This window comes from Vigna umbellata, chromosome 4 (assembly GCF_029865625.1).
Source record: "Vigna umbellata cultivar VRB3 chromosome 4, Vumbellata_1.0, whole genome shotgun sequence".
Classification (NCBI taxonomy): domain Eukaryota; kingdom Viridiplantae; phylum Streptophyta; class Magnoliopsida; order Fabales; family Fabaceae; genus Vigna; species Vigna umbellata.
This window is the reverse complement of record NC_142168.1, coordinates 32,488,764-32,775,577: the sequence shown is the minus strand read 5'-3', so window position 1 is coordinate 32,775,577 and position 286,814 is coordinate 32,488,764. Positions and strand designations below refer to the sequence as shown.

Genomic DNA, 286,814 nt, shown 5'->3' with positions numbered 1-286,814 from the left:
GAACCGTCATACGAATCCCCCGAGCTGCGAGGACTCTGCATCGGAACGAGACGCAGCTGTTCCGGAGTGTGCGCAAAGAAGCACACGCGCCGGCGGCAACTGGTTCCGTCCTTGCACGGCTGCGTGCGGTAGCGCGCAGGGTGTAGCCAGCACTCGAAGACGCCGTGCGCGAACTCGCACGTATCACCTTTCTTGCAACTCCCCTTGCGGAACTCAGGGCATGCCGCGCCGGAATAATGGTACTTGCGAGGGTCTCGGCGGCGAGCCTTCTCGCCGGGATGCGCGTACGGACACTCGGTCCAGTCGTGCGACCTGCCACGAGCGCATCTACGGACCTTGAACTCGTACATGCGAAAATGGTCGCAGGAGTACGCGTCCACCGGCGCGTCGGGTTGAGCCTCGGTGTCCGAGTCAGCGTCAGTCTCGTTGGCAGGAAGATAACGCTGCAGCGCCGTTAACGCTTCTTGAATATAGTAGGGAGAGTACTCGGCAGCATTGACGTCGTTTGATAAAAAAGAAGAGTACATCTCAGCCATTGGATCATCGTTGGTTGGCCACGGTGGGACGTGGACGGTTGGATTCGCTCGATGGTGCTCTCCGAGCATCATTTTTTGGGTGATGGCTTTTGCTTACAGGAACTCCGGCAGGGTTAGCTTGGTTATAAACTGGCTCTTAACTCGCATTTGACCGGGGTTGGGTTGAGGTGACCGTGGTTGGGTTAAAAAATCAATGAACTGCAATTTTCCACTGCGGTTAAAGTAGAGGGGGAATTCTAAATGACCAGAGTGGTTGGGTGATCTACGTGACAGGCTGCTTCTTCGTTTGCCATGTACGCATAGTGAAGTGGAATTATATGACCACGTGGCATGCGGTTATTGAAGGTGATTTAGATTAATGAGAAGCGCGTTGTCGTGTTTCGTGGGTTTGTGGGTCTCACGCCCCGGGTCTCCGGAAAGCGGTGGAGCGTGTAATACGCTACATTAATCAAATAATCCGTCAGTAAACTCTCGGCGGAAATTTTGATAAAGAGGAAAAGGTAGAATATTACAACAGGGTAATAAAAATAATAAAAAGAAATAATAATTACAATAAACGAACACGGTTTTATCCACTTTAAAAAAGAAAATGAAAGTGGAAAATTGCTAAAGCCCACAGTGTGATTTTATGGTGAAGTTGAACCAATGGGCAGAGTGTTGTTTTATTCTCTTCCTTTATTCTCTTTTTTCTATTTTATTTAATTGCGTTCTTATTTTTCTGAATTTTTCTAAATTTTGTTTATACTTTTGGAATACGAATACAGATACGGTGGTGGTATGGTAGTTTTAACGAAGCTGAAAAACGACAAGAACACTGTTGTGGTGGATTTTACGAAACGACATGTTTGGTTTGGTCAGACAGAGGGGTGTGATCGAATGAGGACACTCTCACGTTTCTTCTGGTGAGACCTAAGGACTCAAACATGTATATAGGATAAGTGGGAGTAGATGAACAATTATTATCAATTAATCACCTAAATCTGATAATGGAAAACAGATTCATGAAGCTGAAATCAGAACCCATGATGACACCCTTTCCCAACTTTTTTAATTATTATTAATAAATCGTGATCAAAATCATAATAACTATATAAGATATTTTTAATGCTGTGATAAGACCTAAAAGTTCACATCTTTATTTATAAATTTCACTGATATACCCAGAAAGAAACCCTTTTAAATAGTAATAGTTTTGGGCATTGATTTTACAAAATCAATATAAATGGTTTAATTAATAATATGAATTTAGTTACCTAAGGGTAAATAAATAAATAAATAATGTTATGGTGGTTGATGTAATTAAATAAAAAGTTTTGATCTTATGTCAAAATCATGTGGGAGTTGATGGCTATCTAATCCATTACATTACATTACTTGACTTTCATGTCACTATGTCACTGTTCATTGCAGCTTCTCGCCACAACCTTCTTCTTATCCACCGTCCCTTTTCTTTTCTTTTTATTTATTTATTTATTTTCATGACAAAGACAACATATGATCAAACCCTACAATTTTATATCTTGCACAAACCAATCTTCAGCAATTTCATTTTCATACTTAATCTCACATCATCTCTATTGGATCTACAAAAATTTATTTTCCCAATTCAATTTTCTCTACTTTTTTCAAACATTACAAAGCAATCTTGTTTCAAAATCCTCAATTACAAAATAACGCCTTATCGATGAAAGAAAAGTCACAGATAATTGAGCTTAATCAATACATTTTAATAAGACATATGTTGTTTTTATCTACTTAACTTAAATATCAGAGTGTTTTATTTTATACGACACTCATGTCAGACACGTAATTTACATATATTAACAATAAAAAATATTATACTGGTAACAGATGTAAATTAAAGTATAAAATTGGAAGAAAAAAAAAATTGAAGCAGCATGATTTGGCATGATGGAAAAGGACATGATGAAAGCATTTCAGAAACATTGGAAAGTAATGAAAACATATTATTAGACTTTGGTAGAGAATGTGCAGTCCTATGATGTTCTACCTTTGTGCAGGACACGGTTCATATCCCTTCTCCAAAAACACATTCTTTATCTTTTTTAGATATTCTAAAGATCAGAAACAGAGACACCATCATCAACACGGTGTTCATATATACTTTGTACTTGTCAGTTTAAAAGAAAATTATTATAATTAAGCACAAGTAATTAATATTTTTTAGTGTTAATATCTGTTATATTTCTGAAAAGGCGAGTGAAGTTTGTAACAAGTCAAAAGGATAAGAAAAGATGAAGCGAATTATAGAGAAGCAGTGAACAACATGAGCAAAAACAAGTGCTAATCTCACTCAAAACCCTATTCACCATCACAAAAAACGTCCATTTCAATTAACGTCAACATATTCCATCATGCTTGCAATATATGCTTTTGCTCGGAACCGCAAATTGTTCTGTCACACTTCTTTCTACCTGACAATTAATGTTCCATCTTCAAATTTTAACACTTTCGGGTTAGAATACTAAAATACCAGCGACTTGAAACTTTCAACGCATTCTCTCGTATCGAGATATAAATATTATTTCAAAAGTAAAACTAGATATTAATGGGTAGTCAGATGGAACATGTCCAACAAATAATAAATATCCTTAGGATAGATTTTAATCTAATTCTGACACCTTGTTAAGAACTGAATTTTAAGCTTAATTTCACCCCACAAAATCGACTTTTTAAGATGAGGTTTACACTCACTTATATATTATAAAATTGGTCTTATCTCTAATTAACATGGAACTTCCAACGTATTGGAATAATATATCTACATAAATCTTACTAGACGATAAGTTGACTTTAATATTATGTTATGAAGTGAACTTTTAATTTAATTATAAACATTAAACCAAACGCATGCATGATTTGTTTGAACGTTGCCATGCATCACACTATCAAAAAGTTATTTAAGTGTATTTTTTGTTTACTGGTAAAGCCAAAATACTGTAGCATTAAATTAGTTTTTTTAATGAGAGTGAGTTAATTATATAGTTACGTAGTGATGTGGATGTGGCGTTGGAGTTTTGTGGGTGGACCACATAAGATATATCTCTATGGATTGCAGGACCTTATAGACAAGGCACTTGAAAGTGAATAAAGAGAAGCATTTTTGGTAGAGTATCAAAATATCATTGATAACAGTCACTTCCTTCTTCGTAGTTTTCTCATCAACCTTCCTCTCTGGTGGGGTTCTTCATTATATTTAACAACCACACCCAAACTCATTCAAATCAAAACACTCATTTCTATAGTTATAACTTTGCCCTTGCCTCCTTCTTAGGAACCTCTTCCCACCAAACCTTCCACCCATTAATAAAACACCCAATTTATCTTTTTCTCATACCATCTTATTATATAACTATATATAAGACTGCTTTAATATAATTGAATTCATTAACCTATGTAAGTTTCTTCCAAAATTACCTTCTTTATCTACTGTATTTTGGTTATTGTCTGTAATATCACTGACGTTGATGTTATGTTAGATTTATGGCAGTAGTTTTCAGTTATTAACGCAGAACTAGATAAACATTTATATATGGTAGTGTTAGTAGATGAAGCGAAATTTGAAGACATTAATTATATATGTTGAATAGGGCGGCAAAAGATTATACGGGTTATGATTTAGGAGTAATTAATAAAGCATACGTAAGAAGTCTCACATCGACTAAAGATAAAATCAATTTATAATTTATAAGTAGGTGTAAACCTTATCTTAGAACCGATTTTGTAGGGTTGAGTTAGGTTTAAAGTTTATTTCTAACATGGTATCAGAGTCATGGTTAGAGCCTATCCTAATCATATTTCAATATAAGTGGATGCAAACCTCACTCTACAAGCCGGTTTTGATAGGAAATGATTAAGAATAATGAGTTAAGTTGATAAATAGTAGTAGTTCCCTTGTGGTGAGCAGAATCTAGAGAAGAATCGTTATGGTTGAAGAATGATTGAATGGTGTAAGAGAGAAGGGAAGGGTAGGTGCAAACGTGGAGGATAAGGGTGGAAGAGGAATGAATGTGAGCATGTGAAAAGGGAATGGTGTAGGGTAGTAGCAGTGGTAGCAGTGGTGGTGAGGGGAGACAGACAGAGAATGAAACAAACAATGTAGGAGTGTTTTCCAAGGATTATTGTTTTATTCAACAAACATCTGAAACACTTGGCTTTCTAACGTTGCCCTAGATGGTCCTTTCCTTTAATGGCTCTTCTACGATTATGCCACATGCATGTCCTTTCTTTGTCCTCTTACTACCCCATTCCTTTATTGCTCTACACGTTCCACTTTCCAGACAACTCTATCCACACCCCCAAATATACTTTACCATTTTTTTCTTTTTCCTCCTTTTTTTATCCTAAAATATCTCTTCTCCCATACATCCATGTCTTCCACCTTCTTTTTCACTCTCTTTCCAAAATATCTCTTCATTCGTTTATATATCTTCAAATCTTTCACCCATGCCTTCTTCTTCCTTTCCAAACTCCAGCTTTTAGGAATACATCTATTTATAGACACACTTTCACACTTAAAGTACAGCATTCGTGTTTAATATTTTACAACTAATTCTTTTTTTATTATTATTTTCAATTAATTTTTACCTATTCTTCTTAAAAAGGATTAAAAGTTCCGTCAATAATTTTACTAATATTAGTATTTTCTGTTTATTTCATCATAATTTTGTTTTTAAAGACAATAAATAAATAGAAAAATGGTTATTTAAAACAAGGTCTTGACTCCGAATTATTAAATGTATAAATTATATATATCTTACTCTCACAAATTTGTATATTAAATAAAGTTAAATATATTTTTAGTTTTTAACCTTTTTAGTAAAAGTTAAAAATATTTTTTTTTCAAAATGGTGAACTAATTAGTTATGTTTACGATTATATGGATTTAATTATTTTAATCAATTCTTTATTAAATTTATTTAATGTTTTAAATGTATTTTATACGGAGTATTTGAATTGTTTATATAATTTAGATATTTTTACTCTAATATTAATATATAAGAATGTTTGAAATATTAAATAAATTTAATAAAATTTAATTAAAATATTAAATTCATGTAATTCTAAAAATAAAATAATTCAAATTTCTAAGAAAAAATAATTTTAATTTTTATTAAAATTAAAAACATTTTATTCTATTAAATTTGAGAAATATAATTAAAAAAGTGAAATAACAAAATTAGTCGGAAATTTCTAGAACCTAACATGAACCCGTACAGTCTATATTGTTATATGCAGTCCTATTTATAAGTTTCCACCTTTTTTTAATGCAGTTTATTTAAGCATTGGTCAGCGTAATCGCAGATTAAGCCCGTGGAAACGGGGAACTAATTATACTATTAAAAACTAATCAATACTAATTTTACTATTATTAATAAGATTATAAAAATGTTTATTTTATTTTTCATAAATATAGAAAACTGTTCTTTTAGTTAATGGAAAGAAACATCTGGTCAATAAAATAGAAGAGAAGGACATCAATTGACCGCAATCAGGGGATAAATTTCTGGCCACAAGAATCTAGTGGTCAAGATTTAATATCATTATCAATCAATTCTACACATAATTTTACAAAGTTATTTTGAGAAATAATTTAGTAATTATGTTTTAAAGATTTGAAAAAAGAAGATTGTTTTTTTCTTGAAAATAAAACTCATAAATTATTTAAAATAATTATAATTTTAATCAACTTTTGGGACTTTAAAAAATATATATATAATTTTGGAAAACTATAATAAAAGTACAATAAAAAGATAAAAAAGCATTCAAAAGTGAAGAAGGTCACAGGTAAGGTAATGATGAGTCAAAAACTGTGTTTTGCCATGTGCAATGTCAAACAAGGAAAAGGTTTCAAAATTTTCTTTATTAAGGAAATATCAACATTGGAAAAATATAAAGGAAGGAAACACGATCATTAATCATTTATATTTTGATACACTATACTTTTTTAATTATCAATAATTTATAGAAAATATTAAATTGAAAGATGAAACTAAATATTGAAAACATAAGAAGCTAATAAAATTTTAAAAAAATCATTACCAAATACAGACCGTACATTCTTTACTTGAAGATATTTAAGGGTTTTTATATTTTAATTTACATCACATACTGTATAAACCATATCCTCTTCATATAATATTTACAACACCGTGTGCAAGCTTTCTAACCTAATTGGATTAATTTGTTTATCACGATTTGACTAAATTCATATTATAATTGGGCTTAGGTAGAAGTGGCCCATTAGAATCGAGTCTTGTTCTCTTTTTCATTTTTAGGTTTTCAAGAGAACAACAGTAATTAGTAATTATATAACCTAAAAAATCTTAACTTATACACAAAAGTTAGACCAAAAGTATTGAGATATCATATCGATTAATAATAAAATTGTTTCTTATCATAAAAGTTTACATACAAGACAATTTAAATATTTTTTCATCTTCTAAAACATCTTTTAAATATAAAATCATAATAAATTTCAGATTTAAAAGTAAATACATTGTTGGTCCTCGGTTGAAATAAGATTAATTTATAATATATAAATCGGTGTAAACTTTACTTTATAAACCACTTTTATGAGATCGAATTATATTATATATCTTACAAGTCGGTTTTGTGAGTTAAATTAAGTTTAAAGACTATTTTTTAACATACATCGATAATTTTTAATAATTTTTTTCGACAAAACTTAAAATTTTATAAAATTAAGTCAGATTTAATTTTTTTTTATCTGATAAATACTTGATAGTCCATTAACAGGATTTGAAAGCAACATGTGAGTTGGGGCGGTGTCAACGTTAGTGGGATTTAGAGTATCTCTTCACCTGCCCACCTGAAAGTGATTGTCATTCAATTTCAACCAAACAGAAAATAAAGTAAATTATCAAACAACACTCTCAAACATCGTTTATACTAAATGCATGATATTGCTGTTCCTGCTGCTGTTCCATGTGCAATCTCTTTTCCTTTCCTCACACCATACAATTTTCATACTTATTATCCTTTATTTCTAAAAAAACCTTAAACAAATTAGGGTTGTGGCCTAAGATTATGCGGTACGAGGATGCGCTTTCTGCCCACCCACACACTATCAAACATCCTCGTATATTTTCAACTTCTTTTTCTCTTCGGGTTTCAACTGCTGCACGACTTAATTATCTTATTAATCTCACGTTTAGTTTCAATTTGAATGAAATGAGAAATTTGGCATTTTCTCCATTTCATGCCAAATAATTAATTAAAATTTCTATGAAGTAAAATTACCTTATCGTTCGTGAATGACCACTTTCACTGATATAACAACTGATTTCTTTTAACCTTTATGCGTGTGTAGTGAACAATGATAAATGAAAAAAAAAAAAGTTACTATATAAGTGATTTTATGTCCCTATCATAGAAACATGGTCTATGCTTAATTACTTACTTTGATCGTGCTACTCATAAAACGAACATAGGAAAAAAAAGGTAAGGAAGGTGGATGTGATATGTTCCCTTGTCCATATTGTTGGTAACAAACCGCCTTAACCTTAGTAAACCTCCATGCTTCCAAACACGACCAATTCAACAACATAGTGATCTACTATACTTTCAAAAGTCAGAATTAACCAAGTATTTTACTTGTCCAAAATTCTGGTTCATTTTTCATTGTGCAAGTTGTTAAAAAATTGATATAGACTAAAAGATAAAAGAAAGTTTATTTTGTACAGTATCACCGTCTTGTCAGTCATAAACCGAACAGTTAACAAGCTTACATGTCCCGTATGGGCTGGTCGATCGAATTACAAAAAATAATTAACGTTACATTAACCTGAACTTTAATTATTACCATTTGGTCCATAATTAAGCTAACACTAATTAGAAGTTCATCCCAAAATTTATAAATATAAGTTTGAGTAATTGGTTACTTTTATTACATTGTTAATATTTTTGGATAAACATTTACTTTAGCGAAATGTTTCTTTTAAACAATACCTTAATTCAACCAAACGACAAACAAAGAGTTGAGAGAAAGAACTATAATTTAAACTTAAATGTTAGGTAGTTTTCTAAAAAGACAGACTTGACTTCGATATATTTTATTGTTGAAAAACGAAATTACAAATGATTTGATTTTGTAGATAATGTTATGGAACAGGTGTTAGAGATAAGAGTAGAAAAAGTGTATATATGGGGCATGGTTTTGGGTTAGGAATGAAGTAAAGGTAGGGAAATGAAGGTGAAAAGGCATGGAAGAGAAGGAGCATGTAGATCATTAGGGTGGTTATGGATGGAGTTGGTCGTGCAAGTAATGTTATAATTGTTCAACATTATTGCTTCCACACTAACCAAGAAGAACATCATGTGATGGGTATGCGATCTTTCTTAGATTTGCCTTGTATTTTAAGATTAAAGCTGTAATTCTAAAAGAGGGTTAGATCCTTATCCGTTTGCCGAGGAAGGTACAATCAAACATTTTTTGCTCGGCCAAAGCACAAAACTTTTGCTCTTTCCAATAGACCATAGACCAAATATTTGGTGAGTGGGGTTGGCCTAGTGGGCCACACTTAAAAAAAAAGCAAAATAATAATATCATTCGGTAACAATCATAATGGGGAGGTTTCTATGGTTGGGCAATAGATAGTGGGCTGGACCACACTAATAGGTTAGCCCATAATTTCAAAGCCCATGATAAACCTCAATCTTGATTGTACCATATATGCTTTGAGGCAGTATTTTATGAGGTACAGTTGGTTAGATTCTAAAAATGGATACCTTTTTCAATAAGTATTAAAATCTCGATTCACTGTATTGTGAGAGGCTAGTTCATTTTCGAGTTAAAAAATTGAAGGGTAGAGTTTTAAAGCAATAATTTATCAAAAAATAGTTACTTGTTGATATGAATAGTGCTAATATGTTTTTTTTAAATAAGTTTAGAATTTTTTTTATATTTTTTATGAATTAAGTTAAACTACATTGATAATATAAACACTCTTTACATTATAGTTTATTATTTTTCTGTCCATTGTTTTAAAAGCTATCACGGTTATGATTTGTGTTTAAAAGTTTAGACAACTAAAAGCCCATGAGCCGTGGCTCTTCTCCTTTCAAGGGTAGAGAATCAACCCAAGCCTTTTGCTTCTGCACCCCCTAATTACGATATACACCTCCGTAATTTTGAAAACATCCTTCCTGGTTTATTTCAACGGTGTTTCCTCCTCGTATCACTTTTCTTGCTTTCGGGTTTCTTTTTCTTATTTCTTATTCCTCTCATTTTCCGGATTAAGAAATATACAAAAGTTATAAATTGTACAGTCCAAAACTTTTCCAAACTAGGTTAAAAAAAAGAAAAAAAATACTATAATAATTACAAAGTGGCCTTGATTTTTGAAAAAAGAAAAAGAATACTTTTTGGAAAATAAAAGAAAAATATGACTCATTTTTGCCTTGAAATGATGATTTCGATATTTAATCAATGTGGTTTTTGATAAAAACCGATTTAACTTGATTTTTTTTATTCAAATTAACTCAATTCAATTTAATCCTTTTGTCTAAACTAATTCAACAAAATATTTTACTCGAACAAATTCAATTTTATCTAAATTGATTTATCTTAATCTTAATCTTCAGCTTATGTTAACTCATTCAACTTTTTCATCCGAATCAATGTTTATTAATTTTGAATTGAAACCGACTTCATAAAAAAACTTAATCTAAACTCAATATATTAAACTTTTTAATATATATATATATATATATATATATATATATATATATATATATATATATTTAAACTTTTTAAAAATCTATTTAAATAAATCTAAATTATTATAGATTAAATTTTACAATTTGAATAATTTGTTAAAATTAGCAACTAAAGTGTGTACGAGGAGTGGTCCATATGAAGCAAGAATGGATAAGATGGTGTGAGGATAAAATAAACCTTTGATTGCAACTTTTCGGGATTCATCACTGCCGCCGATATTGTTTAGTCAAACATACTCCTTTTTTCCACCAACCAATCATTTTGCTCAATTAGATTACTGTTATAAAAACGATTCAGATAATTAAAATTTTCAAAACATAAATATACGCATATAAAATAAAGGATAGGACAGGAATTACAAAATTTAAAATCTATAGTATGAAATAAAAAATAATAAAATAATAAAAAATAAAAATCACGATTAAAAATTAAAGGGAGATGGAAAAAGTTTCAGACATTTTAAAAATAAAAATATTTTATTTTTAATCTTTCAAAATAAATTATCATTTTTATTCCTCTTATTTTAAGATGTATAATTTTTTTATCCATTTAATCTATTTTAATTGAACTTTCCTCTTTTTATATATTTTGTGTTTTAATTATGGTCAAAACTTGACAACGTATGTTACCGCAATATAATTTTTTTTTACATTTATAAGACCAAAACAACTAAATAAAACCTTAATCTAAGACTAATTTTATATTTTGAAGAAGATTAGACTGCGACTTCTACCCTCTTATAAAAATCAAACCCAAACCTTATTTTAATACCATCATAATCACGCATATATATAATTGAGTAAAATAAGTTTACCTACCCCCAATTTTTTATAGTGTTCTTATTCTCGATATTTAATAAATATATTAACTTTAATAATTTCAAGTTAATGATATTAATACTATTAATTCAAAATAACATAACAATACTCTATTAGATCAAAATATTATTTTTATTAAAAATGATAAATTAAAAAATATATATTTTAAAATTTATTTAAAAATATTAACTTTTCTTCATTTTTACATCACATGTAAGTAAACTAATTAGATATTAGATAAAAACTAGAATAAAAGGTAATAGAACATTTATTGAATTTTAAATATATTATTATTAAATAAAACTATTTTTTCTTAATAAAAGTATAATTAAAAATAAATAGAAAAATAATAAAATGCAGTATTTTTCTTAATTACTTTCATTTAATGCATGTTGAATTAGACATTAATTATGAACATTTATAGAAAAAAAAAAACAGTTTCCTCTAATTCCAATTCTATGTAAAACCTATGAATTAAGAGTTATTAAAGTTGATGAAGATAAATGTAGATATGACATTTCTGACTTCCACCAAAAGTGCATTAGATAGGTTTTTTATTTATGAATTCTGAGCAAAATGAGGGGTAAATACATTATGGTATTTGAATAAAATAAGTTGGACACGGCAATTTCTTTTTGATTTCTTATTATTAATGTTCATAAAAGGGTTTCTATGTGTAGGGACAGAGAATATTATACATATATATATATATATATATATATATAGATATAGAAATTGAAACAATAGTAATCTACTAATATATGATGTCAGGTGGCAATTTATATAATATCTTGAGTTTTGTATTTTATTGCTACAGTGTGGGACACTTTTTGTTTTTAACTATATAGATATTTTTTAATAAAGAAACAATTTTATTCAAATAAAAAAATGGGAGATATATATATATTTTCTATTGATATCAATTTCACATCAAACTGGTTGTTTATTATTCATGTGAATAAAAATATTTAAAAGGTAGAATTTTAATTTTCACTATTTTACTTAGGCCCTGTTCTCTTGAGTGGATTTGAGGGAATGGATTTGAGAGGATTTGAGAGGATTTGAAGATAATTTTTTTTATCGTTTTTTTAAATAAATTTGGAGGTAAATGAGAGTGAATTTAAAAATAATTTTTTTTAATACGTCATGTCAATACAATTCTATACTAATTCTCACAAATTTTATTTTCAAATTCATTCTCATTTACCTCCAAATTCGCTCAAAAAAACGATAAAAAAAATTATTTTCAAATCCTCTCAAATCCCCTCAAATCCACTCAAGATAACAGGGCCTTAGAGATGGTAAACAATGATATAATATTTCTTTTTTGTCATTTTGTGATTAACTTTTTGATAATGTTATATTTTTTTCTTTTATTTTTAATAAAATAGTATTTAATATATAGATACGTGAAAAAAATAAAAAAGATAAGAATTTCATATCCATTATAAATTTTTTAATTTCATAAATTAAAAAGATGAACATAATTAAAATCTACCTAGCATAATGTTAGAAAACTGTCACATCTTCTCAAGGTTTAATGTTAATGCTACTTTTTTTAAAAAATAATAATTAAAAGTGTGGTTTAAAATGCAACATTTTTAAAAGTTAAAACTTGATTTTTTAACATGAACTTTAACTTTAAAAATAGGAAAAATAAAAAAATAAAAAAACAAAAAAACCTACCAATATCACAAACTTACAAGAAGATCCAACACAACAACTAGTCATCATGATAATGGAATTTGTTGCTTTCACGCAATTGTTAATTGACAAATAATTCATCAAAAGAACTTTAACTTGAAATAAAATCTAATAATTAAATACTGAAATATTAATTTATATAGCCCTGCCTGTTTCAAGAAAATCCATTCTTCTTTCTTTTCTACTCTTTCACACCTGAATCCAGCAATTACTATTTCCAAGCCAACGTGATTCTCAGTATGTCTGTCGTATTTAATGTTGTTTCCTAAATATCTCTATAGAACACGAACAAACGTTGTTTAATAACTAATTATTCAGTTAATGAAAGGCACGAGCTTTTAATTAATTAGTTAATTAGTTACTTGTATTATATATTGTATGGCTTATAGATTAATGGGTATGTTTCTAATTGTCAGCATCACCATCGGTATCATCATTATCATCAAGTTTTCTTTACAAATATCTTCGTTCTGAACGAACCTTTTGTCGAGCACTCACCACACACCATCATGGATTCTCCTTTGTTATTGAAATCCCAAGTTTTGCCTTACAAACACAAATGGATCAAAATCATCTTCTGCGCATTCGTGGCTGCCACAAGTCAGTAACTTTCTCATTCATTTCACTTTTTTACAGTTTTATTATTCGTGGGGTTTTGAAGAATTGTTTTTGTCATATGATCTCGACTGTGAATTACGTGAAGATGTTGTTTTACATGAATTTTAACGTTTGTTAAAGAAGTTCTGCTAAGCCAGAGACTACCCTCTTGCATCCCTTCACAGTGTTCATGACAGGGAAAGTTAAAAGACGACATTTTGTTTGGGATGAACGATTAGATAAATGAATTTTCAAATGATTGATTTTGGGTAAAAAGTAAAGAGTTAATGCACAAGTTCTGCAACAAGATTCTTAATGTTGTGATCATCACGTTTTGAAGTTCGACATCTATAAGAAAAATGTAGGATTCTTTTTATTGATATTGAATGATTGGGTGATCTTTTTTACGTTATTTTTATCATTTGTTCTGAAAAATGCATTGAAGCTTTTACCTACATCATAAATATCAGAATTTAATTACTCTTTCTCCATGATATTTTAAATTGATCATCACCCTAAAAAGTAATTCCTAATTCTGCTCTTGGTTCTGTAATCGAGACTTCTGCTCTGACTGACGGTAACAGAAATTATTTGCTCTCTGTGACTGCCCATGCTGCATTTGTCAGTAATTTATTGCAGTGTCCTAGTTTGGGACGAAACTCATGAATTATTATATATATATATATATATATATATATATATATATATAACTGTAATAATTATTTTGAAAGTTGAATCTAATATAGTTGTAATTAGTTGAGATTCCAAGAAGTTTGGAACCACCAAAACTGAGTTTGCAGAAGCAAATATTATGAAAAAATAGCCCAGTCTTCTAATTTTCTGGATGAAGATGGTGTAAATTAAACATTTAGTTGGAAAAAACTAACTTTTTTGTACATCAAAATTAGAAATATAGAATGTAGTGTGGAATCTGGAAAAAGGTGTACATCAGAGGGTGACTAGGAGGACAGTGAACTTCTGTGACAAACATCAGCTTCACAGTAACACAACTAGATTATCATATTGATGTTGGTAAACCAAATCTAGTAATGCTTAGTACAATTTTTTTTCAGTTGTTGGAGTAGTAGTCAAAGACAGCACCAGTTATGGAATACTATCAGGAGCAGAAAAATATAATGAAGGGTTGACAACCAGTGATGAAGATATTGTAGAATCAGATGTGGGAGTTGTTGCAACTGATGATGCTCGATGTTCTGCAATTGGTGTTTCATTGATTAAGCAGGGTGGACATGCTGTGGATGCTGCAGTGGCGGCTGCATTGTGCATTGGCGTTGTTCTCTCAGCATCAAGTGGCATAGGGGGTGGCGGTTTCATGGTTGTTCGATCTTCTTCAACCTCCCAAACACAAGCTTTCGACATGAGAGAAACTGCTCCTGCAGCTGCTTCACAGGTTTGAAGTTAACTCTTTCTGCTAAACCATTAAAGCTGTTGAACCTCATGCTTGACATATCAAAGGACAAAATTAACATTTTCCTTTTAGTATGTTCAACCTGTTTAGATAAACTTCTTCAAAATATTTTATAAAGAAAAAAATTCTATAAATTAGTTTGTAGAGAACTTTTGTTTATTTATAAAGATTGAAAATTTTACTTGTCAGAGCTTCTGGGTATGTTTATTTATTCGGATCCACAGAACAATCTTGGCTTTTACTGCTTACTTGGACGTGTTGAATGATAACAGTTCATTTTCATCCATGGAAATCCAGAATAGTGTAACTTATGCTTGTGTGTATATTTTACTGCCGACAAACAGAATATGTATGAGAAAAATCTCAAGGATAAGAGCTTAGGTGTATTGTCAATGGGAGTTCCTGGTGAATTGGCAGGCTTTCATGCAGCTTGGTTAAAGCATGGACGATTTCCATGGAAGACCTTATTCCAACCAGCTATAGAACTTGCTAAAAAAGGTTTTGAAGTGTCTCCTACTCTTGGAGATTTCATAGCTAAAGATGCCAAAAAGATATTGGATGATCCTGGGTTAAGAAAGCTATATGCACCCGAAGGAACTTTGCTGAAAGAAGGGGATGTGTGTAAAAATGAGGAACTCGGTCGCACCTTGGAGGTAGTGGCAGAGCAAGGACCACAAGCTTTCTACAATGGTACCATTGCTGAAAAGTTAGTGAAGGATGTCAAAGAGGCTGGTGGAATTTTAACAATGGAAGATCTACGCAATTACAAGGTGGAAATAGCAGATGCAATGACTCTGAATGTGATGGGATACACCATATATGGAATGCCACCTCCTTCGTCTGGAACACTTGCTCTTTCACTGGTTTGTACATTCCTCTCCCCTCTTTTCTGCCATGTTGCTCTGTAGATATTAAGACATCCTTTTTTTTCATGATTCTATTACTGCATATACGGAATAGAATCAACTGTTTTGGTTCAAAGATTGGAGCATGTCATTCTAAAAGCTTAAGCAGTTTCATTAGTCTATCGATAGATGAATTTTATATCTCCAATAAAGCAAAACCTGGGGAACACCATTTGATATCAATGGGAATTCTGCAACAATTGTTTCTCATGTCCTTTTGTTTTTGGTTGTTTGTGAACAGGTTCTAAACATCTTGTACAGTTATGGAGATCCTAATGCTGCAAGGGGAAATCTTGGTCTACATCGTCTAATAGAAGCTCTGAGATTCATGTTTTCTGTTAGAATGAACTTGGGTGACCCTAACTTCGTTGAAAACATTGATGATACTATATCCAAAATGCTTTCCCCATCTTTTGCCAAAGAAATTCAGCAAATGATTTTTGATAACACTACTTTCCCTCCAGAGTACTATATGGGCAGGTGCGATCTACTACTGGAAATTGGAATAAAAACATTCCCTTTTGCAAGATGTGTTGAAAAATCACTAAGTTGTTAACAAAAAGTAATTGATAACCATGTTGTTGGGCAGGTGGAGTCAACTGAGAGATCATGGAACAAGTCATTTGTGTATTGTTGATGCTGATAGAAATGCTGTATCACTAACATCAACAGTAAACTATCATTTTGGAGCTGGGTTTCGTTCTACTTCTACTGGTATTGTGGTCAACAATGAGATGGATGACTTCTCTGCACCCACTGAAATATCCCCTGATAAGCTGCCTCCAGCTCCAGCAAATTTTATTGAACCAAACAAAAGACCACTGTCTTCCATGACTCCTCTTATCGTCACAAAGGTATTCCTTTGGATTTTCAGTGTGAATTGCTCAAACCTCCATATCATCAATTCTAACCAAGAAAAAAGCAATTACCTTATTAAATTTGGAGAGTAAGGATTCTTACACATGAACATTCCTCTTGCAGAATGACGAGTTGGTTGGGGTGCTTGGAGGGAGCGGTGGAATGAACATTGCTCCAGCAGTGATTCAAGTCTTTGTTAATCATTTCATCTTGGGAATGAAACCCTTGGATGCAGTTCTGAGCCCAAGGATCTATCACAAGGTACTGACTGATCTTTATTTAGATAATTCCGTGATGTGTGATGCTCCAAACTTGGATCTGATTTGGATCTTTATCTCATGCAGCTAATACCAAATGTAGTTAGTTATGAGAATTTGACTGCACTGAACGGTGATCACATTGAGCTTTCTAAAGAAAGAAGGATTTTCCTGGAAGAAAGAGGTCATGTACTGAGTGAGTGTGGAGCTTTAGCTATCACTCAATTTGTTGTTCAAAATCCGAAAACTGCAACTGACATGAATAGGAAAATTGGTAAAAACATCAACTTACAATCAAAGCATGGTACTCTTATTGCCGTAAGTGATCCTCGAAAAGGTGGATGTCCGGCTGCTGTTTGATTGTATCGATCAATTCAGATTCAAAATTGTACAATACAGACATTTCAGAACAAAATACAAATTTTTTAGGCATTAATTTATACCATGCCTGACAGAAAAAAAATGATTAGTTCATCGTTCTCCCAACCGTTGAAAACTTGATGGTACTCTGTTCATCATTCTCACATAAAATACAACTGATGTGGTTTAATAGTAGTGCTCCCATATCTTATGAACCCAAACAGAAATGCTTTTGACTATATGAATTGAGATGAAACAACAGTTATATTTTCAAATATAAATCTAAATAGTGAAGGACCTGTTTGGTAGGTAAGTTGAAAACATTTGAGTGAATGAAATAAGTTGATGGGTATTTGGTATAATATAAAAGAATGAACCTTTTAATTAATAAAACTTACCATTTCTAATTAATTTGTATTCATCTTTTTCTTTTTTCTCTTCGTTTTTTTCATTTTTGTTTAACTAAATACCTTCATTTCCTTCTTTCTACTTTATTTTTGACTTATTTTCACTCATTAATTTTATTTACATCTTCCTATTTCTGTCCTATATACCAATCAAAACATAAATGATTACTACAAACTTATCATTTGATTTAGATGCAAAAACACGTTAGGTTTAATTCTCCACTTATCTCATCACTCTTCAGAATTCGTGAAATTATAAGAACACTTTCTATACATTTATCCCGAAACCTTTTTTAATTATTTAAAAATACAATTATAAAACATTGCAGCTTGTCCTCTTTAGAATGTTACTCTGAACGATTGTCATGGCTTTAGCATTTAGTAGCTCGAGCCTTTCATATTCAACTATAGGAAAGTCCATTTGAAAGCCATGTTCATGCAATTAACCCTAAAATAAAATAGATAATCTTTAGACTCCTACATCCGGCTGGAAAATTTATTGCGTATGTTACATAACTACACCTCAACTGGTCGGAACGGTCAACGTGCAATCTTAATTTGAAATTTATAATTTCCATTATCAGGGTATTTTTCTAATGCCAAATGCCATTTGAAAAAAAAAAAAAAAAACTAGTTCATAATCATTCATACAAGGGGTGTGAGAAAAACAAGACAGAAAGTTACACGCGAATTTTCCTTCATACTGAAAATTATAGATTATCTTGTCTATTGTACACAGAACGATATTCATACATCAAAAGCCGGGCATATTTCTTTTTTTCTCCTTCAAGATGTTTTATCCATCAGCTGAATTGGAGTCAGAATATTTGATTTGTTTGTCTCCACAATACAACCATTCATAACCATTTCCTCCAACATAAAATGCGCCTTTTCTAAATGGAACATAATATCTAGCTCGCACTGCAAGTAAAAGTGAAGGAGAAATAAGTAAATTACCGGAATATACCTTCAAAACAGGGAAGATCAGTTTCTAAATCGAGACATACCACATTGCCAAAATGACGATCCATTGTTTCAACCAAGAGGTGTATAAATTCCAAAATAGCGAGCTCATTCTGCATCATTATCAGCAGAAGGTCGAATAAGAAGTCATGAAGATTCTAAATATTTCCCATGGTTTTTACACAAGAGTGACATGGATCCCACTCATCTAAACATAAACAACTCACTTTAGAAGATAAAGTAAGTAAGTAATTCCAGTCATGAATAAAAACGTCAACAGCCTATATTACATATACATGCATAAGAAACCAAGAAGAGCATGTTGCAACGTCAACCATTAATTTTCTCATCGACAACTTTGATTACTTATTTTATCCTTACTCACCTTAGAGGAGTTAAAGCCAAGTGATATATATATATATATATATATATATATATATATATATATATATATATATATATATGCAAGAAAATCACTTCAGATAAACTAAATCAAAGTCATTGATGAGAAAACTGATGGTCAACTTTACAGTACATGCATAATCAACCAGCAAAAGAAAAACATTTACATGCACAACAAATCATAAATGTATTGGTCAAATTTCTCATAAACGGCAATGATTACTACTTGTTTCACCCTTAACTCGCTTTAGAGGAACTAAATCCAAGTGATATTCACATAATTCCGGTAAAGATGCATACCAGATCAATATAATCAGGTTGATCACTGTTATGGAATACGAGCAAGTAAAATACTGAGGAAATATCATTCAACATGTGATGAACAAATCATAAGTGAAATTGACGCCACATCACATCAACACCTTAAAGCATAACATCTTTCATTTATGTTCAATTAATTCCAGATTTCTTCACTAACACTCGCCACTCTAACATTACATTTTACAGCAAACTGAAATATCCTCTCAATTTCAAAGAATTCATTTATGTTAAGAAGACACTTAACTGCTTAGTTTTCACACGAACTTCAAATTCCACTGTCTTTCGATGAAAATAAGGCGTAGAGAAAGGAATTTTATAATTTACCTCGTCATCATCGACTCCAACGAGGAAAAACAAGGAGGCGTAGCGCCTGTACACTATTTTGTAGTTGCGATGCTCAACAAAGGAACACTGTCCATCATCAAAAACGACGAAAAACAATTTACGAGTGAGAATTCGAAATCAGAAAGTTGAATCGCGCATAAAGCGAATGCTGAATACAGAAGATGGATCTGAATAGTTAAATTGTGGATCTAAATAAGATTGAAATGGAACCTGTTGTTCGTTGCGGGCGAGACATTTACGAACGATTTCACCTTCGAGCGCTCGACGCTCTTCGAGAGTGAGGTATTCGTAGTACTGAGCAAGGCGCGTTTGGCCTTGCTTGTTCACCATCAACACGAATCGGATCCCCATTCTGATTCTGCCCTAATTCAATCTTTCTCTACAAATCTCAACAAACAACACCTTATTGTTTCTTTCAACACATACTACTGACGTGTTTTTTTTTTTTATATATAACAAATAATAATTTCGACTTATTTGATTTAGTTGTTGATTTTTGGAAGTTTTAATTTCTAAATCACGGTTTTCTTCTCTTTCACTTTTTTCTTTTTTGAATTTTACTAAAAATTAAAATATTAGTCAATTTTTTTTTAAATTAATTTATTTACTATCGTTACCTCTTTAAACAATTAACTAATAACGAATAGACGTTACGTGTCAGTTAATGTTTTTTTATTTTATTTTTAAAAAAGTTATGTGTTAATTGAGTATTGTGTCAGTATTATCATGTATCAAAGTTAACTACACGTGAGAGTGTTAGTATCGTATCTTATATTTAATTTAGTTTCTATATTATTTTTTTATAATTTTTTTTAAATAAAATAATTTTTTTATTTTATTTCAAAATATTCTAAATTTAACTTTTATATAAATATTATACTGATATTATTATTAAAATTTACATATTTATTAAATATTTATAGTTTAGGATTAAAGTTATTTTAAAATTAGTATAAAATTTTTTAAAAATACAACTAATTTTATTGGTTTAAAATTTTAAAAGATAAAAATCAATTAAAATATTTAATACTTTATGTAATTTTTAAATTAAAAATCAATTAAATAATTTATCTAAAAATTAATATAATATTTATATAAAAGTTCAATTTGAATTTAATTTAAAAACATAAAAAATGTTTCGATTAAAAGACATTAAGACTAAATTGAATAAAAATAAAAAATAAAAAGATCAAATGAATCTAAAACATCAATGTATAATAATAATTAACACGTAACAGTTTACACTTACTAACATGTAACACTACAACTATTATGTAACATGACGTTTTCTTGATACTAAAACACATTTTTAAATTAAATAAATAAAAAAAATCCACTATTCATTACGAATTATCTATTAATTATTTAAACGAGAAAAAACAAATTAATGAAAATTAAAATATTGTTTTAAGAAAAAATAACATTATTTTAAGGAAAAAATATTAGGATTGAATTGATAAAACTGAACTATATTTTAACCTTAAATAAAATATGATAGGTTTAGAGGTTAATTTGAAAAAAAATGGAATATTTCACTGTTGTTTTAAATCATTATTAGCGACAATTTAATTAAGATTGAAATATTTTCCAAATTTAAATATTTTTAAGAGAGGTTTTTATTAAAAATTCTCATTAAAATCCTTTTATTTTTTAAGTGAATCTATATCATCAATTAGATAACAACGTTCGTTTGATTTTATAATTTCAAACAAATCACCATCATATAAATAATAAAAATGAAAGTCTAATATCTTAATTATCTCGGTAAAGAATAATATCATTCCATTTTATAAATTAAATACTAGAACAAAAATAAAATCAAATACCTTCTAATTAACGATGAAATCAATTGAAAAAATAATAAAATCCCATATAACAATTTTTTTAATAGAATTTGAATTAAAAATAATCAAATTTTATTTAAAATAAATAAATATTAATCACAAGATACTTAAATTTTAATTAAATCATTATACACGTGAACAAACAATTAACAGCAATAATCACACCACTTTAATTAATTACAAAAATTTAATTATAAATATTTATTAAAAAGTATAAAAATTCTAAATATAAAGTAAAAACCTTTAACAAAAAGGTCAAATCTTTCATTTAAAGTAAGTACAAATCAGCTATTAATGATAATAAAATAAAGCCACCACCTTTAATTTTGGAATCGAAGTCTAAATCCAAATATAATATTTTTCCATAGTCGGATAACATATAATAGTAGAATTTAAGTCAAGCACGAAATTTCATTTCATAATAATTTATAAATAATACTGCCACATTCATCACACTCGTTTTCCAATTTCTACAAGTCAAAAACTTCCAAGCCTAAGCTTCTTGGCTGCTCTGAGTTGATCAAACTTCCAACTTTGACAAGGTTCTGGAAATTCACATAGTACCACTCACACAAATCCATTACACTTAAATCTTTCAGATCCCACGAATCAAATGACATAAATGGTTTCATTTAATCAAAAAATTTTGTTGGATTTATCGAGAAGCTCTGATAATAATGAAATATGAGCCCAACCATATAACATGTTACCTTAATATTAGCCCAACCATATAACATGTTACCTTAATATTACCTTAAACCAATGATTAATGTGTCTTTCATACCTAAAACCTTAAAGCAATTATTAATGCGTCTTTACATAGTGCACTGCTTTCTCTCAATGGGACTTACTATCACACTTGAATCTCCGATTTACATTAAATATTCTAAAAATTTATCTTTCATCTGTCACTCCATTACTGTCCATTTGGTGTGTTTGATTTGCCTAGTGCCTACAGTGAGCAAAGCTAGTTGTGGATATTCAATTCAAACCAATGAAAGTTCATTTCCAGATAAAGCAATCTCATTGGAAAGCAACAACATTCTGACAAGCATTTTCATGGTGCAAGGCTGAGTTTTCCACAGCCATCTTATTGACAAACAAGGGCAAAATGATAGCTCTTATATACTATTAAGTGTATCGCATGACAAAGGGTCACAAATCACAACAATAACTAGCAAGCTGCAGGATAGACATGGCTGATTTCGTTGTTATCCAAAGTGACTTTGGAAATTCGATCATTCGGTACCTGATGCAATGTTTCTTCTTCCTTCGTCTCTTCATGGTCACCCTTCACATCCAAAAAACTGGGTTGATTTGTCGAAGATAAAAGCCTAGCCCACATTCTATCAGTTATCACTACGTGGTTCTGTCTCTCAGTGATTCTCTGCATAACAAAGCAAGAAAGTATGAAACTTTATTACAAAGGGGTTTGTTAAATGTTAATAAATAAATCTTATTTATTCTCTGGAACCAGAAAGTATCATGGCTGATGAACTTACATAGAAGGGTATATAAGTTTGTCTTCCATTGACAAGTCCACTGGTATAGCCAGTGTAACCTGCCATTGCTCCATGAACAGCACTTTGAGCAAGAAGTGTGCAATACACGTTATCAGAAGCATTGCTTGGAATAGCTCGGATCATGTAAGTTGGATCTGTAAAACAGAAAAGCGAAGCCTTTAGTACTTCAGCCATTGCCCCTTTCAGTGTGTGCACGCATGAAAATGCACCAAGTTTAATCATTTTTACAAACCTATGTATTTGAGAGTTATTGGTAGTGTCTTCTGTTCAGCAAAATGATCCTGCAAGGTCAAAATGCTTAAAGTAAGCGACAGAAAAGATTCGCAAATAGTAATAATATAGAATGCAAATAGAATGAACAACTATCCAACCCTAATCTTTTGGGATATCCATAGGCCAACATCTTGAAGAAGCTTGTTTCCAGAAGCATCCTGCGTGCCCATGGACTCCACACTCTCAGAAACAAGTTCTTGTCCTGCTCCTTCAGCAATCACAATAACCATGTGCCCATTTTCCTTGAGTCTTTTCTCTATATATTCATAAAGTCCACCAGGACCTTCAAGGTAAAAGGGTGACTCTGGAATTAAGCAACAATCCACATCTCGACTTGCAAGAGTAGCATACATTGCAATAAATCCTGCACCATACACCATGTATGAAGTGAAGTCAGGTTCACTAACAAGTCAATAGAAGAACTTTTGAGCATCGTATTAGCTTCTTTTTTCTTTGAGAAGTCTAATAAGAAACAAGGTATAAGCTTCTCATAATTCTTAGGCAATTGATAGTAAAATTGAACCCTTAAGCAGCTCTGTGGAGGCATTATAAGCATTTAGGAAAATTACCGCTGTTTCTACCCATCAACTTGACCACACCTATGCCATTTTCAACACTTTCAGCCTCAACATGTGCAGCATTTATAGCTCGTTGAGCCTCCTCAACAGCAGTGTCAAAGCCAAAGGACTTGTCAATAACCTATTAAGCAACAAAATGACAGCAGAAGAAATTTACCAACTAATGATGCTAATGGGGTTTAAACTATAAGTTTAAAGCCAAATAAAGGCAGAATGTAGAAGAAATAAAGATTTACCGGGATGTCATTGTCTATTGTTTTGGGGATTCCTACAACTGAAACTTTTAGACCACGCCTTCTGACTTCCTGCATGGATAATCAGGTTGAATTATTAAGTAACTGCTCCTCTGATGCAATTAGTTTCACAGATCTTATATATCCAAACGATTTTGTTAAAATGTTCGCTCATATTCCTAAACACATAATTCTGATAGTCATTTTAGATACCTCAAAAATTGCAGATGCACCCTTTTGAGTTCCATCTCCTCCAATGATATAAACCTGAATTCAGAAAGATATTAATCTGATGTACATACACACTAAAAATACTACACAATGGAAAGAAATGCAGACCTGATTGATTCCCCGATCTTGAATACTGTCAACTATCTTTTTGGTGTCATGTCCTCCCCGTGATGTTCCGAGGACAGTCCCCCCACGCTTATGTATATCATTCACACTCTTAGGAGTTAAAGTGATTGTGTTGCGAGCATAGAAACCCCTGTATCCTCCCTTCACATCATAACAGTATCATTAGTTAAAGAAACCAGTAAGAAACTATGATAGCGTGAGAGAACCAAAGATGGTGATAACTAACTCCAGAATAAATGACTTTTAAGTAACACCAAATAAGTAAAAGCCTGTACAATTATTACAGAGCAAGAACAATGCATTGGTCTCTTTAGACAAGCGCAAATTAGTACATTAACAACCAGTCACAGGCATTTAATGCTTGTCTGAAACGATAGAAAATAAAGCACAGAACTTGATCGCCCTAATCCCAAAACAACACTATAAAGTAATTAAAAAGAGAAAAAAGCATGAAGAATGAGAGTAAATGCCATATTGCCATATACATTCACGTACATTGATTCCCAGAACTCTCTTCACGCCATACATATGGTTCAAGCCACATACTAATTCCCTGATGACAGTGTTGAGCCCGGGACACAGACCCCCACAAGTAACAATGGCAGCCTGAACTTCATCTGCTTCAAAATACACCTGAATATCCATTTTTAGAAGCCATGATTAAAAAATAAGACACCAGATATACCAAATTTACCAAACAATGCACAGATAGAAACAAAGACAAGACCCACAAATAGAAACATACCTTTTGACGAGGCCCAGCGCGCCTAAAATGTACCCCTCGTGCACCATCTTTGTGAACAACGACCTGTCATAAAGTCGAAACAAAATGGAAATAAATGACAGGTAAATTAAGGTGGGTAGGTAACAGTGTCTGAGCTGCATATGAAAACATAAAACCCCACCAACATTCACCCCATGCAGTTACCATTCCATTAAAATTTGGATTTGAAGGTGTCCATACAAGCAAGGGAGATGATGCAGCACCACCTTAACGTAGAAATCAGTTAATAGCTAAATCTTTAGGCATCTGCAAACCCATCCCTAATTACATAAAGCATCAAAATTGTAACAAAAAACCAACCTTTTGAGGAACGCTGTCATCCACATGCACAAAGTACTGCCTGCCAAACGACAAGTGAATAAAATTCAATTTCACCCATCAAGCAACAAAGAAAAGGAAATTACAACACAAGAGAAGAATTATTAACCAATTAACACTTACTTGACAACTGAATAAGCAGGGTTGTCTTGCAAAGGATTTGTATATGTCTGCCACAACACAAAACACACAATAATCATACACCAAAAATTAAGTGAAAATAAAGTTTTTTTTTTCTTCACCAAAAGAAAAAATTTGTTGATCTAATTACTGATTTCTGATCCGAACCAGAAAATAAAAAGTTTTTCCATTATTAATTTTGGGTGTCGGCAGAAGGAAAAGAAAAAACAGGGGAAAAGGGAGGAAAAAAGTGGTTGGATTATACAATACGACAAAGCGTTCGAGTGTTTCGAGGAAAAAAGGTAAGACAGAGGAAAAATGGTCCACGTGATCGCTGATCAGGTGAGGAAGAGCTTTGGACGGTGGCGTGAGAGAAAATCAGAGCGATGAAAACGACGACGTACTTGGAGATTAGGAATGTAATCGGTGAAATGCGGAACATCCTCGAGGATGTAACCAGCTGTGCCGGTGACGACCTTAGGGTCGGAGTTGGCAGGTGAAGCCATGGCAGCGCGTGATCGCGATCTGGCAGGTTCGGAACCCAGCTTGGGATGAAGGAAACCGTTTTGCTTGGGGGTGGGATTTTGGTTTTGATTTGGAAACTCGGAAATAGAATTAGAACTATAATCCATTCAGAGGGGGTAATAGGAGTTGAAGAAGTTGAAGAACAGAGTGATCATATTTATAGTAAACGGAGTTGACCGAAGGAATCAGACACCAAGGTGGAATTTTGATTTTGTGTAAGAAATCAACGATGAAGGGTGATAGCTTAAAAAAAAGAGAAAGGTGAAAAAGGAACTTTCTTGTGAAGTAGAAACAGGTGGCTGAAGATGGAAATGGAATAGGGTGTGGATTTCAAGTTGTAGACTTTGATCCACAGCTTTTTTGAGGGTCGGCGTGGAACACAGTGATGCTGTGCCGTGGTGGACTACTTGGTTCTTCTAGAATAAACCTCGGAGATTCCGGATTCCTTCTGTCTTTTTTTATCCTTTTTTTCTTGCATGGTTAAATTCCAAGTCCTGTTTTGTTCTAGCAAAAAAACAGAGCATGTCTATGCCTTCCGTGACTCCAGTCTTCTACCATATAAAAACTACTTTTTTTTTTCTATTCTCCAAATTTCAAATTAAAATTGAAAGTTCACTTGAAACTGGTAAATATAAGAAAATGTTGCAAACTGAAATTATCAAGCATGTCATTACTCTATTCAACAAGCTAAGAGAAAATGAAAAATGGTATTTGTGCATATAATAATCAACAAGAACGTCAATCGTCCAATAATATCAATAATATTGAAAGTCCGTGTGATGTGGTTGGAAGTTGAAATACTGTTAGAAAGTAAGTTTCTCTTAATTCAAATTGTTCGAAAAGTATTTACACAATATATTTTGATGTTAAAGTTAATTAGTAATAAAATTTTATTTTAAAATTTCTCTTAATTCAATGAAAAATATTTATAAAAAATATTTTGATGTTAAAGTTAATTAAAAATAAATTTTTATCTTAAATTTTTATTTATAAATTTTAAAGTAAATTTTTAATTAAAATTAACTTAATTAAGAATAATTATACTTTCTTTTTAAGATGATTAATAACAAAAATAATACCCTTAATCTAATTTAAGATGATTGGTTTATTTAATAACTATTAAATTGATTAATAACTTACTAAACGATTTTAGTTATAGACCATCATTAAATGCAAATGAATTATGAATTTTACTACTACTAATTAGTTGCTGAATGAATTGATCTCTCTCAAATTCTTTAAATTATATATAAAAGATATGATTGATTAATACAAAAAAGAATGATACTTTGACAACATTTTTTTTATAATATTTTAACATCATTTACTTGTCATTCTGTTATTGGTCCATGTTAGTGTTTATGATTATTATTATTGAGTGTAGAGTAATTTTGGACCAATCACAGAATGACACATAAATGATATTAAAATATTGTCAAAATATTATTATTCTAGCATAAAATGGAGTTGAGGGGGTTGAGTGATATATTTGGATTTTAACTAAAATATTGGCCTTTGAACTTTGTTTGGGGAATTAAATCTCAAAAGCCCTTTGAAGAACTTAAGGAGGCCATGACTAGTTTATTTATAACAATGATGCCTAATTTTGACAAGAAGCTTATGATTGAGACAAATGCATGGAGAAAAGAACTTGGGACTACCTTGACGTGATGTGAAAAGCTATTAACATATATGAGTTTCTCCATACTAGGCAACACTCAAGGAAAACATTTGTTTTATGAAAAAATAGTTGATGGTTATGGCTCCAAGTATGCAAAACTTAAAACACTAACTTCTTGGAAATATTTCGTGAAGTATAACTAACAAAAAGGTTTTTATTTTTTACTCATGAAAGTGAGAGAGAAATATGGGTGTCTAAATAAGTGGAGTATGATTTTGAGATCAAATATAAATTGGAAAGAAAGAAACTCTTCCAGAAATTGAAATTGTGTACCATGTCCATGTTTACTCTTATTGATATAGGAAGATTTAGAGAAGGATGTACAAAATAAATAAAAGTTATGAAGATTGATGAAAGGAAATGTGGAATTTAATTTCAATGAGTAGATTCTAAAAACAATTGTTGGAATGTGGGTTTGTTTCTCATAATGGAATGAATGTCCCAATGTTAAAGAAAATAATCAGATACAAGTTTTTGTGAAAATCATCAACTATGCAATTGTATGTAGAAATTAAATGTCAAAACTATCAACAATGAGAATCAAAATATCATTGCTAAGATATGAAAGTTAAATATATCATATGAAAATTTAAAAAACATTTCGAATGTTTCATGTTTTCAACTCTAAAGATATTCATTCTCTGGTACTCGTTCTATTTAAATTGGATAAGAGTTACGTATATAGAAAACAACATTCAAGTCAGCCAAATACATCAACAGATAATAAATACAATAATTAATGAAAGTCATTAACATATCTCAAATGTGATATTTATACTATTATTTATAGGCTCTTACCTAAAAAGGTTTGAACCAGGTTGTCTAATTACCTATTAATATCGAATTATTGTAAATAATTATGAATAATACAATTAATGCAATGTTATCATGGTAAGATAGAGACCGAATACATTTCAGTTTAGTAAAATGACATATTTGATTAAAAATAATTTTTACTAAATTTAAAAATATATGTAAAAGATGCCTAGACTTATAAACATTCATTTATTTCGTACACGTCAAAAGAATAATATATTTAATATAATGTTATATTTAAATAATTTACATTAAACTATCTTATATATTTCTCTTGTTAAGTAACGTAAGTATACTTTTTTAACTTTTTACTATTTTTTAAAATCTCAAATTCAACACGTAGGTTAACAAATAATTTACCATAAAGTTTTCTAATATTTGTATAACTATGTCCGTTTTCCTTTTCTACAAAATTCCCCAGAAGAAGTGCTAACTTTAAGAAGTTGTGTTTTGAGTTAAAAACTACATCTCAACGTAATAAAAACATTATTTATCTATTAATTTTTTTACTATATCTACAAACACGTGTTTGTTTATTTTATTTCATTCTAAAAAATTCCATTATTGTCTAATAATGAAGTATGATTAATCACAACCTTTTTTAGAAAATGCATTCTAAACAATGATACAAAACATCCAGTGTGACAAAATATATATTTAATTTCAAAAATGAAATAAAGTTTTAAGAATATTGTTTTCATTTCATAAATGAATTACTCTCTATTTTTTATTTTTTAAATTTAATGTCTACTCATTCTTATTTAAAATACAACTAAAAATATTTTTATAATTTATTCATTTATTTTTCTTTTACATTAATCTCATTCGTCACAACACAAATCTTTTACTAACTTTTACTATTTTTTCTCCGTCCAAACAATCTTACCAGACCTTCTTTCTCTCTTTTTTTCCCACTTCTTCTTTTAATCCAATCAAAAAGATAAAGTCCCTCTTCACATGTTAAATAAATAATTGTTGTATAAGAAAATATTAATATTAAATCAAAAGGAAAACGCATTAATTACTTGTTTAATATTAACGTATATGCCTCACAATTACTTTATTATTTGTGAAATGAACAACCAACCTTAAAAAAAAGAAACATTTATTTATTAATGATACCACTAATCATACTTAGATTTCCTTGCTAAAATAATGAAAAGCATATTCGATTATGAGTAGTCTTTGTGTAACCTCGCACCAAAATGTTTAGTATGTTCGGGCAAAAAAAATATCTATATGTTACACCACATAAAGATTATTGACAACAAATAAATATTTTTTTTATTAGAGTGGAAAATTCAGCTAATTATATTAGTAAAAGCACAAAACATTGACATTAATGACTAATTTTTAATTTTATTAGTGTCTTCTGATTTATGTGGCAAATATCAAAGCTCAAGTATTATAGATAATGAAAATAACAAATAGAAAGAAATAAAAAGTGAAATTACTATAATTAGTCGATATTAGGAACATGAAAAAAAATATATTAAATATGTATATTGGGAATATTGAAATATACTTCTTTACAATTTTTTAAATCGTTTCATTGATATTAAAAATATATTTTGCATGTAGTATTTGAATTTTGCAAGTAAAATATGTTTTGAAAGTAACCACATATAGAAAAAAATTTAAACTAAAATTAAAAATAATTTGAAAACCGAGAGCTGATGTCATTGTTGACCTCAGAGACTATTATTATGATATTTTAGCAATGTTTTAATCAGCATTGGCATTACAAACATCATGGAAAGCCAAAATTTATTTAACAAATATACATTATTAGATCGATGATGTTTTCATCAATCTTACCAAAACAAATTCTAACGATACTGCAAATAATAAAGCTTCTGTCACGCATGTTACATGACACCTATAAATAATATTTTTAATTGACTTAATTTTAATTGTACAAAAGAACTGTAATAATCAAATTCAAATATAAGATAATTTTAGTTTATAAAAGAAAAATCAAATTTTCTTTTTCTAAAAGAAAAGTTCAAGCATATCCAAAATATTTTTTTCTTATATCTCATTTAGTTTGGGGATCTCGATATTAAATAGTTATCCGTATTTTATCTTCACTTTTAAGTTTGAATCTGTGTAGTTTCTCTTCATTTTCTATAAATATTCATATTTTTTATTTGGTATTGTTTTTATCATTTTATCTCTATATGACATTTTAACTATTCGTTTGTTTTTTAAATTATTTTTATTTATGCGTCAATTGTATTAATATTTTTCATTCATATGATATGTGATTAATTCTCAAATAGAAGGTAAAAATTATACCTGTCAAAACGGGTCACTCGGTTCGATTCAGTCCGGCCCACCACGGGTTAGTCTCTTAGAGAACCAACCCAATCCGAATCATTTATTAACGAGTCAGAAAAATTCAAACCTGGACCGATCTACCAGGGGTTGGTGGATAAACGAGTTGGTTCAGTGGCTCACTTAATTACTACTTTTTTAAAATAAAAGAATTACAAACTTTCTATAATTCAAATCTAAACAAATTCAAATCTAAACAAATTCCACATCCAAATTTCACTTCTATCATGGATGTTTAATTAATTTTGAAAATAAGAAACTTAAATAATTTTTTCAAACAAAAACAAAATAATAAATATTTTTTTATAAAATTAAAATTAAATTTTAATAAAATAAAATTAGGTAGGTGGGTTGGTGGGCCAACCCAGCCCACCACGAATTCAACCTGCATGAGCCGAGTTTAAATGAGCCGAGTTGAAATCTGACTTGTATAAAAAAAACAACTTTTTGAAATTCAACCCAATTCAAACTCATAGTGAACCGGATTGTCCGCTTGTGATTCATTTTACAGCTCTACCCAATTTTGTTTTTCATTTTCAATAAAAACAATTTTAAGAGTAAAGTTCGGCTTTTACGAAGTTACACAGAAAAAGGACGTGAATTACAATATTAATAAAAAAAAGTGTAATAAATAGTGTATGTATTCAAGATCTTATATAACTTAAATAATTGCGAAATTAAAATTCATATACATTATATAGTTTGGTTATAAAAGTTTAAAAATGAATATAATTCTTTGAATTTAATTCTGTTAAATTTTGCTTACGTACTGTTATTTTTAGTTTGTTTTTGAATTATTTATACTATTTAACATATTTTAACTTAAATATTAATTTTAAAAATCATTTAACACATTAAAAATATTAATACATTATTTAATTTAAAAAATTATATTAATTTATTTTTAAAATTTAAAACTAAAATATATCTAAAAAAAATACTTAAACCTTCTTATAATTTTAATAACATATATTTTATTCTACACGTATGTTATTACATATATTATACTAAATACACATGAGCTAATTTAGCTGAGTTGAAATAAGAACTAACCACAAACTAATCATTCTATTTAAATGTGTTTCAAAAAATTATTTAATGGAAAATTAATAAGTTATGAACTAGTTTAATCAAATTAAAAATGTTTAGTGATGTTTACTAATAAACTAAATTACCACTGTTAGAGGTAAAATAACATTAAAAAAATTAGTTATTATAATATTTCATTTAATTTATACACACAAATATATATATATATATATATATATATATATATATATATATATATATATATATATATGTTGGTAAATAAAATGTGTTTAGTCTAACTAAATTCTCTATTGATAATATTAAATATAATCGTAATAGTTTATACATATGAACTAATGTAAATATAAACTATATATATCATATAAACTATATATACGTCATAGCATACAACATCGTATACATATAAAGTATATATATCCATTACACAGCACTCTTGTATTAGAATAAATATAACAAATTAAGTTGAATCATTCTCAATGAAACTATAACACTCTCACTTCAACAATATTATTGTTATATTTAAATTTTGGCATAAAGTGAGGTAAAATACTATTAACTTTTTTCAAAGTCCAACATTATTATTAAGGTTAAATATATTTTCTTTTGTTTATTAACTTTAAATGAAAAATTGAATTAATTTTTTTTGAAATTTTGATCCAAGTCTTCTAATTTCAAAAATACAAAAATTTAATTTTTTTAACAAAAATTTGTAAAATTTATTTAACATTTCAAACATGTTTCATTGTAGCATTTGAATTGTTTATACTATTTAACATATTTTCATTTTAATGTTAACCGATTCAACATAACATTTGAATTGTTTCCATCATTTAACACAGTTTCATTTTAATGTTAACTGAAAAACAAGTTTGAAATCATATAAAATTTGGTTAAAAAAATTAAATATATATATTTTTAAAATTAAAAACACTAAATAAAATCAATTTTTTTAAACAAAACTAATTTTATTTTTTACTAAAAATTAAAAAGTATAAAAATATATTTAATTTTTAATTTTATATGAAAGTGAAACCATATAAAATGTTGGTCATGTAGTCTTTAACGCCGATAACTCTTAATTAATATAAGCAACAAAATAAATATTTTAAGCTGTAGTTTAATAATTTCATATTAGTGATATTTTTAAAAGGATAATGATATTTTAACAATATTTTTTGACAATATTTTAACATCATTTACATGTATTATGTAATTACTTCATGTTAGTGTTTATAATTATTATTCACTGATTTGACTTTGGTTGGACAAACTTATACTCACTAGAAATCATCATTATTATATGCACAGATATTATAAATAAGTTCAGGTTGTGACGCAATTAAATTGTTAGAAGAAATAGTACTTATGCTAAGTTTTACATTGATTTTTCACTTATAAAAAGTATATTTTATTAAACTTATATTTATATTATTTGGAAGAGTCTTCCTGAGTAATAAAGGCATGAATGGTGCAAAGTTATATAGAAAACAATATATTGGCGTATGCAAAGTCACATTCTAGTTGGAAACAAAAACTACAACGTCAATGTCTGGTCTCTGTCATTCCCCAGAACCTGGTTCGCCCTCACCATCTATACAAAAATGATAATATTTTTTTAATAATTTTGTTTTACAATTTTTTACAACACTTATGTAATAATTTTTTTATTCGTTTTAAATATTTTTTTAAAATAAATTCAAACGATTGGACAAAATAATAACCCATAATTTATTATTAAAAAATTATTATTAAAATTTATTAACATAATATTATAGTCGAGTTGCGTATATAAAAAATATAATAACATCTTTAACGTAAAATTTTAAAATCGTTTTATTTTTAACTTTAGTCGCTCACTCTTCTCATAATCTTTATGTAATACGTGACTTTCAATGTTACTAATATAATTTACATTCACTTATATTAAAAATTTAATTTATATCTTACACATAAATAAATAAATATGTATAAACAGTAAAACAATAACATGTTAATAAATAATTCAATAAATTTAATAAACAATAAATTTTATTATAATTAAAGTTTTAAATAAATTTAATAAATTTCAATAAATAAAATTAATTTGACTCAATTTTATAAAATTAACTTTAATTATATACTCAGATTCTTTCTGATTACAAGTTCAATTATTAATATAATACTAAAATTATATATAAAACTCAAACTATATAATATAAATATGATGTTTCTAAAATTGAATTAAATTTGAAATTTACTTCTAATCATAAATACATATTTTAATTTTGTTATTAAATATATGAAGATATTTAATAATGTTTATATTAAGCTAAAAGTAAAGTTGAGTTGATTCTCCATCTAAATAAAGAAAAAGTATATTTATTTTGTAAGGAGAAATGGTAGCAAAGAAACAAAAAGAAATCCGTACACATCTTATACCACCGTCAAGGTGTTGTTGGCCATCCATCAGCCAATTTTCATCGTATACTTTTTGGTAAATCAATCACATTAGCCTATTAATATGTCATGTTACAAACTTTACAACCACACATACATATAATAATTTCACCATTGAAATTGCAATTATGGAGAATCTCTTCTCTATAAAATGGCCACAAATTCATGCAGAGGCATCGTTGAATAGATTGAAGAAAAATAATCTAATCAATACTATTCAAAAACATCCTTTCTATCCAAAGTGGCTTTCAACAATTTCATTTCGATATTAAATCGTCTATTTTTTTGTAAATCTATCACGAAAAGAAATAATCGAATTTAAGTATATAAAAAATAGAAAGTTAATTATCATATAAAAAAACTCACAAAAATCATTATATTAATATATTAGATCGGAGATGATATATTTATGTGAATTAGATTTATATCTTATTATTATTAAATTTATTTCATAAGTTTTATCACAATTGATATACATAAAATGTTTTATAGAATAAGAAATAAATTTTAAATTTAATTTAATTTTATAAAATTGTAAGATATGATTTTCATTTGTTTATATAATGTAAATTAATTTATATTTAATTAACGTCATTTTTAGTATTTTTTATGTACTTTATGTTAAAGTTGATATTATATATATATATATATATATATATATATATATATATATATATATATATATATATATATATTTTTTTTTTTTTTTTTTTTTTTTCTTCAATCAATGATTAGATTATTTTTCTTCAATCAAAACCTAAGGGACAAGAAGAGGTGTCATGGTTTCCCACTTTTTTTTTTTAGTTTTAAATTATACGTCATATATATTGGAAATTCATGAAAAGTAAATAAGGTATTTTTTATTTCTTTTATAATTACAACTGTACTAAACTATGTATTAATTTTTATTGTATTAGTGATAATAATTAAATTAATTACATATATAAATTTAAATATATTATTTTATTTCTTCAATTTTATTGACAAAGATCGGTCACTAATGTATCTTATACGTATAATTTTTCAACCGTTTAACACATTTAATTTAACGAGCTTGTAAACCTCGATTAAAACTTACAGAAATAACATTATAGATTTAAATCAGCATTTTGAATGTATTAAATATTCAGGTTTAATTTTTTTTTACTGAATATTAAAAAATTAATGATATATTTTGCAGGTGAAAGTTGTATAAACCTAATAGAATTATTATAAGATAATATTGTTGGGTTGGTGGACTTTTGCTCCGTGAAGTTCTGGATACCTTTCACCCACCGCGGAATTCCACCTCTCAAGCAATCTTACACATAATTGGGTCAAATAGGCCCAACCCACATAAATGGGTCAAATATTTTAACAAATGAAAATATCAAATTTATTAATGGGTTCCATTTTTTTTTAAATATAATTTATAATATTCTTTCCTTTTCCTTCAATGCGTTCCATCCTTTATTCGAACACCAAGCTAAATAATTAAAAATAAGCTTATAAGTATATCTCATAATTTGGAATTATTTATTGCAAATATTAAATATAAGTATCTGCATATTTTGTTATATTATGATTCACATATCAGAAAATATTTTTTTATCTGTTGAATATTTTTTTTATTTTTAATCATATTAAAAACACTAGTTAAAATTGAAACAACAATCTTGGATTCTACCGAGTACAAAAATATGGATGAATATTATTGAAAAAAAGAAGATATATATAATACAATATACTCTAAATGATTAGATCATATGCACATTTATAAAAATATATATATTAACGAATGAGTTAATTGATAGCATTAAAGCAGTTATGGATAATTTTTTTCAAAATTATTGTAAGGAAAATAATAAATTAACTAATATTTTGTATTTTTCTATTATAATTCAAATCAAGTTTACCCCACCCATCTACATACATACTATATAATAATTTAGTATATACTAAATTAGTGAGATATACGACCTTACTTTTCATACGACGCATTCTTAATTAGAAAAAGGATTTTAAATATGACTGAATCTCTTTCTAAAGATTAACATCTTAATTAATCAAAATACAATAAATACGTTGGATCCCATGACAGAATCAAAAACTATAACTAAGTAACGAAAAAAATTAAAAAATGGTTGAAAAAAATAATTAGAAATTGTCCAATGGAAAACAAAAGTTCACCCTGAAAAAAACACTAAACAAAAGTTAGAGAAGTACTTGTCCTCTGCCACTTGAAAGCAAATAGATATATCCTACCTTTTTTCTTTCTTTAATAATAATAATAATAATAATAATAATAATAATAATAATAATAATAATAATAATAATAATAATAATGAAAAACTACCAGTCAAATAAATCAGAAAATTGAGAGTTCATTCAAACCCTACCTTGACGTCATGAAGAAGGTCCTAGGCTAGCTCTGTTTATACATTAATGTTTTCCTAATTATTAATTAATTCATAATAAACTGCTTTGTACTTATTTAATGAGAACCCTAATGATACCAAATTTGTCTCTCCTATTAATTATATTAATTATTGATGTTAATAACCAATGGTCAGGGGAATGATATAATTGCAATTATTTAGGTAAACAAGAGATCCCTAAAATTTTGGAATATGTTTAGGGCTAAACCTTAATTTGCACTCGAGAATATACATAAACTCGTATCAAGAATTATACTAATGTACTATATTCTTATTGCAGAGAAAAGAGAGTATTTGGAATATTTTTTTGTGTATATAAAATTAAACACTTATTTTTCTATTACATATATTATAATAATAATAATTATTATTATGATTAGTATAAGAGTTGATGTTCCTGGGAACTGTGTCACCAACCATTTTATAGGTGAAGAAATATTATTAAACAGTGGAATATTTATGTATGACTGATGCAGAGCAAACAAAGGTTGTGTGGGAAGATGGAACTGTGTTACAATGTGGGCTCCTTCGATTGCTTCCTCCAAGGTCAACTTAAATGGATATCAAAACAATTTCATTTTCTTCTTCTTCTTTTTTTTAAAAAGAAAATAAATTAAATAGCAACAAAGGTAAATTTAATATATTTTTAATCTTCAAATTTAAAAACTTAAAACAAAACAAATAGATATAACTTTTTAACTAAATGATTAATTTCTTTTTACTTATTAAATTATGTTTCAAAACTCATATTCGTCAAAATGATATAAATAAATGAAACATCGTCCTAAAATATATTTCACATGTAAAAAATAATTTAATATAATTGAGTTAAGAAAATTATACTCAGTTATTTTTTAATTTTAAAAATTAAAATATATTAAAATTTAATAGTTTACATTCAAAATTTATGAATTAGAAATATATTAACTCATTGATATAGTTTTAATAACTAAAATTTAAGTTTACCTAACCTAATAAAATTAATTTTTTAGATAAAGATTTTACTCATTTATATATTATAAGTTTATCTTCTTTCAATGTAATTTCCAATAATAAGAATAAGTAAGTATTTAATGGAAGATTTTTTACGGAAGTACCAAAGTTGTATTATTTTTTAAAAAATACAAACATGTTTGAGTTTTTCTGGGTCCTGTGCTATGCTTGGTCCAAATTTGTCTATACAGACTGAAGATAGGATATATTCCTTAGGTGTGTGTGTCTGTCTAAGAAATTTAGGCAAGAAAATGTGATTGTGAGCTCCATGAAAGAAAAGCAAAGCTAAAAGAAAGAAAAACAGAAAAACAAAAGTAAAAACAGGAGACAAAGGAGCAATCATGGCCATCTATCTACACTGCAAACATCGTTTGGGACCCTCCATCATTTTCCTCTTGACTGCTCCAAACAATGCTGTTATAAACGTGAAACCTAGCCATCATCTGATTAAGATACTTTATGAGAGCATAAGATTTCCATGGTGGACCCCTCTCTCCTACTTCTTCTCACATCTTCTATATCTCAAATACATAATTTCATCAACCTCAAATAGATAATTTCATCAACCTCAAATTACATTCCAAAAATCAATGGAGTTTAAGTCTATCTCATGCCGAGATATATATATATCTCGAGCGTGAGATTAGACATGAATAGGTGATCCGATAACGATTTGATGGTGGGTGGATTGCTATGATAGACTCTAACTAGACTCTAATACCATGTTAAGACTCTGATACCATGTAAAAAAGTACACTTTAAGTTTAATTCAACCCTATAAAATTGACTTGTAAGATAAGATTTACACACACTTATATATTCTAAATAGATCTTATCTCTAGTCGACGTGAGACTTCCAACTATAATAATACCATTAAAGAGTTTACTACCATAATAAAGAGAAAATAACAGTATGATACTCATTTCAGACATGATTTTCATATTTACTGATACGGTCAAAGTTCTTTATATCTTCAATGCATGTAAATTAAGCTTTACTTTTATTTTACCTATAGGTGTAAACTATTTGGTGCTTCTGGTCCAAGTTATATATATATATATATACATATATATGTGTTTGTGAAAGAATATGATTTAACATAGTAATTAGAAGAGGTGGTGGTCCATCAAGTACACACAGCTTTGTCTTGCTTATCAAGCAACCACATCCTAATACTCCCCACCCATCTCTTTCTCTCTCTCTCTCTCTCTTGTGTGTGCAAAACATTCATGGCAAAAGCATCATGATCAGCACTCCAGCTCAAAACCCATGTGAGTTTCTATCATCCCTTTTTCCCTTATTTCCATCTGGGTGTCTCACCATGTCTTTCTTTATTTCTCTCTCTCCCTAAAAATCTTAGCTTTAATCTGTTATTCTTAAATAATGAGACCGTAATTCTGCCCCATGTCGTCGTTATTACTCAAACTCCAAACTTTCTGACACGTATTAAGAATCACTGTTTACATTTAAAAATCTATTAATCACCATACATATTACCTGTTCTGCCTGCTAACTTTTGATCAAAGATTAACACTGATTGATTAACCACATGACACAGAAAAATGCAAATGTTTTGAATCAAAATTAAAATTTCACCCCATAATTTTCTTACATTATATAAACAATCTGTATGTACTGATTCTGATTCGTTAACTAAATGTTTTCGTGGTTCTTTGGGATGTGTATTTTCTTAATGATTTTATATATACAAATATAAAATAAGACACAAATTGTAAGGTTGGTAGGAGATCCTTGATTAGTAACAGCTATGTGGCCGTTTTGTGGCTTTTGCTTTTGTAGTCAAGGCTGAAAGAAAGGTGTAATACTAGTAGGATTGAGGGAAGAGAGAGGGTGGATTTTGAGCTTTAGTCAGAAAAAAAACCAACCGGGTTTTCTTTCTCTTTTTCTCTTTCTCTCTCATAAACCGCCTACATACATGCACTTCTTAAATTAGCAAAGTCTTAAAGGTACTATATGTGTGTTTGAAGCAGCAGCTAGCCACCTTTTCCTTTCTTATTTTTCTCACTGCCTTCAGTTAAAGTATCTAGCTAGATAGGGAATTCTGGTGTTTTCCATGGTTAAACCAGGTTTATAGCTCAATCTTATTGTAACTCCTTCCTCTTTTTCCTCCTCTACGCTCTTCTTTATCTTATCCTCACCGAATACTTTCCTTCTTTCCTGCATATTCTCATCTGGGTTCTGCAGATTTTTTTTTCAACGATCGGTTACAGTCGCGTACACGCTAGGGAGTCAGTGTTTTCCATCATCATTTTTTGTCCATATTCAAGAGTTTTCCCTTTGTTTGCAGATTTTTAGCCTACTTTTTCTCAACCGGATCATCATCTACATGTTTAATTTCTTAATACACATATTTATTTTCCTGATACATGTATAAACAATTAGCAGCTCTTCAAAAGTTAAGAAAATGATTAGCCATGTTATGTATCGTTGTTTCTGCTTTCTTTGTTGATCATTTTGGAGAATTTGAAGTTTTGATGGATCTGAATTGGGTCTTGGATTTTCCTGTAATATAGAGCAGAAACTTGGACATGCTAAGTGGTGGACTGTTCTATAAAAAGGGAGTTGCAGTGATATATTTGAAGGCATCTGGTTTGATCAAGAGAGATAGCACACGCACGCACACGTCACGAGATGAGTAAGATCAGCAACTTGAGTTCTGTAAGCAGTTCTGATCTCATAGATGCCAAGCTTGAAGAGCATCAATTGTGCGGATCCAAGCAGTGTCCCGGTTGCGGACACAAGTTTGAAGGGAAGCCGGTACGGAAAAATATCTCAATAATATTCTTTCCTTCACTGAAAAGCCTTTGACAGTGTATGAAGAAGAATCATATCATGCACAGCCAAAAAAGTATAGCCATATCTGTATGCTTATAGAGCTTGTGCAATTCATTTCATGGGGTTTCCCTTTTTCATTTTATGTCACTGGTAAAGTTTCAGTATTATTATTTTTTGTTAACTAAAGCCTTCGACCCTCTTTATTTTCTCTTTCCCTTGTATTATTCTTCTTGTTCCTCTTTTCTCTTTAGCTTTTGATTCTGGTTTTTCACTTGAATTTCAATGGCGACTGCAGGACTGGCTAGGCTTGCCAGCAGGAGTGAAGTTTGATCCCACAGACCAAGAACTGATAGAACATCTTGAAGCCAAAGTGGAGGCAAAGAACATGAAATCACACCCTTTGATAGATGAGTTCATTCCAACCATTGAAGGAGAAGACGGAATCTGTTATACCCATCCAGAGAAACTTCCAGGTGTGAGAGATATACTGATAAAAAAAATTCAAATCTCACCACTTTCCAAGAGTGTTAGAATGATCTTCTAACCATCTTATCCATTATTCCATGTCATTTTTTAATTCCCAGTTAGGTTTTACTATATAGAGAGAGAGACCACCAAAGTCTCTTTTGGGATTTTTAAGAAACTTGTACTATAATTGATATAAAGAAAAAGGGTTTTATCTGTCAGTTCACCTAACTTTGATTTTTGGGTGTGTGGTTGATATGTGTCTGACAGGAGTAACAAGAGATGGATTGAGCAGGCACTTCTTCCATAGACCCTCAAAGGCTTACACAACTGGGACAAGAAAGAGGAGAAAGATTCAAAACGAATGTGACTTGCAAGGTGGAGAAACCCGGTGGCACAAGACTGGTAAGACCAGGCCAGTGATGGTGAATGGAAAACAAAAGGGTTGCAAGAAAATTCTTGTCCTCTACACCAACTTTGGAAAGAACAGAAAGCCAGAGAAAACCAACTGGGTGATGCACCAATACCATTTGGGGCAGCATGAAGAAGAGAAAGAGGGAGAGCTTGTGGTGTCCAAGATATTCTATCAGACACAGCCAAGACAGTGCAACTGGTCAGACAGAAGTGCAACAACTGGTGAAGGAAGTGGAGAACCTAACAACAGTAGCAGAAGGGACAGTGGAAGTGGAAGTTGTTCTTCCAAAGAAATTGCTACTCACAGAGATGAAATGTCTGCTGTTGTTGGTGTCCCTCCAATCACAACTTTCACTCATCACCCTTTGGACATTCACCATCTAAAACCTGATCACTTTAGCTTCATCCCTTTCAGGAAAAGCTTTGATGAGGTACACTGCACATACATATACACAATCATATATATATATATATATATATATATATATATATATATATATACACACATATATCATTCAAACGTGCCAACATGTGTATATATATGTGGCATCACACTTGATTGGACACTTGCATAGTTTTGATTTTAATTGGACACCTTTTTTTCAAATCAATTAATTGAACGTGATGTCTCACTTGCATAGCTGCCAAAGCTAACATAATTCACTGAATTTCAACATTCTTTTGGTAAAACTATAGAGTTTGCTTTTGCACCAAAAAGTGAAATAAGACATGAAAGGATTAAGGTAGCTGATGATATAACACCGTTGCTTGCACAGACAGCATGAATCTGTACGACCATGCTTAATTATAAATCAGTTTCAACCAACCACTGCCTGTTTACCTACCGCTGAAGGTAACAAAAATGCAACAAAGTTACAGCTAACATACCAAGAAAAAGAAACATGAGGTTGACATGTTCTTCTTTTTCTTTTACTTTGATTAACCTTCAAAAAGTATATATAAATGATAGTATGCGTTGTATTCTTGTGCATAGGATAACATGTATATAGTTAACAGTTGAATATGATGGTGGAAAATGCAGGTTGGAATGGGAGAGGTTTCAACAGCAAGGGAAGTGGTGCAAGCATCAGGTTCGTGTGAAGAAGTGCATGAACGACAGAGAGCACAGCATGTAGTTCATCATCATCAACAACAACAACATCAGCAACAACATGCTCATCATCAGATTTCAAACTCAGCTTTTCATATCAGTAGGCCATCACATCCCATCTCCACCATTATTTCTCCACCTCCCCTCCACCATACTTCCATCATTCTCGATGACAACTCTTACCATGTCTCTAGAATAATGCTCCAAAATGAAAATTTTCAGGTAATCACCACTCAATTTTCTCTTCTTAAACATTATAATATATATACATGATCATAGTTTTCTTCCCTTTTGATTTTCATAATTGAGAACTACTGTAGCTGTTACCAAATAGCATTGGACCATTGGAAAAGAGAAAGACTGCACTGAGTAAACATAACAGTTTATATCATGAACTTGACCTGTTAAAATAAGTTTAAACAGCTTAAATGGTCATAAATTACTTTCATATGCCCCCTAAAAGTTTAATATAAAAATGTTTATAACCATTTTTGATTTATAATGATAACAATAAATTGTAAAAAAAGGGAAAAAATATAAGCTAGTCAGTGAAAGAAAGAAAAAACAGATGAGTGAGTCTGCATGGTATTGTGCATGAGTCGGAGTGAATGAGTAGGAAAAGCTTTTGTGAGTGCTTGAAAAATGAGAAGCATGAAACTGTCTTTTCACTTTTTAAATAATGTTGAACACGATGATTAAGATGTGTGCTTTGAATTTGATTGTTGACCTTGGAAAATGCATCTATGGTATTTGTACACTTTGCAGCAACAACAGCAACAACATCATCATAAGCTTGGAGGAAGGTCTGCGTCTGGTTTGGAGGAACTCATCATGGGTTGCACTTCAACTGAAATCAAAGAGGTAAGAAAGAACTTTTTGACTCAGAATTATATGAACTTTGTGTGTCATAATGCCAATAGAAAAGGAAAAGGAGGGCACATAATTCATAGAGAAAAATTATAAAATAAAAAAACATTTTTTACTTAATTTTACTTTGAGGTTACGTTTTTCTTCCTATTATACACTGAATGAAAGAACAACAGTAAAACAAAAAGTGGGACATCAATCGAAGCCTTTAAAGGAAAAAGACATTCTTTATTTTGTTTTTGAATTGTACAAGAGATCGAAACCACCAACATAATTCGTTCCTCTCATTAGACTACTTCTAATGTTTAAAAGTTTGATCTTTGTTCTTTTTTTTTTCTTTATTGTCATAAACAAGCTATTAATAAAGACTGGGTAAAGTGAAAGCAACTTAATTTTATTTTCTTTTTTCAATGGGCCGTGTTTGGCAAGACGCCCATTGACGTTTGACACTTTGACCATGATGTGGAAAAAGACTATTCCTGATGAACTATTGAATTTCCATTTTCCATAATTATCTTTTCTTAGTTTATGACATGTAAATTCAATTAAATGTGGAGGTTAAATAGAGTCATAATATTCTTGAAGTATATAATGATTTTTCCTTGTTATTACTTAAGATTTTGATTACAAACCCTAACCCTACTTGCAGGAGTCATCCATGACAAACCCACAAGAAGCTGAATGGTTGAAGTACTCTTCTTATTGGCCAGACCCTGACAACCCGGATCATCATGGGTAGAAGAGGGTGAACCCAACAAAGAAAAAAGTGAAGAGAGAGAGAGAGAGAGAGAGAGAGAGAGAGAAATGTAGAGAAAAAACAAAAACCATATAGACAGCATTATAGTCATCATCATCATGAAAGCTTGAAGCCTCTCTCAAGTTTCCTTTCAACAAAAAAAAGGCCAAAGAAATAATATCCATAGTTTGCTCTCTTTTTTGTTTCTTTTTCCTATGGAGGCCTATTTATGAAACTTTGGTGACTCTCACAAAGGAACCATAACAGTATAACAGTGTGTGTGCAATGGACAAGCTGGAAAGAAAGAACAAAGGGTGGAAGATTGTAAATCAAAGAGAAAGAAAAGAAAAGAAAAACCCAAGAAAAGGCTGCTGTCACTTCTGACACATGGAGAGGGAGAAACCAAAGTAAATGTATCCTACTGCATCAAAATCATCACTATTTTCATTACTATACCATTCCCTCCTATAATTCTTATTATTTTATTGTTTTCAAATGCTTGTACAATTTCACCTTTCTTGTTTTTTATACCACAAATATACCAATGAGTTTCTGCAAACTGCAAACCACCTTGTTCCTCGTGCTGTAGCTAGTCATTACTTCCTTCTTATCCTTAAATTCTTCTTTATGTTTATATATATATATATATATCATCACATTCATATATAAAAATGAAAAATGTCCAAAAGAGTGTGTCATTACGCTTCACTTTCTACTTCTTTTCACATTTTTGAAAGGTTTCAGAAGGGAATCACATATAGCTTTCGCTTTCTCTTTTAGAAATATATATATACATATACATATATATCTATATATTTATATATGCATACGTATCTATCTATGTATGTTACCGATAACTTTAAGTCGGAGCCTCATGACGGTGGAAGAATTCATAGCTAGTAAGTTACTCTCGTGTCCTCGGTTAAGTTTAGAATTTATATCAGATTTGACAGACAAAAAATATATACATAATGAAAAATAAATAACAGAAGGTTGAAATCCACTTCTATCATAATATATATATATATATATATCTTGTTAAGTTGATGGTTGTATATAAAAAAATTGGTATCTAACATGTATGTGATTTAAGCGTTATAAGAATGCAGGATATATAAGAGTATACGCTGCTTAACTGAGCGAGTATATCGCAAAAGATTATTTTAATATTTAAGTTTTAGATATACAATGATATTAAATATTTAAAGATAAGAAGATTGATGACAGTAACTTGATTTAATTTGAAATTCTGCATTTTATCTGATCTGATGCACATCCATTACCATATATCAGAGTCACACCATAAGGTGCACCACGAATCTTTTACTGGTGCTGATGTCTTCCCAGTAGAAAAGAAAACTTACTTTAGGATATGAAGTTCAAGAAGATCTTTTGGTTTTCTTATGGGACCCCTTAAACTGACCAAAGATCTCGTCTTTGAACCGTAACACTATGTAATGTGTACACGAAAACACGACTATGACAGCATGTATATGTGTGTGTGTGTAATGAAACTATTCACTTTTAATTTAAAACCATTTTGGAAGTTTCATTACTTGGGAAGGAATCTATGGAAAAAATTGTGTCTGCTATGGAGAACGAGGGAGCAGAAGTTCAAATCTGTTGATTGAAATATTTTGAGTTTGATTTTGAATAGAACAACACAAGCTATACGTTTATTGGTGAGAGATTCTTTTGTTTCTATTTTTTAGAAAAGAGAGTGATACTACGAGACAGACACCTCTTTATTACTTTATTCTGCGTTAGATTCGATCTTTTTCCTGCAGTGTTACAGAGAAAAGATGAACTAATCCCATCTGAAAGAGATAGAGAGAGAGAGTAACGTGCATGTTAATGCTATCTTTTCTTTCATGGGACATGCATGATAAAGCTAAAATCAAGATGAAGAGGGGCAACTTCATTGTAGTTTCTGAAGGGAATAAAGAGAGAATATATAAGAAGACAAGAATAAACTTTTTAGATGCTTTTTATTTCTGTGTTCTTTTTAAATTACTACGTATCTTCTCAAAACTCCAACCTTCTCTGAGCTTTGGGGTTTGTGTGTGTTATAAAAAAGAAAGATCTTTCTAATCATACATACATGCATCTCATTGTGAGAGTACTCGTATCGATCAGAGATAAGATAATGTTTATTAATGTAAATTTTATCTTACAAACCAATTTTATAAGGTTAAATTAGGTTTAAAATTCACTTATTAATCTGGTATTAGAGTCAGATTAGAGTCTATTTTAACAAGATGGTGGGTTGGTGAGATGAAACTAGCAAGAGGAAGTGTCTCTTTCCACATGCCATTTAAAATTTAAAGGAGACCTAAAAAGGTGATATTCAGTTCTTTCACTTTAGGGAAGATTTTGGATGCTTTTGAAGTGAGAATATAGTGAGAGAGATGAGGGAAGATTAATGGCAGTGAGTGTTAATTAGGGTTAGCTTCTTGGTGTGGCAGAGATTTGGTCCCATAAAGAACTCACACATGGAATGGTCGTTGGTTGTGCAAAGAGGAATATAACAACATAACATGCCTGTTATCCAACTTTTCTCGATTCTTCCTTCAATTTTTCAGACCCTACCACTTTGGTTTTCATTTCCTCCAACCATCTTTTTCTTTTCATCATTTATAAACAAATTTCAAAGTTATTTTACTTCAATTATTGGTGTAGTATTGTTAGTTCATCTATTATATATGTTAATTTTTCATATTTCAGTCTGAGTTCTTAAAATAAAATGTATATAAAATGATAAAAGTATGATGATTAAGTAGCATATTTAAGACGAATATATATAAATGACATAACTGTGACAGTGTTACCATGCACAATATGTCATTAAAATATCAATAATTTTTTTATTTATATCGCTATATTAGGGGATAATTTTTATGTTACTATAACCTAAATTATGTTATGAAGACTACTACGAAATAGTTAATGGGTCCAAAACCAGTTTTTTAAGATTTACAATGTGTGCTTGTCTTTTTTTTTTTTTCTATAACCGAGACTGAGCTTAATTCGATGCAAGCCCAATCTTTTGAAGCCTTTCAATGTTTCTTCCTGCACCCTATCAAATTTCTTCCTATACCTTATCAAACTGGAATTTTCCTTCTGGAAAATTTTTCAAGAAGGACACTCATCCCACTGCTATTCCGGATCAAAATTTCCGGAAGTCTGTGATGGAGTGCATGAAAAAAATTGATGGGTACAGAAAGAAACAGATCATAGACTTGCTCCAAAAAATACAATAAGTCCAGGTTAAGTAATTTCTTTCTGCACCACCATAATTCCTTTCCGCACCCCCATTGAAAATCTCTGCTTTGTAATTTTTGTTTAAAGTCTTTTTCAAATTTTACAAGAAATTTTTCCTATTTTTCAATCTGAAAGTCAAAACTAAAAAGTATTTTCGCATAAAAAATGTTTATGGATTATGTAATTCAAAAATACTTTTCACTTTGGGATTACACAATAATATGGAAAATAATGGCTTTATAATACACATTTACATTCATATACCACATATTATAAAAATAAAGTGGTCATATAAAAAAGGTAAACTTTGGTAATTTTAGAAGAAAAAAAGAAAATAAATAATAAGGAAAAATAGTGCAAATTAATGCAAAAAATTTGTGTATCAAAATATTATTTCTCAAATATGTTAGCTCTCTTATATGTGAAAAAAGTGTGAGAGGTAAAAAAATGTAGCACTGCGACAGTGACATAGACGGAGATGGTAAAAGCTAAGGATGTTTTTGTCTTTTACACAATCTTATGATACAAGATGTAGGAAGAAACCATAGAAATACTCTTATGTCTAACTTCTTAAAGCCATGTTTTGGATTTAGGATACAAGATGAACCAGAAAAGCCCAAAATGCAGAGACAAGAAAAAGTATATCAGTGTATCAAAGAAAAGGCTATAAAAACAAAAAGTTAGATCTACGTTACGCCTACTTTAAATCTAGACAACTCATTCAATATTGATTGAGATGAACATTATGTTCTTAATAATTTAAACGTAGTCAGAAAAAAAATTAAATTAAACCATTTTTACAAGAGAATTGACTACTTTGAACATCTCAACAAAAAGAGTATCATTTTGAACAAAACTAACTAATACAGAGATCAAAATAAGTATTAAGCCTTAATCTTATTACTTTATGCTCAGTCATCATCCCAATTGACTAATTCTATCAAGTTTTTTCTTCCAGTGTTTCTGAACTTAGAAATTTGCAAACTTGATAATGAGAAGAAATTTTTTGATGCAGCATTTTCTCTGGGCAAGTCCTAATCCAACAAAGGTACATGCAGACAGCAATATGTTGATGATGAGAATAGATGAAGAAGTAAAGGCAAAGGAACATAACATTTATGCAGCAACAACCCAAAAGAATTGAAGATGGGACCTAAATCAAACCCATGTTGCAATAATTACACGTGACCACACCACACCTAACTGCTAACTATTCACTTGATATTGATGATAGCACATGCAACTAGCCATTAATATAAAGTGTTTGACTAAATTAAAGCCAGAAGCCAAGAATGTGAAGAATGTAACAGATACACATTGATTTCCCTAATATCATTATGCCTTACCCTTTTGCATTTGGCAATAAATAACATCTTCCATTTCACTAAGTTTTAGATTCATATAGCTTTACAATTTTGGAATTATATAATGCTTAGTTTGAGTATGACCTGTCATATTACTCAACCACAGACTGTGTTGTGTCACTTTCTCAGTTTCTTTGATTAATTGTGTACTGATAGAACAAAGAGTTTCATGAATAAATTATGTTATAGGCTTCAAGAATTGATTTTCTTTTTATATTTTTAAAACAAGCACTTTAGTTCTTATATTTCTAAAATATGGTAATTCTTTCTTAGATCTTGTACTATATTTGATCAAGGGACTGACTGTAACACACTTTAAAAGATACAAAAATGAAAAGTCATTATTAAGACCAAATCTTAGGTTTTTGTGGAATAATCTAAGTGTAAATCTAAATGTCACTTAGGAATAATCTGAGTATACTTAAGTTCTGGTGGCTATGATTTGAAAATTCAATCAGTTCCACTTGTGTTGCAGAAGATCTGAACAAGAGGAATCTTACCCTTTATTTGTTTTATAATTGGAACGAATATGTTGATGACCAGCCATAGAACTTGGAAGCTAGCTGCTTTTGACTAGTAATCAGAATGGCGTGCGCTACCTTTTTCTCCTCTCAGTTTTCAAACCAGACTTCCTCTGCCTAATGATTGGTTGCTGGAGCATGTTCTCATCATTTAGAAAAGAGAACTGAACACTGAATGTCACTAACTTTTGCTGAACTTTAGAAATTGCCATTGTATAGTATAAATCTGGGAGCATACTTCACTCACAGAATCATTTAAAAACAAGAAATTCCTCCACACTGCTGGGAAAGTTTCTGTACCCTGATGCCTCATGATATTCAATGTCCCCTTTTGCTGATACCCTTTTGATTATTTTAATTTTTCTCCAAGATTTACACTTTCTCAGTTAGGAAATGTTCAATTTTGCTGTTTATTTCAGCAGACTAATTTGTCATTATTGCAAGTTGAGAACTAGAAAGTAAAGGGGTTGTTCCTGCAATAAAGAGCTATTTATTGGGAATAGTTTGATTAGGGCTATTCTAAGAGTAAATGAAAGTTAATTAGTGTTTTCAAAAAATTCTTATGCAGCAATGGAGTAGGCACGGATATTTGGTAGCTAGTAGCTACCAACTGGCAACCATTCATCAGAAATTAAATTCCCTCTACCAGCTCCTTAGTTTAAAAGTACCTTGTGTTTTTTCATCCTTTTGTTTTTCTCCTTATTGCTTGGTACAAAATGAGTTAGCACAGTATCAAATCTCTTAAATGTTTTAGAGTTTCCAAAAGGACGAAAGAGTGTGAACTAAGTTACATGCTCTAATGCTCATACACAGTCATGCCAAGTACACATCAACTTGGCCCTTCTTCTGCTTTCTGGAGATGATTACAAGTGGCAAACACCTTTTCATTTTCACTAATGACATCAACTTTCTTAAATTACAATAGCCAAAATCTTGTTTAGATGCTATGTGTATCATGTGAATGCTTATTAATGCGATCATTTTATTTCAACTAATGATCTTAAATTCAAGTGACCCTTAGAAAAATTTATCCATCGCCCTATGGTTAACTAATTATGTGTTACTGTTATTTTCTATTATTTGCTAGCATGCAGCCACTGATAATAAGATCTATAAAAGTTGTGGCAATTAGTGATTAGTGAGACCATCTCACCTTACCACACTGTTCTGACACTGAAATTTTCACTCAAAGAAGTCAACATCTGTACAGAAAAAGGTGTACAAAGGTATGCCTCAAACAAACGCATTACATAAACTAAAAAGAAAATGGGAAAAAAGAAAGGGAGCATAATCAGCCCCACCACCACCAGTCCACCACTCTCTCTTCAATGTAGCAGCCTTATTTGGGTTTTGGGCAAGCTTAGTTAAGAATCATATCCTCTTGAATTAAGCATTTTGGCATCTTCAGCTAAAAATGGAGAATAGCTGCATTCTAGCCTTTCTCATCTTCATTCTACATTCAAGTACAACGAAAGCTGTCTTCAGTGTTGGTGGTGGTGTTGGTGTTGGTGTAGGTGTAGGTGTAGGCGTTGGTGTTGGTGTTGGCAATGGAAATGGGGGTGGCAATGGTGGAATGGTTTGGGTTGGAGGAGGGATTAACAGCCCAGAGCCTCCTGGATATTCAGTGCCAAAGCCTGAAGGAGCTTACACAGCTCTCCAAGCTTGGAAATCTGCAATCACTGAGGACCCTCTTAATGTTTTAGAAAGTTGGGTTGGTCCAAATGTGTGTTCTTACAAAGGAGTCTTCTGTGCAAATCCTCAAGATGAAATGGTTGCATCAGCTTTCCCAGTTGTTGCAGGCATAGATCTCAACCATGCAAATCTGAAAGGAACTCTCGTCAAAGAGCTGTCTCTACTCAGTGATTTGTCTCTTCTCCACCTCAACACGAACAGATTCACGGGTTCTGTTCCCGATACATTCAGAGAGCTGGTGTTTCTGGAAGAGTTAGACCTCAGCAACAACCAACTTTCAGGTCCTTTCCCTTATGCTACTTTGTACATGCCAGGCCTCATCTACTTAGACCTAAGATTCAACTACTTCTCTGGGGCCCTTCCTGAGGAACTTTTCAGCAAGAATCTGGATGCAATATTTCTCAATAACAACCAGTTTGAAGGTGAAATTCCCCAAAACTTGGGTAGCTCCCCAGCCTCGGTGATAAACCTGGCCAACAACAAGTTGAGTGGAAACATCCCAGCAAGTTTGGGCTTCATGGGGTCTAAAATAAAGGAGATTCTGTTCCTCAATAACCAGTTAACTGGTTGCATCCCTGAAGGAGTGGGGCTATTCACAGAGATGCAAGTTTTGGATGTGAGCTTCAACTCACTTATGGGTCATTTGCCAGACACGCTGTCATGCCTTCAAGACATTGAAGTTCTGAACTTGGCCCATAACAAGCTCTCTGGGGAGTTATCAGACATAGTGTGCTCTTTGAGAAGTCTTGCAAATCTAACTGTTGCTTACAATTTCTTTTCGGGGTTCAGCCAGCAATGCTCAAGGCTTTTCTTTAGGAATGTGGGTTTTGATTTCTCCCTAAACTGCATTCCTGGGAGGGACATGCAGAGACCTCAACCTGAATGCTCTGTCATCCCAGGTGGTAGCCTTAGTTGTCTCAGAATCCCCACACCAAGGCCTCTTGTTTGTGGTTCAATGGCTGTAAGTAACTCTAAGCACATTGATCCTTGATGGTAATCGCATTATTAGTTACATAACAGGTTGGTCATAGCTGTTCCATTAATTACTGCTACCAATCTTCATTCACATTCTGCTAATTTACTTCTTAAAAGATTCCTTGTGCATATTCGTAATTATACTTGTCGTGCACGGGTATATATATATATATATATATATATATATATATATATATATATATATATATATATATATATATATATATATATATATCTATATATATATATATATTCATGCCTATATCTTAATGGAAATTTATTTGGGATGCTTCTAATATCTACTCTATCTATCTACCTTGACCCGCATCATCAAAGATGGATAGCTTAGTTTATGTTTCCCGTGACATGCTTGCTTGATATTAGCTACTTTATTTTGTACTGGTTTATCACGGGTTCTTCAATTATTCCATCAACAACTTCACTAACCACATTCGACAAGACCCTACTTGATAGCTTCTAAACAGGTAAATTTCACACCACTGTAATGCACTAGGTTACATCACAAGGTTATATCTAAATTAGTTGGAAAGGTGCTCCTGTCTTCAATAATACAAGTGAGGATATTGCATGAGATTGCCATTGTGGCTTGCTAATACTTCAAGATACACCAATTATTAGACAGGTATTAATGCAGCAATAGATATGCATACTGCATAGATTGCACATTAGAGATGCCCTTGTTTAAACACCCTCACAAGTTTAAAATATTTAGTGCTATTTGGTGAAACCTGCTAACTAAAACACAAAATAAAGTAAAATTAAGTTTTGATGTGTTTTTTTATCAATTTTTTTTTAATATTTAACAAAAGATATCAAATAAAAATGTAATACATTTGATATCTTACAATTTAATATCAACACTTTTTTTTTGGTTTAGAGAGACAATTATTATGAAACTGTTGTTTGAAAAAGATTTACAATCATTCCTCAAAAAACACCCTGATGTCGATCTAGTTAGAGGTTTAAATAATCTGTTAGAGATTCTGGACTCAAACTTCAGCACCATTGTTGTACAATGAAATGAAAAATAATCATTCCCCAGTTTTTAAATTACCATGTTGCAACAGACAACAAGCATTACATTACCATGAAAAATCACGGCAGGGAACTACAACTGGGAATCGTAAAAAATAATACAGATTTCTGAGAAGACATTGCTATGGAATATAATACATTGGGTTTGGGAGTTTGAAAGACCGTGCGGCTACTGCATAACCCCACAAATCACTCCACTGATCCCCAGAGCTCCCATGAATCATGTAGCCTTCGTTCTCCACCTCTTCTCTCTTCTCAGACTTGTAACTAATGGCAGGTTTGCCTTTATCAGAAGACCCTCTGTTTCGTTAACAAAGAATTTCAGTTAAAACTTGTTCAATAAAATAAGATACATATTTCCAAGAACCAGTAATTTATGTACCTTAAGATAAGTCTCTCCCAATTTCTGTAACCTGAAAGCAGAAGGTTTGTCTCCGTGGCATTCCTTTGATACTCACTCCTCCCAGTTAAGAGAAATATCTTGAACCCCAATTCCTTAAGCTCGTTATATAAAATTAAATTGGCTGCCAAAGCTGGGGCAGCAGCCGAGTGCACCCAAGTATCAAAGGAAGTCTCATTGAAGATCTCAAATCTGCAGTTTAAAACAAAAGCCCATAATCAACTTCAACAAAGAAATTCTCACAAGCAACTGCCATGGGTTAAGAAAATCACTTATAGATTTCAGTTTTCACGCATTTTAAATTGAAAGAAAGAACACGAGTCTTTTGGCTAAAATTAACTTCCGATTACTAATAGTAACCACATTGCATCTATTCATTAATCCCCCCAATTCCAAGACATGAGACCGAGAGCCATTGATATTTGATAAAGTACCCTTCCTAGTTATACTACGTTTGTTACAACTTTCAGTTATTCTTTAACTTTAGGCAACTTTTCAATTCGTCAAAATAACAGAATCCTTAACAATTACAGTTACAGAAACTCATTTTCGAAACAGTTCAGATCTCCTTTTCCTAAAGGCTAGTTACATCGAGTGTTATACATCCAGCACTTTTAACGCCCATCAAAACTTTCATCCAAAAGCAACTTCTCAACTTAAGATTCTCTCTGCAACATCAATGATAAGAAAAGATGCATTTGAAAAAGTTAATTTACAGCTATTTAGACTTAACAAATAAAATAAACACTTGTTTAATTTAATTTTTTTTAAATATGATATGAAAACAATTTAGCCTATGTGGTTTTAAGTTTGGATTGTTCCAAATTCAGTTTAGAAAGGAAAAACAACTTTGAAAAATATCTGGTTACTCTTAAAAGTATGTTTGTACACTAAAATTTTGCCTTAAATCTCAGTTTAATAGAAGTAAGACTTAGGGTAATCTTGTAAACTTGGTTTACAAACTTAATTTTAACCCAAACATAAGATCAAATTTTAATCCAAATAGGTATTATACAAATTGTAATGCAAGCATACGCTTGACCATAATTATATACATCAATTTAATCTTGTTTCTACTCCAAGTATAAAAGTGACTTGCACATAAATAACTAGATAATAAAAACTTATTTAATACAATGATCATCCATCTATACTATTTGGTCAAATAATTAAGCCTCAAACAATTTTTTTATCTAGTAAACCATTTTCTTGCGGCTAAATGGAACAATTTAAATATAATAAATAAATTTATATATTTTTTGGGTAAGCTAATGCAATTTATATTATAATTACATTGGACAGGGCATAAGAATTGCACTACCAAAGAATAAAACAATTACAGCTGGCATATAAGCGTATAACAATGGCATTGCATCATACTTTGAGCTACCCCTGCCTCTTCTTCGTGTCATTGACCTACCCATTCAAGATAAACATCACACTACCCATCCCCTTTGTCTTTTTCTTGCTTCTGGTAAAAAAAACTTCAAAAAAAATTCATGCAGAACTTTCAACCCAAGACAGAAATTTGGATTTATATGACAGTTCAGTCCGAATTTATAATTCTCATTTTTTACAATAACGAGCTCTTATTTTAATAAACATGTTTTTTGTAAGTCTAAGATTTCATAAAAATGGACATTCTATAGGCCTTCAACAACTAATGTTCACATGCATGCCCAGAGATCCAATTGGACAGATCCAACATTGATTCTTTCATACGTGTCAATTGGACAGATCATCCATAGTGACTACAGTAGATGCAATTGGAGTATATCAACAAACTTCGATAGCCTATTGTACCATTATTTCATGAAAAAGTTATTTAAAAGAGTAGGCTAGAAAATGTACTGTTTTCTCTAGAAAAGTATCCTATAAAGCAGCATTGTATTTGTATTCAATAATTACTATACGATAAATTGTTTCAACAATGGTTAGCAAGCATTTGGAGCCTAATGAGGTTCAGGACAAACACATTCCAATCAAAATCCTAGGGCCACAAAACGCAAAACTCTAAAACCAATCAGCATAATCATCACTTACCCGAATCCAATTTCTTGATAGTAAGGCACGTTGGAGAGGAGCGTCTCGTCGATGTCGAACACCCACGCGTCTCTTCCGTCTCCGACCATTCTCACGCTCCTCGCGAACGCCAACGACAAATTCCCAACAACTTCGCAGTCCCTCCGGTACCGCTCTCCGGTCATGTACTCGGCCACGAAATCCACGCAATTCACCGGCACGCGCTCCCACGCCCCCGCGTTGTTCGTCTCCACCGCCAGCCTCCAGCTGTCGCAGTAATCGCTCGAGATTGCCTTCTCCGACGGCAACCTCAGGATCGGCTCCGACCGAATGTGGCTGACCGTTGAGAGGGCCACCAGCAGGGACAGCAGCCACACGCCGGAATCCATCACCGGAAAACAGATAGGCCGCTGAAGGGATCCGGTAGCCGGCGACTACTTTCTTTTTCCTTTTTCTATATATAAAATAAAAGGGAGAAAGAAAAAATTGGTTTCTAAAATGCAACTGAATGGAACTATAATTCCCCTTCGTTCGTATCGGGCTGAGTTTTATGGGCTTACAAAAACTTGATCCTAATTTGTTTTTTTTTTTAACTTTCTAAAATTATATTATATTTAAAAATAAACTTTTGCAGAAAACAAACACATGAACTAGGCTGACTTTTTGAGTTTTTGCGACTTAATCCCTCATCAAAATTAAATCTAATTGGATTAAAAAACTTTTGTTAATTTATATTTTAAAGAGTGTTTGATATATACATTCTTTTTAAATTTTCACTAAAATATTAGATGGAAAATGTTGAATTTCTTATTTAATATGATTTAATTAGAGGTAGTAATAAGTTTCAAAGAACTGATTTAAAAATTAAATATTAATAATACTATTTGGATAAATAAATAAAAATTTGAATATATATATAAGCAGACATTTGCCTGCTGTCTGTTTGTCTGTACAGCTCAGTGCAAAAAATGCTGCTAAAATCACCTTCTAATCAGAAAACCCAACCACGACAAAACAAGAATCGGTCCAAGCTGCAAGCTCAAACCAAAGTTTTCACATTGACTATCACTGCAGCAGATGGTACCACATAATTTAAGGAACACAAACACAGTTTAATGTTTGACTAGGGAAAAGAAACATGTTCTTCATGACAAAGCTCTTTCCTGAGTTTATGCGAAAAGAGCTGGCATGCATCCATGCTAAGATCAATGGCAGCAGAGAGTGCAATGAACAAAGCAGCATCAGCCATGCACGTCACGTGCTGTGCTCCAACTTGCACCAGAGGTTTGCTCACTTTGCCTTCACCTTCAACAGTAGAACCCATCACAAACCCTTTTCCCGGTAACCTTGAACTCAACCCTGAATCCTTCATCACTTTGTAGTCAATGCAGAATTGGCCACCCTTTTTCACATTCATCGTGGCCTCAGCGATAGGTACGGCTCCATTCTCAGCAACAAGCTCGAACTTGTAGCCCAACCCATCTACGGGACCTCTCTCTCGCCATGCTTCTAGCCGACCCCACGGTTTCCAGCTACTCACCGAGGCACCGTTGGGCCGCAGAATGAGCCATGCACCTGGGTTTGATCTAGACACTCTATCTGAACCGGGGGAAGGAACAAACGGGGTGATCATGGAAGCAGCAGCAACCGGTGAGCCAGAGAGATCATGGATCGTCACCATCCAACCCTTTCTCTCCCTCCCATGACGCTCTCTAACACCCTTCAAGGTTCTCCTCCATCTGCTGAGATTGTTGCCGAAATCTGAAGGTAGAGACCTGAATTTCCAACAGTAACAAACAAAACATTTAATGTATCTTGTTTTTATATTTTTATAGCACATGTTTATACATATCGTATCATGTGTAATCTAATTAAATTGTCATTACTTTTCTAAAGATTTGAATAGTCAATAGGCACAATATCTTGTGGCATCAATATCAGATACGAATGCCTGAAGAAAATAAAAGGATATACTGTTCATGACTGGTTAGGAAGTATAATTAAACTGAAAAACATAATAAATTTAGTAAGACAAGAAACAACCTAATAAAACTGTCAAACGTGGTAGGATACTAAATTATGAGATATTGAGACTGCAGGCAGATCAGTGGCACATGGGAGGGAATCCATGGCTGTTTAGTTTCACAGTTTGGAAAATCTATGCTGTCTGTTTGACCAAACAGGCACATGCAGGGAAAACTTAATTTAAACTTGTCAAACAGTTAGTTAATTCTAGCTTGAGGAGAAAGTGAAAGAAAGAAAAGGTAAGAAAGAGAAAAGAAGCATGAACATGAATGAGGTGAATAAGGTGAGAGAGAGAGAGAGAGAGAAGAGAGAAAGAATGTGGTAATGGTTAGGTAGAAACTCCATAGATATGGACAAACCAGCCAGCCCAGATGCCTAACCTCACCTTAATTCATTACTATAATTAACCAAACATATTAGACCCACCTCTCATAACTTTGCCAACCCACACCGATAATCCTTGCATCACAAAACTTTCCTATTACCACACAAATTCACATGTCACCCATTATTAGCTTTCTATTTCTCAAACCCATGCATGCTTCCTTTTTACTTCAGATTCTGTGCTGGATTTTTTTGGTGATGCATTAAAATTAACATTAAAAAAGTTAATATTTTAAAAATATTTTTAATATATTTTAAAACATTAAAATTATTGTTCATCAATATATTTTAAAACAAAACAGAAAAACTTAATTGAAAATTTAAATTATTTATTTTTGGAACTAAATGTTGATTTTTTTTTAAAATATATTGACTATAGTGTTCATCAATATATTTTAAAACTCGGGAAAAACCAATGAAAAATCTAAATTCTTTATTTTTTGGACTAAAGCGTAAGCAGTTAGTTTAGTTGACTTTTTAAAAATTATATTAACAATCTACTGAATTAATCTTCATTGTTAATGTTTTTATATTTTTTTTAATATTTACTAATAGAAAAACACAAGCCCTCGTGATATTTAATATGGATATAAGAAAAAATCCTAAACAATAGAATTCCAAATAATTGGATTGAACAAAATATATACACTTTTTACATCCCAAAACAATTACAATTTCAGTTATTAAATCTAAATTTTAAAGTACTATTAAAAATCGATAAAGTTACAACATGGTAATGAAGCTTAAACGATAATCTAAACCGGCCACAACTTAATTAGGTCCGGTCTCTCAAGTACTTTGTTTCACTTTTCAATTAAAAATTGAACTTTATGATAAAAGTTTGTAATAAAGTTCGGTATGATTGAACTTTAATTGAAGAACAACCTCAAAAATACAAATTATGTAAATAAGTTTGGTTAAAATAAAAATAAATGTGGACTAAGTTCGAAGTTTAACGACCTGACCTCTAATCAAAACATGAAGAAGAAAGAAAAAATTGAAACAATTTTTTTTTATTTCACATGTTTAACCTGTAACCTCTATTTCTCTTTGCAAAACTCCGCGGAAATTATAAAAATATTTAATTTTTAAAATATGTAAATGGAAAAAGGTGAAAAAGATGAAGTGTGTGTGTTAGAGTCGTTGGTTGATTAAACAACTATAGCACAGAGTACCAGAAGAGCGATTGAAAACTAAAATGCACCATATTATTATTATTAATTTTATTATTATTATTATTATTATTATTATTATTATTATTATTATCATTTATTATTATTATTGTAAAAAATAGAAGAAGAAAAATCGCTGACACACTCACCTCGATCTTGAGTTACGATCAGCGCTGAACTTACAACTGAAGACAGGCTGTCTGATATTATTCTCTTGAATCTGGAAAACCACCGGACTACACTCCGGTTCGCCCCCGAACTGGAACACGAACCGCGGATCCGGTTCAGACCGGACCGCCATGTGGAGCCGAGTCGAGGGCTTTCGGTTGGGTTCGGAGCCGGTTTTGTTCCTGCGGAGGCTGAGCCAGCCGCTGTGGAAGGTGATGGGGCGGTCCCGAGCGGAAGTGAGGTCGAGGGTGAGGGTGAGGCGGCCGAGGAGCTTGGCGGCGGAGACGCCGCAGGCACGGGCTGTGCTGCCGGAGTAGACGGCGAGACGGAGGGAGATGGGACGGCGGAGGGTTGCGGAGTCTAGGTGGAAGCCGGGGGCGGCTGTGACGGCGTCGGGAGCGGAGGAGGAAGAGGGAGAGAGAGGGAGAAGCGCGGTTTGGGAGGGGAAGTTGGTGGTGCGGATTTTGCAGAAGCATGGGGTGGTGGAAGGGTGGACGCCGGAGATTGGTGGGGCCTTGGTGGCGGAGGGAAGGTTTAGAGCGAGAGAGTCTACCATAAGACGCACGAAGGGGCAAGGATCCATTGTTACTGATGAAACCAAAAGTGAAACCGAACGACCTCTTCAAACGTCAATGGTTTTTCTAAGACATGTATGCAGTAGTTGTTGCAGTGTACGAAGAGAAGACAATGATGTTTGTGTTATGTTACAATTTCACTGCTGCCTCTCTCTCTCTCTCTCTCTCTGGTTCTGTTTCATTAGAGTGTTGTCTGTGAGCTTTTTGTTTTCTTGGAGGTTTAAGCGAACACACGATAACGCATGGAGAGATATGTGATGGTGCCAATTTATAGCTGGAAAATACATTTTTTTCTTTTTCACTTCTAAAACTTGCCTCCCAATATTTATTACAAATTAAAAAAATTCATTTCATTTTTATTTACTAAATAATTTTTACTGATAACAGATAATGCATATTATATAAAGAAATAGTATTTAGAAATGTATATTGATTTTTTTTAATGAATTCACATTCTATTAAAATTTAAAGGTTAATTAATCAACTTTAAAAGGCAGTAATGAACATCAAATGAGAAAAGGTACATAGACAAATACTTAATTATGTTCTTAATTTGCATGTTGATACCTCAAACAGCTAGGTGGAGTATGTACGACATTGTCTTCATCGTAGATAGCATATGAAGAATAGTTTTTTTTTTTTTTCTTTCATCTGTCCTTTATACAGCATTGACCATGCTAACATGCATGATTTGTGATAATACGTAAGGTGCCAAAAACTAAATTTGGTCAGTTACTTTATGGTTTATTTTAACGTCGGTCCATTAAAACTGAATCATATAGGTTAAAAATATAATCCGTTTCATAAGTTTCTTTTTATAACCTTAGTATTTTTAGTTTTGAATTTTTAATATGTAATTAGTGTACGAATTTTTTTGACTAAATGAAGGAAAATATAGGAAAAATTTAGAACCATTTCAGTGTTGATATTTATAGGTCAACCCAATGTTATATTTAACAATGATTAACCTTTTGAACATGTTCATATGAATCCTGACGTTCTAAGATGGAAATTTTCCCTCTGAAATCACGTCGTAGAAACATCAGATAGTCAAATTAATGAAACCAAACTAAAACAAAGGAAATTTGCTGCTAATTAGGAAATTAGTTTCAACTAATTATTCATAATGTGGGTCAAAGGTTTTAATGATATTAGTCATTATATATATTCCATATCAATAATTCGTATTAATACATAATTAAAAATAAGTCCAAAGCAGTTAAGGAGAAAAGTTTTAATGTCAAATTACAATTTTGGGATCGTTGAAAATTATATTTCACAACTTAATACAGAAGAATAGTGTATTTATTATATAAAAAAAATAGCATAAGAGATTTTATTTCAAAAATTGTATATATACTGGTTGCATTTTCATTTATATCAAATGAAAGTCAATTTCAATTTTTTTTCAGGCTTAAAATAAAATACACCACGTTGATTAAAGTGTCAAAAAAGGATAATTAGTAAGCATTTAATAATTAAAGAAATTAACTTAATTGGAATTTGTTTGGAGTGATATAATAAATAAAAATTAATGTAGATATTTATTAACATATTATACCATAAGAGAAAATTGGATCTTAATGTGGTTGGTGGGTCCTAAACAGCTGGATTTTGGCTGTCATCACATTGTAAAAGGAATCTGATTTGGACAGACCAAGACACAAATTTTCCTTAGTATTATTTCCTTTGCATAATCTTTGACTTGACGGCGGATTTCTATATTTTTCATTATTTTTATTATTATAAAAAGTTATAGGATGATAAATAACAAAGTGCAATTTAATTTCTAGTGTCAACTCTTCGTTTTTATTTTTTATTGCATGCTTAGATGAAAAAATATTTTTATAAATTAAAATTGAATTATATTACTTTTTATTAGTTCAATCAAATTCAAATAGCTCCTTGTCTTATTTCCACTTGTTTTTTTTCTAATTGCATCTCTTCTAAATGGAAAATTACTAAATCAAGTTCGTGAAAGATGGAAAATCTTAGTATATCGTGATAATAATACTTGTATGATTATATGAACATGTTTACGTAATAGATTGTACAATTATCATGTAAGGTAATCAAACGATATTAATATTAATTAAATATAAATTTAAAATAAAGAAATATTCATTAATGATTGGCAAACATTTTTAACGTGTTGCATCATAGATTACTTTTTAAAACAATAATCACATGCTTAACATTACATATGAAAAATTTATTTCACTGCAAACACATACTTTATATTCAGACTTACAAATGAAGGTGGAAGAAAAAGTTCATGATCCTTATTTTTTTCTTATTTTAATATTTTTATTTATTATTCATAAAATAAGTATTTAATAAAATAAGTGTTTAATAATATAAACTCTTTATTTATTACCTAATATAAAAGATATATATCTTATTTATTGTCTTTGATCTTTAAATTTCATTTTATTTAAAAAAAATTATTTTGTTAAAATAATTTTTCATTATCTCTCAATTATTCAACAAAATTAATATCTAAAACGTTTGTTTGGATATGTAAGAAAATTTTCATTTAATGTATTATTGATTATACATGTTTTTCATATAATTTTATTTAATGATATATCAAATATTTTCTATACACATTTAATATTTTTATTTCATTTTTAATATTTTTATTTATTGTATATTTTTATAATATAAAATATTGATTAGATTTTTTTGATATAATTAGTTTTATTACTAATTGTTTTCATAAATGTAATTTTATATTGCAATTATATAAAAAAGATAAATCTGGATAAAGGAGATATTTTAAATATGTTTAAACTTAAATAATTATTTTCTTTTTATAAATATTTTTTAACTTTATCAATTTGTTTATTTAGTGTTTACAAAATTAATAAATATTTGTATTGTCATTCAATTTTATTTATGCATAGATGATATTTTATATATTTTTTTCATTTGTATTCAATTGTTATTTAAATATTTAATAACATCTTGATTTATTTGTCGGATTTTTATTTTATTTCTATAAAATTAATTAATTTATATCAACAAATAATTTTTTTAGCACAATTACATTTATATTTATTGTGCAGTAAAAATTTGGATGTGAAAAAAAAAATTATATCCGTTTAATAGATATAGATATAAAAATATGACTGAAATTTTATTAAAAAAAGTATTATAAAATAATAAAATCAATATTCATGTCCATTCGTACCTATAAATTTATCACTTTTATTCTCTCTAAATATATATCAATATTGATGCATATTTTTAGTATTTATGAATCATTTTCATAATTAAATTTAAAGCTACAAATCATTTGCATAATTCACCTAATTAAGGATAGTGTGAAGTGTGTAGTAGTGGTGGAGTACCAAAGAACACGTTCACTGTATGGTGGATCCTACGCAAACCAAATATGGCATGTGTTAGTGTTACATCAATGTTTCTGCCACCATTGCGACCACAACGTAGGGACAATGTCAGTTGTAATTTTGTGCCACTACCAAATTACACACCCACCCACCACCATGCTTCTCATAAATTTCATCAAAATAATAACTTTAACTATAAAATATCAAAATATAAATAGGTCACTAATTATAAAAACATATAACCTAAACTATAGTTTTAATTACATTGATATAATTACAATGGATTTGACATAAAAATTAACTGAAATAATATAATAATAATAAAACATAACTTAATTTTTTTATAAAAATTGATACCACTTTTATAAAGATTTTAAAAATGATATTTAATAAATGACAAGTGGTTTAAAAACAGTGAGACTCGATTATTTTAATATTAAAATTTTTTAATATAAATAATTTTGCTATTAACAAGTTTCATTATTTTAAAACATATAATTTATATAGAAAATTACTTTTCTAGAGTTCTCAAAATTATTTCTATTTACTCATTTGATTCAAAAGATGATACAATGTGAGTGATATTTGTAGTGAACTCTTCACTTTTTGACCAATCAGTTGTTTATGTAAATCAAGTTTCAATCATTTTTTTGGTTTTTTCGTTATGTGTTGTTGCATATAAGTCTTTTTTCACTTTCATGTTGAGTCTCTCTTGATCAATGATCATAATGGTAAGTATTGATCGTTCTTGTGATGTTTCTATGTCTAAGATAGAGCATCTGCAAGTTTGAAAGTATTTTGCTGTGAATTGTTGGGTTAAGTAAGGGAAACTAGTTGTTTTGGTGTACGTGAGTTTGATAATTTGATGATTTACATGTTGATGAATTTCATTGGTGTGTGTGATTATTTTAAATTGAATTATTGGTTCATGATTTTTGTGCTTGCTTGTGTGATTGAGAGAATTTAAAATATGAACATTTGAGTAAATTAGTAAAAGTTTTAATGTTTAAAACTCTTTTGATTCAATGCAATAACAAAAAAGTATCAACTTGAACAACTGATCAAATCAAATTTCACTTAAAATTACAAAATTCATCTGTTGTCAACTATACGGCACTGAACGGTACCATAGTGGCGTTAAACACTAATTTGTGTTACATATTTGAGAGCATTTTAACATTAAGGCGTTGAGCAACAAACTTGTTGTGTCTCACTTTTTGTAAATGCTTTGATTTATACAATAAATCTAAATCATTTTAGATTCAAGACACAAAGTGTTTGAAAATGGCACTAAACATAACTTTTTTACAGTAAGAATGACGTTGAGAGTATAACTCTTTGTGAAAAATTTGACGATGAACACCAATTTATGTTGAATTTTTTTTTTTAATAATGTGTTGTGTCAAAATTTGAAGAAATAATATAATACGAGGTTTAGATTTATTCATAAATTTATTTTATCTAAGAAGAAGTAAATCTTAAAAAGTAAATTTATTTTACTTTTAGTAAATTGAGGAACTGAACGTTGTGAAAGCATGTTGTTGGCAATGAATAAGCATAAGCATGGTGATGGATGTAGAGTAGAATATTTATTCACATTTTTCTTGTGAGAATAATTAATACAGTCACATTCTCCATAAATAACCATTGGTCAAGATAATAATAATAATTATATTTTATTTTATAATAATTTTAATCATCATAAAGATAAAAATATAGTGTAACAATTTTATCTATCACATCAGTAAAATTATTTACAAAATTTACTTTAAATCTCTTCACTTTCACATCTTCATCTCCTAAAATAAATAATACTGCAGTCCACTTTTTATCTCCTAAAATTCATCTATCTATTTTTTTCTCATATTCAGCATTTAAAAGAAACATAAGTGTAATTTTGATTTTTATCTTTTAATTTATATCAAGAAGTCATATTACAAAACACATTTTTTCCTTAGTTCTTTTAACAAAATTAAATAAAGAGTTTGAAGTTTTTTAAATTTGAAAAAAAAAAGTTACACTAGTTTAAAATCATGTTACAAAGCAACGCTTTTAGTCGTGTTTAATATCAAAATTTATCCTTATTTGTAATGTAGAAAAAAATAATTTATTTAAGAAGTTTGGAGGCGCAAATTACGACTTTTCATCCCAATGAATAATTTATCTCATGCACATTTAACTTTATTGTTTCTTTATCATATATTAAGGGTCTATTTATTTTGAGAGAAAAATAATTGTTTTCATTTTCAATGCATAAAAATTATCGCTTTATTTTTATTTTTTGTTTTAAAAAATACATAGAAATAAAAATAATTTAAATTAAATATTTATTGAATTTTAATATATTAATTTAAATTAAATATATTACTAATACCGAAGGGGTGCAAATTACTGTGAAAAATGCTTTTTTCGAATTTTCTTCTTCAGTTACAGCTAGAGGATCTGTGCCATGGCCACCACCCTGCCTACGTATAAAAGCCTCGTTCCTTCCTGAAACTTCTCTCGCTTCTCTTAAGTAACGCACGCAAACACGCTTTTTCTCGAAATCCTCGTTGCGGCCAGCGAGTTACAGAGAGAAACTAGAGCGAGAACATCGCACCGTCGTCTCCGTGAGGTTCCTCCAAATGTTGGACACCTACGTGTTTGGATGGATCATATGCGCCGCGCTGAGCGCATTTGCGATTCGCAATCTTGTTTTCGCGGGGAAGAAATGTTGCGCTTCGTTGGAGACCGATGCCGCTATGTGTGCCGAAAATATCACCACTGCCGCCGGAGAATGCAGACAGTCGAAGCGCGACGGCGAAGTTGATGTCGTAATTGTCGGAGCTGGTGTCGCCGGCTCCGCTCTGGCTTACACTCTCGGCAAGGTATTTTGAATTAGATGTCTCCTTTAAGGTCTTTCTATTTCGATACCTGTTTCTTCGTCGTTTATGTCTTACTCTTGTGTTTTGTCCAAAACCCGACGAAAAATGCATTGTTGTTTCTTTAATAATGATTGTTCGATTGGTTGATGGCAGTAAGGATGCGCATTAGATTAAGCTTCGCTTGCATGTAGTTATAGCGTTATAGAGACAGAGATTATTAGAAGAAGGAACAATGTTAGTGATTATAGGAAGTTGCTCTAGAGTACTTCTTGCTTTTGAGATTTGAGAAAAAAAAGATGTTACGAATATTGCTTTCTTCATTGCTTGGGCGATTTGAAGTGTCTGATTTTATCGATCATCTCGTGTGTTGAAGAAAAACTACGCTAATCCGTTGGTAGGTGATGGATCCGCACTTGAAGACTTTGAAAGTCGAACACTCTCGACTTCAATTTTTTTTTCTTCTAAGCAACTGAAGATGTGATAGTCTGATTTAGGATGAACATGACTTTAGGTACTTCATTTTTTTATCTATTTATTTTAAATAAATATTCAAGGACAAGCTGTGAGGTACATGTTTTGTAGATTTTGTTGGTTTTTAACTTTAGGATCACGATACAACATAATTTCAACAATACCTCCATGATTAAACAGTTCGATTTTAGAGGTATTTACAGACAGAAAATAATGGATTTTTTAGTATTACTTTATCCTGCGCCCAATTTAAACTTGTGGCCAGAAATTTTCACTTTTATTGATGGAGATTCTTTATTTATGCTTAGTGATGCTGTTTATATGGGTTGATTGTAGTTGTTAGATGATATAGCAATATGTGCTTTAGGACTAGGAGTTATGCGATCCAGCTGGTTCTATCCTTCTCCGTGTCCTTTTTCATGGAATTTTTTGGTTGGTATAAAAGAAAAAGATGCTAAAGAGAGAGAGAGCTGGTAAATACGATAGATAATTTGATAAAGAATGAAGAGGGAGATAAGAAGGAAACTATAATGGAAGAGAGACTGAATGTATGAATATAATACCTTTTTCTAGTAATTTTTGAGCTGTGACATTTGATCAGTATGAACGCAGATACATTTTTGGGGCTTTTTAAGTACTGTTTTCTCAAACAGATTCACAATTAACTTTTGATAGCATAATTATCATCTAATGTAGGATGGACGTCAAGTACTTGTAATTGAAAGAGATTTGAGTGAACCAGACAGAATTGTTGGAGAGTTGCTACAGCCTGGTGGTTATCTCAAGTTAATTGAGCTGGGACTTGAAGGTAGTGCTAACTTAACTTTATTGACATTCGACATATAATAGTCCTACTGTGACTAATCGCGAGTGCTAGAAATAATACACATTTGTTTGGTGATTTTAACTATGGCTTGTGCAAAATGTAGAATGACCACTGATTCCCTATCACTGTAGATTGTGTGGATAAAATTGATGCTCAACAAGTGTTTGGTTATGCTCTTTTCAAGGATGGAAAACACATAAGACTCTCTTATCCGTTGGAAAAGTTTCACTCAGATGTTGCCGGCAGAAGCTTTCACAATGGGCGTTTTATTCAGAGGATGAGAGAGAAGGCTGCCTCCCTTCCCAAGTATTTGGTTTCTTCCTTTACTTTGCCGTTCTTGTTTTTTTTTTTAAAAAAAATTGAGTTGTTAAGGTGTTGCACCTGCCTACTACACAGGATTTAGTTTGAGTAGCACATCATTTTACCTGATTTTTGAAACTCTCTCATCGATGCCATTTGATCTGAATTGGCTTAATATTCTAATCATGTTACTTAGGTTTGAAGTTATTTATGAAATCAGGTTATCTCCCTATGTTCCTATCATCCAGACAGCTATATACCTATAAGTAGTCACTATCATTAGCCAATATAATTCAGAAATCATATTTAAAAATTGAAAAATAGACGTATCATTCTAGACTTGAACTAAAGGTACTTTCTTGTTCACACACACGTATATACATATTTATTTTTTCACTTAATTATTTTTTTCATTTAACAGTGTAAGACTGGAGCAAGGAACAGTTACTTCCCTACTCGAAGAGAAGGGGGTAATTAAAGGCGTGCAGTACAAAACCAAGGATAGTCAAGAATTATCAGTTTGCGCACCCTTTACCATTGTTTGTGATGGCTGTTTTTCAAATTTGCGTCGTTCTCTTTGTAATCCTAAGGTGATAATACAACTTATTAAGCTTAAACGCATGATTTAGTTTCCAGAGTCAAATAAAATTTGGCTCTGAAGTATCAGCCTTTCATACCAGGAATTAACATTTTGATATTATTCATTTGGAGAGTTCCCCCTTCTCTCGGTTAAATGTTAACGTTTGCTTAGTGTATTCCTGATTACGATGCTTTGTTTATAGGTAGATGTGCCTTCTTGTTTCGTAGGCCTAGTTTTGGAGAATTGTGAACTTCCTTGTGCAAATCATGGCCATGTCATACTGGGAGAACCTTCGCCTGTTCTGTTCTATCCAATAAGTAGTACAGAAATCCGCTGCCTAGTTGATGTTCCTGGCCAGAAAGTTCCGTCTATTTCCAATGGTGAAATGGCTAAGTATTTGAAGACGGTGATCGCTCCCCAGGTACCCTATATATTAGAGGTTCTACAAATTCTTTATAAACCTTGGCAGATTTATTTCAACGGGAGCAGGAATTTATTTCGCATTCTCTGTTAATAGTGTTGGATAATGATAAGGGAAAATTGAATGCAGGTTCCTCATGAGCTTCATGACGCATTCATAGCTGCAGTGGACAAAGGCCGCATCAGGACAATGCCAAACAGAAGCATGCCAGCTGCTCCTCATCCTACTCCCGGAGCCCTGCTGATGGGAGATGCATTCAACATGCGCCATCCTCTAACGGGGGGTGGCATGACTGTGGCATTATCTGATATAGTAGTGCTTCGAAATCTTCTCAGGCCTTTGCGTAATCTGAATGATGCACCCAGCCTTTGCAAATACCTTGAATCCTTTTATACCTTGCGAAAAGTAATGTGCTCTATAACATTGATACACTGAATTTAGGCAATCACTTATTTTTCTTTTCCTAAACGAAACACAAAAAACACGAATATGTTACCCTAACTATCTTCATCTTTCAATTTGCAGCCTGTGGCGTCCACTATAAATACCCTGGCAGGAGCTCTTTATAAGGTTTTTTGCGCATCACCTGATCCAGCGAGGAAGGAAATGCGCCAAGCTTGCTTCGATTATCTTAGTCTTGGAGGCCAATTCTCGGAAGGACCAATCTCTCTGCTTTCGGGGTTAAATCCTCGGCCCTTGACCCTGGTTCTCCATTTCTTTGCTGTTGCAATATATGGTGTCGGCCGTTTACTACTACCATTTCCTTCACCTAAACGGATATGGATCGGACTTCGATTAATTTCTGTAAGTAGCAAAAATTGTGTATTAATTGTTCTTTTATCTGGAAAATTAGTCGGAAAACTCCCTTTAATCTAACTGCAAAAACCTATTCTATCTATTCAGAGTGCATCAGGTATCATCATGCCAATAATCAAGGCAGAAGGAGTCCGTCAGATGTTCTTCCCTACAACCGTTCCAGCTTATTACCGAAATCCCCCAGCTGCTTAAACGCGAATTCAGCCACGTCTTCGCGAACCAATCAATATGAGCTACCGATATTTTTATTCTTTCGGGACATTTGAAAGCAATCCAGATTCAACGTGAGTTCTCTATAGAATCAATTTAGGATTAATAAGTGATCTTTATAATATTTGTTAATAGTTACTGCTTATATTTTAAAGCGTCTCATGGATCCTGAGGAAATATAATTTAAAACTTCACACATAATATCGCTGAAGTTGCGAAAGCTGAAACTTCAGCAGCGTAACAATTGCAGTACTGACATGCATGATCAACATACTGTTAAACCTAAGGACCAACCTGACAAAATGTAAGCTAAAGAAAAAGTAAGTATTGAATAAAAAACCATTGATTAGCTAATTCACTTTGCAAATCACCTCAAATTTAAATCATATGCTACCTAATCGGTGCAGATTTTGAAGAATATAATATAAAGTATAAATATAATAGTGAATGACCAAAATAAGATTTCAACACTAGTCAAGTATATAAACATTTTAAATATCAAACTTCAGAAGCATTTGGATTGAGGGTCCCAGGATTCGGCGCTAGGTATATAAGACATTGCCGCTCAATTAACATATTATTTTAAATTTTGTTTTTTAATTTAAAAATTAATAAATATTTAATTTAATTTAATATTTTAATATAATTTAATATTTATTAACATTTTAAAATTTATTTTATTCAACTGAAACAAATAAAAGGTATTTTAAAAAATAAAATAAAAATACAAGAAAAGTAAAAATTATTATAATATCAATATTTATATTAACTATTAAAATATTAACATATATGAAATTTTATTATAAAAACTAAAATAATATTTTTTAATTTAAAATTAAAAATTAAAATTTGATAAAATATGTCAAACGAATTTCAAACAATCCGTGAACATATGTTATTTCGAGATGCGTTTAACATATTTTATATTATAATTATTTTTTTCATTATTGTTATTTTTATTTTTGTTATTACTATTTTTATTTTAATTATTTTTTTATTATAACTAGTATAATAAAAAATAATATTTTAATAATTATTAAAATATGAATATATATTAAATAATATCAAAATATTAAATTAAACTAGATTATTATTAAATGTTAAATTTTAAAAAAATTATTAAACCAATTTCGAAACGCATTAATATATATTAAACGGATTTCTAATATTCTAATATAATTTAATATATTCATATGTATTAAATTATGTTTTATATTATTATTGTTATTATTATTATTAATATTACTCAAAATTTTGAAAAAAAAAATACACAGATTTTAAAAATTTAAAAACAAAATTTAAGAGAAATGATAAATGGATTTCGTTAACATATTTTAACGGATTTCAAAAATTGCTTATGTTCAGATTTTGAAATTCGCTATATTTTTTAAATGGATTTCAAAATTTCTCACCTGGATATTGAAATCTATTAAAGGTGTTGATGGATTTTTAAATCTGTTTAAGATTTATTAAGAAGCATTTTTGGTAGTTTGGAGGTGCATGGAGGTGGAGGAAAAAATCTTGGAAGTATAGGAAAAAAACATACATTAGTTCGGTTAAAATGTGGGGTGCAGAAAGTAAAAGCCTTATAGTTTTATAGTAGTCAAATTTGAAAGGCGTATCCGATTAGGAAACTGGTCAATGGAAATAAAAAGCAGTCTAAATGGCTAATACAATTATATTTTTAAACATAATGCATTTTAAGAAAATGTGAGGGTAAAAATAATAAAAAAAAAAGTGAATAATTAAAAATTTTGTTTATATGTATTTGGTGAGTTTGGAAAAGAATCTATTTGGGGAATGAAAAGAAGAGGGGAATTGAATTAGGTTCCTAAAAGGAAGGGTTGGTTGAATGGTAAGAATTGAAAGAAGTGCAAAATGGACGGTCATCTCATAAGCCACTCCGCATCACCGCATGCATGTCATCTTTTAAAACAACATTCATTCCACACAAAAACCAGACACAAAGGAACCAAACACAGAACCACCTAAAACACAATTAATTAATAATGTCGTGGCAAACCTACGTAGATGAACACTTGATGTGTGACATCGATGGCACCGGACACCATCTCACCGCCGCTGCCATCATCGGCCATGATGGCTCCGTTTGGGCTCAAAGTTCTGCATTCCCTCAGGTCTGCATCATGCAACACAATCTCTTACAAAACCTACTTATATTATTCATCTTTCTTTCCATTCACATCATCCATTTCATGCAATATATTTATATATATATTTTCAGATTAAATCTGATGAGATCAATGGCATCATGAAAGATTTTGATGAACCTGGCTATCTTGCTCCCACTGGCCTCCACCTTTCCGGCACCAAATACATGGTAATCCAGGGAGAGCCAGGTGCCGTCATCCGTGGAAAAAAGGTATATACTTTTCCAAATATATCACTATTTTTCTCCTTTTTCACTCTCATCTTTTATAGCATTTCACTCCAAACATTTTAGAGAAATGATATGATGACACATTTTTACATTCATTTCACATACATTACAAGAATAAAATATTATAAAAATGTAAATTTTTATATTTTTAAAAAAAAGTATAAAAAATAAGAAAAAATAATCTTAAAATGAAAGTAAAAGTATGTCATAATACCGTATACTCATTTATACGTGTCAAAGAATTATTTTTATTTTTTCTGTCCTTTGTTATCTTTAAAAAGCAATACATTACGGAATCGATAACCATTTTTGGATTAATCTAGTCTCCTATGTCACTCAAACCAACAAAGAATAATACAACAATTAAATAAAATTAATTTACAGTATATAAACAGAGGTAAACATCGTTTACAAATTAGTTGTATAAGATTAACTTAAGTTTAAAGTATATTTTTAGGGTTTTCTAGTCATAATTCTTCTTCAGGTTGTTCATATTTGTTACCTTTTCTAGTCATAATTCTTCTTGAGGTTGTTCATGGTTGTGAGTGTGATTTCGTCGCTTTGTTTTACTGTGAATAAGAAATATGAAGTGATTGACGAAAAGCTCAGTAAAACAAGCATTTTGGTAGATTATTTGAGCTATGAAAAAGAAAAATTGGTGTAGATGTATAAACGTTTGTTCTGATTGAGGATATGGTTGTTGTATCGGACAGGGATCTGGAGGAATAACCATAAAGAAAACTGGGCAAGCTTTAGTTTTTGGTATGTACGATGAACCTGTTACTCCTGGACAGTGCAACATGGTTGTTGAGAGGTTGGGAGATTACCTTGTCGACCAGGGTCTGTAGAGATCGACATTTTTCCAAAATTATTAACTTTTTTTCTTTGGGTATATTGTAAGTTGTTATTTACGATTATGATCTGCATTGTTTCAACCCCATGCTGCTGCATGTTGGGAGTTGTTGCAGACAATAAGCATATCAGAGTGAAGCACTTCTTCCTTGTTTAAATTTTAAATTTCATTACCTTCTTTTTTTTATGTTATATATATACTTTCAGTAAGGACATATTACATTTTTATGTTTATTTTCAAACATAAAATAATCATAAAAATATAAGATTTTATATTTTTGAAAAAATAAAAGAGTAAAAATTTTAAAAAATAATATTAAATGAAGGTAAAAAATTTATAGGTTTCAAAATATATATTTTTTTATTTTTTTATTAACTTTTTTTTTAAGAATAAAAAACTAAACATAAATTTTCAGAAATCAGTTTGTGCAATCAACTTTCTTCGAAATCAATTTCTGTAAATTGGTCTATAAATTTTATGACTGATGGATTAGTGGGTCAAATCAGTTGTTACTTAAAAATTAACTATAAATAAATGAAATAATATATTTAATTCGTGAAAATAAAATTTAAATCGTTTGTTTGACTTAATCAAATATGCTCAAAATTTTAGCCTCAATTTTAGAAGCTTGACATAGTCGGTTGGAACAATCGTATTTTATTTTTTGGATTTTAATTTTAAAAAATAATTAACTTTTATAACAAATTATATATACCGATTTTTCATAGGAAGATGATTTTTTAATATCTTTACAACTTACTCTTAAGAGTAAAATAATCATTTCAAAAATTAACTTTTATATATGCAAAGAAAAAAAATTGATAAATAATGGAGAATAAGTGCAAAAAATTTTTATATCAAAATACCATTATTTTTTCAACATAGCCTAATAATATTATTTTAGGATAAAGTTTTATATTGTTTTACCAGTGCTATTTGTATTGTTGCGCAGAAGAAATAATATTTCACTTTGGTAATTTACATGATTCTTTAATTCAAATATTTACCCAAATGAAACCTTAATTTTAATTGGAAAGCTTCATAAATAAAACGTATATCTATGAAACTTATGTGTAAATTTTGTGTATTATCTTTTTTATATGGGTGTAAAAAATGTCAAGGAATCTGCAAGTAGGAAATAAGTGTTTGGTGATTAATTCAATGTACTTCTATACAATTAATATTCTCATTTTTTTAACCAAAATAATTGTATTAATAATATTGTATCAAGTTTGGGATAACTTACAAAAGATATTCATGAATTCTATCATTGGCTAAATCACACTACCCATGAAAATACTAAGAAAAAAATACTAATATATTTGGGAGGTTGAGTTCACTAATATATTTAAGTTTTAAAACTTATTTTAAAATCAAAATGAAAATTGATTGATAATGTTTTTCTAGTTGTGTATTAGAAGACATTGAAAATATTCTTTTTTTTTTGTTTAAAAATATATGTTGGATGAACTAAAAATCTATATGCAAAAATTAATATTTTAGAAAGACTAAAATAAGAAATGATCCGAACAAAAGAAAAAGTTCCCACAAACTAAAAATGATATTTTTTTTATATAAATTAAAAGTAAAATAAAACTATATTGTAAAAAACAAATTTAAGTTTGAAATTTGATAACACGTGCACATTTTTTTTTCTACATTTGAGTTTTTCCATTAAGATATGATTGAAAATTTGAAAGGAATGAGCACTTGTTGTCCTTAAACGGTATTCTGTCTACAACATGAAACTTATTCATAAACAATTCATTAAAAATAAATAAAAATATAAAATACTTATTTTATTTTCGCGGCCACTTCGTTTGAATTTATTCATACACTTTCTTCCGCACACTTCCTTTCTGCTTTGTGTGTGTAAGAGAGAAGAGAAACTGTGAATCACTGAAGCGTGGATCCTAAAGCAGAAGAGAAGAACAACAACGATATCAGTCAGTGAACAGCGAAGATGAAGACGAAGACGCCATTGAAGCAGCTAAAGCTCGCCGTTCCTGCTCAGAAAACCCCCATTACCTCTTTCCTGTACTTTAATTTCCTTTTCTTTTTCCTTTACCAACCCATTTCGTCTTCTTTGCATATTTCTTCAATTTATGAATAAAGTTCCCGTTTTTACTCTCACTGCCTCATTTTGTTGCTTCTCTATGTTCTGGGCTTTTTGATAGTGTCTACGATGTGCTAGGGTAGACATGGGTCACAGGATTCAAAGATATATTTTCATAAATAGCTTTAGTTTTTGTAATTTTATCGTGATTTAAATACCTGTTCAATTCAGGACCAAAAAAAGTGAAGAAAGTTCACATTTTGATTTCTACTATCTTAAAAAAAAATTACTTTACTTCTGTTATGTGTTTGAAATTGAACGATTTGGTTATTGTCAAATTGGGATTAGGACTGCTAGTGGAACGTTCCATGATGGAGATCTACTGTTGAATCAGAAAGGGTTGCGTCTTATCTCTGAAGAAAAGGAATCACGGGTAGCTCTATCACTTTACATTCCTAGTGATTTATAATTTTCATCCATTATGTTCTGCAGAATTTATATTGTGCATTATTATATGTTTCAATCAATGACGGAGTTCAATTTTGATTTTGTTCCCCTCTACTTGTTTCCTCTTTCTATGCTCGTCCTGGTGATGGGGTTGATGACGCTCAACCCCAAGATTCTTATATACAATTCAAAGACCGAAGGTTTATGAATTATGAGTACTTGTTGTTGGAGAATCCTATTTGACCCAGGTGTTTTTGGTGGCATTGCTTTTGGTAATCTTGGTTCCCTTCCCGAGTCTCTAATTCTTGTTGCTTTCCACTGACAAAGACAGTGCACAAGAGTATGCTTCCACTGTAGTTGGTTTGTTGGCTAGACCGTTCATCTTGCTTCTTACAGTAGTATGGGGAACCTGTGTTATCATTGGAAATCAAAAAGTTGAAAAAGGACTCTAACTCTGGTGGCTCAAATTCATCAATGGGAGGAATAAAAGAATTGCTAACTGGTTATGGTATCACTATGGATGTAGATACTAGAAACATGGCAAAGATGATGGTTTCTCAGTTATACCACTCATCATAATGCAGATTCCAACCCAAGTTGTTCTACTTCTCTTCTGTACCACGTGAAGAAGGCTTGGTGGTTTTTTCTTTTATGGTTGCTGTTACTTTTCTCATCTCATATCATTTACCAGCTCTTTGAATCTCAGATAGAGAAAACAAGACTGTAGTGTATTAAACATGATGACTTGATATGAATAATATTTCAACGTATTAAGAAACAAATTCTTCTATTGGGCCCATACTGCACATTCTAACCTAATACTCTATCACCATTATGCATGCATCATTATGCCATTCACAGATTCATTTTTCTGTTTCTGTTTCTGTCTCTGTCTTTTTTTCTCTGTATTTTGTGATTCTAATATCCACGCTTATAATTTACCTCTTTGAACAGCCTTCGGATGGTAAGGAACTGGAATTTGACTTCACACTGGATGACCTTGAGACCGTCAAAGTAATTGGAAAAGGCAGTGGTGGTGTGGTACAACTTGTTCGCCATAAGTGGGTTGGAAGATTGTTTGCTTTAAAGGTTGTCATGGGCATGTTTTGTTAATTACCTCTTATGGGTAGATTTGCGTGTATGGATATTCTTTTCAGAATTTTTTTTGTTTATTCTTTCTTCATCTTATCCCTTGGTTTCTGTTTGACATTGAGATATTGCATCTGTTATACACTGTCTTTTAAAAGAAAGGCTATTGTTATGAAAATGATTTTCAGTATTTTCAATTGGGTTTTACCTTTTTTATGATTGGGAAATATGTTTGGACTTCTATTGCAGGTTATTCAGATGAATATACAAGAGGATATTCGAAAACAGATTGTTCAGGAACTGAAAATAAATCAGGCGTCACAGTGTCCACATGTTGTAGTTTGCTATCACTCGTTCTATCACAATGGAGTTATATCACTTGTGTTAGAATACATGGATCGTGGTTCTTTAGCAGATGTAATCAAACAAGTTAAAACTATTCTGGAACCATATCTTGCCGTGGTTTGTAAGCAGGTATGCTGGACCATATTTCCATTTCTTGTTGAAATTGAAGCTTCTAGTCCTTGCAATAGTTGATGCCAAACTTTAACCATTCACATGCATATTTCAGGTATTGCAAGGTCTTGTTTATCTGCACAATGAACGACATGTAATACACAGAGACATTAAACCATCCAATCTGTTAGTTAATCACAAAGGGGAGGTGAAAATTACTGATTTTGGTGTTAGTGCTATGCTGGCAAGCTCAATGGGTCAAAGAGATACATTTGTTGGAACTTACAATTACATGTCGGTGTGTAACTTTCCTTATTTAACCATGTTCCATATTTTACCAGAAGCTGCTTGGAAGTTGTAATCAAATTTATGAACCTTTTCCTTTTCTCCATACCTTGCATCTACAAAATGCTTAACAATGGTTTGTTTCTGTTAATTTCCTTGTTTAGCCAGAAAGAATCAGTGGGAGTACTTATGATTATAGCTGTGACATCTGGAGTTTGGGTATGGTAGTGCTTGAATGTGCCATAGGAAGATTTCCTTATATTCAGTCCGAGGATCAGCAAAGCTGGCCTAGTTTTTATGAGCTTCTGGCAGCAATTGTGGACAGTCCCCCACCTTCTGCTCCTCCTGATCAGTTCTCCCCGGAGTTCTGTTCATTCGTGTCATCCTGGTGATTTCTTAGTTCTTTTCACCTCCTTTGTTTCAACATCAAAACAGAAATATGCCACTGAAGTTTAATATGTTTGCATGTTTGTGTGCCTTTAGTTAGTATCTGTTGGTTACTCTTCTGCTGTAGATACAGTTTGACTTGTTTTGTTTGAGTTAATTCCTTGGTTTATTTACAGCATCCAAAAGGATCCTCGTGATAGATTAACATCCTTGGAGCTTCTGGTTAGTAACGTAATGCTGGTTTATTGTTTATCTTAGATTTTGTTAAAATTCCTAACAGCTGATTCATCTAATTTCATTGCACTTCCAGAGTCACCCTTTCATAAAAAAGTTCGAAGATAAAGATCTTGATCTTGGGATTTTGGTAGGTAGCTTGGAACCTCCTGTAAATTTTCCCAGATAATTCTTATAATGTAGAGTGTAAAATTTGTGCTAGACAGCCATAGCTCTTGGTTACAGGAAGAAAATTCTCATCAGCTATGCTATATGAGTATACTGGTTTCAGTCCTAGGCTTGGTGACTTCATTACAGTTTTCTGAAAGCTGCTGATATGTATAATAGTTGTTTCTTATTTGTTGTATTCAAAGGCTTGATCATTTTGTTTGATACATAATATAATCACACATTCAACTATTATGATAAATATAGGAAACTGTTTGATATAAAATCTATTTAGCTATAAACATTGTAAGATTTGAAAAGATCTTCATTTTGTATTATTGTTCCTTTTCATGTCTTCTGATATCAAAACAACAACTTCAAATCAATTATGAATTCGGAAACGAGGATAAAATTTTGTATGTATTAGGTTCTAAATCTTGTCGTAAATTTCATTATGAAATGTAAAACTTTGTTATGGATATTTGAACGAATAGTTTCAATTCCACGTCTCAGAATCAAATTTTCCGAAACACGTCTATAGTCTTCACTCCAATATAGTGAAGAGGTGTAGAAAGCAATTATGACTTGCTAAAGGTAAAAAGCCCAAGAAACAGTCAAAGCCTTTTTAGTTTTTTCTTTCAATCATTCAATTAAATAATCACATTTTATTTTATCAGTTTTAAACTATTTTAATATTTTTATTTGTTGAATAAGAAATTGGCAACATTATAAAGGCTTTACTGTTACGGGAAGAAATTCAAATTAATAAATCTTTAAATTTTAATTTATCAGTTTCATGCTGATTCTTCAACCTATCATTATGAATATTTTAGTCGTCCAATTTTTTTTTTTTAGTTTTTCCCGGTGATCATATACTATTTTGATAAGGATTACGATTTTTTAAGAGGATAATTTTTAATTATAAATTTTGTATTCTTTATTGTAGAATTTGTACAGTATTTATACCTAATAACTAAACTTGTTTATCAATTTCCACGCTTATCAATAGAGTGGTCAATTTTTAATTATGACTTTGATTAATGGCTAAATATATATAAAAAAAGACTGTTTTGTTGATCTCTAATGCATAAGATATCATTGATGACAAATATTTTATTTTTCAAATGATATAATAAATGGAGTCTTAATTTACATCTAACAAATCACAAATACTGATAAACCCCAGAAAATAATTTAATTTCATACAAAAATGAAAATACTTGAAAAATTATTTTGTTACAAGAAATGTTTACTTCTTCTATGAGACAAATAACCAGCCACATTATAAGAATTTTTAAACAAGGATAATACTTTGACAATATTTTTTGATAGCATTTTAACATCATTTATGTGTCATTTTGTGATTGATCTATATTAGTGTTTATGATTATTATTATTATTGATTGTAGAGTAATTTTGGACCAATCACAGAATGGCACATAGATGATGTTAAAATGTTGTTGTCAAAGTATCATTATCCTTAAAACAAAGAACTAAAAGTGTATTCCTTCACCAAATCCTTAAACAAAGCTTTGTCAATTTTGGAAGAATGATCTATTTCATATGACAATTTAGTCTAAACGAAATCAAATAAATGCACATGACCCAATAAAAAGATAAATAAATTTAACTATTGCAAAAAGAAAAAAAAACATTTAGTAATGCGTAAGTGTGTTAAATGTATCCATAATTAAGAAACTCTTATACAAAAGAAATACATTCAAAAGAGATAAATTACTCAATGACTAAAAATGACTTTCAAAACTATTTTACTTAAAGTTTATGACATTTTTCAGAAAGAAGAAAAAAAAATTACGTTTTATAATACTAAAACACTATTTAAAATACCTGGTAATTCAAAAGTTTCAAAGTAGAATATTGATCATGTTTAAAGAACAAGCTAGAAGAGAACATTCTATACACATGTCTTTAAACAATCAACTTCCTACTAAAAAACCTTTTGTCATTTTACTCAAAGTCTACTCATCTTAGTTAAGATAATTCTTTAGAAAAAGTTACTTGTTATTAAGCGAGAGTGATTATTGTTCAAAGAATATTTGTATAAATCATAAGTGTTTTGTGAAAAAGACATTTATTTAAGTTAAAAAATGACATGTAAAAGAATATTTTTGTTAAATGAGAAGTGACTTACGGATATATACTTGATTAAATCAAAAGCGACTTGTTTAAAGACTATTTGAATGAGCTCGCTAAGATGTAGTTAAGAGTAAGAAAAATACTCATACGAGTCAAGAATAACTTTAGAAATTATACTTGATTAAATAAAAATTATTTTAAGAATTGATTAAATAAGGATTAACTTGTTGAAAGAATGCTTATCAAATTAGTTAAGAATGACTTTGAGTCCAAACAATATTCAATAAATTAGTTAGGATTGACATCAAACATAAACAAGACTTAGGAGACTAATCAAGTAATCCAAAGAATATCTAGATTGTATTTCACAATATTAGTTTGTGTAACCAAACTCAATCAATAAGATTTTAATGATTTATAGTGTATGATTGTTTAGACAAAGATAGATTGAACGGTCAAGCATATACAAACGAAGTAAATTGATTTACTCAAAATTGAACAGTCAAGAAGTCGGATGGAATAGTCATGTCACAAAAGATTTATCCCTGAACAATTTAAGGTAAAGTGTAATTACTTCCAACTAAACTATAATTGGTCTACATCAAATTCTATAAATATAGATATAAAATAAAGAAATGAGTGATTTGTATTTACTACGTTGTTAATTCTTAAACTACCGAATGTAATTTTGATATCGAAATACTTTCTATAAGTAATTTCCAAAAATAAAAGATAAACAGCATATGACAAAGTAAAGATAAATATTGGACCTCTTTGTAACCTATACTAGAAGAGATAATTGACATAGGACCATATCCAAAATAATATCAATTTTATTTTGACAATAAAAACTAATTGCTAAAACATACCTAATCCTGAACGAATGGTGTGAAATTTTTGAATGAGAGAATGAGGAGACTTTCCTGTATGTGCTTTAATTATTTTGATTAATTAATGAAAAAATTAATGAAAAAATTAATGAAAAAATTAATGTGGGTTTTGGAAGGAAAGAGAAGATGAATGGATGGGATGAGTGGTGACAGGCAACGAATGAGGGGACCAAACCAAACGTTTCCAATTGAATCAGTGACCGTTCATTCATTCGATCTGTGGATTAAAACAGTGTCCTAATCTCATCACTCGTGGACACAGATAAGAGTTTCAAAATTCATTCATTATTTCATTTCATTCATTCATTTATTCATTTATTCAGTCAAATCACACTGTAGTATTATAATTTTTAAATATTTCAAGTACACTTTTTTAAAAAAAATCAAATCATTAAATAATTCATGTCAATATTGTACGATATAATGAATATAACCTCAGTCAAAAAAGAATCATTTTTTCTTTTATAAGAAACTCTACGCTTGACTTTTCCATAGTTAAATTTAGGTATGCTTCTAGCTTATATGGCATAAGTTGAAAAAAAAAATGTTTTTTTTTCTCTTCCATATTTTTTTCCACTCAAAGACATTTACAAAATCCAAAAATTTGTAATGGTCTGGTTAAGATGATCTTAATTATTTAATGTTCTTATGCATTTAATAGTTTATATTATCTAAAACTTTATCTTGAATATATTTTCATCTTTTAATTTTCTTAAATGTCTTTTAAAGATCAGTTTTAAAGCATATAATATTTAAAATGCATTATTTGATTTCAATGATGTTATTTCATATCTAAGATTAAAACATTTATTGGATTTGAAGAAAGTTTCAAACATTAATTCTTCCAGTTAAAAGTCAGAAATTTTAATCATAAAATTAATCCCCATTCTTCTTATTTATCTTAAACACAATCGAAATTCTTCAAAACTTCTGCATATAAAAATATTATAAATAATCCTTACACGTCCATTTCATCTAAATTTATTTAATTAAGAATTTCATCTTTATGTGAATTTTAAGTGAAATTTAACTTTGTAAAATTAGTAAACTAATTTATAAAAAAATTTATTATAAATTGATTTTATCTAAATAAAACTTTTAATAAATTTTTTGTTTAAAATTATATAATTTATAAATATCAAAAATAAAATTTATACTCACGTGTATACTTTAAAATGTCTTATTTTAATTAATCTAAATTTTTTAACAAAAATTTCCATTTTATAAAGTTATCTCAATCTCAAAATTCTTAAAAGAAGGAAAGCAATAAAAAAATATGGCATGTGCGTAGGAAGTGGGAGGAAAATGATGAGATAAAAGAAGCATGTGGTGGGAGTTTAGTTGGACATATCCAAACACCATGGCATGATGACCAAGTCAATTTCCTTATCTTCCTCACTCAACAAACATATCCTTCTCGTACCAATCCAGCTCATTCTAATATATAACCTTAGATCTTGTCTTGTCATCATTACCAAAAGATTCATACAATATTTTTCTATACCTTAAAATACATGTATCTCCTCATAAGGAAAGAAATCATGTACATCTCTTTGGAAAAAGCAACAACTAAAAGTGTGTTGAGATACTGAAATTTTTTTATGGTTATTCTCTAACAAAATTTATTATCTATTGAATTTATAATTTTATTAATATCAAATAATCATTAATATATATAGTTTTATATTTAAAATATATATTGATATAAATAAGTTTTTAAAGTTCTTATAAATAAATTTTATAAGATTATTTAAGCTTAAATTCCACCTAAACATGTTAAATCTATTATTTTTGTCATATCATTGTATTTATCTGAATCTAACAGTTTTGATACTAATTATTAGATTTTATTAAAGAAGTGGTTTCCTAGATAATAAAATCTAATTGTAATTGTATAAAAAAAAATTACTTTCATATATTAATTAATTATTTCATTTTTATCTAATATAAAACTTGAATTAATACTTAAACTCTCAATGATTATTATTATAAGTGGAGCTATTTAAAAGATTGTGTAAATATTCTAAAATATAATATTTTGAATTTGAAAAAAAAAATTAATAACGTTTTAATATTATTTATGTATTATTATATGATTGGTTCAAAATTACTCCACAATCAATATGGACTAATCATAAACATCAACATAAATTATTGATAAAATGACACATAAATAATGTTAAAATGTTGTCAAAAGATATTCTAAGTATATTTTTCTAACATTTTTGTACGAAAACAGTAAAATTGAAAAGAAACATTTTTTTCCAAATATAACTTGTCAAAATGGGTCTAATAGATAATATATAGAAAAATTTAGTTTTTATTTTGTTATTGGTGTGATTGTACATAAAGGAAGATACATGAATGGATGAGGAATGAATGCAACACCTTCACCCAATTGCTAAGTGCCGACACATTTCCAATCCCATCAATTTCCTCACTTACGTGGCACGAATATCTTTGCAAGCAACATACGACAACAACTTTTTTTTAAAAATATGAATGCTTTGTAAATACAATTCCTCTTGCATGTTACTAAAGTGGAAGTTTTAATTTTAATATATTATCTTATTAATTATTGTCAAAATAAGTTAAGTATTTAATTTTTACTAAGTCGAAATATATTATTAATTAAGTCTCTTTTAGCACTTTTTAGTACATTTGATCATTGTTTAAGTAAAACTCATTTCTATTTTATTTCAAGTTTTAATATGATGAAGAATACTAGTTAAATATATTTTTAGTGAGACAAAACTAGAATTCATTGCATTTGATTTTAAAATTTTGAAAAGTAATATAGTGTTTTTAATCTTTAGCTTGGGTTTTTTTATATTAAATGATCACCTAAATTTACATTTGAATTAAAACTTTTTAAATAATATAAATACTTCAAACACTAACTTAAAACATCATTTAATATATAACAAATCAAAATAATTTATATAATAAATTAAAAAATTCTATTAATTTATTTTAAATTTTAAAAATCACAATATATTAAATTTTACATAAAAATATATTTTTAAAATTTAAAGACTGATTTATACTTTTTATTTAGCACTAATAAAAGAAATTCCATTCCCAAATAGTGGTGATTTTACAGTTGTGAATTTTCTTGATTTAGGGTTTAAACTTTTAGATATAGATGTGTATGAGAAAGTGTGATGTAATGGTGGGAATATACTTATCTGTCTTGGCTTTTTGAAGCAAAGATGGGAAGATGTGGACCCCACTTTCTGCCTCCAAAAACAATAAACAAACTTAAGACGGTGAGTCACAACATCGATTGGATGTCTTCAAAATTAGACCTTATCTTCTATCTTAGCTGTCTCATACAACTTATCAATTTCTCACCATATATATATATATATATATATATATATATATATATATATATATATATATATATATATATATATATATATATATATATATATATATATATATTTATACATAACGTGATTTGACACTGACAATTTTTCGTACTACCATTATATATATACATAAAACTCAACTATGAAACTGGTCAATGTTATCCAGATCTTGTTCTTCCTCATCTTACATATATAAGGGTGTAATATTTTATGACTTCACCATCTCATTCGTTGTCGATGGATCAGAAAAAGGTGCAGAATTTCTTTGTGAAGAGGATCATGGATGGTCATGAAGGTGGAAACACCAACTGGGTCATCAAAGAAGATGATGAACATAGCAATGATTCATCATCCATTGGACTCATGTCAGAAGAAGAAGACTCAATGGACTCTGTGTGTTCTTCTTCTTCTTCATCAGAGTTGGCTGAGGATGCTTCATCTTCTTCATCAACACATTCAAATAATGGACCCTTGTATGAATTATCAGACCTCATGAACCATCTTCCCATCAAGTAAGCATTCCATTTCCAAGTACTGATGCATCTGCATATCATTGATCAAACTGATACAAAGTTATTTCAGTTTAGTCAATAGTTTCTGAGATATGTTTTACATGTTCTCTTCAAACAAGGTTGTCTTCCTGAGAGAATAGTGATTAATAGATGTATCTTTGAGAAGGAAAAAAACATACAAACATCATCACATGAATTTTAAGATTGTTGTGTTAATTAAGTAGTTATAATGACTTGTGCAGGAGAGGGTTATCTATGTTCTATCAAGGGAAGGCACAATCTTTCACTTCTTTAGCAAGGGTGGAGAGCATAGAAGATCTTCCCAAAAAAGGAACACCTTATAGCAAGAGAATGAAATCATGCAAAAGTTTTGGGGGAGGTTTAGATAGTCACAGAATATGGTACACTCCAAAGGCTACAATATCAAAGAAAACATCAAGAGGGTCTTTTTCATCAGTGCTGAGCAAAAGAGGGAGTTTTCATGGAGGGTCTAGACCTTCCATTGCTGTTAAAAACTTATGAAATTCAGCATCTTAGAGTTATACTGCTTATTTCCTGTACAAAAAATCCTGAAAATTTTGAGTTTGAGGTTCATCTTACTGAGTCAAATAGTCATATGATGAATTATCATATTTGATTCATTTTTGCTTTGATTTATTCCATGGTGGTACCTATGATCCATCCTTGCATCTTACAGTCATCACCACAATGATTCAATGATCCCAAGTTATTACCTTAATTCATGTGAAACCAAATCCTTTTTGAGATCGAATTTTTTAGGTTTTCTCTTTTCTGCAATTTGTACATACTTCAGTTACTTGTATATGATTTTTCGTAAATTTAAGGGGAAAATTTAATATACCATCTCTGAACTTTTTTATAATTTTTATTTTAGTTCTCAGACTCTTCAGAAAACCATTGTACCCTTAGTCCTTTTATCTAAGTTTTACATAACTAAATTGCTATCTTCTTTGGTTTTAAAAAACAGAGTATATTTTTAAGTTCGACGGGGCAAATTAAGCATCTCTCATCAAGAAATTTGGCACAAGAAATAACAATAGATTTAAGCGTGATGATTATTTAAAAGAAACTGGATTAGAAACTATACTTCAAAATTATCAGAGATTGTGATATACATGAAATTGCAAATTAAAAGTAAAATAATAATAATAATATTTATAACTACTATAATAAAGAATATTGTCTTTTATAACACTTTTTACTTTACATGTTTTATTATTAATTTTATCTTTATTAATAAATTATTTTATCATTTTACACTTTGAACTTTAGAATTATTTTTTTAATTCAATTAACTACTTATAATAAAATATAAAAATGATTTAATTTTAAATATTTTTATAAATATATATTTTCAAAGTTTAATAATATTTTTTATTTCAATAGTTATGATTAAAGTTAATGTTTATCATTTATCATCATAATAAAAAAAGTGAATATTTTAATATTTATTACTATGTATTCTCAATCAATTAATTGATTGTACATTTGATTTTTGAAATAATTACTAAATAGTTTATATTTTGGTAATATAATAATGTAATATACATTAATTTTTATTATAATCCGTATCATAATCACACCAATCATGTTTTTAGTAATCAATAATTTTTTTACCCTTTACACAGATATTAATCTCCCAAAGTTTCAAATGTGTTTGTTTCATTCCAAGCAGTAATTTATACTCAACACTACTTAATTCATTTTTGAGGCCATGGACTAGTTGTGTGCTGCTGCTATTTTGAAAATTGATATAATCTTTTATTCTTTTTCAATGTTCCGTTTGTGAATTTGTTTTATTGTTTCACTTCATTCATTGCTCACAGATAAATTATCTTTGTATTTAGCCAGCCAAACCTAACAAAGGTTCTGTAACTATAGATGACATTGACAGGAGAGCACAAGATTCATTTTCTCTCGGAACAAAGTTAAACCATATATGGCTCATCCAAATAAATTTCAAGGGATCAACAATATTGCTATAAATGATTTGCTTTTCCTTCTTACAACTTACAACTCAAATACAATTAACAAAATGGGAGAGGGAAAGAGGTTATAAAAATCAGGATAATTATTTGCCTCAACAATTATCATTGGCGGAAGATTCCCACACTTTTGTATCAGAAAAAAGTATGATGAAGAAATTTGCATATGAAGCTCCTCTTCATATAGGTCATAATCTGTATACCGGTTCAATTCCAAGGAGATAAAAGCAATGTCTCATCACAATTACAGTTGCTTCACACAGCAAGAGTCTACTAGTCTCCTCAGGCGACCCAACAACCTGCCAAATGTACGAAGTTCAATAGCATGTCCTCAATCAAAACATTATTCTTTCACCAAACTTACCTAGGATGCAATTCTGTAGGATATAAGTACCTTACTTCTAACATGTGTCACAATAAATATAAAAAAAAATCTTCATGCATTTACGGAAAAAAGAATGGGAAAAGCGTAGAAATGTAAATATTATATAGCATAAGTTAATGCCTTTAAAGGTATACCTGACAATTAGGGTAGAATTTCTTTGTAAATATTTCCGATAAATTGTATAGGTATTCGCACAACAAATTCGGTAACAAATTAGTGCATGCCTCTTCAAAAACCTGACAAATAAAACAGTACACAACCTTGTATAAGGTAAGAATCTTCTAGATAGGAAAATAATGTGCAGGAACCCCACCCGCTTTAATATCTCAGTTAAAGAAAATGGAGCCCCAATGACAAAATCTTAAATATTACTAGTATAAAAAAAAGTCTCAACACCAACATATACTATTCACGTATCCCACCTCAGGAAATTGCAGCAAATGGAGCCCCAATGCACGTTCATCTTCACTGTCCAACACTATTTTTCCATTCTGTTAAAAGTTGATAACCGTGAGAAATGTGCACAAGTCATTATTCAGCTAAGGATGACTAAAAACACATGATCAGTGAGTCATCACATTTATAATAGATTAATGCTGAATTGAATCGCATCAAGCCAACCCCGATAAACCTAGTCAGAAACTCTTGTATCTTGTAAAACTAGGCATATCATACAAAAAGTAAATAAATCAAATATTATTTCTTTAAGAATAAAAATAAAATAAACTATAGTGAGTTGTCTTCCTGGAAAGGAAAGGTAAACTTACTCTTTTTACTTCTTCTATGACTCTACCAGATTTCCTGATGATAGAACAGATCCTAGCATGTGCATACTGCAAATAAACAGCAGTATTCCCCTGTTTCACAACGAGCTTACGAAGGTGAGACATAAATAACTTCACGTCAGTTATTTAAGTTTGGATTGAAGAGTTCAACAAATGCCAACATAAGTTTAATATGCATATCTTTAGCTGTTTTGCAGCAATTGTTACTTAGAAAAAACACACATTTATAGGCTTGTAGGAGTAGTTTAAACTCAAAAAATGATCTGACTCTTGAAGTGATGGTTTCACTTCAGAGAGTCATCGATAAATGATAGGAACTAAAGAGAACACCAAAGGGAGTCAATTCAAACGAATGGTTTGTACCATGTTCTTCTTCTATTTCATCAAAGTCAAGGACAGTGATATTTTCCATCCATGGTTATCTACCACAGACTGCTCCAGGAAAATACCTTATACTTTAGAGGATATTTGTTAAAGGGGGAAATAAAAGCAGGACAGGACCCATAGATAATGTCTATACTAGCTTCTTTACTGTAGCCTCACAATCATACACTCAATTTGAATACAGGTAATGACCTTATCATTAAGCATCTGGTCAAAGTTGAATGTGTAATTTGTTAATCTGTTGATCTTCAAATCAGCATACCTGCAAAAACAGACGGATATAAGAATAGAAAGGGCTACAATACAAGACTATAACTCATTCAGTGTCCTCAACGCAGGCATAACCACTAAAGCAAACTGAAAGTGAAAGGGATATCGGGTCAAAGAAAAACCATGTCCTAAAACTACAAAAATGTTAACCTGGACTAAGAAAAATGCAATGCTTTACTTGGTATTTATTCTATTCATCTGTCAGTCAGCATGCTTAATCAGAAACCTCACAGTGAAAATGAATACACATCAACAGGAATAAGAGCATTTGCTCAGAATATAAAACACCCGGTGTATAACAGATTTTAGAATTCAGTCAACAGGAATTTGTAGCCAAACAAACTGTATATATTAACACAAGAATATGCTCACAAAAAAGCTAACTACAACTTAGCATAAAAGAAGAGAATGTTGATTTTGCTTAAAAGTAGGGGGATGTTATTGAGTTTAAGGAGCTTACTTAACAGCTCCATAACCAATTGCCTCAGATGTTTTCTCAATCTCCTCTTCAGACCAATCTTTAGCTGTATCTAAAGGAACATAGTATCTGGAAAATTAACTGTCTAGTCCCAAGAATTTCACTTAATGAAATTTAAAATAGGCACTAGCATTGATGGATCTTAATCAAGCATAAAATTCACTCATGGATGCTTGCATGCAGATAAGGAACAGGTAAAAAGAGCTTAGGTGCTTTACCACGTTCAAGAATGGAAGTTCTACAGCGTCTTTTAGCTTCATCAAGTAAATCAACCAACCGAACAACCTCACTACTGCGACTCCGAAATCGTTTCCCATCTTCCCCAAGAACAAGACCAAAACCTACATGAGTACATTTTGGATACGCATTCTCATCCTTTGGTAACCAACCTGCACGCCTGTAGGCCTGAAAGGAAAAGTAAAGGAGAAGTTTGACATTTTAACTCACTGGAACGTTGGCAGCAGTAGGTCAATAAATATATCTTAGTCCAAGATTTATCCTTTAAAAGTCAAAAAAATAATATGAAATAAGAAATTATAGAAAAACATTCTGGACATTAATATCAGAAAACACAGACAAGTCAATACCCAAGGTGCAAGTACAGATTGATACTGCCATAAACAATTAGAAAAAGGCTGCTGGCAACAATTAGTAACCATAAGATACCATGAAAATCATCATTCGAAATATACCTTAAATAGCATATCAAAATGTTGCTGCTGCCCAATATCTGTAACATATACAATCCACTCGAGTTTTTCTTCATTTAGACGATACCTACAAGGTCAAAGTATATTTCAGATAACAAAACAGTCTGTTTTCCTCTTTTTTCCTGTCACGTGCTCAGATAAAAAAAAAACAGACAAAAAATAAATACGTATCCCAGATTTTACATGAAAGGAAGAGTATAAAAACATCCAATATAAATATATTTGACTTAAGAATTGATAACAGATTTGGTACTCATGTAAGCCAGCAATTCTAACAGAATTTTACAAAGCATGTCTGAAAAACTAAAAGATTAAAACTAACCAAAGTGATGCAAGATCAGTTGAAAAATAGTTGTAGCCACCATCTCTTTTCACAGCAATGACTGGTATGTTTACACCCTCGACATAAATCACACGTGCACCATCACTCTCTTCAATCAGTCCTAAATTGTCCAGTTTCTCCAAAACCCCAGGAATATATGGATTATAGAAGCTCTCTCCCTGGATTAAAAAAATACTGGTTACTGAAATAAATAAAACCATTTGCAATTACTGCAACACAAATTACATATGTGCAATCAGTTTATTGATAAACTTTATGGACATCATAACATATAAGACTGTTGGCCAGAAAACAGGCCTTTTTATCTGCGATATTTATAATCATCACCGTGGAATACTGATAACAATACTGGTTGAGATATAATTTCAACAAAGTTCCCAAGTGAAATTACAAAGGCTCTTAAAACTATTTGAGCAAAACAATCAAACTTTTGATCACAGAAGAACAAAAAAGAAAGAAAAAAGTTTTACTAGACAGATTATGTCAGATCTGATTAGAAAACAGAATATATGCTACATTGTAAATTGAATAAAAAGTACAGAAACTGCACAGTGAATTAGACTCAAAAATTTTAACAAATGCATAATTTCATAGGATTCTTAGTTGGCTAATTATGCCTTGAAATAAAATTTTAGAGACGCCTCCTGGAAGGTTCAAAATAATAGACATAATTGTTTGACAACTTAAAGTACAAAGAACCAGTTAAAAAGAAAACTAGATCTAACCTTTTCCTCCAATTGAACCCCGAGGCGTTGATAAACTTTATCAAATTCAGCCCTACTCACGTCACAAATTTGTTTCCATGTCTTGCGATACTTGATTTCTCCACTCTGAAATAAAAATTAAGACATACATTAAATTTAACCATGTTCCCCATGATCTCCCAAATAAGGAGCAAAAATATAAATTTGTAAATATATTTTACCTGGAGCCGGACCACTGCCTGTTGTGCCCTCAACTTAAACTCAGGATCGCTATCAAACCTTACTTTTGAAGCCTTATACAAAGCCTAAAAATGCACCAAGCCATACAAGTTTAATACGTAACTTTTTCAGTAAAAAAAAATGCTTCATCATCACAATAATGGGAAACTTCAGCAATGCATATAGAGAAAATCCTTTGCCCTCCTCTTTGCTATTTGCCAAGGGAAAACAGAAATTTATTCCAAGCTAGGTTAATGGCGTCTATAGCAAATTAATTTATAGATAACTTTTAAATGCATAGTCTTTAGTCTCATGCTGAAATTTAATCAGTTAGAAACTACAATGAGCATGCACCAAATAAATTAAAAACAAAGTCTGACAGATCAAAATGAAAAAATACCATAAAAAATATATCAATATAGGAAATTTTGAAATTCAATTCAATTTAATATATTTACTCACCTGAAGATCTCCAATAGCCGCTTCACTGAGATCATCAGGGTTTGGAAATTTTTCAAAGAGATACGTAATCAGCATTCCAAACTACAAAAAAAAAACAAAATGCATGCCCTTTGAGCTTTATAGTACCAATATTAAAATGAGAACTTTCCTAATGGGATGTTTTATTATTCAAGCAAATATGCCATAAGGATATGGATATCTCTATGAGAAATCAGTGGACAAAGGTAATTTGATGAGTAATTGAAACAATGCAATATTAAAGCCTTCTGCATATTCAGAAGGGTAGAAATGTCTTAGGACATCAATTTTGTAAGATTGCTCAACAAAGAACATCAGAAAACAAAACACACATTAAGATGTAGATATACTTGAACATGAAGACAATTAGAATTTAGGAAAGCAAATTATATCATCAATTTTCTCAAACATATTTAGTTCTTAAGCCATGCAGTAAGGCTGTTGACAAAACCTTGCCAAGTTAAATGATTGTTCCAAATGAATTACTGAAAGTTTGTCTTTTACGAAGAAACCTAGCTTTGACAGTGTATACCTTAGATGTACCACAAGAAATTGCAGAAATCATTTGTCATTAGATTAAACATGCACTATTTTAAACTCTTGGCACAAAAACAATATAACATCAGAACTAAAATCGACCTGTGTTCCCCAGTCACCAACATGATTTCTACGGACTACGCATTCCACGCGTGAAAATTCAAACATACGGGCCAATGTATCACCAATAATGGTAGATCTCAGGTGGCCAACATGCATTTCCTTCGCTATATTAGGGGATGAAAAATCAACCAAAGCCCTCTTGACTGGAAGCCGAGGTGCCCATGCATCAATGCCATCAACTAGCATTCTCTGTACCCTCTGCAGTAGAAAGTTTCTTGCGCTTAAGTACTAGCAGAAGTTTAAAAAGCTCAATCATCCAAACAAAATTAAAACCTTAACTTTTGCATATATAATCCTTTCCAATCAATGAACTCAGATCCCACCCCCACTGAAAAAATAAAATTAAAGGACTTAGACACTAATACACACTTTTTGTAATTCAAAATTAAAAGATGCAAAATGCCATCACCTGTGCTATCCACTTCTTTGACAATACAACGTTCACAAATCCCGGACCAGCTACAGAGCATGAATCTATCATTTCAGATGGAGGAAGATTGTTAAGTATGGCCTACACATATAAAAAAAACATACAGATGACCTTTGAGAAAAACAAACCAAACTCTAATTCCAAATAAATAATTACTAAAGAGGAATAAAGGGAAAAATCACAGCTGGTAGAAATGCCAAAAAAGTGAGTGAATTATCTGTGATCATACCTCTCCAATTGCTGGGGGACCCCTAAATCCTGTCTGCTTTCCCTTCACCTTAGACCACACTCCCATTGCGTTATTGCTGCATCAAGAGAATATTCTTTGTTTCAGTTTGTGTATATGCATAAATAAAATGATAACAACAATATCACTTTTCAACAGTGCAGCATCAATTAAGGACTTGTTTGAGTAATACTAGTACTTCTGGAAAAAGAAATTAGGTAGAACGAAACGAATTTTTCCTTAAGATAAAACTAACTTAAACTTAGCATAAGTTAATTTGTAAAAGTTCTCTGGTATTAAATTTTTCTAAAAGATTACTTTAAACTATAGAAAAACTTATTTCATATTTCATTCTTATTTTGCTCTCCTAAAAATGCTTGTGGATAAAAAATTTCACACGTCATAGAACCTCATTTTCACTTCACATGGATACAACAAAGGGAAAAATAGTGAACCAACCATTGATAATCTCCAAACTTTACGCCACCTTTAACAGCACAAGCATCAACTAATGGCACAACATCTGGTTCATCAGGCACCGTTGCCCTCAGAGATAATTCAAACAGCTGGGCCAGCTGCCTTTTGACACTGGCCGGGTTATCTATTTCCTGCATCATTCCAAACCCGATACAATATCATTTATCACACACACAAAATGAAACCAAATAAATAATCATAAAGTTTAGGAAATGAAACTTATTAGTTCGCATTTGATTTCATATTAGATTCTTCAGAACCCCCTTAAAATACCAGTTAGCTTGATTTTGGGTAGATATATATATTTGATTTCATCTGCCTTGAATAAAAACAATGTTTATAGTTCTAGTACTAACTTGCTTCCACAATAAAAACATAAATCACATCCTCCTAAATCAGTTCAACTGAGACTAACTTCTTTCAAAATCAATTTGCCACCACTCTTCCAAACACGTGCTTAATGAACTTACAATTACAGCGGTGGACGTAGACTGTGGCTTGGTGGCAGGAGATTGCTGCGTCTTGGTCACTGATAAAGCGAATCTCCGAGACGCAATCTTGAGTAAATCTGTCTACACATTAAAGTTGAAACAAAACGACATAGTGTTAGGGAATTAAGTTTAGGCGTTGAAAAACAGTGTTCTGATGGTAACATTGAAATAAACGAGAGAGGAAGCTTAACTGACCCGAACGAGAAGGTGGTAGAGCAGGAGAGGAGGGAAAGTGAGAGAATCGATTGAGGTTAAAGCACCCTAACCCTAACATTTCTTCTGTTTCTTCTTCTTCTTCTTCTACTTTGAGGTTCCAGCCTTCCCAAACACCATTGTTACCGTGTTAGCGGTTTTTGTGTGCATTGTGTTGGCCTCCGCTGAAGATAGCCAGTGGGCCACCACCACTGAACAGACCATTTTTACAAAAATGCACCAATTTTTTCAATTTCCAAATACATCTCACTTTATATCAATAATTAAATTTAAATAGGTTATTACTATTATTATTCAATAACTTATAATTATATAATAACATTAATATTTTATTATAATTGTGATTGTTTCTTAGGAATCATGTAAAAATATATGGCAGTGAAACTCTTGTAATTATGTAAATTGTATTTTACACGATCACGGGAATTTTGTAAAAGACTTGAAAAATAGGTAATACTTCACTAAATATTATTATGTATAACTAGTTTTAAATCTGAGTTTACGAATTGATTAATGTTGATTTGCGTAGTTATTAAAAGAGAATTAGAGTGAAAAAGGAAATAATAAATATCTTTAAGTTTATAATTAAATTTTGAATCAAATGTTAAAAAGAAATTATAGGTTGAGAAAGTAAATATGTGTATGAAAATATAAATAGACTTTGTAAAGTTTTAAAGGATAAAACATGTATAAAAATAAGGTTTGATAGGTTCGGAGGTCCCTATACTTACCGGTTCGTTTTAATTGGGTCTTTCAATTTTGAAAATGATCAATTGAGTCCCTAATTTGGTCAATTTAATTCAATAATAGCATTTCCGTTAAATGTAGTTAAGGACGTTAACTTTTTTAAACTGAGGCATCCAGGTGGCAGTGGATTTTTAACATTTTGAATTGTTAAATATATTAATAAATGAAAATATAATTAGAAATTATTAAACATATTAAATTATGTTAAACAATTAATAATATATAATTAGAAATATCTCGTTGTGTGGAAACCACCTTCTCCACTTCCCCTTCCTCTTCCTCACCTTCTCTCTTTGGGAAACTTTCTTCTCACCCTCCCCCCCCCCCACACTCAACTCCAATCTCGTTGTTGGAACTGACTGACATTTTTTGTAGGGTTTGAGTGGTCAACATTGCATGGAATCCGAGAACACAAACCCCCCTTTTCTGTATGGTGAAAAATTGAAGCTTGATGAGCGGTTTTGTTGTTCTATGTGGTGTAAGTATGGAGGCCGAAGAGAGGAACCAGAAAGGGTGCAAAGGCTCAAGGTTCCAGAGTTTTTCTTACAGTGGGGGCACAGGAAGCGGCTGAGATGTGTGAGGGTGGATTTCTCTGCAAAATTAGAACCACCCTTTTCATGAATGGTGATACCCATAGCTGCAAAATTGGATTTCTGTGCAAAATTAGAACCACCCTTTTTCTTTGTGTTCAGTTTCAATCGGCGTGGCCGGGGGTTGCTCATCCCAATTCTTTCTCGCACTCTTGGACCCAACCAGCGCATCGGAGACCTTCGAGATCCCGACGACAATGGTGGCCATCTTTTTCTTTGCGGCGGAGTCCACCACCACTGGCGATACCTTGAGCCCGCTGGACAACCTCCTCCCAAGAGAAAGCGACGCCCGTCGCGGACTAGGTGACGACTGCGGTTGGTGTTGTTTTGTTGGAATGTCTGACCGTGGTTTGAGAAAAATAAAAATAATATGATTAGAATGGAAAAGAAGAAGAAGGTGAGGAAGGTTTGAAGTCAGAAGGGGATTTGGAAGAGGAAGAGTGAGGTTTCCACAGTAGAGCTCGTGAAGCGTGGGGAGGTTTCCAAGCTCTGGAGGGATATTTCCCGAGAGCTCGTTGCTGGAGACGGCGAGGTACTAGAGGTGCTGCCAGATGCCATATTAGGAAGGAATCTGGGTAGAGAAATTATTAAACATATTAAATTATGTTAAACAATTAATATATTTAACAATTAAAAATGTTAAAAATCCACCTATACGGTGCCACCTGGATGCATCAGTTTAAAAAAGTTAGCGTCGTTAACTGCATTTAACGAAAATGCTATTATTGAATCAAATTGACCAAATTAGGGACCCAATTGATCACTTCCAAAATTGGAGGACCCAATTGAAACGAACTCGCAAATATAGGGACCTCCGAACCTATTAAACCTAAAAATAAAGTAGACTCTTAGTATAAAAGATACAAGAAACATGGAAGTTGATTCTTTAAAAATATAAAGTAATGTATGAATAGAATAATGTAATGTGAATTAATAGACTCGTCTAGTATTGATAAACTTATTCAATATGTAATGCTAGACTCGTCTAGTTGGTATATGGACACATCTGTCTAATGTGTATTATTAAACTCGTTTAATTAGTATATGAAAAAACTTGTGTAATGTATATTACAAAAACGTGCATAATCATAAACAGAGTCATCAACGCGTAATATTATATTCATCTAATATGTGTATATATAGACTCGTCTACCTTTATATAATGTTTTACTTTCTCATTTCTATCTAATATGGCACTTGACTCCCTCCTTCAACGGAAGCATTCCCACCCAACCACTACCACAAGTAGCCCTTCATACCGTCGTTCATCGGACTCAGTTACCTGAAATCATTCACCGAGAAGACATTCGATGTAGGGACCATTATACTCGTATGAGTCAGTCACCAAGACAAACCATCAGCTCTGATATCACTGTTAGGTGTATCGAAGGAGGAGGTTCATAGGGAAAATACAAACACCAACGAGATATGAGTCCAACCATATAAGGGATTGACACCACTCTTTACCCTAAAATCGTAAGGTAATGAGTTAATGGGTATTTCACCTTTATACAGTGCTCTACTTTCTCATTCATATCCAATGTGAGACTTTGACTCAACCTTGGATTCCCAACGCAATATTCATCTAAGTATTAAATGAAGAGACTTGTTTAAAGTTTTTCAACAGACTCGTCTACTATATGCGTTGAAAGACTTGTTTGATATGCATTGTTAGATTCGTATAATAAATACATGAATAACTCGTCTAATGCGCATTGTTAGACTCATTTAATCAATACATCAATGATTTCGTCTAATGTTGTTTACTTTTCTCATTTGATTAATGTATTCGTAATTTTAGTGATTTTGTTACACTAGTCTAATCAACATGTGAAATGACTTGTTTAATATATTTTGTTTTACTCATATAATTATTATACACTCGTCTAATCAATACATAGATAAACTCACATAATATATACGGTTAAACTTGTTTAATCAATATACAATGTGTATTGTTAGACTCGTGTAATGTGTTTTACAAAACTCGTTTAATTAGTGAGTGGATAAACTTTTTTAATGTGTATTAATAAACTCGTCTAATTTGTATATAAACAAACTTATGTAATGTACATTTTTAGACTTATGTAGTTAGTGTATAAACATACATGTCTAGTGTTTATTGTTACAATCGTTTAATTATCGAATGAACGTAGTTGTCCAATCAATGCATCTATAAACTCATTTAATTGTATTGCAAGACTTGTATCGTATGGTCGTTCTGTCAGCCTAAGATTAGACGACTTAAACAATCAGAAACATCGATTTAACCGAGCAGTAAAACTTTATGTACCGAGCAATTGTTCTTAAATAATAATTAAGTTTGATGATAATTAGCTTACACTAAAATATGACTATTACTAATTATGTTCAATAATAATCTGAAATTCATTTCAAAATCTATAAATTTAAAATAATAAGTAAGTGATTAAATTTATTACATATTTATATTTATTGTTACGGGACTGTATATTCTGCAAATTCATCTCGATTAAACGGAATAAATAAAAAGCGCTGACAAAGACAAATATTCAAACGCGAAAAAAAAAACTGAGGAGATATATAATTTTAAACCCATAACTCAGACCGTACGTGAAATGCGGGAAGAAGTAAAGTGGGATAGATCTACCGCATTAATGCCTTAAAGGAGATAATTCAAAAATTACTTCCTTGAGTTGAGTTAGAAGCTAAAATTTATGGGGATGAAAAAAAGAAAATACATTATAAATTCTTTAAATGGGCTAAATAACAGATGGTAGGGGACGTTGGTTTTGCAATTGGCGCATACTCTACCATGCACCATACCGCACAGAAGCTTTCCCCGTCGTTCTTATCCGATGGCAACTTCTCAATCACATTCCAACACGTACCCACAGATTAGATCAACGTACGTTACAGTTTACAGGCTTAAAAAATAATTTAAAACTGTTCCCGTGAAATCCCTCTCTTGCCCTCACCTCCTTTATATACAAACCCTCCCGAGGGAGGCTTTTAAGTCACACAATCACCCACCCATTCCCTCACTCACTCACTGAGAGCGAAGTCCCCGATCAAGAGGAAGAATGAAGGACGCCGGAAAGAGCCACAAGGTGAACGGAAAGCCATCGCCAGAGGCGCGGAAGGACCGGAAGTCGGCGACGGGAATGAGCGGATCGCCGAAGAAAGGAGGCCATGGCGGGAAGTTCACGTGGAACGGCAACGGCTACGATTCTGTCGAGATCACCATGGAGCACGGCGCTATGGACGCCAAGGACCCTAACTTCGAGGATCCAGCGGAGATCGCCGCCGTTTGATCGCGGTGGTTTCCGGTGGCCAGATCTGTACATAGTAATTGTCGAGAGAGACGTGGTTTTCTAATTAAATAATGTGAAGTGAATCGGAAGAAAGGCGTTTTCGAGTGCGTTTTCTCTGATTGATTGTTATAAATCTGTCGTATGTCGTAGTAGCATGGCACCTTTGATGTTGTTGTACATATATGGTCCTTGAAGTGTAGCGATTTCATGCTTCCACGCTTCTGATAACGAGAGTTGAATATTAATTTTCAAGTTTAAGTGTTTCACTTTCGAAAAAACTAATTTTAAGTTGTCACTTTTTTTGTATATGATATTTTGTTAGAACATTTTTATCTTTGTTCTTAGGAGATTTGAAATAACTTAATGATCCAATTTGCAACGCAGGAACTAGAATTTTTCAGAGAGGTGTTTCAGTAACTACAACGGTTTCGAGTTTTTTCAATGTATCAACATTACTCAACAAGTTATACGAATATACATATGGTATGTGGCAACAGATCTATTTATTCACCATTTTTGTGGTCTGTTTTTCAATTTTAAATATATATAGTTATTCCATTTCAAAAAAATAGTTGTAGAAAATCCATCTATTTAATTTTATGAATTATATAATGTAATCATTATTTGATAAGAAAACTGTCAATGCCACGTATAAAGTTACTTTTAACTAGTTTTTTATAATTAGATCTTTCAAAAGTTTACCTTACTAAAAAGTTTTGAAAAAATATATCCTTAAATTTGTTTTACAAATTTTTATCTTGATTTCTTTTCAAGGATGTATTTATTAAAATTATTTCCACATGCTTTAAAAAAATATATTCATGAATAAAAAACCATTTAAAATAATTCATGAAATAATATATCTTTAAATTTGTTTTACAATTTTTTATTTTATTTTTTTATTTTTTAAACGTGATAGGATTGAATAAAAAACCATTAATTGTAACATCCCAAAATACAGTACGGCTTATATACAGAAAATACCATTTACGAAACGGAAATAAGGAAAGTCTAGAACGAACGGTTTTACAAAATATTTAACCGAACGTCAAAATGAAATCTAACATTTACAATCCTATCATAACGAGCGTTCTAAGGCTCGGCTTTTACTTCCACCTCGACCAAATTCTCCTCTTCAATAACGTCTTCCAGAGTGGCCTCGCCTTCTGCTCATATCCACACGGATGATCATTGCAATACAGGACGAACGTACATAGACAGTAGACAACACAAAGAAAAATGAAAGGGTAAGCTTATATAATTTAATATATACATCAACACATACAGTGAACATATCATTCCACACAATCACATAGTTTAACATATAACATCATGTAACATTATATAAATCTATATATATATATATATATATATATATATATATATATATATATATATATATATATATATATATATATATATATATATATATAAGACGACCGTCCGGACTGTATGAAACCGTGTAGCTACAGGCGTCCTCGCACCCGAGTGATGTAGTAGCCGGGATATACCTAATCAGCTGTCACTCGAGGTTAGTCCGTTCTTACGTCGCCCATGTTAACTTATGGACTAAGGACCTCCTGCCATTCCCACACATGAACTACTCCCCTCTACGTGAAGATGAGTGTCACGGAATATCAGGATGGACCAAGCCTAGCCTAGCTTATCCACAGTCATACTTTACCAAATTTAATATTCAAATATATATAAGAGACGTTCCTCCATGGAACGCTCGTTCAAATCCCATACTCACAGAATTACTTAATATAGTGTTCACATGGTAATATCTTATAATTTATCATCATTCTCATCTTTAACTTTAAGAGCATAAAAGTACGAACGTTCAGTCCTTTGAAGAATTTAGGACGAACGTCCAAATAAAGTACTGGATGGACGACCGTGACTCTCTGTTTGGTCAGTTAAATGAACTGACTATATTGAAGGCATAATGATACTTAGAAAATTTTCATAATAAAGAAGATCTTGGACCAGATTCAATGTACCAAGGATGGTCAATAATACTTAGAATTTTCTTTGTAGAATTATATATATATAAAGAATCGATGCCAGTATTTGAACGAACGTAAGAGGATGAATACTGTAATATTTGAACGAACGCTATTTACATTCGTTAAGGAATCAAAGATAAGGACGAGCGTTCAATCTAAGACCGAACACTTCATTTAAAACGAACCCTTAGGTAGATGACCAAGAATCAATCATGACGAACGCTTAGAATAAGTCCGAGCGCTCTTTAGGACGAACGCTTGGTTTGTCACCAAGCGCTATTTAGGACGAACACTTGGTTTAAGACCGAGCATTGTTTAGAACGAACATTCGGTATAAGACCGAACGTTACATATTTCAAAGTTTAAAGTATTTATATACAGCTGAGCTGAACCGAACGCTCAGACATTTAATTGGGGACGCTCGCTCTCAAGCGGAGTTCTTCCCAAATGAAAGAATTCCATTCTAAGTTATTTTCAGGGGAACCGAACGGTATAAGACCGTTCGATAACGAGCGTAATTTAACATAGGGAATTTATCATATCCAGATTTTCAACTATTTTAAATTTAACATTTATTCATACAATTCAAACTCTATAAATTCCTATCCACATTAATTTTCATACTATATAACATTAATTCACATAATCAAATCCAACTATATACTACTCATTCATTCTTCATACGCATCAAAATCAACATACAGTACAACCAAATCAAAAATCATGTTCATCCAGTACAACAGAGTTCGTTCATACATACAAATCAATACATATACATATATATTTCATACAATCAATCCATATCACGCTTTCATAAAATCATACAAGTACAAATTAAATATATAAGCTTCCCTTACCCGGATCAGTATGCGAACTTCCTAAAGCAAGGGTATGGTGCGTCCTCTAACAGCGTTCTACCCTCAGTTTTACTAAACACTTTCACTTGATCTAAACACCAAAATCAGAGATGACTCAGATATAATTCATGCATGAACCCAGAACTTGTTTTCGCATGAAACCCTAATGGACGAACTACTAGAGAAGAGTACTTACCAGCTCAGATTCTAATTCTGTTTGGTCCAGAATAACGTCCGCGTCTCCGAGAACGTTCCTACGGTTCTGAAATGAAATCGGAGGAGAGGCGTGAGATTTACAGTAGAGAGAAGTTGGATGTTTTTAGAGAGAGGTTGGAGAAAATGAAAGGTTAGGTTCTGAGGAAGAAGATGAGTGATGCAGGTGAGTGGAAGGGTTTTTCGAAAAATCATTTTGTTCAATCCAAGTTCGTTAAGATGAACGTCTCCCAAGCCGACACCTGCCCACTCACTCTGACTTCAGAATCTTCCAACGTGACAAGTGACGCTCGTACATGCAGCGTTTAGTGCGTTTTTAATGAATCCTAGTGTGTGGCGCGGTGCCTTAATGAAAGCAGCCAGGTGACTCAGCAATGAAATTGATTGTGATTTGACATGTATTTCAGAGTTAATTATTTAGGGTCTCACATTAATTCATTAAAATTTCAATTAAAAATGCGATATAATCTAACCCATTTAATAAAAATGTAATCCAATTAATTTTTTGTGGATGAATACGCATCCATTTATGTATATGTTTTTAAAAGCATATGGAAATAATTTTAAAAAATACATCTTTGAAAAGAAATTAAATAAAAAATTGTAAAACAAATTTAAGGACATATCTTTTCAAAACTTTGTAGTAAGGTAAACTTTTTAAAGATCTAATTATGAAAAAATAGTTAAAATTAACTTTGATACGCGGCATTGATAGTTTTCTTATCAAATAATGATTACATTATGGATAATTCATAAAATTAATAGACGATTATTTTTAAATGTTTTATTTAACTTTTACGGGTTAGATAAATCGTTTTAATTACCACCAAATATAACAAAATTAAATATTAATTATAGTTTAATATTTAAAAAACATCAATATTGATTGTATATTTTAATCGATCTTAATTAATATTATTTTCATAAAGGTTTCTTCAACTTACATATATAAAGGTTTTTCTTAATTGATGTCAACCGATATTAATTTTCTCCCAACATTTTGATCAATACCGCCTGAAATTGGTAAAAAAATCATATTCAATATTAAAAAATCGTAATAAACTATCAATACAAAATAACGTGACGACAATACAAATAAAACATTAGATACGGACAAAAATTCCCAATAAACATCGATTAAAAAAATTTAATTCACAATAATGATAAAATAATATTTTCAATAATAATTAGATAAACCTTAACTGACATCGAATAAAAAGTCATACAATAAGATTATAACGATTTAAATCACATAAATAACCCTTATTTTCATTAATAAAAAATACCTAATTGACATAAATATAAAATAAGTTATCTGAATATTGTCTCAGTTCTGATCAAAATAATAACATTCTTACAATAATCAAACCAAATATATAATATAAATAAGAAAATATATAAAAATATAAAAAATTAAAATTACCTAATTTTAAATAATCTTATTCTAATAAAATTTTAATTTCTTAATTAACTAGAAAGTATGGTACTAATCTTAAGTTTTCTCATGTATTTTGACCTGAAACCGCAAAAGTCTTGTTAGCAAGTAACCGTGTGATGAACAGAGCCAAACATAATTGGTCCACGTCATCAGCCACCGTCAACACCGTTAGTGAGGGTTAGGGTTAGGGCTGTTTTGGAAGTTAAAAAAAAAAGCCTCTCACTCGCGCCGTTATCGTGCTCCCATTTCATTTCTCTCAACAACACACTCACTCTTCTATTCCCTCTCAGCTTCTTCAGCTTATTCAGCTTCAAATTCAGGTTCATCTTCTCTGCACACAATTCATCTCTCTCTCTCTCTCTCTCTCTCTTTGTCTTTTAATTTCCTCTTTTCACTGATTCGCTCGCACAGCGTAGTTTCCTTCAATTCTTCTTTGTTTCCCGAACAGGTTAACTCAACCAACGTTGCACATTTGACGCCACAATCCAATTCCATGGCGCATATCGTAAGTTCACTCAGCTTCTTCAATCTTCACATTACTCGATTAATGAACATCTATTTGGATTTAATCTGCACGAGTCGTTTTTCTTTTTTTCTTAATGAGCTTACGTGTTTGTTTGGAATGCTTTACAGGAATTAGATTGTCCGGCGAGTGTTAAGAAACAGTTGGCGAAGGTGTTTGAGGTGTCTCTGAGGACAACGGTGCCTGATGAACGCGATGTCGTGCCTTCAGTTGATGCCTGCGCTGCCAAATCCGGTGTTAAATTCGCTGATTACCAATGGTTTGTTATGTGTGAATTGTGGACATGGATTTAGGGTTTTAAATTTGGTTGCGCCCTGAATCGGCATTATTATGATTAATGTTTGCGACGTAATTGCACCCGGGGGCTTTTTGAAGCTGGCTTGTTAACGTTTTTGTTTATGGTGCAGTAATAATGCAATGGGTATATTCGCGAAGATAAAAGGAAAGCAGTCAGGATTCAGGGGTCCACCGGCAGTTGGACAGGTACTGTAAGACATGGTTAATTCCTTTTTTTTTTCTTTTTGTTTTTTTCACTTTCTAACTATTGAAGTTAATATGTTATTGGAAAAGGATCATCCACGTGTGTTTCGTTTGTGTAGGCAATAGTTAAAAATCTTCCGCAGTCTGAAATGATAGAATCATGCTCTGTAGCTGGTCCTGGGTTTGTGAATATCGTTTTGTCGAAGAAGTGGATAGCAGAGGTGATTGCATTTTCTTTACTATCTTCTAATTTTTGAGCAAGAGATGTAATGCATATATTCTTCGAGTCTGTTTTTATTTTTTTTGGGGAGGGTACGGGGCGTATCTGAGATATTGTGTCCGTTTATTGGAAGGGTGCTATACTAAGATTCTAATGGTCCGTTTTTTTTTTTGGATTATTTAGTTTATTCAAAACCTCTATTATCATTTTAGTGAAAAAACTCCTCCTGCAGAGATTGGAGAGGCTGTTGATTGATGGTATTGATAACTGGGCACCACGACTTCCAGTGAAGACCGTTTTGGTTGATTTTTCCTCACCTAACGTAGCAAAGGAAATGCATGTTGGCCACTTGAGATCTACCATTATTGGGGACACGTTAGCCCGAATGTTTGAATTTTGCCGTGTGGAAACTCTTATTAGAAGGAATCATCTTGGTGACTGGGGGACGCAGGTAGAGTCATTTTTTTCAAGGAATACTATTTGTGTCGTGAAATTGAAAGTTCTGCATGTTTAAACTCAAGTTAAAATGGTTTATGTGACTTTTGTTGTTACTAAAACTGACATACACTGTAAAGAAAGACTAGGTTCCTTTGGATAACTTGTAGCATTGAGTAACATAATTGCAATGGTAATTTAATATGATTATGTTTGTTAGCATTACTAGGAGTGACTTTAATTATGCTTGGGACTATGTTTTGTGTAAGTTGCTTTTCTAGCTGTCTTCGTGAGTAAGAAACACATTACATCCTTCTTAATTGGACTAAGGTATCATACAAGTTTTGTACCACTCTTTACGTAACCTGAAGCAGTTAGTGTCCTAGATCTCAACCTGTATCTCTCCCTCTCCCTAGATAATATAATTTAGATATTGAACCATTTCAGTTAGTCCCTAAATCAGGAATGTACATTGCTTTTTTCCACAGGGATATATGTGTGGCATATTTACTTGAAAAATAAAATGTTCTATAAGGAAGGTTCTCATTTTATATTTGAACCTTATTGCTCAAAGTCCATGTATTTGTTTACAGTTTGGGATGCTAATAGCTCACCTCTTTGACACGTTTCCAAACCCAGAAGATTTTAATGAAACAGCAATTGGGGATCTTCAGGTGAGAAAATATATGAAACCAAACTTTGTTAGCATTTATTCAGATTTAGATGTTCAGTCATACATTGTTTTATTAACACTTTTTATTCTGACTGGACATTTTTGTTAGATCATTTGATGCATACTCACTCTAAACAATTGGATTATTTCTAATTCCTAAATGGAAGTAAAAAATATGCATTCCAAATAATTACTATGTTTTTTTTTCCACACATGTTGAAAGAAAAAGTAATCAGTGCTTGAAAAAAAAGTGATCAGTTTTATCTGCATTTTAGATTCAAATTGTGATATTTAATTCTTTTGTTTTTGTGAATAAACTTGGACACAACGATGTGCTGATTGAAATCAGTACTATACTCTATGTCCTATTAGCCAGTCACCTTTCTTTTTATACTGAAAGAATATTAGCAAAAAAGTGAAGTCAGAAATACCTGTTTTGTTTGTTATTTTTTATAATTTGTATTGTTTTTTTTTGTCAATTCTTGCAACTGCTGAACAGTCAGCTTTGAAAAGAAAATGTTTATAATAAGTCTTGAGGGATAATATTCTCATTCATGTCACTTAGTTTTAAACTTATGGTCAAATATATTTTTATCATGACACTTTTTGTTCCACTGGATAAGTGAATTATTATTGGGGATTCTGAAGTTCATGTGAGTTGGTGCAATTTTAGGCATTCTATAAGGCCTCCAAAGTGAGGTTTGATAATGAGCCTGAGTTTAAGCAGAGGGCACAATTGTCGGTGGTCCGACTCCAGGTATTGATAGTTTTCTTTTTTGTTTGTAAGATCTTAACGACCTTGGTTTTAAATTTAATGTGTGTTAATATGGGCTTCAGAGTGGAGAAGAGGTTTATCGCAAGGCATGGGAACGGATCTGTGACATTAGCAAGGCTGAATTTGAAAAGGTCTATCAGCGCCTTGGGGTTAGATTGGAGGCAAAGGTAGTGCTTCTAGTTTCCTTTTTGACTTACTGAGTTCACCTGTGATGTCTATTGACTTCCCTTTTACCTTCCAAGGGGAATATTCTATGTTTTGTGATTGTGTTACAAGAGCACTGCTACATACCTACCGACTGTATTCATGCTTAGAATATTTTAGAATTTAACTTTTGTCTTTTGGCCAGATTTCTCGCATTCTGTGTATGAAGTCTCTGCCTTTTGTTTGTTTTCTTCCTTTCTTTTTCTATTCGAAGTTTGGTTGGGTTAGCCTAAGAAAACTGATTTTTTATATCGCTCTGAGAAGCTGCTTAATGACTTTAGTTTCGTGTTGCAATTTTATTCCCAACTAAAATTGAAATTAGTACTATTTATGAAACAACTTCTCTGCATTTTTTGTTCATTTACAGGACATTTGTAGCCAAATTTAACAACAATGCCGCGTAAATGCCATTGTTTTTAAGCTAATTATGTGCTGATGTGCAATAAGTGTACCAATAAATGAATTTCTTTTTGTGATAACTTTATGTGTTTATTTAATTCAAATCTGTTACATTTGGCTGTGAACTGAACGAAAATATATTTTGTTTCAGGGAGAGAGCTACTATAATGATTTAATCCCTCCAACTTTGGATAAATTGGATAAATTAGGGCTGATCCAGGAAGACGATGGTGCTCGTGTGATTTTTATTGAGGGTGCAAATATACCAATTATTGCTGTGAAAAGAGATGGTGGCTACAACTATTCTTCAACTGATATAGCATCACTTTGGTTAGTTTACACTTTCAGTTTTTTAATAAACAAACTCGTATCTATTGTTTGAGTTACCGGCTCCATTCAGTGGTTAAATTTTGTTATTGTTTGTCCATTAGAAGCTACTACAAATAGCTTTTGGGTATGTTACATATTAGCATGGAGAGGTAATATTTGATCCACAATTTTGATCTGTTTGAAACACGGAATATGTCAAGTTTATTTGCCATTTGTATGGGGGCTATACACTCTTTATTTTCAGATAAACTTGCATCAACTGCACATAATATGAATATGGAGCACAAAATTTATTGACTTCAGAAGTTGAACTGTAATGATTATCTGAGCTACTTTCGTCATGTAGGTACCGTTTAAATGAGGAAAAAGTTGAGTGGAATATATATGTTACTGATGTTGGGCAGTGGCAACACTTTGATATGCTGTTTAAGGTATATCTCAGTTCGTGTTTTTTTATGGTTTGTGTTGGCTACCACCCTTTTTTGTTGAACCAGAACTCTTTGGTTTGCTTTTTCCAGTCGAATTTCCCTTTGTTATTGATGGGTTCTTTGTATTGCTGATACGCTACAGTATCCTTGGCTAGTTATTCTGCCCCAATATTTTTGTTGCTCATTTCATATTTTTTCGGTTTTCTAAAAGAGAAAAGTCATGGACTGTGACGTTTCTGGGGCATAACACTTCAGTTTTCTGTGTTGAATGCCTACCTTTTTTTCTTCAAATTTTCAAAAGAGAAAACTCATGGACCATGTCTGCATTTTCTGATGAGAATTTATTTTTTGATATGTGCTCTAATTTTTTCATTCAGGCATTTAGGCGTGCAGGATGGCTACCAAAGGATGAAAACGAGTTCCCCATATGCACTCATGTTGGCTTTGGTCTTGTTCTTGGGGAAGATGGAAAACGATTTCGTACTCGCAGTAGTGATACTATTAGATTGGTAGAGTTGCTTGATGAGGCAAAAAAACGCTGTAAAGCTTCCCTTCTCGAACGTGGTAAAGTACTTGTTAACCAGTGTGATTTTTACTTATTCCTTATTTGCATACAAGCATGAATGACCTGAAGTGCAAACATCAATGAAATCAGGTGATTTAATCTTATTTTTGTGTGAGTCTTCAATACTTTGATGGTTAATCTTCCGAATCCTATGTACTTTTAGATGCTGTTAAAGATTGGAGTGACGATGAGATTGAAAAAACAGCTGAAGCAGTTGGTTACGGGGCTGTTAAGTAAGCTCCTTTATCAATCCCTTTTTTCCTCTACTTCTGTATGCCAAATCAACATTTTGCCCTGACTATAGATGTGCTGGTACTTTCTCCGTTGTAGATGCATTATCGTTTGCCAAATTGTAGACAAATGTATCACTTATCGGTTTTCTGTTGACTTGTTTTTTTAACCTGTATATTTATTGGGTACTTTAAATTATGAACTAATATCTGAATACTAATATTATTTATTGGGTACTTTAATGCATACTAATATTCACTGGGTTTCTGATTGCACGTGCTAAGTGCTAAACCCATATAAATAGATCAGAATAAATAATGAGTTTGCTGGCCATTCTGTGATTTTTCCTGCTAAATGCTATAGTCTTGGTGTTCTATTCAGGTTCACTTTTATTTAACTTAAATTTCTACATATTGCTTTTAACTGGCGTGGCAAATCTTTCTTTTGCAGTTTACTTTTTCCTGTGATGACCTGTGATGAGAATAAGAATCGAGTTGTTGTCTTTTGGCCCCTTATGTCAGTGTCTTCAATTTGTGTTTGTAGGTATGCTGACTTGAGGATCAACAGATTAACGAATTACACATTCAGCTTTGATCAGATGCTCAATGATAAGGTGCACTCAATGTGTTCAAGTTGAGCTCAGTAATGAAACATATAAATTATTGACTAACATTTATTTCTGCTGTGCTAGTTTTATTTCCCTCATAACAAGCGTCATATGAAGTGTATAGGGTAATTTTCGAGATTTGGTTGGTACCAGTGGGTGGATAATGCCACTGTTGTAAATTTGATAAAATAATATAGGGTATATTGATAACTGTCTGTTAGTGTGAGAACTCAGATTTTGATGTTCTCTTCAGTGGTTATCTGTTGTGGAGGTCCCTCTTAAGTGTATCCTTAACTTTAAGAAGTAGGAGCCTTTTTTGATTGTTAGCTCCTTAGAACCGCCAAGAAGAAATGTTGAATCTGCTATTTTCTTTTGTTGAACTCTTCATCCCAATGTAAACTTATCATATATTATTTTGTCTCACCTTCCAAAATTTGTTATGAAACAGGGCAATACAGCTGTTTATTTGCAGTATGCACATGCTAGGATCTGTTCCATTATGAGGAAATCTGGTAAAGATATTGAGGAAATAAAGAAAGTAAGTTATTTTTCTTCCCGTAGTGATGATTTACCACTTTATTAAATGCCATGAAAAACTGATTCGATTCAATTATAATACAATATACAAAATAAATGTTGTCTTTGTTTACACTCTGCCGTGGTTGACTTGACACAAGTCAATTTGTTCTCATCAATTATATTAGTGATATGGCTTCGTTTCACGTGTGCTTTATATATAGTTAGTCAGCTAAACATCATTCTTTAATATTTCTACATTCCTTCACACGTATTTGATGTTTCAACGATTTAGTGACAAGACTTTGTATCAAGCGTGTTTTATATAGTCAGTCAACTAAATATTGTTCATTAAATTGTGCACATTGCTTCTTACTTATTTCATGTTCAACACCTTTGTGACAGAATGGGAAGATAGTGCTGGATCACGAAGATGAACGAGCGTTGGGGCTTCATTTGATACAATTCCCTGAGGTAGGACACATGAAACACAAATTTTTCTTGAGCTTTAGACCCTTCCATGCTAGTAATGATTGCAATTTTGTTACTGGCCTTTCATTTTCTTTATACAAAAGACTATATCATGGCTAATGCGATCTGACATTACTGTATACTGTTTTACAATCCAAAACAAACCTGCGTTGATATGTTGGCTGTGTTGTTTTTCAGGTCTTTGAGGAGTCACTGACTAATCTATTGCCTAATGTGCTGTGTGAATACCTCTATAATTTGACAGAAATCTTTACCAAGAAGTTCTATACTAATTGCCAGGTATACTTCTAAAGTCATAACCTTTATGCTGGTTTCTATGCACTTGTTATTCCTATTAGTGGTATACATAAAACTGCCAAGTAGCGTTATCTGTGTGTTTATCCCGAAAAATGTTGAAGATAGGTTATTATATATACTTTTAGTTATTCTTTTTGTGAAATAGCTGATGGTGGGTTATCACCTGAAATTTCTCTGTTCGCCTTAAAACTTTCTCAAATATTGCTTCCTGTTCACTCACTAGAAGGTTCGGTAAAAGAATAATGTTTAGATTGGAGCCATGCAATTTAGCTTCTTTTTACCGTTGGCAGGTTGTGGGGTCGCCTGAGGAAACTAGCAGACTCTTGCTATGTGAAGCAACGTTAATTGTGATGAGGCAGTGCTTTCATATCCTAGGAATTGTACCTGTATACAGGCTATGACCTATCCGAAGAGCTTTTATATGCAAATTTTAGCAACAAATTAATTTTGTCTTCGCGGGTACTCATTGTTCTTGCTAGTGATCTGCCCCCGGTGTTCTGTCTATTGTATGAAGGGAAAGTAGGAAATTAGTAAATGTCTGATTGTAGTTGTACTCAAGGTTATTTAAATTTTGGTTCAATGCTATACGGGCTATTTCCTTTATCATTTTTGGGTCTTGTATTAATAGTTTATTCTCTTATTTTCTGTCTACCTTTCGGTTATAATTATAAGATAGATGGAGAACATAATACAGCTGTTTATTTTTAACCCAACTCTGGTTAAAGTAGACTAGGTCGTTTTCTTTTTTGTTTACCCAATTGAATCTCTAGAAAAATATATAACTGATTTACTTTTTTTCAAAACCATATCAAAAGTGATTTTTTTTTCCGAAGTATTACTAATATATAAATATTATCATTCGAATTGATTTTTAAAAACAGAGATTAATCATTTTAGTTATTTATCTTCCTACTTTGTTTTAAAATTTAATATCAAATTTGAATTGGATTTGGTGACAATTATGTTTTAGAAAACCTCAAGTCATATCAACTTCAGATTTGAATAACAAATTAGATGGAAATCAATAAATCAAATTACTACGTATTTTTAAATTTAATCATTCAAATAAGGGAAAAATAAGAATAAAATTAATTATAAATAGAAAACTATACATATATATATCTTATTTAATTTTTTAAAATACTGATATGAAATCGTGAACGTATTTGGTTTTGTTATTTGATTAATTATTAAATATATAATTATTTATGTGCAACTTTATGATAAAATTATTAAAACTAGCCCACTCTGTAATCGGCTGTGGGAGTTTTAAGGGAAATAATAAGTTTATAATTTCACAACTTATTCAGTTTTCGAATTTTACGTATAAGAATTAAAAAAAGTATTCATATAAATTTATGTTGACACTATTCTAATCATCACCATTGTTTTGCACGAATACTGTAACTAATTTTCTATAATTACTAAATTGTTGCATTATAATTTTATTATATTACAAATATTACCTTTACTTGTTGCCTAGAGTATACGAGATCCACGAAATTTATCAATATCAATGTAGAGCTGATATTTGTCATTACCTATAAATATTTACAGTGAAATTAATATATTAATATAATAACTCATTAAATTATATATATATCTATATATATTATTATTATTATTGTTATTATTATTATTATTTATGTTTAGTTTTATTTATTCTGGCGCTTTTTCTAAAAGAGGGCTTTGAAAAACCCCGCTTAAAGACTTACCATCCCTAATCCCTAAACCCCTACCTATATAAACGATTCTTGAATTCTGAAGGAACAAAGGAACAAAACTATAATCCTGCAACCGACCCATCACAGTAATGGTTCTCAATCACGATACTTCGCTACAACCCATGAACGGGTAAGTGACTTTTTTCTTCTTTTCTCTCTGTATTTCTCACTTCACACATTTCTTCCGCACAAAGTTGGAAACTCGTTGGTTTCTGTTGTGCCGTGCTGTTATTTCAAATTTCTTTTTTCTTTTTGTTTTCATTCTCAAACATTACGCGGGGTTGAGTTTTATTATTGAGAAAATAGTTTGAGAAAACAGTGTATGCGTTATTTTGTACTGTCATATACTCTCTTTCTTTATTGTTTTGTACTTTTTTTTTTATCTTTAATCTTTCTCCAATATGTGTTAATGCTGGTTTTTTGTGAACTAAGTAGCAATGGGGGCAACAAGGTACCTGGTGATTCTGGTTTTGACCAAAGGATCCTAACTGCTCCTATAAAATCTGCTGTTGACAAGTTCCAACTTCTTCCCGAGTTCCTTAAGGTAAGTAACTTAATGTATGCATTGCGATTACATGTGATGAGGTAAATATAACTACTGGTGGTTGAGTTTGGATAACTTGTTGACACTTTGGCTTTTGGTAGGTTAGGGGATTGGTTAAGCAACATTTGGATTCCTTTAATTATTTTGTGAAGACAGAAATAAAAAAAATAGTTCGGGCTAACAATTTGATCAGGGCGAGTAGGCACCCACATATATATCTGAGGTATGGATGGTGGTTTGCTTATAATAATATTTTATGCTATTGTTCTCTGGTATTGCAAAGCTTGATTTGCTTTTGGTTACTGGTCTCTTCTGCAGGTTTTTAAATGTCAAAATTCGTAAACCATCAATAGTGGATGAATCTGTTACGGATGAAGTTACTCCACAAACATGCCGCCTAAGTGACCAAACGTGAGATTCATCATGCTAAAAAACATGGCTAATGTTTTTAGTTAGATATTGCTTTGCTATTGATAGAATTAGTCAATGGTCAAATACATTATATTAAATCATTTGTTAAGTTCCATGTAATTATTGTCTTTATTTTAATGTACTTACTGGTTGAAAGTTTTACTTACAACGAATGTCCCACTTTTATTTTTGAATTATAATATTGCTTAACCACTAATGAATTATTATTCCTTTTTATTTTGTCTAATAAAAAGGTATGCTGCTCCTATATGTGTTGATGTTGAGTACACACATGGAAGTCGTGATGACCCACGTCTACATAAAAGGGTATTTGAAAACTACTGTAATCTAATTATGATGAAGATCTGTGTCATTGACTTTAGCTTTGTTTTTTACTTCCTAGCTCAATGTTGAAATTGGAAGAATGCCTATTATGCTGCGGAGTTGTTGTTGTGTGTTATATGGGAGAGATGAAGCTGAACTTGCTAAACTTGGTTAGTATGATATTGAAATACATATTGTTATATGTATACATACTCACATACATAAACACACACAACATATATTCTTTTTACCATTGTTTCTATGTTTTTTAAATATAAAAAATCTCCCCTGTTTTATTTTTCATTTCATTAGGTGAGTGCCCCCTTGATCCTGGAGGGTATTTTGTAATCAAAGGAACTGAGAAGGTGATATTCTCACTTGAAGATTTTAATTTGCCATATTGAACTTTTAGTTGTTTTAATTCTGGATCCGTGACAGTAATTTTCATTTTTTAAATATAATATAATATCATCCAGACATTTTTCCTTATATTATTTTCAAATTATGATTTTATCTGTCAATTTCAGGTGATTTTGATACAAGAGCAACTGTCAAAGAATAGAATAATTATAGACACTGACAAAAAAGGAAAGTAAGTAATCATTCTTGGGTATGATAGTGCCTTGTTGTTTTCCTTTTGATATCTACCTTTGCATATAAGTACAAGTGTGTTTACATGTCATATATATTCTTAGTATATGCAGATAATTTGAATATTAATTCTGTTAGTTGTAATCCCTGATTCCCTGTAATCAGAAGGATATAATTATATTTGTTCATGTTCATGTAGAAAAGTATACTTCTACTAAGACTTGTCTTTCAAGCAATGGAGCTGTAAACAGTTCCCTTCTATGTTCAGTTATGTGAGTTCTAGGAGAACATGCGGTTGCCAGTTAGAAGACAATGAAATATGGAATGAATTGACTTTATAGTCTCCTGTTCTAAATTTTAGATTATGTCTCTTATTTTATGCAAGACGAGACCATGTTGTTAGTATATGTATTTTCATTAAACATGTTAGTAATATTAATTCTATTGTGTATATAAAAGACAGTCCTTAGAGGGAGCTTTAGACTTCAAGGGTTTGTAACTAAGTGAAGTAGCACTCTTTAAGCAAGGAATAAAAAAAAAGGTGTTTTTTTTTTGCATGAAAACCCTCTACCTTTTCATAAATGTGAATACGATGACTCATATTTTATGCTTAATATGCATGAATCAGAGGAAAGGGTGAAGTCTTGGAGCACAAAAGTATGGTAGTAAAAGCATGAAATTTCTTCATGAAAATCTCTTAGGCTAGGATTTTCTTCATGTATTTCTTTTATTGGTGGATTGCCTGTAAGTTCTTATTTGTACTCAGTGATCCATTCTAGCTGTTCATGAATTTTTTCCTTCTGTCACCAAAATAAATAGGATCACAAGTAGTGGCATCTGGTAACTTGTTCTTTTGCTATGTTAATTTTATCTTTACTGGATTAAAAATAAATATATTTCTATTTCTAGATTGAAACTAATTTTTTAATGGGGTAAGGTCATAAGGTTTAAATGTTGTTGGATGTTATCTTGTTCTCGTAGCTCTCTATTATTCTTTATTTCTAATTTGGCTGTACATTTATGTCATTTGTATAGATTACCAATGATTCTGTTTCTTAATGAAACCTACATGTACTCCATAGGGGGTTGTCATGAAGTGAAATAGTACTCTTTAAGCAAGGTGTGAGGAATTACAAGAAAGGATTTTTTCATGAAAACTTTTTAACAGTTCATAAATGTTAATTATATTTTATGATTTATATGCTTAAACCAAAGGATATTATGAAGATTTGGAGTACAAATATATGATGGCAAAAGTGTAGAGTTTAATGGAGATCTGTTTTGGGCTAATGTTTTCTTGTTATATTGGCTTTCAGCATAGCTGCATCTGTTACAAGTAGCACAGAGAAAATAAAAACAAAAACTGTTATTGTAATGGAAAATGAGAAGCTCTGGTTACATTTGAATCAATTCCCTAAGAAGGTTTTCTTTTATTTGCTTTTACTTAGCTCTCTCTTTCCATTAAAATCAGCTCCATTTTCCATTAAAATCAGCTCCCTTTTCCATTAAAATTATTCTATAGGTTCCTCTAATGGTAGTTATAAAGGCTATGGGGATGGAGAGTGATCAAGAAGTTACACAGATGCTTGGAAGAGATCCTCGTTATAGTTATCTACTGTTGGCCTCTTTTGAGGTAATTAATGTACATACTTGTTATGTCAAATATTATTACACTTCCATTCATAATAAATTGTAGGAGTTTGAATAAACACGAGACTTCTACAATACATTACATGCTTCTCTGTTCAGTGTTAGTTACCCAAAGTAAATTATACTGTTATATATTTATTAATTAATTGTAAAATATGTTTTTCACAATTAATCAGGAATGTAGAAAATGCAATGTATATACACAAGAGCAAGCATTGGAGTACCTTGATAAGATGGTGAGCTGGCAGTTTTCTCTGTTGAGTTTTATTCTACATCAATATATCTGTGTCTTTTGTATTATATATAGTTTTGTTAAATATCTAGTTTTCTACAACCTCTTCCCCTTTCATGAGGTTCCCCTGATCTGAATTCAATTTTGTGGAGTTAATCTTTCTTATGTAAATATGCTGATATTCTTCTGCTGTTTTTTTCCTTATTCTAGTCTTCCTTTGTGTTGTCTTGGAAATTAATAGTGCGAGGGAGCATCTTTCTGTCATTCTCAATCTGTATTTTGATGTTAATTTTACTGTTATAGATGGCTTTTCTGTTTAGGAGGGCGTGAAAAGTAGGACATGAGGAAATTCCTGTGCTAGAATGCACTGTGAAAAAGTTATCATAAGAACTTAACATAATTAGTACAAGAATCACAAGTATCCTAATTAACATTTACAATTTTCTAGAATAGGTAGTCCATTGTTGAGTTAGGAATTTTTTGGTGGAGGGGTAGTCTCTTGAATAACCTTTGGTATCTTTTATATAGGGTGGTGGTTCTAGTGAGAAGTAGTTAGTTTCCATATTTTCTTAGGAGCATTTACCAGTGGGTACCTTGGCATGGCAGGATTGTTGGTTCCAGCAGATTTATAGCTTTCTGTTTCATTGTTCTTCTTATTATATGGATGATTTTATTGATTGCCTTCCCTCAGTGAACTATTCTGTTACGAAAAAAGTAGTTAAAAGCTGTTTTTTACTCTTCTAAATTATGTCAAACTCATGCAAGTAGTACTTGAGTAATATAATGAAAATGACAATTTACTTGCAGTTTATGATTTTGATTTATACATGGCCTTCTACTTTTCTAATTTTAGACATGCATATAATATGTATATTTTTTTCTGTATTTATTAATGATTTGTGCACTTATCAGGTAAAACGTTCCATGTATTCAAACAATTCAGCTGAAAAGGTTTCATCTCTCTGTCTCTTGTGAGGGTGATTTTTTCTTTTTACATTACAATGCTTCAGATAAAATAATGTATTAATTTCTTTTTTTCTTCAATTTTGTGGTTTTTCATTTGAACCATCTATATAGGAAGGAAGAGCATTTTCTGTCCTAAGAGATGTATTTCTTGCAAATGTGCCTGTAAGATTTCCTTCAATTCTCAGCATCTCTTGAATTTTATGCATTTCTTTGGGACATCACTCGAATTTTGTGCGTTTATTTGGTTCAATTTGATTTCATTCTATTCATTATACAACAGAAAGTGCAAAAAAAAGTGAGAAAAATGATTTTGAGTATGCTTGTGTTCACTGAACACTCAGCAGAATGTTATATTAATACACAAAAAGATTACAAGGCTAAGAAATTTTAAATGGAACTGCAAGTTGGATATGATGGTTAACTGTATCTCCGATGGTACATTGGAACTTCTGTTTTCTATAATAAACATTTATTCTGAAGTGAACATTAATTCTGAATATTTTGCTGACACTTTGGTTCTAGCTGGAGTATAGGGATTATTGCTGACACATGATATCCTGGATCCTTGAAAAACTTTGGTGAACAAATATGCCAATTGATCATTTGATTATAGAGGAGGTGCATATTTTTCCATAAGTTATCTTCTCATGAATAAACTGAAAAGCAACTACTGTGTGTTTGGTTCACTAACTGAAAACTGGGTTGGGAGCAATATGAAGAGCTACATGATTATCTTGACATCATAGTTCAAAATTTTAAAATCTTAGAACTCTTTAAGAAGTTGTTTTAACGAAATTAGTTCACAAGTAATCATTTGAACAACTAATAGAAATAATTTTGTTGATAACCGTCTGAACAATTATATTCTCAACTCTTTTATTTGTAACAATCAATTACTCTAAAATTAGGAAATGAAAATATGCCGAAATAAATGAAAAGATTCTAAAGATATTTTAAACTAGTCAATGCGGAGATCCTAAAGATGTTTTTATCTTAATAAATTGCTATTTACAACATTTCCCTCCCAAGTTGGTAAATGAAAATCATTGATTCCCAATTTTTCTACATGATCTTGGAATTTGTTATAATTGAAGCTCCTTACTGAAACTGTTTGCTATCAGAGTTTCTCTAGGGACATGAGTTGTAATTGCAAGACGTCATCTTTCATAGAAAGTCTTATGGTTACCATTGATGTTCCTACTTAAGACTTTTAGATGGAAATATTTTCATTAGGGCTTCTTTAAGGTAGATTCTAGGATCTTAGGTAAGTTGAAGATAATTGACATTCATTTACTAACTTAAGGAGAAGTGTTGTAAATAATGGTTTATTAATGTAAAAATATATTAAGGATTTATTCAAATGTACCTTGAGGTACATTGGAACTACTTTGCTTTGTGTGTTGAAACTACTACCTTAAGGCTAACTCTATTTCCTCAAGGTACATTAAAACTACTATACTTCAGTGCATTTAATTCCAAATCATTTCAACTTCACTATATCAGTATACATGTAATTTGGCCTACTTGTGTTTGGTTTTGTTTGAGTTGTCTCTTTTGTAACCAATAGGTGGATGGAGATAATTTTCGGCCAAAATGTATATATGTTGCTGTTATGATGAGACGCATAATGGACGCGATTTTAAATAAAGATGCAATGGATGACAAGGTAGTTTCTATTTCTCTCTTCCATTTTTTCTTCCTAAAGAAAGAATTTACTATTAATGTATAAGAAAAAGATACAAATGCAAGATGATAAGAAATTCTTTTGAACTGACGAAAAAACTACAAAAAAAGCAAAATAATTTAAAAAAGGTCTGTTTATCTAACAAATATATCTCTGGAATGGGTGACTCACATATGAATGAGTACTGTAACTGATGATTGGAGCTAATCCATTAGGAACTGATATTGGTGCTTCCAAAGATGGTACTTGGGGTTGATGACTCCCTAAGATACGCAATGAAGAGAAGAACTAGTTATTAATCATCTTCTAATTTCATTTTCATTTTTACAATATATCAAATACTAAGTGTTTCTTTTAACACCTAGGATTATGTGGGTAACAAGCGGTTGGAGTTATCTGGTCAGTTAGTATCACTACTTTTTGAGGTACTATTTTGTCTAATTTGTCATGTACCTTGCTTTTGGAGAGATACTTTGTAGTTTATACTTTTTTATTTCAATTAATTATTTGACATTGTTCTTTCTGGTTTAGGATCTCTTCAAGTCAATGACAACCGAAGTTAAGAATTTGACAGACAAAATGTTAGATAAGCCAGACAAGGCTAAGAATTTCGACATATCTACTGTAAGATCTCTTTAAATTTAATCTTACCAAAGCTTTTCTGAATCTTTGGCTTGTCACTTTGAAGAGTTTATTTTATTTTATTTTTATTTTATATGGTTCTCTTTCTGTGCGACTCTCTTTTTGGTTTTGGGTTCTTGTTCCTAGTTGATGGTGATAGGAACTATGGTATTGTGGGTACCTAAGTCCCACGTCAAGTTGTAAGGAATTCTGGTTTACTCAAGTGTTTGGTTTCCCTCCCATAATAGATAGCTATTGAGGGTGGGTTTCCCATTGGTTGGGTGATTATCAATGCCTACTGTGCATGGTTGTTGTCCCTTTTTGTGTCTTTTTAAAGTTCTTCCTAACCAAAATGCAAAAAAAGCTAATGACATGAGTGCTACAGCAGAGCAGCCTTGGGATTTGAGTAGCGGAGTGGTTTTCTCTTTCCAACCATAGAGGCTGTTTGTGGGTTCTTGCAGCAATACCATAATATAGGGTTCAAAAAGTGCACTTCTACCGCTAAAATAATGTTTTTTAGGGTAAATTGTGGTTTATCCCTCATTTTCTAATGCGTTTTTGGGTAATATGTAGTTTAAATATTTTAGTTTTTATATGTAGTATAAAGTATTTGGGTTAAATATTTAAAATGTCGGCCATCCTGCTATTGCATTTGTCAGAGTTAGTTGATTTGCTGCTATATAGGATTGACAACTATGGTTAGTCAACATCCTGTGAAATAATTTTGATTGTCAACACTCAAAAGGATTAATCTGAAAGAAATAATATTTTTATTTAATTGATTGATTTTGAAATAGTACATCAGTCTCTATATCTAAAAAAACTCTAACCCTAAAGTAATAATTACAAAGAGATCTCTAGAATCTTCTAGCAGCTTTTAACAACTTCTAGTAGCTTGTAATAACTTTTAGTAATACACTTAATATCCTACTAAAAACATCAACTTAATACAATCTCTCTTAGATGCACATATATTGTTATTTGATACAACAAGGGACAATTTATCATTGGTTCAACAAATATGAAGTTGACTAATAAGTAGTCCGCATCTGAACACTGTGATTTTTTTTTTAAATCTTGGAGTGATGATTTGTGGCAAATCTCAAAGTTGAAGTGTAGTTGAAACTTTATTTATTCATGTGTTATCAATGTAAAATCTGTCCATGGTGATGATTTTCATTTTAACATGTTTGTTCAGAATTGTTGTTCATTGCTTTGTTCTTTCAATCTGATCTCAGCATGCCTGATTTTCTGTTAACATTTTTTCTTTGGAAATGTTCCTAGCTTCTTAATCGGACTCAGAATATCATCACTCTAGGCCTGGAAAGGACACTCTCCACTGGTAATTTTGAAATTAAAAGGTTCAGAATGGAAAGAAAAGGAATGACACAGGTTGTATATTGTCTCCCTTTCAAGTATTTTTTTTATCTCTTGATACTCACTATGACAAAGTTACCTGCTCTTGCTTGTGTACCTTGGGACCCATGTATGGAACTTGGAATTATCTAGCACATAATATATACCCTCTAATAATGAAATTTCTCTTATTCACAGGTGTTACAAAGGTTATCATTTATTGGTGCTATGGGCCACATGACAAGAGTCTCACCACAGTTTGAGAAGTCCAGGAAAGTAAGTGGACCTAGAGCTTTGCAGCCTAGTCAGGTGAGATGCAGTCTAGTTTTGTAGCCATTTTGATGGATTATTCTCATGTTTTTTGAGTTATGGATAGGAAAAGCTGAGATTGTTTTATTCATGTACCCAACCTTGCTTGGTGGATAGAAAGACTTCTGTTGTATTCTTATTTTGCTTAGGCTTTTATTCTTTTGACTTTAACTTATAAAATCTTATATACTTATGAATTTACACCTTTTCTCATCTCTTCCATTTGATAGTGGGGCATGCTTTGTCCTTGTGATACCCCTGAAGGTGAAGCTTGTGGACTGGTCAAGAATTTGGCTTTGATGACTCATGTTACTACCGATGAAGAGGAGGCCCCCTTAATTTCTATGGTATGTTTTCTTATATTATAGGTTGATGATATTTTCCTTTAATATTTATCATTTTAACTACTTAGGTAAAACATTTATAGATGTTACATCCGGGTTGTGGGATTTATGACATCTTCCAAAAAATTGAGGTTAAAATTCAATCTAATTATGACCTCAGTACATAGTTACACATACTTTACCCAGTGCCCATCCCTTGGAAACTAACCTTAACCACATACTTCTGTTGCACATAGTTCTCACTGTCCCCATGAAGTTTGACATATTGTTAGTTTCGACCCAACAATCAGACTAGGGCACATTATAACACCTCCAAATGCCGCCAAACTACTGCAGCCATGGGATCCACTTGGCTTTGTTCTGAACTAAAAAAAGGCCTTACCTTGTTGGGTAAATGAAACCTTTTGAGAGAGAAAATTTGATGCAAGAGACACTGAAAACTGTGTATAGACCACACAACATGGTCCATTCGATATAAGTTGATGACAATAAATACATGATATGATTTGCATAGAAATCATATTCTAACAAATCTATTTGTAATTATAAAGATCCTAATGGATCGTTTGAGATACTCTGAACTATTCTATGAGAATATCTTTAGATATTTTTAACAAAATTCATCTGCAGCCAAACTTGTGCACCTTTCACACCTCGATATAAACATGACCTTGCCAACTTGTGCTCAACAGTCTTGATCAACCTCCTTTGCTGTAGCTGGGGTTTTTTTTGTTTCTTTTTGGGTTGTGTAGGAAGGCTGTTGAATTTATTATTAGGTCGTGTACATAAAGGCACAAATAAATTAAATTTTTTTAAGAAATGCAATAGCTATAATAATCTTGGAGATAGTGAAAATACTAAAAAGAAAAATTGCTTTTAAGATGTTATTCCCAAGAATCGGATTTTTGGATAGACATAATCAAAGGTTCTATCCGTCCTCAAAGATGTTAACAGTCACTTGGAAATTTTTTCAAGAAAAGGTGCCTTTTCCTTTTTTGTTGGGAGAAAATTGAAAATAGGCATTCATTTCTTTTCATAGTTTCAACTCAATGAAATTTTTATTTTTATTTTTTTATGTTAAAAAAGTCTGAAAACTTTTACTATCCCATCACCCGCCTTGGTTTTGGAGATACCTTGGCCTTTCTAGTATTTTTATCTCTTTTTTTCTGGAAAAGCTTTTCTCATAAAATTATTGAAGTAGTCATTGTGCTTTTATTTCAATGTACATTGTTTGATACAGAAGTAAAATATAGGAGATTTCTCTATACTTTATTTTTTACTGTAGATGTATGGCATTTTATTGTGTTTCATTATTTCTGTGACAGTGCTATTCGTTGGGTGTTGAAGACCTGGAACTTCTCTCTGCAGAGGAGCTTCACACACCTGATTCCTTTCTTGTAATTTTAAATGGTTTAATCCTTGGAAAGCATAGGAAGCCACTGGTATTTGTTCTCTCTTTCATAAAATGCATAATTTTTAAAGAAATACACGTTGATGATGAGTCTTTTCTTATTATGTCTTGTTAACCTTACCATTTTTTTTTTCATTCAAGCGTTTTGCTAATGCAATTAGAAAATTGCGGAGAGTTGGTAAAATTGGCGAGTTTGTAAGTGTCTTTGTCCATAACAAGCAGGTGAATAATACTGTTCATGTTTTTTCCCATCCCGATCCACTTTACTTGTTAATTTCTTGTTTTGTACTATTTGGATCTTGTGTTTTATTTTACTCTTTTAGGGGGTACAATTTGCTCTATCATAATATTTATTGTTTCTATTTAGTTATTGTACTTCAACAACTATTTTAATGTTGAAAATATGTGAATTATGGTGGTCTCAATTGAAAAAAATACATGTTTACAGCACTGTGTCTACTTAGCTTCTGATGGTGGTAGAGTTTGCCGTCCCCTGGTCATTGCTGACAAGGGAGTATCAAGAATCAAAGAGCATCATATGAAAGAGTTAATGGTAATGTGTATCACATTCTTTCATCCTGGAAACAAAGAAAGGATCTTGTGAAAATTCAATTTTATACTTTTTCAGGATGGAGTACGCACATTTGATGATTTCTTACGAGATGGCTTGCTTGAGTATCTTGATGTTAATGAAGAAAACAACACTTTGGTTTGTTCTACTCTAATTACATTTAGTTTTTCTTTTCTTTCAGCTATGAAGTTCTATCTTATTCTTGACAGCTGATACCCTTAGTTGCCTTTTCACTCTGTAGATTGCTTTATATGAAGGAGATGCCACTCCAGAAACTACACATATTGAGATTGAGCCTTTTACCATTTTGGGAGTTATTGCAGGGTTAATTCCATATCCTCATCATAATCAGTCACCTAGGAACACATATCAGGTTTCCCTTCCTCCCTTCTTCTCTCTATGTTTTACGTCCTGCTTTTTTTCACTTCTATGAATGAAGTGTGTTCTTCTGCCAACCTGAAATTACTATTGTTTATCTCACTGTAGTGTGCTATGGGTAAGCAAGCAATGGGAAATATAGCATTTAATCAGGTAAGTAAAGTTTTCTTATGTTACCCGAGTTCAACAATTGCATGATGTTTAGACTTCATGAAATTATTCCCATTTTTCAAAAATCATCAAGTTTAGATCTTTGTTTTGAACGAATCAATTTTCATAACTTCTTCATAATGCATGCATTCAATAAGTAAATACAAGCCTGTAAGTTCGTGTCCACAAGGATCCAGATTTAAAATTCTAAATATATGCATATGATTAGATTTTTAAAGTAATTTATGAATGCTTATGGTGTGTTGGGTAATTATATTTTTATGCCCAAAACTTGTTAGTAGCGTAGGTTTATAGAGAATTCCAAATAATGTAATTGAAGAACTTATGTCTGTCTTGTTGTATTTAGCTGCGCCGGATGGACAGCCTGCTTTACCTACTCGTTTATCCTCAACGACCTTTACTGACAACAAAGACCATTGAGCTGGTGTGTATAGTTTCATTGTTTAATTTCTCACTGATTTGAAGGGCTTTGACTAGTCTATTTCATTTTAGGTTGGATATGATAAACTTGGAGCTGGTCAAAATGCCACGGTAGCTGTAATGAGCTATAGTGGTTATGATATCGAAGATGCCATTGTCATGAACAAGGCATCTCTTGATCGTGGATTTGGTCGTTGTATAGTTATGAAGAAGTATGCAATTTTATTTGGTTTTTCTGTATTTGGTTGCTGCATATTTTATTGTCTAAGCCTTTCAAGGTAGCACTTTTGACCTTGATGTTCCCATCTATATAGGTATAGTGCTGTCATTCAGAAGCATTCAAATGACACGTCAGACCGAATACTTAGGCCTAATAGAGCTGCAGACACTACAGGACGAATGCGGGTAATGTCTTCATAGTGAATAGAAACTAATTATTATTTATTTTACTATAGTTATTTGCTTAAAATTTAGTTTTAATCTATCTTATAATCCGTTGGATAATGTGACATTTATAAAGTATATCTAGTTTACAAAATTGCTTACGATTTACAGATGCAGGTACCTTGTTGCGTAAATTTACTTTAATGTATTGAATGCTAATTTAAGCAAACATAAATAGCTACTATTTAACTATTGAATTTCATACATATAAACAAATGTCTCAATTATGTAAAATTTCATATAGGTGATTCGTGAAATATTTAGGAAAAATGGTGATTTCATTCCATGAATCAATTGGTATGTAAAAGGTACAAATCAATGGATATTTATATAAAGTAAACAATAGGTGGAGGTCAACATGGTGTGACATGGTTGGTAGATAACTGTCTCCTAAGCATGTGGTCAAAGATTTTATCTCTGGTTTGTAATTGTGTGGATGGAAAACATCTGTTGGGATAGGCCAACCCTTTAAATGGATCTCACTACTTAAAAAAACAACATATAAGTGGAGGTAAAAACTAGGAAAAATCTAATTATACTTTTTATGTTAATTGTATTGGACTGATTGAGTTTGACCAAAATATTTTGAAAACCTTAAACAAACCAACCAACTTTCTTAAAAAGTGGATTTTAAGCCTAATTCAATCTCACAAAATTTGTAAGATAAGGTTTTCATCATACTTTTATATATATATATATATATATATATATATATATATATATATACACACACACACACATACACATATATATAGTAATAATAATAATAATAATGTGGCTATATTTCTAGATGATGTGAGATCTCCAACACATCTCTTATGACGAGGACATTGAGCATGAGAATAGAGTGGGTTCGATGTAGCATCTCCAACGAACACAAACTTAAATATGATAGTTTGGATGATATACCTTAAACTCTAACCAATTCCATTTATAAATGCTTTGTTAAGACTTAAGCAAAGTAGGAAAGCCCAATTCAAAAGATTATTCCATCAGGTGGGAGAGCCTTAAGACTTAAGTACCATATCAAGTACCTTGTCCTACTGAATGTGGGAGTCCAAACACACTCCCAATCACAAAAGTGCCTCCTGAATGGCAGCAATAGTTGGGCTAGCAAAACTTCAATCCTGCACAGAAGTGAGATCTGTACTCTCAAAGTAACAGGCAGAATACACATCATGTAATAATTATCATGCTATATCATGTTCTCAGCAGGAGTTTTATGGGCTGATTGACAACACTCAGAGCTGTTATGTCTTGTTGGTCAAGTATTAAGTACTGAATGTAAATGTATGTCCCACTGTACAGATTTATCATGTGCCATTAATCATAACAAGTATTTGTTATAGTTAATGGATAAAACATTTATGCTCCATCTTGAGTGGAAATGGTTGAATTAATCACTAGCTGCTTGTGCTTCTTGTTTACATTGTATTTGTATATATTTCTTGAAGTATTGTAATTAATAACATATCTGAAAGTGTCTATATGTAGTGTTACAGTTACATAATTATGTTCTTATCATGTGTGTAAACCAGACTAGTATGTTTACACACTACACATTTTTTACCAGTTATTTTTGTTTCAAATTACATAATTGTCTGAAATTGTTTTCTATGCCACTGGGTGTTCTGCTCCCTGTAGATACTTGATGATGATGGTATTGCTGCTCCTGGGGAAATTCTTAAGCCTTTTGACATCTATGTCAATAAACAATCACCAATTGATACACGTACTCCCAAAACAGGATCAGCAGCAAATTTGCCTGATAGGTTTGTTTCTTATTTTCTCAATATTGGTTTCACTATTGTTGGTTCACATTTTTTCTATTGTTTCCTTTTAAGCAGTGCATATCGGTCCAATGCACAATCATTCAAGGGTCATGGAGGAGAAGTAGTTGATAGGGTGGTTCTATGCTCTGATAAGGATAAAAACATGTGTATCAAATTTCTGATTCGTCACACTCGTAGACCTGAGGTAAAGTTGTTTATGGCTTGTCATGAGTTAGTGTTATTGGTTAGAAATAGTGTATTTATTTCTAGTCTGAATTTGTTGCATTAGCTTGGTGATAAATTTAGCAGCAGACATGGGCAAAAGGGTGTTTGTGGAACCATTGTTCCGCAAGAAGACTTTCCATTTTCTGAGAAAGGCATTTGTCCTGATCTGATTATGAATCCTCATGGTTTCCCAAGGTACTATAACTCATTTTACATGTCATTGTTCCTCATGATATATAGGTGGGGAAACATCTTTGATTTAGGCAAATAACTGAAATAATTTATTTGTGATAATTTTGGTTCTTCTCTGTTCCTTCATCTGAAATAATTTATGCCGGGAATCATCTTTACTTTAGGCAAATAACTGACATGATTTCTAATATTTCTCTGTTGCTTTAATGACATGATTTTAATCTAAAGTTTATGGCTGCTCCATAACTAGCTGACTAGCTTTACTATGCTGTCTACAGTTCCAACTTCCCAACTGGGAACAATTTTTCACTTTTGTACTTGGAAAATTGGAAAGTGAATGTTATTTATATTAAGTCAATTGCATGGAAGTTGCAGGCGAATAAAATGTGGTCATATTTATTCCAAATGCATAACAGGGGAACAAATGTTGAGCTAAATAAGTAATGAGGACTTGGGTTTTTATGGGGTGCCTAAGTCCTGCGTCATTTAGTATGAGACTCTCAATTGAGTATTTAAGTGCTTGGTTTCCCCCCCTTAATAGCTAGTTTCTAAGGGTGCGTTTCCCAAATGTTTGGGTACATATTGGTAGTAGAAGTATGAGATGCTTGGTGGAGTATTTAAGTGCTTAGTTCTTCCCCTTTAACATATAAATTTTATGGGAGGGTTCCATAAGTGCTTAGCTACGTATCATTATGTAACAACAGTAAGTATTGTGGCAACAAATTTGTTATAATCCATCAATAAACTCAAATTGCTGAGTACCCAATAAGGTCTAAATTGTTAACTTGAAGATTATTGTTAAATCTGTTATAAGAATACTTGTCTATACCTTGGATAGCCTTTTTGGCACATGTCAGACTCTTAGTCAAAGAAACTTACTATCTCTCATGCTTATTGAGAAGAAACAAGTTTATTTTTAAATGAATAAATATATAATATAACATGTTTTAAGATGGGAACTTATTTTTATTAACGGTATCAGTCGGATGACGGTTGGAAAAATGATAGAGCTTCTTGGAGGGAAAGCAGGGGTTTCATGTGGTCGATTTCATTATGGCAGTGCTTTTGGGGAAAGAAGTGGACATGCCGACAAGGTTGAAGCCATAAGGTAGCTGTCTTGATTGTCTTTTGTATGGCATTCTTAGAGTTATCTATATCTGTATTCTCAAAGTTTCATGCTTTCACAGCGAAACTCTTGTGAGTAAAGGCTTCAGCTACAGTGGGAAAGATTTCATTTATTCAGGTTTTTATTTTCTTATTCCATATTACTATTCGATTTGTATGCAATGTATTTATGGCAAATATCATTAAGAAATGCAATACTTCTGTTTACTTTACATAATGTATCTGATACTGGTACTGGTACTTTTAGATACTTTTCCGAAATATATTTGTGGAGTATCTAAGTCTTTAAAAATAAAAAATCCAATACCACTAACATACAAGGCACAGAAGATATATAATATAGAATTATTGTCCATTGATGAATTTAAGAAATAAATGATATTGATACTATAATTCTTTGTAGATACTAGAGAATGATTTATGTTGACAGTTAATTTTAATCTTTACGTTTTCTTTAGTAACTTTTCTGAAGTATTTTCTCAATTTAAATTTGCAAAATTGCAATTATACATTGTTTTTTATGTTATATGAATTTCTGTATATATAAATATGTATTTTACACGTCATATATTTTAAAATATTTGTATGTTAATATCCGATATGATGTGCATCATAAAATATGACTGTTACTTTGACTGTTGGCACTGCTTGTAGTGAGAGTTTGAATTTCTAATAAAATATGAACTATTTATATTTTGACAAGAATGAGGGTAAGGTTGTTACTCTAGATCTGTTACTTATTGCATGTTTCAGGTCGATAAATACTTAAGTTATACACAAAAAATCATATTTACCCTCTTATACGGGTGCTAATTTTCTTTTTCTTTTTCAGGTATTACTGGTTGTCCACTGCAAGCATATATTTTCATGGGTCCAATTTACTACCAAAAATTAAAACATATGGTTAGTGAAGTCCTTCAAAGAATATTTTCTCTTAAATGCCTACTACAAAATACTAATATACCATGTTCCAGTTTGCAGACGAGGGTGTTAGAATCCCGTACACTTCAAAATATGTGCCTTGTCCATTTTTTTTATATTACTATGTAGTTGTTCTCCTTTGGTTATTTAGGTGAACTACCGTTGGCTTGTTTCATTAAGCACGAAATTAATTCTTCTCATTTTAGTATATTTTGATATGTAAGAACGATGTTAATTCTGTGATATCAGCACCGTCATACAAGGTTGAAACCATTAGTGTCATAAATTTAGGAATTCAGGATTGATCTATTTATAGTAATAACTGAAAAAAGAGCATTATTTTCGAAATTCTACCAAGAAAAATGCTAGCAGTACACTATGTGACATTTTCCAACAAGCCATCTTCTGTTGGATGAAATTATGGGAGTTCATTAAATATATTGGTATTATTTCCCGTTTGGTGTGTCCCATTCCCAAACTAATGGGCAGGTACAGCAGTCTGCCCTCCTGCTGTCACAAAGTACCTTTTTTACTTGAGTTACATACACGTATATGTTGCAGCTGAGGGAAAGATTCAAGCAAAGCTTGTCTCCCTCCAAGTTAAGATTTAAGTGAAATAATAAAGTAAATAGAGCATAAATACAGAATTGAACAATTCTCTAACATATCTCGACAATATTTCCCACAATACTTCACTACTAACTCACAATTCAGGTTCAATTATTTTTAAAAAATTGAATCTTTCTGTTCCTAGTATGAATTAGTGTAGTAGAATCTTTCATTTGTGGTTAACAATAGAGTAAATTAAAAATGCATGGCTAATCTTGACACCGTTTTTCAATTTGGCAACTGCACCAACTAACTTTGAATTGGTTCCTACATGATATATGTAAATGAGTAAAGACAACATTTTTTTGCATCACTGTTATCACACTAGGGATTTATTTGTTATATATTTTATTTTTAAAGGACAAAATCGAAGTATCAATTATAACGACCTTATTTTTAATTTAACCAGTAGAAATGCTTAGGCAAAGTAATATTTTTTCTTTATAAGTTGTAACTTGCCTGTGTAAAGGCCACAAGTAATCGAAGTTTTGTTGATCAGGTGCTTGATAAGATGCATGCTCGTGGCAGCGGCCCTCGTGTCATGCTAACTAGGCAGCCTACAGAAGGGAGAGCTAGAAATGGAGGTATGATTTGTACTGTTTTAATAAATTTTAATATATATTTCATTTTAGTGAAAATTGTTAGAGATGGTCTTGTTCCCTACCTTAGTATAATGATATTTTAAATTTTTATTTTCTCCTGTTCTGTTGCTCCAAGTAGTTTGTGATTAAATTGTCTTGTCTTGTGGGTTTCACAATCAATGTAAATTTATCTATGTATTAGTTAAGGTATGTAGAGCTTCACATAATTCTTTCGCTTATAATTATTTTCAGGTCTTCGTGTTGGAGAAATGGAACGCGATTGCTTGATTGCTTATGGTGCTAGTATGTTAATTTATGAACGACTTATGCTGTCTAGTGATCCTTTTGAAGTCCAGGTAATAATCTGGTGGACTTTATCTTAGTACCACTGTCACTCCACTGTCAGTCTACTTTCATTTGACTTAGAAAATAAATATTATTGAATGGGAAGCTTTGCCAGCACATTTGGGGAGGCTGCCTTAACTAAACACCTTTGTCTCTTTTGATGAGAAACTCTTCGGAAAGGGAGCATGGAGATTAACCTCGTTTCTTTTAGCATAAAAATACGTGTTTAAATATTATGAAGATTTTTAGTTTATAACACGGGAAAATGCTAAAAAACCCCGGTAACAAAGAGTCATGTTCAGAAAACTTTCCAATGTTTTTAAGATGGGGAAAGATTGAGAAAAGAGAAATCACGTGTTAGAGCTACAGAACAGACTCAACATGTGAATATACTAAAATTATTCGTCTAGCTATATTTTGATTGTGAATGTTGGGCTTTCCTGGAGAAAAAAGTGAGTAGTAGAAATGATAATGTTAAGATGGAGGTGTGATCAAGCATGAAAGGACATGATGCAGAATTATAGTTTATGGGAGATACTGGTGTCACTGTGATTGAAGAAAAGATGAAAGAATCCTTTAGGGTTGTTGGGACGAATACTTAAGAAGGCCAACAGAAGCACTGGTGAGGAGGTGTAAATTGCATGACTTTTAGTGTTATGAATAGGGGAAAAGGTATACCTCGAAGGGCATTAGAGGAAGACATTAAGAAGGATTTTATGATAAATAATATCTATGAAGATTGGATCTTTTTTTGAGCCTAATGGCATTGTGTGATCCATGTAGCCGACTCAGCAGTGAAATAAGGATTTTGTTGAAAAATGTTCCCAGTAAGTGCTTACATTCATGATATACTGAACCTAGACATAGACATACGTGTTTGTAACACTCACCCAAGTGATGGCATGTAGGTCTTAATCATATGAAACAAAACATGTTACAGAGATAGTTGTATGAGGCAATCATAGGATCTCATATATGTACTACTGAAAGCCAGTCTTAATGTCTTCAGATTGGACATTTTCTCTTTAAGAAAAGTGATAATTTACCTCGCTGTCAATGGAAAAACATAAGCTATATGCTATGGATCCTTTTCTTTATGATCAAACTTACTGATGATAGTAATTTCCTTTTTACGCAGGTATGTACAAAATGTGGGTTGTTAGGATATTACAACCATAAGCTAAAAACAGGTATTTGTTCATATTGTAAGAATGGAGACAAGATTTCCACCATGAAGCTGCCATATGCATGCAAACTTATGATTCAGGTATGATGTGTCATTCATAGTTAGTTACCGTAGGAAACCTTGTATATATGTATATGTGTGTGTGCATAATTACAGAATCAATTATGAGCAGTCCTAGAACCTATTTTAGGATAGTACATCTTAATAATTAGGAATGAATCATTGTAATCATGCCAACATCCATATATTGACAGCGAGACCTTATATAGATTCTATATTTACCCATTTGTTCTGATTAGCAGGCTGTGTAGATAAGTCAACATAAAAAAAAAAAGTGATTTTTAATGTTCAATGAAGCTTTGTTTTAGCTGCCAGTGTTGTCTGGAATTTACAAAATTTCTCATGCCGAGCAATGTGCATTTTATTTTCTTTTGTTGATTTTGTCTTTTTTGTTGATCAATTTCATTTGATTCTCAATTTCAGGAACTCCAATCAATGAATATTGTTCCCCGTTTAAAGTTGGCAGATGCGTGAGATGATCCCACACAGATATTACTGTTTGGGCAAATTACAGGGCAGAGAAATTGCCATTGACCACTATTCATGCATTTCTGCTGATTCTTTTGTATATCCTCCTCTTCAATTTTGCTCAACCCTCCCTTCCTTTACCCTGAAAAAAATGTAAAACTTAGAACCACTTTGTTTATGGATTTTTTAATTTAAAAACATTTTATAAAGCTATTGTCTACTGTTCAACAGTCAATTCGTAATTTAAAATTGATCAAGTTTTGAAAATTGTTTGTAAAGTATTTAATAACAAAAGTAGACAGTGAATGCGGTATCTGTTTCTCACATGACATTGAGTGTAACTTAGATGTTTTTTTTACTGAGGAGCAATTTTATATTGCCACATGACTAATAAGTAAACAATATAAATAACCTACTTTACAAACTCATTAATAAGATTTGGATAACAATTTCTTTTACATAAGATGACAATTAATCTCAGATATATTTTGTTTTCTCAAGATATATCAAATTAGAGACAATACAAAGAGTTGTCTTTTATGTATTTAAGAATGCAAATCAGTGTTCAAGATATTAGTGTGGGGATTTTTGCATAAATTGGCTTAACTCCCTGTGTATAAAAAAGATTTGGCTAAATTCAAGATATTAAAGGTAATTACTTCAAGTTGTAGAGTAAATGATATAATTTACGCATCAAATCAGATTTCATCTAATCAACAAACACATGAGATTATTCCATGTAAATCTGCTTGTCCAAATCACCATAAGAAAGTCATTTTAATGTCCAGCCAGTAAAAAAGTCATTCTCAAATGACGGCCATAACAAGAAAAAAATTAACAATACTATGATTTACAAACCCAATAAACCCAAATCTAATGATTTTAGTGTTTTGTGGAATAATCAGACAAAGTTTTATATCTTTATGTAATTTTATTATTATCTATTTACATTTTTTTTAATTTAACTTATGAGAGTCTGGTTCGCTTTATCTGGACGATCAGAGCAACCAGTAGGTCATCCAAATTGTTGGGTTATGATTAAATTTATATTAATTATAAACTTATCTTGAAATTTATATTATTACGAATTCAACAATTATATTTATTAAGAATTTAAAACTTTATTTATTATATTATTAACTTGAGTATTTTCCGAATCATTTAGTACTAATTTGTGTAAATATTTTAATAATATTTTGTATTTTCTAAAATAAAATTTTACATAATCTTAACTGAATTAAGCAATCTTAAACCAACTGATTTAGTTTGGATTACATAAACTACTGAAAAATTTGACTGAGTCCGAACGAAACAGTTTAGTCCACGGTATCACGTTCAAGTGAACCGAACCGGCCATTCAGAACCGTACGTAAAGAATCATTCGATTCCATTGCGACGCTAAATATTTTGCTTCATTCGCAACCGCGTTTGCATTTGGAATTGGAAGTTCCTTCCAAACAAACACTCCCAATAATAATAATAATAATAATAATATTAATCCGAAGCGTATTTATTTGTTCAACTAAGAAGAATAGCGAAAGACAATGGGAAGCAGTAGAAGCACTTAATCGCGAGACGGAAGCGCGATGGGAAACAAAATCGCGCGCACGACGCAGGTTTCGGCGTCGGAGTACTACCTGCATGACCTGCCGTCGACGTACAATCTGGTTCTGAAGGAGGTGTTAGGTCGTGGCCGTTTCTTCAAGTCTATTCAGTGCAAACACGACGAGGGTTTGGTACTCGTCAAGGTCTATTTCAAGCGCGGCGATTTCCTCGATCTCTCCGACTACGAACGCCGTCTCTCTCAGATCAAACAAATCTTCACCTCCATCGATCACCCTCACGTTTGGCCGTTTCAGGTCTCCCTCTGCTTTATTGAATCAATTCATTCCGTCATTTTTATATTTAATTACTTGATTATTTAATCAATGTATTAGTTCATTTTTAGAATCTTCGATTTAGTATAATTTTGAAAAATTGACGTTATACGAGCTAATGTGATTTTAGGTGAATGCTTATATGTTTAGTTCCGCTTTGATGATTAATTTTGACTCTGGAATTGATTGAGTTGAAGTACCTTTATGTGACTCTTGCATGAATAAAAATAATTATACTGAGTGTCCCTAGTAAGCATGTTTGGTGACAGCTGAAATCTACAGCTGGTTTTTAGGGAAATAAAAGCTGTTTGCAGATAATGCTGTGTTTGGATCAACACTTGAAAATTGTACAAAAAATAAAACTGAAAAATTAGTGTTTTTTTGCTTCTGCAAATTTGTAGCTTATAATTTTCTTTTCCTTTTCAGATTTATATAAAAAACTGATTTTGTTTTTTGTTGCATTCAAAGGAAATTGTTTTAGACCTCTTTCCGCGAACTTACCCAAATAATAATTATTTTATTATAATCGGTTGTTAAAAAGACATATAATTGATTATTAGAATAATTTTATTTTTGCAATTGTCTCAAACACACCCTATGTCTGTTTGGTTTGTCGTCCAACTGCAGTAGTTTGCGTCAAAGCATAAACAGCTAGTGTTAGCTTCTGCGTCATTTTGTAATTTGAAGTGTCTTTAAATACAACACAACTTGCTTTTAGAAAAAGACATAAAAAATAACTTCAAGGATAATCCATTTTGGGAAATCTATTTTTGTTCATAATCAATTTTGTTGGCACTTCCAAAATCACGCTATTGTTTGGAACTGAGCATGTGAGAGTCTTGTGTTGCAGTTTTGGCAAGAAACGGATAAAGCCGCCTACCTTTTGAGGCAGTATTTCTTTCATAATCTGCATGATAGGTTAAGCACTCGACCTTTTCTTTGTCTTGTTGAGAAGAAATGGTTGGCTTTTCAGGTATTATTCGTCGTTCTTTCCTAATCTACTGTTTTAGTTAGTGTAGGGTGGAGCCGGAATTGGATTTGTTTCTATTGACTTGTTGTTTTGGGGGTGATGTGCAGTTGCTTGTAGCTGTAAACCAGTGCCACGAGAATGGAGTGTGTCACGGTAAGTTTTGATTTAACTGAAGTCCATCCTTTAAAGATGTGTACAATAAGAAACTGGAGGACAGAGTGGAAAAGGATTTATTATCTGATGATAATGTACCTTCTCTTATCACGGCTTGACTGTGCATTGATGTTATTTGTAAAAATTTGCATTTTGTTTAAGGTGATATCAAGTGTGAGAATGTGCTGATTACCTCCTCCAATTGGCTTTACCTTGCTGACTTTGCCTCTTTCAAACCCACATACATTCCATATGATGACCCATCTGATTTCTCTTTTTTCTTTGACACTGGTGGACGAAGACTATGTTATCTTGCACCTGAGGTTTTTTCTTTTCCCCTTTTTGTCTATTTCATTTATTTTTTTGTTGTATATCTTATTTCAATTGTTTGCTCATCCAAGATGCATTTTTGTTGCAACTGTGTTATGTTTCCGAGTAGGAGACGTAATTAATCACGATCACAGTAGGCAGAAAACGATAATGAAAGAATGAATTTCTCTTATTGATGGTAATAGAATTCCTTAAACAATGATAGTTGGGAGCATAACCTTCCTCACAGGACTATAATTGCCTGTCAACAAACTCAATAATCAAAAGCATTCCCTAAACAATAGCATCTAGCTTTATTTATATTAAATATTTCCCTAGAATATAGTTCTATTTACTATTATTAACTTATACTGAATATTTTCCTAGGATATAGCTCTATTTACTATAATTAACTTATACTGAATATTTCCTTAGGATATAGTTCTATTTACTATAATTATTACTAAATATTTCCTGCCTATCCTAACTCCTACAACAGTTAGGATAGTAACTCTTCAACCGGTCGGCTCAGGTTCTTTGCTGCTTCCCATCGCTCGGCTTGAGCTCTCACCGCCTTCAGCCGTTCGGCTCGACTCCTCATCGCCTTCCACCGTTCGGCCTGACCTCTCCCCGCCTTCCACCGTTCGGCCTGACCTCTCCCCGCCTTCCACCGTTCGGCTTGACCTTTCTCCGCCTTCCACCATTCGGCCTTCTCTTTCTCTCCTATACCTTCTTCTCTCATATACCTTCCAACCCCTAACAAACTGAGTTGGAAGTTAGATCAACAATATATGTTGTTAAACTGTTAAGTATGATATTATTGTGTATATAGAGGTTTAAGGATAAAGAGGCAAGTGGAGTGCTCACTACATAACCCTCTGTTTAGAGGCTTAATTTAATTAAGTATTCAGCACAAGCTTATAAATAAAACACTTCTGTGCTTGAGAATTGAAGCTAACATGAACAAAAAATCTGTCATGATCTTAGAGGGGCAATTTATGTACTTTCTTTTTGTTGATTTAACAATTTTGACCTTTATTGCACAAAGTTTGTTGTGATCTTTTGTTTTATTCAAATAGAAAATGCAGTTAGTGACAAAAACTGTTAATCCTTTTTGTTCCACTGATTACGTGTTTTCTTGTTAGTGTCTACTTGTTTATACCTAACATGATTATGTTACTAACCCTCTCGTTCTCTCAATTTCTTCTTTGTTTATTATTTTTGGGGCGTTGCTTTCAGAGATTTTATGAACATGGAGGGGAGATGCAGGTGGCACAAGATACCCCCTTAAAACCCTATATGGATATATTTGCTGTTGGGTGAGCATTCTTTTACTGCAAGAATATTAACGTAGATGTTATCTAGTTTTTCAACCATCTATGTTTCAGGCTAAAAATAGGAATATTTATGCACATGTAATTTAATTAAGTTATTAGAGCAATGCAGAAAATAATTGATCTGCAAGGCCTTATACTACTGTAATTATGGTGAGGTAGAGGTGATGTTTAATTCTGCTGTTGATTTAGTTTTATGTAAACTTATGTTTAACCTTGACTCTCTAGCTCTATTTTGTGGAAGCAATGACTAATGTTGTGTTGTAGTTATATCATGTTCTTAAGTACTATTTTCTTGTTATGCTTTTTTTCTTTATTTTCTAAGTTGAAATATCATTTTATATCTTCAGGTGTGTAATAGCTGAACTTTTCCTTGAGGGGCAGCCACTATTTGAACTGTCTCAACTTCTTGCTTATCGCAGAGGCCAATATGATCCAAGTCAACACCTTGAAAAAGTATGTATATACATACACACACATACACACACACACACACACACACACACACACACACATATATATATATATATATATATATATATATATATTTATGCATGCACTTGTTAGTCTTGTTCGGTATTCCTGTAGTACCATCAGTAGACATACGCTACAGATGCTCATGACTCACTTTTTAATATTTTATATGTATGGGGTGCAGATACCAGATATTGGGATCCGTAAAATGATATTGCACATGATCCAGTTAGAACCAGAGTCCCGATTTTCTGCTGAAAGATATCTGAAGGAATATGCTGCAGTTGTTTTTCCGATTTATTTTTCACCATTTCTTCATGATTTTTACCGTTGCTGGAGTCCTCTTCATTCCGACATGAGGGTATACCTATATGCTATCATTAGGGATTTGATACTTTCGGTAAATTGTTTATTTTACCTGATTGCTTTGACTATTCTGTATAGGTTTTACTATGCCAAAGTGCTTTTCCGGAGATACTTAAACAAATGATGAACAATCAGTCATATGATGATGTAGCTGCTAATTCTGGGGAACTTTTGGAAGAGATGGTTGCTAAAGGAAGTGTGAGTTTCGTGAAGGATTCAATGAGGAAGAGAGATGACATAGGCAAAGGCTTAGTTCATGAGAACTATGAACTTCTTGGTGGTATTAATAGCCTACTGAGGGATGCTAAAAGAAATAATAGTCCATCGGATGTAGCAGGAAATGCACATAATTCAACCTTCCCTGAAAATCTAACAAATCTGCAAACTGGTAAACTGCTTCAAACTATCTCCAATGCTTTTCGAGGAAATGATCATCCATTTTTGAAAAGTATTGCCATGGATGATTTGAATTCATTGATGTCTGAGTATGATAGTCAATCAGATACATTTGGAATTCCTTTTCTACCTTTACCAAAGGATAGTATGAGATGTGAAGGCATGGTGTTGATAACTTCTTTGCTGTGCTCTTGCATCCGCAATATCAAGTTGCCTCACCTGAGGAGGGCAGCTGTGCTCTTGTTGAAGGCGTCTGCCCTATATGTTGATGATGAAGATCGTTTGCAGCGTGTTATCCCATATGTGATTGTAATGCTTTCAGATTCAGCAGCAATTGTCCGTTGTGCTGCTTTGGAGACTTTGTGTGACATTCTTCCCTTAGTGAGGGATTTTCCTCCCAGTGATGCGAAGATATTTCCTGAGTATATTCTTCCAATGCTTTCTATGCTTCCTGATGATCCTGAGGAAAGTGTGAGGATATGCTATGCCAGCAATATAGCTAAACTGGCACTGACTGCTTATGGATTCCTGATACACTCAGTAAGCTTGAGTGAGGCAGGTGTCCTTGATGAATTGAGTTTGTCACAGAAACCGTTGACATCATCCAATCAGACTTCTGGAAGAATGAAAAGGATAAATGGCGAAGTTCAACTTCTGCAGCTGAGGAAATCCATTGCGGAGGTTGTCCAAGAACTTGTTATGGGTCCTAAGCAAACCCCAAATATAAGGAGAGCACTTCTTCAGGATATTGGCAAACTGTGCTACTTCTTTGGTGTGAGACAGAGTAATGACTCTCTTTTACCCATTCTTCCTGCTTTCTTAAATGATCGGGATGAGCAATTAAGGACAGTATTCTATGAAAAAATAGTTTATGTCTGCTTTTTTGTGGGGCAAAGAAGTGTAGAAGAATATTTATTACCTTATATTGAGCAAGCTTTAAGTGACATGACGGAATCAGTCATCGTTAAAGCTGTAGAATGTATGTCTATTCTATGTAAAAATGGTTTCTTCCGTAAGAGGACATTACTTCAAATGATAGAGCGTGGCTTTCCTTTATTGTGTTATCCTAGTGAATGGGTACGGAGATCGATTGTCTCTTTTATTGCTGCTAGCAGTGAGTGCTTGGGTGCAGTAGATTCTTATGTTTTCCTTGCTCCTGTTATACGGCCTTTCCTCCGCAGGCAGCCTGTGTCTCTTGCTTCTGAGAGGGCTCTGCTTTCATGTTTAAAACCTCCCGTCTCAAGACAGGTTTTCTACGAAGTCTTGGAGAACTCCAGGAGTTCGGACATGTTAGAAAGACAAAGGAAAATATGGTATAGTTCTTCACAGTCTAAACTATGGGAAATGGATTTACTGAAAAAAGGAATTGAAGAGTTGGACTCATTAAACAACTGGACTGACAAGCAACAAGGTCCTGGGGTTCAACAAACTGTCAGCACTGGCTTCCAACAGCCAGGGATAATTGATTGTGACAAAGCTGAGGCAAAATTGAGAGATATGGGAGCCTTTGTGCATAATGATAGCAATGCTGCAGGACATCGTGATACTCAAGGCATGGAGAAGTTACAGTTTTCAGGATTTATGTCACCAAATTTTAGTGGTGTGAACAGTTTGACTTATGAAAAGCCGTCAGAAGGCATACCTCTGTATTCCTTCAGTGTGGACCGGCGGGGAATGGGAATTCTGCCTGCTGCATCTGATCCTCCATTGCCAATGAGTTCTCTGGGTTTTAGTTCATCTGCAATGCCCTGGGTTAATCCACTAAGCACGTCCTTTAATTTGGCTAGTTCAGTTCCAGCACCAAAGCTTTTTTCAGGTTCGTTTAGCATCAGCAATGGCTCTAAACAGTTCCATCGAGTGGTACATGAACCAGATGCCAGGGAAAATGAGACTGCCTATATTAATAGCACGTTTCAAGATTTGGGATCATCTGCTAATGTAGGCACTTCAATTGCTATGGAAGATGCAACTGCCCAAACTGATCTATCAGGATTTCCATCCCATGCTCGAGTTTCCATTCCTGATTCTGGTTGGAGGCCCCGTGGGGTGTTGGTTGCACACCTCCAGGAGCACCGATCAGCCGTCAATGACATTGCTATATCTGCTGACCATAGTTTCTTTGTGAGTGCATCTGATGATTCTACAGTCAAGATTTGGGATTCTAGAAAGCTAGAAAAAGACATTTCATTCAGGTCTAAGCTAACTTATCACCTGGAGGGAAGCCGAGTGTTGTGTGCAGCAATGCTTCCAGGTTCTGCACAAGTTATAATTGGAGCGTCTGATGGATTTATTCATATGTTTTCTATTGATCATATGTCTAGAGGTCTAGGAAACGTTGTCGAGAAATATTCTGGCATTGCTGATATCACAAAGAAGGATATCAAAGAAGGTGCCATACTCAACCTATTGAATTGCCCTGTGGATAATTATACGATTATGTATAGCACACAGAACTGTGGCATTCATCTGTGGGATACTAGGTCAAATTCCAATGCCTGGACTCTTAGAGCTGCTCCTGAGGAGGGCTATGCTTCGTCTCTGGCATCAGGGCCTTGTGGTAATTGGTTTGTATCAGGGTCATCCCGGGGGGTTATTACACTTTGGGACCTGAGGTTTCTTATACCTGTTAATTCTTGGCAGTATTCTCTTGCTTGCCCTATAGAAAAGATGTGTCTCTTTCTTCCTCCTTCAAATGCTTCTTTGTCTTCAGCTGCCAGGCCCCTTGTTTATGTGGCTGCAGGTTGCAATGAAGTTTCTCTTTGGAATGCAGAGAATGGTAGCTGCCACCAGGTATGAGGTTAACTGTTTTTTCTTTGTTTATAGATATTAACAAGCTAGATGTGCTACAAGATGCAGTGCCAACAAATATTCCAACTAAGTTCAAAGTTCTATTTATCCAGAGAAAAGTGTTTTTCTTTTTTTTATATTGAAGTTCTGTCATTTGTTTTTTTCATTAGTGCTCGAGTTCTTGTGTAACATAATTTCTTATGGGATGGTTCCATAAGACTTACTACATGATCTGTGTATCCAGATTTCTATAACCATGATGTATCATGTAACCATTTTGAATCATAGGTATTATTTCATATTAGTAATATTCTGATTATTGTCTTTTACAATTAAAAATTCTTCTCACAGGTCCTAAGGATGGTCAATTACGAGAGCGATGCTGAAATGTCTGATCTGCCTTGGGCATTGGCTAGACCTTCAAGTAAGCCAGCTTCTCAATCAGATCCAAGACGGAATGTTCATCGCAAGTATGGAGTTGATGAGCTAAACGAACCACCTCCTCGCCTTCCTGGTATTCGCTCATTACTTCCCTTGCCTGGGGGTGATTTGTTGACTGGAGGCACTGATTTAAAGATACGTCGGTGGGATCATTACAGGTTTTGTGCCGAACTTTCAGTATTTGTTTTTCTTGCAAGAAGGGTCTGATTGAATATTTTGTCTTCTTTGTTGCAGTCCTGACAGAAGTTACTGTATTTGTGGACCAAGCTTAAAAGGAATAGGAAATGATGATTTTTATGAAACAAAATCTAGTTTCGGGGTGCAAGTTGTACAGGTAATTTATGTTTTCCGTTGATTGTGTTTTCAAGCTTCCTATTTGTTGTGTGCATTAATATTTGTTTTGAGGGGGAGGTTTTCAATCAGAATAGTTAGAAAAGGTGGGTTATGGTTTTACACGGCTGAATAGAATATATCAATGTAGATACTTAAACTATCCTTGAGATATGGCCCGAGTAGTTAGCTTTTGGTTGGTTCAGTTCAATCATCCTTTTTTTTTCACCCTGGTGTTTTCTGTCCCAACTTCCAAGGGATAGCCAATGATTCCTTTGCTGAACAAGTCAGGAAATTAGACATACTCAACTATCCTTTTTTTAATATTTGCCAAAATAATTACTTTTCATGATTTTCTTAAAGAAGATTATTGTTCCAAGTTTGTCTTCCTTCACAGTTTTTCCTTGTTGAAACTTTGAGAAAATATTGCTATGTATGACTTGTTATAGATCAAATTGAAAGAGGTCATATCTGTATATAATGTCTTGTGTCTTGTTGAAGTTTTTTTTATTTTTTTATTTATAATTTTGAAATAATGTTGAGGAATGGAACAAGGGAAAATAAATAGGCTTACGGAGGGAATCAGTGATAGGATGACACATTAAAGCATGGGTGGCCGAAACCGTTTTGAATTCTTGGATCCTTGTTATCCCGGTGAATATTTGACGGGTTATATTCACTGTGCCTTCGTAATGCTGTGGAATTGTTTACAAATAGAAGTAGCTAAATTTTTATATTTTACTCTTATAAACAGGAGACAAAAAGACGTCCTCTTACAATCAAGCTGACAGCAAAGGCAATTCTTGCGGCTGCTGCCACTGATTCTGCTGGTTGCCATCATGACTCTATTGTTTCTTTGGCTTCTATTAAGTTAAACCAGAGACTGTTACTTTCAAGTGGTAGAGATGGGGCCATCAAGGTTTGGAAGTAAATTTCTGAAGTTCATTTTTGGTTATTTTGTACATAAGTAGGCTCAGATCTTAGTTAAAATTGTATATAAATTAAGTTATAGGAACTAACCCACCAGGTAGTCACTAAAGCCCGTTTCTGTATATATTTTTCCATTTTTCTGTACACCCGATCTATACCGTAGGCATATGAACAGGGAATTATTGGTAGTTTCATTGACCTTATCTTTTTATACCCTTGAGTGTTAATGACACAAGTAATTGGTGATATTACCTCTGTATAGTTAGAAGAATATTTCGTCTACCAATTGAATACGTTTGTGTTCAATATGATGTTGATAATATAACGTCCGTTTTCCAGGAAAAAGTTGCGATTTTGATATTTTTAGAAACACCTCACTTTAATTTGAAGGTGTCTTACACTACGAAGGGTTTCTCTTTTGATGTTTTGTGGTTCCCAATTAATTTGTTGCCATTGATCAATTCATATGACGATAACACCAACGTTAATTTCTTACATCTCGGATTTCATATCTGCCAAAATATGTTTTCAGCGCAGGCTTGTCAGCCTCCTTAAGTGCGATAAGCAAAAGTGGCTAGGATGAAAATTCCAACCTACTACGTTTGACGATTAAACAATTTCCTCTTTCAATAATAAGTAATTAACTTAAAATGTCTCGTCAGTTCCTTTTTCTAATTCATGTATGGCCAAACTCTAGTTTGTGCCATATCTGTCATCAGTTTTTATACTTTAGACAAAAAAACAACAATCTTCTGTATCATTTTTCCTTCTGCCAGTCGCCAAGATGTTCAGGAAATATACGCAAGCAAGCATTGAATGCAAAAGTGATAACAGGACGTTTCATTGCAAGGTTCACATCAAGAAACGTAATATTTACAAACACCATGAAAACGATTCAATGAGAGTTGAGGATTTATGCGTATATACATATATTTATTCTTATGGAGATGTAATATACCATGAATTGAAAATGTACAAGTAAATTTGTATTCATGTTAGCTGACCGACGAGAACTAGCGAGGCATGTTTAATGACTCTAGAGACTCTCCAAACTTCGTGCTGTACAAGATGCCATGATTCTGCAGTATGTGTATTTTTGGCCATTTTAACTGCATCATCTATTCCAGGGAAAGATTGAGAGCCGTAATCATTATGTTTTGATGGTCCATAGATCTGAAAATGGAATGAAAGGGCAATAATACTTAATTTAATGTTTGGATAACTTAAACAAAATGTTTCTATTAGGTAATTACATCTAAACTATAGATTATATTGCCAAGTTTTCTACATTATCTCCATCCCTTCAATTTCATCATCTTTTAACTTTCTTTAGGTTAAAAATTCCTTCAATTTCATCTTTACTAGTAGCCTTGGTTTACTGTCAAAACATTCTCATTTTGAATAATGATGCATTCACTCCTAATGTCATTTGACATCATAAGAAAAAAAAAGAAAAAAATCATAAAAATGCTAAGTGATATAATGTGGCAAGAAAATAGAGATAAAAGAAAAATATATTGCCCATATCATTTACACTAGCTAGACTCTAGACTTGCTTTTGCATAATGTTTACATAAGCAATCAGAATTGAAAAAAACTTACCAGATGTTTATACCATGAGATTCCAAAAAGACCATCTCTGTCAGTGAATGCCCTCTCAGCCATCATCAATCTATCATTCAGCTCTCTCACTTTCAAGTGGTCCTTCTTCCATGTTATCCAACTTTTGCTTACCTCTATTTCCTGAACAATCACGTTTCAATGCTTTAAACAAGAACCAATATATGCTATTGGTCATTTAAAAAAGTACTCTAAGCACACCTTTCTCTGCTCATTTATCTTGATAGCTGCTTTCTCAAGCTCCTTAATAGACTTGAACATAGGTGACAAATTTATGTCTTTATTTGAAATCTCATCCTCCAGAAACTCCATGCTAAGCTGTGATTTCAATATTTGGTGTTGTCAAGTAGCTTTCATGCTTTCAAATAAAATTCCCTGAGCACAGTCTTTGCATAAATTGCATTAAAACACCATCTAATGTAGGCACACCTGGAGCTCCTTAGCATAAGATAGATAATCAAAAGGTAGGAATTCCTCATCTGCTAACCAAAGTGCCACTAGACCCCAAACACTTGCAGCTGTTTTTTCCACAACACAAGCAAATATTAGATCAGTGCTACAGAATAGTAATAAGCATGCAGTAAATAGTGAGAATTAATTAAAGCTTATTCTTCTATAGTCAAACATGGTAACAAAAAATTCCCCTCTCTTGTAATCAACCTGCAACATGCCTTTGAAACATAGGATCCCCGAATTTTTCCATCCAGACGAAGTCATCATAGAGAGAGTGGTATACTGGGTATCCTGCAATATCTGAATGAAAAGGAAGTTACAATAAACACTTGGTACGAAATGTTATTTTTTGGTAGGCGTCACATCCTGAGTTTGCTTGTCATTGCTCAGTTGGATAAGGCTCCTAACTGAGGTACCTAAATTGATTTTAGTTTATGGAGAAAGTCTATGTGTTTTATCTTATTTTCTTCTCTTATAACTACTTAGCTTATAGAGAAGTTTATTCAAACATGAACTTTGACGTAGTTTGAGATTGTTTGACAGCAGTATATGAAATTTGAATTGTTATTTTCTGAATTGAATATTGTGATTTCTTTCTTTCATTTTGTTAGGTGCTTGACCAGAAAAATGACATCATGGTGGACATGAGAATAATGATACATCTACATCTCTACATCTCAATGATCAAAACAATGAGTTTTGTCTTTTACCTCCTCCAAAGGCTATGTCTGCAGCTGGAATCCCTACATGTTGCAAGAAAGAAGCATAATCTGATCCTCCACCCCTTAACCTCCCAAACTTTCAAGTTTCATCGCACAGAAATAGTTCATTAGCATATAAAAAACAATTAGACATTCATATTGTACCACTCCAAAGTTTAATCCCCAGTGATTATTGGCTAATTGTTAAAATTAACAGCAAAGTAAACTGAATTTGTCCACTCTGCAATGCTGATTTGATCTTCCCTCTGTCTACAGTCTCTCCTCAGCCAAATCCCGATACAATTAATTGGATTTATAACGTATAAGATGGAAGCAAAAAGCAATATGCTCACCAGGGGAGAACTACCAGAACTTGTCCAAGATTCATAAATGCTCTGTGATGAGTTATCAGGGTCTTTGACCTGCATAAGAATCAATACTTACAAAGTGATTGGTGCCATCATCATGTATCTTATTTTTCTGATTATGGGAAAAATAGCTTATTCTATTATTTTCATTTCAGCTTTGGTGATACCTCCTGTGTTGCTTTTTTGATCAATTCATCAAGCTGTGGAGTTGCACGGACATTGAACCCCGGTCCACCAACTATACAGTCAGCATTCAAGTAAGCAACTGCTTTTGAAGCAAGAATTTCTCTATTCTCCTCTACCCATTCAGTTGATCCTATCTGGAGGGAATAATCATATCAAACTTCCATTTGCTTCCTGTGGATGCTACTGTTGATCTATAAAAAAATAAAAAACAATAAGGAGAAACAAGAGAAGTAAAGAAACTTACAAGGCCATATTCCTCAGCATCCCAATTGCATAATAGAATTGTTCTTCTAGGTCTCCACCCTTTTTTCTGAAGCTTCCCTAGCCTCTGGGCTACCTAATTTCATGAGATACGTCACTTGTGCCATTGGCTCCATTTTTTTCAGTGGTTTGACATAAACAGACAAAACAATGCCTAAAACAAATCCTTGTTACCTCAAGTAGTGCTGCAGTTCCACTATTGGGATCAACAGCTCCAAATGTCCATGCATCCCTATGGTTACCTAGTATGACAAATCTACAAGCAATTGCAAAAGTGACTAAACCAAATGTGTGTTTTCATAACATATCTCATATCTTGTCCTACTAAATGAAAATTGATGACATACCTATCAGGCTCTTCTGCCCCTTCAATCGCACCAATAACATTTTGAATTGTGGCTATAACATCCTGCCCCTGAAAACCAACATCCAAAATTCCACCAGCTGCTCGATTAATCCACCAATCAGGGTCTTTTGCATATGACATTTTCGCAAGCCCATAATTGGTAAAAAAAGTAGTTTAAAAGAAGAAAAGAAAGAAGGAATTACTTGCAATTTACAGCTAGCAAATTAACTCAAACTTCCAGTAAATAGTAAAGATCAATAATTTGATACCAACATGGTGTTTCACAGTTGGGAAATCATCATGTCCCTTAAACATGTGGCTAATGATTCAACTTTCAAGTCTGTGTGCATGAAAGATCATCTCTCAAGAGAAATCAGTCCCTTTAATCTCTAACTTTCCGGGTTCATCAAGTAAAAAGTTCAGACAATTAGACAAAAACAGACAACAATACCATGTAACTGAGGTTGAGAATTCCTGGTCCTGGTCCAAGCCTGTAATCAGGAGCATCCTTGCTTCCCTGCCAATCATCCTCTGCAACAGGTCCACCAAGTGACATCATTATCTTCTCCCCATCAGCAGCTGACACAGGCAATGAAGGTATCAGAGGAACTTCACCTCTCTTCTCCACCTCCTCCTTGCTCAACCTCTCACAATCTCCACCACTACTTGCCCAACCAGGAGTTGTGGGGTCCCCTAACCCGCCATACACTGTCCCCACCTGAACACCACTTGGTGGCATCCACTTCGCATCGGGAAACCATTTTTCCTCACCACTACCACCATAGTCCTTTCGATCTGAATATATCACCACCCCAACAGCACCTTCCTCATAAGCATTCTTCACAATGTCCCCTCTATATATCTTCCCATACCTTGCCAACACAACAGTGCCAGAAACATTCACCCCATTTTTTTCCTTCAGAGTCAAATAGTCCTCCACTCTTCCATAGTTCACATAACACACAGGACCAGCCACAGTTCCCGACTTCGCGTACGCGTGGAACGTGGGGACAGCCTCGTCTGCCACGTCAGCATAAGGATCACCCTCGTAGGTTTCTTGCTGGAGAGTGAAGGTGGTCGGAGGTTGTGGTGGCGGGTTTGTCAGAACCAACGAACGTGACAAAGGGTATGTGAGGAGAACCTCGTAGGATGCTATGTGTGATGGTATGTTTGAGGAGGTGAAGACTGAGACAACATATGATGCAGCTTCAGCGTTGGCTTCAGAACCTGCGAAGTGGGGTCTGCGGGTGAGAGTTTTAAGGTGGTTGGATATTGAAACATTGTCTGAGAGGGAATCGGATATGAAGAGAGAGTGGAACGTTGATTTTGGTGTTGGTGTTATCAGAAGAAACAAGTAAGAGGTGGCTATGGCTAATAACGTTGTAGTAGTGCTTGTTTTCATGCTTAACAGGAGAAACAAGTAAGAAATTTGAATCCTTTTTTTTTTTCCTGTTTGTTTGATGTTTGATGCACTTAATCTTCAACACTCAGCTTCTCTGGTGAGAGAGAGATTGACATGTTGTGATTGGTTTTCTATATAACGTTGACATTAACGAAACATGATCTAACTCATACTTCAGCTGGTAAAAAAATCAATTCTTGGACTTATGCAGTTTTACCAGGGAAGTTATTATCGTTATAGATTATGAGTTTTTATGAATTGAAACAATTATAAGACTCATTCGAAATTGTAGAAATTAAAATTCCCAAATTCATATTATTGGGTCTATACAAAATGAGTTAATGAGAATGATTATGATTAGAATATCGGAGATGCTTTTATGGTGGTTTGAGTTCGTTTGGCGGTTGTGTTCTGTGGCTATTCGCCTGAATGGGATGGATATGGACCTCTAATCTGTTATCAAGAAATCTTGTATTTATATGCGGAGAAGGTAACCAAAGTAATTCCAAAAATTTCCAACAAAGACTTACAAACAGAAACATTAAATAAAAAATACTATTAAACGTCATATATATATATATATATATATATATATATATATATATATATATATATATATATATATATATATATATATATATATATATATATATATGGGTTTGCTAACGCGCGTAGGCCTGTTTTTCAGTTGGTACATTTTAGCAATGTGTACCGGATTTTAGTAGACAAAAATACCCTTATATATATGGATTCTAAGTTTTAAGATTAGGGGTATTTTAATAATTTTCATTCTCAAAACTTAAAAAAACAAAAAACCCCAAATCCTTACTGACCTCTTTCATTCCTCTCAATCCTTTCTCTTTCATCTCTCTCACTCCAACATTTTCTCTGTCATCCCTACTGTAGCCCCAATTGAAAAAATCAGAAACACTTGCCTTTAAACAATTTGCCTTTGTAAAGAGTTGAGTCATTGACATATTCACCTTCAGGCAAAGGTTCATTCAAGATCTCTTCAATTTCACCATCTTCACTAACCTCTCTAATTTCATCATCTGCATATGTTGAATCATCATCTCTAAAAAAACCTTCCAGGCCAATTACGAATTCTTTTGGATGTCATTATGCTTGTGAAAATTAGATCAAATTATATACGACAGAAATTATAAAATGAAAACTCATTATAAAGTCATTTTTTGTAAGAAATTGTTTAACAACGAGTGTTTCTGATTTTTTTCCAAGCCAATTACCAATTCCTTTGATGTCTTGTGAAAATTAGATAAAATTAGATAAGACAAAAATTATAAAATAAAAGCTCATTATAAAATCATTTTTTGTAAGAAATTGTTTAACAACGAGTATTTCTGATTTTTTCCAGGTCAATTACGAATTCCTTTATACCTGTGAAAATTAGATAAAATTTAATAAGACAAAAATTATAAGATGAAAACTCATTATAAAATCATTTTTTTGTAAGATTGTTTAACGGCAAGTGTTTCTGATTTTTGCAATTGGGGCTACAGGAGGGATGACAGAGAAAAGATTCGAGTGAGAAAGATGAAAAAGAAAGGAATGAGAGGAATGAAAGAGGTAAGTAAGGGTTTCGGCGGTTTCTTTTTTTTTTTTAAGTTTTGAGAATGAAAATTATTAAAATATCCTTCACCTTAAAACTTAGAATCCATATATATAAGGGTATTTTTGTCTACTAAAATCTGGTACACATTGCTAAAATGTACCAACTGAAAAACAGGCATACGCGCGTTAGCAAACCCCATATATATATATATATACATATATATATATATATATATATACATATATATATATATATATATACATATATATATATATATATATATACATATATATATATATATATATATATACATATATATATATATATATACATATATATATATATATACATATATATATATATATATACATATATATATATATATATACATATATATATATATATATACATATATATATATATATATACATATATATATATATATATACATATATATATATATACATATATATATATATATACATATATATATATATACCAAAACTTTTGGAAACTTTTTAAGTATAAATTTTAGTTAACAAAAATGCATCGATTCTAAATTTTAAAATTAAAAATATTTGAATAATTTTTGATTTTGTTTAAATTTTTTATTTTAAATTAAAAATAAAAATTATTAAAATATTTTTATATTTAAAGTATATATTTTTTATGAATAAAGATTTTTTTTCAATTAAAATTTGGTATATTATATAAGACTACATAAGTTAGCAAACTTTATTTATATATATATATATATATATATATATATATATATATATATATATATATATATATTACTAAATTAAACAAATTTTTTTTAAATATATTTGAGTAAAGGTATTTTTCAATGTATTCCTCAAATTGTAACCATTATTGTTAGTGTGGGCTTATTTCCGACCGAACAATAAGGGTGCAGGAGAGTTTCTACCTCACTTTGAACTCAGATTTTTCGTTCGGTAAGGAACGTTTTCGTAGTGCTCACCCAAATGTCTTCGATCTAGGAAAAGTTCGAACTCCTAGATCCTCGTTCGGCGAGCGATGCTTCTGTGACTCTCACCTTAGCATTTTTGACCTAGGAAACGTTCCTAGTGAACTCCTAGTATAAAAATCGCTCGGTCGGTAAGGAACGCATGGTAGTGTATGAATCGTCATGACCCTTGAACTTGAGTAAAATCTTGTGCCGATCGATATAACTTGACAAACCCAATGCAATATCAAAGATTTTGCTAGGGCTTGGGGACTTATGTTACTATGGGCTCATTCCGACCGAACGGTAAGTGTGCAAGAGAGCTTCTACTCACTTTGGGCTCATGTATCACTAAGGGCTCATGTATCACTAATCGGTTAGGACGACACACGACCCTAAGAAACCAAACGGTCAACGTGCAGGAAAGATCCTCTCAGTCATTCGGTCCCGTCAACCGTTGAACAGAGTTAATGCACAAATAAATGTGATAACGGCTACCATTAAACAGTTAAGGTTTGCATTAATGACCATTAAGAGGTAAATTAATTGGTTAGATTCCTTTAAACTCTATAAATAAGGGTTTAGGTTTGAGACTCAGTACTAAAATATAAAGAAAATTTATGACTTAAGCGTTAGAGTGTCTTTTGCAGGTCTCCTCCCTTTCGGTGTTCAGATAACTGGAGCTTGGTGAGAGCAGCACATTCGGCGTTATCCTCGTCCCATTTCAGTAGAAACAATTATCATTTTCATATTGATCTAGAAAGCATATTCTAAAAATATGTTTCAGAATGATCATCCATAAACATTCTAGAAAATGTTATATAAAAAAAAGTGGTACCTTATGACGAGCTCATGAGGAAAAAGTTATGCTCTCTAGTGATGGCAATGAACAACAAAAGTGGAAAAAGAGAACGCGAAAGGAGAAGAGTGAAACAAAATAAGAGGTGGAGGAGAAGGGAAAGAAGAAGAAAAGAGAAGAGAGAGAGAGAGAAATGTTTGCTTAAATTAAAAAAAAAAACATAAAAACAATTTGAAACTTCGCATATCAAATGGGGGTTCAAGAAGCAATAGCCCTTCAAAAACACATATAAGCCCAAGCTCCATTTTTGTGAAATTGAAACGAAAAAGAATTGGACCAAGGAAAAAAAAGGTGTTGGTTTCTGGTCACGTCAATGAAATATGTGGCGTCAATAACATTGAACACTTCTTTTTAGGTCCACTAGGAAAAACGTGGGGTCGGTTGACATTTTCAGCCTGTTGTTAAATTTGGGAAATACATTTTTAAAATTAAAGTCACCTTAAAATAATGACTTTAATTCAAAACAATTTCAACTTAAAAATACTTTATATTAAAATATGTTATCTTGACACAACTTTTTTATAATAAAATCATATGACTTATTCATTTTTTAATTTTTTTAAAATTTACCAAGGTTTGGTGATTTTACAAAATGGCAACACATTGATGATTTTGCCCAAGATTAAACCAACTTAGAGTTTTGTCTGGTCCATTTCTCTTTATAACTTTGGCCTAACCTATGTTGCTTTAGCCACAGTGCATTACCCTTTATGGGTGCCCACAGAGTTTCTCTGATTCACCAACCACATGGAATTTACCACTCATCCAGAAAATCTGAACCATTACCAAGTGCTCAAATAACTCTAATCAGCTAAACAACAAGAATCTAAGTACATTAACGAATGTCCAAACACTGGACGGCCATGATTCAAGAGTAGGTGTTGCCAATACTCAGCATGCACAACCAGAAAAGTATGCTTAATTTTCTATATTTTTCATATGAAATGCTATTCAGGGCACATAAGTACTACTCAACCTATTATTATATTATCTGAACAAACACAAAGAGGCTCACGGGTAACACCAAACAAACAACAACAACAAATGGAACATGACTAATAACTAATGACCAAATATTTCTATATATCAGACAATGTTGTTATACGCAGAAAGTGCAACCTGTCCTGTGGTTGACATTGTTTCTCTCTCTCTCTCTCTCTCTCTCTCTCTCTTTCTCTTTTCTACATAAATGTCAGTAGAAGAACCACCCGTGACCTCTTCTTTTCTGTCCTTATTTTTCACTTTACACCTAAACTTTGTATTTTCTGTGTAATCATATTATAAATACTAAATATTGATTGATTTTAGTAGTTTATCTTCTTTAAGAAACTTGTCACAGATTTCTAGTCTCATTCAGGTTTTTTCTTAAGCCTTACCAAAACCGGTTTTAAGTCAAATGACAGAACTAATGTTGTTACTTTACACCTAAACCAAGTGCCAAAACTAGTATATAAGCCATAGCAATCAGCACTTCAAGTTCCAGATACCATTCTCCATTGGTGTTGTATTATTCTCACTAACATAATTGTTTTCTCTGTTTGTCACATCAGCAATCATTTTTCAGTTTTGTTTTCCTTCAGGCTCTCTGTTGTGTCTCTCTTACGATGTCAAACTTGCATTACTTGTTCATCTTTTTAGCAGTTGTTCTTCTTTTTCTGCAAAATCCCAGTAGAGTACATAGCCATACCAAGGGAATTAGACCAAGACGTTCTGCGGGTAAAGGGTTATTGACCAACATGACTAGAGTGCAGTATTCTGAAGAGCAATTCATGAAATGGGTGAACTTTGTTGGTTCCCTCAAACACTCAGTTTTTAAGGCAGTCAAAAATAAGCTTGTGGCTTCCTACACTTTGCACGTTGATAAGAATCCTAGTGCTGGAGATTTTACCTCAATTCAAGAAGCCATCGATTCCCTTCCATTCGTCAATCTTGTTAGAGTGCTCATAAAAGTCCATGCAGGTGTCTACACGTGAGTAATAGTACTGCCTTTTCTTGTACTTCAATTGAATTTTGCCACATTCTGGTCCTTCTGCTATGCGCCCTTTCCAAATTGTGCTGTGTTCATATAAGACATGGATTTTGTTGTTTGTCCGCATTCAAGATTGCATTTTTTTACTTCTTTTTTTATCCAGTTTACAACTTTTGTTTCTTCTAATGTCCTTTTCCTTCTCATTCTGTCATTCAAACTCCCGGAGAATTGGTCTTTGTCTGAAGTAGATTCTGCAACAGATAGTCTTTTAGTTCTGTCCTTATACCTCCATCTTCGTGTTCATTATGCAAATTTTCTTCTATGTTTGATATTGCAACGAATTGTGAAAAGTGTTTGATTTGACTTGCATTGATTTTCCATTTTCATTTGTGTATTTCCAGGGAGAAGGTTAACATTCCTGCTTTCAAATCCTACATAACAATAGAGGGAGATGGTGCAGATGAAACCATTGTTAAATGGAGTGACACTGCTCAAACACCTGGTTCAAATGGGAGGCCATTGGGAACCTATGGTTCAGCAACTTTTGCAGTGAATTCGCCTTATTTCATTGCCAAGAACATCACATTCCAAGTAAGAAAAAAAAATCCCTCTATTTCTATCCTAATTTACCTTTCTTGTTTTGTGTTATACAAGCATAGTAATATATATTGTGAATGCAGAACACAACTCCTGTTCCTGCACCAGGAGCAATTGGAAAGCAAGCGGTAGCATTAAGGATTTCAGCAGACACAGCAGCATTCGTAGGCTGCAAATTCTTAGGAGCACAAGACACACTCTATGATCATGTGGGCAGACATTACTATAAGGATTGTTACATCGAAGGCTCTGTTGATTTCATATTCGGCAACTCTCTCTCACTATTTGAGGTTAAATTTTCTCTGCATAATCATTACTTACTACCTCTAATCTGATATGATTGCCATAGTTTAATCCAAAAACTTCAAATAAACGAAATTCTCAATTAACTAGAAAGAAATAATAACGTTGAATCAAGTTTCATTAGATATTGGTAATGGTGAAATGTCTTGAAACATGTAATAGTTTCTTCATACCAGAATAACCTAACCAAATTCGTATATGATGCATTTGTTATTTGGAATCATAAAAGTTTTCAACAGCTTTCTGCTAACCATGTAGCACCATTAGGTTGTTTTATAAGTTATCATGTTAAAACAACATAAGTGATCAATTGTTGAAGTGAACAGACAGCTCAAGACCCAAACAGGTAATGTCCTTTATTAGATCTCCAACAACAAGAAAAATTCAATTTTTTTAGTACTAATTGCTTTAGACCTTAAAAAAGAAGAAAACTTTAAAACTATTAGACCAAACCCTTAAGTTTTCTTTAAGCTAGCTTGTTTCATACCTTCCAAAATTCTTTAGCCATAAAGACAGTTTGGTTCAGAGAATCTGATAATTTTGTCTGTGACACTATACTATTTACATATAGGGATGTCACGTGCATGCGATAGCACAGAACACGGGGGCAGTAACAGCTCAAGGAAGGAGTAGTATGTTGGAGGACACAGGGTTCTCATTTGTGAACTGTAAGGTCACGGGATCAGGGGCACTATACCTTGGAAGGGCATGGGGACCCTTTTCTCGCGTGGTCTTTGCTTACACGTATATGGACAACATCATCATTCCCAAAGGCTGGTATAACTGGGGTGACCCTAACCGTGAAACGTATGTTACTCTTTCTCTTCTTCACATATTCATACACAAAAACTACATATCTGTACCAAAATTGTTTAATTTTTTCTGTATACCATGACAGCTCTTACAAATATATATTTTTTATGGAAGTGAAATATCCCCATACAATAAAACCTTCTCTCTTCTTGAAAGGGATGATTCCTGCAAGTCAACGAAATTGCAAGGCCGAAAGGTCATTTTATCAGTTCAATTTATCTGCCATGAACTCTTGGCACAATGTTAAGACCATTTCACCTCACAACATCTCTCTAATGGAAAGAGAAATGCAAAAAATACCACCAAAAATGATGTTTGAGACCCCATTAAGTAGATTGAAGAAACACAATGTTCAATAGTTGACATATGTCTGTTTTTTAGGCATATATTGTTGAAGATTCAATCTTTACACTTGTGTTATAAAATAGTTTCTGCTAAAAAATTAACCCATTAAAGGAAACTTGGTATTACGAAGAAATGAAGAATCTTTTCTAAAAATTAAAAAAAACTCCTATTATCTACTCTTGTTGGGTACAAACAATGTCTCGTATCGAATAAAATATAAGAAATAGACATTGATTTATATACACATAAGATATCTCTATCTTGGTAAGAGTTCTTTTGAAGTGATAACAAGGAATTCGTGAGTACATCACTTCCACACATCAATTCAGTTTTGTTGGTTCTCAGCATCTTTAACCCCTTGAGGACCATTGCACAAATGGGTCGGTGCCACTCACTCTCTTACTTACTGCACAGTATGGGTGTGAAGTGTTTTTTGTCATCTTCCTTTTTATCTGTTCTTCCCACTTACCATGTCACAAACACCCCTCTTCAGCCATTCATGCTACCCTTATTCTTAAATGACAAAAAGAAAATACCCTTTATTCAGTGCAGCATCAACATAACCAAACCTGTCTCAATCAAACCATTAAGAAATATGAACGAGTCTATTCTTATGACACAACAAGGGAATAATAATGATAACAACATCGGTACCTTTTTTATCTAGTGTGTGAGGTCAAGAAAATAAGCTTAGTTAGCCATACACATACCATTGTCCATTTCCATCCATAAGTATATATACATATATATAAATGCTTGGTGCAAGTCTACGTGTTATCCTATGAACCCTCCAACATAAAGTTATATTAAAAACAAACTAGGAACTTTCTTAAGACAGAAATTGGTATGTCTTTCTGTATACTAAATTCAGAGGATTCTAACCACCGAACTTCATGTCTGTATCTGCAATATAGATAAGGTACAGCAGCATGCACTAAGTGTCTGAAAAGCCACCTAATCCAATACCTTATTAACCTATTATTCTATTGAATCTTACTTGGTATACAGCTATATACATATTGGCATGCGCATGTGGGTGGCTTTATTGCTTGATGAGAAAATACACCATGTTTTTGTAATACAACTTTTTGTTCTCAGTCAATTACAAACTGTGTTGAGTTCTATACTAATTATCACAGAAAAACCTCAATATAATATGATATCTGATAGACAAAATAATTTTTTTTTTCATATCAGCAATAGAATTAATCTACAATTTAACTTGTTCTGATGGTGATATATATGTATATGTTTTGTATTGTATTGGGTGAACCACCAGAACTGTTTTCTATGGGCAGTACAAGTGCACAGGACCTGGTTCAAGTTTTGCAGGGAGAGTTTCATGGTCAAGAGAACTCACTGATGAGGAAGCTACACCTTTTCTGTCACTTAGCTTTATTGATGGGACTGAATGGATCCAATTGTAGTTTAACTCATACAAAGTTTCTATTTTTTTTTATTGATTTTCTAGTTTAACATATCACAGGTTCAAACATACTTTGATAGTGCCCTTATGAGTCCACATTTCTGTTGTTCCCTGAATTAGTTCTATACTAATTTTAACTTGTAATGAAATCAATTTTACCTGCAGAATCAAGTTGTTTACAAACTCATTCTCTTTGTGCAATACAATAACCGTTGGAAGTCCCACATAAGGCCAAATCCACTACTAACATGGTATCAGATTTATGGTTAAAGTCTATCCTAACGAGTTCTAAGTGGACATTTTATTCTTCTATTCCACCCGCTATCGGGCCGTTATCGGACCACCCAATTTCTACTATCACACACGAGATGTTTATACCTCGGCGTGAAGGAGGTGTGTTGGAAGTCCCTCATCTACTAAGGCCAAATTATAATATATAAGTGAGGTGCAAACTTCGCCTTACAAACTGGTTTTGTGGGATTAAGTTAGACTTACAAGCTCCTTTATATATTATAATTTGGCCTTATCTCTAGTCAACGTGAGACTTCCAACAATAACATGCTTTAACTTCATTCCAATGTTGGACTTCATTCTTTAAACAACTTAAGTTCTCTTCAATCAGCAATGCTCAAAGAATTTGTGTCTCAAACTGTTTTAATTTTTTGTGGTTTTGGCATCAATGCACTTGGAGACACCTCCTGACAGAGCATGATGTTTAGCTTTTGGAGCTTGCAAATATGTTTACCACTAAACATAGAAAATTATGTTTTACATACAAATTATTACATACAGATCCTGCTATGTAAATAATACGCATCTTAAGTACGAATATTAAATACAGATATTAGAAATTTAATAAATGACTTTGAATTTAATAAAAGGATAAAATTTAACTCAATAAGTGACTTTGAATTTAATAGAAAGATAGAGTTTACTCCCGTTTTTATTACTATAATATTTATAAAAACATCAAACTGGTTGTTTTTAATGAAATTATCTTTTTAAATCACTTCTTTTGATTGACAATACTTAATTTTGAATTCACAAGTTTATGTTATCTTCTACTCTGATTTTGAATCAAACACGTCTTTGATGGGTTGTTTTTAAAGGAGAAGATTTATTAGGAAGAGATTACTCCAAAATTTTAAGATAACGAATTTACGTTGTTGTAGTTATAGTTGTATAATTGTGTTGTTGTTTTTACAGTAATGAATTTATTTGTCTTCTTTTTATAATACATAATTTTGGGAATGGTGGGCATATAGTAATTATGAGGTGTAGGATGAAAAAGCCTTTAGAATCTAACTGTCTGGAAATTTGGGCTTAAAATTATCACTCGGGCGCCCCATTTTTGTTGCTTTGTTCCATGGACAAAAATAAATTTTCCCACTCTTTATAGTTTGAAATAAAAACCTGATAATATATATATATATATATATATATATATATATATATATATATATATATATATATATATATATATGCATTTATTGTTTTGCTTTTAAATATTTCAATTTCTTTTTCTTTTTGCTTTTTACATTTGATCGGTAGCAATTAATGCTAGTGTTTCCTCGAATTGAAATAAACTATTTATTGAAGAGGTTAAAGACAGTGACGCTTTTAACAGATTTTGGGATAATTTGTCTCTTCTTAAGATAGCGTACTTGCTTTTTCTTTTTTCGTATTTCCTATTTTGTTAGAAGTATTTTTTGAATTATAAAAATAATGTATCATGAAGCACCGTCAATTGTATTGATGGAAAGTAAAATCAATTGATTTTTCTTCTTTCTATGTTTAATTTTATTTTATTGCTCAATATTGTGTTCTTAATTTTCTTTTACTATTATTACAGTTGTAATTTATCTTCTCTATATTGTTGTGAATTTTGAGAAAAAAGTCAATGATATATATCTAAATAAATAAATATATCTAAATTTGACAGTCTGTAAACTCAGTTTATGAACCAATGAGACATGCACTGTCCTACATGTTCTTAATGAATACATCAATTTTTTTTGCTAAACCTACTTAACATTGCATCATAATCAAGCTTAATTAGACCCTTAGCTAGAACCTACTTTATACTGTTAATGAACAGAACACATTGCAGAGTAATTAAATTTGCTTAGACCGTTAGACCAAGTGTAGAGAAATTAATTAAGTTACTAATGAAGAGATTAGAAGAGATGAAATCAACATACAAACAGTAACACAAGCTTTGAAATCACCAAAGGCCAAAGGGTCAGAAACAACAGCAACCAGTTCAAGATACACAGCTACTCCTTCTACCATTCCCATTCAAAATTCAAAACAGATTAAAAACTGTTCATATCAGTAAAAGTTGCTGATCACAGAACATGCATGAGTCAGAAGTCAACAGTGTCCTTTGACATTAATTAATCCTTCAATGAAATCCCCAATCAATGTTTTTTTTTGGGGTTAATTGAAATCTCCAATCATTAGTTGATAATTTTGGGTGACTCCAATGGTTATTACGCAATCAACGTAGCTTGGCTTTAAGTCATTCATGCTATCAATGATTTGACAGAAATATTTCTTGATACTCCAAAAAGTCTCACATAGCATCATGTTGCTTCACTTTTAGAGGTATGTTAGTACACTTCTTTGTTTACACATTTCAAACACTTTTTTTTATACATTTCACACAAGAATAATTGTATTTGAACCCTCTTATAAAGGCTCTTTGATCTCCTCCTCTTTTTCTTGCAGGAAAAGCAAACCTTTAGAAATGGTTTATCAGAAGTTTGAATGGTTGTTGAAGTTTCATTATCACCCACAAAACAAAATCTACTGAAAAAAGAGAAGAAAAAAAGCATGCAAGGATTTTACACTGTAGGCAAGTTAAAATCCTTGCATTTGATTAGCAACAGAGAGATGATATATGAAAATTCCATGACCAAACTTTTCACAAAACAATGAGAGGCATCTCTCTCTCTTTTGCCTTTTATTTTGTCTTCACATTCCCATACTCACCACCTATATGTATCTGCAAATTACCAAACTGGGGGAGAAATATATTTTATTAACACTTTAACAGTTTAAAAAACAAAGATAGCTAGATATCTGTCCTAACAAGTTCAGCATGTCACCATCCTCTCTGGTGGAAATAGTTTCTGTCTGTTTCCCTAACAGATTCTGTGGATTTCTGAAGCTTTCCCATCACAGCATTCTTGAAATTAATGACTTCTTGAGCCTTTGAGCAAGACCTCTGCATTCTAACACCACTCAAGCTACTCCTAGACTCCATCATTTCATTGAGGGAGAGCCTTTTCCTTGGACTTGGTTCTGGTCGTTGCTTTGGAGCACTATGAGACCTCAACTTGGCCTTAAAAGACTGAGTACTAGCCATGTAGTTTGGAAATTTCCCATATTGCCTTAGGAACAAGTTATCATCAGGACACACACTTTGTGGTGTCATAGGTACAACTGAGTCACAACTACAAGGATTTGTGAAGCGTGGAGTGCTTTGTGCTGTAGAGAACCGACCTTCTTCTCCTGTTAACCCCCATTCAGAGTCCTGAAAATTCCTTTGATCTGGTATGGACCAACGTGTAGGGGTACCTCTACATGAAATTGGAAAGAAGGGAGAGGAAAGTGCCTGAAGTGATGGCTCATCACCAAAATCTGATATTGTTCTTCTTGATCTTGACTTAGGCCTGAAAGTGTCTACTTCCACTATTTTGGGGCTCCCATCAACACTGTTGTTGATGTTAAGTGTAGCATCAAAAGAAGATGATGCTCTTCTGTTGTGGATTGGAACTGCATACTCACTCCTAGTATCATCAAACCTCTCCTGAGAAAAATTTCAATGCAGCAGCAGGCTTAAAATAACAAATAACATAATCATTTACTGTGCATAATATAATTAGAAATGTAGCAGAATACGAGATCTATGCTAATACCATGGATCTTCTTGCTCTATTTTGAGATCTAAATGCTTCATTCTTCGTACTCATGAGCCTGCGAGATTGGTGGGACCGTATTCTAGCTTGAGCTCTAATAAGAGCCTGCATACTATGCAGTGTTGCTGTTGCTTGCTTCCTCACTAAATACCCTCTGACAAGTGCCTGCAACTTCACCAATCCTTTTAATGCCCTCAGTGCCTTCCTTGCCTGTTCAAAACACATGTCAATTTCAAAATTCCACTCCACAGTGCACCGAAAACAAACAGATAGAGTTCAACATTCTAAATCAAATAGACCCCATACTATTGAAGCCAAAAAGCCTGCAACTTTTTGACATAAATAAGCAAAGCTAAATGTACAAACTCACCAGGTATCCTCTGAACAGTGCTTGAATCTTGATAGCAGCCCATATCTCAGGTCCAACGCCAAACATGGTGCCACCCCTTCCTTGGCTTGTGAGCCTAACAACTGCAACGGCGGCCTGTGCTGCCGCCACAGCAGCATCAGCCGCAGCTGCGGTTGCCGCAGCAACCGCAATGGCGTGCTTGTTTTTGTCCTTCTCTGTGTAGAATGACTGTAACCAAGCTGCCTCAGCTTGAGAAATGTTGGGAGGTATAGTTCCTGGATTGTGACACAAAACTCTTGAATTATTACTACTCTCAGAAAAACCAGATTCCATGAAGTTTTGTTTCTTCTCTTTCTCTCCTGAAATTCCAAACAAACTCTTCATCCACCTTGTGACTCTCCCCATTGCTGGCCTCACTGCAAGAAACAGTGCAACCTACAAATATGGTGAAATTTGGTGGTTAAAGTAAGCATTCTTTAAGAACCTCCAAAAACAATAAGAAAGAAAGAGATAAAGAAGAAAAGAAAACACTGTGATGTGAATGTGAATGAGGCATACACATACACATACACATACACAAGCATAAACACAAACACTTACTATGTTACTATGTGATTTTATCCGAAAGCAGACAAAACAAAAGAAATACTCTGTCAAAAGCTCGTGAAAATCTGCTACTTATGACAAAAACCTTGTCCATGGAACATGCAAGGAGGGAACAAAGAAACTTCAAGAAATTTAATGAATAAATAAGAGTTAACTTAGTAGGTTGGTTTCACATGAAACATTATAAAGTAAGAAAAATGTCACAGCTAACAGTAGGACTTTACAAAAGAAAGGAATAAAACTCCATTTCAGTATTTCATCTTACTTTTGAAAAGCACTTAACATCTAAGAAAAATTATGAACCAAACAAGGATTAAGCAATAGTGGTTTCCTGATAAAGTTAAGAAGGGAAAAGCACTTCTAATAAAGTAAAAATTTTGTACTTCTCAAAATTCAAGAAGAAAGAAAAAGAAAAAGTAACACGAATTAATAGTCTAACAGTGAAAAGTTCTAAGACCATCTGTCCCGCACCAAGTTACCTTTGTGGAGAGGGACGTGTCCTACAAATTGAGGGTCCTAACCCTAACATACATGTCTGACACATTTTGAACCATTCCTATTTTATTCCAGCATCTCTATAACATATCAACTTTTATATTTCTTTCTTTGTAAATTGTAACCCAGCCATTGTTCCATGGCAAATTAAAACTTATTTTTTGAAGCACTTAAAATTTATATAAGAAATTAATAATATCCTTTTTAAAATATATAAATGGTTGTTTAATTTTGTGTTGAATTAAGTTAATCATGAATTCCCTGAAATTATAATTATTTTAATTCATTTTCATCTTCACATCAAAAAGTGGATCTGAGTAATATAAGACAAAAATAATAACACACTATGTATTTAAAAAATATATATATTTATCAACTTTGTTACTTTTAGATCATTAACTTTTATTTATCCTTAACTCCTTCTTTTTCTAGCAAAATCATCACAGGCATGCTTGAAAGAAGTTTATTCATGGCCATTTTTTGGGAGAATAAAAATATGATAAACATAAATAAATGATTTTTTTTTTTCATGAAACAAAATCAACTTAGAAATATGATAAAAAAAATGTCAAAATAGATATTATTTATTAAGATGATAAAGTGAACATACATATTCAAATTAGAAAAAGGATTAAATAATTACTACAAAGTAGACAAAAATAAATTAAAAAAATTTAGGAATAATAAAATATATTAGTTATGTAGTTAATATATATAATTTATCAACTTTTTACAATTTTAATGATAACATGTCTCATATCTTAAAAAAAATTATCCACACTTCACTTGGATTTTATTTTATTTCATTTCTGAACTAATTCCTAAGTTATTTCTAGGATACCAAACTTAGCATTAATTAATGTTTCCATATTTCAACACTAAAGAATAGACAATGAAAAAGACCCTTTTACTTGAACAAAGTTCTTCCTTTTCTTCACTACTACTTAGCCATGTTACTTTTCTTCATCCTTTTTCAGTTATCTCTTTTGGGGTATCTCCATCTCTCAAATAACATCATTCACTTTTACCCTTCTTTTTTACAACTTTCAAACCATGACATCACTTATAAATATGAAGAACATGCACACAAACTATTTTATATAATAACCTAATTTAAAGATGAAAGTCATTCATGTAAGAAATTCTAAAATTTGTACATAGAAGTTGTGTTGCTCTTGTATTTTGGTGAAAGAACAAGATTAAAGACAAAAATTGCCTGAATTGAACAACCTAGGTATGTTTTTGGGAAAGTAAATTTTGTGTGTAACTAAATCAAGAGTTTCATTTCCAACTCTTTTCACTTATTTGTCATTTTTATTATTTACTATGGGATTAAAATTAAAAGATTTTTGTTGGATTCCATTTAGATAATTTATACATGCATTTTTTTTCATACAAAAGATAGATCTTGCAACACGAGTAGCATCCTTTGATTTGTCATTCAATGTGTACCAAATTTTACTATTTTACCAAAAAGATGATTATTTTTTCAAGAACATGTGCATTGAAAACTTTATCTTTTGAAAAATTTTGTCTTGGAATTTGAGTTGGCTCTGTTTTGTACAATACAAACACTTTATGAAAGTATTTAATTTGGGCTCAATATGGACCAACAAAAAAAGCAAGTCAAATTGGGCCATTAAAAAGGGAATCCAAGTCAAGGCATAAAACTAAAATATTTATAAAATGTCGCATTCAACTACACTCTAATATCCAAAATATATTTTAAACATTATTTTATTATTAATTAAAATCAGTGGAAAACTACGCAAAGTGAAAATTTTATTAAAGTTTATGAATTTTTAGATTTTAATAGTTAAGCATTATTAGTGTAAACACTTTTATACACTTAATCAATTAAGTATAAATTTTAAAATTATTTTTAAGATATTTTTTTAAAAATGAAAATAATATACGATAGTTTGTGATTAGATAATAATATAAACAAATTTTTATCATTAGCATTATTTTTTTTTCTTTTTGATAAGTGTTCATAAATGAAATCCTTTGCATTTGACTATTGACCATTTTTTTTAGAATCAGATCTGCAGTGAAATTACTTATACGGTATATAGTTTCACTTTTGTAGGTAATATCGGTCTCTTGAAAACTTGTGCCATGAAGCCCAGTAAGCAAAGAATATCAGGCCAGAAAGTGGACTCTTATTATATACACAATCTTTTCTACTATATACACTCTCTATTGTTTTTTTTTAATTTAAAATAAAATTGCATTTCCCCCTTTGGACTCATTTGCATGCTACACATGTCTTTTTATGCTTTCACTCCCAAACCAGCATCGATATTTTTGGTACATTAAAGACTAACTAAACTAAATTTTTGTTCTCTACAAATAAATTAAAGGCTTAATACTTATTTTTGTCAATTTGGTTCAAAGTAGTCCTTTATTTTTGGCATTCAAAGTGATCTTAATTTTTGTTTAATTTGTTCATTTTTTTCTAAGGGTGTCTAAATCGTTAGCAACACAGTATCCAAGTCAGTCATTATTGAATGAGGTGTAAGTCTTTTGACATAAGTGGCAATTGTTCAATGAAGACTACCACGTGGTAGTTTCATCTTTCACTCAAAATTAGGATTTTATTGTATGCTCATGAGGGTGGAGTCACGGTGGCTTGCGAGATTCCAATACAAAGATCTTGCGTTACTGTTTCGTTGTTTTTGTAGGTCGTGAAACTGGTGCAAAGAAGATCATGGTGGTGTTGTGATGCTCTAGGTGGTAGGATGAAGCTCGTGGCAAGAGGAGGTTCTATGTCATTAGGTTTCTAGTTTACGCAAGTTTCGGCGAATATGTGATGAAGATGAAGGCACGAGAGGTGTTATTCGCGATGGCTTACATGGATGAGGCACAAAGTAGATATGGGCTTGCGTTTCACGATTAGTAGGTTATGTGATTGCAACAAATAAGATCTTGGTTGTTGGAGATTAGCGTCGCTATGGTTGCTTTTGTCTCACAGTGGTCCGTGAAAAAAAACTGAGTTATGTTCTTGGGTAGCGTTGCTTTTGTTTGCAATGTCATGATGATCATGGTTAACAGAGGCACGAGGGTTTCGTGATGGCATTGTGGGGATGGAGGTTGGTACAATGAAAATGGTCTGGCCATGGATTGGTTTTCACGGTGGCGTGAAGCTAGGTTCATGGTGGTGAACTGTTGTGCTTTACAGTGGTGGCACGATAAAGGAGAAGGCTATGGTTATTATGGTTCCTGAGATTGAAGATGGAAGTAAAGTGATCAAGATGAAGATAATGAGGTGGACAGTCACGTCAAAAAAAATGGACCATGTCATTCACTGATGGCTGACTTGGATACTATATCGTTAACTATTTAGACACCGTCAGAAAAAAGAACTAAATTGAATAAAAATTACAAAAATTAAGACCACTTTGAACAGCAAAAAAGGTCACATACTACTTCAAACAAAACTGACGAAAATAAAAATTAAAATAAATATTAAGTCTCGATTAAATTAGTTTCTCAAATATCAATTAATTCAACTAATTATATTATCTATATTACCAATAAAAAAGCAGTGTTTTAAAATTATTTAAAATTTTATACTTATCTCTTTTCACATTTCATAAAGAAATGTATCTCATGTTTTAAAAAAAAAAAAGTCTTATTCCAAAAAGTTTATTAGGGAAAACTTTTTCTGTAAATCTTGTTTTAGAAGGCTTATACTAGAAAGCATCTTATATATTTATGAAAATATGTTTCAAAATCTTTTTCAAGAAATATTATTTAAAATTTTTTGTTTCTGAAAAACGTGTTTCAAAAGATTATCAAAATGTATATTTCAGAAATCATGAAGAGTTAAGTATGGGAGTGCAGGAAAGAAAATGCCGAATATAATAGGAATTTGACATAAAGAAGCTTTGGGCCGTACCTTTAGGATTATAGAATGGGTGTTACTCCCTCCACCCTCACACGTCTCTTCCTCCACCTCCCCAATTTTCTAAAATGCCAATTATATCGTTCTAAAATGACAATTATATCCTCAAAAGTTAAAATTTTTTATTTTTATTATTTTAATATTTTAATTTATTTAAAACTTCTGATTTACTTCCCTCTGCACCTCTTCCTCTCTTCCATTTTCGTTTACCTTTCTCTCTTCCGTTAAGCTTCTTCTCCACCTATAACAAATTCATATTTTAACAAAATTATTACGTTTAAAAACTAACCATATATAACATTTAAAATTATAAATTTAAATATAAATTACTGTAAATAAAATAAACAAATAAAATAAAAACGAAACGTAAAAGGAACACTGCCTCTGGACGGATGACATCCTTCAACGGATGTCAACATCCGTTGAAGGCAAAACGGATGTCGACATCCGTTTTGCCTTAAACGGATGTCGACATCCGTTTTGCCTTAAACGGATGTTGACATCCGTTGAAGGATGTCATCCGTCCATAGGCAGTGTTCCTTTTACGTTTCGTTTTTTATTTTACTACGTTTTGCGGCTCATGCAAGGATTATAGGCTTGGATATTAAAAGGATTATTGGAAGTATGGGAAGGATTTAGGGTTTAGGATTATTGGAAGGATTATGACTACGTACCTGGAGAGGAACCACGACAAGGACACTACACCATAAACGCACTGCACCACGTACTGCACCGAGAACAAGAAGAAGATTGTTTGATAATTCTTTTCACGATCACCAAGCTTTGTAGAAAAATATTTTACTCATACAAGAAACTACGTAGGTTATCAGTGAAATATGTTATAAATGAATAAAATTAAAAAACAACAATTTTAAAAATAAAATTTTACTGAGGGGCAAAATAGTAAAGGAAAGGTGGAGGAAGGGGCAAAATAGTAAAGGGGAGGTGGAGGAAGAGATGTGTGGGGGTGGAGGGAGCAACACCCTTATAGAATGGAGATGGCCCAAACTAAATGAAACAGAAACTTCCTTAAAATTTCAAATGATAATCCTAATTAAGAGTGTTAAGTTTCCTAAAAAAGGTAATTTTCTTAATTTCGCTTTTCGTATTCCTACTTTCTACTATAGATGTTCCCAATAGAGGATTCGTGTCTCACCTGCTGTTTCTGAAATTTGATTGACTCCATCAATTACACAAACTAAAATCAAGTCAACTTAAATTGGAGCAGAATATTTAGTTTATATTTAAGTCAAATTAAAATTAATTAGTTTAATTTTTTTATTTAACTTCAAACACCTATTTAATTAGTTCAAATTAAAATTTCATCCTTAATTTTAGCCCTGACATCGGCACCAGCTTTCGTTATGTATATACCTTCTTAAAGTGCAAAAGAAAAAAGAAAAAGAAAAAGGAGAATTAGAAAAATAGTGTGGTTGAGAGTAGATGAGATTAATCTTTTACATTTGAATGTATCATAATTAAATCCAGTACACTGGGAATTGCAGGGGTAAAAACATGGGCAAAAAAACATCACTCGATTTAATTGGATCTGGTCTCCTTGTTATGTTTTTTTAAAATTAATTTTAGGGTGTTTAGTGGACCTAAAGTGTCTTTTCAATTTTTCAAATTTTGAATTTTAAAAAATTTCAATTCAATGAGAATACATATTTTTTATAACACTTCATACAACAAATATATTAAATAAAAAATCATTTAAAAACACAAAATTCCATAGTTGCATTGACGGATTTTTACACTCTCATATATATAGAATATACTTTTTAAATTCTACTATCTCTTTTTTTATCTATAATTCCTTTAATAAACAATTCTTTACACTTAAACATTCTTATTTAATATCTAAAAATAAATTTTCATCTAGTGGTAATAAAATAGTTTGAGTACACATTTAGTGTATCTTGAATAAGGGAATGGAAGTCTCTCTCTCTCTCTATATATATATATATATATATATATATGTGTGTGTGTGTGTGTGTGTAGAAACGTATTAAATGTCATATATAGATAGAATTGATATATGAATCCATGATATTGAAAATAAATGAAGTTGGAATTATATGAAAGAAGAAAGAAAGAAAGAAAAGACATGGATAAGATATGTAGAGTTAAAGAAATGCATGTAGTGACTGAAATTGATGCACGTACGTACAGTCTACAGCCACAACACATGTCTGCAACATATATATCAGATTGCCATTGCATGGCTGAATGGCATCACAAAACAAGGGTAAGTGGTCCCTCCAAGTGTCCTTAAAGAGGGCACAGAATGATGGGTAACCAACCCAAGAACCCTAACCAATATAGGCAGTGGTGGCACACTGAGTGAATATGACAACACTAATTTCTGTGACAATATATAGAAATATATACATGCATGTTCTTTGCATCATCTGTGTCGTTCGAAAAAAACTCAGAAAATTCATCTTCCATCGTCATTTTTCTCTTGGACAGATGTTAAAGTAAATCTTTATGAACTTATTATACGGTATTATTGAAGAAAAAGTATGTTTGTTTTTACACGACATTCTAAGAAAAAGAAAATGATAATCTTTCACTTTTCTTCATCTACTGTTTTTCATCGCGTCCTTCTTTTAAATGGGCCACACCAAAAAATAATGTCTTGTGACATGTTAAACTGCTTGTCAAATGTGTGTGTATGTCTGAAAAATAACGTTAAATAGGTTTAAAAAAAGTTATCGTAACAAACCATTACATACATGTAGTTAACCTAATTAACTAAATATGAGATATGTAAAAAATTTCTGACACACTGACTATCATTTAACAACTTTTCTAAAGATAAATTATCATAATAAAGAAAAATATAATTCAATGAGGAAAAAGGTGAAGTAGGTGTAAAAACATTATATATATTATCAAAAGTAACATTGTCCATGATATATATATATATATATAAGGTTGCAAAGAGAAAGGAGAATCTTCCACGTTGTTTTCTGGTTGTTGGTTAGAGAGTTAGCAGAGACCATCTTTATGACGGTGCATGTGTCTCTCATGGCAGAGGTATAGGGTTTCTTTCAGACAAATAGAGCAGCCATGATGCATGCAGCATGTATACTGCATGGTGATCATGATCATGATGTTCTTTATAGTTACTTGGTCATGGTGGATATATATATATATTAGAAAAAAAAGATATTGTGTGTATACAGAGGCATGAAGAAGATCTTGAAAGCTGAAAAGGTGAAGATAGAAATGGTGAATGTTGAGATAAGGAGACAAAGAAAGTGGTTATATGGATATTGGGTTGGTTGGTTACTGAAATGACTAGCCATGTGAGAAGCATGATGAAGCAGAATGATGTTGTCTCTATAAAACCAGTTCACTCATTTCCTAGTTTCAGTGTTCCTCAGAGAATTATTTTTGGCACCATGAAAACAGATCTCAGAGCAGCTACATGAACATAGCTATAGCTACACCATCACCCTATACAAATAATTGACCCCATGTCCCTATAGCTAGCTAGAACCCTAGAAAAACAAAACCTTCTTATGCAACCTATAATTGTATAGTTTATACACATGTACTTGCACATTCAGTTTTGACATTGATTGACACACATCAAGGCAAAATTATAATCTTTATCCAACACCAACCATGCATCATGCATGGCTGCAGGGCCAACCATTATTTATATATGCATATACTTTTATTAAAATGCTAAATCATAATTTACATATATAATATTTCTTTAAATCAAATATTTATGATAATATTTGAATGGCGAGAGACTTTTATTATATTGATCTTTTATAGAGAAAAAGTTGACAACAGAATTCGTGAGGATATATAAAACTATTGTATTACTAAATTTAAAGATTTTAACGTAATCTGTAAGAATATAATGTACCTATAAGTGAAACAGTGTGGGGACACATGTCTCCATTAAACTCCAAAATTGGTTAATATTAATATAGAATTTATAAGTGTTTATTTAAACCATCATCAAAAATTCAGTCGTGGTTATAAAAACATAAGGAAGAACATCGATTCTGAAACCAAGTCATTTGTTTCAGTTGCTAAAGATTATAATTTTAGGATTACTGTGTTGTAATGCTTCACTCGTTGATAATTGTGTTTGACCAAATCAAACTCGTTTTCTTATGAATTTTTCTGATATTTAATATGTTGGCTTTGGCTGAATTAATTGGGTTCTGTTGGAAAATTTTGAGAAAAAATATATATCCTTTCTTTCACTTTTATAAATAAAGTTTATATATTGAGTATCTAAAGTACCCTTATTTTATATAATATTTATTGCTGATGAAAAACACTAATTTTTTTCTCATATATTAATTAAGAGATAATGTGTTATGTGTATTATTTGAAGTGGGTGGATCAATAGCTAATGTTCATTCAATTGAATATGCATTGCAATTTGAAGATGCAAGTAGTCATATAGATGTTTGTCAATTTGCAATAAATTTGGAAATGTGATGGCATAATTAATGTAAATTAAACCTCCCATGTGTATACACATGCATTGCTGGGAACATTAATATCATTAAGACCCTTCAATTAGTGAGTTAGCTAGTTACTATCACTGATGCACCTTCTTAATATCTAATATACTTTTATTATATATTTTCATTAACAAAAAGAGTCAACTATATTTGTCACAAACTCCCATTTTGCAAGACCACAAGTCAACCATTTTAGTAATATTGAATGATAAAAATTTACTTTAATTGTTATCTACTAACATAAATTCCGTGGTGAACCAGTTTTAAGATCACTAGTTTACTTTATAATTAAGTTTTATATTATTTCCATCCACCTTGATTACTATTTTTTTTAGTACTTGTTGAATTTTATCGATTTTAATCAATTTCATTTCAAATTTAAGGTATATTGCTGGTTCATGAAAATGTTTTCATTTTATATATTATTCATTAAAAAATGTTTTCTGTGTTTTTTATAGATAAGAGATACCAGTGTTTGAAATCAGGTTTATTACGTTTGAACATAGCGAGTTTTTTATATCCTGTTTTTATGTATTCATTTTTATAAAAACATTACTTTTTTTTATTCATAGTAGAAATAAAATATTAGAAATTCTTTTCCAAAAATTAATCATGAGTAAACTTTCAGTATTCATTTATAATAATTTAAAATTTTCGCAATACATACATGTAAAAGTAAAATTGTATGTTTTACTAATTGTTTATTTGTTATCATCAAAGTAAAACAATATAATGAATTAATTGATTCATTGTAGTAATAAACTTCATTGATATATAACACGTTTTTTTTTCTCTTTCAATAAATTAAGACATTCTTGGTATTAAAGTTTTGGTATAATGTTTGTCTTATTAGCTTGACATGGATATGTCAACTAATGAAACATTAGCACAAGATGAAATCAGAAGAGTGACTAAAATACAAAGCCAATTTGTTTTCAATATTTATAATGACGTGCCCACAAACTTTATCTTTCAATTTTATAGGTTAAATAGATGTGGTTGAGAAAATAATTAAATACGCAGTATAATTCAGTATTGTAATATAAATAATTCAATGTTTCATTTGGTATAGAAGAAAAAAATAGAATCAATAAATAGGAAAAAGCATACGTAAATGAGAAATTAATGAAAATACAAATTAATTTGATGAAATTAAATAAAGTGGAAAGAAATAAAATTTTGAAAACTCTTTTCTTTTTTCTCATTACCTTCAAACCACAAGTTTTATCTCGTGACCCACATTTATTTTGATAGTAACAAGGCATAATTTTTTCCCCTAAAGTAATAAAGTCGTAACAAATATTTATTGAAAAAAATATCGTAAAAACCATTAAAAGAAATTATTACTTTACAGAAGTAAATTTAGAATTAGAAAATTAATAACATGTATATATGAAAAGTATTAATATAATATAACAGTTATTTCTAAATGGTTAAGTAAATTATAAATTTTAAAAATATTTATCTAATCTTACAACTTTAAAGAGGGTTATTATCAACTTTAATATGTGTTTGCCTTTATAAGATTTAATTTTTTACTATTATTATTACAAAAAGAATTATTGAAATGAAATAAGTATAAATAACTTGTTATATGTATTTTGTTTGAGAGGAGTGATTCTTTTCCTACATCTACAATTAATAGTGTAGAATGGAGCTTAAGACTTACATAATTAATTATTGAAAGAAAATTGCATTAGTTGAGCTTTTAATTTTTAATGTTATTTATTTTAACAGTCTTTTGAAGTATTACAATTGACAAATCCTAATATATAAAATTCACAGAGTTTTATGCCACAAATTTTAATATGTTGACTAATGTTTTTAAGATTGAGACACACCATATAAACATCATGTTATAGATCACTCTAAGAAAATTGAAAGAAAGAGAGACAAAATATATAAATATATGAAACAGAAACTTCTGATTTGTTTGGTACGATTTAGTAATTTCGATGTGTTATGGAGATTGATTTTATGAGAATCGTATATATTTGAATTAGATAGTTTGTAGCAAAGATTTTGTAAGAGAAAAGGTATAAGATGACGAGGAATGGATATACTTGTTGGAATCTTTTAATAAATTTGTTTGAAGTTTTTCTCATCCGAATAGGTTTTATAACTAAGCATATAAACAAACTCCCATTTGCTAAAAACTCAACATACATGTACCTGTAATGAAATCACATGATGACCAAACACAACCTTAAAACTATCAAAGTTTCTTAATTTTGTTGGGAACTTTTACGAAGTTGGTGTTGCAGAGTAAGATTTTGAAGTTATCTGGCAATAAAAGAAGTGAAAAATGGTACATAGAATTTCAATGAAAGGCATACCAAAGGTTGTACTGGTGAGATTTGATAGCAATGGAGTGAGTAATTAAAATCAGAAAAAAATAAAGAAAGGAAGCAGAGGGTAGTACGGGTTAGTACCAAGTGGTCCACCTTGCTTTTCACATGTGGTGCATAAATTCAGGGGGATTTTAGCCTTAGAAAGTGATACCTCAAAAATGCACTGTCTTCAAATTAATCTCTCTGCATATCTTTTCTTCAATACACCCAAATACTTCATTTCTATATTTCTAATTATTATTTAAAATACATTATCTTTCTTCTTGAATCTTTATACATCATTTGGTTTACTAGACTATTACATGTAAAAAATATTTCAACGTTATATTAAACTTATATTTATAGATTTCAATTAGAATTAACCCAATCAAAATCCATATATCAATAATTCATTCGAGTTAACCTAATTATCTTTACTAGTTAAGCTTGCATGTAGTTTACCACCAGTCAGTCACGAATGACCGGATGATCACATGATCACAGAACAATTACTTTGATGAAAAAAAAAAAGATAAAATAATAATAAAAAATCTAAAAAGAATTAATTCAAAATAATGAAAAAAAAAGTTAGTAGTGATGAATAATGAGACAAAATAGTATTTTGTTTGGCTTGCAGAGTCTCTTCTCTCTCTGATATATTGGTCTGATCAGAGCAGTGGCAGCCCTTCTCATTATAGCCTCTGTTCCCTTCCTGCCCTTCGTTATCTTTATCATGGCCACCCAAATCAACCACTTCTACCCTTTTCGGATTGAAACACAAATTCTACTGCCAAAATTCAAACTTTCTTCCCAGCCCTTCTTGTGTGCCCAAATTTGTTCAACCCTTTTCCTTTCCCTTTTCGGCATCCTCTTCGAACCATGCAAAGATCACTCATTTTCCACATACACAAAAAATTTTCCCACATGCACCTTTTTCTCAGTATTTGAAATGGAAAAAAGAAGGTTGAATATGAAACAGTTGGGGTGAAAAATAGGTAAGAAAGAAAGAGTCTTTTTTGTTTTGTTTATCAGTGGTAATTAAGAAAGAACAAAGTAAGGGTCGAATGATAAGGATGTTAAGATGGTTCGATGAGATTAACGTGTGAATGAATGAATGAATGAATGATCTTCCGTGGAGTACTTGTTGAGTGGAGGTGATAGAGCAGCTGTGTCCATGCGTTTTTCTCTCTGCCAAAAGATAAGAACGAAAGAGTGGTTATGCAGTGAGAGAGTGAATCCTGCAACTGTGACCGCCACTGCAACACTGCAACTGCAGAAGCAACAGACTCTGTCACTAACACCAGTACAGTACCTTCCTTTTTCTCTCTCTCAATCCACTCCATTCACCAATCACACTTCGCATCTTCCACGTGTCATAAACCTATTTGCAGTCTCCTGGACCACGTCACATACATCACATCTCAGCCTTCTCTCTCCCTCTTATATTCAACTCACCAACTTCTTCCATGTAAATTTTCTTTTACACTGTAATTTATATCAAGCTATAAGTAGAAACAATAATGTTGCTTATGCAGATATTCAATAGGTCTGTTTGTAGTAATTTTGAGTATGTTTACAAAATGTTCACGTATGTCAAATGCATTCTGTTTTCAATAAAATATGGTGTTCCAATACAAGAAAAATATTATTAAAAATCTTAAATTTATTTCTCTCAAAGGTTGATTTCTGAACTACAATCTCTAACTTGCTTTATTTGATCAAACTTTGAATGAGAAAGAAAACCCAATCATTAAAATGTGTGCCAGTGTTGGCATTTCTGTTCTGTAGATATTGATATTTTCTTACTCTTTTTGTTCTATATTGATGCGTGCTAATTTATTTATTTATTTTGTTTAAGACATATTTTTGGTATTACGTAAAATCTGGAAGAACATTATATATAAGAAAAGATAGAATACATGTAAAAGTAGAGGCAGAAAGAAAAAGTTAGAGAATGGTTTTGAGAAAGAGAATGTGAAGTGCGTTTGAAATGGTTGTAGGCTTCACCGAGTTTAGTCTGAGCAGAAAGATAGAAATATAGTGTTTATTTGCACTTAGGAGATAAGAAACAAAATATGAGAAGATATTCATATTGAAAAAGACAGAATAATCATCATCTCATTTATCCTTAATTAAATAATACCCAGTTCCCACTGGAATAAAAAATCAGCGGTGTAAAAAATAACAATTCTATCTCACAAATTCGTCTAATAATATAAAAATTAGAAAAAGAAAAGAATATTACACCGTCAATCAACATTCATCATCATTATCAAGTGTCCACCACGCCAATCAACGGTTCTTTCTGCCCGTCCGATCCGTTCGCGGAGTCATCTACGGCAGTCAACAGCTGGGCCCGGCAGGCCTGGTACTCCCAATCCGTGGTCCCAATCGTATACAACATCAGGCCCGCACAACAAACCTGGGCCGACAACAGGCCCAGCCAGAGCCCACAGAACCCAACCTCTAGCCAGAACGCAAGCCCAACGGCCACGGGCATCCCCACCAGATAAAAGGCGCCGAGGTTCACGTTCGCCGCCACGTTCGGCCGCGCCGTCCCCCGCACCACCCCGCACCCCACCGTTTGCGGGCAGTTTCCAAGCTCGCACAGTCCCAAAATAGGCAGCGCCGCGGCCGTCAGCTGCAGAATCCCCTCGTCCAAAGTGAACATCCTCCCCCACTGCCGCCTCATCGATGAGGCGAAGATCACCGCCGAAAAACCCATCACAGCGGCGAAAAACACCGCCACCACAGCCGACATCCTGGCGCGTGGAGCCCGGTTCGCGCCAAGCTCGTTCCCCACGCGCGTTGACACTGCCAACCCCAACGACGAAGGAAAGACGTAAATCAACGACGTCGTTTGGATTAAAATCCCCATGGCGGCCACGCTGGCAGTGGGCTCCACAAGGAGTCCGCATAACAAGATCATGATCTCATACCACCACCACTCCAAACAAACGGACACGCAGCTCGGTGCAGCCAGCCGAAGCAGCGGCTCCCAGCCAGTGAAACACTCACGGCTCGGCGCACTCCACGTGTCTAGGTGGACCCCACTTATCCACACATAGAGGAGCAACAGTCCCAGAATCGAAAAGCTGGAGGCGGCGGAGGCGGCGGCGACTCCGGCCACCCCGCGTCTCACGAGAGCGAAGTTGAAGGCGACGTGCAGGAGCGTGCCGGCGAGGGAAGCTAACGTGACCGGTTGGGTGACGTTCTGCGCTCGAAGGTAGACTCTGATTGGGTGGAGGAAGGAGTTGGTGACGAGGTCGGGGAGGAGGAATACGAGGTAGTTTTGCGCCATTTTTGTGATTTCGATGTCTTGGTGTAGTAGGAGGAAGATTTTGGACATGTTGAGCCACAAGAGTGAAATGGGGATTGAGCAACATATCAAGAAGAGAACGCAGCGTTGGAGCGTGAGAGAGAGAAGCTTGGGACGCTTTGCTCCGAAGGCTTGGGAGCATAGGGGTTCCATCCCTAGGGAGAGTCCGGAGAGAACCGAGTAACCGGTGATGTTGGCGAAGGCTATGGCCAAAGAACCTGCCGCGAGTTCGGTGTCTCCTAGGTGTCCGAGGAACAACATGGAGACCATGGAACGCGCGTAGAAAATGAGAGCAGTGAGAGCTGTCGGAAATGCGACCTCCCACAGAGATTTGGCTTCTCGAATGAAGTCCCACATTGTGGAACGTGTGCCAAACCCTTCTGTCTGCTTTTCCGTATCATTGTACTCTGTGTTGGATTCCAACATGTTGGAAACGAAGTTGGGAAGATTGATCGTAACACAGGGTTTGATGATTGTGAATACGATGACGATGATGTTGTGTGCAGAGGGGGACTCTGTTCTTGTGATGGAGGAAGGGATCGATAGATAGAGAAAGAAAGTATTGAGTATATGGGAGTGAGACTGTGTGAGAAGGATGGGAGACTGAGTTTAAATAGACAATTTCATTTCCTTTCAATTCCACCCTGCTTGCTTTTTCACCCCTCAATTTTATTTTCAAACTTTTCAAAACCTTTTATAATAATATATATTACAACTTTAAAATAAATATTCTTATTTTGACCATTGCTGCCTATCAAATCAAACCTGCCTTATGAATATTCTTCTTTCAAAAATATACCTTTAACACACTTAATTATTTCTTTTATCACGATATTTTAATATGTTTATATTTATCTTATTTTATTCTTTTCTTTATAAATATAGGTTATGGAGATTCCTTGTTATAAATTAAAGGAAAAAAATGTTGTGATAAGGTACTGAGAATGAAAATGTGAATAGCAAAAAATAGTAAAAATGTGGGAGGATGTCAGTGTGGTACTGAAAGGAACAATTCCCAATAACAGAAATGTTCTGTGTCTGTGATTTTTGCTAGCTGTTATGAGTTTTGATTCCACCCATGAGGCACATTGCAACACTTTTGGTCCCTTTTTTTTCTTCAGAAATCACAACCCCTTCATTTCTCACTGTTTTTTTGCCTCTTTTATTTAGTCTTTTTAAAACAATTTTAGCAATCAATCCTAAATAATCTTTTTAAGAATAAGTTGGAAAAAAAAAACTTATTTGGTAAATGTATCAGCGATGAGAAAGATAGAACAAAAGTTCGTCTCGCTTTTGATTTTAGTATTAGAATATAATTATATATACTTATTCATTTAGTTTTATATATTATGTATCATACAAAAAAATTGAAATATATTTCATCAGTTTTTTTACCTTTTAAAAATCTAAAATCAAAATTTAACGAAACTTTAAAACTGCTTTTAGAAAAAGGAAACTAAACCCCTTAGAATCACCAAAGTAGTTCATGTGTGTTTAAATGACAATTTTTACTCCAAAAATCATATTAAAATTGAAGCAATAGAAAATTATTTTAGCTTTCAACTGTAATATTTGAACCAATTTAAGAAAAAAATGTAATATTTATCAATAGTTAAACTTACAACTTCTTTTATCTCTCTTTCAACTATACCACTAAAATCATATGTTTCGTTATTTATTTTACAATAAAATGTAAAATAAAAGATTTTATCAGTTTCTTGCATTCATTGTTTCCTTCGTGGTAACTGCGATTTAAAAAATAACAAAAACTTCCAACGAACTACTTAAATTTTTTTCAATAAGATGCAGTTTTACAGTTACTTGTATTAAAAAAACCTAATTACATTAATACCATAATGAAGTAAGAGCAATTGATTTCAACGCACTAATCATATCATAATGAACCCATGAAAGCAAAGAATGTTTTGATTCCACTAATTAGGTCCCTAATAAATCCATTATCCCAGAAACGCCTTGCGTATTGCACTATGGTTATCGTTAATTAAACGCAAAAATAAAGGAAAACCCATCACTAATCGCATTAAAACGTTACGGGTCAAACACTAATTAATGTTTTTGTTTCAAAATGGCATGTGATCAAACGCTTTTATTAATTTAGTCGAAGAAGCAAAACACATAAAAGACAACATTTTTTTTCGAGGGACAACACCACACACGAACACAACACACGTATTCATATGATCTTTGTCACCTTTTATTGCTTTCTTTATCACACATCAAAATCAAATTAGGTTTTACTGCCAAAAAATTAGAGTTCGTATAATCAAAGTAATGCAAGCAAGTTTGGAATTAATTCACGTGTTTAATTTTGTTTTCTTCTATTTTTTAAAATGTTAATTAAAGTTAAATAACTCGATGCTTTGGTTATAGCTTTTCTAATTACTTTTTTCATAATTAAAAAGGTGAACATGAATTAGGCACTGATTAGTGGGTTGATATTTTAGGCGATTTGATTTTATAGAGAATCTTTCTACTTTGCACTACAAAACAATAAACAAATAACGAGAATGACAGACACGTGAGGGTCACACGTGGGGGCGTGAGACAGTAGATTCTATTCCTCACTGCAACTGCAGTGAGTTGTTGGGTTTCGGCCCAGGCTTGTCTGCTGAATTGGGCTTTGATATCAGACAAGTAAAATAGGTCATTTCTTTTGTTTTTTATTCGAAAAAAAGGAAATTAAAAAAAAAAACTGAGATAAATGCATGAATGTTATAATTGCTCTAAAAGAATTTAGAACTAAAGATGATTCTTTGAATCTTTTTGCGACGAAAGATATTTTATATTTTACCTCTTTTTTTATTATTATTTTGCGACTTGTGTACGTTAATTTTTTCTTTCAAATCAACAAAAAATAAATTAATTATTAGATTTCCGTTTTTACCGACAAAAAATTTCATTCATTCTTATAATTACCTTCTCCAATTTAAATTGAATTACGTTTAACAGTTTTTTCATATGTATTAAAACCATTTAATTATTCAAAATTATTGATAACTATTCGGAAAATGATTTTACGGAAATATTATTACTCTATTTATTAATTTGTATAGTTATTCTAAAATATATTTATTATAAATTAGAATTAAATATAAGTGTTGATGTTTAATTTGAAGATTGAAAAACTTAAACAATATGACAAACAACGAAATACTAAACCATATTATTTAGCACGAACCAACTCCAACTTTTATAATATATTTTTATTATCCATTAATTCTCATATTATATTATTTACTATAATAAGACAATATTATTTATTATAAAGTAAATTTAAAAATAAGTTTTAAAATCTTGATAGCTAAAATTTTGGTAACTAATAATATTAACCTCAATTTAAACTCTAGTTTAGAAACTAATTATACTTTTTTATTTATAATAATGTTTTTTAGTTTAGAAATTAATGTATAAATTAATTTTCTAATTTTTTGTATTTAAAATTTAGTTTTATTTAATATATTTTTTAGTAAAACAAAAACTCTAATTTTTTAAAATAATTATATGTGTAATATCTAAAAAATAAATAAGTTATTATTTATAATATCTAATTATATTCTATTTTAATGATATTAAATTCAATGCATCATTCAATATTTAGACCAATTATGCTTGTGTTTGTTTTTTTTATGTTCTTTGTTATAGGTTCTTCATCTGTCCATTCTTTTATGTAATTCTCCTTTGCCTTCTTTTGTATCAAGCACTACATAACTACAAGAAAATTTGCAATGATTTTTTTTCATAAAATTTTATTTTCATACAAAAATTTGTTCTGGATATTTTTTATTCTATAAGAAATTTCTTGTAAATTTTAAATGTATGTGATAACTAATTATCATAAATAATTTCAAGACTTTTATAAAACTCATAAACTTTTGTGAGTTAGACATTATCTCAACAGAGGAAGAATAATATACATTGTTAAAAATACAAAAAATATTAATTTCATGAAATATAAACTATTAATATGATTAAAATAATAATTTGTTTTAAGTAATGTATGATTTGATAAAAAAATTAAATTTAACTTAATCGATTTTATGTTTTAAATTATCCAAATCTTTAGAACCTTGAAATATTTTAAATGTAATAAAAAATTATTATTATTTAGTTAAAATTCACTAAACATTTATATATATCCTTCAATTTTAGAGTGTACGATGATTCTTACGAAAATCCAATTGTATTACCATAATTCGCGTGGACCCATCAGCAAGACAAGAAAGTGAAAACGTCAGCAGAGGTTCCACCAAACTAAATTTCAGCAACTTCCTTTTCTTTTTTATTTTTCAAACTCCCATTATTAGGTTTCAACTGACTTAAAAATCATAATAAATTATCTTTTTTAACTCCTTTTAAATTTAATAATTTTTTAACTGAAGTCCAAACACTCATTAGACTCATTTCACCCCTATCAATGAATCATTGTATAGTTATTCTTATCACATTAGGTCAGTAACACTAACATTAACAACAGCAACATTAACAACACTAACATTAACAACACTAACATTAACAACGCTAAGAGTAACAGTAACAGTAACAGTAACATAATAATATCATGCATGATTAAGAAACAGGAATGTCTGATCAACAAACACTTAAAGACATCAATCTGCTATAGATAAAGAGATGTAATATATCTTAAGATATTTTGATATATATAGAGAGATAGAGGATGAGATAAAAGTGAAGATTAGGTTAAAATTATGTGAAAGTGAATGATGTTTTACCATGTTGGAGTTTGAAAGTTGAAAGGGTGGAGTGACCCAGTTGGCTCACAGTGCACATGGGTGCGTGCGCAATTAACGGACCGGACCCTGCACAGGACGCTCCCGTTTTCACAAACAGATGGTTGGAAGGAAACATGAAACATCCTCTCATCAATTGGCCGCATTAGTACTATTTAGTATTTTACTTACCTTGTTTCTCTTTCTATCTGTCTTTGTCGTGTTGAGTTGGTGTGGTTTACTGTTATTGTCGCTTCCACGCCTCACCCACTCTCCATCTTTCTGCTATGCTATGCTATGCATTTATTTGTATCTGCATGACATGAGAGAGAGAGAGAGAAAGAGAAAGAGGACACATGAAATGATCACATTAAGGGTAATGCATGGTTGGTACTCTTTAGACTAGAGAGTCTGTGAAGAAGATAGAAACTGCTATTATTATTACTTTTTCTATGTAGGGAAGGGACTGTGACACATCAACAATGATGTATATGGACACCCTTTAATTACGTACACCATTTTTTTCATTTTTTTATCACATTATTTATCATTTATACTTTCATATATATATATATATATATATATATATATATATATATATATATATATATATATATATATATATATATATATATATGCATGGTTATATAAAAAATGCAGATGAGTCCCCACCATCCTTCATCTGACAGCACTAAGAGTCTAACACTTAGGAGGCACCACTTCTTCTTTTTGTTTTCTACCATAAGGGGAAGCTCACCCCTATGCACATAATGCAGTGTTGTTGTGTTGTGCCTCGTTACTTCATATCTTCTTAACGCCCACAAAACGCCACGTAAACTATTTGACCACTTGTGCCTCCCAAATTTTCCCAATTCCAACGTTTCTGTTATCCTCTTACAAACCCTTCTTTCTTTTATTTTTTTGCATGCCTAGCTAAGTTTGGTAACTGAGTTTCCTACATTATAAGTGGAATCTTAGAACAAAGTTTCCAATTCAGAACAGTACTTATCTGTTTAGGCTAAGGACGGTGCCAAATTGAGATACCAGAAGTGACTAAAGCTGCTTTATCCTAAGATTCTGAACCAATCAGATTAAGTGTATATATAGCTATAATGTGAACACTCGGTGTAATTTGACAGTATCAGTGGCTGAAAGGTAGAAGTTTTGAGGGTTTGGGTTTGGGGAACAGGCTCATTCTTATTGGGTGGTGGGTGGGGTGGGACCCTCCTTCATATAGTGGGGCATTTTTTCTTGGGTGATGAGAAAGATGATGCATCGATCCATAGCCACTTGATCATGGGGAGGCTCATGAATGAGAGATGCCTTGTTGGATAGCCTTTGAACTTGTAGCATTTGTTTATTTATTGCTCATGCATGCCTGCTGTTGGAAAGTTACATGTTGCTATGTTCAGATTCTTCAAGTGGAGCTTTATGTTCATGTTTCATAGCTTAAACATTAAATTCAAACATCAGCAGTTGAATGTCTTGCTTGCTTACAAAGGATTCGAAGAGGTGGCAGGGAAACATATACCTTATACGATTTAAGGCTGCTGTTTAAGAAAAACACATCATTTCAATTCAAATCAAATATAACAGAATAAAACCAAATTATTACTGTATACATGTGGATTAATAATTACAAGTGTGAAAGCAACAAGAAATTGATGAAACTGGTGACTTTATTAACTGATGTATCAAAATACAGAAAGAAATTTTTTGTATTTAAGATCCCTATATGATGGCAAGGTTATGAACATATTTTAAACGTTTAAATAAATGTTTTCTCTGTCGGAAGATGGGTAGAGACTTGAAATTCTAGTCCATCACTGATTTAAATGCGAGATCAACTCGCTTTAAAAAGGTCATAAATGTTGCATTTTATAGTTTATCTTCTCGGCACACTTGCATTTCTTCTGCTCCTCTAAGCGAATACGTTTTGTGCTTATCTTGTATATTTCTACGCATATACACATACTTAATAAAGTAGCAGTAGCACTACCAAGTATTTTCTTTCTCAACTGCTGGTATGGGGTCCAAGATGCATTATTTGGAAGCAGATAACATTGATAATTCTTCACATACCTTTGAATTGACTTGCACCTTTTTTTAGTTGGGTTGGCCATAAAGAGACTATAAATTTGACATGTTGTAACTTAACATGGCCTAAGAAACTTTTCTTTCCTATTTGCCATTTCTGGTGGGTCTGTGGAATTCAATGTTTAGATCACATATTTTCAAACGAAACAGAATTTCAATACCTATGATGGTACACTTGGCATCACCCCCAGCCATAGTAAATAGCTAAAAGCAGAACTTTTTATCACCACAATGTCCCCTTTTTCCTTTCATCACATTGCCAAAAAGCTATGCACAAAGAAAAGATTATTACTTAAAGGTATATGAACACACCACAGTGCTCCCCAACAAACTATACTGCACTAGGGAGAGAAAAAAAAGGTTCTTTTGAACAGCTGCACAAGGATCTGTAGTTTGCAATCATCTTCTGAGAAGCACCAAAAGAGAAGGAAAAGTTGAATAATTCAAGAGTGACAGACAAGACTTAAAGGAATATTGGCACATAGAAAGTAGGGAAGGAGTGATTGAAAATCAAATATATCTAGAATCTAGTCTGTTTCTCAGCTTACAACAGGTCAACACAGCAATAGACATATGTTTCAAGTTCATCTGATCATAAATCAAAAAGCCATAAATTTCAAATGAAATTCAGAAAAAGAAAGCTATCTAGAAAAGAAAAAGGGCACGTGACATATGAGAGGATGTCTCAGCAAGGTCATTACAAAGCCAGCTACTTGCCTAACAAACACAGCTCATTCCCAGACCCCATTACATTAGAGGATCTCATAATTCTGAAGGACGTGTACATGTCAAAGATATACCTCAAAAAGAGGTACAGTACTACTTCCTTAGCTCAGCTTGCAATTAATATAAACTCATTATGCATGTGTACTTTTAATTTAACATTATTTGGTTCTTCTTTTTCTTTCTCCAAGGCTGATTTTCCTTTTCCTTTTCCTTTTCTTTCTCATCACAGCTTCCTTCCTTACTTGGAAGCTATATATGTTAGTATATGGATGTGCTGTATTGTATCTTGCCAAAACTATCAAAGAAAAAGAAGAAAACAAAAGCACTTCCGAGTTAGAGAGACCCACACGCATGTCATATCCCACGTGGGGCGCATTGCTGCACATGGCCGTGCGACATTCTTGTCTAAATCACAAGATTGATGAATTTTCTTTAGGTTTCTCAACCAAGTCAGAAAAAAGCTCATCCTCACTGAGCCGTTTCTCCCAAGCTTCAAGCTTCTTGCTTGGCTTGTCACCCCATATATGTACACTGACGTGCTTTTCTGTGGTACCACAAACCAACTACACTTGTCATCCATCTCTCATCATCACCTTTTTCTCTTAAGCCAATACCATCACTTTGACCATTCAATTTCCAGTTACATAGTCAACTATGACTCCATTATTGAGAGGTAATAGTATCTTTCTTTATAGCTTAACCAAGGCTATTCTTGATGCAGAGTCAAAACTAATTTATACTGTAACAGTGGAAATTCACGTATCAATTCACAATATATAGACTGACTTTACAAGATCGAGTTAGACTTAAATTATATTATTGACCACTTTGAATATCATACACATGAACATGAGAATAGAACATCTTGTGACATACTAACTAAAATATAAGGTTATGTGTGAATTATGTGTTGGGTCTATCGAGGATGTCACCAAGACTAACCATTTGATACCTTTGATTGGTCTATCAAGGAAGAAGTTTACCGGGAAGATACAAACACCGATAAGATCTGAGTCCAACCATATAAAGGATTGACACAACTCTTTATCCAAAACATTAAGGTAATACGTTAATGGTCATTCACCACTATATAAGATTTTACTTTCTCATTTCTATCTAATCTAGGATTTGAACTCACACTTGGAATCCCAACGTTACGTTACACCATTTTGATAAGATAATAGTAGTTAGTTGAGCTTCTTACCCGACCGTATAGTGTATATACCCTACCCCAGAAGAAAAGACAGAAAATTTAGCAGTGCATTCCCTGTGGCTGTGAATCCCAACATTATGTTACACCATTTTGATAAGATAATAGTAGTTAGTTGAGCTTCTTACCCGACCGTATAGTGTATATACCCTACCCAGAAGAAAAGACAGAAAATTTAGCAGTGCATTCCCTGTGGCAATTTGCTGATTGCTACGATGGTGGGGTAGATTTTGCTTAAATGGGATTTTAGTGTTGCGTTAGATCCAAATATCCTGCTTCTTTTGCAGAGGTAAACATAAAGAGCGGATTCCATAAACGTAGTAGATAGAGATTGCTATCTACCCCACATACTAATAAGTGGTCCTGAAAACTGAAAACGAATGCTTTTCTAGGATAAAGTAAAGTAGTCCATGGTATGAAAGCATGAAATAAATTTCTGACCCTTCAGAGCTCACAAGACCCTCTTTCTAGATTAAAGTTTTACAGGTCTAACACTCTTTGTATTGGTCGAATATTAAAGAGCATGAAGTCAGCATCAACCATTATAACAATATGGAGCATTACAGAGACGATCATGTGTTGACAAACCAGATCTACTCGTGTTCGAATCAAGCAACATTTTCACTATAGGCAGGCAGAAATTCAACCAAAACACGACCTCGAATGATTATATTTGGATATGGTTGGATTTTGGGGGGTCATTTTTTTTCCTTTTTTTTCTCATTTGTTATAGACACATGGCCTGCAATATGAAAAGGTGCATAATTAACTCATATGGAATAATGAATCATTACAAGATCATTCTGGTTGAATTCCATGAGACCATCGAAAAGGTCAGAATCAAATCCACCATAATAAGGAACACACACATTAGTCAACAAGGCCTTCATTTTGTGAGTGATTCTCGCGTGCTTGTGATCTTGCTTGTGATTCAAACCCTCTTTAGGGGCAAAGATAAAAAGTTATCTTGTTCAACAAAATTCCTTTGATGCCGGGCAACTGTGTCTGTGTTGTCTATTCTTCACATCCTTTTCGATTGCACGACACTAACAAGCTAAGGAAATTGATACTATATTTATATAAATATATTTTCATGCATATCCTTGAATCTTGCTGCTACCAAAAGTCGTGAAACTGGTAACATCAGAGCAAGCTGTCATGGAATAATTGAGGTCAAAGTTTGTATGTTGCTTAAGAACCTACTTTCACAAACACTGCTTGGAGATATGTTTTTATATAATTATTAGAGTTGCAAGTAACTAAGGTTGAAAGAGAAGTGACGGTTGCAGAGTGAGTTCTATTGCTTGCACCGTCGGTTGAAAGTCTCACATAGACTAAAACATGAACTAGATACAAATTTTACTTTATAAGTCGATTTTGTTAGATCGAGTTAGGTTTAAAGTTAGATCGAATTAGATTTAAAGTTAATCGAGTTAGGTTTAAAATTCACCTCTTAACATTAACACCGAAAAAACAAAAGCAATTGGTTGAAGATGGATAGTGTGTGGTTGATGCATCATTTACTTGTTGCTCTCACCAAGTTGTTTTATATATCTGCAGTCTCCAACTATATAATTAAGGAGAACTATGGCCCGCATTCTGCAACCAACAATGCTACCATCTTCCTAACATGGCCTCCATGGAATCCAAGTTACTCATTCATTACTATTTGGTTTCTGTCTTATCAGTTTCAATGCAGCAAGAAAAAGGTTATATCAATGGTGGGGTGAGAGAGAATGATTGCCATATCTATCATCATAATAGGGATATTTAAATAAAATATCTTCAACATATATTGCCTTATTACTACTTTTTCATCTTACCCTTAAATTTTAGGTCAAAGTACATAATACCCTTTATTAATAGCTTTTATTATAAGGGTGAAATATGTTTTTCTTTTTCATAATTTTTTAATTTTTAATACAAAATTAGAGTTTGTTTCTATTATAAATTTTGAGATAATGTTGTCTTCAAATTTAAAAATTAAGTAAATAAATACAAATTTATTAAAAAAAATTGATGTATCAAATAACGTTTTATATTAATGTAAGAATTTAACTAATGTGTCAAAATAATTATATTTATTTATTTTTAAAGTTTAGAAACTAATATACATCAAAATTTAAAATAAATAAGACTAATTTTAATTTTATATCAAAACATTAAAAATATATTTAACTAATATAATAAATTTTAACACAACAAAAACAGTTTAATTTCACATTTCTTACACTAAAGCTCAACAAAAGTGAAAGGAAAATAATATCACATATGAGAGATGACATCACACACCATAAAAAATACACGTAGGCCAATTTCTTAATTAATAATACTTGTGATGAATCTTGATATCTAACTTTCACTAAAAAAGAGTGAATAAAAGAATGTAATTATTTTCCATAAAAAAAGAATGTAAGTTAGTGTACGAGTAATTATTGATATCTAACTGTTAATTAGTAGGTAATGCATCATTTTCTTTTTCTCTTTTTTTATTATTTATTTTTCTAATTAAACTATTTAAAGGTGATTGTTGGGTGGAAATGAACCATAGTGATGCATTGATTTAATTTTGTTTTCGTGACCCTATCTTTAAGATAGCATGGAGCCACATTTTTGTAATGGAACAAAATTTATTATTATTATAACATTTTAGAAAAACTAAACAGAAATAACTTCAAGCTTGGTGGGCCAAATAGATACCAACGCTTAAGTATTCTACAAGGCACTTTCTTCGTATACCTCAATAAGTTTCTTCCTGCACCCCCATATAATAAAACTTCCATTTTACCTTGGATGTTATATTTTTTCTTAAAAAAATAATTATAAATCGCTCAATCTAAAAATAAAAAATGTTTTTTGTTCTCGTATTGTGCAATTCAAAAGGAGCAAAATGCAAAGTTTTTTATCTGGTGTTGCAAAAAGAAACTTAGGGAGGTCTAGGAAGAAACTGCCATTCTTCATGTATCCTATAATCTAAGGATTCGTGTGGGCTTTGGGCTTTTTACTAACTGAACAGAATGTACCATAAGTACACCTTATCAACTCATATTTCACTTGCAAAAAAAATATGAACACTTGTTTTAAGCTTCTACCTCTGAAAATTTCTTCTTTTTATTTGTATTATTGTATTTTTCTTGAACGAAATTCACAAACTTATATGTTTAGGGTTAGTAATGCTTACCTTTTACTCAAAGTTTTCAATTAAGGGCGTGTTTCAGATAATTTTCCCGTAAGTACTTATGTACGAAAAGAAATAAAATAAATGTTATGTTTTTAGTTTTTGAATTCTGTCACAATATTAACATTTGATTCGTTTAAATCTTTGATACATTTTGATTTTTAAATTTTAAAAATAAATAGATATAATACTTTTAATGTAATTACATTTTTTTTACGTATCAAATTAGCTTAAAATGAGAATGTGTTTTAAATAAATAAAAATAATTATTTTTTGTGTTCATTTTTTTTAATTTTACTCTTTAAATCATATTTTTTTAGTTTAATATTTTTTAATTAAATAAATAAATAAATCTATAATATAAATAAAATATAAACATTTATATTTATTTTTATAATTATAATTTTATTATTTAATAAAAGAATAATAACATAGTATATATAAAAATGTTTTATTATGAGTATTTTTAAAAGATAAAATTAAAAAGACGAAATGTAGGAAAAGTTAAAATTTATTTATTTATAAAGCAAAAAGAAAATTAGAAAAATTACATAAAATGTTTTGATAAATTATTTAATTTATAAAATAGACTTATCTTTTTCATTTATCCATACTATAAATGTTAGGAAAAAAGTTATATAAGTATGAAAGAAGAGATGTATAATTAAGGTTAGGTGTCATTATGCATTCTTGTAATATTAGTCAATCTAGGTATCATTGTGCATTCTCATAGTATTGGTGAATACGACAAATGCAAATTTCAAATTTGTCAAATTTGAAGACTAAAAGATGTTTTGTTTTGATACTTTAAACAAAGTTTGGATCATCCCATTTCGGACAATAAATTAATAACAGAGATCAAACCATTTTGGACAAACCTCCAAGGTTGTCCTGGCAGACATTTTTGAGTATGACTTCTCATTTAAAAAAATTAACTTTAACAAATAATTTGGCGGAAAAAATAATTTAATAAATGAATAAAAAAGGGTAAAAAATATATTTAAAAATTATTGCCAAATTAGAAAAAGGGTACCATACAGTGTTTGGTGTCCGTTTTACCACTCGTGTCAATCTCAACTCTTTTGTCCTTTTACTTATAATTTGCTCATCAAATCTATGGAAGATTCCTTAGATTCATTTAGGTAAAAGTTAATTAAAATATTATAAATAAAATAAATTTAATAGATATTCTTGTTTATTAATTATATACTTTTTTATTAAATTTAATTATCTACTAATTTGAATAATGAGAATGTTTTCTTATACATACACACAGTCAAATAAAAAGGTAACGAGAAGATATCACTTTCATCCTTCTAAGACCACAATTAAATTAATTAAGTTTGATTTTGTAATTAATTAAAAGATTTTTTTTGATTTATTAGAATCCTTCACCAATGTACCAAACATCATGCTCATTTAAAAATGTAGCAGTTGAAATTAAATTAAATTAAATTATTCACAAAACGAGACCCACATGGTTTAGTTTATTTATTCTAATTTTTGCATTAAAAAAATCAGAACATAAATTTTCTAGTGTGTTTTCAAACCAAGTAAATCACAATACTTGTGTAAAATTAACTTAAATTATTATATTGAGTATGACAAATATCTACATTAATTTACCAATGATTATTTTTTATTAAAATTTAATTAATAACTTTTATTTGTATTATTCTTTCTAACATTATTTTTTTCATATAAAAATTACAAATTTAATATTTTGCCTAAATTTTTCAATTCCAAAACTCTTTAGAATAACATAATGTTATTGTTAAATAATGTTATTGGAACATAAATTATTGCAATCTTTTAAATGTTGGGATGTATTCAATGAACATATTTCTTTTAATTGTATCACCTCAGTACTTACTTTTTTCTTATGATTTATTAAAAAAATTAATATATATGGTTCTCTATTCTAATTAATAATGCAAGGAGAGATATTATTAATATACCTAAGGACATACCAAATAAAGTGAGAAAACAATTTTTTATTTATCCCTAAAATAAATTTAGTTTAAAGTAAATTAAGCATTTCTTTTAACTCTGTATAAATTCTGTTTAGTATAACTAAATCAATTAAAAAACACTTTTAATGGTTGTAAAAGTTAAATAATTTTAAATTCAAAAAAACCCTAGAAAAATAAGTACATTTAAATTTGAATTAAGATAAAAGAGTTTCATTATAACTGTACTCTTTATTGTATAATTATATAAATGAATAAAAACATATATAACTTTTATAATTTTTTTATATATTTCATTATAACTGTACTCTTTATATCTTTTAGTTATTTTTTACTGTGATAATATTTATATCAAAACTTTTAGTTATATTTATTATTTTATTGTTATCACAAAGATATAAATATATATGCATGAGAGATAAATGAATAAAAGTAAAATACTAACAAATATTTGATGTATGGAGTCATCCGTGAGAATTTCAATAAAAATAATATATTAAAGTATGAGATAAGAAGATAAAGAGATTAGAATATAAAATAAATTAAGTTGGAATCTATTAAGAAATTAGAATAAAAGATAAATTAAATATCACAAAATAAATATATTAGATATAAGATAGATTCTTTGAGAAAGGATAGAGAGAAAAATACGACATCGTTAACTAGATAATAGCCTATAAAAGGAAGAAGGCTCAACAAGAACGATACATAAGCACATTAAATAGGTAAGTGTAATTTTTTTTTTCTTCTTCTTCTTACTGGTATTATTGTATGTATTTTTCTTAATTAATTTATATTTTTATTGAAATTAATTAAATAAACATTAAAAATGTATTAAGGGTTGATCTATCAATAAAATTTACTGAAAAGATACAATATCAATTATACATAAAGAATTGATACAATATCAATTTACTGAAATGATACAACTATCAATAAAAGATACTGAAAAAATTATTAAGGGTTGATCTCGTCACATAAAGAATTGATACAACTTTATATCAAAAAATCTTAAAACAATGATGTAACGAGTCTTCACTTTTATACGTTGTTATTCTTTTTATCCAATGTAAAATTTAGATTTATATTTAAAATTTTTAACATTAGCATGTTGTTAAGTACTATTTTTTTTATGTTTTATCTTATATTATGATCATTATAGATTTGTGTACGGTATAATTTTATGTTTTTAGATTAAGATAAAAAAAATTAAAACATAGCATCTTCAGATAATTGGTGGTGTATAGCATTGGTAAGTGATATTGTAAAGAACTATTTAGTGAATTAAATTGATATTAAAGACCTTAATTACTTTGATAGGTGATAGTTTTGACTGCATTCACTTAGCCTCTTGAATTAGCATTCAAATTTAAGAATAATAACTCAAAAGCGTTGTGAAAGAGATGGAGTATAGTATAGTTTACACAGTGACATCACAGTATAATAAATACTTGTTAATGTACTTAAAATTTAAATATAAAATTAATAATTTAAATATATGACTTATATCACAATTAAATTAAATATAAAATAAATATATTTAAGTCTAAATCTTATATATTAGTGTACATAGAAATTTTATAACTAATTTTAGTATATATAATATTTTTTGCAATTTACTTTTATTATAATAACTTTTATAATTAGTTATATATATATATATATATATATATATATATATATATATATATATATATATATATATTAATAGAACATTCAACATGCTGGGTCTATGTTTCTCCATTATTCTGGGTTTGGTAGATAGATGTTATGCCTATAATTAGCATTCGATATTAATGGTAATAATATGAACACTATACTTTCCCTTTTTCATAAGCTAATTTGAATTTTACTACTGTTTAATAGTTATTTCATATTTAACTTTTTTTTCTTAAAAATTATCTATACTTTTTTTTTTACAAAATTAACTTAACAAGAAATCATAATTAACTATTTTTATTTTGAAGTATTTACTATCTTTATTAATGGCTTTCCTTATAAAAAGATCTGATTTTTTAATGAAAGTTCTAATGATTGATCATATGCATAGAATGGTATGCAACTTGGTATCTAATTAATTATTTTTTCGTGTTGTTATTACTGTATGAATTATTAAATTGTGTGGGTAATTCTTAATTTTCTGGGACCATTGATATATTGATGGAAAAAATAAACAGAAAGAAACAATAAGGCGCATGTATGAATGTAGGAGTTTATTTCTGACATCGAACATAGCGCACGAGTGAGAAAGAATCTGGGGAGTTTGCAAAAAGCAAAAAGAGGTTGTCTTGTCTCTGATTAGATTCGGCTCCGTCCACGTGACAACTGATTTTGTATCATGGGAAAAGTGGCGGTGGGAGTGGCAGTCGTTTGCGCAGCGGCGGCGTGTGCGGCGGCGGCGTTGGTGGTGCGCCGCCGAATGAGGAGCTCCGGAAAGCGGGGTCGCGCGGTGGCCATGGTGAGGGAGTTTGAGAAGCAGTGTGGGACCCCAATTGCGAAGCTGAGACAGGTTGCTGATGCCATGGACGTTGAGATGCACGCGGGTCTTGCTTCTGAAGGTGGCAGCAAGCTCAAGATGTTGATTACCTTTGTCGATAATCTCCCTTCTGGGTTTGTTCTCTTCAATCCCACAACCCCTTTTCTCAGGGTTTGACTTTTTCTGCTTTGATTACACCATGCTTTCGTGACAGGTTTTTTCCTTGTACATGGTAGTGATGGCTTAGTGAGTTTTTGTTTGATTTTTCATATTGTTTGGATAAACTTCTTCTGATTAAGTACTTGTATGTAGGAGAAGAAAATAACGAGGTAACATAGATTAAGGTTCTCTTTTAAGTTAAAATCATCTTTCAGACAATAAACATAAACATTTATAGGAGAAGAAGATAAGGTAGTTTTCTCACATTATAGGAGAAATTTATATAAAAAGGATGTACGAATTACCTTCACAAGCTGATTTATATTATGCTGAGAGTTCAACTCATTTTGGTTTTGAAAGTTTATCTAAACATGGCATAATGATTTAGATGTTGGTCATTATTTCTGACTGGATGGCTATGTGTGACTTTTTGTTTTGTGCTTTTCGAAATTCTTTGTTGATCAGTAGGGTGATAAGGGCATCCAGTTGTGAATGGTTCAGTTAGATGATCTAGATGATGACAGTTTAGTCTTAAGGCTTTGGATTGTTTGTGGTGTGTTGTAGGCATTCTAAAGGAAAGATGGTGAAAGAGGGGGTTTGAATGACTGAGCTTTTCTGTGTGTTTTGATGGCTGAATACTTTTGTCATATGAATTTGTAACACTTGAAGGTTTCTTCCTTTTCTGATTCATTTTTTACTCTGTTGCATTGTTTATAGGGATGAGAAAGGACTCTTTTATGCTTTAGACCTTGGTGGCACAAACTTCAGAACCCTTCGGGTGCATTTAGGTGGGAAAGAGAAAGGTGTTGCCAACCTAGAGTCTGAAGAAGTTTCCATTCCTCCTCATTTGATGACTGGTTGCTCGCATGTAAGTCTGTTTGTTAGAAATTCTATCACAGTAATGAGCCTTAACTACTCTCTCTAATATAATAATTATGGAATTGCAGGAATTGTTTGACTTTATAGCAGAAAAACTTGCAAAGTTTGTTAGTTCTGAGCCTGAAGAGTTTCACCCTCCCCCTGGTAGACAAAGGGAACTGGGTTTTACCTTCTCGTTTCCAGTGAGGCAAACATCAATTTCATCTGGAAGTCTAATAAAGTGGACCAAGGGTTTCAATATTGAGGATGCGGTAATTCTTGTCACCTTGATTTTGTTATATTCAATTCTATCTTCCTTTCCTTGCCATTCTTTCTTGTTGTCATCTCATTTGTTTTGAGAATGACTGTGGTGCATAATCCAGATACATGCATGAGTATTCTTCTCTGTCAGAATATATACACTACTGTTGTTGCATTATAGTTTTTTGAGTCTGGAATACTATGCTGATCTTTTATGGTTCCCAAATTTATCATACAAACTCTTTTCAAATGGAGAATCCCTACCAGTTTTCTCTTCATCTCTCTGGCACTCTTGTATTGATTCTGTTTGGGTTGTTTGTAGGTTGGAGAAGATGTGGTGGGTGAATTAACCAAATCCTTTGAAAAAATTGGTCTGGATATGCGTGTTGCAGCCCTAGTGAGTCTCACTTTGCTTTCTTTATAATTGTTTCCTTTCTCCTGTTAACTCTAGCTATGAAGAATAATTTTGATTTTCCATATGGCAGAAAATTTAGACTAAGTTTTGTAGTTTCACACACACAAACACATATATATATTTTAAATTCTGTGTTTACTTAATGTCTTAAACTGGATACAAAACCTAACTTGGAGATGTGAAGGTTAATGACACAGTTGGAACAGTAGCTAGAGCAAGATTCAGCAATCCGGATGTTGTTGCTGGAGTAATTCTTGGTACTGGGACAAATGCAGCTTATGTAGAGTCTGCACATGCAATTCCAAAATGGCAAGGTCTTCTGCCAAAATCGGGAGAGATGGTAAATAGATTATATGACACTTACTTTCTTGTGTGATACAAACTGTGTTTACTGTGATTCCATGAGGCAGGTAATGATTAACTGTGTATCAAAGCTTGCTGATTATTAATTGATTATATAGGTTATAAACATGGAGTGGGGTAATTTCCGTTCCTCTCATCTTCCTCTAACACCATATGATCAAGATCTAGATTTAGAGAGCTTAAACCCTGGAGAACAGGTAATGATTATATATTTATCATTAGGTTAAATGACCAATGTGCATATATAATACTCTTCCAATCTTGTTTGCAGATTTTTGAAAAGATAATTTCTGGTATGTATTTGGGTGACATTGTAAGGAGAGTTTTGTTGAGGATGGCTGAAGAAGCTGACTTCTTTGGAGATACTGTTCCTCCAAAATTGAAAATTCCTTTCATAATTAGGTATGATAATTTGCCCATTCAAAAGTTCACTAATTTTCTTGAATTATACTTGTTGAAAGTCCCACATCGACTAGAGATAAGGCCAAATTATAATATATAAGTGAGGTGCAAACCTCACTCTACAAGCCGGTTTTGTGGGGTTGAGTTAGGCTTAAAACCCACTTTCTAACATGGTATCAGAGCTATGGTTAGAGCCTATCCTAACATTATTGGTTGTTTGTTGGGCATATTGTTCCACCCATTATCGGGCCGCTATTGGACCACCCATTAATGTCTAATCTCACGCTCGAGATGTATATACCTCGGCGTGAGGGGGGTGTGTTGGAAGTCCCACATCGACTAGAGATAAGGCCAAATTAAAGTATATAAGTGGGTGCAGACCTCACCTTACAAGCCGGTTTTGTGGGGATGAGTTAGGCCTCAAGTCCACTTCTAACAATACTTGCTAATTTCCCATTTGGTCTTAACTTAGAAATTTCTTGTATTTCTACCTTGCCAACAATGATTCAGAAACTTTGTCTTCATATTTATTGGTTAAATTATTAATTTGGGCAAGCTAAAATGATGTTCTGTTCAGATTTCTTCTCATGTTCCATCTTAGTATCACATATCATATATTTAATTTAAAAGCTTGATGAATCCACCTTTTCCCATTTCTATCTCATTTCTCATCTTTGGCATTTGCTCATCATTATTTTTTTTCATTTTTAAACTTATAATCAACACAAGAATGCTGCAATGTTGATTTGGGTTTCAATAGTCTGTTATGGGACATGTTTAGCTAGCTGGTAGGGAAAGTGGAAACTGGAGAAAAGGTGAAAATGCAGGGGAAAATTTGAGAAAAATGGCAGGATCAGTTTTTCAACGCTATAACTTATTATAGCTGAAGTCTAAAGAATGCTACATATCTATCATATATTCTTTATGACTACAATCTTTAAAGAAATACGGGTGAATCATAAGAAAGCATTTTTATGTTTGAATTGTTTATTTACTTGCATTGTTGTCCAAAAGTCCAGTGAAAAAAATTGTCAAGAGTGGAAGGCATATAGTGACATGTTTACATCGTACAACTTGTGTTTCCCTAATTTGAGTTGTAAACATCCCCATTTGCATGGCACTATTTTCATTCTTACTCTTTTGACTTGTATTACAGCTTTCTGAATTTGTTCATCTTTTATTATGGGATGTAACAGGACACCTGACATGTCTGCAATGCATCATGATGCATCTTCAGATCTGAATGTGGTTGGAACCAAATTGAAGGATCTATTAAAGGTAAGGATGCTTCACAGACAATGTGGAATACAAAAATGCTTCTCTGTTCACCCGTTTATACCATGTTAACTGTTTTCCATCAGTTAGATATAGAAGATAGGAAATTTTGTTGAATCTGTTACTTGTTCAGGATACTTAACAATTACAAGTTTGTTGGCATTGCTCCTTTCTGAAAGAAAGTTATTAGGATTTCTCACTGTTTTCCTTTCTGTCAGATCAATAACACATCCCTTCAAATGAGGAAGCTTGTTGTTGAACTCTGTGATATCGTTGCTACTCGGGGAGCGCGCCTTTCTGCTGCTGGTATCTTTGGCATCCTGAAGAAAATAGGAAGAGACACAGTAAAGGGTGGGGAGAAACAGAAATCAGTAATAGCACTGGATGGAGGATTGTTTGAACACTATACTGAATTCAGAAGTTCCTTGGAGAGTACACTAAAGGAGTTGTTGGGAGATGAGGCAGCTGATACAGTTGGTGTTGAGCATTCTAATGATGGCTCTGGAATTGGAGCAGCCCTCTTGGCAGCCTCTCATTCTCAGTATTTGGGAGTGCAAGACTTTTGAACATGTGGTTTAAGCCAAGATAAACCACTGTAACACTAGTTTCATTTTTTTGGTACACCTAATAGATCAACGGATTGAAGCTAAAAGGTCTTATTTACTAGTCCTAGGGAGCTTTCAGCAGAAGGGGGCAGGTATTTGTAGGGTTCTGTGTTCTTGCTGCTTCTTGGATAGTTACTGCCATTATTTTGGTTAGTCTTTGTCTCTCCAACATCAAGGAATAATAGGAGAGATATAAACTGAGTTTTCATGTTTTCCCAATGTAACGTTTTCAAACAAAGTAAACCAGGATTAATTTATTGAATTCAAAGCTTTTCTTAGTTATCACTGAAGAGTTGAGTTGGCTTTGTTTATTATGTTTTGGCTTTCATACTTATCTATGTTAAGACGTGAATTTTAAGTTTAATTCAATTCTACAAAATCGGTTTGTAAGATGAGATTTGTACTCGTTTATATATTTTAAATTAATCTTATTTCTAGTTGACGTAGAATTTTCAACCATCTAAACTTATTAAAGCTCATTATTTTAAGAGTAAACTCTCTCTATGTTTATTTTAACAAAAATAACTCAAAAAAAAAATGACCAAGACTTATACATTGTACAACAAATTGTGTATCATAACATTACCTAACCTTGCTTCATCTTCTCAGATAGATCACAACATTGTTTCATGTTCACTCTATTTTTTCTATCTTCTCCTTCCTTTGTTTTCTCCTTTTTAATTCTATCTTTGTATTCTCTGTTTTTTCTCTTCTCTGTTTATTAACTTATGTTTATTTTCATAAAATTTAAATTTTGAATATACATGAAAGAGATTACGTACATCAGAAATAAGAAGTATACTATTCAGATTTAACTTTTAAAATTAAAAATGAATTGATTTATTCAAACAATAAAAAATTAAATAGAATGAATAAGTTTTTTTAAATTTCTTTTAAATTGATCCAGCCACAACATGCAAAGAATGTTGTGAGTGTAAATTATACTGTAAACGTTAAACTAATCATAAAATGTTTAATTTAACTTCTGTTTTGTGAAAGGGTGTATAAAGTGAGAAAATATAGTTGTATTTATCACTAAAATAAATTTAATTAAAAGTAAAAGTATGCATTTTTCTTTTACTTTGTATAATGTTTTTAGTGGAATCAAATTTAATTGTTTTAAAAAGTTAAATCATTTTAAATTTAATGAAACCATATAGAAAACTAAAATCAAATTTAAGATAAACGAATTACATTACAAGCTTACAAACTAAAACACTTTTATATGCTTTATTTGTAAAAAAACAAAAAAAAACCCGAACATGATTGTGTGAAAAATTTAAAAGAATAAACAAGTATGCTTCTCTGTACCATTAATTTCAATTCGCTTCCTTTGAATTATGATCTTGTGGATTTTGGGTTTGTTTGTAAATAATTTTAAGAAAAAAAAAATATAACATTAATTTCTATGAGATAAAATTAGTTTTTATATAAATTAAAATATTAATTCAGAAACTAATTTTAATTTAGAAAAAGATTAACCTTTCTAAGCAATTATAAGTATTATAATGAAATACTTGAGAAATATAAAGAAAAATTATAGATGTAGATGTATTGTTGACCAGTGTAATTCTTCCGAAAAAAATATGATTAAACATTAAATCCATCCAACACCTCTATTTTATTATTTTTAGTGACTAAAAAAAAAGACAAAAACTAAAAATACAATAAATAAAGGCACTTTAGTGATTGTTGTCTGGATTGTTTTGATAACATGAGTGGTCTTTGTGTCCCCACTCAATTCTTCCACACACACACGTGATGAGTAAAGAAAACCTCAAACTGCTATGTTGTTTCTTTATACCTTATAGAACAGATTTAAAATTTTAGGAAAATGTTCTTAAAATTATTCAACCTATACGGCTCATCCAATAGACTTGTAATGAGCTATGTGCAAAGATATATGCATCGTGATGAAATGCTACACTGATCCAGTAAAATATCTGGTTCAAGGTTCAGAAAAAAAAGAAAGCATTTTAAACCTTGTTCTTATAGCCACACTGGTACCAAATGAGGGAGAGATCTACCAGAAACAATTACAATTCCTACACCTTTAGATTTCTAAATAAGTTATACTTGCTAGTTGCTATAAGGAGAGAAACAAGGAATAGTGGAAGAGAAACTCAGGGAAGAGGATTTATTGATCACTAAAATAAATGAATAACTGCTAAACTTCACTGCCAAAACTAAACCACAACATGGAAGTGACAATATAACAATTTGTAATAATTTTAAGTATTTCAGTCTCAAAAAAACAATCATGGTAGAACCTGCAGATTCAAAAAGCTAGAAGGTAATAAATTATGAATTGCATGTAGAAATCAGTTTCTCTGTTTTATTCAAAGTTCAAACAGAAATTGAAACCCAAAATCTGTGTCAATTTTCATAAAATCAAATGAGTTCATCATCTACTAGTTTCTCTCCTATTACTCACTATCGACCTCAAACATTGAAGCCCTCAGCACGGAGGCACAGTCGATGAGCCTCAATCCATTTTGCACAAGCCGCTTCACCGTGCTCTACTATGCATTCATCTCGCAACCTTTTAGTGTCTGGGCAGGCACAGCAAATTTTCTTCTTTGGCTTGGTCTCAGCACCAGTTGCCGCGGTCACCGAACCATCGTTTTTCTGTGACCCTATGGCCAAGGCAGAGGAGGCACTTTGCAGTTGTTGTACACCACTCATTGTCTTGTACCCTCTATAGAACAAAATAATGATGATGAACGTGTTTCTCAGATCAAGGTCGAGCAGGAGTGAAAAGGTTGAGAACAAAAACAAATGAATGACACTGGACACATTTGTGACAGGCATATTGCTTATCCTTCTAGTTAAGAATTCACTAGGTTCATGAACGATACAAATTAACCATGAGCTGATAAATCAACCTTAGATAACTATAAACAATGCTGAAAACTTTGAACGAACAGTGTTACCACCCTCGTCAAAACATATATTCAACAGGTTTAGTAATGATACAGAATAACTAAAAAGTAAAATGAATCAGAACTGAGTATATCCTTGTAAGTAAATTAATTTTGCAAACTTCAATCAAATTGTGACACTGCGCACCAAGCAACAGAGACACACACGTATTTGAACAAAAATACCAAAGAAAGGGTTAAATTATCGGTCTTTTCAACATAGATATTTATAAAAGATTCCTAGCCAGCGTTTTATCAAACTCGCGAGTTAACTCGTTAGCTCGGACGAGTTTACGTTTCTACACATAGCTTCCGACTCGGAAGCAAACTCGATTTTGATGTGAACTCGGTAGAATCGGTGAATTCGGAAAAACTCGTGATTTTACAATCGAATTGGCGAGTTCGAAGTGAAGATATTTTAAAACCCAAAACGACAGTGATTTGGTGTGCGAGAGTGAAGAAAACTCACTGATTATGGGATTAGGGTTTCACCTTTATTCTTCTGCTGCTCCGAACTGGTTCGTTCCTTCTTCTGAACTGCTCGCCGTCGAATCACAGGCCGTCGCCGTCGTCGGCAGGTTGGGAGGAGAAGCTGCGCGAGGATTCTGAAGAAAGAGAAGGAGTAGGGAGCAAGTCTCAAAATTGGGCTTTCTAACTCAATCTTTATTTGGGCTTGCTTTTTACTATCAGTTTTTACTGGCAATTATTTCCTGCACCCATCACTTTCTGTCTACACCTTTTCATTTTTGGAATTAAAAAAATTAAAAAATATATAAATTCGTAAATTTTGGTTTGAATAAAAAATTTCATTACTATGTTATTTTCATGAATATGACGTTTAAATTAAGTTACACATATAAATAAATATCCTAGTTTATATAAAATTTAATATATATTATATAATTAAAAAGATATTCCAAATTGAGTTCCTTAATTTTACAAATGGTTATTATTAGATAGTGTAGGTTTGAAAGTTTGACATTTGTCCATTGATCTTATCCCATTATAGACTAGTAATTGTCAATTTAATATAAAGTTTGTTAGTCAGGTAAAATGCATTTTTTATTTTATAGTTTAACTTTTTAAAAATTTTAATCATCACATCTTAGTAATATAAAATTATAACTATTACAAAAACAGCATTTAAGATTTGAATAAAATTTAATTTTATTACTATATCTATGTCTGTTATTATACACTATTTTTTCTAGGAAAGCTTTTTGTGATCACAATCTGAAAATAATAAAATAATTTAAAAGCCATAAACATAATAAAATATTAACACAATTTTAATATCATCATTTACACGGTTCAAAATTAGAAAATACTGTCTGGACCTCCTTAATCATAAGAATAAAAATATGTCTACTTCTACAGAAGTAAATGAACAAGATCTCATTGGAAAGGAAAAGTGAAGCAGAAAAGGAATTTGAGAAGCCAGTGCAATTGTATCACATTAAACTTAACCGGAGATATGTATAAAATGGTAGAGATATGGATCAATAAGATTCTCAACTATGTTTGATAACGATGATGACTCTAATGAAAAAGGTTTATGTCAAGGCTTGTTCCTGGTCACAACTACAAGTATCTCGCAAATGTACTATTGTCATCACGAAGTCAGTTTTAAGTTACAAATTTAACTCAACTTTGAAGCAAACAACAATTTCAAGAACACGGCATTTCTTCATTGCTCACTATTCTACTTCAGCCAAATAGTCATCAATTTCAGCTGGTGTCAATACCCTGCACCATAAACACATTATTATTAAGTTAACCAGTTAAATAATAGAAGTATACAAGGATGATTTTGAAGTCTGAGATAGGTTGAAATGCAGATAACTTGGATTGGAAGCCTCGTTTTTGTAATGCAATTTCCATGTACTTTGAAGTACTCGTAATTTATTAATTGAGACGGAACAAACCAAAATCCCAAAAATCAACTCAATTGTATTGATTACAGTAACAAGAGGAAGCAAGGTTCATATAATATAATACGGAAGGTGAAAAGCACCTGAACTTTTTATCAGCACCAATTATGCCAATTTCAATGTTTGTCCCTGAGATCTGTCCCTCAAACCTGGAAAACAACCACAAAAAGAAAGCAAAAGAGAAAAATTGAGAACGTGTTAGGTTCTTCGTTAAGAAATAAAGAACACAAACCAAACAACTTCCGCATACAAAGGAAGGTACTTCCTTTCACACAGGGTATTCCCTGGTTACACTGCCAAAGACTCCATTTTCAAAAACTACCCTAACTCCTCCCTAACTTTCTCAGAGAGTCTCTCCCCCCCCCCCCCCCCCCCCCCCCTCAAAACAACTAAATACAAAACTACCTTTTATTTTTTTAATCCTTCCATAATAAACATTCACTTTCTCTCATTATTTCCCTGCCTAACCGAACGTTTCAAAAGACTAAACAAAGATCAAATGTTTCAAAAATAGAAGCATGTGGCAATAAAAAACAATAAAATGAAAACTATCAGTTTTTAATGCAACAAACTTGGTTGATAACTTGCAAGAATAAAAATAGACGATATGATGATGGTTTGGAGGGATGTGCTGTAGGTAATTGTCAAGTCAAGACCAATAAGCCAATCTTAGATTGATTTTCCTCCTCCAAATTATAATTATGAGACACAAGCTATTATGCACTGCTACTTGTTGTAGGAGAAAAGAATAACACTTGACCAAAAAGAGATAAAAATGACTCAAAAAGGTAAAGTAACTATTGCACCTCCTAATCAACAGTAATCGTCAAACATGTCATTTTCACTATTAGGTTTTATGGTATTTCATAATGAAGAAAAGTTTAGTCTTTCAACAAAGCAAGAGCGACGTGAGGAAGACAGAGAAAAGCACGTAAAAAGGTGCTTGAAACAGTGTCTTAGAGCGAAGGAAAAAGTGTATATATACACCATGCAAGAGCTAAACTACCCTTAAAACGGAAAAACAGAAAACCCATGCAACGTAAACTTGAAATATTATGTTCGCCTACCCTTCTTTCAGAGTCAAAATTGCTGTGTGGACTGCATCATCAAGCTCCATATCATCTGTGTACCTATAAGTGGACAATCAAGTCAGGCATAGAAATGATATATAAATAATTTCTCAAGCGTGCATTCCCAAAAAGACTTCAGCTACTATGGTTTAGAAGTCCTTTAAAGATGTCAGTAGCTACCATCTGAGCAAATTTGGCATATTTAAAGGATTTCTAAGCTCTCATTATGTGACTTAAGTATCTTTACAGAATGCAATCCAAAAACAAATATAGATGCATTCCACAAATTTTTTGCTTTTAGTATTGCTATTGATGAAAAGCTTAACTACCTCTTCTCAAGAAACGTCTTTGCATTAGATACATTTTTCCCCATTGCAGAAGCTTTCCAAGAAAAATATGAACCTGACGGATCCACCTAGAGAAAAGAAATACATCAAATCACAGCCTTAAATTACTATTTCCTTAAAATTCAAGAGATGGTCATTACCATGGTGTAAATGTAAATACGTAAAGAGTTAAATCCGAAAAAGAATATCAACAGAGAGTTAAATCCGAAAAAGAATATCAACAGACCTGGTATAATTGTGGCCCATTATCATCAAACCCAGCAACTAGCAGCGACACTCCAAAAGGCCTAACACCACTATCAGAATCAAAACAGAAATGTCAGAATTAAAAGCATGATAAAGGGTAAAGATCTAAGTAAATGTAGTTGGGTGCATACAGAGAGACAATCAGAGGATCAAACTAAGTTTTGTGCATTTAATCAGCTGCTTATCAAGGATTCCTCCACTACAACAATATGCCTAACTTTTACATGAAATTCCTATAAGAATCACAATGTTACCAATTTATATAACATATGCCTCCAGAGGAAAACAAAAACAAAAGCTCTGTAAATATTGATCCCATGCTGGTTGTTTTAGTAAAGATAAAGCTGTTTTAGGCATTTACACTTGGACTTATTCCAAGCTTCATATTTCCAAAGACTTATAATTTATACTTATGCTCCTGGCTTCCAGAAGCTAATGAGTTCCACATTTAATTACAACAGTTAATGCCCCACAGCACTGGAATTGAGAATTCTGAAAATTTGAGTTTACTGAAAAAATACTTGTCTTAAAGTTAATGAGAGAATCCATAGCTAAGAAATGCTGCCAAGGGGTGAAGGAAGAAAAAACAAAAGATCAGAGCTAGAAATCACTCATATTTAAGATATCAAATTGTAAATGATTTATGTATATGCATAAAATAAACTTATATACTGAGTTGACAAGGTAAATTTCAGTGGTAAGAGTACAGTTTACAAGGAAATAATTACCCAGACTGGGTAAACTCCTGCATTACCGCAGCAACTTCCCTGACAAGTTGAGTCACAGGAATTGGCTCCTGCAAATTTTGATATATTATCAAATGCCAAATATAGCGCACAATTCACAGATGATCCAGCATAGAATACCAAAAGCAAACAGAAAGAGACAGAAGAGCATATATATAATATTCATCAAGATCATATAACTATATGCAGAACAAGAACTTGAAACTAAGAAAAATGTGTTGGAATTGAATTTTGTAGACCATACTTTATATAATCGATGATACTGCTCAGCCTGTTTCCTGCTTTTTCGAACCAAAACTCGGAAATCGGGACCCATGCCACTGAACAAAAACCCAATTTAGGTCAAGTAAATAAAATATTTGTAATAAAAATCAAATAATCATTTCCATTTACTAAAGCTTAACAGAAATGGAAAAAGGTACGATAAGCCTGCTTATGAAATTTCAAACACAAATTAATCATCATAAAATTAATTATTTCAACAGTATTCTCTTATAGAAGATGCAAAAAGTGCACAGAAAGTCAATTTTTATGTTTTCTATATTTGAAATGTCCCCAGATATATTTAAAAAGTCAACATTCAACAAACATCTCAAATCCTCCCTGAAAAAAAGAAGGTTAATAGTCAAAAGTCTTGCAGATTGAACCCAGTAAAATTCTTTTAATTAGAAAATCTATTGAAAACCTAGTTCACCATAATTTATTTACATATAAAACAATGTGGATTAACAATTTGCTGCATGAACTATGCTTCACGTATACTTCAGACTGTTTAAATCAGTATTACAAGTAATAGTTAATTGCTTACCATCAAAAAAATTTCTTGATTATGCATCTAGTAATTCCTTAATCAGCTTAAATGTGCCTTTTCAATTTCTACTTCATACATACTTAAGAAAGACATTTCACCAAAATAGTTATGTCATGTTCCTATTGCCTTCCACGTTATGTGTAGGTAAATTATGTAGCACCTCATGTTTAACAACACATTCAAAGCTAATGTGTTACATGATTATGTTTGTTAGAATAGGTATTAAATATAGGTAGTTGTATTGGAAAACTGCTATATGTTGTACAAATGAGATGTTTACTTATTAGCATTAATTACCTAAGATATAGCCTTTTCTTGTACCTTTTAGTGTCTATTAAGCTCTTTTTATCATATTTTTAGTATATTTAAACATGTAACCACCATTAACATACGATAAATTATTGATGTTACAAAACATGTTTAACTTCAAACTTAAATATGTCCAAAGAAGCAAACCTATATACGACACCAATATTTGGTGTTAATAACTGAATTTTCTGGACCTGCAATTAAGTAAAACAGAGTGTAAATACACATAATACATCATGAATTAAGTAACTTCACTTTTTTTAATTTATATTGACACATTGCATGTAAAAACTACATAACAGATTCATTTATCACTAGCCAGACTTTGAAACGTCCTTAACTATGATATTGCAAGAACACCATTCCACTTAGCAAATATTTTTCAAAGAAAAGTAAAACAAAACCGTGCTATATATTATACTTAGAGTACTGAGGGGAAAAGGAACTGACACTGTTAAGAGAATATGGGTGTGTTAACACACCCAAAGCATAAAAAGAGGAAGCAACAATTCATCTCTTTTCTGTTGAACAGAGGGTTGCAGGTTAGCAACTGCAAACCAAACACACTAAATTTCTCTGCAGGAAGCAGTCATGTGATTATTGAAATGTACTAAGTTCAATATCCAGTAAAAGCATATTATTAGTCACCATATATATGAAAGAAATATTGCAAACAGAGAGCACAAACGAGTATTAGAGATGTGTGCGTGTGGGAGTGGAGGGCGTCAGTATTTGAGTTAATGGGACAAAACGGTGTTGATCTTCAATTTATTTTTTCAAGGGTGAACAATCAAGCAATGTAGCTTATATTTGGATAGGAATCACTGAAGGTGTTAAACCCATGTGTAAAACACACAACAGAGACAACCAGAAGGATTTTAAATCGTTGAATATTTGCTTAGGATAATTTTATAAAAAAATTCCATGAATAATGAAAAAAAAAGGATCCAGTAATGGAAATAAACTCACTGATGCTTCATCAACCAAAATAGATGGCAATTTCTTCTCGGTAGCGATGACAACTCCATTTGCAGCTGCAAGAATCAAATATCAGATTCCCATTTACACCTAGCAAAATATACCACTTATATTACAGGATCCAAGCCCTCTACAAGACAACAGAAGAACCCACGGAACACGAGAGTAAATAGCACAAACAACAGCAGACATAGATTTTAGCAACCAAAATGGACTCGCAAAATGTAAAATAAGTTTACTCCAAATTAAAGGAAATAAAAAAACTAAATATCTAACTCTAGGTTCCTCTAAAGCCTACTCAGCCCAAAAAATTAGACATCTCAGAGAGCAGTGTTCTCACAGAACTGAACTTAGATTCCCCCATATGTCAAAGTCCTTATACACAACTATAAGCTGCTCCAAAAAATAATCAATTTCAAATGGAAATGCTAAAGCGAGGGCCATAAACAGATCCAGTCCAGAGGCAGAGATAACAAATCACCTTTAATTCCCAAAGACGTTTGCCCAGACCCAACAGCCGTCAAAGCATGCTCAATCTGAACAAGTTTTCCAGAAGGGCTGTTCCACAACACCACAGAATCATTAGAAACACGCATCATAAAATTCTCTTTATAAACAAAAAATAATTTAAATTAGAAGTCATCAACAATCGACATACCTAAATGTGGTGAGTGAAAACGAATATTGACTATCCCCCATGACAAACCGCGCGAGAATCTGCACTAACAACCTCACTGGCAATTTGCAATCACAAAGCAAATCAATCATTTTATTGACTCATAGTTGAAAATTGAAAATTAAAAACAGTTGAATAGTGGATTTTCATACCATCCCTCGTAGAAAAGATAAAACAATAAGTGTCACTGTGAATAGCAAAGAAAGGAATAAATGTCAAAGTAACGATCAAAAAATTAAAATCTATAAACCTGTACGCGACAATAGGACGGGAGGGCTTCGTTGATCAAGGCGGCAACGCTACGTCTTCTTCGCGACGGAGACGGTGGCGTGGCGGAGACTAGGCTCAAGATAGAGAAAAGAGAAAGGAAGGGAAATGAGCAAGAAAACAGTGGAAATTTTGTGTAAGGTAAACAAACACGAGGGAGGGAGAATGAGAAACAGGTCTCAAAGTTGAGACAGAAAGAAAGAGAGAGAAGGAGTAGGGAGCAAGTCTAAAAATTGGGCCTTCTAATTCAATCTTTATTTGGGCTTGTTTCAGTCTACCAGTTCTTACTGACAATTGCTTCCTGCACCCATCGATTTCTGCCTACACCTTCTCATTTTTGGAATTCAAAAACTTTAGATAAATCTATGATATATCTTTTAAGAAGAATTCAAATACTAATGAAATTTGAGTAAATTTAGATAAAAGCTTTAAAATAATATATTTTGAAAAAGTCTTGTTTCTTATACATTACTCTCTTTTTTTCATTTTCACTTAATCTAAGCCATAAATTCACTAATAAATTTATTTATCTAAATTATCTAATATCATGTTAGTTGAAGAGTTTATATTTAACTTAATCTCACAAGCCTAACTTTTAAAATAAGATTTATATTTTATATTCTAATTAAATACACCCCATCACAAAAAACAACTTTAGATTCGTGTTGTATAACCCATAATCTTTAAATGTTTTGCACAAAAAGAATAGATATTTGTTTTAACATTTGTATTTCTCTGATTGACCAGGCAACTACTAATTTTTGGAAAAAATATTCAAAACTATTACAGAAAATACTTATAATTCAAAACCTGAGTTTCTTTCTTATACAATATTTAATTTTGTTATTTCTATTCAATATAAAACTGAGATTATTATTCCAAATAGAATATTGATTTTGTGACAGTATGAAGAAAACCTTGCGGATATTTTTCTTCAGAAAATGGAAAATGAAGATCTTAGAAAAGTACTTCAATTACAGTAATCCATGACCTGAGCTGAATCTGAACCTATATATGTTCTACTCTATCTAATTACTTTACTCTATCTACTACTTCCATTGTCTTATTTTCGGACTTCAAAACTAGCCATTTGGTTAAAGTTTATCAGACAGATAAGAAGATTCTTGAACAAGGATGCAAACCACCTAGCTTCATCAACATTCAATCATCATCGGTATAATATTCCATATTATTTTCCCATTTTGAATTCTTAAGAAGTGGAGCAGAATCATAGAAGCCAACATTCTTGTCTCCAATGCTGAGTGGACTGCTGCAGGAGAGCAAAATTTTCAGGACTTCCTTCATGGAAGGTCTACTAGCTGGAAGTGTTGCAGTGCACATCACCCCAAGTTTGAAGATGTTGCAGATTTCATCCATGTAACAAGCTTCCTTAATTTCTTTGTCCAAAATATCTTCTACATCTGCTCCTATCTGAATGTGGCGCCACGCCCATTCTGCCAGAGATGAGTACTCATCTCCATGATTAGCTTCTTTTCCTGTTGTCAGTTCCAGTAGGACTACTCCAAAGCTGTAGACATCTATCTTCTCATTGACCCTTGTTGTTTGAGCATATTCTGCAATTCATGCATGAACAAAAATTTAGACTAGGCTTATGACAGAACAATTAGATAGAGAATTTAACTGAAGCAACAGCAATGCATGATTCAAAACAATGGATTTATGGATCTTTCTTCTTGTATGATGTTTAACCTTGTCATTTTTATGTAAGGTGGAGTTTAGATTTACACTTGGAGCAATGATACATTTGTAACTTGTTTTTACCTGGAGCAATATAGCCAAATGTACCAGCCACAGCTGACATGGTTGCAAGTTCTTCTGGCTTAATCAACATCATGGCTAGACCAAAATCAGCAACTTTGGCATTGAATTTAGAATCCAGCAGGATGTTACTTGTTTTCACATCACGATGAACAACAGGTGGTAAGCAGTCATGATGCATATAGCACAAACCTTGAGCAGCTCCAATGGCTATATGTAATCTCTTTGGCCAGTCAAGGACTGAACCTGAAGCTGTCTGCTTACTTTTGTTGTGCAGCCATCTATCAAGGCTATGGTTTTCAAGATACTCGTAGACAAGGAGAAGAGAATCCTCTTTGGAGACGCAGCATAGCAACTTCACAATGTTGTTATGACGAATATTGCTCAGTATCTCAACTTCTGCAAGAAATGAACTTACAAGCTTCTCCTCTAACTTTCTGTTACTGAGTATCTTCTTCACTGCGACATAGTCTGTATCACCAACAGCGACACGATACACTGCACCATACCCACCACTGCCAATAATATTGTGTTCTGACATTGAGGATACGATATTTCCTTTTGTGAAACTGAGCCTTTGAAAGGAAGTAAGCTTCCATGACCTTTTCAGTTCCTGCTTTCTTTTTCTGTAAACTCTGATCATCAAAAATAATGACAACAAAGCCAGCAAGGAGGCTGCTAACACCAGGCTTATGATTATAACATGAGATGCATATCTTCTATCAATTCTTGCCCTTTGAGGCCTGGAATTGCACAAGATAAGGTTTAGTACTGGAGTGTCAGCACAGAGACCAGGATTGTTCAAAAAGCTCCTAGCATAAACAAGATTTTCAAGTTCACTTGGAATCCTTCCTACCAAACTATTGGAGGACAGATTGATATTTGTGGGTCTCATAAGAGCTAGTTGATGTGGAATTTGGCCAGATATTCTGTTCTCTGATAAATCCAAAATATTAAGGGCAGGCAACTGAGCAATTGCAAGGGGGATTTCTCCAGAGAGTTCATTGTGGCTCAAATCTAGATTTATCAGGGACTTCCATGATATTATATCTGAAGGAAGTGGTCCTGTGAACTGGTTATGATCAAGCAGAAGAATTGTTAGGTCAGGAAGAGATGTTAGCTCCGGTGGAATACTACCATTGAAGAGGTTGTTACTGGCATTAAATTCCACAATATTCTTCCAGGAAGACACTCCATGTGGAATTCTACCAGAAAACTGATTGTAACTTATGCCTATGTCTCTGAGATTCTCAGACAATCTTTCAGGAAGCTGACCAGTGAACTTGTTTTCGTTTATCTTAATGGTCGATAAGTTAAAAGATGTCCATAGACCACTAGGAATGTTGCCAGAAAGTTCATTGTTTTCAACCCTCAGAATTTGCAGGCTACTGCAACTTCCTAAAGATTCTGGCAACTCCCCACTCAGGTTATTGTCGAAAGCAGTTAAACCAACTAACCTTCCATGGTAGCACAAGTTCTCTGGCAAACTTCCTGTGAAACTATTAGATGCAACCTGAAAAGTTTCAAGCTTTGAGATCCGACCGAAATCTGGTGGAAGAGTGCCTGATAAATTGTTGTGAAAAACAACAAAATCGGTCAGAGCTGGCAGACTACCAATGCTTTCTGGTACCTTCCCTGATAATTGGTTCGTAGACAAAGACAAGAATATTAACTTGCTGAGCTTTCCCAAATCATCTGGTATTTTCCCACTAAGATTATTGTATGAAAGATCAATTTCTGTCAAGTTGAATGCTTCAACCACTTCGGGTATGTCCCCAGAGAGGCTGTTCTTGTAAATATATAGTTTGCTCAGATTTTTCAGCATGAACAAACTTTTGGGAATTTCTCCACTCAAACCGTTTACTGACAAATCCAATTCCTCCAATGCCACCATGTTTCCAATGGTTTCGGGGATTTCCCCTACCAAGTTGGATTCATGCATATCAAAAATCTTCAATTTATTCAACTGGGTCAAGCTTGATGGAAGCTTTGTAGGAGGGAACATGTGGTTTGAGAACACATACAACTCCTCAAGGTTGGACAAATTCCCAATTTCAGCAGGGAAAGTACCATTGAAAAGACTCTGATAAAGTTGAAGGCTTCGTAGCTCCTTCAACCTCCCTATGCTGGCTGGAATATCACCAGAGAAGTTGTTGCCACCAAGGCTAAGAAAACGCAAGCCAGCCAAGTGGTCAATGTCATCAGGAATCTTACCAACAAAGAGGTTCTGTGAGAGGTCAAGGTACTCAAGCTTGGAGCAGTTGTAGAGAGATTTCGGGAACTCCCCAGGAAGGAAATTAAACTGAAAATCTACATGTGTGAGGTTTTTGAGGTCACATAGGAAATGTGGCAGTGTTTGAGTGATGTTGGTGTTGAACATAGTCAGTGAAGTGACTGAGCCATTGATGCATGTGATCTCCGGCCAAGTGCAATGTGAGGAGTTTGATGGGATCCAGTGATTGAGGAACGGTGGATTTTGCAGGTATTGTTTTATCTTCAATAGGACTGCATGCTCTTCATCATACATCAAAGAGTGAGACTGAGAGTTTGCAAAGATCAGAAAGAGGAAGGAGAGAAGAGGGAGGATTGGCATTTTGACACATGATGAGGTGAATTTTTTCATCCTGTTGTATCAATTGTTTCTAGATATCGCCATTCAATAATGAAGAGATAATGTATGAGAATCGATTACTTTTCTTGTAGGTAACAACCACACACACACACAGTATGACTGACAAGTTGAATGGTGATTGACTTCATAGCTTGCTTTCAAAATTGGCATGCCAATAATTTACCTATTCTGCATAATTCCAATTTTATGTGGGTCAGCTGAGGGACCACGGATTGAACACTTTTGTTAAGATATTACAGTAATAGCATTACTTTGTGTCAAATAAATTAGTAAAGGTAGCTTTTATTTTTAGTATTCTTCCAGAGTTATGAGGGTTCTTTTACCAGTATAGTCTGACATGTTTAACAAATAACATTCCTCTTAAATATGCAGTCAAATATTCGATATCAAAAATGTATGTGAAACAAAAGAACATATATGGTATAAAAGAGATTACTCCATTTAATGAACTTCAATACATAGAAGAGTTGGTATACAAAAATATTTAAGATTCACCCAGAAAATAACCTGATTTTGTTTAAGTTAAACAAAACTTAAAATTTACTTTTTTACATGAGTTATAAGTTAAAATCTATCCTAACGAGATTTATTGTTTATTATATCTATTGTGATATTTTCTATTAGAAGATTTTTTATTTATAGAACAAAAACTTAAAATTCATTTCTTACATGGTATAGAATTATAAGTTAAAGTCTATCTTAACGAGATTTGTTGTTTGTTAGACTTATTGAAATATTTTTTTCGAAAAGTTTATTATTTGTTGACATATCGTGTCACCTCTTATCGAATTACTATTAGACCACTTACTAATATCTAGTTTTATATAAAAGGATGTATTGAGTTAAATTTAAAATCCAAGTCCTAACATAAATAAATATTTAAGATTCAACCATAGAATAATAGAAAAATGATACTTTGACATACATAAATTTTTTACATTTATTTAACATTATCATTTCTTATTTTTTATTCTTTTCTCTCTTAAAAAAGTATAAAAATTTATCATTTTACTTTTACATTATATGTCAAAATGAATATAAAAGTGTGTAAACATGGGTCACTGAAAAAATATTAAAGTAGGTATTATGCTCTCAATATTATATCTTCTAGACTTCACGTTATGGTTTCCAACCTGGAGATGTTTTCTTTACTCTGACTCTACGTGTTTCAAGGCTTTTAGTAGGTTTGATCCTCTGTTTTGCTATAACAAAGGGCCAACTAATTCAATTATTTAGAATAGTTTGCGTCAATCACCACAAAACTTTGACCTCGATTCACGTGTGAATGTGAACAGAGACCAAGAGACAGCCACACTTTTAAAATCCATGTACAAAACCACGATGCATTGCCGAAATTTATGAAAGTATTTTAGAACCTTATCACATCAACTTCCTATTCTTTTTTTCTTTCTTTCCCTTTTCATCAGCACCACAAATACTTTACACTTTTGAATAGTCAATGAAAAGATTTGTGAACATAGAAGTATGCAAAAGCCTTCTAGTAAGCATACTAATATTGACTATTCCTGTGATGTTCTTTTCTTTAGCATATTACTTTCACAATTCTGTACATTTGATATTATAAATTAAGTGTTTTAGTTTTCTTGGTTTCCAAATAGAATATAATTAGAAGGTCACTATCAATACTTTTATTACTAACATCAGATCATGTACTGAGGGATATAATATAACAAATTTGTATATTTTATTCTAAAAATCATATATTAAAGGAAAATGATACTTGAACAACCATTTTTGACAACATTTAGACACGCGCACACGTGTCAAAATCTGAGTGGTCCAGTTGGAAAAATTAAATGAAAATGGACCACTCAGATTTTGACACGTGTGCGCGTGTCTAAATGTTGTCAAAAATGGTTGTTCAAGTGTCATTTTCCTATATTAAATGCTTGTTAATTAGTTATGAGCATAAAAATCTTCAATTGTTGAACTGGGCATAAAATTTTATTCTAGGTGATATCAATCAGCTCACAACCCTAGGACTTTGTGCTTTAATCAAATTAAAATGGGTAACTATGAAACGCAAGTAGGCAAAACCAAATCCAAGCAACTAGGGTTCCTTTTTACAGAAGTTTGGGAGAATAATTTGAGTATCAAGTACTAACATTTAAATTATGTATTTTTTAACATAAAATCCAGAAAGAAAAAAAAACTCGGGAAAATAACACAAAATTTTCGTTCGGAGAAACTGTGATCCCAACAAAATAAGATGAAATATACTTTTAATTTCTGAATTTAGATTTGAAATCAAATTTGTTTTTATCTATTTAATGTATTTTGGTTTTTAAACTTTAATAATGAATAAATATAATTTTTTTAATCAATTATGTTATTTTTTTTTCGTTAAAAAAACTATATTCATTTATTTTTAAAGTTTAAAAATAAAAATGTATCAAAATTTTAAATAAAAATAAATTCTAATTTTGTGTAAAAATTGAGAGATTAAAAACATATTTAATCTGAATGAATATTAACAACCACATAAGTTATAGAGTATACGAGAGATTATCTCAGGAATCAATTGGAATCCAGGTACCTAGTAACCATCCATGAGGATTTATCTCACATACCAAAACGAAGAACTTGAATTTTGTGACTTTTCAAGCATTCTGCAGTATTGATGTTCTAAATCTTCAATCCTGTGGCAGTGTTGCACTGAAGTCAATTCTAGAATTGGTAATAATCTTCATGGATGTTCAGTTGGTGATTTACACTCACACTACTAAGCTCCAACTTCAACATGACACCTATCTAGCTAGCTATCATTATCAATATCCAACTTGTGCTCTCTTCTTGAATTTTTAAGAAAGGGAACAACATCATCACAGTGGCAAATATTACTCTCTCCCTTAGAAAATGATTCATCACAAGAAAGCAAAACTTGTAGAACCTCTTTCATGGATGGTCTAGCAGAAGGAAGTGTTTCAGTGCACATGAGACCTAGTGTGAAAACCTTACACATTTCACCTGAGTAACTGGATTCCACGACTTCTTTGTCTAGCAGCTCTTCTATGTTGCTTCCTAATTGATGGTGCCGCCACGCCCACTCTGCAAGAGATGAGTGCTCATCACCATAATTAGCTTCTTTGCCAGTTGTAAGTTCCAATAGGATTACCCCAAAGCTGTAGACATCAATCTTTTCACTTACTCGAGTTGTTTGGATATACTCTGCAATTCAAGTGTGCAAAAATCATTTGTAAGATAAGGTTTACATTCATGTATATACGATAAATTCATCTTATTCCTAGTTGATATGAAAATTCTAACATGATTACTGATAAATTGACAGTTTTGATTAGAGAATGGCCTAAACAGTACTCATGTTAGTGTATCAAAGTATTGTGCTATGTTTACTTTGAAGGAAACTAAATTTTGGCATTTCATTCACCTGGAGCCATATAGCCAAATGATCCAATCACAGCTGACATGGTGGCAAGTTCCCCTGGTTTCACCAAGATCCTGGCCAAACCAAAATCAGCAACTTTTGCATTGAATTGATCATCCAAAAGAATGTTGCTTGTTTTCACATCTCGATGAACAATAGGTGGCGAACAATCATGATGCATGTAGCTCAAACCTTGTGCAGTTCCAATTGCTATATGCAATCTCTTTGGCCAATCAAGGGCAACACGATGGAGTGAACCTGAAACAGCTGATGATGACTTATTCTTCCTGTGCAACCACCTGTCAAGGCTGTGGTTTTCCACATACTCATACACAAGGAGCATAGAGTCCTCTTTAGAGATACAACACATCAACTTCACAATGTTTTTGTGACGAATGCTGCTCAATATTTTAACTTCAGTGTGAAATGAGCTCTCAAGCTTCTTGTTTATCTTTTCGTTGTCCCAAATTTTCTTGACAGCAACATAGCCTAAACCATCAACTGCAGCGCGGTATACTGCACCATAGCCACCACTGCCAATAATATTATTTTCTGTGAGTGATGACACTATGTTTGATTCAGTGAAACTCAGCCTTTGGAAAGAAATGAGCTTCCATGACCTATCCAATCCACTCTTTTTTTTTCTGTAAAATCTGATTATCAAGAACGATGCCAACAAAGCCAGGAAACAGGCCACTACCACCAGACTTATGATCAAAGCAACAGACCAAGATGAGTCATTGCTTTCACTTTGAGGGCTATGATTACATGACCTGAGATTCAGTGCTGGAGTATCAGAACAGAGGTCAGAATTGTTCAAAAAGCTGGTTTCAAAAGCAGAATTTTCAAATGTACTTGGAACCCTCCCTGTCAAGTAATTGGAGGAAAGATTGAGATTGGTGAGTCTGGAAGGAAGAGAAGGAATTTGACCCGAGAACTGATTTTCTGACAGATCAAGTTGGTTGAGATCAGGTAAATGACCAATTGAATCAGGAATATGTCCAGAGAGTTGGTTTTGTCGCAAATTTAGATTCCTAAGGGACTTCCATGATATTATATCAGACGGAAGTGGTCCTGTGAGCTGGTTCTGATCAAGCAATAGTGTTGTTAGCATTGGAAGAGCTGTTAACTCTCTTGGAATACTCTCATTAAGGTTGTTCTTACTGGCTTGAAACACAACCACATTAGTCCATGAAGACACCCCAGTTGGAATACTACCATAAAACTGATTGTAATCTATCTCCAAACGCGAAATAGTTGAGGACAATCTCTCAGGAAGCTCACCAGTGAACTTGTTATGGCTCACCATGAAAGTTGACAGATTGAAAGTCCAAAGACCACTTGGAATGCTACCAGAAAACTCGTTACTATAAATTTTCAGATCTGTCAGGCTACTACAATTACCAAGTGATTGTGGCAACTCCCCACTAAGATGATTTTCATAGGTAGTTAAGTTTTCCAAGTGACCATTATAGCACAAGTTCTCGGGTAGCTTTCCACTAAAACTATTATTTGAAATCAAAAAGGTTTTAAGCATTGAGTGGCGGCCAAAGTCAGGAGGAAGAGTACCTGATAAATTGTTGGAAAACACTTTAAAATCTATCAGAGATGGAAGAAGGCCTATGCTCTGTGGTATCTCCCCATGTAAGTTATTTAAAGACAAAGCCAAACCAGTTAAATTTTGAAGCTTTCCAAAACCATCTGGTATTTTTCCTGAGAGAGAATTTCGCGTTAGATCAATGATGGTCAAATTCAGTGCTTCAACCACATCAGGTATTTCCCCAGAAAGCTTGTTTCTAGATAGAAACATTATGTTCAGATTCTTCAGCATGAACAAGGCCCCGGGAATTTCACCACTTAAATCGTTCTGCGATAGATCCAATCTCTCCAAAGCCACCATGTTTCCAATAGTTTCAGGGATCTCCCCGACCAAGTTGCAGTCAAACATGAAAAAGAACTTCAACTTGCTCAACCGCATCCAGTTATCATGCAACCTCGAAGGAGGGAACATGGAGTTAGATGACAAATCCAAGAATTCAAGATTGGACAAGTTGCCAATCTCAGAGGGGATAGTTCCATTCAATAGGCAGTTCTGAAATTGAAGATTTGTGAGTTGCTTTAGACTTCCAATGCTAGAAGGAATGTCACCAGAGAAATTGGTGTAACCAAGGTTAAGAAACTGCAGATTAGATAAGTTGCCAATGTCACGAGGGATGCTGCCAACAAAGTCGTTCATAGACAGGTCTAGGTACTCCAACTTGGAGCAATTGAGGAGATGTGTTGGGAACTCCCCAGGAATCAGATTGTTGTAGAAATCAACGTGTGTGAGGTTTTTGAGGTCACATATGAAAGAGGGTATGGTCTGAGTGATGCTATTGTTGGACAATGTCAATCCAGTGACAGAATCGTCGTTGCTACACGTTATCTCTGGCCAAGAGCAGTGAGCGATGTTTGATGATGTCCAGTGACTGAGATATGAAGGGTTTTCAAGGTACTGCTTTATCCTCAGTAAGATTTCATGTTCTTGATCATGCAACTGAGATTGAGATTCGGAGTTTGCACGCGTAAAAACCAGGAGTAAGATCACAACAGACTGAAGCAGCAGTTTAAGATATGATGATGATGATGATGATGAGGTGAACAGTTCCATCTTGGTGCTTCAGTTTTTCAAGTTTGAAAAGAAAAGAAGCTAACTTGTTACAGATTTCATGGTATGATGTTTGGTTTTTACATGCTGAAAAGTTGAGAATTGTTGGTTTCCTTCATACCATTCAAAGTTGGCGGGTCAGAAAGTCAATGCCAATGTATGAAAATACATAGAAGTCGAACTGCGAAAAGTATAACTACTTCAGACAAATCAAAACAAAAACATCTAATGTTTGAACACTTCGGTCAAGTCACGCAGCAATAGCAGTTGAAAACCACCTTGTAACCATCGAGCCAATGGGTGTTTCCATCTGCAATTTTTCTCATGATGTCTATTTTTTTATGTAGAAGTTAAGCTAAATATTAAGTTTACGAGCATTTAAAAATTGGATAGATATAAACTTTCCACATAATATTAATTATATAAAAATTCCATTATAGAATTCTGCATTATTGTACTCTGTTGCTTCTGCATCATAACTTATCCTCCTAGCATTCTTCTGTGAAAGATTCTCTTTTTCTAACATATTGATAATATCTGATTGCATATTTATTTATATCATGTATCATTGACGTTGACTTGATAATTTAATTTTAAAATCGGTTTGCACTTCATGAGAGGTGTCAGACTTTCAAAAGTAAAGATATGCTTTATTTTTTTCTAGCATGTTTATTTTCATACTTAATTTTAAAGTCTTATTATTTATTTTAGAAATTAAAAGTAAAAAGAGTTTAATTTTTTTCATATTACAAAGATATATAATAATAATAATATTCAGCACCCGTTGTAGATTACCAAAGTGTTTGACTTTCCACCCATTTCAAATTTTCTATGCAGTGATTTAGAATAATGGATAATTAATGGGTTGATGAGAAAATAAAAAAATCACTGGTCAAACATATAACTAAATAAACTAACAAGACCTGTGAACTTAGAATTTTCTCCCACTCGTGTCCCAAAGACTTTATGAAGGTGGAAATAAATATTAGGATTATTTTAAGTGTAATTGAAAAGTGATATTCATTTTATATATATTATAAGGGTAAAATGATTATAAATTGATAAGTTTTTGTATTTTTAAAAAATAAAAAAATAAATAAGTAAGAAAATATAATATCAAAAAGTATTATTTTTCTTATTTTAAATTCATTTTCATTCTAAATGTTTAATAAATCCGGTGAATTTCACACCATTTTTAATCCAAAATTTTAGTTTTAAAAGTAAATTTTATAAATTTTCTTTGTATATTCAAAATTTTAAAACAATAAATTTACGGGTCTTCTTTTTTATATTCAAAATTTTTATTTTTTACTTTTACATAAAGAAATGATATTTTCAGACATCAATTTTTTAATTCATTTAACATTATTTTTTTCTCAATTTTTACTCTCTTTTTTTAAATAAAAAAATTCATATATTTATGATTTTTTTAATTCTGTATTGTGTCTCAAAGGAATAGAAAAATATTTCATTCTATTGTTATTCTTTTATCTAATAAAATTCTAGTATTCCCAACACACTTCAATCCCCACAAACACTTGGATGAAATTGCATTGTCTTTGTATACTTTTCTTTTCCAACAAAACTTTTTGTTTTCTAGTTTTATCCTTTGATTTAGGAGGAAATTTCAATGACAGTTCATCAGAAAATGGTTGATTGAAGTCTGAATTTGGATGCTGGCACCACCATTCAGAAAATGATCGTTGCCTTCTAGCTAAGGGAACTGTGGAAGGAGCGAAAATGCCAAAAAATTGACTTCAATTTCACTTCCATTTCTTTAAATAGTACACTGAATAATGAATGCATGTCTACCATATAATTTAACCATCCAACTTATCTTCTCATTAAAAATATCAAAGTTTTTATTAATTTATTTTCACAGTTTTATATATATTAAATAAACAAGTTGGATACACATTAATCTTAAAATTTTGATTAAATATGAATATGTGTAGTATTTAATTTTTTAAAATTAATACCATAAATCAATATGTTTACATTTGTTTCATCTTTGTCGTGTTGAAAATTAATAAAAACACCATTAATTTGTTTGGTATTTTAATTCTTATCAATAATTTGAAATCTATTGGACCAATGATCAAAGTATTTCTTAAACAAAAAACTTATTTTATTTATTTTTACAATTTTATTTATTATTATGAGTTTTAATTACTCATTATTACGTTATTAATAATAATAATAATAATAAATAATAACAAAATAAACCTACAAACAATTATTAAAAAAATATGGATAATTGATTACAGAGAGATAAAACAACTACAAAAATTATTTTCCACACAACAACATATGCCATGTTTGGGGGTACACATTAAAAAAAAGAAAAATAAAACTTTCCGACATATTTGCAAACTAAAAAATTATGAATAAATTCAAATTAATTTTAATTGAAGAAACATGATTTTTTGAATTGAACTAGATCATTATAAATAATCACTTTTACCTCAATAAAACTACTTTCTTCGTCAATGTGCTTCCAAACAGAATCTAAAAGGAAAATGGTTGACTCAAAGAAGACCACTAAAGTTAATTAAAACTTTCATAATACTTTAGTGGTCAAGTCTTCCATTATCTTCATTTTAATGCTTTTCTTTTAGCAATAATTACAAATTTTAAATCATTTTATTTTATCATTATGTTTACACAGAGTGCTTTACTGAGCTGTGTTTGACAAATGGAAAATGTAAATGTGAACCAATTAAAAGTGGATGGTGAGATTATATTTGGTTGATGTTTAAGTCATTTCAATGGCTTCGATAAAGTCATTAAGCACTTAAAAAGAGATATACCGTGGAAAATTCGAAGAAAGAATCGAATAAAGTAGAATTTGTACAATTTAGTTTTACAGACACTAGTACAAAATGTGCTTTTAAACTCGCACAATAAACCTCTTTTTACACCAAACCGCTATCTATTCAGACACGGTGGCAGTTTCGTAATTAACGAGACCTTATAGGCCTCGATTCAGACTAGACTGGTGCCAAAAAGGGCTACCACTTCGGTTGTGAAAGCAACCGATGCCTAATTAGCGATTTTTGACACGATTTCTGACGCGGTTAACAGAAACCCGAGGTGGAAGGGGTATACTGCATCGGTTGGTAGGAAGGACCGAGACATATAAGCCTCTACTACCTCAGGCCCAAAAAGGACCGAGGCATATAAGCTAAAAAAAATAGTAAGATTTATAATAGATATGTTGTTTGATAATAATCATGAAGATTTACTGTATAAAATAAGAAGAGTTTGTTATGAAATTAATTATTGTTCATTTATTTGTTTGTTATAATTATATATGATGAATTGATTTGTTATAATTATTCATATAATTAATTATTTTTTATGAAGTTTACATATTTGTATTAGCTATTTGATTTGTATTATTTTTAAGTTATATTTTGTATTTATAAAGAGAATGTTTTCTATCAATAATAATACACATAGATAATGGTTTCCATTCTCTTTTGTTCCTTTATTTTTTCTTTTCTGTTAGTAATTTCATTTTATAACAGAGTCATGATTCATTTTGCCTCATAAATAAGAATGCTTACAAATAAATAGTACTTTGATTTAATAATTTTTAGTTTATAAATCAATTATAAATCGTGGTAATTTTGATTTAATTGATTAAAGATAAAAGATTAATGAAAGGATTTAAATATTTTCCGTTTTTACTGAAATATACTACTAATAAAGTTTTATGTATAACTCATGTATAAACCTATAGACTAAAAGTGTGACTATTACCAAGTAAGTTATAAATACATATTTAAGGTAAAAATATAGGTGATGATATTTGGTATATATTAATTGATAGAACCGTCAAATTTTTTTCAATGTTGACATTAGAATATCTCTACGATAACCTTTAATTAGTTTGACCGAACAAGATTATAAAAGGAATCATAACAAAGATAAACATTTAAACTGTCTGAATTAATGTGACGCAGCTAACAACTTCAATCCCTTAATCGAAACATACTCTGTTATTTAATTTTGTATGGATTAAAATGTGATTATTATTTTTAATACATATTTTGTAATTATTTTTAATATGTTGGAGATATCGAATTAATTAATACTTTTATTATATAAATAAATGTAACTCTCATCTTATGAATTTGAACGGCAAGTTAAGTTAAACAAATATATTTCTTATAACATTAAAATCACTTAATTTTTTTTTTCTGATATTCATTCTCTAACATATCCATCTTTAAACAAACACATTGTTAATTACTCACTAATCACTATCATTATCAATAGCATCAAACCTACACTCCCATCTTGAATTCTTAAGAAGAGGAACACCATCAAAGTGCCTAACATTCCCCTCTCCAAAAGCAAGCCCTTCTCCTATGGTGACCAACATGTGTAGCACCTCTTTCATGGAAGGCCTATTAGCAGGAAGTGTGGAAGTGCACAAGACCCCAAGTTTGAAAACACTGCACATTTCATTTGTGTAACTTGGATCCATGAAATCATTGTCTAGCAGCTCTTCTATTTTGCTTCCCACGATAATGTGACGCCATGCCCACTCTGCAAGGGAAGAATGTTCATCACCATAATTAGCTTCTTTACCTGTTGTCAGCTCCAGCAGTACAACCCCAAAGCTGAACACATCAATCTTCTCACTGACTCGCCTTGTTTGAACATATTCTGCAACAATAATGTTATTATGACACACTTTTACATTCATTTGACACAAAAAAGATAAAATGATCATAAAAGTATAAATTTTTTTATTTTTTCAAAAAAAAAAGTAAAAAGTAGAAAATAATAGTTTCAAATGAATGTAAAAAATTTAAATATGTCAAAAAAATCATTTTTTATTCTACAATGTAACCGATAGACCATATTTAAACGATGTTTCAAACTGATATTTAAATTAAAAAGACTATATTTATTCGACTTTAAAATATCAAAATTTGAAACACAAACGAAAAAGAAAATGTTTTTTTAACAATTTTTTTACAAGAGTCTATATGAAAGCGTGTGATTAATCTGTTTCAAATATACGAACCAATTATAAAAAAGTTGTTAACATAGTTTTTTCTAAAATTATATCTGGAGTAAGAAAAGAATTGATTAACAGGTGATAATTCACCTGGAGCCATGTAGCCAAATGAGCCAACCACTGAAGACATGGTAGCAAGATCCCCTAGCTTCATTAACATCCTAGCCAGACCAAAATCAGCTACTTTTGCATTGAACTGAGCATCCAAAAGGATGTTGCTTGATTTTACATCTCTATGAACAATCGGTGGAAAGCAATCATGGTGCATGTAGCACAGACCATGAGCAACCCCAATGGAAATTTCCAATCTCTTTGGCCAATCAAGCACAAAATGATCGACTGAAACCGACACAGTTGATGATTTGTCCTTATTGTGCAGCCACCTGTCTAAGCTACGGTTTTCCAAATACTCATACACAAGGAGCATAGAATCCTCATTAGAGATGCAACACAACAACTTCACAATGTTCTTATGACGAATGTTGCTCAGTATTTTCACTTCTGCACGAAACGAGCTCTCTAGCTTTCGGTCTAACTTTCTGTTGCTTGAGATCTTTTTCACAGCAATATAGTCTAAACCATCAACAGGGACACGGTACACTGTGCCAAATCCACCACTTCCAATAACATTGTGTTCTGTCATTGATGACACTATGTCTGATTCGGTGAAACTCAACCTTTGAAAGGAGACGAGTTTCCATGAGTTATCCAACACATGTTTCCCTCTTCTGAAAAGTTTGATAATCATGATTGATATCAGCAAAGCCAACAAGAAGGCTACTGCCACCAGACACAGAATCAAAGCAATAGACCAAGAAGAGCCTTTGGTTTTCTTTTCAAAGCCAGCACCAACACTGCACAGGCTCAGATTCAGTACTGAGGTATCAGCACAGAGGCCAGGATTGTTCAAAAAGCTGGTGGAATACACAGAGATTTCTAACTCATTTGGAACCTTCCCTGTAAGATGATTAGAGGATAGGTTGAGATTAGTAAGTCTAGGAAGTAGTGAAGGAACTTGACCTGTGAACTGGTTTTCTGACAGGTCAAGCTGATTGAGGACAGGCAACTGACCAATTTCATCTGGGATTTTTCCGGAGAGTTGGTTATGGCTCAAATTTAGATTCTCTAGGGACTTCCATGATATTATATCTGATGGAAGTGGCCCTGTGAGATGGTTATGATCAAGCAATAGAGTTGTTAGCATGGAAAGATTTGTTAACTCCTTTGGAACACTCCCATTGAGGTAGTTTTCGCTGGCTTTAAACACAACCATGTTAGTCCATGAAGATACCCCAGTTGGAATTCTACCAGAAAACTGGTTGTGACTTATCTCCAAGCGTGAAATAGTTGGGGAAAATCTCTCAGGAAGCTCACCAGTGAACTTGTTATTGCTCACCATGAAATCTGACAAGTTGAGAGTCCAAAGACCACTAGGAATGTTGCCAGAAAACTCATTGCTATAAATTTTTACATCAGTCAAACTACTACAGTGGCCAAGTGACTCTGGTAAGTTCCCACTCAGATAATTACAATAAGCAGATAAATTCTGTAACTGGCCATGATAGCATAAGTTCTCCGGGAGCTTTCCACTGAAACTATTGTTTGCAACCAGAAATGTTTTGAGCTCCGAGTAGCGACCTAAATCAGGAGGAAGAATACCTGAAAAATTGTTGAATATGATACGAATATGTTTGAGAGATGGAAGACGGCCTAAGCTTTGTGGAATCTCCCCTGACAAGTTATTGAGAGACAAACTTAACCATCTTAACTTTTGGAGCTTCCCAAAATCATGAGGTATTCTCCCTGCGAGATTGTTCTGTGCAAGATCGAGTTCGATCAAATTCAATGCTTCAATCTCACCAGGAATCTCCCCAGAGAGACTGTTATTGAAGAGGTAGAGTATGGTCAAATTCCTGAGCATGAACAAGCCTTTGGGAATGTGTCCACTGAAATTGCTTCGTGACAAATCCAAGTTCTCTAAAGCCACCAGTTCTCCGATGGTATCAGGAATTTCCCCGAAGAAGTTGCAACTGTACATGTGCAAGAACTTCAGTTTTTTCAACTGGGTCAGGCCTGATGGGAACTTTGAAGGAGGGAGCACTAAGTTAGAGGAAATGTCCAAGAATTCAAGATTGAACAAGTTGGCAATACTCTCAGAAGGAAAAGTGCCATTAAACAGACAATAGTGAAGTTGAAGAAATCTCAGTTGCTTCAACCCTCCAATGCTTGCAGGAATATCACCACTAAAGCTGGTGGAACCGAGATTAAGATGCTGCAAGTTAACCAACTTGTCTATGTCATTAGGAATGCTACCAGAAAATTCATTCCCTTCAAGGTCCAATGACACCAGCTTGGAACATTTATAGAGAAACGTTGGAAACTCCCCCGGAATGGAATTAAAGCTGAAATTAACATGTGTGAGATTTTTAAGATCACACATAAAATTAGGAAGTGTTTGATTGATATTGCTCTTGAACAGAGTTAATCCAGTGACAGAGTCATCGGTGCATGTTATCTCAGACCAGGAGCAGTGACGGGTGTTTGAAGGGGTCCAGTGACTGAGGAACGAAGGGTTTTGTAGGTGCTGCTTTATCTGCAGTAACACTGCATGCTCTTGATCTTGCAGCTGAATCTGAGATTTTACACAGCTCAGGAATAGGAAGATGGTTAGACAGTAGTAAAATGGTATTGTCATGTGTTTGTGCAGTGGTTCTGAAATGCAGCAAAGGAAGATAAAGAAGACTTTTTCACTTTAAACTTGGACTGAACAGTGATGAAACATCTATGATGTGGTCTATTCGTGTTGAGTGTCTTGTTTGTATTTCCAACTCGAGCAACACGCATCTGTGGAAAGTGTTCCTTGAAGTCACAATCCACCGTAAAGGACAGTGAGAAAATGTCCGTTTATTGGAAGACCTTGACTTCATGAATGCATACATGTATCTAAGGCCAATGCATCTTTGCTATTCACCAATCGGATTTGATGACAAGTTTCGAATGATTTGTTGGTCAAGAAATGTAACATGGTTTGCCAGGAAAATGTGCTGTGCGTGAATCATGATGTAGGGGTAATGCTGTGATTGCACTGTAACATCTGTTATAATTGAGACATAGCCGTAGAAATTCTGCTAAACATTAACATTGTTCATTTACGTGTGTTGTTTATTTTGTTTGGTTTATTCAAGTGACACGGTTAGAGAGTAACTCCTCGTGCAGTTAACCGTTGTAGACCGATTGGTTGCACAGAAATCCTATTATCATATTGAATTAAAACTAAGTAAGATTATTATCAGTTGAATCGTAATTAGATTAATATTAATTTTAAAATCTATAAATACAAAGTATTTAATAGATCGATTATATTTAATCCTAATATCACCAAATTTTTAGTGACTTTATCAACAAAGTGCATACTAGTTTGACCTGTAAAAAAGAAGAACTTTAATCTGAGTGCGGAAATAGAAAACCGAATTAAGAAAAAAAAAGTTGATATCTACTCAATTTAAATTCAAGTTGTGTTGTTGCTTGCACAATAATAACTCAAAATAACAAAAGTCATTGTTCGAATGATTGAGCAAGAGATCGAAACTGTGTACACACTAAGCATCCAGCTTATGATTTGTTATGTAATTATTGTCTAGAGAAATTTGTGCGTAAGCATTAGCAGAAACATTCTTCCACTTGTTATTTTATTCTATGAATAAGAATAAGATAGTGGCACTCAACCTAACTGAGTATATATGTAACTTATGATTAGTGAAGTGAGTAATATTTCAACTTTTGACCATGTCCAATGTGCACATTATAACCACCGACACCAATAAAGATTATTTTATGAAACACATTTTGACCACTATAAAGATGCATTTTAAAGTTGCAACATATGGATCTTTTTAGTACAGAATAGAAATGAAAGGTAATATTATTTAAATTAAAAATAAAATAAAAAATAATTATTATCTTATTTTATTTTATTAATGTGGTAAAACTATATAGAGAGAGAGATAATAAAGTGGAAAATTAGAATAATTATACTAATGTCTTTGAGAAAACCTTGTATTTATCTATTTTAATTTCTGGCCTTCTTGTAAACAATTCACTTTTAATTTAGATAAATACAAAACCATAAAAGAATTAGCCTTTGAATTATAATTTGTCTCCAATTGTTTTTAAGATTATCAATCACAATCTTGGTGTGAAAACACGGAGCTCTTAGAGAAAAAATAAAGAGTAGACAGTATAGTTATTTGAACGGAGGGGGAAAAAAGTAGAAAAAGTAGAAAGTAAAACCAAAAAAAGAAATGAAAAGAGTAGTTAATTTGATTGATGTACCAAAATATATTTTTTTATATATTAATATAGTATAAAATATATATTTTTTAAATAATTTATTTCACAAACCTAGGATATATGCCATTTTCAGGTTCCTTGTTTCATCGACCAAACCTAGGATATATGCCATTCATGCATTAGTATTTTCAAGAGTGGTGTTAAAATGTAATTCAATATAAGATAGTTTAATTATTTATTTCACAAAGGAGCGTTTAAAATTCAGTTAAGCGTGTTTTTTTTTCCAACGAAGCAAAACCTGTCCTGTGATATACCCATGAGTACACTCAGTATCCCACTCATATTTTGCATTCCACGTTAACTCGTGGTTAATCACACATAAATATAATTAATTTTATCTTATAATGATTACATTTAAAAAAAATAACTTTATATACAATAATATACGTTGCTAATCATTTCATGAAGTTGGCAAAACACTAACATTAACTGTGACTAACTATATCTTATAAGCGATTAAAAGTATATGTATATATGTAGATTAGTAATAGTTTCTTCAATAACTAAATCCATTTATTATTAATTTGACAAAGATTACTAAAACAACAAGAAAATTAATTGAAGACTAAATCTGTGATTTTATTTCAAAACCAAATTGAATTGCGACTCTTTTCAGGATTCAAAGTGAGTGTTACTCTAAAAAGCAATAAAACCAGCTGAATTTCATGACACCATAGTGAACCTTGTACCAAATCAATATCACATAAACACCAGCAAACACTACGGAATTCACCATGGGTACTGTAACCAGTGACTAATGTAAACCAGGAAAACATGTAAGCAATGCAGAATCCAGCTAAGGTGCAAACCACTTGTTGTAACACCCCTAGAAAAGGTAGACTAAAGAACACAGTTGTTAGAGCTCATTTGAATCTTGGGTTCGCACTGAACTTTAAGAGTCTCCACTGAGAGTGTTTTAGAGCATGATCAAATAGCAATATCCCCAAGCTAGAAAAAGAAATCCAACAATAATAACAGACAAATCATGACAAAACCCATATCAAAAAACAGGAAAATGTGGTGGATAAAGTAATAAAAGAAACAATTAGGAATGATATGGTCCTAAATACCCATTCACAGTATTTTATAACCTGTGTGGACATATAGGGAGGATAACATCCTACGACAACCAAACAAAAGTTACAAAACAGCACCCTGAATTGCGTAGTACTACTGTTTTCAGCTAGCCAAAGGAGACCTTTAAAAATTCAAAATAAACCACCATTCTTACAATTTCATTGAATTCTCAAGTTAACACCAAACTTGTAAGAGTCTACAGTGATTGTATTCTCAGGCGTGAACAAATACCAATACATGCATAACATAAAAAATCTAGCACGGATCATGCCATGATAAAAAAACTAAAATCCAGGAACATATGATGGACAAAGTAATGAAACAAACCATAGAAAATATACATACAAAATATTGAATATTGAATATTGAAGAACGAAGTGTCGTCCCATTCTGAGTATTTGCACTTGTGGGAAGGTATTCGAATATGTCTTCCCCCAACCAAACAAAAAATCATAAAACAAGACTTTCACTCAAACTTGCATCATTTTCAGTTAAAGGATGCATTCAAAGTTAACCAGCATCCATAAACTAGTAGCTCTATCAGGTAAATTTTCAAATATTCAAACCAAGATAAAAAATAATACATAGCTAAATATGATGAAAGCCTACCGCTACACTTACATAACATGTTATTCTGACAAAAATAAAGGGAAAACAAGTGACAAAATCATTGTATGATAAACAATCATCAAGTGAGCTTCAATAACAAAATCAAAGTTCTCAACTCAAATCATATGTCCCTAAAGACCAAACCTAGATAATTACTTATACTCAAAATTGGGCACAGGGGGTGCATCAAAACTCTCAAGAATCTTCGTTTCACTTCCAGAACCGGTGGAAGTCTCGTCTTTCTTCCCTCCACCGAACCACCCACCGATCCACCCTGGCGCCGCCGCTGCCTCCTGCGTCGATGGTGGTGGTGGCGGTGGCTCGTCTATCATGATGGGTATAGGCTGCTGCGCGCTGAGGAACTTGTTGAGCATGATACCGGCGCCTTCTATGAGAGCGAGGAGGACGCCACCGAAGGCGGCGGAACGAGCGGAGGCGGCGAAGCCCTGGCGCATGGAGAGGAAACCTCCGGTGGCGGCCCCAGCAACGATGGAGTTCCAAGGATCCTCCTTCTGGCGCGCGTAGACCATGGTGCAGTCGAAGGCGGAGAAGAGGCCTCCCCAGACGGCAAAGCTTCCGCCGACGCGGGGGGCGTTGAGGCGAACGGCTTGGGTGGCGCCGACGAAGCGATCGCCCTTGGGAGAGTTGTAGAGACCCTTGAGAAAATGGAAGGCGGAGCCACCCACCGCCCCCATGCCAAACGCGCCGCCGATGTCGTCGAGGATGCGATCGGGGCACGGTTCCCGGGACGTCTCTGGTGTTCCCATGGGGTTTCGCTGTCAATCTAGGGTTTGCTTTGGAGTTTGAGGTGAACGCGCGTGCGTGTGTTGCAGAAATTTCTCTCTGCCTAGGGTTTGCTCTGTCGACGAAGAAGAAATAGAAAAGCAATTTGTTTACTACCTTCCTTCTTCCGTACTCTATTCCTTTCAAAGATTTTTTCTTTTCATTATTAACTTTACCTCTTTCACATGTAAACTTTATACTCTTTATTTTTAATTTTAGTTTGTATTGATAATATTTGTAATTTTGATAGAAAAAAATCATTGTCATATATTTCATTAATGTGCTGAATATAAGTTGCTTTCAGTATTTATATTTGCATATCAAAAATAAATTTGTAAAACCTAATTTTAGTAACTTATAAATTATAAGTTATTTAAAAAAAATTATAATAATAAAATATATTAAAAAAATATTTCGTAGCATAATGTCTTGTCTTTTATAAAAAAATGTTTTAAGACTTATTATTATCTATTTTCAGATTATCATTGAAAAAAAATTAACAAACACAAATAAATAATAAGATAAGTTAATGTTTACAACAATTTCATAAAACAAATTTAAAGATATATAAAGACTTATATAAATACAATTAGCTTTAAAAAATAGTGCAATTAATTTCTTTTAATTAAAAACATATACCATTACTTTAAAGAATTTTGAATTTCTTCACATTACATTTTACATACGGATTATTATATACAGATTCTGATTCGTATGTAATAAACATGTTACATATAGATGTTATATAGTTACATACGAATTTTTTTAAATGTAATGTGAGAAAAATTTGCATACAGATTATTCGTATGCAAAATCTGTATGTGGCTTGACACGTTTAGATAGGAACATTTTCAGTTTCCATATTTAAAATTTGTATATAAATGAAAAAATAGTTAGATACAGATATTATATATAGATTTTTAATTAATTAATAGCTAAAAAAAATTATATTATTTATATAGACTTTGAAAAAAGCCTCGAGTTTCTTCTAACTTTGAAAAAGAAGAAACCTTAACTACAATTCTCCAAAATCAATCCCTCCCTTACTCACCATTCCTTCTTCCTTCATTCTGGATAAAACAAACCTCGAAAACTCTTTCTTCTTCTTAAAACGCTCACATGGTTTTATCACTCCATCTCACACCCTTGCTTCTTTCTTCTTCTTTCCTTGTAGCAAATTGGTCATTCGATGTTCTATTTATATCTATGAACAACACAAAAAACAATATAGTATTAAAATCAATAATTAGACTTGTGTAGATGGCTAAAAAAACAAATAGAAAAAGTCTTATATGCAACACATAATAGAAAAAAAAAAGTTAAACTCAATTTACACGATCAAAGAAACTTATTGATCCAAATTGAATGGCTCGTCACAACAATCGATCATAGTGTCTTAGTTCAGACGAGTCGAAAGTAAGAATCCTTATACTATGTTCACATAAGCATATTTCACTATTCACGAAGAATGTCGAGGATGAATTTTATAGATTTGTGATGTTTGTTTCAACTGATATGCAAGGAAGGGAGAACGATGAATTGTAAGATGCATTGTTTTTTTATCACTCACTCAAATGCTCGAATTTTAAGAGAATTTTGTGAAGATGTTATATTTAGCCTTGTGCTAATTTTGTAATGACCACACAAATATATCGTGTAATGTGTAATCGATTCTGAATTTTATACAATCGATTTCATTGCGTTTTATATTATGAAGAAAATTTGGAATTGTTTCCAGCTGTTGAAGTAATTAATTCCAACTTAGTCAAGACATTTGTAATGGCTTACACATAAGATTAATTGAAAATGAAGAGGAATAACAAAGCACTTCCCTTAAATATAGGCTTGTGGGTTGATGCAGCGAGATTGAAGATGAAACGAAAAGTAGATAAAGTAAAAATGCAATGTAAGCTGTAATCGATTACAACGTCCTTGTATTCAATTACAACATGTATGTATTCGGTTCCACATTGAAACGTATTTGAAGCATTCAACTACCATCTATTCATCTAGCAACCCAGCATGCCCACATGAGATTCTTGGGATGTTATCCTTTCCTCCAGCAACTGACTCAAAATGCTGGTAATATTTTTCCTTGCCTACAAGACATATGCAAATATCAATGTATAATCAACAAAATATAATGCAATATGATTATCTAATATTGTTATATATTTATAAATTTTGAGTGTTGAATTGTCAAAGTGATTTTTTGCATAACTTTTTATTAATTTTGATTTTAAATAAAACAATGTGTTTTATTTTAAAACGATTTAATCATAAAATTCGAAATTGTTTTTCATTAAGTGCTTTACAAAAGTTGTTTCCAATTTTCAACTCAAATAAATTTGAACATATTATCTTTCTTAACCTAAGACCAAACACATAATAACATATACCAAACCAAGAATATCATTAGTTGTGGATTTTTTTCATCCTTATAATACTTTTTACTAATAATAAATTTGAAAAAGTAGTTATTAAAATAATAAAGGCTAAATGATAATTTTATAATGAGAAACTATTTGAATAAACAAAAAGTTCACTAAAATGATAAAAAAATAGTTTTTTTTACTATGAAAAAATATTTAAATTTTAAAAATAGTAATTAAGAAGGTAAAATTAGAAAAGCAAAGTGATGTGTATCCTTATTATATATAGATTATATATAGAAGAATATAGATATATAAGCTAGCGAAAACTAAGTCTTGTTGCATGTGTGTGTCTCCATTTTTAAAATATTTATATTGTAGAAAAAACAAATGATATTTGGTTATAGTTAAAAACTCAATACTTTGATAAATAGAGTATAAAAATATTATTTATTTTTTCCTATTAGGAGTTTCAATTATTTTGTAACATCCCAAATTCTCACGCTGGATAATTCATAATTTATATATTGTAACATTACATTTACGGTAACATCCCGTAATCTCACCCTTTAAAATTTCCTAGTTGATATAAGTCTATACATGTAAAAATGTTCTAATTATAGTTCTTCTACTTCTCCCTTCCTTGGCACTGAGTGAGGCAACATTCCTTCATCTGCTCCCGTATAACGAATTATACGATCATCGCACATACCCAAACACAAACAAGTAGGGTGAGCTAACATGCAACCAATCATTTATGAAACATGCATGCAAACCTCATATAATAATTATGTCATACATACTCATACCATCATACAACAATCACATCATACAAACACAAACAAGTAGGGTGAGCTAACATGCAACAAATCATTTATAAAACATATATAATTACCTTGATATAAACATCATATAATAATTATGTTCGACACTCTCATACCACAATTCCTATTAGACACTCGTCTCACAATACCCAATAGACACCACAATACCCAATAGACACTCATCCGGATGATACGTTGATGAGCGGTCACGGGAAGTTATGCACTTGTAATGACTTCTACTTCTTCTTTTTTTTAATATACTTTCAAAATACTTCATACCATTTACAAGGTTAATCCCCTCACTATGTCCAAAACCGGCACATAGACCAGGACCTCCTGCTCCTCTCACCACATAATTCATCCCTCTCTACTTGAGACTAGATGATTATTAGAGTATCAGGATAACCTCCAACTACGGGACCCTCAACATCAACATATACACAAATACCATAACATTTATTTAATCTCTCCACAAGACTCATACCATACTAATATTCCTCAACTCACATTATACCCTTACAAAATCTCCCCATACTACCCATAACATGTTCAGATGCATAATTTCAAATGCAGTATAATAAAATGCAATTATCACAATTATAATTCATAATTCCATATCTACCACAAAAATGAATTCATCAGACATTTCCATTCCAACAAGATATATTGCACAATATTTTAATAGTACAAAATCTGTTCAATAAGATTTAAGTTAAAAACTTGTCGAGTAGACTTCCAGGAAAGAGAGGTGCGTCACAATGGACAACTTAAGTACCAAATCTTTCCTTAGCCAAAGTGTTCCTCAACTAGTTTTTAACAAATTTCTTATTTACAGATTCAAAACAACAGCATATAATATTAACACCGAATTTCAATATAGATAACCATACAGTAAGCATTAACAGTATTCATACATAATTTCAAGATATGAATAGTAATAAAACAATACTAAGTCATAATATAAAAGCATAGAAATACTAAATCATAATATAAAAGCATAGAAAAGTTAGCTCCCCTACCTCTATTCTAGACTTAATCTCCTGCTCCGAATTTGTTTCCCCGAAACCCTTCAGAACCTCTACTCTTCTTGCAACTAAAAATTTCTCCCTAACTCTTTCTTCTCTATTTCTCAAGCTCTCACTTGATTCCTCTTTTCTTGGTGCAAAATACCCTTCCCTCCCATGGCTATTTATAGTAAAAAAAAAATTTACTATTCATTAATATTTTAATATTATTTATTATTTTAATATTATTTAAAAATAATATTTCAATCATTTTCTCACCAAATCTGATCCTAATTTCTACCTACTACTTTCTTCCATACTAAGGAATCCAAATGCTGAAAATTTATTTTTACTATTCACTTTTTACTATTTACTATTTACTTTTTACTATTCCATTTAAAAAATTTTACTAAATAAGTTACCAAAAATTTGAACCTCTCCTTCTAAAATTACTATAATTTTATATCCAAAATTTACAATTTTCTATCCATTAAAATTATTATTACTAATAAAATACTAAAATTTACTACTATAAATATATATATATATATATATATATATATATATATATATAATTTTTTTTTTATGGGTCTTACATTCTCCCCAACACAAAAAAATTTTCGTCCTCGAAAATTCAAAAATTGGACATAAAAATAAAGTTATGATTATTCCACCTTATCTCCTAGTTTCCTTGTAAATTCATTTACTCTACTTATTTTGTGCATCAAATTTCTAGCACGTCAAATTTGAAATATATTCATGAAAAATTAAAATCATAAACCTTCAAAACACCTTTACTTGACACTTTTAGCCCTATGAAAACCACCATTAAACATACCTCAATTATAATGTGTTTCCCGAGATCAAAACCATATCCCAAGGATATTTAGTGTTAACCAAATCTCAAATTTTTATCTTATGCGAACTAAAAGTAAGTATAAACAAGTTCACTCACACACATCACTGGATAGAGATCAAGGTGCGACATATAAATCTTTACCCATCCTTTACATCGCCATTGAGGTTTGAATACTACCATATAACTATACCTGATGAAATTGCTCCAATCACAATCTACAACTTCTTAATTATTCCGAATTCCCTAATCACATTAGTATTGCAACCCTCCTTTTTATCCATTTCCAAACTCTTCTTCTTCCTTATCTTGCCATGTTCATAATAATGTCAATTCAACCTACACTACCTCCACTAACTATAATAAATTTTACAACCATAAATCATGACATTTTAATCCTATTAAAATACCAAATATTTGTATAAGTCGAAAGCCAAAATTTTCGTACCTGGATTTTCTCCACTACTCCTCATACCAAAATCATATATTCTCAAATCTTATCTCTAATACATTTACTAAAAAAAAAAATCTAACCATCTCCTTTTAATAATCTATTTAGCTTAGAATCCTTCCAATACTTCATTCTTCTCTAAAGACCTCGTGTTCTCTTAACTTATAGATTTCTCCTCCTATTAAACTTTCTCATCTACTCTTCTTTGTCTAATATTTGATTTATTCTTAATCTACTTCAGTATTCCTATCCCTTTTTATTTTAAACTTTATCTTTAATTCTTCCACCATTTTCTTTCTTCAGATTCCAATCATCACTAATACATCAATCCATGTTACCAATCTCACACAATGCCACTCTGTTTCTCATCAATACTTCCTTCTCTTCTGACTTCTAACGTTACTGATATACTAAACCAAACTGATTTCTCAAATCTTGCCACATTCATGCTTATCCAAAGCTTTTCTTAATCTAGCCTTTGAACTCAACTCCTTTTTGTGAAACGTAAGATATCTCATCTATTAATTTTGTTCTAGAAACTTCTAAAAATTTACTTCTAAACACCAACATCTTCACTCATCCTTTGAAACTTAAACTCTAGTATTATATCTCCCTATCAAGGCTTTAACTAATTCTAATATATTTCCTCAAACCCTCAGAATTAAGAAAGGAAAATCATCTATGGTAAAAGTCATGGTAGTTAGACACAATACTCTACTATCTAGATTTAGAGGAAATGGTAAATTATACCATTTAGACTCAATTCTTCACAGAGAAGACACGGAAGACCCACAACACAGAGGTCATCCTAAGGACGAACTGCTCTGATACCATTAATGTAACATCCCAAATTCTCACGCTGGATAATTCATAATTTATATATTGTAACATTACATTTACGGTAACATCCCGTAATCTCACCCTTTAAAATTTCCTAGTTGATATAAGTCTATACATGTAAAAATGTTCTAATTATAGTTCTTCTACTTCTCCCTTCCTTGGCACTGAGTGAGGCAACATTCCTTCATCTGCTCCCGTATAACGAATTATACGATCATCGCACATACCCAAACACAAACAAGTAGGGTGAGCTAACATGCAACCAATCATTTATGAAACATGCATGCAAACCTCATATAATAATTATGTCATACATACTCATACCATCATACAACAATCACATCATACAAACACAAACAAGTAGGGTGAGCTAACATGCAACAAATCATTTATAAAACATATATAATTACCTTGATATAAACATCATATAATAATTATGTTCGACACTCTCATACCACAATTCCTATTAGACACTCGTCTCACAATACCCAATAGACACCACAATACCCAATAGACACTCATCCGGATGATACGTTGATGAGCGGTCACGGGAAGTTATGCACTTGTAATGACTTCTACTTCTTCTTTTTTTTAATATACTTTCAAAATACTTCATACCATTTACAAGGTTAATCCCCTCACTATGTCCAAAACCGGCACATAGACCAGGACCTCCTGCTCCTCTCACCACATAATTCATCCCTCTCTACTTGAGACTAGATGATTATTAGAGTATCAGGATAACCTCCAACTACGGGACCCTCAACATCAACATATACACAAATACCATAACATTTATTTAATCTCTCCACAAGACTCATACCATACTAATATTCCTCAACTCACATTATACCCTTACAAAATCTCCCCATACTACCCATAACATGTTCAGATGCATAATTTCAAATGCAGTATAATAAAATGCAATTATCACAATTATAATTCATAATTCCATATCTACCACAAAAATGAATTCATCAGACATTTCCATTCCAACAAGATATATTGCACAATATTTTAATAGTACAAAATCTGTTCAATAAGATTTAAGTTAAAAACTTGTCGAGTAGACTTCCAGGAAAGAGAGGTGCGTCACAATGGACAACTTAAGTACCAAATCTTTCCTTAGCCAAAGTGTTCCTCAACTAGTTTTTAACAAATTTCTTATTTACAGATTCAAAACAACAGCATATAATATTAACACCGAATTTCAATATAGATAACCATACAGTAAGCATTAACAGTATTCATACATAATTTCAAGATATGAATAGTAATAAAACAATACTAAGTCATAATATAAAAGCATAGAAATACTAAATCATAATATAAAAGCATAGAAAAGTTAGCTCCCCTACCTCTATTCTAGACTTAATCTCCTGCTCCGAATTTGTTTCCCCGAAACCCTTCAGAACCTCTACTCTTCTTGCAACTAAAAATTTCTCCCTAACTCTTTCTTCTCTATTTCTCAAGCTCTCACTTGATTCCTCTTTTCTTGGTGCAAAATACCCTTCCCTCCCATGGCTATTTATAGTAAAAAAAAAATTTACTATTCATTAATATTTTAATATTATTTATTATTTTAATATTATTTAAAAATAATATTTCAATCATTTTCTCACCAAATCTGATCCTAATTTCTACCTACTACTTTCTTCCATACTAAGGAATCCAAATGCTGAAAATTTATTTTTACTATTCACTTTTTACTATTTACTATTTACTTTTTACTATTCCATTTAAAAAATTTTACTAAATAAGTTACCAAAAATTTGAACCTCTCCTTCTAAAATTACTATAATTTTATATCCAAAATTTACAATTTTCTATCCATTAAAATTATTATTACTAATAAAATACTAAAATTTACTACTATAAATATATATATATATATATATATATATATATATATATAATTTTTTTTTTTATGGGTCTTACATATTTTATCACTATCGTGTTAATTTTGCCATAGAAAACTTATTTTTATGTCTTATTTGTTAATTTATATCAACAATCCTCAAGAGACGTATTATCATTGAAGTTGATATTGTATTGATAGATTTCTTTAAGAAAAATGAGTTTTATGGTGAATTCATACTTAATGTGTAGGACATGAATAATAGCAAGTCGGGTCGAATATGGATAATGTTTACTTACTTATTATTCGACTTGTATGAAAAAGTCGTACACATTATTCGTATGTTGTTGCATAAAAAAAAATTTACAAATCTTTTTTAACTCTCAAATATTTGTTAGACATTCGTACATATTTTAAAAATTTTACTTTAAGAGTTTTTAGATGAAGTCCAAATTAAATTACTAAAAGAACAATACAATGGAAAGGAACAAAACTATAATTAAGTTTTGAAATAATTATTTGAGTGACAATAATCTCGAACAAAAACAAAAACAAGTTTCAAACATCAAATGTAGAATTTTGGAAAAGATAAATTTGAAAACATAGTGCAAACGTCACAACTATACCTAGGTATGTAACTTTCCAATTTCTATACGAAATAATGAATGAGTTTGATAGGGAAGTGCATAGGTCTATCTGCATCTTTTTCAAATTTTATATCATCTAATGAATGAGTTTGATGGAAAACCCAATTGTATCTATAAATTTCATAAGTAACTCAAACATTTATATGTAAATATTAAAATAATATAATTTTTCATTTCTATTTTCTGAAATATCTTTAATTGATTAAGAGTATTTTCTTAGATATTACTAGTTAAAAATACTTTGAATAAAATTTCAACAACTTAAACTTAATAAAGATAAAAATATAATTTAATTTCTTCAACATAAAAAATATTCACTAGTAGAGATAGTACGATACCTCAATATGACCCGTTACGGATACACATATGCGACAATACATATGGTATTATAGTATATTTAATTGAACACAATATAATTGAAGAATGATTATAGTATATTTAGTTAAGCTTAATAAGTTGAACTATATATGTTAAATATGATTGAAATCATAAAAACTATACAATAAATTAATTTAAGTACAAAAGGAAAATAAATAGCATTGATTATCATCTTTTTAAGGAACAATAAAGTTCAATAATATCTACCGTCAGAAGATAATATAATAATTTGTTCATTTATATATGTTTTCAATAAACAATAAACATTTGAGAAAAAATAAAATAAATCACACAATCAATCACTGTGTTTAAATGATGATATTCAATGCATAATGAAATGGTAACAAACATTTCTTTATTAGCTGAAATTGTAACGAAGATAAAACTACAACTTAAAAAATCAATATGTTTATTTTGTAATTAGGTATAAATAATACAATGTTTAAATAATATTTAAATTGTTACACTATTATAAAACTTTTTAAAGATAAACTTTGAATGTTATTAAGAAAAATAAAGACATTTACTTTTTTTTTTATAATTTAGGATTTATTGATTTGTGTTTTATTATAAGTATACTGAATCGTTAATATATATATATATATATATATATATATATATATATATATATATATATATATATATATTAAGTCAAAGTATAATTTATTAAGGGATTTACATACATTTAAAGAATTATGATTACTTATTAGTCTAAGTGATGAATATAAACATTGATTGATTCAAATAAATTGCACGCATATAAAATTACTGAATATAAAAATTATAAAATGATTCAATAAAGGTTAGATTTTATGACCCAAACTTTATGCACTAATGCAAACAACATATTTCTAGCATATTCAAGCATTTACATCACAAGTATACAAACCTTAGTTCCTTAGAGAAGAGTTTTAAATCCTTCTGTGAAAATACTAATTCTTTATAAACACACGATTTGTGTTAAGAAAATTTGTCTAAAATGACTAAGAGATTTGGTATATGTCTAAAACTAGACCTTTTAATCGTTCTATCTATGCATATGTTTCAAAGCATTTTCTAATGATTAGACACCACCGAAATAGTATAGATATTCCATTATGCACGTGAATAAAAATGATAAAACACAAGAATGACGAAAAATGTTGTATTGCATAAAAAGAACTACAAAGTTGAAGTGCAATACATCCAATCCCAATAAAATTAAGTTTAACTACTCATATACACCGAGAACACAAGAAGAGATTTGAATGATGAAAAGGATGAAGGAAGATTAAATTCTTGAACCCTAGAAACACCTCAACTCGTGTCTTGGCCTTCAAGTTCATTTTCACGTTTAAAATTACTCATTTCTTTGACTCTCGACATTTTAAATCATTCACTAAAAAATGTTTTTTCATTAGGTCATAATAACCTCTCGCTGGACCAGAGGTAGTTTTTCTAACATGTTGGTTTATTAAACTTGTTGGACGAGTGATGATGACTCACTCAGAGATGATTTCGGACAACATCTCCTCGATCTTCTCCCATGTTCCATTGTCCTGTAAAATAAATAATTATTTATAACTATGAAAATTATATACAAATCTTGTATCTTTAAATATAATTCAACATAAAATAAAGGACAAAAAGACAGTTAAGAAGTTATAATAAATGTGAATCATAATTAATCATCACACTTATCATGTTTACTTAGTATTTGATATATAGTGCATGATCTAATTCATTTTATAAATTATTATATATTATTCTAGTTTACATATTTTTTTTATTTGTTTGTATCTTTACAACTTTAAAAATAAATATAAATTATGTTAATTTCTTTAATTTTTATAAGCATAATATACTAAATTGTTAAAATAAAATCTATTGATATTTGAATTAAAAATTATATCTTAGTTTACTATTTTTCTTTTCAAGGTTTAAACGCTCAAATGATGAAGAATCTCAAGTCGGTCTTATTGTTTAAAACGGTCTCAATTATATCATAAATTTTGTAAATTCGTAATAATTATGTCATTTATGCTAAATGGTAAGAGCGTGAAATATTGATGACGTGATGCACATTGAGGTAAATATAATCTTAAATTATGATTTAATTTATAACCTGAAAAAGTTAAAAACTTCTTACTATACAAATTTGAGATTTTGAAATTGCAAATTTAAAATTTTGAAAGAAATATCAAAAGAAATCAAGGCAACATCCTTCATCATCATCATCAAGTAATGAATGAGGAGAAGGTAACATCAAACCAAAAACCATCTTCATCATCACTCACACCTATAAGCCTTTGAAATTTTAAGGGCTGCCCAACAACAATGAACAGAGTTGCACGAAGAATTATCACCAAACCATAAATCACAAATGCAAGAGAGCTTAAACCACGTCAGCCTTTGAAATCGCAAAATCTGCCACCGTCAGTGTTGTTCAAGCTCGTCGGCACGCCTTCGCCATCTTCATCTTCGTCCAACATTGTGCCACCACGAAGCCTCCTCGTGGGTTCATCTTCCACCTTCAGCAGATTGAACTCATCTTCATCACGCCATCAACCGCGACAAAACCCATAACGCCAATCTTGCGACATCCATGCGTGAACAACGCGAAATCCCAACACACTATGAGATGCTCCCTCATCCTCCACCATTTTCGCTCCCTAAACGAACTTGCAACAAAACCTAAGAACCAGAAATGACAACCTTCATCATGCTTGAAAACCCCAACTCGTGTAATCTTCTATGGGAACTCAAGCCAATCCAGAGAATGCGAATCACAAGTCTTCATCCTCGCATAATCATGGTGAATCCATCAACCTGCAAATAAATCATCGAACCCAATTATAACCATGAAAACAAAATCCAATTGAAACGCGAAATCATGTCTTCCTTAATCCTCTCCGGGGATTATGAAAATTTTAAGGACTGCCCAACAACATTTAATAGATCTAAAAAAAATCTAAGAAAGAGGTTTCGTATGAGATTTGGAATTACCAAAACTGTTTTTTCCTCTTTCCTTTTACTTTTTCTTTTTTTTTACTTTTTTAAATTCCACGTCACAATTTAAATTTTATTTCCATGTACTAAAATGATCCATTAAATTATATTTCCACATAATAAAATGATTCACCTCCACATCATTAATGTTTGACACCCTTTCCAACGAAAAAAGTTTAGCTGTTACGAATTTACAAATTTTATGACCTAATTCAAATAGTTTTAAACAAGAGCACCAACTTGAGATTTCTCAACAAATATGAAGAAGAACCTTTGATAGTTTAATTTTTTTTTTAATTATTAATTGTAATTGAATTTTATTTAAAAAATTATCAAAATAGCTATTACTTTTAGCAAGTCAACTAACAATAATTATACGAATAAAATAAAAATATAAATTGTGTATGATAAGTTATATATATAAATAAAAAAATAAATAGTTTTTTAAAAACAAGTAGTTATTTTAATTTAAAATGTTGTTACTAACAACAAAACTAACTGAAAAATAGTTTTTTATTGTAAATAATTATTTAAATTAAAAATATAGTAATTAAAAGGATAAAATTAAAAATTTAAAAAATGAGTTGTATTTTTATTATATATAATTATAAATTATATATATATATATATATATATATAATATTTAAATATAATTTAAGAGAAAAAATTGCTAATTTAAAATTTTTGTAATTAAAATTAAAGAAAGTTACTATAAAAAAACAAAATCGTTATTGGATTGCGTTTAAGCCCAATTTCATCAATAGGCAAACACAAAAAAAATGTCCAAATCGAAAAAGAAAACGTCGAAAAGTTCCCATTCTTGACCAACCAAGCTACTATCAAAAACTGAACCGATATATCATTCCATCACACTCATTTTCACCTTCCCGCTCAACTTTTCCGCTTTTAAAATTTCACCGCCCAATTCAGAGTTATTAATACTTCACCACGATTTCTGAATAAATCCCAATTCAACCAATATCAATCCCTATTCTTGTTTCCTGCCGCAATCCACAATCGCTTCAGCCATGTCCACCAAGCGCAAAACAAGGTCTTCCTCTTCTCCTTCTCTTGCTTCCTCCGTGAAGCGTGTTACTCGTTCATCCGTCACTCCTACTGTTGTTTCCAGTTCTCCTTCTCCTGTCTCTTCCGTCAAGCGTGTTACTCGGAATGTCACTTCAAATTCTGGTAAGTCTAAGGTTGAGGTTGTTGACGTCGCTTCAAATTCTGGTAAGTCTAAGGATGAGATTGTTGACGCCAATTCCTCTGCCGTCAAAAAAGAGACATCTTCCTCTGTTGTAAAAAAAGAGACATCTTCCTCTGTTGTCAAAGAAGAGACATCAACCTTCATGGATGTGACACCATCAACACCTGATGGGGAAGAGTCCGCTGCGAAATTCATAGGAGAGCCTGTTCCTATTGAGGAAGCCAGAAGGCGTTGGCCCAAACGGTACCAGGAGAAGGTAAGTGAAAAAAAACATATAATAATTGAGTATCAAACTTTTGGTTGTTTCAATACTTGATTCTGTTGAATTGTGATTTAATAGTAAGCATATTTATTTCTTATGTATTGAATCCTTCAAATGTTTTGGTAGATACTTTATAATAGTCATAAATGTTTCAAATAACAGAGATAAGTGATAAATGTTGTTGATGTTATTGCTTTTTAACTGTGTGATTTCTAAGTAGTGAGATTTTAGGATTGAGAAATGATTTTTTTAGACATAATTTTTATATTTATATAACATTTTTTTATTTTTTTTAAAATACAAAAGTTATTTTTTTATGATATTTTACCTTTATAATACGTGTTTTATAATATTTGTTGCATGAATATAAATTTGTATGATCCATTCATTACCTTTTTAGATTATTTTGGTCATATTTTAAACATGTTTAGAGCTTTATTTTAACCAGATTCATATTATAGGGTTAAAAATGAATGAGTTTGAAAAAATTGGATTCATCAAAGTTTAATACCTAGTTGGAGAAAATCACAGTCCATGGTATGTTTTTTTTAGATACATTTGGTGGGAATGAATTTAAGGAGAAATAGAAGGTAAAGTAAGTTTATTTGTAGTAAGATAAATATATCAAGAAATGAAATAATTTGATATTAATGATTATAAAATATACTGAAGTTAATCAATGATACCATAAATTTATGATAAAATTGAATGATCATTATTATTTATTTTATTATTATATTGTTTTATTATCTATTATTTATTACTATTATTTTAATAGTAATAATTTATATTTTATTATTTCTATTATAATATATTATTTTATTATAAGAATATAATGTATGTATTTTATTATGTTTAAATTTTTTCTCCACAAATCTTTCCATTGAGGAAGAAAGTTTTCAACAAAATGTTTTGTGCAATGTTTTTTTATTTTTTTTTTGTTTTTATAATCTATGAAAAAATACTTTTGCATAATAATAAAACATAAAATTCAAAACAGTTTTATAATTATTTTTCATACATGTTTTATTATTTTTTGTAATATTTTGTTAATTATTGTTCATTATACATACATATTTTATAACACAACATTGTTTTGGTAATTCTGGTAAAGTTTAATAAATTTTTTAATTCAATAATAATAATGTAATATTTTTTATTATTATGTCTTAGTGTATATATGTTTTTTTCTATTATCACTTAGACCCACATATCTCTAATATATTTAAACAGCAATCCTACCTAATAAGAATTTGTAATTCTTTTTTATATAGTTTTACTATTTTATTCTTTACATTTTAAAATTGTATAAATCTAAGTTCGCTACTTAAATTAAGAGAAAAAAACTACTCATGTTCTTTCATCTTTAGATTATCTCATTATTTTTTACACTTAATAACCTTCTTTCAAAAAATAAAACTATTCGCCACACAATTATAAAAAGTAATAATAATTATTTATTTTATAATTATATTTTATAATCATGATTTTATAATTTATAATTGCACATATTTTTTTAAATTATTATAGTAACAAAAATGAATATATATGTATAAGCTGTAGTAGCAGCTTATAATGATAATCTAGTAAGTATTATTCTAATTACTTTGAATAGTTTATAAATGCTTTTTAAACTATTCAAAGTAAGTGTCAAGTTTACAAAGTCAACATATTTTCAGATTTTATGTAATTTTGTATAAATTGGCATGTAACATATATCTGTTTTTGCTAATTTATACTGTTATTATATTATTATTAGCTGAATAATAAGTGTGATTGAGTCTTTGTGTGTATATTTTTTATTATATTCTTATTAATATATATAGATATATATTATTTTAATGTGATTTTATTCAATATATAAAAAATACAAATTAAATATACTATATTGAAATTGTGTTGCAATAAAAAATGTGAACAGTTGTCTCTTTTAATGTCTACACCAGAGACTTTTTTTAGTGATATGTAGTTTTTTGTTTGTTATCTTTTTTTACTCTACTGTGTTTTATTTACTTATTATTGTTATTTTTATATGAATTTTGTATTGTTATTTTTTCACCTTAATGATAAAATAATAAAATAATTTGTGTACTTTGTAAATTATGTTATCATTGTGTTGGAATATAGATATATATGTGGTATTCGTTATTGTATGCTAAATAGTTTCAGGATTTTTATAGTGATCTTTTTCTATACAATCTATAGTTCCAATTCCTGTTGATTCAAAGTTTCACCTATTTATATAGTTTTGTGTATCATTTTCTTTTTAATAGACATATGTTTTAATATATTATTTTCATTATAAAGCATTTGGTAATAATTAAGCTAAAAAATGGCAGTTTTTAGTATTGTGTACTATTTTAATAACTGTCATATAGTTTTATGGAATTTGTTCATGCATGTATATGATAACTTCATACTATCTAGTGAATCATTTATTACAACACCTAAAACTTTCTAATTGTACTTTTAATTTTTTCATTCTTTTAGGAAAAGAAAGTGTCTACTGGGTCAAGATCAAACAGGTATATTCAATGTTTGAACTTAAAAGACTGTCCAATTGACTATGGCTATTTGCTTCCTCTTTAGTTAAATCACTTTGTGATTTTGTTCAAAAGAAAACTTCTTTTTGCTTTGTGCCACAGGAAGCAGGACGAAGATGAGGAGATTCTTCAAGCTCGACATCACTACACTTGTGCTGAGGTTGATAGATCTGCAATATACAAGCTTTTTGACGACGCCCATGTTAAGGTGAGACAGACCAATTGTAAAATTATAGTTTTTTTCTCCATTAAATACATTCTTTGGACAACTTTTAAGATGTGTTGCATACTTTTTTATTTTATATTTAGGCAGATGTAGGTGAAGATAATTACATTTGTAAAATTGTGGAGTTATTTGAAGCTATTGATGGATCCCTGTACTTCACCGCACAATGGTATTATAGGGCTAAAGACACTGTGAGTTATAGTTTGTTCTATATTTTAAGATCTGATTTAATGATTGTTTGCCATTATTAGCTGGTGAATTTTTTTTGAATACCTTTCCACTTTTCAGGTCATTAAAAAACTGGCATATCTTATTGAACCAAAACGAGTTTTCTTTTCTGAAGTTCAAGATGACAACCCGTTGGATTGTCTAGTTGAAAAACTTAACATTGGTAGATTACCATTAGATGTAAGTGTGCTGATTGATTGTTTTTTTCATCACTTTCTTATTTTCTTCTATTGGAATTATTAATAATATTAGTGATTTGATTTTTTAATAATTTAATTCAATTGCAGATAGATTTAAATGTGAAGAAGGAAACCATCTGTTCTTATGATTATTATTGTGATACACAATATCTTTTGCCATACTCCACTTTTGTTAACTTACCATCAGGTATTTATTTGTATTTGTATTATTAATATTAGTAATTTTTTGAGTGACATCTCACTTTTGGTATAAACTTTTTTTCAAGAAAATGATGAAACTAGTAGCGAGACTTGCTCTATAATATCCAGTGATACTACTAATGGGGTTGAAAAGTCTGAGGTAGACTCCCAATCTAAGGATGCCTACCTCCCTCACCAGAGTAAGGATATGGAGATGAGACTACTAGATTTATATTCTGGTTGTGGAGCAATGTCAACAGGGTTGTGTCTGGGTGGACAATTATCTGGAGTGAATTTAGTTACAGTGAGTTCTTTATTTGTTTTTACAATACAATTCTTTGAATTTTTGTTTTGGCTGTGTCTTTGTTGATATTGTCTTTTTTCCCCCACAGAAATGGGCTGTAGACTTGAATAAACATGCTTGTGAATCTCTTAAATTAAATCACCCTGAGACTGAGGTAATTTTATTTTTCTTGTTTTTACTATGCTAATTGCCACAAGAGTGAGTTATTTTCAAATTGTATGATATAAGGGGTTCCTTATTATTATTATTATTATTATTATTATTATTATTATTATTATTATTTTGGACTGATTATCTTGACTGTTTACTAAAATCAGGTCAGAAATGAATCAGCAGAATGTTTTCTTTCATTATTGAAGGAGTGGCAAAAATTATGTAGTTATTTTGATCTAGTTGAAAATAAGGTGTCACATGAGAAATATGTGAATCTTTTTAGTGAGGTGGAAGAAGAAGATGATGATGAAGAAATTACGGAAGATGGAACTGATGATGAACATGGTGAAATATTTGAAGTTTCTGAAATCTTTGCTGTCTGTTACGGTGATCCAAATAAGAAAAAAGAGCAAGGGTTATACTTTAAGGTACTGTTTTTGCCACTTGTTTTTCTTCTTCTCAGGTTGGACTTATAACTTCTTTTATCTGTATGCTAAGCTTGTTTGCATTGATTTTTTGCTTTGTAGGTTCAATGGAAGGGTTATGGATCTGATGAGGACTCTTGGGAACCAATTGAAGGTTTAAGGTATGTTAAAGTATTTTACAAACTTGTTCTTATTGATAAATGATATCTACTTAAATTTGTTCTATTACTTTTTCGTCAATGATAGTGATTTATAATTCTTATTAATGTTTTTGCTAATATACAGTATTCATTATATTCTTATATGCAATGGTTATTTACTATATTTTCAACAGGCATTGTAAGGACAAAATTAATGAATTTGTCATTCAAGGTTTTAAGTCAAATATATTGCCTTTGCCGGTAAGTAGTTAAGTTTGTATATTATTTGTTTATTTCTTTAAGAGCTGTTTTTAAGTTTGGTGTAACTATGGTGTTGGTGCTGTGGTTGAATAGGGAGATGTTGATGTGATTTGTGGTGGACCCCCTTGTCAAGGTATTAGTGGTTTCAACCGGTTCAGAAACAAAGAAAATCCTTTAGATGATGAGAAGAACAAACAAATGGTTGTTTATATGGATATTGTTCAATACCTTAAGCCCAAATTTACATTAATGGAAAATGTGGTTGATATCGTTAAATTTGCGGATGGCTTTCTTGGGAGATATGCTTTGGGTCGTCTCATTCAAATGAATTATCAAGCACGTCTTGGAATTATGGCTGCAGGCTCTTATGGACTTCCTCAGTTTCGTTTGCGCATGTTCTTATGGGGGGCTGCACCTTCTCAGGTCATTATTAGTTAGTTATTTATCATTAAATTTTACTATTGGTGCATGGCCTAATTTATATATGTGATGCAGACGTTGCCTCAATTTCCACTCCCAACTCATGATGTTATTGTGAGGGGTGTTATTCCCGTAGAGTTTGAGGTATCCAGTTGATCAATTACTCAACCTTAAGAATAGATTATTGGTTAAAGGCTATTAGTTGAACTTGTCTACTCCTTCACTAAAGTTTGTGACACTGTCTTGCTTGTAGACTAACACAGTTGCGTATGACGAAGGACACACCGTTCAACTACAGAGCAAACTGTTATTAAAAGATGCCATTTCTGACCTTCCTACGGTATACTTTAAAGCCATTATTTCTGTTTTTCCGAAGCCCTTATCTATTCTTATTGTGTTAGTTTATTGTGGTAAACTTTATCAATGTTCAGGTTCAAAATAGTGAACATCGTGATGAAATGAAATATTGCAAACCTGCTGAAACAGAGTTCCAACGATTCATTAGATCAACCAAAAGTGGTAATACATTATTTTGTTTATGTTTATGCATATGATTTATAAAGTATGTATGATACTTCAATTAAAGTCTGCATGGGGAGTTTTTTTGTTGGAGCTTTAGATTTTTGTTGGAAGTCTCACACTAATTAGATATAAGATTAATTCTTAATATATAATTGAGTGCAAACTTATTTTATAAACTAGTTTTGTGAGATTGAATTAAATTTAAAATTTATTTTTTAACATGATATTAGAGTCATGTGTTGAAATCTTTTTTATTGAAATTTTATATTTGTTAGATCTATTGTTCCACCCTTGTATGAATTTGATATTTGTTAGGTTTACTGTTTCACTCATTATGATATAACATATTAATATTTAGTTTCATGTTTGATATGTATATGTTTTAGTAAAGTGTGTTGAAGTCCAACCATTTATTAAAGATAAAGTTAATTTATAATATATGAGTCTTATGAGTTAATTTTATAAGATTTTGAGTTACTCGTAAAATCCAAGTTATGATATGTCTGATACTATATATTTTTTGATTATATGACAAACTTTCCAATGAATGATTGCGTTACGTGTGATGCAGAAATGTTAGGTATTCAAAGCAAAACAAAATCATCGAAGACTTTGCTTTATGATCATCGTCCTTTAGAATTGAATGCGGATGATTACCAACGTGTGTGTATGATTCCTAAAAAGAAGGTGTAGTACATGGTCATTTGTGATTTACCTATTATTATTTATATAGTCTTATTTTTAAGTTTAGTTCTATAATAGTATTTTTTGTTGTTATCAGGGTGCATGTTTTAGAGATTTACCAGGTGTTCTTGTAGGAACTGATAACAAGGTTGAGTGGGATCCTGATATGGAACGTGTTTATTTGGATTCCGGAAAACCATTGGTAACATGGCTTTCGACAGTTCATTCTAATAATTATATGCTTTTATTCTATAAATCATTGTACTTATTCTTTTTTACTTAATTGATTCTTTATGATCATTGGTTTACAGGTTCCTGATTACGCCATGTCTTTTGTGAATGGAACTTCTTCAAAGTAAGTTATTTTATTTATTTTTAAAATCAATTTGGATTTTAAGCCCTTATGATCTTGGTTTTCTTACTTTTTCATCATATTACGTTTTGAATCATTTACTACTATGATTTTTTCAGACCTTTTGCTCGGTTGTGGTGGGATGAAACTGTTCCGACTGTTGTGACACGAGCAGAACCTCACAATCAGGTATGTTATCATCTATTTGCAATTCAGAATGGTTGTTTACAAAGTCTGTTGTTGAATATAAAATATGTGGTCTTTAGGCAATTTTACACCCAGAACAAGATAGAGTGTTGACTATTCGTGAAAATGCACGACTCCAAGGTTTTCCAGATTTTTACAAGTTGTGTGGACCAGTCAAAGAGAGGTAATAAATTATTTGTTTGATATGTTTGTTTTCTTTAGAGGTTTTTTTGAATAATTTGATATTTTTGTTATAGGTACATTCAAGTTGGGAATGCAGTGGCTGTTCCAGTGGCTCGTGCTCTTGGATACACGCTAGGACTTGCATTCCAAGGTTCTACTTCTACAAGTGATGGACCATTATATACATTACCTGATAAATTTCCTATGCTTAGAGAACAAGTTTCTTCTGTATCTTCTGAAGATGATGAACAAGTTCTATGACTAGCTTAGAGAACTCCTTTCATGTTGTATCTCCAGAAGAAAACATTGTTGTGTGCTGGGAATATTGTTGTAGTGCTGTTACTGTTGAAAAATTTTCCATTATGTTTTTTTGGGAAACATTTGAGTAATTAAGTAAAATCTTTTAATTTAGTTTCTTTGTTTTGAGACGTGTATATTGTGATATTTGTCTATTTTCATCTTTTTTAAGTAGATGAATAAAGAATGATACAAGTCGGAGAGAATATAATATCAATACTATAGTCGCATTTTATGTGTAGAGTATAATAATGATTAGAAACAATGTTTAGATATGTAGGAGATGACAAGTTTAGATGATTATTAGAAAGTTAGTTTTGCTTACTCCCACCATATTTCGTGCAGTGATAATTTAGATTTGTATTCTCTTTACTTGCATTTGACATTTTAAAGTACTTCATATGGTATAAACATAATCATTCTTAAATTAAAATTATATAATTTATTTATAATAAATAGAATATATTAGCTTAGTACAATAATAGTACTTAAAACAGAAAAGTACAGTTATATAATTTGTTTTATTAATGTGAATAATTTAGCCAGAAAAAGAAAAGAATTTGAAAAAAATGTTTTCACTTATATTTGAATGATTATATATAGAATAAATATAATTTTATAATATAACATTAGTAAATTTAAATTATATAATTAAACATAATTTTGAAATTTCTCTTTCAAGGGATAGAAAAATTTAATAGTTCTAATTTTTAAAACAGTAATATTCCTGCATGCATGCAGGCATGCAAAACAATTAATAAAAGAAGGGACATAGTATGGCATGTTAATTAGTGAATAGTTTGGTGAGGAAAAGGAAACTAACTTGAAAAAGGTCTGATTCAAAAGAAAAAAAGGATTGGGAAACATCTAATACCAAGGGCTATTAATAATCACCAATCCAATGGTAACTTCTCCCTTTTCCACATGAGATAGGGCCTTAAAATAGATGAAAGAGAGAGAGAAATAAAATAGTGGTGTTGTGTTTAATTTTGTTGTGTGGTGCAGATGATAATGCAGAGATAGAAATAGCTTAGGCTCATTCCATTAAATAAAACATCCGGGTCTGTGTTTTGTGTTGTAGGAATCGGAGAGTCCCAAGGAACAAAGTTTCAGAAAACAGACAAAAAAATCACAATGGTTTCCTTAGACTCTCTCGATTTCTTCCTCTTCCGTGTCAGCACAGATTTCTCATCTCCTCTGGCCATTTTCGTTCAGGCTCAGGTTCTCATTTGCTTCAATCTTGTTTGTTCTAGGAAGATCATGAAATGAAAATTGCAAATCATTTAGTCCATTAATTCACATAATTTCTACAATCAATACATGTAGCTTTAATAATATTAAGAATTCTACATAGGAGGAATACGCTAGAATTCATGCAACATTATAGATATTGTTTTTGGATTGCGTAGTCACAAGATGACTATTTACATATTTTTCCTTCAAATTGGATCGCACTTGTTGTTTCTTAAGAAAAAAATTGAGCATTGTCACACTAACTTGATTTGAGGTTTCATCATGTAGGGATGTTTAATTTGCCTACTCCTGGCTTTAGGGTGGGCCTGTGCTTCATTTGTCAGGTACTCAGATGTAAAACAGAGTTGGGAAACTCAATTATCATTGTGTACAAAAGAAATTTAGAGGAGTTGATTTTTGTCTTGCAGGAACAGAGAAATAAATAGAATAAAGAAGAGTATACGGAATGGCAATAACTTTGCATTCCTCTGTCATGATATTAATGAACTTGAACATTCCAATCAGATTGATCTTCCTAGAGTAACAGTAATTATGCCCCTAAAAGGATTTGGAGAACACAATCTCCATAACTGGAAGACTCAGGTATAGGACACGTACCACTGCAACTTCTTGACCCAATGAAGTATTTTTCAACGATGACCATTTTTCCCGGCTAAGCTTCTAATTTTAAACGGAATTGTTTTGTTTATGATTATGTTATTTTACAGTTAACATCTCTTTACGGTGGCCCTCTAGAATTTCTTTTGGTGGTTGAAAGTGTAGAGGATCCTGCATACCATGCTGTATCAAAACTAATAGCAGATTTAGAGGTACACGTGAAACTCTTTTTAAGACTTGATTCTAATTTTTTGGCGCCCTGTTATTTTCTGCATCTTACTCACTGCTTAATGCCTACAGGGTTCTGTCGATGCTAGGATTATAGTAGCTGGTTTGTCAACAAGTTGTAGTCAAAAAATTCACAATCAGTTGGTATGAGTTTTTCTTATACTTTGTTCCAGTATTTTTCAAATGTATAGTAGAACATGGTATAATTTGAAAATTCTTTCCATCCTTAAATTTTTCTGTTATTGAATACATGATCATGCTGATGCATCTTTAGCTGTTTGATTGTGTAGCTGTTGAAAGGCCATATTATCTATATAAACCTTGCATGGAAAATACATCTAAGTACCTATATTTATATACTGATATGGAATGTCAGAAATTTCATTCTTGTTAATTTGTTAGTTTGCCCATGTTGAATGCATTCTACCAACTTCACTATTATTACATAGTATTGGCACCTGGGCAGGTTGGAGTAGAGGCAATGCACAAAGAAAGCAAGTATGTGTTGTTTTTAGATGATGATGTTAGGCTACATCCGGGATCAATTGGAGCACTCGTTAGTGAAATGCAAAAGAACCCTGATGTACAACTTAAAACACTTTTCTTCTAGTGGTTCTTTTCTTACACATTTATTTCAAATATTTTCGGTTACACTTGCTTACAACTATTTGGTTACACTCTTTCAACTTATGATGCTTAACAGATATTTATTCAAACCGGATACCCTCTTGATTTGCCATCTGGAAGTCTAGGGAGTTACTGCATCTATGAATACCATATGGTACACAACTTCCTTTGGATTTATATATTTGTTTGGAGTTAACTATTACAATTATTAATTTGAAACATGTTATGATGTTAGCAACATATCATGACTTATATTAATGCTGTCACGAACACAACACAAAAATGTTCTATTTTTGCTTACTCAACTTGTTCCCATTTTTATTTTGTTCTACAGCCTTGTTCAATGGGCTTTGCCACTGGTGGACAAACATTCTTTTTGTGGGGAGGGTGCATGATGGCAAGTGGCTTCTACCTTTGTTTTCATCAGTACATAGAAATGCTTACATTCTCACTATTTAGCTTTCCTCCAGATGCATTCTGAAGACTTTAGGAAAGATAACTGTGGTGTAGTGTCAGGACTTAGAGACGGTGGATATTCTGATGACATGACTCTAGCTGCCATAGCCGGTATATCTTTGCGATTAACACTTTGTGATAATCAATGTTTTTCTTGGTCACTCAAATTACATGTTCATTGCCATGATTTTTTCCTCTTCAGGGGCTCACAAGAAGCTCATTAGTTCTCCAGCGGTTGCTGTCTTTCCTCACCCCCTTGCAAGTGATCTTAATTTTGGAAGGTTTGTGATTATTTCTCTTCTGAAATTAAAGTTTCAGCTCATATTCTCCCTTAATTATTCAAACTTGTGCAGGTACTGGAATTATTTGAGGAAACAAACATTTGTTTTGGAGTCATACGTCACCAGAGTCAACCAAATAATGAACCGTGCATTGTTTGCTGTTCACTGTTATTTGTCATGGGGATTTGTAGCACCATACTGCATGGCAGTGATTCATGTTGCAGCAGCACTAAGGTTTAAAGCCAGGGGAAACTCAATTGAGGAATTAAGCTACTCTTCAATTGGTGAGAACACTACTTTTTCCTTTGTTATTAGTGTTGTTTCACGTGCAGAAAAAGGGCAGGATGCTGAAACAGAATAAGGAAACTTTTCCAAATATTTGAAGTGATAGGAAACTCTTGTGATTGGTCTCAATATTTTAGTGCAGAAGTAGCAGGCACTTGCATAGAAATTATAACCACTTGCATAGTATATTCGTGCTTCATTTAAGCTATAATTTATGCCATCTTTTTTTTATCCTCTCTATCCTGCGAGATTCTATATCAAGAGAAAGAAAGAAATCCGATATGAATTAGGGGTAATCTACTATCTGGTGTTGTGGATCATTATATTCTAATAACAACAATATATTATATGCTCTCATGCCACATGAATAGTGGACAAGGTTGGTAAAGGGGAAAAGAAATATGATTTTTCAGATGACCTTAAGCTTTTAAGGTCTGTCTTTTCTCAGGGTTAAAAATGGTGGGGCTCCTAGTCGCATGCACTTTTGTTGCGCTTTTCTCAATGTGGAACTTGACAAGGATAGAAGTTCTACTTTGCAACATATTGTCCCCAGAGGCACCTCCACTTTCTCTGGCTTCGTATAATTGGTGTAAAGTAAGTACTTCTTCAGGTTCTCAAACAAAAGCAAAAAAAAAAAAAGTTTCACCAAGCTTGCTTTATACATTGATAGATTAATGATGTCTTAGACATCTTACTCATTTCAACATGGCATTGCAATGAAATAAAGGGTTGCATGAACTCCTAAAAAACACTATAATATGTGAATATTAAATTAATATGATGCCAAGGAATGTGAAATAATAGTTGGGAAGGTAAGATTTGATTAACATATCTGTTGAGCAGGTATTCATTGCAATGCTGGTGGATAACTGTCTATACCCTGTATCTGCAATTCGTTCTCATTTTTCCCAATCTATCAATTGGTCTGGCATTATATACTATTTGAAAGATGGAAAAATCAACAAGGTAAATTGACCAGGGTTTTATGTCTACTTTTGCTTGACTTTACAAGTTGACATAAAAAGCTGTAATTATTACTCTGACCTTTCCATCCCAAATGCTACTATACTAGAAAACCATTCATAACACATTCTTCATTATATTAAATTTTATAACAAACTAAATCATAAATGAAATCAGTTAAATGAGAAGTGGAACTTGTGAATTTCAATAAATTTCTAATGATAATAAACTATGTTCAGAAGAGTGTATTCTCAATATTTTTTGGTAGCAATTAGGAAGGGAAGGTTGGATCCATGCATTCCTTTTTGTTAACCAAATTTTGTTTATTTTTTGTTTATTGAATATTCTTCAGATAGAGAGATTACCAAAAAGGCAAGATGTGGCACCAGTTTTCACAGACTTGGGAGGAAAACATTTGTATGGAAGGAAAGGAATGCCTACAAGAGGCTCATTCCTCACTTCTTTATCCAAATGTTTGTTCCAATGGCGTCAACCAAAGAGATCTGAGTAACCAAGAAATGGCTTCATTCAGCATACAAAGTTTTTGTCCATTTTGTCTTGTGTCTCTGCCCCTAAATTTTGAGGCACAATGGCTCCTACTTTTGAAGCAAGGGTTTTGGCATATCAATATTGCCAATTGATTCATATTTGATCGATCGATTCCTTTTGTGAGGCAAAACCCTTCTTCCATAAACATGTATTTTTAACAACACATTCAATCCCATGTAATTTTCAGCTCCATTGTAAAAATTCAATCTGGCAGTTTATGAACAACCAAGAATTGCTAAATACATACAATATAGCATTCACATTCGATCTTTTAATTCCATTTCTACATCACAAGCAGTGCATTATTTTGCAACTTTTCCCTAAAACAATGTTCCATTTTAAGATTTGGGCAGATCCAAATCACGGGCCAGACATTCTTAAAATTCAAGTTTGGCTGCTGAAATTAATGATTAAACCATAAATGCAGAATTTATAAAATCTGAAAAATAAAGTAAGGAAGACAAAATCGTGGATAATAAAGTACCAATATTTTAATTTAGCTTAATATTTTTGTATGATGAGATTTGTTTATATCAATAAACTATGAATAATGTAAATCAGGGAAAAGGAAATTGCTAAGATAAGAAACTAAGATAAAATAATGATGAAAAGAAGGGGAAGGCTCAGTTTTTGCTGTTACTGCGCGTCATGCCCAATTATATCAAAATCATGCATTCCAACAGCAACAACTGAATTACTGTCTAATGAAGATGAATGATCAGACAAGGAGTGAAAATGAGGAGATAACAAGGAGTAAAATGTTGAAATTCTCAAATCATACATCTCTTGAACATTAAAACTGTAGAGCTACTGACTAGGCTATTGTTCCAAATCTCCAATGTAGAAGTCTTCAATCATGTCAAAGACTCGAGTTGCATGCTGTGGTCTGCAAAGAAAATGTAAAAAAAGTTACAATTGGTAGCAGCAAACTGATCACAAAATGTCAGAAGCCTTTTATGATCAACAGGTGGTAAAGCTGTCAAAGATAAAATCATGTGAAGTACATATTTTCGATGATGAGGAATGGGTTGATGTTGAATTTGACACATAAAAGTTACAACTATGATGTTTTGTTTGTAGCTGTAATCTATTTATATAGCATGGTTTATTAATTTATTAACAGTGAAAAGCAGTGTCTCTTGTAACCTTCAACAGAGATTACCAAGATTATTGGTATAACAGGATAATGTGATGAAATAAACAGGAAATGCTATATTGTATTCAATATTGAAATACAAAAAGAAATGTGAAGTAAGAAAACAAATAATAAATATAGATAAATTAAGGCAATATCTTCATTACAGATAAGCAATGCATGAAAAGGAATGAATGCATACCCAAAAAATCCTTCAGTTGAATCATCTCCAGCATGTGCTAGAATGGCATCACCACCTGGATGTTCTTCCACATAAGAGGTAACATCATATACCTACAGTGTGAAGAAACCCAATAAATGCAAACTATGAATCTGTCCAAGAGGTAAAAATGGCAATCACAACATTATCAGCTAATTCAGTTAAATCATTAGGATTGAGCTAGCAATGACGGGTTTGGATACTTTGTATGAGGTTATAGGTTCAAACTTCAAACCCCATTAACACTACTGTACCAAAAACAGATAATGTAGAATATATAGGATTGAATTCAGAACATAAGATTTGATATGGAAATACTATTGGGTTCTAAACCAAAGGAGTAGCACATTCATAAGGTGCCAAAGTGAAACATCAATAAAAAGCTCATACCTTTTTCTTGATGATTATCCAACAATCTGTTCTCTTGTTATGCAATGAAACTTCCGTTTTACTGTAGGATTTTGATGTCTACAAGCAGAATACAGAATACAGTGCGTGATACCAATTAGATAAAAAAAACCATTACGCAACTAAACAACACACAATTTTATGTTTGAATCAACCCTCCCAATATTGTTTACTAGTTAGTACGAGCCCCAGCAATAGCTACATTTACTTCCAGTCGAAAAGATAAAAGTAACTTTTAACGAATATTTTGCGAGCATTCTTCGTCATCATCAACCCAAACCTTCTTTCTTATAGCGTATGATATGAGCATTGAGCAAAACACCCAATGACAACAAATCATAAGAAACCCACCTCATCCAGTGCTTGAGTAACCGAAACCAAGACATTACAATACTTATTTATCTTAATTTCAACTAGATCCGAAATGTTACTTGAACAAAGCTCATTAATTATCTTACTCAATCATCTACGGAAATAGGAGCAGAATTCACAGCAGAGCCCATAACAAAATGCCAGAAAAAGTACCGAGCTCCAATAAGTAAAATACCTTATCATTGTTTAAACTGGTTTGAGCTTTTCCCTTGTGCCCTGAAATAGATGCAAAGAATTACCGTAAATACACACAGTAAGCCCATGCATACAAAATTTCAAAAACACACAGCGTGACATAATAGATCACAGCATAATAATGAACAGAACCAGATTTGCGGTGTCGTGGGTTGAAAAGAAGAACAGCGAGGAAGAGACCCAGAAGCAATGCAAGTGCAACCAGCAATACCATAATTCAAAGTCGGAAACTTTGCCTCTTAATCCAATCTGAAATGGCGAAAACAAGAAAAGGGCATGCGATAATGCAAACATATTGGGCACTCTTCGTGTTCATAAATACTCACAAGCACTTTCAGAAGAGAGAGAGGGAAACAAAAAAAACAGAATCATGGCACAATCTGAACTCACCAATGAGAAGTTGAAAGCATTGAACAGGAACAAAATACAAAACGCAGGCAAAAATGTTAATGTCAGCACTCACCAATGATGAACAAGCTGCGAGTGAAGACAATAAAGTAACACAGTCTCACAAGCTCACAGAAAAAAAAAGAGAAAGAGAGAGAAATTGCTGTGTCGGGCCTTATATTGGGCCTCAAGTAATCTGGGCCCACATAGACGTTATTTCTTTTAGTACCTCCATTTCTTCTTCTTTCTCAAGTAACTCGGTGTATGAAATTACTATTATTTCTTCTCTTTCCTCTATTTTTCTTGCAATGTCCTAACTATGAAATCTGGGCTCACATAGACGTTATTTACTTCTATAGTATTAAGTAATTCAGTTTTTTTAATAACAGTCTAAATTGGTCTTTTTCTTTTTCATGCCCATTAAAATATTTTAATTATATTTTTAATTTTTTTTATTTTCCTTTTTTTTTAACATTAACCTTTTATTAGTATGTTTTACTATCCACATCAAGTATTTTCATTATATTACTTAGCTTAAAAAAATCTAAAAACGATAATAGGATTATTAGTTCTCTTTTTCACTGTTATTTAAAATTTAAATTACCTTTTACATCATGCAGCATAAAGTCTAACTAAGAAAAAAAAAGGTATGAATTAATTAACTGAGAACACAAAAATATATTAAATACTAAATTAATATATTTAAGGCATTGTTTAGTTTTTAATGCATGGATATCAAGTACATGAGATATTATAGGAAAGAGTTAATGGTGGTGACTACATACTATTAGATTATTAAAAAAAAAAGGAATTTTCTTATCAATTATATTATGTCTATTCACTTGTTTAAAGAAACTTTTTAATGCAATTTCGTGATATTACATGTCAGATAAATTTAAACATTCTACACAAAATTTGACATTAATATTAAAATTGCTATTTATTTTTATAATTTTTACAATTAACTTAAATGTTAATGTTTAAAATATTTTCCTTTGTAAGATAAAATGTTAAAAAAAAAGTTGTTTAAAGATGTAAGTTGCATAAGCAAATTCACCTTAGATATTCTAATGGAAGACTTTATCGTAGAACATCCTTGAATTTTTTTAAAATTAACATTTACAAGCCACTATGTTAAAAATGACTTAGCAAATATTAAATGAAAAATAAATTAAAAATTTAAATTACTTTTCTTTATCCTTGGTCACTTTCATAATGGAATGATAAAAATACTAATGTAATAAGTACTGTGGATAAAATCTGTGAATATTTAGTATTTATAAATAATAAATAATATATATTTTAATATTTATTTATAAACAAATTTGATGTGAGTATTATATTATTTGTTTTGTATCCGTTAATGAAAAAAATTAAAATTAAATTAAAATATTATTATATTATATTTAATTATAATTATAATTAAAATTAATGTATTTTTAATTTAAATTATTTAAATTTTATATTTTTTTGGCAACTTTTTAAGTTGTATTTAAAAAATCTATAACAAAATTTAAATATTTATGAATACTCATGAATATGAATATTCTTATGTTTTTTAAAATTTTATAAATAATTTTAATTCGGTATGAACTATTAACCGAATAAATAACAAGTTGGATTTTATTTTCAAATCAAATAGTCATACTCGAAAAATAAAATAAAATATACTATAACATTAATCAGGATGAAATGTTTTTAAGAAAAAAAAATTGAGTTTAACTCTCTATAAAATAAAGTTAGCGTGTATATAAGTTAAAAATAAAAATCATATAAATGTAAAAAAATTTACAAATTAATTCTTACATAAAGATGTAAAAGAGAGAAAAAGATGGGACATTGCAAGAAAAACAAAGAAAAAAAACAAAATAGTACTAATTTCATAGTTACGTTAGCATGAAGTTAACTCGACGATTTAACAAAAGGGACACGATTGATACAATCTATACCACTTTGAGACAAATTGGAGAATTTTTAAAAACAGGTCCTAAGCAGAAAAAAACCTATGAATGTAAAGATCAAGTAAGCAATTAAGCCAATTTAAAAATACATTTTGTATAATCTAAAATGTGTTTATGAATATATTTATATATTACATAATCTAAAAGATATTTTTGAATTAAGCATTCTACAAATTTTGAAAGAACATTTTAAACCTTTTAAATACCTATTTGAGATGGAAGAAGAAATCATGAAGGTGCAGAAAGTAAATGCCTTAGATCTTGTAACACTAAAGGCTGATATTGGAAGATTGCCTTTTGCACCCCTGTATGTAAATTGATTAAGTTAATATATATAAAAAAATACTTGATGTTAATCCTAGAAATTTCAAATATGATAAAAAACACAAAAATGAAATTGTGACCATTTTAAACAAAATATTTCAAAATAATAATTACTTAAAAAAAATATCAGTTGACAATTATATTTTTTAGAAGATCAGTTATCAATTATATTATAAAAGATAACGCCTTCCATACACATAGTTCTAAGAAAATTTCAACCTTAGCTTTTGATTTACAATTTTAATACAGAATAAAGTATTCTTTAGATATGTTTGAAGTTAAGCATTCTTTAGAAATCCAACGACAACAAACGAAGGTAAAGAATAAGAAACAGAACATGCACAGGAAGAAACATTGCAGATGAATTCTGCTCTTATATAATATGCATAGCAATTGCAAGGAAAAAGATAAAAGATTAACGGAAATGCTATTCAAGAGAAAATAATATAAGCATAATAAATGATTCGGTTATGATGGTGAGTCACTAAATACTTTCACAATTTGTCTTTTCTCGTCGTCCGGTCTTACTCCTTAGGTCTCTGGTTTGCTAGTCCAGCCGGAGTGTACATGTTAAAGATACTCTGATGCCAAAGTGAGTAAATGAACTGTCCGGTTATCTAATACGATAATGACAGTGATAAATGCACAGTAATTACTACTACCTGTTATTTTTGACTTTCATTTATAGTTTTCGAGCATAAATCTAGGATTAGCGGATGTTTCAATCTTGGCCCAATCCTGGTCCAAGACTTGTAAACGTTATTTACCTTAATCGCCTAAATCGTTAATTATTTATGCTTTTGAGACCGGCCATCCCGATCAGTCCATTCATTTTTTACTGACTGTCCGATCATGTCTTCATTGTGGACAATAAAGACCGTTCATATGGTACAATAAATAAAAAGAAATGTTAAAATGGTGGTTGTATAATATAAGATTGTAAACCATACATATCTTTTCATTAAAATTACTGAAAATTATAAAAATATTAAACAAAATTGGGACGACCAGACACTTCTTTTTAACACATTTTAACCGGTAGTAGAGAATATATTAGAAAAAAAAGTTCTATTAATGTTACAAAAGTATTTATTAATGTTTTATTGTGATATATAGATGTTTATATAACAATTGCAGATTTGTACGTAGTGTAAATTATTTTCTGATATTTGACCATGAGCAATAAATACATGTTGTAAAATATTTGTCCAATAAAAATTAGCTTTAAAAAGCTTTTTCTTTAAATATTGAACATAATTTCTTTGATTAAACTGGAATCTATGACAAATAATCTATGCAGTCACAACTGATAAAACAGAATAAAAGAACATCAGAAGTTCAGAACACCGATAAAGGAAAGAATAATGCATGTTGTAGTAAGGTATTTGGTGTCGTAGCATGTTCTGATGCTGTTGTACATTGTTCAACAAGCTCTCCTTTTTCTTTTCTTTTTTTCTTACATATTCCATTTCCACCATTATCTTCACACCATATTCCTCATTTTTCACCAATCACAGAGAACAGAATAAAGCTATCAACACAAAAAGCTTCTCACTAACAAATATCTTCCACGTAATGAATAAATAATGACATTTTCTATAGTTTCTTCAGATTGCTTTCTATATTTTTTACCCTGTCAGAAAGTATGTTGTGCTTCAATTAATTAAAAATCTTAAATAATTTTTGTAACAGTTTTTATAAAAATAAACAAATTTATCATTGATTCATCTTAGTCACACGTTGTCATTGCATATATAGTATTTTGTTATGATTTGTTCTTGAAAAACATGTTATTAAGATATTATCCGTAAAATTCTAATAAATTTGGTTTTGATATTACTTTTAAAAGTTTTTTTATAAACGAACATATTTATATCTTATTTTATCACATGTGAAAACAAATGAATCAACCTAACTTTTTTTTATATATTATATTTTTTTATTTTTATTGAATATTTTTTCATTTCTATCGAACATAGTCTTAGATTTACGAATCAAATTCTATCATTATCTAACGTTAAAACAAAATCCTTTTGTCCCCATTAACACCCAGAGAAAGAACAGAGAAAACAGAGGAAAAACAGAGATGGGTTGCCAAGCCTCGAAGGAGAAGCCACCGTATGAAAACTCCATGCACCATGCAGGTTTTCAAGAGTTGCAGAAACCGAAAACTCCCACACAAGAACTTGTGCTGCAAGTTCCAGGATGCAAAGTTCATCTGGTGGACGATGGAGAAGCCCTTGAACTGGCCGAAGGGCACTTCACAATCATGAGGGTGATGGAGCAGAACGTGGCACTGGCAACAGTCATAAAAGTTGGAAACAGTGTTCAGTGGCCATTGACAAAGGACGAGCCAGTGGTGAAGGTGGACGGTCTTCACTACCTCTTCTCTCTGCCGGTGAAAGACGGTGGCGAGCCTCTGAGCTATGGTGTGACCTTTCCAAAAGAGTGTTATGGGAACATGGGCATGGTGGATTCTTTTCTGAAGGAGCATTGCTGCTTTTCTGGGTTGGAAAAGAGCAAAAAGAGTGATCTTGATTGGGAGGATTTTGCTCCGAGGGTTGAAGATTATAACCACTTTCTTGCCAGAGCCATTGCAGGAGGAACTGGTCAGATCGTTAAGGGTATCTTCATGTGCAGCAATGCTTACACCAACCAGGTTTGCTTTATCAGTTGAATAACACTGGTTTTTCTTTTTCTGTTTTTGCTTCCTTTCAACTTATCATAACAGTTCTTTCATTATGGTTAAGACTGATTTTGATTTGAAATGATCCATGTTCAAATGGGTTTAGTTTAAAAGTAGGTCAATAGCATATAATTCTGTATAAATTTTTCATTCAATGTAAAAACAGGTGTGGGTTTGAATAAGTATTTTCAAAATTGACTTTGATTTTCAAATGATATGGTACAAAATATTTTATATATATCATATCTTATTTTATAATCCAACATAATAAAATTTGAGGTATGCTTTGTTCTTTTCAGATTTTTTCCATCATTTGAAAGAACCAAATAAATCATTACGCTTTTCATAAAAAAACTTGCTATGAAAATCAGGTCCAAAAAGGAGGGGAAGCGATCCTAAGTAGTGCTGCAGAAAAGAACAGTGCTAACAAGGTGAGACAAAGTATGAACAACAAGAATGATGCCACAAAGAACAGTGGAATGAACGAAAACCTCAAACGGTATTGAAACATGTGATGCGATTGAGTTATTTATGTCACGAGTTCATGTTTAAGGATTAGAGTATTGACTAGGAATTTTTCTTTTTCGTACATAGTCTTAGCTTTTAAAAGGGTATGTATAATTACGAACTAAGTTGGATTATTTTTCGTGTTTGCAATATAGTGTGAGAAAGCTGACAAATATGACAGAAAAGTTAACCAAGTCTTTGCTTGATGGTGTTGGAATAATGAGTGGATCAGTGATGACTCCTGTGCTTAAATCACAACCAGGACAGGCCTTCCTAAACATGCTCCCTGGAGAGGTGCTATTGGCTTCCCTTGATGCAGTCAGTAAGTAACACTTCTCAAGCATACCAAAGTTTAAGATCCTAACAAATTTTTTTACATTGTTTATGGTTAGGAACCGAAAAAAATGGAAAAATTGAATAACATATAAGTCGGAGGAGTGAACTAACCTAACTCGGCTCATTTATTAATTAGTTGAAAAAATTCAAATTTATCTTGGTCTATCTGGGTAGGTTAAACGAGTTCATTGTTTTACTTAATTACAAGTTTTGTTTTTCAATTAAAAAAAATTATTTTTTTAATTCAAATATAAATAAATTTTACTTCAAAATGATCTTAAGTTCCGAATGTAATTCAAAATCTAAAAAAGTACAATCTAATTCAAAATCATCATAAACTCTAAATACAATCCAAAAATAAATATAAAAAGCAAAACAAAGGGTTGGTGAATCAACGTTCACTACAGGTTCAACCCGGATGAATCAGTGGACTGGACACAAAATTGACTCATTGAAATTTTAAATTTTTTTTCAATTTAACTTGGTCAAAACCCGTGATGGACTGGGTTGGCTCACGAGTTCTAACCTATTTTAAGAGCACTAGGCAGAAGACTATCGTAATCCATTGTCTTAAAAGTGAGGTTGATCCTTTATGTGAGTGCACTCATATTTTGTTAGTGTTGTATCTTGATGATAGGTGATTTTTTCTTAAAAGACCCCTTCAGCTATAAAATTTTAAGAAAAAGTTTTACATTTTCAACTACTCAAAAAACATATAAGTATGACTACTATGGTCCAACACAATTTTCAATTTTCTTATGTCATGCCGGAATATAAATATAAAATTACATTGTTGGTACCATTCTTATTTTTGTTATCTTGGATATCTTAATAAGCACCGTAAGCTAATCTCGTTCTTTTAAACAAGCACCACCAACTTGATTAATTTCTATGTTCAATGCCACAGATAGAGTTTTTGAAGCAGCTGAAGCTGCTGAAAAACAGACCTTTTCTGCCACCTCCAAAGCTGCAACCAGAATGGTCTCTAACAGGTAATATTATTATCATTATAGTACTCATGAAATTTATAGTTAAACCACGCATTGGTGCAGATAATCTTCATAAATCTCAACCAACAGAAAAGTGTGCATGGAAAATAGTGTTAAAAACTATCTGCATCATTGAATATGCTTTGCTTCCAAGGTGCAGATGTTCTAAAGAACAGTCGTAAGAGAAACTGCACTTTTAAGCTAGTTTTGAACATCTAAAAATGTGGGAAAAACAAACACACCTTATGTTTATCACCTAGGTTGTGGATACATAAATGTAACCTTAGCTAAAATGGATGTTTTTTGCAACAGGTTCGGGGAAGAAGCAGGAGAGGCTACTGAGCATGTGTTTGCAAGTGCAGGACATGCTGTTAACACTGCTTGGAATGTGTCTAAGATTCGGAAAGCCATCAATCCAGCATCTTCTGCAAATGCTGCTAGAGCACTCACAAATTCTTCCAAGAAATGAAATGCTTTTGTTATAAAATCTAACCACGTTGCTTTCTATCTCATGATGCATGTTTTCCTTCCTTCAGCAAGTGTACTGAATCCGTTCTCATACATAAACAAGTGCCTTATTCACATAAACTCGTGCAAAATTTCAAGTAATTCTAGTCTGTCACTCACTGCTTCCCAAACACGGTGTTCAACAAGGTTTGTTGAATTTGTTCAAAAAGTTCAGCAGAATTAAAATAGGATTAAAACAACCATATACATATATACATATATACATATATACATATATATACATATATACATATATATATAAATAAACATATTAAAATTGAGCTTCACCTATTCATTCCGTTAACCATAACCAAATGATCAACTATAGATCAAAAGATCAAGCATCAACTCGGCTAATAGTGAGTTTGGATGATCAACCACAGCGAATAGGCCAATGAGTCTGGATGGTCAACCACTAGTTCAGAAAACAAGCCATTGAGCTTGAACGTTCACCAAACAGACCAGATAGTCATCATCAGATTGAATTGTCAATCACCAACCTACAGAATAAGCCATTGATCCCAAAGGATCACCTAACAAACCATCCAGCCTTGTATCAGACTGGGATCACCTAACAAACCATCCAGCCTTGTATCAGACCGATCAGACTGAATAGGTCTTACTCATGTTTCAACCATAATTAGACCAATTTTAATCAAAACCTCCAACCTATAAATAAAGATTTAAAGTAAGAAGGTAGGTTATACTCATTAATTACAACATTTACTTTTATGTGTTTAAATTGAACTGACTTTGACATTCGAATATCTTATTATGTTGGTACTATTGATTGCCTTTGGATGTACAAAAAATTTCTTAACAAACAAATTATGTTAATCGAATAATTAACCTTGACTCTAACCCGAAACACCTATCTTATTCAACTGTCTCTAAAGATTTAATATATATTTATCTAGTGTAGTTCTTGAATCATTCTAAATCAATTCCATATAAAGCAGTTCTGATAAATGACACAAGTATTGTTGTATGAATTGATCATATCCCAATATCCCTGAGCAAGCCATGGAAGAACTAAACTATGTTACATGAAAAAGCTCCCAATGTAAGCAAGAGAACATTATAGTGAAATCATTCTAAAGTGTATGGTAGGTAGTATATTAGTAACTTGATGTCTGTTATTAATTTAATATGATGATAACGGAGGGTTTTATGACAATGAAAGGACCTGTTTTTTTCTTTAGTAGGTCAATGATTATCACTATGAAGAAATAATGCATGGCCAGCTTGGTGAAGATGATTGTAAATATAGATATAAAATTAAGAAAAAGGGTTTCAAAGATAATGATTCTCAGACTTATGTTTCCAATCCATATACTTTTGCTTTCTCTTTGGTGGATTTTTTTAATCATTTTAGAATTGTAGGCCATTGGCAAGGGAAAGTGTAAACTATAACATTCATTTATAAATTAAAATTGTCTATGATTTATATAAAAAAGTAAAATAGCATAAAGTCATTGAGTGGAGAAAAAAATTAAAAGGAAATAAGTAGTTTAGACTATAAAGTTTTTACATTAGTTGTTTATTATTAATAGTATGATACTAATAATGATTTATGTTCTTTAAGATGAACATAATCATTATTATTTTAATGATCACAATAAAGTAGTTTGATATTAATTCTAAAATAAAGCATAACTTTTAATATATTTTTAACATGCACTATTAATCAAAAGTTTATTAAAAATTGAAAATTCACAACATTTCTAATAGGAAATAAATTATACAAATTATATTTAAATTTGAAATATTATTAAGAAGACATAAATATAAGATTACAAGCATGAAGTCATTCATTAGAGATAGAACTAATGAGATATAAGATAAAGAATTTTTGAAATTATAGGAAAATAAATGAAATGTGAGGAAGAGTAAGAACACAATCAATCTTTGATATTTATTTGAGGGAGAATACGACACAAAAATAAATAAATAAGTAGTTTTACATAAATTTAAAATATAAAAAAAAGTAAAATGCACATACAAAATAAATTTTCACTTATATATAAAAACTTTTTCTTGAATGTTTTAAGCTTGATGTTTATCAAGTCATCGTTTCTTGTTCCATGATTAATCATCCTACTTTTTACTTTACTCTCGTGTTAGGTCATTTTGATGATGGAAAACCCTTCCTTTGAATACGTTATTGAAAGGGACACACAGAGACAGCCACTGTCTTGAATTTTGAAAGAAAAAGGATATTTTATTTCATTTAAAACAAAATATTCAATTCATAAAAACTAATAAACAAGCATGTTATAATTTGAATACTACACGAGTCTTTAAAATTTCATTTTATTACTCATAAAAGTTATCATACTTATTAAAATCCTCAACAAATACAAGTTAGAAACATTAAATCAAACCAATATATTTATAACCCAAAAGAAATTGAGACTCACTTTTCACACTTAGTCTATTGGAATAAATTGAATTAAAGGATTAATTTTTTGACTTCTAATTTTAAGTAATAATTTCAAGGCACATGTTCTAATGAACCCAAATTTATAAGGAAAAAGAAAAACTTATAATATTGTAAGATAATGATACTTTGACAACATTTTAACACTGTCTATGTGTCATTCTGGGATTGATCCAAAATTATTCCACAATCAATAATAATAATAATCATAAACACCAAATAGACCAATCACAGAATGACACATAAACAGTGCTAAAATGTTGTCAAAGTATCATTATCCAATATTGTATTGGGTGTCCTTAAATAGAAAGTTTGTATTAAACTAAAGAAACATCTAGCCAGCCATACAACGTAATATGGGCAAATTGAATAGTGTGATGTGTTTTACCTGCTCCACTATTTCTTGCTTCAATTATAATATTATTCCACCACATTCATCTTCTCCAACATAATCTTTGTCTGCCTCCTCGCAAAATATACTTCATTCTCTCTAATGCAATTAATTAAAACAATGTTTTTCAATTATTAACACCATGCTTTTAATATATAGGAACATAAAAAGCCATCAAACCACTCCCTTAGTTTAAACTATAATAAACAAGTCCACCTCAATCATATTTTAAGGAACAAATAAAATTATTATTTTTAATATATATTATTCCAACTTTCATTATTAAATGATACGAGATTATTAAATATCAAGGTTAAACAAATGAAGATTTATGTTTAAAATTTCATTTTCATATATATATATATATATATATATATATATATATATATATATATATATATATATATAACGATGTTAATATTTTGATCGATTGATATAAGAGTTAATAGTTGTATCTGAAGTACTAGTTATTTTGCCATTCGAAATTGTGTTATGATTTTACCATTAACAAATGCTTCAAAATAATTGAATATGTATAACTATTTTTATAAGTGATATAAATAACTATTTTTTTTTGTGTGTTAATGAATGATTTGTTTTATTACATTAAAAATTACTAAATAACCATGCTTAACATACGGAATCACCAAATACCCGAGTTATATATCAAACATATGATATCAAATGGATGCATATATAACGATATTATAAACAGCAATTAAAGTTATAAAAATATATTATTTTCCAAAAATGTCAGAATATATTGAAAATTCTAAAGAATAGTAGGATTTGAAAATTTGATCGTAGTATAAATAAAAAATTTAAGTCACATATATGAAAAAAAAACCTATAAACATTAAATTATATCAAAGTTTTATGTTAAAAATAGTAACAGATATTTTATATAAACTACTTATATCACAGTTTTGATTAATTTATTAAGTAACAAAATTTCATCAATAATATCAAAATTAACGATTTATCTTAGTGTTCTATTAAAATTCAGAATCAACCATAAGTTTTTTTTTTCTATTAAAATCGAAATTATGTGATGTGGTGGTACGGTGGCACTATCCGATTTAAAAATTAAACAGTAAAGTACCACTTTTGTAAGGTATAACCTATTAATTAACAAATAACAACATTTTCTTATGTCGGGTGAGGATGTTGAGAATCACAAAATCCATGATCCATATATTAATATTAATTGTATAGTCAATTAAAGGCACCAAAACAAGAATGCTGAATATGATTTTAACCATATGTTTCGTAATTTAATCACGTTTCATTTAAATATTAAGTCATTATCATTGGGTTAGTAGCCACTAATGATGAGCATCACCATTTAACTACCAATAAACATATTCAGAATCTTAAACAACGTAGTATTATCTTAAAAAGTCTTACATAGTGATAATTGGAATACGCCTGAAAATAAAGATCGAATTTGCCCACGTTTTTATCCATTATTATAATACAAAATACCCCAATATCAACGAGAAACACGTGGATTATATATTGTTGGGGGTTACGAGTACATCAAAATTGTAGCAAATGTTTAACACAAATTTTAAATCCCTCATTGCTAATATCATCGGTTTATTTATAAAGACTTTTCAAAAATGGGAGCTTGGAAGATAATTTTTTGAAATTATAGTATTTTACCTTTAAGTTAGTTGATGTGTTATTAATTATATTTGAACAAAAATACAAAAAATATAATATAATAAGATAATTAATTTTGTAATAGAATGAAATTATTATTAAATTATGATAGTGTGTGACGCTATAAACTTTACTTTAAAGTCAAAGTTTCATGATCATCCAATCTAATTATAGAAAATTTTCTTTTACCTATATTGGTAAAATGATTTCATTAAAAAAATAAATTTTAAGTCAAATTTAATATTAAAAAGTGAATTTTAAAGTGGTGTTTGTATCTTTTGAGATTTTAAATCCATTCCTCCCATAGAGATATATATATTTTATATCTAAGATTATATATTAATGAATAATTTGACCGTAGATGAAATAATAGACCTAATAAATAAAAAATTTAATAAACTAAACTCTAACTCATTCTCATTATTTTGACATCAAATTAAGAAGTGAATTTTAAGTCTAGTTAATCACATAAAACTTACTGAAATTTAGACTCACTTGTATTATGAATTAGTTTTATCTTAAACTAACATAAGACTTTCAACACCTAATATTAAAAACTCTATAAAAAAGCATAAATTTTACGCTTCTTCATATAATATTATTTGATTATATATATATATATATAATATCTCTGTATGATAATATATTATTTACTTTTTAATTAGGCATATATCATTATCAAGAACAACTCAAGTATCACGTGTACTTTTAACACACAAAAAAAATGGAAATAAATTTACGTGCGTGATGTAGTGGACCAATCTATGTAGAGTAACAATGAAGGAACAAAACTAGTAGACTTTGTAGGCATTTTTTTTATAATTAAAACTACAAAGCAAAAAGTTTGTAGAACCTTAATATAATATTGCAATCCTAAAACCTAACCTAAGTCATGTTTGGCCACATTTAAGGCGAAAATACCGGAAAGGAGCTTGTATCATAATTAATGTATATTGAATAATTTCTTGAAATGTAGTCTTATAATTAATAATTATTTTTTGTTAATATCGTAACTAATATTATTTGTTTATTTGAATTTATAGTAATTTAAGAATATTACAATCAATTATATATATATACTAATCAATAAATATAAATTTTGTTTTTCAACTTATTCTCGACTAAAAAAGTATACTTTTTTGTTGATTAAAGTTGTTAAACAAGATGAGAATCATTCTTAATTAAAAAATAACTCAAATTAAAAAATGTATAATGTTCTTTCAATTGATGTTAACCACTGTCAAATTGCACAGAATCATGTGACTGGTTATTGAGGTTAATTAAATTAATATATTCACATATTGATTTAATGTGTAAGATTTTAATATTGGAAGAGAGATCCAGAAGCGAAGAATTAAGTGACCTTAACCTACAATTTTTTTTCTTCTTAAGTTACATTATATTGTTGTTGTTTTTTAATATATATATTTGTGTCTTTTCAAAGCTTTGATATCTTTTTATTGTTGTATTTTCTTTTACATATTTGCAACTATTTCTGTCATGACAAATTTTTAAATTTTGTTTAATGCTTAATAATAAGTATTTAAAACAGTCATAATAAGCTATTTATGAAATTTGTTTAACTTCCATATTCAATAAAAGTAGTTAAGTATTTAATAAGATTTTTTTATGAGAAAATTAGTTGTTTTATATTTTTTATTTTTTTAAAAATTAAATATATTTTTCATCCCAAACTATTATAAAAAATTGTATTTCTCCCTTAAACTAAATCATAAAGTATATTTAGGGTTTGTAGTGAATTCAATGTAAAACATCTTTCTAAACAAACAACATGTAAAATATTTTGCCTAGGATGAACTGAGTTTTACATGACTAAAATTAACCTCCACATGTTGTTTGTTCATAAGAATATTTTATATAATTTTCATAAAGTACATTAATGAAATATTCTAATATTTAATTTAAGAACTAAACATAATTTTTAAAAATATTGTGGTGATGAAAAATATATTTAACCCCCCTCCTTTTTTTTTTTTAATTATGAGGTCTCTTTGTCCCTTCTTTAGCATAATATCATTTTTTTTATTATTTTGTTGTTATTATTATACTAATTGATTAATGAAACTCTTATGTTTTTATATCATTTAAAATATTATTAGTCAACAACTTAATAAGTTAAATATTTTATTTGCAATCAAAACTTGAATTTGTATTAATATTATATATAAAAATAATTTACACAGCATCAAAATTAGTTATTAAAATATTTTTTACATTTTTTTAAAATTTAAAGTTCTAAATATATCATTGTAATGTTTTTTTACTTATTTTATTATCTTTAAAATAATTTTATGTAAACTATATGAATAGTGATTTTTCAAAAGTTTATAAAAATATATATTTTTATTTGGAAACAATGCAATTGTTTTCAAACGAAGTAATTTTTTTTTAACAAACAAATTTATCTTAAAATACAAGTCGAGGTAAAAATAAAATGAAATGGAAACTGATAAATAACTTTTACTTTTGAACTCTTATGTTCAACATTAATATTTAAATTAATTGTAAAAAAATCGTTCTATCAAACACAATTTCTTGATTTCTTTTTAAAAAATTTGCTTGTGTGTGATGAAACACTCTTATGGAATTTCTGATACTTGATCAAGGTTAATCTTAATATAAAAATCAGCAAACTAAAAGATTGAGATGTGACTAATTTTAATATACATACTTGGACAAGAATAAAGAAGAAATTGACTTTATTCGAAAGGCAAGGAAGAGACATGAGATTAAAAAAAATGGCAAAGAGTTAAAGTAATAAATATTCAATGATAGAAAATTTCATTTTGGAATTTATCAGAGGAAAAACATATCTGGCAGAAAATGGGGGAATATTGAAGTGTTCAAAGGAATCATATTTCAAACTAAATATTTGGAAATGAACACGTGCCATATATATACTTCAAAATTATTATTAACATTCTAAATATAGACAGACAAGTCCAGAGAGTGTAGGGCTAAGTTTTGTAGCACAATATGATATGGTTGCTAAGCATATATTAAAGCAGAAAGTACATTAAAATTATAATGAGGATCATATTATAATGATACCAACACATTATCATTGATGTGTGTTTTATAGTTAGTGCTAGAAAAAGAGAGGTCCAAAACATACAGCTACACAAATACATGTGTTGAATATAATTATTATTATGTAGTTTGATGCAAGAAAAGTGGAATATGCTGTGTAAAGATATACATCTTCCTCCATACTTCTCACCAACACATAATGCAGTTCTAATAAGTTTCTCTTCTTAAATATCAAACCTACAAATTAACAATGTTGATGGCCATATTTTATATTTTATCTTTAGTTTTCTAAGTTTTGACAATCTGTGAGATGTATCTGACAAGGTTGTCGGATATACGAACACCTTTCTTCACTGTAGCACGTGTAGTTATTTGTTGATTCTGTCTGAAAGCTTTTTTTTTTCTTCTGCTAAACCTAATAAGAGAGAAAAAGGAGAGAGAAGAAAACAGTATTAGTGCCTCTCAAAAGTTGTCATAGTTCATAAAAGTAGATATGCATAATCTGTTGATATATATTAATGAAAATATCTCATCAATTTATATGTAGGGAGAGATTTTTTGCCCTGTAAGAGAATCTATCAGTTGAACTTTTAATTTCATCTTTTCACTTAGATATACTATATAGATATAAACGAGTATATTAAATAATGATGATTCAATACCATACATTAATATATATATATATAGAAATACCTCAGTAATGTATTAAATATTATAAGCTCTATTCACGGGAAGGGACATTAGAACCTGATGAAGTGGCCATTTATAGAATAAAAAAAGGTGGCAAATTGCAATAAACCGACAATGGGCAAAGTGACCTGAAATGAGAGTACTAAATAATTAGAAAGAGAGCAACGAGTGGTGTGATGGCAGTGTGGTATGTCATATCATCTTTCTCCAAAACTTGACAAAAATTGTGAGAATCTATTGGATTTTGAAGATTAAAGAATTGAAAAACAAACAAAGAAATGAAACGAGAAGCACAAAATCATCTTTAACAACCCCACAATTGCACACAAAAAGCCTTTGATGATGATATTCATCGTGTGCTTCCAATAGAATATGCTTCTCTCACTCTTTCAAGTCATGACAGAGATGCACATGGAGTTGTGTTCACACTCTTCACTCCTCACACTTATATATATATATAAGTAGGCTTTGGAAACCAAAATCATCTCATTGTGATGTGCCCCCACAACACACAATTTCTTGCTCACTCTTTCTTTGTTTTCCCTGACAAGGTTTTCACACAGCTGAAGGAATCTTCATATATATACTAAATGGGTTCTCCAAGAATGGATGAAACTGAGACACAAAAGGTAGAGATGAGAAGAAAAGGGAGAGCTTCCATAGCCATCATTTTGAGATATGCTGATTGGATTGATGTTGTGCTCATGCTAATGGGTGCTTTGGGAGCAATTGGAGATGGCATGTCCACAAATATTTTGTTGCTGTTTGCAAGCCGTATCATGAACAGCCTAGGTTACAGTAATAACCAACAAAGTACTAAGACATACATGGCTGAGGTTGAAAAGGTAAGTTAACGTTGACTCATATTCCTTAAATTCTTGTTTCACTTTTCTGCACACTGGGTTCTAATAAGCAACTGATGTTTCTCTCTCTTCTTTCATTTTTGTCTTTTGATTGTCATTTACAGTGCAGCTTATATTTTGTCTACTTGGGATTAGCAGTGATGGTGGTGGCCTTCATGGGTAATCCAAATTCAAACCTTCTTTTTCATATACTTGCTTTGCTTTTTGAGGACAAAGGTGTGAACACTGTAATAACTAATGTGCAACATTTAGCTATAGCTAGCATCTAACTGTAGTAGCCACTACTCAGTAGTGCAACAAGGTTCGAGGCAACCTCAATTTTCACATGTTTAATTTGGCAGACATGTTTGGTCATTATTGTATTATGAAACCCTAAAAAGTAGACTTTCACTCTCAGAAATTGGAACTACACCAACCCACTAAATATATATATATACCAATCAAGTAGAATCTTCTTAAAGTTTTGATCTAGAAAAAGAAGCCAAAGCATATATGGATGAATAGGAACTTCTGAATTAATCAATAATTGATGCTTAACTGCAGAAGGGTATTGCTGGAGCAAAACAAGTGAGAGACAGGTCCTAAGAATTCGTTACAAGTACTTGGAAGCTGTCCTAAGACAAGAAGTAGGGTTTTTCGATTCCCAAGAAGCAACTACTTCTGAAATCATTAACAGCATATCAAAAGACACTTCTCTCATCCAAGAAGTTCTGAGTGAAAAGGTCATTTTCTTCTCCTAGTTTAGGCAACATCAATTGTTTTGTACCAAGAAAATCTTTGTAATTTTATGTTATCTTTTGGTTTTTGGTTTCTCAGGTGCCCCTATTTTTGATGCACTCATCATCATTCATATCTGGGGTTGCGTTTGCCACATATTTTTCTTGGAGGTTGGCCTTGGTAGCATTTCCAACGCTGCTTCTTCTCATCATCCCTGGCATGATTTATGGAAAGTATCTCATCTATCTGTCAAAGTCCTCTGTGAAAGAATATGGCAAAGCAAACAGCATTGTAGAACAGGCACTTAGCTCGGTGAAAACAGTGTATTCATTCACTGCAGAGAAGAGAATCACTGGAAGATATTCAGACATATTGTGTAGAACTTCAAGGCTTGGAATCAAGCAAGGAATAGCAAAGGGTCTTGCAGTAGGAAGCACAGGTCTCTCTTTTGCAATATGGGCATTCATTGCTTGGTATGGAAGCCGTTTGGTCATGTACAAAGGTGAAAGTGGTGGAAGGATCTATGCATCAGGCATTTCCTTCATAATGTGTGGACTGTAAGTAACTATCTCTCTCTCTCTTTAAGCTTTTGTTGTAATTAGTAAGAACATTAAAAATGATAGATTCTTATAATTTCTGATACTAAATTTAAGGTTTGATCCAATATATTAAAGAAAGACATGACAAAGATTTAACCCATGATACATGAATCCACCAAGATCAGCACAAAAGGTTTAACCAGCAACTAAATTCAAGGTCTATTCATCATCACCAATCACATGTTTCATTCATGCATGAAATTTGATTCATTTTTGTGGCTGATGCAAAGTATATTAAAGTAGCAGATCGATGAATCTTAACAATCAATTAAAAATTGGGATAGCCCAGAAAGTTCAATCAATCTAAAGTTAAGAATACATTTATAAATCTTGCAAATGATCTAGTTGTCATGGCCAAACATTATCATATAGTTCTCTTTAGAAAAAGGGAATTGAAAACAATATTAGTTTAATTCTGTATAACTATAGCCTTTCTGTATGATAAGATTGGAATCAAATCGGTTCAGAAAAAGTTTATCTTTAGTAATAATGCGCCAAATATTTTAGTATCTTACAAAATGATATTTAATTTGAGGACATAGTAGTGGCAATCTTCAGTAAAAAGGAGTAGGCATTGGAAAGAAGTGGTTATTTCTTTCCAATTAAGTATGACATTCAAAAGCTCCTTCTTTCAAAAGTGACCTCCTAAAGCATTAGATGAAAAAGCAAAGAGAAGAAAAGCATGGGTCATCGAACAGTTTTAGTAACAGTATGATTGATTCACTATTGAAAGAAATTTTTTTTATCTTTCCATGTTGTGAATCCATAAAGTACCAAAGTGATTTTTTACTAGATTTCAAAGATACAACTAAAAGTTGATTTTCAGTTCAACTGTTACAATAATTACTTCTGCTTGAACTTGATTAATAATTATTAAAGTATCTTGTCTGTAATACATAAGCAAAAATGTTTAATTAATCTCGACACTTAATATATAACTTCAAATGACAAGAAAGAAAAATATTTGATATCATTCAAGCTTAACAACTTCTAATTAATAAACAAGAATCAAGACAAAGATCATTGTAGGAAGTATATTTATTGAATAAAGAGTTTCTAATATTAGTTACTTAGTAATTAAGAATGAAGAATTCTGCAAAATTAGAAGGAGATTTCCCCTACAAGGCCATAAGCTGTTAAGCTCTATAAATAAATGAATTCAAGGAGCATATATATAGAACTCTTAAGTTTCTTTTACCAATTCTATATTTGAATGAAGTTCTGGCAAATCTTGCATTGCTTTTAACATTTTCCAAATTTTGATCAAGACCATTGATTTGAATTTTATTATTGGTAGGTTTTTCACTGCATAAACAACTTTTTTGTATTACATATTCTATCTCTTTTGTTTTCCCCCAACAGATAGATATCTTGAAAAGAAAAATAAATAAAATGTCAAAGTAGATATTGAAATTTTTTGAGAAAAATTTAAGAAAGAGTTTAAGTCTTATATTAAATTTAAATATAAATGATCAAATTAGTATAAGAAAAAAAGTCACATAAACTCAATGTCAGTGGATTTTGAGTCTAATTGAATCTCATAAAATCGATTTGTAAGGTAAAATTTATACTCATTTATATATTATAAATTAGTTTTATTTCTGGTCGACATGCGATTTTCAGCGACTTCCAACAAAAACTATATAAGAAAAAAGACCTAGAAATAATTAGGTGTTTTTTTTCTTCTTTGCTGATTCTTGGAATGCATGATAAAATGTAGATCTCTGGGAGTGGTGCTTCCTGATTTAAAGTACTTCACAGAAGCATCTGTTGCAGCATCAAGAATATTTGACATGATTGATCGAATACCATTAATTGATGGTGAAGACACAAAAGGGCTTGTGTTAGATCACATGAGTGGGAAGCTAGAGTTTGAGCATGTGAAATTCACATACCCTTCTCGTCCAGATATGGTTGTGCTGAGTGATTTCACTCTGCAAGTTGAAGCAGGGAAAACGGTTGCTCTAGTTGGTGCAAGTGGAAGTGGGAAGTCCACAGCAATAGCATTGATGCAGAGATTTTATGATGCAGATGAAGGTGTTGTGAGGGTTGATGGTGTAGACATAAAAAGCCTTCAATTGAAATGGATAAGAGGGAAAATGGGGCTTGTGAGTCAAGAACATGCAATGTTTGGAACTTCCATAAAGGAGAATATCATGTTTGGGAAAACAGATGCTACCATGGATGAAATAGTAGCAGCAGCCTCAGCAGCCAATGCTCATAACTTCATAAGGCAGCTTCCTGAAGGTTATGAAACTAAGGTGAATCACTTTATTCAAACAATAACACTCTTTCAATCAACTTTGTTTGCACAAAAGTACTTACAAAAAGAGAAAAAGATTCAGTTTTACACTTTAGTTTAAAACAAATAAATGAAAAGAACTTAAAAGTTAACTTGCAACTAGGGAAACAAATTTGGTTTATTTTACTTTTTTAACTTATATCATCAATTCTTGATTGATGTTTATACTTATGAAATTCTCTTTTTGTTGTTTGGTTGAATTTATTAGTAAACCTAATAAAATAAAATAAAAATAATAATGAAACTTCTTAGATAGAAATGATTTGTATAGAAAATTGAATGGATAATGATTAATTTATAGAAGAAGTTTACTTTATTAATTCATTTTTTTATTTTCTTCTCCTATTTATCCAAAGGCTTAATTAAGGATTTAAGTATTTTTTATTGAGTTTTTATTAAAAAAATGTTATATTAAGTGTTCAAAATGTTGTTTATTTTTATCTAAATACCTTGCTGCTTAGCAAAAATAAAAGGAAAAAGTACTTCAAAGATAAAAGATATTTTAAACACTCAATAAAATAAAAATAATTTTTAAACATAAACCCAATTGAATAAGATAAACAAATTTATGAAATAGATAAATCTTAGTTAAACTTCTTCCAAAAAAAAAGGTATTAATTATCTCTTTATTTGTCAATACTGTTAAGCATGTGTTTGGAAGAAAACAAATATTGTGATTATTAGAAGCTTTCTATGAAGGATATTACAATTTTAGCACCACCATAGATGCTTAATCTACACATAAAAGTTTGATTCTACGTTTTATATTATTAGAAAAATGCAGCTACTACTACTACTAACCTGATGAATTGTAAAGCAGATTGGAGAAAGAGGAGCACTTCTTTCAGGAGGACAAAAGCAGCGACTAGCCATTGCAAGAGCCATCATAAAGAATCCTGTAATTCTCCTACTTGATGAAGCAACCAGTGCTCTTGACTCTGAATCAGAATTACTGGTTCAGAATGCCCTCGATCAGGCCTCCATGGGAAGGACTACATTGGTAAGCTATTCTATACATTAAACTACTTAGTTCACTAATTAATTTAAGAGTGTTTGTATTAGTATAATTATGACAATGAAACGAGTGATGAATAACACGAACTGAACTTGATCAGGTTGTTGCACACAAGCTATCAACTATTCGAAATGCAGACCTGATAGCAGTTGTCAGTGGTGGTCGAATCATTGAAACCGGCACACACAATGAACTCATGAACAGACAAAATGGCCACTATGCAAACCTGGCAAAGTTACAGACACAATTGAGCATGGATGAGCAAGATCAAAATTCAGAACTAGGTGCTCTTTCAGCAGCAAGAAGCAGTGCAGGTAGACCAAGCACAGCAAGGTCGAGTCCTGCAATATTTCCAAAGTCACCGTTGCCTGATGAAGCCAGCAACCCATCTCCAGTTTCTCACCCTCCACCATCTTTCACCAGACTTCTCTTTCTGAATGCTCCTGAATGGAAACAAGGTCTAATTGGGACTCTCTCAGCCATAGCCTTTGGCTCAGTTCAACCACTATATGCTTTAACCATAGGGGGTATGATTTCTGCCTTTTTTGCCAAAAGCCATCTGGAAATGATGCACAGAATCAGGACTTATTCTTTGATTTTCTGTTCCCTTTCCCTTGCCTCTATCACTCTCAATCTCTTGCAACACTACAATTTTGCTTATATGGGAGCCATGTTAACCAAAAGGATAAGACTGCGCATGCTGGAGAATATCTTAACCTTTGAAACTGCTTGGTTTGATGAGGAACAAAACTCCAGTGGAGCATTATGCTCAAGGTTAAGCTATGAGGCTTCCATGGTGAAGTCCCTTGTGGCAGACAGACTCTCTTTAATAGTCCAAACCACTTCTGCTGTCACCATTGCAATGATCATAGGGCTTGCCGTGGCTTGGAAGCTAGCTCTTGTTATGATAGCAGTGCAGCCACTCACAATTCTTTGCTTTTATACAAGAAAAGTGTTGCTCTCCACACTCTCGACAAAATTTGTTAAGGCACAGAATCAGAGTACACAGATTGCCGTGGAGGCAGTTTATAATCACAGAATTGTGACTTCTTTTGGGAGCATTACAAAAGTTCTACGGCTATTTGATGAGGCGCAAGAGGCTCCAAGGAAGGAGGCAAGGAAGAAGGCTTGGCTGGCTGGCATAGGAATGGGTTCTGCTCAGTGCCTGACGTTCATGTCATGGGCTTTGGATTTCTGGTATGGTGGTACTTTGGTGGAAAAGAGAGAAATATCAGCTGGGGATGTGTTCAAAACATTTTTCGTTTTGGTGAGCACTGGCAAGGTCATAGCTGATGCTGGAAGCATGACTTCTGACCTTGCCAAGAGTTCAACAGCAGTGGCATCTGTGTTTGAAATTCTTGACCGAAAATCACTAATTCCCAAGGTATGTTAGCTCTGTATATTATTTATTAATTTGAACCCATTTACACAAGGACTTATTAAGGATCTTTAGAACTAGAATCTTATAGAAAATTTGGAAAATTAGTAAAAGGGAGGACGTTATTTTTGAAACATTGACATCTCAGGCCATAGAATTCCAATTGGGGTGATTCAAAAACAAAATGAAAGTTCACTTTTTTGAATTTTAATTTAGGCTCAAGAATCACATAACGTGGACATGTAGAATGAAAGTTATAACAATGAGATAAACTTGGATAGAAATATGAAAGAAAAAGGAAATAATCACTCTTTCGAAAAGAGACAACGCAGATAAAAAAGTCCAAAGAATTCTTGAATCACTCAAGAACTTTGAACAATCACTCTCACTAAGATAAAGGTGATAAAACTCTAATTTTCTGCATAAAACTTCACTTGTCTCTTTGATAAAAATGGTTATGCTTATTAGGACTGATGACTAAGTTGTCAACCAAACCCTTATAATAATTTGAAATAAAACCAAACTAAAACTCATTAATTGATTAATCCAAAACATAATTTGATTCACTAATTTTCCAAAAGATTGAGTCATTATTTAAATAAATAAATTATTTAAAAAAAATATAGTAACAAAATTGTACTTTAGTCTTTCTCCGGGTCATAATGCAATAGATTTATGAGTTTTATTTTTTTTTATAGTGTGTTTAATTTTGTTATTTCTATCAACGTGAGACTTAGTCTCGTAATTACACTATTCCCAACATCATGGAACATTTTTATTTTTGAGTAATCTTATCTGCACACTTGCATAGTCACAGGCACAACTATGCTTCCCTATCATTAATATATGTCACAACTTTTACTGATGAAATCGTGTTATTTTTAGGCTGGGGATAACACTAGTGGCATTAAGTTGGAAAAGATGAGTGGTAAGATAGAGTTAAAGAATGTAGATTTTGCCTATCCAAGCAGGGCAGGGACACCAATTTTGCGCAAGTTTTGCTTGGAGGTGAAGCCAGGAAAAAGTGTTGGGCTTGTCGGAAAAAGTGGATGTGGAAAATCAACAGTGATAGGCTTAATCCAAAGATTCTATGATGTTGAGAGAGGTTCGGTCAAAGTGGATAACGTAGACATAAGGGAATTAGACATTCACTGGTACAGACAGCACACAGCACTAGTGAGCCAAGAACCTGTCATATATTCTGGCAGCATACGTGAGAACATTTTGTTTGGGAAGCAAGATGCAACTGAGAATGAAGTAGTTGAGGCTGCAAGAGCTGCAAATGCTCATGAATTCATATCGTAAGTTTTCTCTCTACATGTATACTACACGCTCTCTTGTTTTAACCATAAACTGTCAAATTCATTTCTGAGAAGTTAATGTACAATAAAATTTGACAAAGCTGCTTCATGGTTAGTCTTTTAAGAATGTTGTCGATGTTTAATTCTTGATCTATACAACCAAAAAGGACTATTCTTTTACAAGCAAAGATCATCACATGTTCAATATCTTTGAAAAACCTTAATCTTTCAAGTTACAACCACTTTATAAACTCTTTCAACTAGCTTTTGGAACTATTTGATGAGTAAAGAAGTGAATTTTTCATTTGGGTATGGTGTAGATCACTGAAAGATGGATATGAAACTGAATGTGGAGAAAGGGGAGTGCAGCTATCAGGAGGGCAAAAGCAGAGAATAGCAATTGCAAGAGCCATAATTAGGAACCCAAAGATACTACTTTTGGATGAGGCAACAAGTGCATTGGATGTGCAATCAGAACAAGTTGTGCAGGAAGCACTTGATAGGACTATGGTAGGAAGAACCACCATTGTTGTGGCACATAGGCTTAACACTATCAAAGAGCTTGATTCGATTGCTTATGTGTGTGAAGGCAAGGTCCTCGAGCAAGGAACCTATGCTCAACTTAGGCACAAGAGAGGTGCCTTCTTCAACCTTGCCAGCCATCAAATCCAAACTTAGCTACCATGATTGTATAATTTTCATGTACAAACTTCAGTTCATCAAGAAATCTATAGGTCTTTTATTTATATATTCTATATAAAAAAAATAGTATATGCCCTCTTTCATTATGAAAACGTTAATTCAGAATGATGGTTTCACATTCATAATTATCTAATCTCAAATTTAAAAGGGTTGTCCCATTTTTGTGGAAAGGTTAGAAGATTTTACTTTGCACAATTTGAAAAGGGTAAAATTGGAAATTTATTTATTTGAGGATACAAGAAGAAAGTTATGGAGGGGGCAGAAAAAAGAACACTGCCAATTGGTTGGTCAATGTTTAGGCCCATCTGAGGTGTATTGGGTTTGAAGGCCCGTATTATGTTCAAATGGGCTTGTGCAAGTGTTGTAAAAGGATACGACCCGGATCCAATATGAAATATGTCATTCGTTTGATACCGATGTTAAATTTTTTTAAATATACGTGGTATTCATGCAGCGTTGTTTTAGAATATCGGTAAATATTTTTTAAATAAATATTTATAAAGATTTTTTTTGCTAATTGAGTAATAAGTAGATATTATTCATATCCTACTTATTATTTATATAAAAACCAAACTATTACTTTTATATTTTAGATTAAAAATAGCATCAATATCTTGTGTAAATTAAATTTATGATTTACTTCTTAACCATAATTCTAAAACATGAAAATTATGAGATCCTATATAAAGTACTTAACTTATGATTATTATGAATTAATTAGTTACACTCCCATTTAGTAAGTATTCAGTCTTTGAATAGTACAATTAAAAGTAAACTTATAATTCATTTGACACAATATTCAATAAAATATGATTATTAATCAATTGAATGATAATTATATCATCATTAATCATAAAGTCAATAAAAAATATAAATATAAATTTAAGATAATAAGATACATAATTTGAATTTATTTATCACTAATATTCAAATTAACTCTAACTTTGAAGCGTCTTCTATACATACTCGATTGATTTGAATAGACTAAAAATAAATTTTAGAGTAACAATTACAAAAAGTTTAAACAGGTGGCTATTAGCATTGAAATAATTCTTAAATATTAAAAAGATTCCATAGATGTTGACTTCAACCTACCACTCAAAATAAAAAAAAAAAAAAAAAAACTATTATTCAAAAATTTATTTGCGTACCATGTGTTGATTGATTTGATACGTGGCGCCCATACAGCCTCCCATCACTGCTATATGCATGCATGCCATAGCAAATTTTAAACTATTATTTAACAAAATAAAGTGTTTTGAACTAGTAATAATGAGAGTTTTTAGTACAAACTTTATATTATATTTTTCTAAATCATGTTTTTATTATTTATTCAAGATATAAAATCTTCAAAAAAATTAATTAAGTATAATCTAAGATCTACAACATTTTCTAATTTCAACAATAATAACGTTTTAAATATTTCATAAGTTTTGATATTTTAATGAAGTCTTTATAATAACTTATTTTATTTAGTATTTAAAATAATTTTTTAAGTATTCTATTATTTTTGTCGTCAATAAATATTGCTTTTATTATTTTATTTTTATCTTTCACTCATCAATCAACTAAGGGTTAAATATGTTTTTAGTCCCTAAATTATTAGTCGTTTCTGGTTTTCGTCCCTCTTTCAAAATAAGGTACAATTTAGTCCTCATTCTTTTCGAAACGTTCGTTTTAGTCCTCAAAAACTAACACCGTTAAAAATTTGGTCCTCATTTAGTCAACGGACTAAAACCAAAATTCCGAGGACTAAAACGAACGTTTCGAAAAGAATGAAATCAAATTGTACCTTATTTTGAAAGAGGAACAAACCACGGCCAATAGTTTAGGGACTAAAAACATATTTAACCCAACAACTAATTTATTTATTTTTTTAATCTTCTTCTTGGTTAACTCATTTTTAAAAGAGAAAGAAAACTATCAATGTTTCTTTTATTTAATATTTTTAACTTTCTGGTCAACTATTGTAATGTCTAAACATATTTCCTATCATTAGTGGTATCTTAACATCCTATAAAATAAATTTATTTAATATTATCATTCTTTGGTTTGATATTTCTAACCCATCTTGTTTAATCATTACTTGTTATTTAATTTATATTTATATATTAGTTATTTTTTAATTATACTTGTTATTTTCATTTGATTGATAACTAAATATTTTCTTCTCATAATTTTTTCTTATTTTTTATGCTTGCATATAAAAGTATTTAATATTTAAGATTTAATAAAATTATAGTTTGAGATTTAATCATAAATATTTAAATGAGTAGATATTAGATAAGATGAATAATCTTGAGTTATTTTGTTAATCATGGTAAAATTTATTTATTCGGATATGAAATTGTTATATATATATATATATAGATATATATATATATATATAAATATATATATATATATATATATATATATATATATATATATATATATATATATGAACTTTTATCTTGATTTATTAATAAAGTGTAATAAATAATTATATACAACGACGAAATAAATGTTACATTTTCCCGATGTTGAAAAATAAACATGAGTTAAATTTTGGTTTCTTAATATAAAACGTTTTAATATAAATGAATAACTATAACGTGTCTCTAAACTAGTATTTTTCAACTTTTGTACGACTATCATTGTTATAGTCATTAATTTTAAATCCATTACCAAATAAAGGAATAAACTTTAAATAATTTTGTTATCAATTTAATAGTTTAGAAGATGCAATTAGACTTTAAGTATATTTCTTATCAATTTTTATTTTTTATTTCATATTAATATTAAATATTTCAAATCAATTATGTCAAAGCAACAAGGAAAAAAATCCTCTCATTTGAATGAAAAATATACTATAATTTAGATTTTTGCATAGAACTCTCAGTATTTAATTAATCTCTAAATTCTTTGCTGTCACTAGGTCTACACAGAATTATTCACATTTCAAGTGAATAGTTTTTACATCTATTGAGTCAAATGAAAATATTTGATGAAAAATTTAGAAAGACAATACACATTTTTTAAACATCTTTAAAATACACTTTATTATTAATTAAAACACCCTAAAAGGTAGAAGTAGAAGATTAAATAAAAAGTGAAACTAAAAATGATATTAAACGAATTTCAATTAATCATAAAATATATATTTTTTTAAATATATTTTCCTCTCATTTCTTAATTAGAAAACTAGGCTTGAGTGTGAGTTTTTCCATATAAACTCAAACCGTAATGTGTTTTGGAATGGTGCTCTTACGTTACGTATTTTATAATCACTAAAATACAAAATAAACATTCTAATCGATACTTAAGTCAACTTATAATAATAATTAAGCAATACCATTAAAATTTAACATTTATGGAAAATGCAATAATTTTTACAAGTTTTATATTTAAATTTTATTTATTAATTATACTTGTTATTTCCAATTTTTATTCATGTAATAGTCTTCTATGCTGAATAATCAAGAAATTATCAACAAAGATAGAAAACAGAAATTAAAAAAAAAACATTTTCAAACCAAAGTTGTTGGAGTCATGAAAAAACAATAAAAAAAAAATAATGGTTGTTTAGACAACTATATTTGACTAAACCCTATCATTATAAGATATCTCATTGTCAAACTCAATTTACATAAACTCCAAAATATAAGAAAAATGCTTTAAATAAATTTTATCCAAATATTTAGCATAATTATATACTTAAAACTCAAATTCAAACTACTAGTTCAACTAAACCAAGAGTCTTGTCAACCCGTGTTTGTTTAAGAATAAAAGTTTACAAAGTAAATAAAAAAAATAAGATTTTACTAAAAATAATCACTTTTAACTCTAACAAGTCTTCTTAAAACATAAA

General features: G+C 31.5%; 31 protein-coding genes and 1 pseudogene across 42 annotated transcripts in view; 16 read left to right on the top strand and 16 right to left on the bottom strand.

Annotated features, from left to right (window-relative positions):
• The window catches only part of OZF2 (Zinc finger C-x8-C-x5-C-x3-H type family protein), a 1,504-nt gene extending 860 nt beyond the window's left edge, over positions 1-644 (bottom strand). Inside the window, exon 1 of the mRNA XM_047317464.2 lies at positions 1-644. This exon is cut by the window's left edge and continues 860 nt beyond it. Within this exon, the coding sequence (XP_047173420.1) occupies positions 1-608 (608 nt within the window). The 5' untranslated portion in view covers positions 609-644.
• A 12,614-nt stretch (positions 645-13,258) lies between these two features.
• On the top strand, positions 13,259-17,353 carry GGT4 (gamma-glutamyl transpeptidase 4). The gene is made up of 7 exons (XM_047306926.2): positions 13,259-13,421; positions 14,492-14,829; positions 15,192-15,710; positions 15,994-16,232; positions 16,342-16,606; positions 16,734-16,871; positions 16,955-17,353. Exons 1-7 carry the CDS (start codon positions 13,331-13,333, stop codon positions 17,225-17,227), a joined length of 1,863 nt encoding a protein of 620 aa, XP_047162882.2. The 5' UTR covers positions 13,259-13,330; the 3' UTR covers positions 17,228-17,353.
• An 809-nt stretch (positions 17,354-18,162) lies between these two features.
• On the bottom strand, positions 18,163-20,096 carry LOC124832669 (AP-4 complex subunit sigma). The gene is made up of 4 exons (XM_047306927.2): positions 19,876-20,096; positions 19,645-19,731; positions 18,642-18,710; positions 18,163-18,555 (listed from the first exon to the last, which is right to left on the bottom strand). The coding sequence occupies exons 1-4, from the start codon at positions 20,014-20,016 to the stop codon at positions 18,421-18,423; spliced, it is 432 nt and encodes a 143-aa protein (XP_047162883.1). The 5' UTR covers positions 20,017-20,096; the 3' UTR covers positions 18,163-18,420.
• Positions 20,097-22,494: 2,398 nt separating this feature from the next.
• Positions 22,495-26,695, bottom strand: PFK1 (phosphofructokinase 1). Its single transcript, XM_088112360.1, has 13 exons — positions 26,100-26,695; positions 25,699-25,745; positions 25,558-25,597; positions 25,219-25,281; positions 24,969-25,106; positions 24,456-24,614; positions 24,330-24,383; positions 24,120-24,188; positions 23,875-24,004; positions 23,404-23,669; positions 23,265-23,313; positions 23,012-23,166; positions 22,495-22,896 (listed from the first exon to the last, which is right to left on the bottom strand). The coding sequence occupies exons 1-13, from the start codon at positions 26,325-26,327 to the stop codon at positions 22,684-22,686; spliced, it is 1,611 nt and encodes a 536-aa protein (XP_087968486.1). The 5' UTR covers positions 26,328-26,695; the 3' UTR covers positions 22,495-22,683.
• A 13,067-nt stretch (positions 26,696-39,762) lies between these two features.
• Positions 39,763-44,906, top strand: NAC075 (NAC domain containing protein 75). Of its 6 annotated transcripts, none has more exons than XM_047311121.2 (7): positions 39,763-39,918; positions 40,486-40,729; positions 41,043-41,220; positions 41,483-42,057; positions 42,669-42,959; positions 43,503-43,598; positions 44,254-44,906. In XM_047311121.2, the coding sequence occupies exons 2-7, from the start codon at positions 40,604-40,606 to the stop codon at positions 44,341-44,343; spliced, it is 1,356 nt and encodes a 451-aa protein (XP_047167077.2). In that variant the 5' UTR covers positions 39,763-39,918; positions 40,486-40,603; the 3' UTR covers positions 44,344-44,906. The 6 variants fall into 6 exon arrangements, with proteins under 6 accessions (XP_047167077.2, XP_047167076.2, XP_047167078.2 ...); XM_047311120.2 differs by lacking the exon at positions 39,763-39,918 and adding an exon at positions 39,932-40,038; XM_047311122.2 differs by lacking the exon at positions 39,763-39,918 and adding an exon at positions 39,940-40,058.
• A 5,729-nt stretch (positions 44,907-50,635) lies between these two features.
• On the top strand, positions 50,636-52,282 carry LOC124836084 (Leucine-rich repeat (LRR) family protein). The gene has a single exon (XM_047311151.2). It carries the CDS (start codon positions 50,901-50,903, stop codon positions 52,167-52,169), a length of 1,269 nt encoding a protein of 422 aa, XP_047167107.1. The 5' UTR covers positions 50,636-50,900; the 3' UTR covers positions 52,170-52,282.
• Positions 52,283-53,195: 913 nt separating this feature from the next.
• On the bottom strand, positions 53,196-56,155 carry LOC124836077 (acid phosphatase 1-like). The gene is made up of 3 exons (XM_047311143.2): positions 55,653-56,155; positions 53,592-53,801; positions 53,196-53,509 (listed from the first exon to the last, which is right to left on the bottom strand). The coding sequence occupies exons 1-3, from the start codon at positions 56,018-56,020 to the stop codon at positions 53,332-53,334; spliced, it is 756 nt and encodes a 251-aa protein (XP_047167099.1). The 5' UTR covers positions 56,021-56,155; the 3' UTR covers positions 53,196-53,331.
• Positions 56,156-56,520: 365 nt separating this feature from the next.
• On the bottom strand, positions 56,521-60,197 carry LOC124836083 (DUF1005 family protein (DUF1005)). Its single transcript, XM_047311150.2, has 2 exons — positions 59,362-60,197; positions 56,521-57,406 (listed from the first exon to the last, which is right to left on the bottom strand). The coding sequence occupies exons 1-2, from the start codon at positions 59,961-59,963 to the stop codon at positions 56,755-56,757; spliced, it is 1,254 nt and encodes a 417-aa protein (XP_047167106.1). The 5' UTR covers positions 59,964-60,197; the 3' UTR covers positions 56,521-56,754.
• Positions 60,198-65,761: 5,564 nt separating this feature from the next.
• LOC124836056 (squalene monooxygenase SE1-like) lies at positions 65,762-69,950 on the top strand. The gene is made up of 8 exons (XM_047311114.2): positions 65,762-66,175; positions 67,340-67,451; positions 67,601-67,775; positions 68,191-68,359; positions 68,552-68,770; positions 68,900-69,175; positions 69,296-69,574; positions 69,674-69,950. Exons 1-8 carry the CDS (start codon positions 65,933-65,935, stop codon positions 69,776-69,778), a joined length of 1,578 nt encoding a protein of 525 aa, XP_047167070.1. The 5' UTR covers positions 65,762-65,932; the 3' UTR covers positions 69,779-69,950.
• A 1,735-nt stretch (positions 69,951-71,685) lies between these two features.
• LOC124836061 (profilin-4) lies at positions 71,686-73,175 on the top strand. The gene is made up of 3 exons (XM_047311125.2): positions 71,686-71,934; positions 72,042-72,179; positions 72,911-73,175. Exons 1-3 carry the CDS (start codon positions 71,806-71,808, stop codon positions 73,043-73,045), a joined length of 402 nt encoding a protein of 133 aa, XP_047167081.2. The 5' UTR covers positions 71,686-71,805; the 3' UTR covers positions 73,046-73,175.
• Positions 73,176-74,875: 1,700 nt separating this feature from the next.
• On the top strand, positions 74,876-78,376 carry MKK6 (MAP kinase kinase 6). The gene is made up of 8 exons (XM_047311145.2): positions 74,876-75,087; positions 75,455-75,539; positions 76,508-76,642; positions 76,892-77,116; positions 77,214-77,396; positions 77,548-77,771; positions 77,947-77,992; positions 78,081-78,376. Exons 1-8 carry the CDS (start codon positions 75,014-75,016, stop codon positions 78,171-78,173), a joined length of 1,065 nt encoding a protein of 354 aa, XP_047167101.1. The 5' UTR covers positions 74,876-75,013; the 3' UTR covers positions 78,174-78,376.
• A 6,267-nt stretch (positions 78,377-84,643) lies between these two features.
• Positions 84,644-85,883, top strand: LOC124836078 (uncharacterized). The gene is made up of 2 exons (XM_047311144.2): positions 84,644-85,024; positions 85,267-85,883. Exons 1-2 carry the CDS (start codon positions 84,723-84,725, stop codon positions 85,544-85,546), a joined length of 582 nt encoding a protein of 193 aa, XP_047167100.1. The 5' UTR covers positions 84,644-84,722; the 3' UTR covers positions 85,547-85,883.
• A 1,115-nt stretch (positions 85,884-86,998) lies between these two features.
• Positions 86,999-94,439, bottom strand: LOC124836051 (arginine--tRNA ligase, cytoplasmic-like). The gene is made up of 18 exons (XM_047311108.2): positions 94,268-94,439; positions 94,052-94,149; positions 93,564-93,712; positions 93,108-93,183; positions 92,858-92,959; positions 92,428-92,646; positions 91,771-91,851; positions 91,311-91,394; positions 91,111-91,215; positions 90,365-90,543; positions 90,025-90,109; positions 89,551-89,737; positions 89,315-89,384; positions 88,777-88,846; positions 88,183-88,272; positions 87,838-87,906; positions 87,550-87,651; positions 86,999-87,329 (listed from the first exon to the last, which is right to left on the bottom strand). The coding sequence occupies exons 1-18, from the start codon at positions 94,344-94,346 to the stop codon at positions 87,219-87,221; spliced, it is 1,956 nt and encodes a 651-aa protein (XP_047167064.2). The 5' UTR covers positions 94,347-94,439; the 3' UTR covers positions 86,999-87,218.
• A 9,211-nt stretch (positions 94,440-103,650) lies between these two features.
• On the top strand, positions 103,651-111,213 carry LOC124836047 (arginine--tRNA ligase, chloroplastic/mitochondrial-like). The gene is made up of 18 exons (XM_047311103.2): positions 103,651-103,752; positions 103,881-103,937; positions 104,066-104,214; positions 104,363-104,438; positions 104,555-104,656; positions 104,888-105,106; positions 105,684-105,764; positions 106,437-106,520; positions 106,601-106,705; positions 107,293-107,471; positions 107,818-107,902; positions 108,277-108,463; positions 108,628-108,697; positions 109,239-109,308; positions 109,751-109,840; positions 110,224-110,292; positions 110,488-110,589; positions 110,898-111,213. Exons 2-18 carry the CDS (start codon positions 103,926-103,928, stop codon positions 111,006-111,008), a joined length of 1,791 nt encoding a protein of 596 aa, XP_047167059.1. The 5' UTR covers positions 103,651-103,752; positions 103,881-103,925; the 3' UTR covers positions 111,009-111,213.
• A 1,104-nt stretch (positions 111,214-112,317) lies between these two features.
• On the top strand, positions 112,318-132,571 carry NRPC2 (nuclear RNA polymerase C2). 3 transcript variants are annotated; one of them, XM_047311090.2, is made up of 38 exons: positions 112,318-112,461; positions 112,767-112,875; positions 112,977-113,098; positions 113,194-113,286; positions 113,541-113,613; positions 113,690-113,780; positions 113,923-113,975; positions 114,138-114,202; positions 115,518-115,623; positions 115,724-115,834; positions 116,028-116,087; positions 116,996-117,034; positions 117,161-117,211; positions 118,617-118,715; positions 119,099-119,158; positions 119,265-119,357; positions 120,639-120,746; positions 120,909-121,019; positions 121,250-121,366; positions 122,689-122,805; positions 122,916-122,996; positions 123,223-123,327; positions 123,403-123,483; positions 123,587-123,718; positions 123,832-123,876; positions 124,241-124,318; positions 124,387-124,526; positions 124,629-124,719; positions 126,403-126,530; positions 126,606-126,735; positions 126,820-126,950; positions 127,930-128,055; positions 128,135-128,190; positions 128,905-128,975; positions 130,102-130,186; positions 130,436-130,539; positions 131,667-131,795; positions 132,198-132,571. In XM_047311090.2, the coding sequence occupies exons 1-38, from the start codon at positions 112,421-112,423 to the stop codon at positions 132,246-132,248; spliced, it is 3,483 nt and encodes a 1,160-aa protein (XP_047167046.1). In that variant the 5' UTR covers positions 112,318-112,420; the 3' UTR covers positions 132,249-132,571. The 3 variants fall into 3 exon arrangements, 2 of the variants coding, with proteins under 2 accessions (XP_047167046.1, XP_047167045.1); XM_047311089.2 differs by having other exon boundaries at positions 112,359-112,461; positions 112,764-112,875; XR_015785944.1 differs by lacking the exons at positions 128,905-128,975; positions 131,667-131,795; positions 132,198-132,571 and having other exon boundaries at positions 112,349-112,461; positions 112,764-112,875; positions 130,436-130,500.
• Positions 132,572-133,613: 1,042 nt separating this feature from the next.
• Positions 133,614-142,855, top strand: VPS15 (protein kinase family protein / WD-40 repeat family protein). Its single transcript, XM_047311104.2, has 11 exons — positions 133,614-134,101; positions 134,970-135,092; positions 135,197-135,242; positions 135,405-135,565; positions 136,791-136,870; positions 137,236-137,341; positions 137,544-137,720; positions 137,804-140,911; positions 141,260-141,507; positions 141,584-141,683; positions 142,434-142,855. Exons 1-11 carry the CDS (start codon positions 133,829-133,831, stop codon positions 142,608-142,610), a joined length of 4,599 nt encoding a protein of 1,532 aa, XP_047167060.2. The 5' UTR covers positions 133,614-133,828; the 3' UTR covers positions 142,611-142,855.
• Positions 142,856-143,421: 566 nt separating this feature from the next.
• Positions 143,422-148,084, bottom strand: LOC124836049 (Peptidase M28 family protein). Its single transcript, XM_047311106.2, has 12 exons — positions 146,996-148,084; positions 146,546-146,613; positions 146,373-146,454; positions 146,182-146,274; positions 145,919-146,071; positions 145,737-145,805; positions 145,393-145,480; positions 144,890-144,982; positions 144,659-144,747; positions 144,431-144,547; positions 144,212-144,352; positions 143,422-143,782 (listed from the first exon to the last, which is right to left on the bottom strand). Exons 1-12 carry the CDS (start codon positions 147,944-147,946, stop codon positions 143,600-143,602), a joined length of 2,127 nt encoding a protein of 708 aa, XP_047167062.2. The 5' UTR covers positions 147,947-148,084; the 3' UTR covers positions 143,422-143,599.
• A 4,570-nt stretch (positions 148,085-152,654) lies between these two features.
• On the top strand, positions 152,655-156,914 carry LOC124836080 (putative pectinesterase 53). 2 transcript variants are annotated; one of them, XM_047311146.2, is made up of 5 exons: positions 152,655-153,314; positions 153,716-153,905; positions 153,995-154,201; positions 154,786-155,021; positions 156,671-156,914. In XM_047311146.2, the coding sequence occupies exons 1-5, from the start codon at positions 152,950-152,952 to the stop codon at positions 156,846-156,848; spliced, it is 1,176 nt and encodes a 391-aa protein (XP_047167102.1). In that variant the 5' UTR covers positions 152,655-152,949; the 3' UTR covers positions 156,849-156,914. The 2 variants fall into 2 exon arrangements, with proteins under 2 accessions (XP_047167102.1, XP_047167103.1); XM_047311147.2 differs by having other exon boundaries at positions 152,658-153,314; positions 156,652-156,914.
• A 2,785-nt stretch (positions 156,915-159,699) lies between these two features.
• Positions 159,700-161,840, bottom strand: LOC124836086 (protein IQ-domain 26-like). The gene is made up of 4 exons (XM_047311155.2): positions 161,671-161,840; positions 161,092-161,505; positions 160,722-160,931; positions 159,700-160,612 (listed from the first exon to the last, which is right to left on the bottom strand). Exons 2-4 carry the CDS (start codon positions 161,473-161,475, stop codon positions 159,905-159,907), a joined length of 1,302 nt encoding a protein of 433 aa, XP_047167111.1. The 5' UTR covers positions 161,476-161,505; positions 161,671-161,840; the 3' UTR covers positions 159,700-159,904.
• A 13,132-nt stretch (positions 161,841-174,972) lies between these two features.
• LOC124836085 (protein DETOXIFICATION 51 pseudogene) lies at positions 174,973-176,822 on the bottom strand (annotated as a pseudogene).
• A 15,512-nt stretch (positions 176,823-192,334) lies between these two features.
• LOC124836044 (hexokinase-1-like) lies at positions 192,335-197,262 on the top strand. Its single transcript, XM_047311101.2, has 9 exons — positions 192,335-192,768; positions 193,511-193,661; positions 193,741-193,923; positions 194,235-194,309; positions 194,512-194,667; positions 194,789-194,887; positions 194,962-195,092; positions 196,289-196,370; positions 196,586-197,262. The coding sequence occupies exons 1-9, from the start codon at positions 192,497-192,499 to the stop codon at positions 196,931-196,933; spliced, it is 1,497 nt and encodes a 498-aa protein (XP_047167057.1). The 5' UTR covers positions 192,335-192,496; the 3' UTR covers positions 196,934-197,262.
• A 1,997-nt stretch (positions 197,263-199,259) lies between these two features.
• On the bottom strand, positions 199,260-200,547 carry LOC124836081 (cytochrome c oxidase copper chaperone 1-like). Of its 2 annotated transcripts, none has more exons than XM_047311149.2 (2): positions 200,386-200,547; positions 199,260-199,670 (listed from the first exon to the last, which is right to left on the bottom strand). In XM_047311149.2, exon 2 carries the CDS (start codon positions 199,655-199,657, stop codon positions 199,415-199,417), a length of 243 nt encoding a protein of 80 aa, XP_047167105.1. In that variant the 5' UTR covers positions 199,658-199,670; positions 200,386-200,547; the 3' UTR covers positions 199,260-199,414. The 2 variants fall into 2 exon arrangements, with proteins under 2 accessions (XP_047167105.1, XP_047167104.1); XM_047311148.2 differs by having other exon boundaries at positions 200,363-200,533.
• Positions 200,548-201,388: 841 nt separating this feature from the next.
• LOC124836052 (proteasome subunit alpha type-2-A-like) lies at positions 201,389-207,465 on the bottom strand. The gene is made up of 12 exons (XM_088113834.1): positions 207,258-207,465; positions 206,990-207,065; positions 206,813-206,889; positions 206,323-206,387; positions 205,501-205,547; positions 204,478-204,553; positions 204,216-204,283; positions 203,468-203,537; positions 203,224-203,309; positions 202,892-202,954; positions 201,908-201,973; positions 201,389-201,639 (listed from the first exon to the last, which is right to left on the bottom strand). Exons 2-12 carry the CDS (start codon positions 207,028-207,030, stop codon positions 201,591-201,593), a joined length of 708 nt encoding a protein of 235 aa, XP_087969960.1. The 5' UTR covers positions 207,031-207,065; positions 207,258-207,465; the 3' UTR covers positions 201,389-201,590.
• Positions 207,466-208,131: 666 nt separating this feature from the next.
• Positions 208,132-211,789, bottom strand: LOC124836050 (uncharacterized). Its single transcript, XM_047311107.2, has 2 exons — positions 209,057-211,789; positions 208,132-208,848 (listed from the first exon to the last, which is right to left on the bottom strand). Exons 1-2 carry the CDS (start codon positions 211,674-211,676, stop codon positions 208,436-208,438), a joined length of 3,033 nt encoding a protein of 1,010 aa, XP_047167063.2. The 5' UTR covers positions 211,677-211,789; the 3' UTR covers positions 208,132-208,435.
• Positions 211,790-214,140: 2,351 nt separating this feature from the next.
• LOC124836069 (uncharacterized) lies at positions 214,141-218,156 on the bottom strand. Its single transcript, XM_047311135.2, has 2 exons — positions 215,095-218,156; positions 214,141-214,874 (listed from the first exon to the last, which is right to left on the bottom strand). Exons 1-2 carry the CDS (start codon positions 217,739-217,741, stop codon positions 214,462-214,464), a joined length of 3,060 nt encoding a protein of 1,019 aa, XP_047167091.1. The 5' UTR covers positions 217,742-218,156; the 3' UTR covers positions 214,141-214,461.
• Positions 218,157-221,889: 3,733 nt separating this feature from the next.
• On the bottom strand, positions 221,890-225,991 carry LOC124836067 (uncharacterized). Its single transcript, XM_047311133.2, has 2 exons — positions 222,864-225,991; positions 221,890-222,415 (listed from the first exon to the last, which is right to left on the bottom strand). Exons 1-2 carry the CDS (start codon positions 225,466-225,468, stop codon positions 222,000-222,002), a joined length of 3,021 nt encoding a protein of 1,006 aa, XP_047167089.1. The 5' UTR covers positions 225,469-225,991; the 3' UTR covers positions 221,890-221,999.
• A 2,747-nt stretch (positions 225,992-228,738) lies between these two features.
• On the bottom strand, positions 228,739-229,753 carry LOC124836057 (mitochondrial import inner membrane translocase subunit TIM17-2-like). Its single transcript, XM_047311116.2, has one exon. It carries the CDS (start codon positions 229,574-229,576, stop codon positions 228,962-228,964), a length of 615 nt encoding a protein of 204 aa, XP_047167072.1. The 5' UTR covers positions 229,577-229,753; the 3' UTR covers positions 228,739-228,961.
• A 12,952-nt stretch (positions 229,754-242,705) lies between these two features.
• Positions 242,706-250,702, top strand: CMT3 (chromomethylase 3). Its single transcript, XM_047311124.2, has 21 exons — positions 242,706-243,273; positions 245,770-245,804; positions 245,925-246,030; positions 246,132-246,239; positions 246,337-246,456; positions 246,564-246,663; positions 246,743-246,960; positions 247,049-247,114; positions 247,278-247,541; positions 247,641-247,699; positions 247,873-247,939; positions 248,033-248,362; positions 248,435-248,503; positions 248,613-248,699; positions 248,791-248,878; positions 249,453-249,568; positions 249,663-249,767; positions 249,877-249,920; positions 250,037-250,106; positions 250,184-250,287; positions 250,361-250,702. Exons 1-21 carry the CDS (start codon positions 242,839-242,841, stop codon positions 250,545-250,547), a joined length of 2,778 nt encoding a protein of 925 aa, XP_047167080.1. The 5' UTR covers positions 242,706-242,838; the 3' UTR covers positions 250,548-250,702.
• A 621-nt stretch (positions 250,703-251,323) lies between these two features.
• LOC124836032 (uncharacterized) lies at positions 251,324-256,072 on the top strand. 2 transcript variants are annotated; one of them, XM_088114128.1, is made up of 14 exons: positions 251,326-251,804; positions 252,105-252,160; positions 252,245-252,419; positions 252,545-252,646; positions 252,735-252,806; positions 253,129-253,245; positions 253,366-253,443; positions 253,624-253,686; positions 253,760-253,856; positions 253,948-254,026; positions 254,099-254,310; positions 254,760-254,905; positions 255,155-255,277; positions 255,627-256,072. In XM_088114128.1, the coding sequence occupies exons 1-14, from the start codon at positions 251,718-251,720 to the stop codon at positions 255,783-255,785; spliced, it is 1,566 nt and encodes a 521-aa protein (XP_087970254.1). In that variant the 5' UTR covers positions 251,326-251,717; the 3' UTR covers positions 255,786-256,072. The 2 variants fall into 2 exon arrangements, with proteins under 2 accessions (XP_087970255.1, XP_087970254.1); XM_088114129.1 differs by lacking the exon at positions 255,155-255,277 and having other exon boundaries at positions 251,324-251,804.
• Positions 256,073-256,404: 332 nt separating this feature from the next.
• Positions 256,405-258,684, bottom strand: CB5LP (cytochrome B5-like protein). Of its 2 annotated transcripts, none has more exons than XM_047311118.2 (6): positions 258,544-258,684; positions 258,286-258,402; positions 258,134-258,174; positions 257,569-257,646; positions 257,161-257,252; positions 256,405-256,709 (listed from the first exon to the last, which is right to left on the bottom strand). In XM_047311118.2, the coding sequence occupies exons 2-6, from the start codon at positions 258,365-258,367 to the stop codon at positions 256,643-256,645; spliced, it is 360 nt and encodes a 119-aa protein (XP_047167074.1). In that variant the 5' UTR covers positions 258,368-258,402; positions 258,544-258,684; the 3' UTR covers positions 256,405-256,642. The 2 variants fall into 2 exon arrangements, with proteins under 2 accessions (XP_047167074.1, XP_047167075.1); XM_047311119.2 differs by having other exon boundaries at positions 258,617-258,683.
• A 4,158-nt stretch (positions 258,685-262,842) lies between these two features.
• On the top strand, positions 262,843-265,952 carry LOC124836033 (senescence/dehydration-associated protein At4g35985, chloroplastic-like). The gene is made up of 5 exons (XM_047311086.2): positions 262,843-263,484; positions 263,883-264,010; positions 264,174-264,340; positions 265,262-265,346; positions 265,656-265,952. The coding sequence occupies exons 1-5, from the start codon at positions 262,912-262,914 to the stop codon at positions 265,810-265,812; spliced, it is 1,110 nt and encodes a 369-aa protein (XP_047167042.2). The 5' UTR covers positions 262,843-262,911; the 3' UTR covers positions 265,813-265,952.
• An 8,638-nt stretch (positions 265,953-274,590) lies between these two features.
• On the top strand, positions 274,591-283,032 carry LOC124836066 (putative ABC transporter B family member 8). The gene is made up of 9 exons (XM_047311132.2): positions 274,591-274,932; positions 275,055-275,109; positions 275,494-275,672; positions 275,767-276,224; positions 277,987-278,527; positions 279,389-279,568; positions 279,684-280,967; positions 281,847-282,262; positions 282,583-283,032. The coding sequence occupies exons 1-9, from the start codon at positions 274,678-274,680 to the stop codon at positions 282,938-282,940; spliced, it is 3,726 nt and encodes a 1,241-aa protein (XP_047167088.1). The 5' UTR covers positions 274,591-274,677; the 3' UTR covers positions 282,941-283,032.
• The last annotated feature ends 3,782 nt before the right edge of the window (positions 283,033-286,814 follow it).

Excerpts from the sequence above, each read along its gene's own strand:
- GGT4 (XM_047306926.2), top strand. The coding sequence starts at position 13,331 with ATGGATTCTCCTTTGTTATTGAAATCCCAAGTTTTGCCTTACAAACAC. Across the intron at positions 13,422-14,491 it reads CGCATTCGTGGCTGCCACAA|TTGTTGGAGTAGTAGTCAAA; the intron begins GTCAGTAACTTT and ends ATTTTTTTTCAG. Across the intron at positions 15,711-15,993 it reads GAACACTTGCTCTTTCACTG|GTTCTAAACATCTTGTACAG; the intron begins GTTTGTACATTC and ends GTTTGTGAACAG.
- LOC124832669 (XM_047306927.2), bottom strand. The coding sequence starts at position 20,016 with ATGGGGATCCGATTCGTGTTGATGGTGAACAAGCAAGGCCAAACGCGC. Across the intron at positions 19,732-19,875 it reads TCGCCCGCAACGAACAACAG|TGTTCCTTTGTTGAGCATCG; the intron begins GTTCCATTTCAA and ends GATGATGGACAG. Across the intron at positions 18,711-19,644 it reads TTGGAGTCGATGATGACGAG|AATGAGCTCGCTATTTTGGA; the intron begins GTAAATTATAAA and ends ATAATGATGCAG.
- PFK1 (XM_088112360.1), bottom strand. The coding sequence starts at position 26,327 with ATGGATTATAGTTCTAATTCTATTTCCGAGTTTCCAAATCAAAACCAA. Across the intron at positions 24,189-24,329 it reads GTGCATCTGCAATTTTTGAG|GAAGTCAGAAGGCGTGGTCT; the intron begins GTATCTAAAATG and ends TTATCCATGCAG. Across the intron at positions 24,005-24,119 it reads CAATAGACAATGACATCCCG|GTTATTGACAAGTCCTTTGG; the intron begins GTAAATCTTTAT and ends GTTGCTTAATAG.
- NAC075 (XM_047311121.2), top strand. The coding sequence starts at position 40,604 with ATGAGTAAGATCAGCAACTTGAGTTCTGTAAGCAGTTCTGATCTCATA. Across the intron at positions 40,730-41,042 it reads ACAAGTTTGAAGGGAAGCCG|GACTGGCTAGGCTTGCCAGC; the intron begins GTACGGAAAAAT and ends TGGCGACTGCAG. Across the intron at positions 41,221-41,482 it reads CCATCCAGAGAAACTTCCAG|GAGTAACAAGAGATGGATTG; the intron begins GTGTGAGAGATA and ends TGTGTCTGACAG.
- LOC124836084 (XM_047311151.2), top strand. The coding sequence starts at position 50,901 with ATGGAGAATAGCTGCATTCTAGCCTTTCTCATCTTCATTCTACATTCA.
- LOC124836077 (XM_047311143.2), bottom strand. The coding sequence starts at position 56,020 with ATGGATTCCGGCGTGTGGCTGCTGTCCCTGCTGGTGGCCCTCTCAACG. Across the intron at positions 53,802-55,652 it reads TATCAAGAAATTGGATTCGG|ATTTGAGATCTTCAATGAGA; the intron begins GTAAGTGATGAT and ends TTTAAACTGCAG. Across the intron at positions 53,510-53,591 it reads TGGGAGAGACTTATCTTAAG|AGGGTCTTCTGATAAAGGCA; the intron begins GTACATAAATTA and ends TTAACGAAACAG.
- LOC124836083 (XM_047311150.2), bottom strand. The coding sequence starts at position 59,963 with ATGGATCCTTGCCCCTTCGTGCGTCTTATGGTAGACTCTCTCGCTCTA. Across the intron at positions 57,407-59,361 it reads GATCGTAACTCAAGATCGAG|GTCTCTACCTTCAGATTTCG; the intron begins GTGAGTGTGTCA and ends TTGGAAATTCAG.
- LOC124836056 (XM_047311114.2), top strand. The coding sequence starts at position 65,933 with ATGTTGGACACCTACGTGTTTGGATGGATCATATGCGCCGCGCTGAGC. Across the intron at positions 66,176-67,339 it reads TGGCTTACACTCTCGGCAAG|GATGGACGTCAAGTACTTGT; the intron begins GTATTTTGAATT and ends CATCTAATGTAG. Across the intron at positions 69,176-69,295 it reads CCTTTTATACCTTGCGAAAA|CCTGTGGCGTCCACTATAAA; the intron begins GTAATGTGCTCT and ends TTCAATTTGCAG.
- LOC124836061 (XM_047311125.2), top strand. The coding sequence starts at position 71,806 with ATGTCGTGGCAAACCTACGTAGATGAACACTTGATGTGTGACATCGAT. Across the intron at positions 71,935-72,041 it reads AAAGTTCTGCATTCCCTCAG|ATTAAATCTGATGAGATCAA; the intron begins GTCTGCATCATG and ends ATATATTTTCAG. Across the intron at positions 72,180-72,910 it reads CCGTCATCCGTGGAAAAAAG|GGATCTGGAGGAATAACCAT; the intron begins GTATATACTTTT and ends TGTATCGGACAG.
- MKK6 (XM_047311145.2), top strand. The coding sequence starts at position 75,014 with ATGAAGACGAAGACGCCATTGAAGCAGCTAAAGCTCGCCGTTCCTGCT. Across the intron at positions 76,643-76,891 it reads GAAGATTGTTTGCTTTAAAG|GTTATTCAGATGAATATACA; the intron begins GTTGTCATGGGC and ends CTTCTATTGCAG. Across the intron at positions 77,993-78,080 it reads TAACATCCTTGGAGCTTCTG|AGTCACCCTTTCATAAAAAA; the intron begins GTTAGTAACGTA and ends TTGCACTTCCAG.
- LOC124836078 (XM_047311144.2), top strand. The coding sequence starts at position 84,723 with ATGACTTCACCATCTCATTCGTTGTCGATGGATCAGAAAAAGGTGCAG. Across the intron at positions 85,025-85,266 it reads ATGAACCATCTTCCCATCAA|GAGAGGGTTATCTATGTTCT; the intron begins GTAAGCATTCCA and ends TGACTTGTGCAG.
- LOC124836051 (XM_047311108.2), bottom strand. The coding sequence starts at position 94,346 with ATGTTAGGGTTAGGGTGCTTTAACCTCAATCGATTCTCTCACTTTCCC. Across the intron at positions 93,184-93,563 it reads AAGTTTGGAGATTATCAATG|CAATAACGCAATGGGAGTGT; the intron begins GTTGGTTCACTA and ends CTCTTGATGCAG. Across the intron at positions 91,395-91,770 it reads CGGCTATTGGAGATCTTCAG|GCTTTGTATAAGGCTTCAAA; the intron begins GTGAGTAAATAT and ends GTGCATTTTTAG.
- LOC124836047 (XM_047311103.2), top strand. Across the intron at positions 104,657-104,887 it reads CGAAGAAGTGGATAGCAGAG|AGATTGGAGAGGCTGTTGAT; the intron begins GTGATTGCATTT and ends CTCCTCCTGCAG. Across the intron at positions 106,706-107,292 it reads GGGTTAGATTGGAGGCAAAG|GGAGAGAGCTACTATAATGA; the intron begins GTAGTGCTTCTA and ends ATTTTGTTTCAG.
- NRPC2 (XM_047311089.2), top strand. The coding sequence starts at position 112,421 with ATGGTTCTCAATCACGATACTTCGCTACAACCCATGAACGG. Across the intron at positions 112,462-112,763 it reads TCGCTACAACCCATGAACGG|TAGCAATGGGGGCAACAAGG; the intron begins GTAAGTGACTTT and ends TTGTGAACTAAG. Across the intron at positions 131,796-132,197 it reads CATGCAAACTTATGATTCAG|GAACTCCAATCAATGAATAT; the intron begins GTATGATGTGTC and ends TCTCAATTTCAG.
- VPS15 (XM_047311104.2), top strand. The coding sequence starts at position 133,829 with ATGGGAAACAAAATCGCGCGCACGACGCAGGTTTCGGCGTCGGAGTAC. Across the intron at positions 134,102-134,969 it reads CTCACGTTTGGCCGTTTCAG|TTTTGGCAAGAAACGGATAA; the intron begins GTCTCCCTCTGC and ends CTTGTGTTGCAG. Across the intron at positions 141,508-141,583 it reads CGTCGGTGGGATCATTACAG|TCCTGACAGAAGTTACTGTA; the intron begins GTTTTGTGCCGA and ends TCTTTGTTGCAG.
- LOC124836049 (XM_047311106.2), bottom strand. The coding sequence starts at position 147,946 with ATGAAAACAAGCACTACTACAACGTTATTAGCCATAGCCACCTCTTAC. Across the intron at positions 144,748-144,889 it reads GTTTCAAAGGCATGTTGCAG|CTGCAAGTGTTTGGGGTCTA; the intron begins GTTGATTACAAG and ends TGGAAAAAACAG. Across the intron at positions 144,353-144,430 it reads AGATAAATGAGCAGAGAAAG|GAAATAGAGGTAAGCAAAAG; the intron begins GTGTGCTTAGAG and ends GTGATTGTTCAG.
- LOC124836080 (XM_047311146.2), top strand. The coding sequence starts at position 152,950 with ATGTCAAACTTGCATTACTTGTTCATCTTTTTAGCAGTTGTTCTTCTT. Across the intron at positions 154,202-154,785 it reads ACTCTCTCTCACTATTTGAG|GGATGTCACGTGCATGCGAT; the intron begins GTTAAATTTTCT and ends ATTTACATATAG. Across the intron at positions 155,022-156,670 it reads GGTGACCCTAACCGTGAAAC|TACAAGTGCACAGGACCTGG; the intron begins GTATGTTACTCT and ends TTCTATGGGCAG.
- LOC124836086 (XM_047311155.2), bottom strand. The coding sequence starts at position 161,475 with ATGGGGAGAGTCACAAGGTGGATGAAGAGTTTGTTTGGAATTTCAGGA. Across the intron at positions 160,932-161,091 it reads CACTGTTCAGAGGATACCTG|GCAAGGAAGGCACTGAGGGC; the intron begins GTGAGTTTGTAC and ends TGTTTTGAACAG. Across the intron at positions 160,613-160,721 it reads ATAGAGCAAGAAGATCCATG|GAGAGGTTTGATGATACTAG; the intron begins GTATTAGCATAG and ends AATTTTTCTCAG.
- LOC124836044 (XM_047311101.2), top strand. The coding sequence starts at position 192,497 with ATGGGAAAAGTGGCGGTGGGAGTGGCAGTCGTTTGCGCAGCGGCGGCG. Across the intron at positions 194,888-194,961 it reads GCTTAAACCCTGGAGAACAG|ATTTTTGAAAAGATAATTTC; the intron begins GTAATGATTATA and ends TCTTGTTTGCAG. Across the intron at positions 195,093-196,288 it reads AAAATTCCTTTCATAATTAG|GACACCTGACATGTCTGCAA; the intron begins GTATGATAATTT and ends GGGATGTAACAG.
- LOC124836081 (XM_047311149.2), bottom strand. The coding sequence starts at position 199,657 with ATGAGTGGTGTACAACAACTGCAAAGTGCCTCCTCTGCCTTGGCCATA.
- LOC124836052 (XM_088113834.1), bottom strand. The coding sequence starts at position 207,030 with ATGGGGGATAGTCAATATTCGTTTTCACTCACCACATTTAG. Across the intron at positions 204,554-205,500 it reads AATATTGGTGTCGTATATAG|TGGCATGGGTCCCGATTTCC; the intron begins GTTTGCTTCTTT and ends GTTTTTGTTCAG. Across the intron at positions 204,284-204,477 it reads AGTATCATCGATTATATAAA|GAGCCAATTCCTGTGACTCA; the intron begins GTATGGTCTACA and ends CAAAATTTGCAG.
- LOC124836050 (XM_047311107.2), bottom strand. The coding sequence starts at position 211,676 with ATGAAAAAATTCACCTCATCATGTGTCAAAATGCCAATCCTCCCTCTT. Across the intron at positions 208,849-209,056 it reads ATTTGGCTATATTGCTCCAG|AATATGCTCAAACAACAAGG; the intron begins GTAAAAACAAGT and ends CATGAATTGCAG.
- LOC124836069 (XM_047311135.2), bottom strand. The coding sequence starts at position 217,741 with ATGGAACTGTTCACCTCATCATCATCATCATCATCATATCTTAAACTG. Across the intron at positions 214,875-215,094 it reads ATTTGGCTATATGGCTCCAG|AGTATATCCAAACAACTCGA; the intron begins GTGAATGAAATG and ends CTTGAATTGCAG.
- LOC124836067 (XM_047311133.2), bottom strand. The coding sequence starts at position 225,468 with ATGACAATACCATTTTACTACTGTCTAACCATCTTCCTATTCCTGAGC. Across the intron at positions 222,416-222,863 it reads ATTTGGCTACATGGCTCCAG|AATATGTTCAAACAAGGCGA; the intron begins GTGAATTATCAC and ends TTATTGTTGCAG.
- LOC124836057 (XM_047311116.2), bottom strand. The coding sequence starts at position 229,576 with ATGGGAACACCAGAGACGTCCCGGGAACCGTGCCCCGATCGCATCCTC.
- CMT3 (XM_047311124.2), top strand. The coding sequence starts at position 242,839 with ATGTCCACCAAGCGCAAAACAAGGTCTTCCTCTTCTCCTTCTCTTGCT. Across the intron at positions 249,569-249,662 it reads GTATGATTCCTAAAAAGAAG|GGTGCATGTTTTAGAGATTT; the intron begins GTGTAGTACATG and ends TGTTGTTATCAG. Across the intron at positions 250,107-250,183 it reads GAGCAGAACCTCACAATCAG|GCAATTTTACACCCAGAACA; the intron begins GTATGTTATCAT and ends TGTGGTCTTTAG.
- LOC124836032 (XM_088114128.1), top strand. The coding sequence starts at position 251,718 with ATGGTTTCCTTAGACTCTCTCGATTTCTTCCTCTTCCGTGTCAGCACA. Across the intron at positions 251,805-252,104 it reads CCATTTTCGTTCAGGCTCAG|GGATGTTTAATTTGCCTACT; the intron begins GTTCTCATTTGC and ends TTCATCATGTAG. Across the intron at positions 253,687-253,759 it reads TGTGGGGAGGGTGCATGATG|ATGCATTCTGAAGACTTTAG; the intron begins GCAAGTGGCTTC and ends GCTTTCCTCCAG.
- CB5LP (XM_047311118.2), bottom strand. The coding sequence starts at position 258,367 with ATGGTATTGCTGGTTGCACTTGCATTGCTTCTGGGTCTCTTCCTCGCT. Across the intron at positions 258,175-258,285 it reads CCCACGACACCGCAAATCTG|GGCACAAGGGAAAAGCTCAA; the intron begins GTTCTGTTCATT and ends CATCTATTTCAG. Across the intron at positions 256,710-257,160 it reads TCAACTGAAGGATTTTTTGG|ACCACAGCATGCAACTCGAG; the intron begins GTATGCATTCAT and ends TTTTCTTTGCAG.
- LOC124836033 (XM_047311086.2), top strand. The coding sequence starts at position 262,912 with ATGGGTTGCCAAGCCTCGAAGGAGAAGCCACCGTATGAAAACTCCATG. Across the intron at positions 263,485-263,882 it reads GCAATGCTTACACCAACCAG|GTCCAAAAAGGAGGGGAAGC; the intron begins GTTTGCTTTATC and ends TATGAAAATCAG. Across the intron at positions 264,341-265,261 it reads GGCTTCCCTTGATGCAGTCA|ATAGAGTTTTTGAAGCAGCT; the intron begins GTAAGTAACACT and ends TCAATGCCACAG.
- LOC124836066 (XM_047311132.2), top strand. The coding sequence starts at position 274,678 with ATGGGTTCTCCAAGAATGGATGAAACTGAGACACAAAAGGTAGAGATG. Across the intron at positions 276,225-277,986 it reads TCCTTCATAATGTGTGGACT|ATCTCTGGGAGTGGTGCTTC; the intron begins GTAAGTAACTAT and ends GATAAAATGTAG. Across the intron at positions 279,569-279,683 it reads CCATGGGAAGGACTACATTG|GTTGTTGCACACAAGCTATC; the intron begins GTAAGCTATTCT and ends GAACTTGATCAG.